Here is a 283,233-nt window from a genome sequence, read left to right as displayed (position 1 = left end):
ATAAGTGGTGGGCCATTTAGAATGGAGTTGAGGAAAAACTTTTTCAGCCAGAGAGTGGTGGATATATGGAATGCTCTGCCCCAGAAGGCTGTGGAGGCCAAGTCTCTGGATGCTTTCAAGAAAGAGATGGATAGAGCTCTTAAAGATAGTGGAATCAAAGGTTATGGGAATAAGGCAGGAACTGGGTATTGATTGTAGATGATCAGCCATGATCACAGTGAATGGCGGTGCTGGCTCGAAGGGCCGAATGGCCTACTCCTGCACCTATTGTCTATTGTCTATACAGCAGAACATATACAAACTGTTTGGCCCAATACATGTAGGTCAAAAGTAAGCATCATGTAGAAAAGCACCATTCCAAGGAGTCTAATAGATTCCTTTTGGGCTAATCAAGTACAGTTGGTAAAATACAAGAGAACATTAGAATTAAAATACAAGAGAACATTAAAATTTACTTAAATAAAAAGTTTACAGTGATCTGATCAGAATCTCTTATTTTACTTTCATCATCATGCCACCAAGAAATGGAACAACTTATTTTTCACATTCTAAGAAGAATGGTTAAAGAGGTATTCCTTTGAAACATATCACATATAAGGTTCTAAGGATAGAATTATATTATCCATTGAAGTTAGGAAAATTTGTAAATTAAATTAAAATTAAATTGTTTCACATTACATACTCTTCACAACTAGCTATTAGAACAGTAGAAAGTACATACAGATTTCTGAAAAAGTTAATCTAATTCACTTTACATCAGTTGAATTCCAATACTTATGTTCTGACAACATACACATTATACGAGAACCCCAAGCCACATTGGTGTTGGCAATGGTGGTTTCCATTGCTTAACTGAGAAGTTGTGAAGAACAACTATCCTAACGTGATGTACTGTATCAGCTTTAAAATAAATAGGCATCCGTTAGTCTCGTGAGACCATGGATTTGCGCCTTGGAAGGTTTCCAGGGCGCAGGCCTGGGCAAGGTCGTATGGAAGACCGGCAGTTGCCCATGCTGCAAGTCTCCCCTCTCCACGCCACCAATGTTGTCCAAGGGAAGGGCACTAAGGCCGATACAGCTTGGCACCAGTGTCGTCGCAGATCAATGTGTGGTTAAGTGCCTTGCTCAAGGACACAACACACTGCCTCAGCAGAGGCTCAAACTAGCGACCTTCAGATCACTAGACTGACACCTTAACCACTTGGCCACGCGCCAACACTGTCAACACTGTGTTTCAGCTTTACCTGTTTAAAAAAAAGTGAAAGAACCTAGAGTCATGAACACCTAACTTAGGAAGTAGAAAAGAATCCTTATTGAATTTCTAAGTGAAAAGAACACTCTATTAGAAGTTCAAAATGGTGTATTCATGGTCACTGAAAATGTTGGTCTTCTGGACATCATTAAACGTGCAAATGGATATTGTTGTAACTGGGTGGAGGGATGCTGTTAGTGGCTGATGTTAGAGAGCCTGGTCTAAGTTCTTCCTTCTGCAAAGTCTGAATTTGCTCCGTCTGTGAAAGTGTACTGTTAGATGAACTGTGTGTACAGGGTAGAAGTTGAATCCTGCTGGTGTCTGTTAACATTTCATATGATGGAGGCAGAGCTGGCTCTTCAGATGCCAGTGGAATCAGAAGGCTGTTAGTTGGCATCATCATCACTGATGTGCAGTTGAGTCCCTCACAATATGGGCTGTACAAAGGGGCTTGTAGGTTATTAGGATCACTAGAAAAGAAAGAACAATAAATTTTCAAGCCAAAAATTGAAATTTCACTTGAAATACATTAATTATACTAGCATGTGTACAATGCTTAGGAACGCATGCAATTCTTCAAAAGATGATGCCTCAAAAAGGCAGCATCTATCATCAAGGAATCCCTCCACCCAGGGCATAGCCTCTTCTCATTGCTACCTTCAGGGAAGAGGTACAGGAGCCTGAAGGCAAACAGTCAACATTTTAGGAACAGCTTCTTACTTTCTACCATCATATTTCTTGACCATGAACCAATGAACACTACTTCACTATATTTGCTTTCTTTATTGTACAATTTATTTTACATATGTATATATAATTTTATTGTAATTTATAGTCTATTTTATGTATTAAACTATACTGCTGCCACAAAACAACAAATTTCATGAATAACAAATTTCACAACATATATCAGTGATAATAAACCTGATTCGGATTCTGAGGTGCATATATGAGCAGAATGGTGGACTCTTTTCTTAAAAAACAATTGTTTAATTCCTATTTTCAGAACAAATGTCATAAACTCTTGCCTTTAAAAATTAGTGATATCAATTACTTAACATGATTAGCCTCCCTTCTGTTCTACTAAAGTAAAAGTTTAAAAAAAAATCAAAATTGAGGCACTGGGATACTCAACATTGAAGCACAATGTGCAATTTCCAGCAAAATGTGAATGTGACTGAAGACACGGGTGCAAGGTTTGATCGAAACAGGTAAACTGAGCAGGTAGAATGAGCATTTTATCCATTACTATGACATCAAAAAATCTTTTTGGAGCTTGGAGACTTTCAATTTTTGTTTACATTTATCATACTTTCTCTGCAAATAATAAAAAATAATAGATTTTCTCTACTTTCTGAAGTAGCTCAAAGTTCAAAGTAAACTTATTATCAAATTATGTTTGTGCCACCATCTGCTACCCTGAGATTCATTTTCTTGCAGGCATTCACAGTAGAACAAAGAAATACAATAGAATCGGTGAAAAACTATACACAAAGACGGAGAAACAAGTAGTGTGTAAAATAAGCCAACCAGTGCAAATACAAACATAAATAAATAAACAGATAGAAAGTAATGCTGAGAGCATGAGTTGTATAGTCCTTGAAAGTGAGTCCATAGTTGTGTAATAGTTCAGAGCTGAGGTGATTAAAGTTATCTTTGCTAGTTCAGTAGCCTGATAGTTGAAGGGTAATAATGTTTCCTGAACCTGGTGGTACGGGACCTAGGGCTCCTATATCTCCTTCCCGATGGCAGCAGTGAGAAGACAGCATGGCTTGGATGGTGGCTATTTTATAATTTTAGCATTTATTGGACCTATCATCATTATATTGTAAAATAGCATCTTAGTCGCAACTCCTTTGATGGTGATTTCTATTTATCATTCTTTGGTGTCACTAGCAAGGCCAGCATTATTTTTTGCACAGCTCCAACCATTATCGACTATGTTTGAAAAACAGTGTCTCAAAAATAATGCCTAATCAACTTAATAGAATTTGTTCCTTCTCCGAAACTAGTCTGCTGTTTGTCCTACCTGTGCCTATAGTTGGCTCTCTGTTCCGTGGTGTTGGGATATGAGGTTGTTCTATTCCATTGCCTGTATCCACTGGACATTTGCCTATTCAGTTTTACAGACCATAGGAAGCCAAAAAGAAGCAGGAATCCTCCAATCAAGCAGAACAGAAAAGACAGTAATCTCAGCAGTGGGCTCAAGGAGGTTTGGTCGATGATAGTCTCCACTTTTTCAGGACATGTTTTGTTATCACTCCACCAGGCAAAACAAACAGCTGCAGACGTGAGAAGAACACCTCCTCCAATTGAGAGTCTACTGCGTAGTCGGGTGCACGCCATTTAGTTTGGGTACAAAGTGGGAAGTCCAATTGAAGACATGTGCTGACAAGTCTCTTGTTCAGTTTTTAGAAAAGCCATGGCCCAAACCCTGGAGACATCCTTGCAAACAGAGGAAGTGAAACAGTAATGCCATCTCTCTTGACAAAGTGATAACAAATAACACAGCAATAATCAGATTTCATTTTACAAAATGATTAGAAATGATCTTGAAGCACAATAAGATAAAAATGAGGAAATATCACTATAGTTCACATTTAACCCAATTCACTGTGGGTACTTGTGACATTTTCATTCCTTATTGAAAATCAGTACCTTAACACACAAGATGTGACTTTTGAAAAACTATGTTTTAGTTGCCCAAAATCAATATCTGGTAAGCACAGCAAGGATGTGCAAATGTTCTATATGTTGAAGAAAGATAATATATCTTACTTAGAAGATAAAATGAAAGTTCTTCTGCAGTAACTACACCCCCATGACTACTTGAAACTGAGCTGACATTGCCCAAGATTTGAAAGACATAATGGCAAGGTACCTGAGCAGTCAGCGATGGGACAGTTGCTCTTAATATATGTAAATGACTTGAGCTTGGATACAGGCCGCAACATCAAAATCTGCATATGACAAAACAATTGGCAGCAAGATTAACTGTGAAGACATTCATGTGGCTTCAGGAGTATACAGGAGTATATGGGAAGATAGGGGCATGAGGGACAAGACCATTCTACCTTGAACCTGACTCTAAATTGAGATAGATTACAATCTATTCCTCAAGTTAATCTACTCTCTTTTTCTAGAAATTTCTGAATAACTTTATCTCTCAAAATCTATCAGCTGCATCCTAGAGTGCACATGGAGAGGACATGGGGATGTCTACGACCAGGGGACAGAGCCTCAAAGTGTCCTTTTAGAATAGAGATGAGGAAGAATATCTTTAGCCAGAGGTTGGTGAATCTTTGGAATTCATTGCCACAGACAGCAGTGGAGGCTAAGTCATTAGGTATATTTAAAGTGGAGGTTGATAGGTTCTTGATTAGTGTCGAGGTTATGGGAGGGAACTTTTGGCAGGAAAATGGGGTCGAAAGGGATAATATGTCAGCCTTGATGGAATGGCAGAGCAGACTAGATTGGCCAAGTGGCTTAATTCTGCTTCTATGCCTTACGGTTTCACGGTCTTGATGGTTCCAGTTCCTCTTGTACCACATTTTAGAGGAAGAAGGGGCAGAGAGTTCTCGATATTTGTCAAAAGATTTTTTCAGAAATTACTCCTAACAGCCTAGCCCTTCCTTTCAGATTATAACTATAATATTTTAGAATGTGACACTAGCTGCAAGCTTAAATATTACGTTAAGGTTGATGGATTGTTATCACCTTAAGGAGTATGGTACATGATTAATCACTGCATCACCATTGTACTATGCTTTCACTGTTGCCATAGCTACAAATCAAAGCTGTGGTAATACTCTCAGGGTGGTAATGAAGAACATGGAGGAAGGCATTCCCATGAGTTGTATATTTTTCATATTTGTATATTTTGTAAGTTCACCTGAATTGCTGTGGTTTCAAAACCAAAGAAACCTTCAGTATGTGGGACTTATGATGTTCTCGAACCAGAGAGGATAACTTCATTCAAATTCACTCGCCCCATCACTGAACCTGTTCCCACAACCTATGGACTCTCTTTCAAGGACTCTTCATCTCATATTCCAGGTATTTATTGTTTGTTTATTTATTTATCTATCTATCTATCTATTTAGCTATTTTGTTTATTTATTCTTTTTGTGGTTGCACAGCTGTTGTCTTTTGCACATTAGTTGTTTGTTCTGCCGAGTGTGGCCTTTCATTGATTCCATTGTCTTTCTTGTATTTAATGTGAGTACTTGCAAGAAATGAGTCTCAGGATTATATACAGCGATATAGCATGCACTTTGATAATAATTTTACTCTGAAACTTGAACCTTTGCTATTTTAATGTTCCCTTTGTAAAAACTGTGAAATGTTACTACTGATGAGGTGGATTCTGTTAATCCTACTGACATAAAAGGAGCATTTGTTGAGAGTGCACATATAAAACACCATACTCGCCATTGTGGAAATATTGACATTCCTCGACGAATATTTCTAGGAAGCAGGAAACTGTCAATGGTAACAATCTCATTGAGAGTAAGAATGGATAGTTGGAGCTGGGGAAGGGGAGATTCTGGCACTAGTGTGTAAACATGGGATTGATTAAGATTCTAACAAATATTTAGGACCAGAGGAAATGTTTTAATGGAAAAATTCAATATGAAATTGGGAAGAAGAAATGAGTGAAAATTATAAAGATTATGAAACAATTACAAATGTTTGTATATAAGACATAGAAGAATTCTTGAGGTAAATGGCACGGCCTTGCCCAAAGTCATTGTTGAGAGCATGTTATCAGTGTAAACTAGAGCTATATTGTTATATTAAATATGGGACAGTTTCCTTTTGTGTATAACACAATGGCAAAAGGAAATTGAATGTGAAAGCTGGTGCCATACAGGATTTACACGCATCTTTTACTTTTCATTTCAGCTGTAGATTTTTCCACAGCACCTGGGCATTAATCATAGCAAAAGAAGCTCTCATGTCCTAATACAGGAGATATGGGATATTTTAGATATCATCCCTCTAAAGTTGTACTGAAAATTCAGTAATTGAAAATTCAAGATTTCCTTGATGAAGTTAACCACTAGGAAGTAATGCAAGTTAAAATGAAAGTAGTTCCTTTTGAATTGTGAATGGAGGCTTCATTCTGGTGGCCGCATCGTGTTGCATTTATGTGTGACATATCGTGAAGTTAGAGGATATCCTATAAATTTGCACCTACTTGCTTATTTAAATAAGAATCTCAGCCATGCTTTTGTACACAAGCATGAGTGGAAGATCAGACAAGGATCCCAAGGTCATTGGCATTCTTTCAAGATAGTTATGTAACAAAAATGGCAAGAATTCCAAAACAAAGTTCCACTTGAATTTTTAGTTCCTGAAATTTGTAGTGCAAAACGTGTCAAGAAAACAAATGGAGGCAAAAATTATAATTGCTCCCAGCCTGATCTTCATACAGTACTATTATTATTTGACATAGTGAGTCCAATCCTTTCCCCAGGAAAGATGATGATGACGACGACGACGACTCAGGCCTGAGAGACCAGCATCGGGCATTTTCATGCCTTACAAAGCGCGGATCGGAAGGCTGTGTGGGGCGCCACTGCTTGCACAGACATTTCGCAGTATTTTTCTTTATTTTATGAGGTCAAGTTGCGAGCTCAATACTCAACCCAGCACGGATGGAAAGTGTACTCGGGATCGGCCCAACTGGATTTGAACCTGGGAACCTCCGTTCCGGAATCCGGCGCTGATGTCACTGCGCCACCACCCAGGAAAGGGGAGCTGAAAACAAGAAGGCATAGGCTTAGGGAGATAAAGGTTTTTGAAAAATGGGATTCAAGGTGAATTGCAAGTTTGGACTCAGAATTGGCTTGCCCATAGAAGACGGATAGCAGGGGTAGAAGGAGGTTATTCTGGCTTTATGTCCATCACTGCAAGGATTGGTGCAGGGGCTTCTGTTTAAGTTCAAGTTCAAGATGAAGTTTGTCATTCAACCATATATGTGTATACCACCAAATGAAACAATGTTCCTCCAGACCAAAGTGCACAACACAGGCCATATAAGTTGTATACAACTCATAAAGTAATATTTCCACCACTAAATTAACAGATATTAAAATATATTCCAGAAGATTAAGATTTAGCATAATGTGCATTTTCTTCACAAGTTAAAAAGTAAACAGTGTAATATGACTGTGGCTTCATACATGATGAGATCTGGGTGGTGGCAGGAAGTTCATAGTTTCACTGCTTGGGGAAAGAAGCTGTTTCCCATCCCATCAGTCCTTGTCCTAATATCATGGTACCTCCTGCCTGAAGATAGGGGGTCAAGAGATTGTGGGATGGATGGGAGAGATCATTAATAATGCAAAGGGCCCTGCGTATGCAGCACTCCTGATAAATATCTTAGGTGGGTGGAAGTGAGTTGTTTGAGATATATATATATATATATATATCTCAATAATTTGAATTAAAATATTGATGGGTGGATTAACAAGTTTGTGGATGACACCAAGACTGATATAGTTGTGGACAGTGTAAAGGACTGTCAAAGAATACAGTGAGATATAGATCAGTTACAGATACGGGTAGAGAAGTGGCAGATAGAGTTTAATGAGAATCAGAATCAGGTTTATTATCACCGGCATGTGTCATGAAACTTTTTAACTTAGCAGCAGCAGTTCAATGCAATAAATGATAATATGATAATATAGAAAGAAAATAAAATAAATATATCAATTATAGTAAGTATATATGTGTATATTAAATAGTTAGATTAAATATAGTACTAAATAGAAATTATATATAAACTGAAGTAGTGTTCATGGGTTCAATGTCCATTTAGGAATTGTATGGCAGAGGGGAAGAAGCTGTTCCTGAATCACTGAGTGTGTGCCTTCAGGCTTCTGTACCTCCTTTCTGACAGTAACAATGAGAAGAGGGCATGTTCTGGGTGATGGGGGTCCTTAATAATCGATGCCACCTTTCTGAGGCACCGATTCTTGAGGATGCCTTGCTACTAGGCAGGCTGGTACCCAAGATGGAACTGACTAATTTTACAACTTTCTGTAACCCTCACCACATACCAGACAGTGATATAGCCTGTCAGAATGCTCTCCATGGTATGTTAATACAAGTTTATGAGTATGTTAGGTGACAAACCAAATCTTTTCAAACTCCTAACAATACATAGCTGCTGTCTTGGCTTCTGTATAGTTGCATGGATATGTTGGGACCAAGTTAAATCCTCAGAGACCTTCACATCCAGGAACTTGAAATTGCTCACTCTCTCCACTTCTGATCCCTCTGAGGATTGGTTTGTGTTCCCTCATCTCACCCTTTCTGAAGTCCACAATCAGCTCTTTCATCTTACTGACATTGAGTGCAATGTTGTTGCTACAACACCACTCAACAAGTTGGTCTATCTCACTCCCGTATGCCCTCTCATTTCCATCTGAGATACTACTAACTATGGTTGTATCACAGGCAAATTTATAGATGTCATTTAAGCTGTACCAGGCTACACAGTCAGTGTGCTAAGCACACACTCCTGAGGTACACCAATGTTGATTGTCAGTGAGGAGGAGATATTAACACATCCACACAGATTGTGGTCTTCCGGTTAGGAAGTCAAGCATCCAATTGCAGAGGGAGGTACAGAGGTCCAGGTTCGATCAGAACTGTGGGAATGGTGGTGTTAAATGCTGAGCTATAGTCAATAAACAGCATCTTGACATAGGTGTTTGTATTGTCCAGTGATCTAAGGCTGTGTGAAGAGGCATTGAGATTGCATCTGCTGTAGACCTATTGTGGCGATAGGCAGTCTGGGCAAGTTGGGAAGTTAAATAAAGGCAGAAAGTACGCGGTTAATGGTGGGCCACTTAATAGCACTGAAGGTCAGAGGGATCTTGGTGATGAAGTTCATAATTCACTGAAAGTGGCTATACAAGTGGATAAAGTGACAAAGAAGTAATGAGATATATAGATAGAAAGATACTTTATATTGATCCCAAAGGAAATTATAGTGTCTCTGTAGCATTACGAGTGCCATATTAGAAAAGAAGTAGAAGAAAAAATATAAGTTACCACAATCTAACAGGAAGGGGGTCATCATTTCCCTGGCTATAGGTTGACTCATTATAGAGCCTAATGGCCAAGGGTAAAAATGATCTCATATAGCATTGTTTGGAGCAGCATAGTTGTCTTAATCTACTACTAAAAGTGCTCCTCTGTTCAGCCAAAGTGGCATGCAGAGGGTGAGAAACAGTGTTCAGATTTGCCACGATTTTCTGTAGGGTCCTTTGTTCTACCACAGCCTTCACTGTGTCCAGTTTCACTCCTATAACAGAGCCAGCCTTTGTAATCAGTTTATTGAGCCTGTTGGCATCATCCCTGTTGATGCCATTGCCCCAGCACGCCGCCACATAGAAGGTTGTACTGGTGACAACAGACTGGTAGAAGATGTGAAGGAGAGGCCTGCATACTCCAAAGGATCTCAGTCTCCTCAGGAAGTAGAGACCACACTGGCCCTTCTTGTATTCAGCCTCTGTGTTGGTCCTCCACTCGAGTCTGTCATCCAGGTGCACTCTCAGTTATTTGTAGGTCCTCACCACATCCACATGTAGCCCCCCTGGCCACCCTCAGGGTCGCTCGGCTCGCTGTCGTCTAGGGAAACAGCCTCGGCCCCGCCAAACTGGGTAATTAGTTTGTGTGGATGCTGTGTGAGGTACCCCACCCTGCCCAAATAACAGACATTACACCAGATGCAATTAAATGATTTACAGTTTATAGATATTACTGGAACTATATAATTAAAAGAGAATAAAATATAAAAGGAAAATAAAAGGCGCCACACTTATCAAAGTTCAATCTCTTCGTGCACAAAAACCGTTGGAGCTCAAGGACCTTCTTCTTCACCCTGCGACCCCCTCGGACCACCTCGACCGGCCGCCTGGGACCAACAACGGTGGTCGACCAGACGCTCCATACGAGTCCGTCTCCGTCTCCTCTCCTCGCCGAACGTCCCGCTCGGGGTCCGACCCCGTTAGCGGACTCACAGCACCTGGTCCATCCTCTGTCTCGCTCTCCCGCCCTCTGCCCCCAAACCCCCTCGCAAACAGTATCTTCAAATACACCAAAACCATAACAACTATCCCAATTGGTTAATAGCACCCTCTTATCACACTCTAAACCACAATAAGCTGCTAGCGCAAACTTTCTCAGCGTTAAAGCACAACAAAGCTGCATTCCCCAGATTAACATAACAAAAACGCCATTTTAATTGGCCTCCGCAGTAACATAAAAATCGGAACCCCCTTACACTCATCCTCACCATCAATAGTAACAGGGAGCAGTGCAGGTTTAGTCTTCCTAAAGTCCATCGCCATCTCTTTTGTCTTACTGATGCTGAGCCACAGATGATTCAGCTTGCACCATTTGACAACGTCCTCCACCAGGGCCTTGTATTCACGCTCCCATCCTCCCTTTACATACCCAACTATTGCTGAGTCATCAGAGAGTTTCTGCAGAGGACGTGGCTCAGTGTTGTATCTAAATTCTGAGGTATATAGATTAAACAGGAAGGGAACCAATACAGTCTCCTGTGGGGCCCCAGTGTTGTTTGTAGCCATATCTGGCACACAGCTCTGAAGCCGCACAAACTTTGGTCTGCCAGTCAGGTAGTCCATTATCCAGGATACAATAGAAGTGCCAATCTGCTTTGAATGGAGCTTTTCTCTCAGCAATGAGGGCTGTATGGTACTGAAAGCACATGATAAATCAAAAACATGATTCTCACAGTGCTGCCCTGCTTATCCACTTTGCTCAGCAGGTAAATGACAATATCATTGATTCCAATATGCTCCTAGTGGGCAAGCTAGTGGGGGATTGAGGGCTGATCAGACCAGGGGTTGGAGGTGAGCCAGCACCAGCCTCTCTAGGGTCTTCAATGATGTGTGGTCAGGGCCACTGGACGGTGGCCATTCAAGACTTTCAGTTGGCCCTTCTTGGGTACTGGGACCAGACATGGTGTTTTCCATACAGTCAGGACCCTTTCCAGGCTGAGACTCAGACTGAACTGCACTGGAGAACTCCACACAGCTGCTCAGCACACTCCTTCAGGACCTTGGGGTTCACACCATCCAGTCTCAATGCTTTGCCATGTCTGAGTTTCCCCAGAGCCCTTCTCACCTGCTCAGTAGGGAAAGTGAGTCCATGATGACTGGGGAGTTGATGGTGGGGGCTGGGGGAGGTGAAGTTCAGGACAATAGTAGTCAGTATGTGGAGGTTTGGATGGTAGGTGGAGGGCAAGGAAGGGATGTAGACGGTGGTAGCCTGTGTTGTTCATCCATGTGTTGAACTGGAGGGGTGAGGAGGGAGAAGGGAGGCATTGGGTGCCTCAGCACCTGGACTGGTTTGCTGAGGGGGCTGTGAACAGGAGGGCAATTGTCAAACCTATTGGAGAATAGGTTTACAACCAATTCTGGTATCTGTCACAATCTATGTTCCGTACCTATTCTGGTATCTGTCCCCCACTTTTCCTTCGCTACATCAACGACTGCATTGGCACTGCTTCCTGCACGCATGCTGAGCTCGTTGACTTTATTAACTTTGCCTCCAACTTCCACCCTGCCCTCAAGTTTACCTGGTCCATTTCCGACACCTCCCTCCCCTTTCTAGATCTTTCTGTCTCTATCTCTGGAGACAGCTTATCCACTGATGTCTACTATAATCCTACTGACTCTCACAGCTATCTGGGCTATTCCTCTTCTCACCCTGTCTCTTGCAAAAATGCCATCCACTTCTCGCAATTCCTCCGTCTCCGCCGCATCTGCTCTCAGGATGAGGCTTTTCATTCCAGGACGAGGGAGATGTTCTCCTTTTTTAAAGAAAGGGGCTTCCCTTCCTCCACCATCAACTCTGCTCTCAAGTGCATCTTCCCCATTTTACGCACATCTGCTCTCACTCCATCCTCCCGTCACTCCACTAGGAATAGGGTTCCCCTGGTCCTCACCTACCACCCCACCAGCCTCCGGGTCCAACATATTATTCTCCGTAACTTCTGCCACCTCCAACGGGATCCCACCACTAAGCACATCTTTCCCTCCCCCCACTGCTTTCTGCAGGGATTGCTCCCTACGCAACTTCCTTGTCCATTCGTCCCCCCCAACCCTCCCCACTGATCTTCCTCCTGGCACTTATCCTTGTAAGCGGAACAAGTGCTACACATGCCCTTACACTTCCTCCCTTACCACCATTCAGGGCCCCAGACAGTCCTTCCAGGTGAGGCGACACTTCACCTGTGAGTCGGCTGGGGTGATATACTGCGTCCGGTGCTCCCGATGTGGCCTTCTATATATTGGCAAGACCTGACGCAGACTGGGAGACGACTTTGCTGAACACCTACACTCTGTCCACCAGAGAAAGCAGGATCTTGCAGTGGTCACACATTTTAATTCCACATCCCATTCCCATTCTGACATGTCTATCCACGGCCTCCTCTACTGTAAAGGTGAAGCCACACTCAGGTTGGAGGAACAACACCTTATATTCCGTCTGGGTAGCCTCCAACCTGATGGCATGAACATTGATTTCTCTAACTTACGCTAATGCCCCACCTCCCCCTCGTACCCCATCCGTTATTTATTTTTATACACACATTCTTTCTCTCACTCTCCTTTTTCTCCCTCTGTCCCTCTCACTATACCCCTTGCCCATCCTCTGGATTCCCCCCCCCCCCGTCTTTCTCCCCAGACCTCCTGTCCCATGATCCTCTCGTATCCCTTTTGCCAATCACCTGTCCAGCTCTTGGCTCCATCCCTCCCCCTCCTGTGTTCTCCTATCATTTTGGATCTCCCCCTCCCCCTCCCACTTTCAAATCTCTTACTCTTCCTTCAGTTAGTCCTGACGAAGGGTCTCGGCCTGAAACGTTGACTGTACATCTTCCTGGAGATGCTGCCTGGCCTGCTGCGTTCACCAGCAACTTTGATGTGTGTTGGTTGGAGAATTGGTTTAACTCATTAGCCCATTCACGGCTGCATTCCAAGGCTCTACAGCTAGGCTGATGGAAGCCAGTGATGTTCTTTATGTTTCTCCACAGCTTTCACCATGTGCTACTCTGCCCAAGCTTGTCCCCTAGCCCTCTCCTGAATTCCTCTTTTGCCACCTTGATCTTCTCCTTTAGCTCCCTCTGCACATGTTTCAATTCCTCCCTGTGGTTGAGAAGAGCCTTTAGATCACTGGTTTGTTGTTAGGGAAGCAGCGAACCATCCTTGATGGTATTACAGTGTCCACTGTAGATTGTCCTGGTCTAGCATGTTCTTCCACTCAATGAACACTGGAGGGCAGCAGTGATGGGATAGCCAGTGCCCAACCCAGCACCATTCCAGTGCACCCAGCAGAGGCCTAGTCTTTACCACAACCGCAGCAAAGCAGCTGTTGGTGTCACCAGTGAATTGGACTTGCAATATTCCATGTTACCAACATCTAACAGGATCTTGGGATCCCAATAGAAACGTCTAAGACAAACACTTACTCCGTTTGTTTGATCACGCACTCTCTCTGCACAATGGTTTGCAAAAAGTCCAGGCAACTCCATTGATATCAAGCAACTCACCAATGGGATATTCCTACAGCATTTGCTGTTTTTAGTATCCAGCACTGGCTTGCAGTCATGAAAAAGACATACAAATACACCTTTGCTTGGACCCAGAGATAAAGGGCAAGTTTGCTTTTTACAGAGGGTGGTGGGTGTCAGGTATGAGTTACCGGGGATGGGAGTGGAATTGAGTAGTTTGGTGGCATTTAAGAGGCTTTTGGGTAGTGTGATGGGGTCCTAAATTACCCCTATGAACTATGCTCGATTATCCCTGTGAACTGTGCTTTTGAAAGAGAGAGAGAGAGGTATGTAACACCGACATCTGGTTTTGAAGAGAGAGAGAGAGACAAAGACTTACTTTTGGATTTCTGCTGAGTTGGAGAGAGAGAGCACCAAGCAGCTCGTAGGTCACTATGGTGACTGAGGGTGGCGTTATTTGATGGACAATCGAGGTTATGGTTTCTCTGGAGGTTGTTTATACTTTCTCCAAGGACATTGCCTGCTTGTACTTTTTTACACAGACAAAGAAAGGAGGAGTTATTTGAGAGACAGTTGGTACTCAGTACGGTGAGATAAATAGGAGATCAGATGATAGACCTGCGGCACGTTTTTGGACACTGAATGAGCTTCGTAGTGCCCACAGAAAAAGTGGGTTTTTGGAGGATCGATCAGTGGCTCTTGCAGTGAGAAAAGGGATTGACCGATGGGGAGTTGTCCATGTGTCCAACCCTTGCCTGGGTCCATAGCTCCACCACAGAAAAACGGTCCTCTTTGTTGTGGTCACAGTCGGTGACTTTTAAAGGATTTCGGAGGACAACGGGAATATCGACAGCTTCAGCTCAACTGAAGACTCAAATCTCTCCCTCTCTCTCCATCACTGCTCAACTCAATACCACGAACTGAACTGAACTTTACTCATTGTCGTAACACTATCTCTTTACCCCAAGACTTAAAGAAGCTTGATTTTCATGTATTTCCACACTTACCGATATACTTATTTACATATCATTGCTAACCTGTTTGATTTATCTACATTTATATTACTCTATTGCATAGTTACTAATAAATATTATTAGTTAATAGCAATACTGGACTCCAAAGTGTTTTCCATTTCTGCTGGTTCGTTAACCCGTCACCGGGTACGTGACAGTGGAAACATGAATACGAAAGGAATGGAGAAATACAGAGGATACACAGAAAGAAGATATTTAGGAGAAGTTGGCATCATGATTGGCACAAGATTGTGGGCTAAGTGGTCTGAACAGGGCTGTTCTGTTCAATGAAGTGTCTCCACCCTACACACTGTCTGTTCCTCCATAGCTTACTGCCTGACTCACTGTGTTTATCCAGATTTCCAACATCTGCAGTCTCTCTCGTCTGTTTGTGTTTAAGGGACCTGAGGGGCAAATTTCTTCACACAGAAGATGGTGCACGAGCTGTTTGAGAACGTGGTTGAAGCTGGTATAAGTAACATCAGTCAAAAGACCTCTGCATAAGGACATAGTTAAGAGTGGGTTTACAGGGATTTGGGCCAAATGTGGGCACATGGGGACTAGCTTGGTTGGGCACTACCGTCACATAGGCGAGTTGAACTCAAGTGCCTGGTTCCAGGTGACTAATGCTCCATGAATCTGAATGTTTAGTTTCAAAGTTATCATTTGACATGGTACTTGTTCAAACCTTTTCAAATACATTGAAATCTAAACATGTTTCAAATCTGAAACTTTTAGGTAGAGATTACTAATCAAAGTAACCTTTTTTAAATTACAGGATGACCCTCTAACTAACCACTAAGATAACTCGGACGTTCCCCACCGCTAACGGTCTCATTGGGTACCCCGAGCTATCAGTCAGTGAAGGGGGCGGGAACGTCGGGCTCCAGCTACGCCAATCCAGGCGCCGCGTTCCAGCGGTATGATACACCTGACGCTTTCTATTGGCGGAGACGGCGAGGGAGGTGGGATTGGACGCATCGTGGAACTAATGGCAGCCCAGCCTGCCCTGTCTCGCGCTGGATCACCAGGTTTTTTCTAATAGGCTAGCCAGGCGGGCCGCCTCAAGGTTTGACCAATAGCGGCGAGGCTGGCGCAGGACGGGGCGGGGTCAGCGGGAGGTGTTGCAGTCGGCGGGGGGAGCGTCTCGTTGACGGTAGCTGGGCATCTGCAGGCAGCGGTCGCACGGGAGGCAGACAATGGATCCGGTGATTTATTTGGCCGTATCGATGGCGTTGCTGCTATTCTGGGTCCGGAGAAAAGGCATGGAGTATGTCATCATCCACCACCGCTGGGTCTTCGTCTGCCTCTTCCTGCTGCCCCTCTCCGTTGTCTTCGATGTCTACTACTACCTCAGGGCTTGGTTAGTGTTCAAGATGTGCAGTGCTCCCAAGCAACACGACCTGCGGGTCTGGGACATCCAGAGACAGGTGAGGGTTAGCGCTATCCACTGTGTGTGCTGCTTGCAGCGCTGTAATGCAGGGTGTGGTTCCCCCGAGAAGCCCGCCCAGGAGCTGGGGTACAATGATAGCCCGCTGTGCGAACCCTCCCGAGGAACCTAGCAAAGGAGTATGCTAATTTTGTACATATCTAGTTCTATGTAGCAAATACTTGTTTATTATGTTTAAATTCACGTAAACAATAACAATTTCTCCTGAAGGGCAGAATGCAATGCATTAAATGTAGTTGATGTCAGAGACAAATACTGTAATAACATTGACAGTGGGTAGACTTGCGTCATTTTGGCTATCAGTGATTTCAACGGCTCCTGACGGCATGCTTCTTCATTCGTCACTGATACTTTCATATACGATTTTTATAATGTTCCCAGAATTGGGGTGTTAAATGATCAGAATTGCGAATATAATGCTCCAAAGCCAGATGAAGGCATTTCCACTATCTTGCATAAATAGAATGATTCCGAACAGTCTGAGTATCTCGGTGGCATCGTGTAATTGGAATGTATTGTAGCCCCATTGAATATTTTGTATGGGATCATTGAGGCTCCCCATAGTGTATATTGAATTAACCCACACTAATATTCAAAATTGGACTTGCGTTTTTTTTTATCACTGGCGTATCTCATGAAATTTGACCTAAAAGTGCTCTAAGTTTTTAAAAAAAATAGTAGCGAATAAGGTGAATGTGTTCATGGACCATTCAGAAAACTGATGGAACTGTTTTTAACATGTAATCTTACGGAGCATATTATCAGACGCTTCCTTCTGTGACATTTCAGGAAGTACATGAACGGCTATAAAGCAGTTTAGAGTAACCGGAAAGTGACATGGTGCTTTATAATTTCAAGTCTGTTTCACTACCATGAGCCAGCATGTGCAATCCATGTTTTGTGCATTGTGCATAGTCAGCAGGTTCCATCGCAGACTGAAAGGAAGCCCAAATGTAGATTTAGATGTGTGAATCAGAATCAGGTTTATTGTCCCTGACATACATCATGAAATTTGTTGTTCTGCAAGCATAACAGCACTGCAAGTTTAAATAAAGATAAATACATAGCACAAAAGAGGAATGGTGAGGTTGTGTTCATGGCACATTTGGAAATCTGATGGTAAAGGGGAAGAGGGAATGTCCCAGGTGGTAAGAGTCTTTAATGATGAATGCCATGTTCTTGAACTTTGGGAAATGGCCTCAGTGATGGGGAGCCTTGTGCCCGTGCTGGGGATAGAACATAGAACAGTACAGCACAGTACAGGCCCTCTGGCCCACAATGTTGTGCCGACCCTCAAACCCTGCCTCCCATATAACCCCCCACCTTAAATTCCTCCATATATCTGTCTAGTAGTCTCTTAAATTTCACGGAGCCTTGTGCCCGTGCTGGTGCTGGCTGGTGCTACAACCTTCTGAAGCCTCTTGTCAATTCCAACCAAACCAAACCAAGCTGCCGCTGCCGCTGCTGATAACCCCCATGGATTTGTTATTCTTGTGTGATGCACCCTCAGCTCCAATAACAATTGTTTCAAAAGTCAAAGATGTGTATTATTAGCAATTAGAAAACATGAAAGCAGTGAAACTTAAGCATTCCCAATTGTAATTTGAGTGGTCAACAAAAGATGCGACATCCATTGGCTTCCAGTGCCAAACTGCCCGAAGAAAGCACAAATACATAACTCATTCCCTTCACTTTTACCGTGACCCCACTGTGACTAGTTACCCTAATAACTGTGCAACACAGAATACAGTGCAAACAGATAGAGAACAGATGAATGGCTCCTCCGCCTGGAGCACGTAGAGAGCGCGGCTCCAACGCCTCTTAGAATCCTGTGCATTGGTGCCTCTGTACCAGGCAGTGATGCGACCAGTCAGCATGGTCTCCAGGTGATGTGTCTTTGGCAGTATACCAAATCACCGCAATCTCCTAATGAAGTACAGCTGTTAGCATGTCTTCATTGTGATTGCATCTATATGGTTCACCCAGGATAAATCCTCTGAAGGTCTGTTATCAATGTAGAATTTATACTTGATGCAAGTTTGAAGTAAAGGCTTGCATCTTGCTGGAAATTGAACCGTGTAGTAGACTATTCTGCTTTTGTTTTGAAAGGTCCGAGAATGGAAGGATCAAGGAAGTAGAACGTACATGTGCACTGGCCGACCAGGGTGGCTGACTGTATCACTGCGGGTTGGCAAGTATAAGAAGACACACAAGAATATCATGATCAATTTGATGGATATTTTGGAGGTGGACACCAAGAATCAGGTGACTTAACTCTGTAATAATGAAATTGTAATACTTTTTCATGTTGTCTTTCTGATTTGGAGTATACTTAACAGTCTTTGCAGTAAAGGTGATATCAATGTTACGTATCAGCAACAAACTTAATTTTTTTAAGTACTTATATAAAAAGCATTGAGCAAAATGTTGGTTTCTCCATTAGGAATGTTACTTGAGGAAAATAATAGCCAGTTAGCGTAACGAATTAAAGTTCCCAGAGCTGGCTGAGTAGCCGACTTCTGTCCCTAATTATTAGGTTTATGACATTTGTATGTTGTGTCATTGAAGTTGCAATTCTCATTTTTCTATATTCTCTCCATAAATGACACTCATCAGTTTCACTATCTTGTGTATCATGGCGAGGGGTATAGTTGATAAACTAAGAGAGATGGTGCTACAGTAAGGATTATTTGCAAACTTTCACCCTCCTCTCTTCTACAGTCTTCCCATGTCGGGTTTTCTGATCTGAACGTAGCTGCTGCAGCGTGGGATACAAGTCAAGTATTTCCCAATTGGTAAATGGAGGAAAAAGTACAAAGTACATTTATAAAAAGTATGCTATAGAAAATCTTGAGATTCATCTGCTTGCAGACAGTCACTAAATAAAGAAATGCAATAGAATCCAGGAAAAAACCCACACAGCAAAAACCTTCAAACGCTCAGTGTGCGAAAAAAGAACAGATTGTGCAAACAATAAAAAAAGGTAAATAATTCACAGAACATGAACTGCAGAGTCCCTGAAAGTAAGTCCACAGCCATGGAACCATTTCAGCACTGAGCTGAGATCCAGTGGCTGTGGAATCAGTGTAGTGCTGAGGTGAGTAAAGCCTCCTGGAGTAGTGAGCCGAACACCAGTTTGTCCTTCGTCCACAGCTTTGATGCCTTAAATCAGCTAAGCATAGGTTCTCTCTGGCCCGGGCCCTGCCGCTTCAATTCCATCCTAAGTTTAACTCCCTCTTGCAGCATCCATTTGTTCGATAGCTGCAGTCCTCTAACTGGAAGTGTGGTGCTTGTACAGGTCCACAATCCCTTATCCGAAATCCTTGGGGCCAGTTGCATTTTGGAATCCAGAATTTTTCGTATTTCAGACCCCCCCCCCCCCCCCCGGGATACCAAAACACACGTATGCTCAAGTCCCGTATTTAACCTGTCTGAGTGCGGTGGACTGTAAGACCTAGCGGCGCACCAAACCTACGCACATCCTCCCGTATACTTCAAATCATCTCTAGATTACTTATAATACCTAATACAATGTAAATAATTGTTATACTGCATTGTTTAGGGAATAATGACAAGAAGAAATTTTATTTCCAACAAAAACATACAATAAAACATAAAAATACACAGCTTCAAATGAACCGAATCAAACACATGGTAAATAACTTATTGGAATAAATGTAGAACATCAATATCACTGTCACTATAAAACTTTTGTTATTGTTATCCATAGGGGTATCTGCAGCTCTTTTTGACATTTTCAGTGAAATTAAGCACAAAGTCAACAGTGAACACAAAATGTCAGCGAACAGCAAATGCACGTGTAACCAGTACGAGTGCTGAACCACAACTGACGTCTGGCGGCCTCTGCTAGTGCTGCCACGTCACACCTGAGTGACGTCAGCTGTTGGCAAAAAAAACCACTTTGGTTTTGGGAGCTTTTTGGATTTCAGAATTTCAGATCAAGGAATGTGCACCTGTACCGTGTTATAGACTGTAAAACTTCGGAGCAGAATTAGGGCTTTTGGTCCATTATTCCATTAGGGTTGATTTATCCCCCTCAACCCCATTCTCCTGACTTGCCTATATAAACTTTGACACCCTGACTAATCAGGAAACTGTCAACTTCCACTTTAAATATACTTATTGACTTGGTCTCTACAGCCGTCTGTGGCAATGAATTCCACAGATTCATTATGCCTTGGCTAAAGAAATTCCTCCATCTCTATTCTAAGTGGACATCCCTCTATTTTGAGGCTGTGCCCTCTGGTACTAGAATTGTATACTATAGGAAACATCTTCTCCACATCCATTCTGTCTAGGCGTTACAATATTTGATAGGTTTCAATGAGATTCCCTCTTCATTCTTTTAAACTCCAGTGAGTGCAGCCCCATAGGCTTGAAACTCTCTTTGTGTATTACCTTTTATTCCCAGAACCATTCTTGTGAACGTCCTCTGGACTCTCTCCAATGGCAGCACACCTTAGATAAGTGGCCCAAAGCTGCTCACAATACTCCCAAGTGTGGTTTAACTATTGCCTGATAAAGACTCAGTATCACATCCTCACTCTTGTCATTTAATCCTCTTGAAATGAATGCTAACATTGTATTTGCCTTCCTTACCACCTACTCAACCTGCAAGTTAACCTTTAGGGAATTCTGCACAAGGAATCAAAGCCCCTTTGCACCTCTGATTTCTGAATTTTCTCCCCTTTTCTAAAAGAGCCTACACCTTTATTTCTTCTACCCAAGTGCATGACCATACACTTCCATACACTATAGTCCATTTGGCACTACTTTGCCCAGTCTCCTAATCTAAGTCCTTCTGCTGGCTCCCTGCTTCCTAAATACTATCTGCCCCTCTACCTATCTTGGCCACAAAGCCATCAATTCCGTTCTTCAAATCCTTGGCATATAACATGAAAAGAAGTGGTCCCCACACAGGCCCCTGCAGAACACCACTAGTCACCAGCAGCCAACCAAAGAAAGCCCCCTTTATTCCCACTCTTTGCTTTCTGCCAGTCAGCCAATCTTCTGTCCATGCAGGTACCTTTCCAGTAATACCACGGGCTCTTATCTTGTTAATCAGCCTCATGTGCGGCACCTTGTCAAAGGCCTTCTGAAAATCCAAGTAAACAACATCCATTGACTCTCCTTTGTCTGTCCTACCTATTAGTTTCAACAGATATGTCAGGCAACATTTCCCTTTAAGGAAACCATGCTGACTTTGGCCTAGTTTATCCTGTGCCTCCAAGTGCCCCATAACCTCATCCTTATTAATGGACCTTAATATCTTGCCAACCACTGATGTCAGGCTAACTGGCCTATAATTTCTTTCCTTTTTACCTCCCTCCCTTCTTAGGTTGGAGTGACATTTGCAATTTTTCAGTTCTCTGGAACCTTTCCAGAATCTAGTGATTCTTGAAAGAGCATCACTGATGTCTCCTCAACTACCTCTTTCAGAGGGTATAGTTCACTTGGTCCAGATGACTTGTCTACCATCAGATGTTTCAGCTTCCCAAGTACCCTTTCCTTAGCAATGACAACTACAGTCAATTCTGCCCCCTGACACTCTGGAATTTCTGGCATACTGCTGGTATCTTCCACAGTGAAGACTGACGTAAAATACCCAAGTTCATCTGCCATTTCTTTGCCCCCCATTACAACATCTTTAGCATTTTTCTGCAGTCCGATATCCGCTCTCACCTCTCTTTTACTCTCTCTCTCTCTCTCTCTCTCTATCTATATATATATATATATCTCTCTCTCTCTGAAAATAATTTGTAACCTCTTTTTTGGTTGGGTTGAGTTGTTCTCAGATCTTGGCAATTTACATGCAAATGTTTCTTCACTGTATGAGGAGAAATCATCACTAAGTTGTTAATTGTGGTGTGTCTTCCAAATGCTTCACCTTTATTACTTTTCAGTCAGCTGATTGGCCGTCATTACAGAAACTGAATTGCAAGGGAATTCCTAGATGCATGGTTTTTCACAAACAATTCTGTAAACACGTGTAGTCCTCGATCTTATTTGTGAGACAACGTGGGCAAAGTTCCAGACCACAGTGCACGAAGTTCGCCATGCAACCTATCAGTGAGATTTTCTCCCTACATCACAACTGAGTTCCCATAACGACAATTCATCAGCTGGTTGATAAGTATATGAAGGGCAAGCATTCAGAAGACATACTGCATTTAACAGCACACTGATGATGTCTCCTGTTATGGTAATAAAATGTTTGCAAGTAAATTGTCAAGATCAGAGTCAGATTGGGAAAGAGAAGAGTTGGGTTGGGCAAGGGGAGAGATAAGAATTTTTTTTCTCCCAGTTCTGAAGGAACTTAATCTAAAATGTTAACTTTGTTTTAACATACAATATACTGGTGGAACTCTGCCAATCAGGCAGCATCTATGGAGGGGAGTAAATAGTCACGTTTCAGGCCGACACCCTTCATCAGAGTGTTTTGCTCAAGATTTCCAGGATCTGTGAAATCTCTTGTACTTGTGTTAACCTTAAATGATGCCAGACCTGCTTTTTTTCCAGCATTTTCTGCTTTTGTGCCTTTTATGAACTGGCTACATGCTACTCCTACTGGGAGCTAAGAGAACCTGGAGGTCAGCAACTGTAAACAGGGTGGTGGAACTGCCAAAGACTATTTCAGCAATATTTCTCAAGGAATGCCAACAACTCTTCTCTGCGAACCCTGTAAATGAAGTCCTGACTCTTTAAACAACATTGGGGTCACTGACCATAGACCTTTAATGTTTAAAAAAATATATTGTGGAGCTGTTTCTAGGATGTCCCCAGATCCTAAATTCTCACATAAATTTTTGTGAAACTGAATTTATGATTTCAAATTAGTTAAGATCTCTCCTTTTAAGTGAAGTGCAGACTCTATAATCTGTGGTAAGTAAAATAAGCTGCCTTTCTCAGGTCCGTGCAAAGTAAGTTGAGTGCGTAATTCATAAACATTGGAAGATTATAGAGCAAAATTTATTATTTGGTAGAATTTTTATTGCTTGAAAGCCATTTGGCACAGGAAATGAAGATAATTCACTTGGTTCTAATCGCCAGTTTTGCATTGGAGCACGCACAACACACTGGAGAAACTCAGCAGGTCGGGCAGCTTCCGTGGAAACGAACAGTGGACGAACAGTCCCTCCAGCGTGTTGTGCGTGTTGCTTTGACCCCAGTATCTGCAGAGTATTTTGTGTTTGCTTTGGAGCATGAGGGTTGCTTAACTCTTAAGCATGAGTTGTTAATGAATATATTTCTATTATATACAGTACTGTACAAAAGTGTTGTTGGGTGCAGCCGAGTCATCATGCTGAACCCTGTGGGTAGTGTAGTCGTCCATAACGTTTTTGTGGCAGGATATTGAAGTAGATTGCCAGGTCTTTCTTCAAAGAAAGGTAGTTCATTGATATGTTGAGAAAAATGATCCAAAATTACATGTATTTGTTGGACCTCTGGGATAATGCCTTCTACAAAAGCTATTTAAAGTCAGGTGTTCCAATCAATGAGATAAGATTGGATGTGTGGGTTGTAGAGGTATCAAAAAGACAGTCAGGTTACTAACAGAGCCTGCTCTTCTCAAGAAAGATCTGTTTATGTGCACCATGCCTCGATCTAAACAACTTTTTAAGGACCTTGGAAGGATTGAAGCTGGAAAAGGCTACCAAAACATTTCTAAAGTCCTGAGAGTTCATCAATCCACAGTAACTGAAATTGTCTACAAAATGGAGGAAATTCAGTACTGTTGCTATTCTTCCCTTGGGGTGGGCATTCTGCAAAGGTTACACCAAGAGCACAATATGCAGTGCTGAAGGAGGTGAAGAAGAACTCAAAGGTAACAGCAAAGGACCTGCAGAAATCTCTAGAACTTGCCACTATAAGAAATGGAGATAATGTTATTCCAGATATAATGAGAGGAAAGTAACAAGTTTGTGATTAAAATTTCTATTTCCTTTTTACTTCAACATAATTTGTGAATGGACAAGTGTTATCATTTTTGTCAATGAAATTAGGACTTGTTTCAGTTCTGATGTTTCTGTGACAGGTTGTCCGTGTGGAACCGCTGGTAAACATGGGTCAGGTAACTGCACTTTTGAACTCGATTGGCTGGACTCTTCCAGTGGTACCGGAGTTAGATGACCTCACTGTGGGTGGGTAGTATTTTTTCCTCCATATAAAAGGCTATTTGCCTTTTTTTAAAATATTAACATAATTTGAAGACTATTTGTGGACTGGGCTATTGTAATTCTTTATGATGAACGCAGCAGGCCAGGCAGCATCTCTAGGAAGAGGTGCAGTCGACATTTCAGGCCGAGACCCTTCGTCAGGACCAGCTGCCTGGCCTGCTGCGTTCACCAGCAACTTTTGTGTGTGTTGCTTGAATTTCCAGCATCTGCAGAATTCCTGTTGTTTGTAATTCTTTATGACTTGGTTCTAGCTTGTGATTATCAACCTGAAATTGTTAGTGGATTTTTTGTTTGTTGACTGAGTTCTTTCAATGGGGTAGTCACTTGTATTTATCTACATGGTGATAATTGTATTTGCTAAAAGTGAGAGCAAAGCAATAACTCCAGCAGAAATCACCTAAACTCTGACCAATAATAGAGGTAGAATACTTTGCTTTCATTTTGTTGTTCTTTGCAATTTCCTTTTACCAGTTTTTGACAACTTCAAAGAAAAAGATCTCATTTATGACAAATTCTTCAGTGCTCAGCACAGAGCTATACACTTAACGTAAAATCTGCCATTTGAGATTCTGTCCATCTTGTACCCATGTCCCCGATGCATTCATGTAAATTTACAAATACCCCACTTAACGCTGAGGATATGTTCCTCAGAGGTGGAGTGCTATGTAAATCAGCACTACGTAGGGTCGTTATAACATGACGTAAATGGACATGTGTACCTGATTTTTTAAAAATCAATCCTGAGATATATGATATTATTATGTATACGCTAATTCATGTAGTAACAAACATGTAAATAGGCCTAACGTGCTCATCAGTGGAGCAGCAACGGAGGGAAGTGGATGGTGGTTACAACTTAGAGGAAGGGCCAGGCTGTGGGTCCTCCTCTAACTTTGGCTTCTTCAGGTAGGTGTAGAGATTTGACTGCCTTTTCTTAAGTTTCCTCTCATGAAGCAGTTCTCAGTCGCAGGAAATCATGACGAGAACACCACTCTTTGCCTCGTTGCTTCGCACCCAGTCACGATGAACATTACAAATTTCTAAGAGGTGCCAATATCAACCTGGCACTCATCAGCTTCCAAACACCGTATCACTTGCAGTTTTGCATCCATGCTAATGCTTTTCCTAGATGTCTTAGATATACCGCTCTTACTGTGAGTTGCAGGCTGTTTTCCAGACATGGGTGGAAAAATGGAATTAATTGGCTAGGGAGAAAGAATGGTTGGCAGAGCATGAACTAATATGCAATAGGCTGTGAATGGCTCAGAGCGTGTGTAAAGCACTCTCATTGGCTGATTGAATTTTTACTGTGGCGACTGCTCTTGGGAAGTTTTTAAGTGTTGCTTAGAATGAATATCTGTCACTTAAAAAAGTTTCAATAAAGAACTGAAAACCACATTGTATCAAATCAGCACTATGCAGGGTCTGAGTGTACGGTGCAGGAGTTTAAGAAAACGGAAGCATGAAAATCAAAGTAAAGTTGGGTGTTAGAAATGTAACAAAAATATTGGAAATGCTCAACAGGTTAGGTAGCATTTCCAGAAAGAAAGGCTTAGAGTTTCAGGCCTGAGGCTCTTCATTGCTGCGCGCTTCTGTACTTTCTGTTTGAGTCCTGTTGTGAACAAATAAAGCCAACAAGAGCATGAATAAAGATGGGAATTGTGAAGACACCTCAGATAATAGGAATGGTTTCTTGCCTAGTTGGCACTCGTGGGTTTCCAAATAAAATACTGGTATAAGAAGAGAAAGGTGAAGACAGGTGAAGGATTTGGTTGTGCACCCTGATCTTCCTGACCAAAAACAAATTCTACATATCAAAGTAAGTACACTATATACAACCTTGAGATTTGTCTCCTTACAGGCAGCCACAAAACAGAGACCCAATAAACCCTATTTTAAACATCAAGCGCCCAAAATGCGGGAAAAAAATCCAAATCCTGCAAGCAATAAAAGTAAGCAAATAACATTCAGAACTGAAGTTCATCAAAGTGAGTCCACAGCCATGAAGCAAGTCATCTCTACAGTCAGTCTGGAGGCCTGCAAGTTGCAGGCTACAGTATTGGTTCTGTAAACCTTGCAGAGCGGCAAGCTGAATGCTGGCCTGGCCGCAGCAGCCCGACGTCTTCAGTCTGGCCCAGCACTTGAACTGGCAAACCTTGGGTCGTTCCTCACTCTTTGTCCGGGCCTCACCACCTCAACTCTACCTTGCCTCAGTTCTGCCATATCGAAATGCCTGCAGGTCCACTCCAGCAATGGCCAAACATTGTCTCGTTACCCGCTCTTGGTTCTGCCTTGATACAGCTTGTACCTGCCACGCTGCAACCATCCTGCACCTTTGAGACTTCAGTTCACACTGCAAATATGCCCGGTTCTACAAGCAGTTATAAGCTGAACTCGGAAAGGGAAGTTACAGGCTATTGATAGCAGTGATTGTATGGGAGAAAGTGTGTTTAATACAGTAACTTGTAATTTTGTTATTTTTGTTTGCTACCAGCAAGCTGTCGCTGTGTTTTACCATTGCCATCTTAAACTTTGTGCTCTAATCTGCCAGCTAGGACATCTTTGTATATTTGAGAGGAGAAACATGCTTCCATTTTCTTAAATGGCTCCTTGTTACAGTACATAGTTGGCGAGGGGTATGACTAAATTAGTGCTAAATTATTATGTATTTATATCTATACCTTCTGATTGCTGATGATTTTTGAAATTTTAGGGTTCCAGTACTTGTTCTATGTCTCTGGATGTTCAGTATACCAAATGGATTCAATTTGATTTGTGAATTGTTCAGATAGTCTTGCTCATAATATAGCTCTGTAATCTCCAATACCTTGAATATGAACAAATGTCTTTTCTCAGGAGGCCTTATCATGGGAACTGGCATTGAATCTTCATCTCACATCTATGGACTTTTCCAAAACATCTGTACAGCCTATGAGCTGGTCTTAGCTGATGGCTGCCTTGTTAGATGCACAGAGGTAAAAGAAATGGGGTACTATTTTGGCTAGATGATTTTTGATTTATTCATCTAAAAATCTGTTGCTGTTAAGCTGTTGCATTTTACAATATTGCATCAAGGTGTCTGAACCTCACTTCCCATTTTACTGATTTGTGTAACTCCTCTACTTCGGGAGGGTGAATCTCGGGTTTGTATAAAGTATACATACTTTACTTTGAACCTTCACTTTTTTATACATCTTTCACATTCATGATTTTTTTGTATTGAGAGCTTGCCCAGATCTTGCACTCAGTGTCAACTTTGTGTACTGTTAAGTTTGTTTCAGGATGCGCTAATTTGAGTGATACTTGCTTTGCGCATGTACAGAATCACTGGAATGTGATGTTGACCCAAATTCTCATGGTCATGTGAATGCTGTAGAATTTTGCAATAAGTAGGAAGTACTTCTGGTGTCTCTGTACAGCTTTCCTGTGTCAACCAAAAACACATTGTATAAATGATCAAGTTATAGAAATGTTTGTGAAAACTGGCTATTGGCAAATTTCAAATGCTGCAGTACAGAAGGGGGTTATCCTGCTCTTTGTAGAAATGCTGACTCTTTGCAGGAGTTGCGCAACTATTCCCACAATCACTGGAATTGTCCTTCTTATTGTTATCAGAATGCCTGAAGATTTTGGGCACTTAGCAAAATGTCCTCTCAATCATTTATATTCGCAAGGAAACAACTGGAGCCACCCAGATTTTTCATAACTGAAATCCTTCCACCGCAGTACTATTCTTGTAGACCTCCGTTGTCCAAAGATTGTGAAATTCACCCAAGGAATTGGTGTTCAGAATTTACAACAGTTTGTCTTGTTTTATTCTTTTTTTTTTACATGCTTATTAGTGGTTACTATCTTGTGATAGAACTTTTTTTCTTATTTCTCTCCCTCCCAGTTCTTGAAGCTCTGAGCGTAGGAACTTTTGCTTGTTATCTGGGTTTGAACTTGCCCTTCAGTACTGCTTGTGTTGTCTTCATGTGTTCTCTCAGTAATCAAGTGGTTTCCAGCTGCTCCTGTTTCTTCCCATATTCCCAAGAGGTGCTGGTGGCTTCAGCAGCTTCTATAAATTTAGCCTTTGGTGTAACTGGGTGATAAGAAGTATCCAAAGGGGAATGGATGGATGTGTGAGGAAAGAGAAGTTGAAGAGCCATAGGGAACACAAGAATACAACTAACGGGATTGCCCTGTTAGGAGATGGTCTGTTTCCAGTGGGCTGACTGACTGGTCTTGTTGCACTTGCCTGATACAACAGTGGGCATGCTTTTTGATTTGGAAAATGTATCTGCAGATTGCCTTCCTCTATTTTGCTAAAGCAATACTTTTTCCTCTTGTCCTCAGAAAGAGAATCCAGACTTATTTTATGCTGTGCCTTGGTCATGTGGTACACTCGGATTTCTTGTTGCTGCAGAGATCAAGATTATTCCTGCTAAGAAATATGTGCGTCTACAGTACCAACCAGTGCGTGGTCTGCAGACAATATGCGAAACGTTCAGCAGAGAATCCCACAACAAAGAAAACCATTTTGTGGAGGGCCTCATGTATTCACGGGATGAGGCTGTGATAATGACAGGAGTCCTTACTGATGCAGCTGAACCAGAAAAGGTAAATAATACCAAGGGAGAATCAGTCAACATTGCACAAATACAGTAAATTTGGTCATGATTTTACTATTTGGGACTTGCGCTTTTAACCGTTATCACCTTTGCAGTTATTGATTCTCTTTTGAAGAGGGAAACTAAAAAAAAAATCATTTTATCCATTTGTTACTAAAATGTAAAGCAGACATGTTTGGTTTTTTTTGCTTTAATCCTTATTGTTTGATGCTTTTAGTTAGCTTGTCATGTCCCTCTTGACTAACCAGCTTGGATGGTTCTGTTTATTTAAAGCTCTATTTGCAAGTTATTAACTTGGTATTTTTAAATGTCTGTGTACCTATTGTGATTTTAAAAAGTAACTAGGAACATAACTATATCTGAGAGATCATTCTTCATCAATAAGGTGGAATTCCTGTGTCATTTGATAGAACTTTTGTTTTATGTTAGATCAATAGAATTGGCTATTACTACAAACCGTGGTTCTTTAAGCATGTGGAGAAATACTTGCAAGAGAGCCACAGTGCAGTGGAATATATCCCTCTGAGGCAGTACTATCACCGCCACACCCGCAGCATTTTCTGGGAGCTTCAGGTAACTGATATAAGAAATATTTCCAGGCATGTGAATTCATATTGTTACAATATCACCAAAAAATGGGATTTGAGGGTCATTAATTGACAGTACTGCTGAGGGTGGAACGGTATCATAGTGGTTAGCATAACGCTTTACAGTGCCGGCGTAAGATCAGGGTTCAATACCTGCTGCTGTCTGTAAGAATCTTTACGTTTTCTCTGTGACTGCATGAGTATCCTCTGGGTACTCTGGTTTCCTCCCACATACCAAAGACTTATTGGTTAGCGTTAGTAAGTTGTAGGCGTGCTATGTTGGCACTAGAAGCATGCTGGCACTTGTAGGCTGCCCCCAGCACAGCCTTGGACTGTGTTAGCTGTTGACGCAAATGATGTATTTCACTGGAAGCTTCGCACATGTGATAAATAAAGCTAACCGTTATATTCATTGTCACATGTACCTTGGCACATGACACAATAAGCCATTTCCCATTTTACCTATGAGAACATACAATCTATACTACCAAAAACAGTAATATCTAAATTTGCTGTTTTTTTTAAAAAAAAATCAGTAAATAATGTAGAAAAATAAATTTGAGATGAAGTCACTTCTTTAAAAAAAAACTTGTACTCCTGAAGAAGGGTTTGCACCCAAGGTGTTAAGTTGAGAGGTACTAGCTGAGCCTGTACTTGTGTTTCTGGCACCAGTAGTTTGCTTTTAATGTGGTTTAAAGAATGAATTGTAGGACATGTGAAATGAAAGCCCTTGGACAAGTTGTTTTGAAAATTTGTGCCAAACTACAAGAATTCAATTCCAATGGCTTTCAAAAATATCAGATTTTGTATATATACAGCTTACTTTGAGATTTTGTGGTTATAAATGATAAGAAGCCTTCAAAAAATGAGTTATTCACCACATTATAATGCAAGTAAAAACAGTTTTACAAAGGTTTGTATTAATGTTTTTATTTCCTTCTACATTTAAGGATATAATTCCATTTGGCAACAATCCACTCTTCCGTTACGTGTTTGGCTGGATGGTTCCTCCCAAGATTTCATTACTGAAACTGACCCAAGGCGAAACTATTCGTAAACTGTATGAGCAACACCATGTGGTTCAAGACGTGCTGGTGCCAATGAAGAGTTTGGAGAAGTTGATCCTTTACCTGCACAGTGAGATTAATGTATGTAAATTATTAAAGAATTGTTTTTTTTTAATTTGGCAGGGTTAGCTTGTGGCACTTGCCCTTATTTTAGTGCCAAAACATTCTGTATGTTCTTAAGAGGAAGATAGTAATGAGGGACATTGAGTGAGTTTGTTTGCCCCTGAGCTTAGTTTGTCTTTTTATTTTCTTTCTGTAGCACTTAAAGATTAAGTTTATATCAAATTACTTAGAACAAAAAAATAATTGTTTATTTCCATAGCAGTACTCCTATCATCAATGTGCAGATTCTTAGTTTTGTCCTCGATGGGCCCCAGTACTCCATGTACTTTTTATGTCCACATAACGTGGCCAAGTGGTTAAGGCATTGGACTAGCGACCTGAAGGTCGTGAGTTCGAGCCCCAGCCAAGGGAACGTGTTGTGTCCCTGAGCAAGGCACTTAATCACACATTGCTCTGCGACGACACTGGTGCCAAGCTGTATGGGTCCTAATGCCCTTCCCTTGGACAACATTGGTGTCGTGGAGAGGGGAGACTTGCAGCATCGGCAACTGCTGGTCTTCCATACAACCTTGCCCAGGCCTGCGCCCTGGAGAGTGAAGACTTTCCAGGCGCAGATCCATGGTCTCACAAGACTAACGGGTGCCTTATATAACCCATGTTGATATATGCTTATGTTGCAGTTAACCTTTTCACAGAAGCTCTCTCACTTGCAATCAATAATGTAAAGTTGCATGTTTATTCACTCTACCAAATGTATGCAAAGTTTTTTTTCCTCCCCACTCTAGCTGAACTGAGTCAATGCTGCAACTATTTAATCTATGATCTAGGAAATCAGGTTGGAACTGTTTTATTCTTATTACTTAAGTGCCTTGTCAAAATGTACTTGCTGTTTATTTTCTGCAGGTTTACCCTCTGTGGTTGTGTCCTTTCAACCTACCCAGTCTCCCTGGTATGGTCCACCCAAAGGGGAATGAAACTGAACTGTACGCAGATGTTGGGGCCTATGGAGAACCCAAGGCCAAGCAGTTTGAAGCCAGGTCATCAACCCGGCAGCTGGAGAAATTTTTACGTGATTCACACAGGTAAGTAGTGTATCAGTGGGAAAATTGAAGGAGAAAATTAAATGTAAGCAGTATCTATAGCTAAGCCTTCGGGCAGATGGGCCCATCAGCCATATTTGGCAGCTCAACTAGCAGTAGGGAAACTCTGATCTCAAATCTCCACTACCTTACAGCTATACCCACTCATGGGGAAGTTTTGTGGAGTAAACCCCAGTGGATCCTTTGGATTTGTCAGCTGCATGGAGAGGGGGAGTCTGCTGCATGGGCAACAGCTCGCTCTCCATATCGTACTGACCTGGCTTGTGTATTATGCAGGTAGCTAGGACACAATATCCATGGTCGACCTCGGCCAATGGAAGGCCTCCAAATAGCTAAGCCATTATCTGACTGGTTCATAACCATGTTTTATAAATGACTGGTGAATTTATGCACCTAGTACTTTTTACCATTTAGTCTTTGCGGTTCTGTGAAATGATTTGCACAGGAACAATAGGCCTGGGAATTTGATGCATTAGATCCAGGCAAAATTAAAGTAGCAATGAACCCTGCCCCACAATATGTTCAGCTGCATTGGAAACTATACCTAAAGCAGGTCTGAACCACTTACTGTATGTCTCGTTAATCATATGGGTCTTGAAGGCTGCATCTGACAAGAGCACCTTCAAGAATGCTGTCCTTCTGCAAAGGTTACCATATCACCCACATTTGAAATAAGAGGGGAATTCAAATTACTCTTGCTGTGACCCACCAGAGATGTGAGTAATTACTGAAGATGGTTTCAGTTTGCGTAGCAGGAGGTGAGCAAGAAAGGGAGAAGAAGCTTGAACAGAAAGAAATGCTGTAAGACGTCTCCTCCTCCTTTGCCCTTCAGCAATCACTTAGAAACATAGAAAACCTACTGGCCCTTCAGTCCACAAAGCCGCATCGAACATGTCCTTACCTTGGGAGTTTTTTTTAAAAAAAAAACTTACCCCTAACATCTCCTCTGAACCTATTTCCAAGCACCTTAAAACTGTGCCCTTTCGTGCTAGCCGTTCCAGCCCTGGGAAAAAGCCTCTGACTTTCCACACGATCAATGCCTCTCATCTTCTTGTACACCACTATCAGGTCACCTCTCCTCCTTTGTTGCTCCAAGGAGAAAAGGCCAAGTTCCCTCAACCTATTCTCATAGGGCATGCTCCCCAATCCAGGCAACATCCTTGTAAATCTCCTCTGCACCCTTTCTATGGTTTCCACATCCTTCCCATAGTGAGGCAACCAGAACTGAGCACAGTACTCCAAGTGGGGTCTGACCAGGGTCCTATATAGCTGCAACATTACCTCTCAGCTCCTAAACTCAATCCCACGATTGATGAAGGCCAATGCACTGTATGCTTTCTTAACCACAGAGTCAACCTGCGCAGTTTGGACATGGAAAACTTCCCCGTAGTGGTAGGATCATTTACTTCCAATCCTTTGCTTAGGTCTTAAAAGAAACATAACGATTCTGTGTGCACACTAGTCAGAATCCCCATCTTACCCAACCTGATTGTAACCTCAGCTCCAAATTTCTATCTACCAAGGTAATGTTTCACCCAATCAATCCTTGAGCTTTATCTATTAATGCCTCAAAGTTATTCTGCTTCCACTTTGAGAAAGAATGCCAAAGGTCCAATTCTAGGGTCTGGGTTATTATTTTTGGTGTCAGATTCCCTTGTTCCTCTTTTCCCCGCTGCAAGGTACCAAACAATGTACATTAGTACCAGTACTTGTCAAGTGTTTCTTGCATTATAATGAGTTGCCAGTGTCACTTTGGTCCTGTGCTTGCACATAAGTGCACTAAGTCTTGCAGAGCCCCTGTTTTCAAGAACACTTTGTATTCTGCTATTTCTGAACATGCCACTTATTTCAAATAGCTTTAGCTATCCTCCCTGTGGATTTGATTTGCCTGCGTTTTAGCAGTAAATGTTGTTAAACAGTTTATCGATGGATCCGCATTTCACCAGAGTCTTGGTGCTTGCCAAATATCCAACATCTGCACTTAATTGTTGGGAATGGACTGTACTATTTTGATGATGGAAGGGGAACTACTTAAGGTTTAACATTCAAGATTTTAGCTTTAACAATTGTGACAATGCAGCTGGAACATTGAAGTACTTTTAAAGATGTGGACTATTCTTGCACAAGTGCTAGTGAAATAGTTAATTCCATATTTTTGGAAATGGTTTCATTACATTGGGAAATGGTGAATGCCACATTTGAAGAAGAGAAACCACAGGCAAGTTAGCTCAATGTCTGATGATGGGAAAACTTAGAAACATTTGCTAACAATAATATGGCAGGGCAGGTGGAAATATTCAAGGTTAATGATTTTTATCAAGTGTCACAACAGATGTTATTGTGAGGAAAATAAAAGCTCACAGTGTCGGAAGTAACTTCTTGGCATAAAACAATAAGACAAGAACACGATTAGGCCATTCAGCCCATTGAGTCTGCTCTGCCATTTGATCATGGGTGACCAATTTCCCTCTCAACCCCATTTCCTGCCTTCTCCCCGTAATCTTTCACACCCTGACTAATTACAAACCTATCAACCTCTGCCTTAAATACATCCAATGATCTGGCCTCTGTGACCACTGTGGCAGCAAATTCCACAGCTATACCACCTGGCTGAAGAAATTACTTATCCATTCTAAATGGATGTCCCTGTGTTTTGAGGCTGTGCCCTCTGGTCCTAGTCTCCTCCACCACAGGAGACATCCTCTGCACATCCACTCTAGGCTTTTCAATATCTGATAAGTTTTGATAATATCTTCCCCCACCTCATTCTTCTAAATTCCAGCAAGTAAAGGCCTAAACCCATCAATTGCTCCTAATAAGTCTTTTGTTCCATGGGAAATGAAATGGACATAACTGGATGTTTTTTTTTCTGTGGTGTGGTATGGGGATTACCTCTGGGATCTTGGCTTTTCACAATCTTTAAAGATTTGACTTGGATGAAGGCACCAGAGGTATAGTTAGTAAATTTGTTGATTACTGAAAAGTAAGCACCAAAAAACACATAAGCAAGTTGCAACAGGATTTAAGTTGATGCACAAAGATCTGGCAAATGAAGTAAAATGTGAGGAAATGTGAAATCAATTTTGGCAGGAAATATATAAAAAAACATATTGTCTAAATGGTAAGAAATTGTAGAACTTGTTGAAGGATCTGGGTTTCTAATACATGATTAGCGGAAGGCTAATATGCAGGTACATTAATTTGGAAAGCTTGCAGTATGCTATTATTGCAAGACAAATACAAAAGTGGAGAGGTTATGCTTATTTATAAGGATATTCAGTTGATGCCATCTCTGGAATAATATGAACAGTATTAAGGTTCTTGCTTAAGAAATAGTGTTAATTTGCAGGAAGCAGTTCAGGGAAGATTTACCAGACTAATACCTGGAATGGGTAGGTAAACTTGCAAGGAAAGGCTGGGAATGCTGGAATTTAGAAAATTGAGAGGTGATTTGATTGGAAAAAGAGATCCTGAGGGATCTTAACATGTGTGTGTGTGTGTGTGTGTGTGTGTGTGTGTTGCTGCTTGTAGGGAAAATCTAGAGCTAGGGATCATGAGCACAAGAAAATCTGCAGATGTTGGAAGTCCAAAGCAAAACACAGAATGCTGGAGGAACTTGGCAGGCCAGGCAACATCTATGGGAAAAGTTGACATTTTGGGCTGAGACCCTGCTTCAGGACTGGAAGGGAAGGGACAAGTTAGGGTAAGGAGGGGGGAGGAAGGAGTACAAGGTGATAGGTGAAACCAGGAGAGGGGAAGTAAAGAGCTGGGAAGTTGAATGGTGAAAGAGATAAAGGGCTGGAGAAAGGGGAATCTGATGGAAGAAAGATGATAATGGAGGGGGGAGGAGCACCAGAGAGAAGTGACGGGCAGTTAAGGAGATGAGGCAAGAGGGGGAAACAGATATATGGAATGGTGAAGTGGGGGTGAGCATTACTGGAAGTTCAAGAAATTGATGTTCATGCCAGCATGTTGGAGGCTACCCAGACAGAACATAAGGAGTTGCACCTCCAACCTGAGTGTGGCCTCACTGGGGCAGAATACAAGGCCATAGACTGGTGCTGTAATGGGAAGTAGAACTGAAAAGCAGTTCCTGCTTTTTGTGTCGGATTCCTATTCCAAAAAGTCAGTCCATGGCCTCCTCTACTGCCAGAATGAGACTGTAGTGTAAAGCCAGGTCATCTGCAAGTCTCAAGAAATACAACTTGGGGAGAAGATTTATAATGATCTATTATTTTTCCCCACACAGATTCCAGGAGATCAAATTTTAGTCTGAATCTCAATTTTTGTGGTAGTGATGAGTGAATTTCTGTAACCTGATGTTGCCTGTATGGAACTTTCTAAAATCTTTGTAAATTTAATAATATCTTGGATTTTTATTTTTCCTTTCAGTTTTCAGATGTTGTATGCTGATTGCTATTTGACCCGAGAAGAGTTTTGGGAGATGTTTGATGGGTCTCTATACCACAAGCTGAGACAAAAACTGAACTGTGAAGATGCATTCCCTGAGGTTTACGATAAGATCTGCAAGGCAGCGAGACACTGAGAGTCCCAGGGAAGAAGCCAAATGGAATTCAATAGTAAGTCAATTTTTATCTGAAAGAAGTAGGTCAGGATTTTTTAAATCCAAAGATTTTTCCATTTTTATCACGAATACTTTTTTGTGAACCTACTCCCGTCATTATCTTTTCTCTCCATACCCCTCATCTCATCAAGCAGTGAATCATGTTGACGTTCAATTCTGTAGGCATTTGTGTGTGATCTGAAATCCATCACTTCTCTATGCAACACCAATTTGTTAAATCTGGTCACTAATGCTGAATTACATGACCCTCTTTCTGGAGACCCACGAGATCGCAGATGCTGAGATCTGGAGCAATAAGCAATCTGCTGGAGGAACTCTGCAGGTTGAACAGTATACCTGCTATTTCCCCTTTCACTCTTAGTTCTCATATAGAGTTTTGATGTAAAACATTGACAGTTCCTGCCCCCTGCATAGATGCTGCTTGACCTACTGAGGTTTCTCTAGCAGATTGGAAATGTAAGTCTGCAGATGCTGGAACCTGGAGCAACATGAGATGCTAGAGGAACTCATCGAGTCTCAACCTGAAACATTGACTGAACATTTCCCTCCATTGATGCTACTCGACCTGCTGAGTTCCTCCAGTGTCGTCTTTTTGCTCTTCGTGCAGACTGTTGCTTGCTTATTCTGTATTTTTTTTGGTTTATTGGCAAGATAATATTAAATCTAAGGAATATTTAGTTTTATAGTTTTTGGAAAGCCACATGCAGAACACTTGGTGCATCATGGACTGATTGTAACCAGGCAATAATCATTTGCATGCTAAATACTGTGTCATAATCCATGTCATAATCCACTGAGCCAGTGTGGGAGAGCTAAACGTTTTCTAATTGTAATTGTTTTATTTACCTGTACTTGTAGTAAAATGGCTAATGTTTAGTCACACTTGTGTAAAATTAGCTATTCTAACAGCATGATGTGAAATATTTAGTTACAATTGCTTTTAAAAATAAATTGATTCAACACTTTATGAAAGTGCAGTTTCATTTGATAAATGTATGAATGATGTAATGTGCTCTTGTGCTGTGTTCAAGGGTATAATGGCTGCTGCTCTGACCCATGTCATTGTAGAGTTCCTATTCACTTTAGTTATTCATCATCATCATCATGTGCCGTACTCTGCCAGAGCCTCGGTGACCACTTCCTTTCACAGCGATCTGTCGCCAGTCAAACCTCTTGCATCTCTGGCGGTGAGGCTGGTCCACTTCTTGATGTTGTCGATCCAGGTTGTCCTCTGTCTGCCTCGAGAGCGGCTTCCTTCTACTCTGCCTTCAAGCACAGTGCGTTCCAGTGTGTCATCAGTTCTTCAGATGTGTCCAAAGTAGCAAAGTTTCCTTTGGATAACGGTTTGCAGAAGTATTGGTTTCGTGCCAATCCTTTCTAGGATGAAATTGTTGGATCTCCTTTCAATGTATGATACCCTGAGGATCTGTATGTCCACATCTCAAATGCTGTCAGCTTCTTTTCATCAGCTGCTTTGAGGGTCCATGTTTCACAGCCATATCGGGTTACTGGCCAGACGAGACTCTCGAGGAGGCATATCTTGGTGTCAGTGCTCACCGATCTATCTTTCCAGATGTTCCAGAGTTTGGTAGTGCTTGTGCGTGCCTTTGCTAGCCTCCGCCTTATTTCCTTGCTGCATTCGTTTGTGTCATTTAGTACTGCACCAAGGTATATAAAGGAGGACATTTGTTCGATCTTGTCGTTTCCGATGTAGATGTCAGCTTGAATTGCAGTTTTGCTTATCACCATAACTTTGGTCTTTTTGCCATTTATCAGCAATCCAAATTCAGCAGAGACTTTTGCAACATTATTGAGTAGTGCTTGTAGGTCGTCTTCTGTTGTGGCTAGCAGGGCTCTTCCTCCTATTTTAATGTCAGTGTTGTCTGGAATTGCCAGTCTCATGATCATCTCGGTGTAGATGTTTAAGAAGGTGTGGAGAAAGGATGCAGCCTTGGCAGACTTCTTTCCCATTGCAGAATGATTCAGTCTTGCCAGATGTGGTCCGAAGGCTGAAGGATTGCGTAGCATACAGTGATTCTAGAAGAGCCACTAGGTGTGGTGCCACGCCCAGCTGAATTATTGTCGTCCACAGTTTGGTATATTGGACACAGTCAAACGCCTTTAGGTAGTCTGTGAAGCAGATGTACAGGGGGGTATTGACCTCTCTTATTTTCTCCATTATTAGGCGCACGTTGAAGAGCTGGTCCCTGGTACCTCGGCCACTCCTGAAGCCATCCTGTTTGAGTGCAACTTCTCTATCTACGTAGTTCTTTAGTCTCTGAGATGATTATGAGTAGAACCTTGCTGGCGTGTAATATCAATGCAATTGTTTTGTAAGTACTGCACTGCAGGAGGTCCCCTTTCTTGGGAATTGGAACGTAGACAGATTTGCACCAGTCTGTTGGCCATTTGCCAGTCTTCCAGATGGCACAGACAATGCAGTGCAAGATGTGGGCCATTGAGGTGCCTGTTGCTTTCAGTAGTTCTGCTGGTATGTTGTCTGGACCAAGTGCTTTATTCTTTTTAATCATCTCGATTGCTCTTTCTACTTCTGACAGTAGTGGCTCTGGTTCATGTTCCAGTGTTGTCCAGTCAATGGCTTTGTCACTGTTTTCATTCTCGTGATTTTCATAGAGGAGCTTGGTGTACTTGAGTCACCTTTCCCTCACATCTGCAGCTTCTGTCAGAAATTTTCCCTTGTCATTTTTGATTGCACCAATTCTTGGTGTGAAGGTGCCGGTAAGTTCTTTTACTGCAGCACAAACTATCTTGCCTTTGGCCTCATTTTCCATGTTGGAACAGATGTGTTGTAGGTATGCTTCTTTGTCAAGCCTGCAACGTCGTCGTACTTCACGCTTCAGCTCCTTGTATTCCTTACTTGTTCCTTTCTGACCTTTCACCAATCTCTTCTTTTCTACTGCATACAGCATTTCATTTGTGATCCATTCTGTGCCTTTGTGCTTGTGTCGCTTTGGAATGTGTTTCTCTGCTGCTGTTGTCAATGCATCTCTTGTTGCGTTCCAAAGTTCTTCTGGTTCGACCTCTTCTTGTAAGTTCAGCAGGGCTTCAAAATTGTTGCAAACCTCTATGCTGAAAGAGTTTGGGTATGTCTGAGAGGTCATATCTGACTGCTGGCTTTGCTTGTTTTACGTTCTTAACCCTGAGCTTCATCTTGGCCTACAGCAGTTGATGATCAGTATCACAGTCAGCTCCCAGATATGTCCTCCATTTCAAAATATTTGATTTCCCTCTTTTGTTGGGGAGGATATAATCAATCTGGTTCCTGGTTTTACCATCAGGAGCTGACCGTGTGAATTTGCACCGAGGGTGTTGAGCAAACATTGTGTTCATTATGCAGAGGTGGTTTTCTTGACAGAGCTCAACTAGCCGTGTCCCCCGTTCATTTGGTGTTCCTAAACCGTTGTTTCCCATGACTTCCTTATACTTTTGTATTGAAATCACCTAAAATGAGCACATCATCAGTTTTCGGAGTATCATCAATGAGGCCTTGCAGGTTGTTATCATGTCCCTCAAGCTCTTCCTCCTCTGCATCGCTAGTTGGTGAGTAGTTGACAATGAGTGTGATTGGGAAAGGCTTGCATTGTATGCGGATGGACATTATACTTTATTGTCACCAAACAATTGATACTAGAGCGTACAATCATCACAGCGATATTTGATTCTGCGCTTTGCATTCCCTGGAGTACAAATCGATAGTAAATATTAAAAATTTAAATTGTAAATCACAAATAGAAAACAGAGAAGGGAAAGTAAGGTAGTGCAAAAAAACCGAGAGGCAGGTCCAGATATTTGGAGGGTACGGCCCTGATCCGGGTCAGGATCTGTTCAGCAGTCTTATCACAGTTGGAAAGAAGCTGTTCCCAAATCTGGTCGTACATGTCTTCAAGCACCTGAGCCTTCTCCCGGAGGGAAGAGGGATGAAAAGTGTGTTGGCTGGGTGGGTCGTGTTCTTGATTATCCTGGCAGCACTGCTCAAACAGCGTGCGGTGTAAAGTGAGTCCAAGGACGGAAGATTGGTTTCTGTGATGTGCTGCGCTGTGTTCACGATCTTCTGCAGCTTCTTCCGGTCTTGGACAGGGCAACCTCCATACCAGGTTGTGATGCACCCTAGAAGAATGCTTTTATGGTGCATCTATAAAAAAAAATAGTGAGGGTTTTAGGGGACAGGCCAAATTTCTTTAGCTTTCTCAGGAAGTAAAGGCGCTGGTGGGCCTTCTTGGCAGTGGACTCTGCTTGGTTGGACCAAGTCAGGTCATTTGTGATATTGACCCCGAGGAACCTAAAGCTTTTGACCTGTTCCACTTGCGCACCACCAATGCAAATTGGGTCGTGCGGTCCGCTACTCCTTCTGAAGTCAAGAACCAATTCTTTCGTCTTGCTGACGCTGAGGGATAGGTTATTGTCTTTGCACAATGCCACCAGGTTCTTAATTTCCTCTCTGTACTCAAACTCATCATTACCCGACATACGGCCTACAGTTGTTGTGTCATCAGCAAACTTATATATTGAGTTCAATGGAAACCTTGGCTACACAATCATGGGTGTACAGTGAGTACAGCAGGGGGCTGAGTACACAGCCTTGTGGGGCTCAGAGTGATTGTAGAGGAGAGCTTCTCCCCTATTTTTTACAGCCTGGGTCCATTAGTCGTTTGTTCAATGGATTGTAGCCTAGTACTGCTTTAGCTATTCCTTGCTTCGAGATGAATGCAACACCTGCTCTTCCTCCTTTCTCAGATCCGGAGTAGTACATTGTGTAGCTGTTCTTTGTTGTAAAATGACCTCTGTCAGACCATCTGATCTCTGTTATTCCAATGATATCGCAGCCGATTTCATGGATGAGCAGGTGAAGTTTCCCTTTACTGCTTAGAGTGCAGACATTCCAAGTGCCAATATTGATATAATGTTTGTTAAGTCTGAAGGTCTTCGTCCCAGCACTGGTTGTGTCAGATTCTGGGGTTCCTGGAAGAAGGTTTTCCCCCAGAGTTGTCATTATGACCAGAGGTACTTGAAGTGCCATCAGCCTCTTCCCCAGTAGCATTGTACCCTGCAGGTCCCACTGCCCACAGAAAGGTTTTTGTCATTCATAGAGTGAAAGTGGTTGTCTTGGAGGAAAGAGGATTCTTAGTGTAATAACTTTAGTTATTACATTAAGAAATTGGTTTAAGTCTTCAACCTCCTGAATGTTCATTAATTGTCAAATAATTTTCAAAATTATCTTCATTATTCTAGGAGTTTCACATTTTGAAATTCAATTTAACCTTTAGAAAAATAAAGGTTAAGTGTCTTTCTAGGGAAAGTATCTGGTTCTTTATTCCCTGGAGTGCAGAACTATGAAGGATGACTTCATACAGATGGTCATAGAATTTTTTCTCAGGATTAGGTAGATCAAAATCTGAAGGCAGAGATGCAACATGAGTGGGGTAAAATTTACGGAGGGTAGTGAATATCTGGAATGAGCTGTCAGGGGAAGTGGTTGATTGCAACTTTTGAGATATTTTGATAGGTACATGGGTAGAGGGGCTTGGAGTGTTATAGGTCAAATGCAGGAAACTGGAACGAGCAGGAAGGATGCTGTGCTTGGTATTGACCAGTTGTGTAAAAGGGCCTGTTTCAGTGCTGTATTACTCTGAATCTGTCAGCTTTTCACTTGTGGTACAGCCAGCAACCAAATTCAGTACCTCTGGCAACAACACAGTAGATCTATCTGGCTATAAGTGGATAGTGTTCCAACTTTCCAAGTATTCTTGCACGTCCACCCATTATAATCTCCCTCTGTTTAGATTATTTAGATTATGAGAACACTCAATCCTCTTTTATTGTCACTTAGAAATGCAGACATGCATTAAAAATGATACAATTTAGGCAGATACTTGTGGTTACATTTGGAATGGACACGTTTGTGTAGGAGAGGCTGAAGAATGTTCAGGCTTCCAGGTGTCATTTGAACATCCTGGGAGTAAGTCCGCAGCCAGTCGAAGAGCCCATTAGTTGCAGACTGCAGCCTCAGTTCAGCACAGAGGCAAGTAAACCTTGCGGAGCAGTGAGCTGAACACCAGCTCATCCCTCGCCTCCGACCTCAAAACCCTGATCTTTTCAATCTGGCTCTGTGTTTAAATCATTGTAAGTGAGGAGTTCTGTACTCAACAATACTCAAAAACTAGCAGAAAGTTAAAAGTTGTACTTGCAGCTTTATTGGTGCTGTAATCTTTGAGTTACTCAAATGAATTTGTAACTTGTAACATTTATCAGAATGGGTTTATTATTGTCACATGAGATACAGTGAAAACCGTATCTTGTGTATTGTTCACACAGATTAGATTATTACAGAGCATTAAGCTAGAACAAGGTAAAACAATAATAGAGTGCAGAATAAAGTGTAACAGCCACAGAAAGGGCACTGGAAGGAAAGAATGAGATGTAAGCTCATAACGTAGTAGATTGTAAGTGTTCATCTTATCATACTTGGAAATCATTTAATAGTCTTAACAGCAGAGCAGAAGCTGTTCTTTAGCTTGGTGATTTCAGGCTTTTGTATCTTCTGCCCGATGGAAGAGGGGAGGATGGAATTTCTGGGGCGGGTGGGCTTTTGGATTACGTTGAGGTAGTGAGATGTATAGATAGATAGAGAGACGGATTTTCGTGATGTGCTGAGCTGTGTCCACAACTTTGAAGTTCCTTGCTGTCATATGCTGAACAGTTATCATACCAATCTGTGATGCATCCAAATAGGATTTTTTTAAACGGTGCATCAATTTTAAAAATTAGTGAGTTGAAGGGGACAGGCCAAATCTGTTTAGCTTTCTGTGAAGGTAGAGCTGCTGGTGAGCTGTCTTAGCTGTAGCATCTGTGTGGTTGGACCATGACAGTCTACTGGTGATGTTCACTCCTAGGAATTTGAAGTTCTCAACCTCCACACTGTTGATATAGACAGGAGCATGTGCACTGCATCCCTTTCTGAAGTCAATGACAAGCTTTTGTGTTTCGCTGGCATCAAGAGGAAGGTTGTCTATCTCCTTCCTGTACTCGGAGTTATTATTTGAGATGTGGCCCACTATGGTGGTGTCTAAATGATGGAATTGGAGCAGAATCTGCTGCAGTAGCCACAAGTCTACAGAGGGTAGTGTATCTTGTATTTCCCATTTCAGCTGACACACAGCTGTACTCTTGTACAGGCAAGATATTCTTTAAATCTGTACAAATAATTTATTGTTGAATTTTGTTAATCTTTTCACATCTAACTGGGCATATTCTGTAGTTCATTTGGTTTCGTATTTTGGTTGGGTAAAGATCTGGTCAAGTCATTTACTGTCTTTCAGTGATTTGACAGCTTTTGTATTTTACATACAGTTCAAAACTGTCAATATAACAGAAATATTAAGCTAATTATTTATAAAAGGAATTGGGGGGCCTTTGCGATGCTTAGGCTTTGGCAGTGGAAAAAAAGAATGTGTTGGTGCAGGAGTTTAAATCCCAAAGAGTTTGGTATACTGCTCATCATTATGAAACCTTACATTCTTATTGTAAAATGTTATATTGTTTCATTTAGTATCTCCTGCAAGTGGCTTCTTATTTAAGTTGTTTCTAATCAATTTGTTTATTGATATGTTTTGTCCTTTCAAGATTTTTAAAAACCTGATCAAACATCTTTGCTGTTGATGTTGTATTTGATATTAGTGAAGATTCTGTCTCTATCAACTGACCCCCCGAAATGGAAATTAAGCATGTGACATGAGGAGTTGCACTGTTTGCAGACCTGAGAATATGCTCAAACCAATGATGTGGCAATGTCTTGAGGACAGTAAAACTGTGTTTAATATTGACCTCGATCTGCTTCTGAAGGTTTGAATGGGTTGTTTCAATTTTATCTGTAATTAAAATATTTTGTGTTTAAATAGTCTAATTGTGTCATTTGTATTTCTTCTGAAATCGTCTCTATTAAAAATGCTTAAAACTGAAAATTGTGCCCCTCCAATTTGCTTTCCTTCTTGCCTTGATTCATAAATGAATAAAATTTTGGGAGAGGTGGGGCGGGGAGAGAGAGAACTGGGGAGTGAAATGGTCTGCAGAGGTGGGTTGATTGGCCTGTGTATAATTGTTCTTATTCTTTGTATAAATGTATACCATAGAGATGACCTTAATACATTCAAGTGAAAGTGTCTTTAAACAACCTAAACTTGTTGTTATAAGCATGTACAGATTCTGTGTTCGAGTAGGTCACTCAGGTATTGTAAACATGCTCTTCCATTCAATTAAATCACAACTGATCTGAATGTAATCCCATTTCTGCGTTATTGTCCAGTCTCAATTCTTCACATCCTTTCTTATTAGGAATCTATCTGCTTCGACTTTACAAATATTCAAAGATGGCCATTTTCCACCTTGGCATAACAAAGACTCATTATCAGAGGAAAAAGTAGTTCTTCACCTCTTTAAATGGGTGACCCAATATCTTTAAACTGTGTATGTACTTGACATATCATTTCTACCATGTTATCAGAATACACTTTAGTGATGCAATCTGTTAACAATGAAAGTTGTTCTTTGTTATGGACTAATACTTCTGATTTACTTCAGTGAGAAGGTTGTAATTGAAAAATTCATGGAAGGGGACATGGAAATTCTCAAAACGTTATTAAGAAGGAGAAAGGCAAGGAAGAGATTATTGGGCATTCACAGAATTTTCTAAATCTTTGCTGACTAGAGATGATGTGCTAGATGACTGCAGAACAGTAAACATGGAGCCTTTATTCAAGAAGAGCATCTAGGATAAGCCAGGTAATTACAGACATGAGTCTTAACATCTGGTAATGAAGTTACTGGGAGAGAAGTTCTGAGGCCCAAGTTTAATCAAAGTTGACGACTTTATTAGAGGGAAGATGCTTTCTGATCAATTTGGTAATTAACTGAAATTTTCTATTAACAACATAGATGTGAGTGTAAACTGAAGGATAAATATGTAGAGACTCAACCAAGACAGTCCTGTACTATATGATCAGGGGTTAATGGGGCTGTTGTATCCAAGAGTTTGGTTGCAAGGTAAGAGTACTGCTGAAAAATATTCACCATATACTCCATCTCAATTCATACATGGATCCTTGCTTGAGGCACAAGATGGGTGAAACTAGCATTAAAAACTTTATTACCAAAGCCTTACCTTTGTATTAATTATATTAAAGGACAATAGATATGCCTTGAGTTTCTGATTCCTTTATTTTATCTTTAAATATAAAAATGTTATTCAGCTTGAATCATCTGGATCTGGATGGGCTGTTGTAGTTCTTAGGCGTTCCCTGGGGGGATAAAAAGGTTTTTCAAAAAAAAAGAGCTGAGGGATAAAGACAACAATGATTTAGCATGAATTACATTATTCTACGATGCAGCATTTTTGTAGGCAGGAGTCTTTAAGAGTGCAATTTTAACATGGAGTTGTAAATCCAAAACTAGAAGCAAAATACTGTACATAAATAAAGCCAAAGGGTGCAAACTTACTCCATGTACTTGTTTCTTTCTAAGTTGTCCAGGGATCGCTGTGTTTTGGACCTGAAACATGAATTGTAAGTATTCACTGGTCTTGGATCATATTTCATGGGGTCATAGCGGCCAACACCAATATTATTCTGCAACAGAAGAAGATTATTGGTAGATTGGGAGCGGGGAAGGCTACTCATTACAAAGCTCAATTTCCCCAATCCCAGCACATTTATTTTATCCATTCTTGTTGAAAGTATTGACTATTTTAACAAGTCCCATGATATAAATCAGATAATTAAATGTATTGTCATTCTTTATCAATCATAAAGTTGGTTCTTTACATCATCACAGTGCTGAAGTTGACACTGTTGCATATCCCCAATGTTGCATCGTACATTGGGTGACGAGGTATACTCACTGTAGATTGTTTGACTGAATTTGAGGGTAAAGCAGCATAGGATTCTACTTTTCCTTCAGCTCCTCCCACTTTATCCAAACTCAGGTGGAGGGGGTGCTGAAGAGGTAGCCATGGGCATCTGCATGGGCCCCAGCTAGGTCTGCCTTTACGTTGGCCACGTAGAACAGTCCATATTTGAAGCTTTCCCCCAGCTCTTCCTCTGCTACTTTGACAATTGCATTGGTGCTGCCTCATGCACCCATGCTGAGCTAGTCACTTTTATCAACTTTGCCTTTAACTTCCACCCTGCCTTTAAGTTCACTTGGGTCATCTCTGACATCTCCCTCCCCTTTCTCACCTGTCTCCATCTCTGGAGACAAACTGTCAACCAACGTCATTTATAAACCCACCAATTCCCACAGTTATCTTGACTATACCTCTTTCCATCCTACCTCCTGTAAAAATGTTATTCCCTTTTCTCAGTTCCTCTGCCACATCTGTTCCCAGGAATTGGCTTTCCATTCCAGGACGTCAGAGATTCTTCCTCCTTCAAAGAATGGGGCTTCCTTCCTTCCTTCCACTATTGATGCTGCTGTCATTCCTATATTTCCCAAACATCTGTGCTCATCCCATCCTCCCACCGCCTTAACAATCCTTGCCCATCACCCCATCAGTCTCCGCATCCAACACACCATCCTCTACAACTTCCACCATCTCCAAAGGGATCCTACCACTAAACCTGTCTCTCCCTTCTTCTCTCCCCCCCCCCCCTTTCCCACAGGGATTTCTCCCCCCACCATTCCTTTGTCTTCCACTTGTCCCTCCTCACTAATCTCCCTTCAGGCACTTATCCTTGCAAGCGGCCCAAGTACTACACCTGCCTTCCCACCACCTCCCTCACCTCATTCAGGGCAACCATACAGTCCTTACAGGTGAGACAACACTTCACCTGTGAACTTGCTGGGATTGTCTATTGTGTCCAGTGCTCCTGCTGTGATCTCATCTATAGTGGTAAGACCCCTCGTAAATTTGAGTAACCGCCTTGTCGAACACTTCTACTCCATCCGCCAAAAGTGCAACTTCCTAGTGGCCAAATATTTTAATTCTGATTCCCATTACTGTTCTGACATGTGCCAAGATGAGGCCACCCTCAGAATGGAGGAGAAACACCTGAGTAGCTTCCAACCTGATGGCATGAATATTGATTTCTCCTTCCAGCTTTAAAAAAAAAACCTTTTCCCTCCCCCTTACCTCTTCCTCCATTACCCACTCTGGCCTTTAACTTCTTCTCACCTACCTATCACTTCTCCTTGGATCCCCTCCTTCCCTTTTTCCTATGGTCCACTATCCTCTCCTATCAGATTCCCTCTTCTCCAACCCTTTACCCACCTAGCCTCACCTATTACCTTCCAGCTAGCCTCCTTCCACTACCCACCTTTTTTTCTGGCATTTTCTTCCTTCCTTCCTTCCCAGGCCTGAAGAAGAGTCCAGACCCATAATGTCAGCTGTTTATTCGTTTCTATTGATGCTGCTTGAACTGCTGGGTTCTTCCAGCATGTTGTGTGTGGCGCATGGGATACTAGAGTCATTCAGCCAGAGATATCAGAACATGAGAATGCAAATTCAAATTCGAACATAGCACATCTGAAATAAAATGCCATGAGCAGTAAGGCTGATTATCAAACAAGTAGATTGTCTTCAAAGATATAAGAAAATCTGTGGATGCTGGAAGTCTTGAACACACACAAAATGCTGGAACCACTAGGCAGGTCAGGCGCCATCAATGGAGAGAAATGAACGGTCAACATCTCAGGGAGAGATCCTTATTCAGGACCTGATCTGATGTCAGGGCAGTCTTCAAGCCTTTTATGGTTCACAAATGGCCTTTAGCGGTTGATTTCCCACACACGGCCTATTTGTAGCTTCCAAACACTCAGTGTGATGAGTTGCCATTAACTGAAAATAATGAGCAAGATACTGACTTTTATCAACACTGTCTTAAAAAAAAAAAAAAAAATCTAGATCAACCATTCAGCACTAGATTTGACATAGATGCTCCGAGACATTGGCAAAGTTGTTCCCACTAGAAGGTGGGCCCATAAAAATGGAGAGCTGTAACAGAGATTAGACAGGCAATAGTCTGACAAACATGCCAATGTCCTATCTTTCAGTCAAATATTTAGGCTCTTTCATCATCAACCCTGCTTGTGACTTACTCAGATAGTGGAGACATGACTAGAGGCAAGCAGGGTGAGGTTGTTGCCTTTTGGGAGAACTGTCAAAGGCCAAGGCCCCCTGGCTGAAGTGGGTTGCTTGACTTCATGTTCTAAGTCCTGTTCGGGTTGAATGTGAAAACCTCATTCTGCACAAGCCTCCAGTGAAAATAGTCATACCAATTCTATCTGGGCAATAGATGACACTGTACATTTTAATGCAGAATGAAAGGAATAGTCACTGCAATCCATGCAGTAAACATTGTTTTCTTGAATGAAAAAGGTGCTTTGGCATATTATATGGTGCTCATAAAAGTTGCGCCACATAATGAAGTTTTTGGTTTAGGCCTTTTAGACATAAACACACCTTACTTTTCAACAGACCAGTCTTATTATCTAACTAAATCTAGTCAGTTCAGCATCTGAGCCCATCTCAAGCAAGATGATAAAACAGAACTGAAGTGGCTTGGAGAGAGGATTACATAAGAAGTCCAGCAAATATCAGTGATCTGACATTGTGCATGTCCAAAAAAAAGTGCCTGGAGCTTCAAGCTTGGGCAACAGGGCTATATACTAAATATTTTGTACTGCCAGTATACTGTACCTCTGAAATGTGTTTAACATGTTTCAAAGGTTTGGAAGAAGAGTGCAAATAACTAATGCAATTGTATAGCACGATTAATGGTAACAGCTAGGGGTGAATTTTTAGGCAATTTAAATTCTTTGCAAACTCTGGGGCTACAGGCTAACTCCTTAGGTATTTGACTTTTCTTGAAACAATGGAATTAAAATAAAGTCTCTGCGTATTGCAGTGTGGGGTAAGATAGCTGCGTGGATTTCACACTTACAGCGTTACAGGTGAGTATTTTCATAGACGTACGTCCAGCCCGACCAGTGGATGACAAAAAGGGAGGTGGATTTTGATTTTCTGGTCTGGGAAGTTGTTTCATGTCATAAAAGTCAGTGTTACCCTGTGGGTCAAAGTGTACAAAGTTATCAGCAAAACCATTAATACTATTACAGCCCATAATTGTAATAGAATCAAAAACCCTGAGACTAACCGCTGGTTGCTGAAACAGATTTGCTGAACCATAATATATTCTCTCCACTGGGGGAAATGGGTACTGTTTAGCTGTCCTGAATTTCCCATGATTTTTCTTCTCTGCATTCCAAAGGTCATCAGTAAATGATTTGATGTTATACATTCCCGGGCTGAGGTTCAGTGGCTTCTACAAGACACAAGCACAAGTTTCTTTCCCACATTTATTCCAGGTTTTTCCCTATTGTGTCAATATCACTATGCATGACATGTCCACTTCTCTTTGCTGCTGTAACACCCACACCTCAATGTTCGACAAAAGCTTTGTCCCTACTTGGACTATATTTACCTCAACTTGCCCTAATGTTGTTATCTTTCTTCTAATTGTGCTGTACAAGTTATGTATAATTTATGTTAGCTTAAGTTTATGCATTTATGTTTGTATTACACTTTAAAAAGCTACTTTTAATGGTATTTATATACTGAGATTGTATTCCTGTGCTTATAAACCTGGAGACTGGTCACTTGCTTTCGACCTGTATGAGCATCCGTGTAAGACACGTTTCTCACCTTGTGTAGATGGACATATATTTTAAACTTAAAATTGTTCTACAGACCTGTAGTTTAAAGCTGCAAACCATTAATCAGGTCAACAAGCTGATGTGTTTTCCAGAGTGTGCCAGAAATTATAATGTAGCACCAAAACAATTGCCTATGCCGGTGACCCTACAGATTTGTTATATTTGTATGACGCACCCTCACTCCAATAAATGATTGCTCCAAAAGTTGTGAATATGTATTTCAGCTCTTTGTTAGCAATTAGCAAACATGCAATCTCAAAGCGATGAAACTTAAGTGTATACAAGTGTAAGCGAAGTGAATTGAGTGGTCAAAGATACGACCTCATCAGTCCCAAGCTACTACAAACTGTAATGAACAAAGCACGAAGCAACTTATTCCCTGCTCTTACTTATATGCCCCCACTCAATGTGTCCAGTTACCATGATAAACATCATAGATGCGCAACACAGAACACAATGCAGATAGAGAACAGATACATGCTCCTATATTATAGATACTTTCCATAATTCCCTTGACAATTATAAATATATGGAGAATTAACATACAAAAAGATCAAAGAGATATTCAGGTATTTTTTTTAAAAAGGGAAGAATTTGCATAGATTTGCTAGGCAATTTGAAAACAAAATCACTGCTCCTTTTCAATACTAATTTAGTTATAACTACATGAAATAAAACCCATTTTAAGGATATTTTTATGGCCAGTTTTATAGTCAACTAGCTCAGCCCTCACTCCATCCCATGGTAAAATTCCTCGGGGAGCACATTCCATGCTGCCAACTTACCAGTTCCACTTAAATTGTGCTCAGCAATAGAAGTGGCTGATCCAAAACCTTTTAGGGCGAGACGTGCCTAGATCGCAGAGTACAGGTTAAGTGTGAAAGTTGTCCCTAATGTGTCTTAATACCCTCAGAAGTATGAATTTTATCAATGACAACACAGCTTGCCAAATTAGTAACAAAGCTTGGAATAGCAACTGCTCTGCTTGTGCCTGCAAGAAACTACTCAGCATGAGGACACAGCTAGGCATAACACAAGAAACAGCCTTCCCCACTACAGACTCTGTCTATACATCTCACTGCCTCAGTAAAGCAGACAGCATAATCCAAAACCAGTTTTCAACCAGTTTTCTCTTCTCCCTTCGGGCAGAATATACAAGCTCAACGACAGCTTCTATCAGACTCTTTCACAGACCACTTTCAAAGACTTAAAGTACATTTATTATCAAGGTTTGTACACAGAATACAATTCTGAGCTTTTTTCTTCCTGTAGGCAGCTACGAAACAAAGAAACACCATGGAACCCTTCAAGAAAACATCAAACACCCAACGCGTGAAAAATAAATTGCACAAACAGCAAAAAGTGAGCAAACAACACATAGAATATCAACATCAAACCAGGAGTCCAATAGTATTAGATAGACTCTTGGTCTCACTGTCTACCTCATTATGATCTTGCACTTTATTGTTTACCTGCACTTTTTTTGGGAACTTTTACATTTTATTCTGCATTGTTATTGTTTTACCTTATTCTAGCTCAACGCACTGTGTAATGATTTGATCTGTATAAACAGTATGGAAGGCAAGCTTTTCACAGAATCTTGGTACACGTGACAATAATAATAAACCAAACCAAGGAGTAGGAAACATTTGGAGGTGTTTGCACAGAGAAACAATATGGTGATCTCTCACCACTTACTCCACGCTCATTCTTACAACATAGCAACAGAAGGAAAAGGGCTATAAATTAAATATCGTCGTGTGCATTTTATTGATAGCATAGGTGCAATAAAAATTAAGTTTAGCATATGATGCCCAATTCATCGCCACATATCCTTGGACTGCCATTAAAGTTTACAGTAGCCTTTTTGTAAGATGTTTGCCTTTAATTAACACAGGTCATATTTCAGTTTTGAAGTGATGCTCCTCTTACCTTGGCATACCATGTTGACCCAACGTCCACCTGTGTGATTCTCTCTAACCTGCCGAACTTACCTGCTATGTATCTCAGTATCATATTTCCCAACACCTGAAAGGCCTGAGCCAAATGCCAGCTCCTCATGTCAACGTTGACCTCATTTACACCAATTATACCTGAGGATAAATTCAGGATTACCTCTGTGGGGCCAGCCGTTTCCTGCCTGTAATTCGGCACTATTGAATTTATGTTCTCAGTGTTTTGACTCAGCATTTCACAGCTGTCTCCAGTGTGCCCTTGGCTAATGTTGGTACCTTTCACTAGGTCTTATAACAAAGAACCAAAAAAACAGAGTGGATCTGTTTATTACTTTTAAGGAAAAGACCACCTTCTACTCCTCAGAATGGATGGCAGGAAGCTTCTGCTTTTCAGCTTACAAAGTTCATTTTTATGCAATTCTTTTGCTGTTATCTGTTCTGGCTGAGTCAGCCACCACCCCCCACCACCCCAGCAGCTGCAGCCTGTTTCATTTCTATCCAAGGCCATGCAATGTACACAATAAACAATGATCAGAACATTACAAACCTCCTGTCACGTACCCTGAGCACATAGCAAAGCACTCTGGGATTATACCAGTTCCATTGCATCACATTACAAGATTAAATACATAAAAACGTCAGTTTCAAATATATTTCCGTACTAAGTGAGAGTACCGGAGAAAAGGGTAAGAGGTGATTTTCAATTAAGCCTGACTTGTGCGTACATACCGTGGCGTAGTGGCCTGTTTTTATACGATCGCCTCTTTCGGTGGTAAAGAGATCATAGGGGCCTCGCTTACTAACCACTCGTTGCAATAATTGGTCTAAGCCACTTCTAATATTGTAGGTATTTGGTGCCAAGTCACAACCCTAAAGAAAAGATATTAAAGGTGAATTAGTGAGAGTTTTGTATTAAGAGTCACTAAAAATTATTACCTGGAATGAAATCAATGTCCCTACTGGACATCCCTCTGCACACCATTCTTAACTTTAGTTGAGTTATTCATCTATGTAAAATAGTGGGCAAAAGGACATTAAACAATCCAAAAGCAAAATACTGCTAAAAACTGGAAATCGAAAATAAATGATATAACGTCATTGATCTGAAACATTAACTCTGCTTCCCTTTCTTGTACGCTGCCTGACCCAACTGAATATTTCCAATGTTCACTACTTTTAGCGAACATTGTCAACAGTATTTCCAGTTTACAGGTTCTGTGCCAGCACATTCCGTATTTCAACATTGCTGCCTAACTATTAACTGGACGGGGAGTGGATCTCCCACTCATTGTACACTCCACCCGTTTGTTTCTCCTCAGGAAGGAAGGGATGTCAATATGGGTGCCATTTGAATGGTATTCCCTTGAATTTAGAAATGGGAAGTGAGCTAAATGATTATACCAGTTCCTGAAGGGGATTGGTATGGGAGGTGCTAAGAACCTTTGCCTTCTCCAGCTGGGCCATAGTCTGAGGATAAGGGATTAGCATTTAGGGCTGAGGAGAAATGTCTTCATTCTGATGCTTCGTTTGCTTTTAGTAAATTCTTATTGTGACACAGGAAGCCACTCAGATCATGGGGTCTATGCCAGAACTCAGCAGAGAAATCCCATCGGTCCCATTCCTCCTCCTTTTTTTTTAAACCCACTAACTTATTCTCTCCATTAACTCTCCTTTGATTCTTCCCTCACTAGGGTAGCATGCTACATACACTAAATGTCACTAACAAACTGTCACCACTCTTACTCAGCGGGCACCAACAGTATTCAGCTTCTCCTAAGCAAGATATTCCATCTGTTCTCTCTATCTCACCTCAGGACTCACACTACCAGTTTCAGGAGCAGTTATTACCTCTCAACCATCAGGCTCTTGAACCAGAGGGGATACCACAACCTATGGACCGACTTTCAAGGACTCTTCATCTTATGTTCTCTATATTTATTGCTTATTTACTTATTATTATTTTTTACTTTTGTAATTGCAGTTTGTTGTCTTTTGCACACTGGTTGTCTGTCCTGTTGGATGTGGTCTTTCATTGATTCTATTATAGTTGAGTGCGTATGCAAGAAAACAAATGTCAAGGTTATGTAATACACACAAAAGTTGCTGGTGAACGCAGCAGGCCAGGCAGCATCTCTAGGAAGAGGTACAGTCGACGTTTCGGCCCGAGACCCTTCGTCAGAATGAAGTGGTCCACAGAAGGGGTGATTGAGAAGTTCATGGCCCAAAGTAGAAGGAGATGAGTTATACAGCTCTCATTACATGCACGTGCAGTTCAACTCTTTGATTATGCAGAAAGTTTGAAATTAACATTTCCTTCTACCTTAGGTCATGAACTTATCAATCACTCCTGCTGTGGACCACTTTCTGGAGGTCCAAGATGCCGACTTCTACAAAGAAGGAATCGGTACGCTCCACGACTGCAAGACTAAGTGTGTAAATGTAGGAGGGGACTATGTTGAAAAATAAATGTGCCAGGTTTTCTAAAATTGACTCCTTCTGTCTTAGGCCACGCACTTATCAATCACCCCTGCTATTTGGGAGAGATAATGAGAATGAGGGTAGAATAATAAAAAGATGATGAATGTAGAATAAGTGTAAGTGGATGGTTGATGTCCATTGTGGACATAGTGGGCTGAAGGGCCTGTTTTCATGCTGTACCTCTCTGTGACTTTATACTGCTGCCAATTGATCTATCGGCGTATATTTGGATTGCTGGTGGAAATTGGAATGCCTATGGGAAACCAACAGGGAGAACATGTAACCTAAGATCAGGATCACATCTTGGCTCCCAGAGTTGTGAGGCAGCAAAACTGACAGCTGCAATATCATTGCCAACTTTGGAATTCCCTAATCCGGAGAGGTGTGGAAATTCAGAACTTAGTATAGTCAAGGGTGAGATAAACAGGCTTTTGGACACAAAGATCAACAACATGAGGATTAGGCAACTGAATGGCAAAGATATGGAAACAGCCATTAATCGGTTGGTTAGCCCAGGGCATAGGGCAATATAACTTACTTCCCAGGCCAATCAGGCTTAGTGACCTCATTTCTGTTAGTGGCTGTGCTCGATTTTAATTTATTTTCCACTAATTGTATTTTTCCACAGAAATTAGTTTGTTTTTATTATTACAACTCATTGTCCTCTGTTTTTCTGAATAGATTGACACGATTGGCTGTCTGTTGTGAACCAGACCTCCCACCCACTCCAATTATTTTGGCTGAGGCAACATCAATAAATTTTCTATTAAAGAATACAACAGGATGGCACACTTACTATTGCTTGAAGAGATCGGCTCTTGGCACTGCTTAAATCCATCAGTCCCCGTAACCCAGCAGATTTCCTAGCTTTCTCCTCCAGCACCGCAGATGGGATTCCTCCTTTTCCGTATGATCCAGGACCTGGGCTGGCAATCTGGAAAAATAAAGCAGTCAAAATAACTTCATCTTCTTTCAACGATCTGATTTTTGTAAGGATTCACTTGTTTTGATCTTCAGGTATAAGATAAATAGACAGTGAAATTTCTCTGCCCAGTGGACTAACACCTTTGCAAACATCTGAAATTTGAAATAATGGTCTAAAATATAAGTATTAGCAATATTCTTTGCCAATATTAAACACGACAAGTTCAACCTTTTCTGAAGTGTTGCGCGGTACACGTGGTTGTACTTTTGACTAAATACAGAGTCTTAGCTTGACGCTCTAAAACCCTTTGCAGACTATCAAAGGAGATTTGTGGAATGACAATATGAAGGGTGGTTTCATAAGACTGATATGAATAGTCAGTCCATGAGAGTTAGCCTACAGTGTAAAACCATGCGAAGAAACCTCCTGCAAGATGTCCAAGGAATCCATAGAACAGATCATGACAGCAACACATACAGAATGCTGGAGGAACTCAGCAGGTCAGGCAGCATCTATGGAAAAGGGTACAGTTGATGTTTTGGGTCGAGACCCTTCATCAGGACCGAAAAAAAAGGTGAGGAGTCAGAGTAAGAAAGTGGTGGGAGGGATGGAACAACCACAAGGTGAAAATGGGAGAAGGGGGAGGGGTGAAGTAAAGAGCTGGGATGTTGATTGGTGAAAGAGATGAAGGGCTGGAGAAGGGGGAGTCTGATAGGACAGGACAGAAGGCCATGGAAGAAAGAAAAAGGGGAAGTGATAGGCAGACAAGGAGATAAGGTGAGAGAGGGAAATGTGAATGGGGAATGGTGAAGGAGGAGGAGAGGGCATTAGTGGAAGTTCGAGAAATCAATGTTCCTGCTGTCAGGTTGGAGGCTAATCAGACAGAATATAAGGTGCTGCTCCTCCAACCTGAGTGTGGCCTCATCGCGACAGGAGAGGAGGCCATGGACTGACATATCAGAATAGGAATGGGAATTGGAATTAAAATGGGTGACCAGTGGGAGATCTTGCTTTGGGAGATCATGACAGCCTTCTTTTATAGAATCACTACACAGTCAACACTGGAAACTTCTCATTTTGTTTCCATGAATTAACTTAATCATTTGAAAATGTGTAACCAACTTTGCTCAAAAATATAAATCAATGAACCCTCACATTTTTTTGTTTTTTAAATCTTTCTTCTCCAGAGTCAAAAGTACCTCTGCTTCCAGCATTCTTCTTTGCAAGTAAGTCAAGAAAATTAGGGATCTCGTATTTACCTGGGCCGCGATCCATCTGCTGCAATTAAAAAATACAACAATGAAATACTTCCCCATTCAGACAGACTTCTATTCACAAACTAGATCATTTCGCTGTCTGTAATTAGATTATTTTATAAGTGAAGCAATCAATCCACATGCTCAACTATCCAGGTTATTTTATACAGGGTAAAGGGAGTCATGCTGGAAAAAAGGAATACATATTTCACTATTGTTGCTTCCAGAAAATGTGGCAAACATTTTTGTGCCTCTCACAGATTAACTCTTGTTATTTTTTTTCGAACTTCCCCAACCCTTAGAAAAGCAAATCTGACTGGGAATTGATGAATAGATCAGAAAATGAATAATACCTGAAGAAATACCCCGTCACCTCCCCATACATTACAATGTCCAGCTAGACAACAGCAGTAATAGAGGTAGTAACAACAAGATACTCTCCCATAATTTTTCCTGTATTCCTTGTGATAGTTTTTTCAGGAAACAACAAACTGCACGATGCTTTCTGTAAACAAGAAATGGACCATCCCGACACATTTAAAATTATAGTCGGCAATTTTAACCAGGCCTGTTTGAAGAAAACCCTGCCCAATTATCACTGGCACGTAATCAGTTGCACCAGAGGTCCCAACACACTAGACCACTGCTACACTATGATAAGGAATGCCTATTGTTCCGTACCGAGACCGCATTTTGACAAGCCAGATCATTTGGCAGTACTCCTGCTACCTGCATACAGATGGAGCACGACTCCAGAGATCAAGACAACTCAGAGGTGGTCATGGGAGGCTGAGGAATGGTTACAGGATTGCCTTGAGTCAGTGGACTTGGCCGTGTTTAAGAACTCAACTAAGGACCTGCATGACTACACCAGGGTCATTACAGACCTTATTAAAACAGCTGTGGATGAGTGTGTCCCCACAAAATCATTCAGGGTCTTCCTCAATCAGGAGCCTTGGATGAACAATGAAATCCAGAACCTGCTGAGAGTCTGATCAGAGGCATTCAAGTCTGAAGATCAAGAACGCTACAAGTGGTGCAGGCATGATCTCCAGAAAATCATCTCTCAGGCGAAGTGGGGATTCTAGACTAGACTAGAATCCACAAAGTTTGCTTGACAGCTGTGGTAGGGTTTGAATGCTATAATCTCCTACAAATCTAAATCTTGCAACATAGGGGACAGCAGAGTTTCATTTCCAGATGAGCTCAATGACTTCTATGCTCACTCTGACCACCAGAACAGGGAGGACCATCGCGTGCCCCCATTCCTCCCGATGATCCTTTGGTCTCAGTACCTGAAGATGACGTGTGGGCTGCCTTCAAGAGAGTGAATCCAAGGAAAGTATCCGGTCGGGATGGAGTATCTGGCCAAGTACTGGAGACCTATGCCGACCAGCTAGCTGGTGTATTCATGGATATCTTCAACCTCTCGCTCCGGCAGTGTGTGGTACCCACCTACTTCAAGCAGGCTTCAGTCGTACCGGAGCCCAAGAAGAGCGAGGTAGCCTGTCTGAATGACTATCGCCCAGAGGCACTTGCAGCCACAGTGATGAAGCGTTTTGAGAGGCTGGTGTTGAAGCACATCAGCTCCTGTCCAGATATCAACTTGGACTTGCTCCAATTCACCTACCAGAACAACAGGTCTACAGCAGATACCAGATGCTGTCCAGATGTTCACACAACCCTGGAACATCTGGACAGCAATGATGCATACATCAGGATGCTCACTGTCACAGCTCAGCACTTAACACCATCATCACCTCAAAAACAATCAGTAAACTCCAAGACCTGGGCCTCAAAACCCCCTTGTGAATTGGATCCTGTATTTTCTCACTCGTGGACACCAGTCAGGTTGGATTGGCAAAACATCTCATAGAAACGTAGAAAATCCACAGCACAATACAGGCCCTTTGGCCCACAAAGCTGTGCCGAATATCTCCTTACCTTAGAAATTACCTAGGGTTACCCATAGCCCTCTATTTGCCTAATCTCCTCCACAATCTCCATCAGCACAGGAGCACTGCAGGAATGTGTACTTAGCCCCCTGCTCTACTCACTTTACACCTTTGACTGTATGGCTAAGTACAGCTCCAACACCATATACATGCTTTCTGATGACACCATTGTTGTGGGCTGTATCAATGGTGGTGATGAATCAGCATACAGGAGGGATACTGAAAATTTGGCTGAGTGGTATAATAACAACAATTTCTCACTCAATGTCAATAAGACCAAGGAACTGATTGTAGATATCAGGAGAGGGAAACCAGAGGTCCATGAGCCAGTACTCAGAGGATCAGAGGTGGAGAAGGTCAGAAAATTTAAATTCCTGGGTGTCACTATCTCAGAGAACCTGACCTGGACCCATCACATAAATATTGAGAAGAAGGCACAACAGTACTTCTACTTCCTCAGGAGTCTGTGGAAGTTCCGCATGTCATCGAAAACCTCGGCATTGTGACCTGGTATGGGAACACCAATGTCCTTGAGTGGAAAATCCTGCAAAAGGTAGTGGATTTCGCCCAGTACCTCACTAGTAAAACCCTTCCAACCATTGAGCACATCTACATGAAACATTGCAGTAGAAAAGAGCACCAAGGCAATGCTCTTTTCTCGCTGCTGCCATCAGGTACAAAGTACAAACAAGAGAAAATCTGCAGATGCTGGAAATCCAAGGTAGAAGGTGCAGGTGTCTCAGGACTCACACCACCAGGTTCAAGAACAGTTACTACCCCTCAACCATCAGTGTTGATCAAAAGAGGATAGCTACACTCGTTTAAGGGCCCTGTTGTATTGTTATCTCATGCTCATTATTTAATGATATTGATTTATTTCTGCATTGCACAGTTGTTTACTGTTTACAATTCTAGATGTTTACAGTTATTGTTCTATAGATTTGCTAAGTATGCCTGCAGAAAAAGAATCTCACAGTTGTAGATGGTGACATGTTTGTAGTCTGATAATATTTAACAATTAACATCTCACTCCTCTCCCCCACTCATCTCACTGCCCATAGAAAATGATACATTTTCTGAGTTAATTGTAACATTGAATTTGATATAGATTTGAAGATTTAAACTACCCAAATTCATTTTAAATAGAAGCCAAATAGTTGTTAGAGGACCAGAGCTGACTGGTCTTAGCAGAGTTGGAATTCTACTTTGCTGTACCACCCAGATTCCATAGCACGAAGGTGGAGAAGGTAAAATAGGAAACAGCAAACAATAGAAAATCTGCTGATGCTGGAAATCCAAACAACACACACAAGATGCTGGAGGAACCCAGCAGGTTAGGCAGCATCTGTGGAAAAAGAGTACAGTTGATGTTTCGGACCGAGATCCTTCAGCAAAACAGGAAGTAGTGAATGTTTTTAAAAACTGTCATTGAGTGAATGTCACTGCTAATGTCACTCAAACTTCCATAGATGCACAGTGGAGAGTATCCTAACTGGTTGTATAATGGCCTGGTATGGAATGGAAACAACTGCAGAAAATGATGGATACAACACAGTCCATCACAGTTAAAGCCCTCCCCACCACTGAGCGTATCTACAAGGAGCACTGCCACAGGAAAGCAGCATCCATCATCAAGGACCTCCACAATCCAGGCCATGTTCTCTTCTCACTACTACCTTTGGGAAGGAGGTATAGGAGCCTTAGGTCCCACACCACCAGGTTTGGGTACAGTTATAACCCTTCAACCATCAGGCTCATGAACCAGTGTGGATAACTTCACTCACCTCAATTCTGAAATGACTTCACCACCTATGGACTCACTTTCAGGAACTCCACAACTCATATTCTCAGTATTATTTATTTTTTATTTGCACATTTTGGCTTCTTTTGCACATTTGTTGTTTTTCAGTTTTCATTTATGTATGTTTTTTTCATAAATTCTATTGTATTTCGTTATTTTCCTGTAAATGCCTGCACGAAAATGAACTTCAATGTAGTATATGGTGACATTTACTTTGACATTGACTAATGCCAGCACTTATTGTCCCTTGAGCTGAGCAGTAGTTAAGAGACAAACACATTGATGGATCTGAAGTTGTATGTATCAAAACCAGGTGGAAACTTGATGGGTTTTTGCATCAATCCAGTAGTTTCATCATTTCCATTACCAATAATGTACGATTTCTATTTATTTTTTTTTAATGTAGGTTGCTTAGCTACCATCATATGTTTCAAACCCCTTCACCAGGATCCAGAGTCCAGGCTGGATGCTGTTCCAATAACTTTATAACTATGCCTCCTGTACCTTTGCCATTTTATAGATATTAAAGTGGGAACTTGTGTTATAGGGAAAGTGAGATCCAAACATACTGGTTAAAAATTGCACCAACCACCAAGGTGAACCCTGTTCTCATTGCTACCATCAGGCAGGAGGTACAGGAGCCTGAAAGCACACACACAACAATTCAAGAACAGTTTCTTCCCCTCTGCCATCCGATTTCTGAATATTAAACCCATGAACACTACCTATTTTTTTATTTCTAATTTTGCACTACTTAACTATTTTATACACACACACACATTATATATATACATTATATTATATATACACACACTATATATATATATACACACACACACTACGAAAACTCTTATGCTCTGTCTGTGACCTCCAATTAGCGCAAACGGTGCATTACAGCAGCACTTTTTTTTTGGCTAAATCCAATTTAAATCGCTAACTTACAGAATGCAGGCAAAGTTCAGGGTTATATATTCACATAAAATTGCTCATGCGCCAAAAATCAACAGGCTGGCTTTCACCCAAGATCCGATTGGCCATCATGGAAATCGGGACGCAACAGCCCGACGCATGCGCATGGCCAGCCTCAGCAGCGACGCCTACCGGAGCAAAAGGGCAGGGCAGCTCTATTTCGAGGGGTTACATTCTGCTAATCACCATCAGCATGTGCAGGATTGGGATAGATCTAACTGCCACCCATCAATAAGAGATAATTAAATCTTATTATAATGACGTACTTCGAGACACCCATAAAACCCTTTGCTGCGGTCAAAAGACAGCGGTGACTATATCACGTCCATTTAGGAGAGCGCCAACCACATCATCAAGAATAATCAGCATCCTTTGGTGTTACTGCTTCGTATCTTCTATCCAGCATTACGTTAAAAAAAAATGGTCAGCCTAATTATGCCATGTGGAAAGGGAAGGGGGACATTATGGGCAAGAGATGACGCCAAATGTCGTCGGGAAGTGGCAAGGAGAGGGAGAGAACAAGAATCAAATGAGGCCGGGGACGCACAACTCCAGAATCAAAGAGTCAGGACAAAACAGATGAGAGAAGAGACAGAGGAGGAGAGGCATGCATGTCTCCAGGATCAGAGACAAACAACAAACAGCAGAAGAGCTGAAGAGATGGGGGATGCAAGGGCTGCACATCTCCAAAATGACAAAAACAGGCACAGAAGGAGGAGAGAGGAAGAGACAAAGAGGCTGAGAAATGCATATCTCCAGGATCAAAGACAAAGAACAAACAGCAGAAGAGATGAAGAGACGGGGGATGAAAGGACTGCACGTCTCCAGAATGACAATGAGAGGCACGAGGGTGGCAGATAAACCAGAAATGATGCCATCAAAAGTGTCCTTCATTAAATGAGGAAGAGCTATATTTGCTTTGCTATGCGTTGTTCTTCTTTAATAAACTAAGGTTTTCTACTTCAGTTTCCAAAGCAAAGCAATACCAAAAGCACTCAGGAAAATTTAATGTTTATTTTGGTCACATCAGATTGCACTACCCTTCTCTCAAAGGGTGCCCCAAGGGGTCACCCCGTTGTCTAGTATTTACTATAATTCAGTTTTTCTGTTGTTATGTATTGCAGTGTACTGCTGCCACAAAGACAACCAATTTCATGACATTTACTTGTGATATTAATAATCTAGCAATAAGCAGAAATTATCTTCTGATTCAATGTAACTGTTTTTCCCAACTAACTCCCACCCTAGGCTTCCATACCATGTTCCATTGTTCAACTCCTAAAAGCCCATAAGGCGTTCTTCTTAAATTCTAACTGAAATGCAAGCTTTATCTGACATTATATAATTTTGCAAGCTGGCACCCCCAGCATTTCAGTAATCTCTCAATACAGTCTTTATTCTGCAGTAACACACAAAATAATGGAGGAAGTCAGCAGGTAAGGCAGCACCGATAGAGGGAAATGCACAGTTAACGTTTCGGGCCAGTCCTTGCGAAGAGCTGAACCAGAATTGTCACTGACCACTTCCTTCTATTGATGCTGCACTTAACCAGAAATCAAAAGTCAAAAAAAGTTGCCTCCAGTTTTTGTTAGGTGCTTATCCCTGTTTTTAATTTCAAAATAGAATAAACAAAAGTCAGTTGAAAATCGTAAAAAAGGTTACTTACTAAGAACTTCTCTCTTAATTTTTGTTCTTTATAAAATAACTGTGGTGTTTGAGTGAAATGCTCTACTTCACATTCCCTTGTCCATCCTGGCCCTGATGATTTTTCGGCAATAGACTTAGCACTGAAGTCTCCTGTGTCCACATTATAGTACACAGGCCCTAACCTTCTTTCCTAAAAGACAATTTCATTATTAGCGACTTGCACAAAAACAATATATATGTGCTCTAACATAGGATGCAGACAAAATTTGTTACTGATCTTGGCTGTGCTCTGGAGCTGTCATGCTTGATAGAATTCTCTCTGCCACTCTTCTCACTGTGGGAATTGTCAAAGAGCAAGTCAACACACGTTACATGGATCCATCCCTTAGCATAAGTGCATGTAAGATAGGATTTTGTCCAAATCTTAGGCAATTTCATTCATTTCTCATTGTTGAAACCTCAGAGTTATGAAATCTCTCAGCACTTAGATAACGAGTTTCTCCGATATTTATTCAGTGAAAATAGACTATTTCATATCTTCCCAGATCTGCTAGGTCATTGCCCGCTCATTTAACTACCTACCTCCATCTGTAGCCTCTTCTCTTTCCTGTCTTTTGTGTTATCAACTATTTGCAACACTGTACTACATTATTTGACACAACTTGCCAACCCTGGCTGGCTGAGAGAAAACAATATCCACCCCACAGCAATATGTTGCTTCTTGCACAATGAGCTTTTATTTATCACCTTCAGCTTTGGGGCAGATCCTTATCAAATATATCCAGGAGGTCCAACTGGTTCTCTTTATTCATAACACATTACCTGTTAAAAGAACTCCAATAAATTGGTCATACATGATTTTCCTTTCACAATGACTTTGCCTAATTACCTTGACTTTTTCTGTACCCTGTTATATTGTTCTTAACCATAGTCTCTAGTAGTTTCCATTTGACATCTTAATAGGCCCATAGTTTCCTGCTTCCGTCTCTCCCAATTTTGAATCCACTTAATACTATCCCAATCCAAAGAAACCTTCCCAAATCTAGGGAATTTTGGAAAATTAAAACCAATGGATCAAAGATCTCAGTTAATTCTTTTAAGATCCCAACATACAGTCCATCAGGATCCAAAGAATTATCAACCCACAGCATCAACAATTTTCCTGATTGTTGATCTATATTCCTGATAACTAATTTTCCTGGGTTCCTGCTTTCTTTCCAGTTCCCAATTTATAACTGTTTCTTTGATGTTACTTACAGTGAAGAATAGTGTAAAATATCTATTTAATTCATCTCTCATTGCCTTTTGTCAGTGAGATGTTTCACTGCTACCTTCTCAGAGGCTAGGGAGGAAGGGCAATAAATACTGGCCTAGTTAGTGGTGTCCTCATCTTGTAAAAGAGAGATAAAGGAAATGTATTATAAGCTTTAAGACTTGCTCAAAAATAACTGAGGGTTTTTCATTTAATTTTTTCTTAATTTCATTTTGCAAATAGTTATTTTTTATTTTTAAGAGCTTCACTGAAAATACTTATAAATGCTGTTAATTAGCTTGCCTGCTGACAATGTTCGTTACTGTGCAAAAGGCCATCAGTTTATATTTGAACAAAACTCCGATATTTCCCTTTGGTGTAGTCAGTTGTACCTTTGTGTCTGCTTTCTTCCTACAAGACACTGCTAAGATATAGAATTTACCTATTAATGAATGCAAGAAAATGAATCTCAGAGTAGCATAAGGTGACATATACTGTATGCACTTTGATAATAGATTTACTTTGAACCTTGAAATACGCAAAATAATTACTGTTCAGACTGAATATCCAGCCATATGTGCTTCTGCGTCTCTACCGACCAATAATCCAATTATGATACCACTTCAGCTCACCTGTTCTTCAGTTGCCCTCCTGTCATAAGGCAGTTCAGTGAAAGAACCTTGCTTCTTTTTGTCTGGATGAACACCGCACACATCAAACCTGAAACAGCATCACAAAAACAACATAGTCTTGTCTTGTCAGATAGACAAAAGACAACGATGTTGATGCAGAATGAATCAATCGGGCTAATTAAATATTCAGATTCTACCAGATCATGTTTATTTGTACAGGGTGGCATGGTAGTTGTAAGATGTAAAGTCGGGGTTCAATTCCTGCCACCGTTTGTACAAAGTTTGTAAGTTCTGTCGAAGACCATGTGGGTTTCCCCCGGATACTCCCGTTTCCTTTCCCATTCCAAAGGTGTACAGGTTAGTAAGATGTGATCATGCTGTGTTGGCCTAGAAAACCTGGTGACACATACAGGATTCCCCCAGCACATCTCTGATGCAAGCAACACATTGCACTATATGCTTCAATGTCCATTTGTATATGTAACAAATCAAGCTATTTTTTACTTTAAAGATGTAAAACATAGACAATAATATAGGTTTAAGTTTATTAGAATGAAATGTGAAAGACTCATAATGCACCTGAACTAAATTGCATCATGGTTTTTGCAATCTGGGAATAAAACTTAGATTCATTCTAACAGTGAACATCATGATAAATTCCAATAACTAATCCCACCTCAGTTGTCTTCCACTATTAGAATTGTGTAGTGCAAAAAGCCATTCTATCACTTCTGCGAATTAAGTTTAAAAAGGTGTCCCTCATCGGCGAAGGGTACGTTGAACTAGAGAATAATAATCTAACTGTAAATTAGGGTGCTGGTATTTTCTGAAGAAAATAGAGTCAATATGTAAAGAATTAAAATTTAGCACTATTTCAATAATTGGTTTTAATGAAGATTATTTTTGATTGAGAGAATCAGAGACAAACTTCTATTTTTTTAATTAAGCTCCATTTCTCCTGGAGGATGATGGGAAATAAGGATAGGAAGTGTCTAGTTGTGACACTTGACAGAACCAATGGACCAGCTGGTCTTTGTAATTCACTGATGTGCACTTATACATCAGCTCTATTCTCTCTTAGAAGTGTTGTTTCCATTGCTAGGAAACATATCCATGGGAGTTATTCATCTTCTGGTATTAGTTGGCAAGCCAGAAGTTCATAGAGCATGAAACTGAGCCACACCAACCATCAAGTTCCATTTACACTATTCCACCTTCCTTCCCCCATACTCCCATTAGCTCTTCCAGATTCTGCCACTAACCTACACACTAGGGGAAATTTATAATGGTTAATTAACTTACAAACCTAAGCACCCAAGGGAAATACAAGCATTGCAGGGAGAACACGCAAACCCCAAACAAACAGCACTATAGCTCTGGATTGGGCTGTGGGGTAGCAGCACTACTAGCTGCAATATTGTACATCTCTTACCTGGGTTTGAGTTCCCGCAGTGAGTGTTAGCAAGATCTTTGTCCTAGAGCTGTTAAGGAAGGCAGGCAGATTTGAACCTATTAAATTCAACAAGATTAGCCCTGTACAGATTTAGCTGTGAGCTCATGAGTTTTCTGTTCTTTATGAATTAACTAAGTTATAGCCCAAATTTGCTGAGGTATTAGAATTGGAAAATTGTGTCTAAAACTGAATTGCATAGCAGCCAATATCAGTGGCTGAAGTTCAATCTCTTTCAAAGTAGATCACACAGTAGATCAGTTCTGGATGAAAGCACACCAGTTATAAATTGGGCGGGTCACCTCTGTGTGCAGTTACATCAGCACACAACTGTTTCCTAGAGACCACGCACCCAGAGTAATGTCACTATTCCTCCACCACCAATTCCCATTTTCTTTGATGTAATTGGAACCCAAAGATACATTCTGTGACCAGCATGAAAGAGTCTCACACAGATAAGGAGCACATTGACTTAGTTGTTACGTTTCTCCCAAATGAACAAGACACTCTGTTGATACTAGGAGTCCTGACTGGGCAGCTTCAGAATTCAGTGTATCTTTTAGTAACACAGCAACCAAATGGAAACACTTCCAAAATCAAGCAAACACAGTCAGTGGCATCCTGTACCACCCCCTTACTGTTCACTGGCAGAAGGTTATTTATTCTCTTTGAATAGAATGCCTCATTAATTTCAATTACACAATAAGAATTGAAAACTGCAATGTCTTTGTCTCCTGACAGGCTAAACCACACCCATTTAAGCTTCACACACAAAAAATTCTGGTGGAATGCAGCAGGCCAGGCAGCATCTATAGGAAGAGGGACAGTCGACATTTTGGGCCAGGACCCTTCGTCAGGACTAACTGAAAGAAGAGATAGCAAGAGATTTGAAAGTAGGAGGGGGAGGGAGATCCGAAGTGGTAGGAGAAGACAGGAGGGGAGGGGTGGGTCTAAGAGCTGGAAAGTTGGTCGGCAAAAGGGATACCAGACTGGAGAAGGGAGAGGATCATGGGACGGGAAGCCTGGGAGATTTAACTTTATTGCCTTGGTTAATTTGATGGCCATTGGCAATGCAATTCTCGTCCTGTTCTCAGGTTCCAACTAGGGTATCGGCACGTCTCTAATATATTGGCCGTCACAAAAATCAGTTAGGAAAATATCTCTAAATTCCCAGCGTGAATATTTGTGGTAAACCATATATATATGTTGTAACTGGGTTACCTGTCTGGACACGCCCCTCTGCTGACTGCCCCTGTGGCTCCTCCACTTAGTCCAGGGGCAGACATTCAGCATGGAGGTCATTTTACTGCGAATAAAAGCCTTTCAGTATTTACTCTACTTCCAGTCTTTTGAAGTTATTGATGGTGCATCAATTTTATTCGCAGTAATTTTAAAGCATGGAACGTGCCCTGACACCCGAAAAGTTAGACCTTGACCCACAAACACCTGAAGCTGGAAACGCTTTCGAATTCTGGTTGGTTTGCTTCGAATCATACCTAGAGGCGATGGAAGTGACCAATTTCACAGCGAAACGCAGAGTTCTACTCTCCAGGGTCAGTCCACGGGTCTACTCGATGATCAGAGACCAGCCGAGCTACGATGGCATGATGAGCGCCCTCAAAGGACAATACCTGCGGCCAATAAACAGCGTCTATGCTCGGCACTGCTTAGCGACACAGCAACAGTGGCCCGGGGAATCGAGTGCTGAGTTCGGCCGGGCACTACAGACGATTGTGTGGACCTGCGGCTTCCAGGGGCTGACAACAGAACAGCATGCGGAGCTCCTAGTGAGAGACGCCTTCGTCACGGGGACCAGGTCCGTGTATGCGCGCCAGCGGCTGCTGGAACAAGCTGATCTTACCTTACGTTCGGCAACTGAGCTGGCCGACACGTTGGAGGCTGCTCTGCACAACTCTAAGGCTCTCCAGGCACGCGATCCCCCAATGGCCTCGTGGGCGCCACAGACCCCGCAACCCGCCGGCGAATTGACCTCGGCTGCTGCCAGTCGCGAGTCCGCGAAGTGCTACTTCTGCGGACTGGAGAAGCACCCCTGGAAACGCTGCCCGGCCTAAGAAGCTACCTGCTCCAGCTGCGGAAAGAAGGGCCACTTCGCCAAGGTCTGTAAGTCAAAACCGCGAGGATCGAGCAGTGCCGCGTGCGAGACGTGGGGGTCGCCATCTTGCCTGCTGCCATCTTCCCTGCACTCGGCCACCACGAGCGAGACATGGGGGCCGCCATCTTCCCTGCACCCCGCCACCACGTGCGAGACATGGGGGTGGTCATCTTGGTCGGCGCCACCTCCCACCGCCTACGACCAACGGGTGCTCACGGGGCACCCCACCGCGCCGGACCAAGACAGCGACCCCACCCTAGGTTCCGTGACCCTCGACCAAAGCGCTCCCCACTAGCTCGCAAGGTCAATGATGGACATCCTGGTGGAGGGGCGCAGGACAAGCTGCCTGTTTGACACAGGCAGCACGGAGAGTTTTATCCACCCGGCCACGGTGCAGCATTGTGGACTCATGATACAGCCAGTAAGTCAGAGGGTCGCCATGGCTTCCGGGTCGCATACAACAGACATCTGGGGGAGGGGGGGGGGTTGTGTAGCGACGCTAGTGGTGCAGGGCACAGAATATCGAGACTTTACGTTACTGGTCTTGCCTCAACTGTGTGCCCCTGTGCTATTGGGGCTCGACTTCCAGAGCCACCTGAAAAGCGTGACAATGAAGTATGATGGGCCCCTCCCACCAATCACTGTCGTAAATCCCCAGTTTTGTAGGAATACGTCACGTACCCCGCTACTGACCACACACACACACACACACACACACACCGACCTGCACATCCCACCCAACACCATGCCAACTGCCACACTACCGACACCACTTGCGGCCTCTCCACCCTCAAGATCCCTCCCCCACCGCTGTTCGCCAACCTGACCCCTGACTGTAAACCTGTGGCAACTAAAAGCAGGAGGTACAGTGCGGGGAACAGAGCCTTCATTAAGTTGGAGGTGCAGCGGCTGCTCAGGGAGGGGGTTATTGAGGCAAGCACAAGTCCTTGGAGGGCGCAGGTGGTCGTTGTTCAGAACGGAGAGAAAAATAGGATGGTCGTGGACTACAGCCAGACCATCAATAGGTTCACGCAGCTCGACGCGTACCCTCTACCCCGCATCACGGATATGGTCAATCAGATAGCACAGTACCAGCTGTACTCGACCATAGACCTAAAATCCGCTTACCATCAGCTCCCCATCCGCCAGGAGGACCGCCTTTACACCGCCTTTGAGGCAGACGGCAGGCTTTATCACTTCCTGCGCGTCCCCTTTGGTGTCATGAATGGTGTATCTGTCTTCCAGAGGGAAATGGACCAGATGGTGGACCAGTGCCAACTGAAGGCCATGTTCCCATATCTGGATAACATCACCATCTGCAGTCATGACCGGCAGGATCATGACAACAACCTCCAAATATTTCTCCAAGCGGCCAAAGCTTTCAATCTCACCTATAACAAGGACAAATCTGTGTTTGGAACCACCCGACTTGCTATCCTTGGGTGTGTCGTGGAGAACGGAGTCATTGGCCCTGACCCCGACCGTATGCGCCCCTTGTTGGAACTCCCTCTTCCCAATACCCTCAGAGCCCTCAAAAGGTGCCTGGGCTTCTTTTCATATTACGCCCAATGGGTCCCAAACTACGCAGACAAGGCCCGCCCCCTGGTCAAGTCCACCACATTCCCCCTCTCTGCCGAGGCCCACGCAGCCTTCAGCCGCATAAAAGGGGACATTGCCAAAGCAGCAATGCATGCAGTGGATGAGGCCACTCCCTTCCAAGTAGAGAGTGACGCCTCCGACTTCGCACTGGCTGCTACCCTCAACCAGGCGGGAAGACCAGTGGTGTTCTGCTCCCGTACTCTTCAAGGCCCTGAAATTCTGCACTCTGCAGTGTAGAAAGATGTCCAGACCATAGTGGAAGCTATTTGGCACTGGAGGCACTATCTCGCCGGCAAACAGTTCACCCTGCTGACTGACCAGCGTTCAGGCGCATTCATGTTTAGTAACCAACAGCAGGGCAAAGTCAAAAATGATAAAATTCTGAGGTGGAGAATCGAACTCTCCACCTACAACTATGACATCATGTACAGGCCTGGGAAACTCAACGAGCCCTCCGATGCCCTATCCCGGGGAACATGCGCCTGCGCGCAAATCGACCAGCTATACGCCCTACATGTAGATCTTTGCCACCCGGGGGTCACCCGGCTTTTCCACTTCCTGAAAGCCCGGAATCTGCCTTACTCCCTTGAGATCAGGACGATGACCAGGGACTGCCAAGTCTGCGCAGAGTGCAAACCGCACCTCTACCGACCCGAAAAGGCACAACTCATCAAGGCCACACGCCCCTTTGAGCGACTGAGTGTCGACTTTAAGGGCCCCCTTCCCTCCACCAACCGCATTGTGTACTTTCTTAACGTTATCGACAAGTACTCGCGGTTCCCCTTCGCCGTCCCCTGCCCCGACACCACTACCACGTCAGTTATAAAAGCCCTGCGCAAGCTCTTCACTCTGTTCGGATACCCGTGCTGTATCCACAGTGACAGGGGGTCCTCGTTTATGAGTGACGAGCTGCGCCAATACCTGCTGGCTAGGGGAACTGCAACTAGTAGGACCACGAGCTATAATCCCCGGGGGAATGGACAGATAGAGAAGGAGAATGGCACAGTGTGGAAAGCCACACTCTTAGCCCTCAGGTCAAAGGGACTGCTGGTCTCCCACTGGCAGGAGGTCCTTCCCGAGGCACTCCACTCCATCCGCTCCCTGTTATGCACGTCCACCAATGCCACCCCTCATGAGCGGCTCTTTTCTTTTACCAGAAAGTCGACCACTGGGACCACCATACCAACTTGGCTGACGTCCCCGAGGCCAGTGCTGCTCCGGAAACATGCGAGGAGCAATAAATACTTCCTGATGGTCGAGAGGGTTCACTTACTTCATGCGAACCCTATGTATGCCTATGTGGTTTTACCTGATGGGCGGAAGGACATGGTCTCCATCCGCAACCTGGTGCCTGCAGGAGCACCGGGCCCCTACCCTGAACACTCCGTGGTGACTATTGACCCCATATCCGCCGATATATATACCCACCAGACACCGCGCACTCCAAACCCTACACAGACACCACACGACTCTCCCATACCGGGCGCAATGCACATGCACAAGGGATTACCAACGCCTAACGTGCTGGCACCTCAAGTCAGGCCGGAGCCAGCACAACCACCGTTGCCGGTGCGATCACCACCGGTGCTACGTAGATCACAGTGACGGACTCAACCACCTGATAGACTTGACCTGTAAATATACTTGTTTTAAATATTGTCAGTCACTTCACCCAGCAGGGCTCTTTTTAAAAAAAGGAAGGGTGAATGTGGTATACTATATATGTTGTAACTGGGTTACCTGTCTGGACACGCCCCTCTGCTGACTGCTCCTGTGGCTCCTCCCACAGACCCCTGAATAAAGGCGATTGGGCCTTAGCTCCTCCTCTCAGTCCAGGGGCAGACACAGCACGCTGGAGGTCACATTTTACTGCGAATAAAAGCCTTTCAGTATTTACTCTACTTCCAGTCTTTTGGAGTTATTGATAGTGGATCAATATTATCCCCGGATGAGAGTCTTTATCCCTTCAGTACACCCTCCTTTTTCAATTTACTTCCTCTCATTCTTCTAGAAATGTTGTATTGGATGGAGAATATCTACTAATGAAGAGGAGGAGATGGCGGTGTGATGCAGCGCGCAACGGCCTCTCCGGTGATGAATATCTGCTATCTGTCAAGTAGGGTGCCATACACAATTCTGATTGGATGGAGACAGAAGTGAGAGCACGGAGGAACATCTGGTGAAACTTCTGAAATGCCTGTTTCGCTGCCGCTACTACTGAGTGATCTGAAATCTCCGGAGGGGAAAGCCCTGAGTCCTCGGCTTTGCTTGTTGCTCGGGGGCTGGGGCAGGGTCGAAGCGCTCGGCAGAGATGGTGCTCAATGTGCGGTGTCGGAGGGCTGGACGGAGGCTCAAAGTTTTCGCACGGACTAAGAGTCGGCTGTGGTCGCGTGCTTCCAGGATGCTGCATCGGCAAGTTTGCGGCGCTGGAAGCTCATGGCAGGAAGAGTTTCTCCCTTCTACCATCTGTGTGAGATGTTAGGGCTATCAGGACTTTGAGACTCTTTTTTTACCGTGCCCATGGTCTGCTCTGATCAAATTACGGTATTGCTTTGCCCTGTTGTAACTATATGTTATAATTATGTGGTTTTTGTCAGTTTTAGTCTTGGTCTGTCCTGTGTTTCTGTGATATCACACTGGAGGAACATTGTATCATTTCTTAATGCACGCATTTCTGACTGACAATAAATGAGGACTGAGTGTCCACATAATCTAATGGATCTATGATTGGGAACAACTGGTTGATGCAAAGGCCTTGGAATTAGAACAAAATATTTTGTACAATCACAACACTCCCTGATGCAAGTAGAATGAATCAAAAACTTGCTGAAAAGTACATCAGCCTGAAGAAAACAATTATCAAATGACCTGTAGATCATTGATGATCTCTTTAAATTACATTGGTGTGGGACGGGCCTTCAGCAGTGCAACATTAAAATTGGTGCATAGAGCCCGAGCAGTGTTGCACACTGATTTGCCTGCAACATTGTGCAGCCAGTCCACAACTCATGGACAATAAAACGCAGAACATACATGACAAAATGTTTTTGTTCTACTGAATGAATCTCAGGGTAGTATATGGTGACATATACTGTACATACTTTGATAATAAATTTACTTTGAACTTTGATTATTAATGTAATAGAGCTGGGCTAGATACCTCTTAAATATTGTACTGACTGAAAACCTCCAGATTCATGAGCAAAACTTGGAAATTTCTGGACTCCCTATTGATACCAAATTCCATTTTAAAAGCACACTAGATTCAAGATAAGTATGAGTTATTGCTAGATTATTATAGAAGATAATTTCTGCTTATAGCTAGATTATTACTACAGCAATGTCATGAGAGAACACATTGATTTCCTAAAGTAATAACAGCATTTTCTATCCTGGTCATTTACTATAGGTAAAACGTTCAGCCATGCTAAGAGGCAGAGTAAATGCATAATACTCCATTTCCTTAAAATGTTTTTGTAAGACCTTCCACTGATCATTACTGAGGATAATTTGCATGATGTATTATTAACAGAACAGGGCTGTTCCATTCAACTGGAAATGCAGGAAGTAACAACATGAGTGCTGCGGCAAAGTAGAGAGTCAGGTCCAGTGGAGGCACCATGAACTCTAGTCACAGAGGACTTCCTTTCTGACTTTCATTAGCGCTATTCCAATGATTTGCTTTGGCAGGATCATGTAGAGGTTCACACATGAAATTTGGGAAAGAAGGGCAGGAACTTAGAACCAACAGCACATTGAAGGATTTTCTAAGGGAAAGGGAGGTAGAAGTAAAATAGCCATTTGCAAGGACGGAGGAACTAAGAGTGGGAATCTGGGGGAGATGAGGTGATGATGACAGACTGAAAAGTGAAGACAGAGGTGGAGTATATATTGTCAGTCTAGGAGCTCTTCAATGTGATTTGAAAGCTCAAAGGTTATTAGGGAAAATGGTGACTCTGCTCAATGAGAGGGCATAAGAGAAACTATAAAATGTAGTCCTTAGCTGGGCTGCTCCCATGACCAGGCATTATTATGAAGTATAGGTGTGGGTTGAGCCCTCCCAACCATTGAGCACATCTACAAGGAACACAGGAAAGCAGCATCTATTATCAAGGACCCCCAACATCTGAGCCATTTTCTCTTCTTGCTGCTACAATCAGGAAGGAGGTACAGAAATCTCAGGACCCACACCACCAGGTTCAAAAAGAGTTAATACTCATCCTCTTGAACCAAAAGGGATAACTTCACTCACCCCGACACTGAACTGTTCCCACAACCTAAGGATTCTTCATCTCATGATCTCGATATTTATTGCTCATTCATTATTATCGTCTCATTTGTTTTTTTTTCTTGCGTTTTTGGATTTGCACAGTTTTATTATCTTTTGCACATTAGTGTTTGCCGTCTTCTTGTGTGCAGTTTTCCGGTGATTCTATTGTGTATCTTCGTATGTACTATGAATGTCCACAAGAAATGGATCATGGGTAACATCTGATGGCAAATGCGAAACAGACATAAAAGCAAGAATAGCAATGGCAAGAATAGCATTTACAGAAATGAGAAACATCCTAACGAACAAGAAAATAGCAATTGACATCCGCCTTAGAGCTCTCAGCTGCTACATTCTTCCTATATTGATGTGAGGCTGCGAGTCATAGACCATCACAAATGAAATGGAAAAAAGAATCAGTGCAGCAGAGATGTGGTTCCTCAGAAGAATGCTATGCATATCATATACGGACAGGATAACCAACGAAGAAGTTCTACAGAGAACGAAAACAAAACGTACATTACTTTAAAAAATCAGAAAACAGCAATCAAAATTCTTTGGCCACATCATGCGAAGAGAGACATTAGAACATTTAGTTACAACTGGAAAGCTAGAAGGAAAAAGCAGAGGCTGACAGAGAATGGAAATGATAGATGGAATAACATCATGGTTAGAAACAGGGGAGGCAACGCTACAATTCGGAGGGTCAGGGACCGTGATGGATGGAGAGACATGATCGCCCACGCCGAACGGCAAGGCACCTGAATGAATGCCCACAAGAAAATGAATCTTGGAGTTGTATATGGCGACATATGTACTTCGACAATAAACTTACATCAAATGTTGAATACGTGGGCCATTTTGAGTGAGTGAGGCTCTCTAATCCTCCCCCACTTGATCACATTATGTGAGGACTTGATGAGGTTCCCAACTATTTTCCATGTATACAACAGGAATTCTGCAGATGCTGGAAATTCAAGCAACGCACATCAAAGTTGCTGGTGAACGCAGCAGGCCAGGCAGCATCTCTAGGAAGAGGTACAGTCGACGTTTCAGGCCGAGACCTTTCGTCAGGACCCTTTCTCGGCCTTTGATGTGTGTTGCTTCATTTTCCATATATGTTCTGTGACCTCTCCGCCCCCTGTGATTTACTTCAATCTGTTAGCCAAGATTAAATAAGCACTAAAATAGTTCCGGTACTTCTCTTTTGTCCATTTGCCTCCCACTCACTCACTTAGCTTTCTGAGTACCAAAAGGAGCTCCGTGAAATTGTTTCACATCCATCGAGTGTCCGGGATGAGCGCACTTTCCCAGGCGTGACAGAACTGTACTGAGAAACCGGGGAAATTCAGGCCGCCGTTGAAGAGCCAAGCCTGCGCCACGTCTCCCGGCAACCAGGAACGCGCGTTACCGGCGCGCATCGTGACAAACGGGCAGCTTGTAGGAATGACCGACAGTAGAGTGCTTCGTCTAGTGCCAGGCAGTGAGCTGGTATCGTGTTATCCGGCAAAAGAGATGGTAATCCAAAGGAAGAGGAAAAGACATCTCCAGTTTACTGCTGTTCAAACTTTCCATTAAGTTTGTACAAGGTCTGAAGACTGAATATGTTGTTTTGGTTATCAAGCGAATCCACGGACCATTGGCAATCGGAAGACCTGGGCACACTTTTTTAGAACTATAATATCTTTCTTCCGCTGAACATGCATTTTATAACGGCGTTCCTTAGTCTTCTCATTCTGTGATTTAGTTTTTCAATCCTAAACAATATAACTCATTTTAAGCAATGTATGAAAATGGATTGTGCGTTCCGTTACGCCCTAAACTCGCTAAAAACGGATTTTAACGATGTTGCCTTTTCTCTTGCTCCGTAGACAGCTCCCTCAGCTCCGGGTTAGAAAGTAGTGGATTCTGGTCCTATTCTAGGGGTGGGAGGGGGGAGCCCAGATGGGTGCTTTAGTGCCGCAATATCAGCGGAGGTTTCCCTCCGATCAGATTGCCTGGTTCCTCAGGTAACCGCTGCGTATCTCACGGCAATGTTGGCGGAAGACCGGTTTCTAGCCAGTAACTATTTCGCGGCGACCCAGAGCTGATCATCGAGTCATTATCACGTTGGTATTTATCGGAACTTGCGGTGTGCAAATTGGCTGCAAACATAGTCCTGGGTAGAGTACTTTAAAAGGACACGATTATGTGCAGAACGAACTGGGATGGTCTGCGGCTGGGAAATGATATTTGCATATATAATTTTTTTTAAATGGCTGCTTTGCCCGTGTAATTAATTCAATGGGGAAGGTCTGGGCATATTGCAGGATTCCACACTCAATAGAGAATTCTCCAGCAGAGGTGTTTCCAGTCTATATCAGAGTTGGGTGTTCCTTTTTCTGTTGGGCGTGTTCCACAGCCTTGTCATTACAGAACATTATGCAGACAAAAATCAACAGAAGTTTCCATTTCAATAGCCGTTTACAGCTGAAAACTAACTTGGTTTGTATCCTTCTGGTTCAGATGGACCTTCGAACAATTGTAGTGTCTCTTCTAATGTCACGTAGTGAGCTGGCCTGCCGAGTATCACCAGCATTTTCTGTGATTATCCTCTTTACCATGTCCACTTTTGCTTTCAACCCCAACATCCAGATCTATTCCAGAAACCCATTCTCTTTCTTTGACCACACCTAGTGCCAATTTATTAGGTACACCTGCTCATTGATGCAAATATCTAATCAGCCAATCATGTGGCAGCATCTCAATGCATGAAATTGTGCAGCCATGGCCAAGAGGTTCAGTTGTTGCTCAGACCAAACACCAAAATGGGAAAGTAATGTGATCTAAGTGACTTTGACAGGTGGAATGATTGTTGGTGGCAGATGGGGTGATTTGAGCATCTCAGAAACTCTTGGTCTCCTGGAATTTTCATGCACAACAGCCTCTGGAGTTTACAGAGAATGGTGCAAATCCAAAAACTGTAGCCATAAGAATCAGAATCAGGTTTAATATCTCTGGTATATGTTGTGAAACTTGTTAACTTTGCAGCAGCAGAACAATGCAATACATGATAAACATACAAAAAACTGAATTGCAGTAATATATATCTATATTAAATAGTTAAATTAAGTAGTGCAATAACAGAAATATATAAAAAAATAGTGAGGCTGTGGTCATGGGTTCAATGTCCATTTAGAAATAGGATTGGCAGAGGGAATGAAGCTGTTCTTGAATCGTTGAGTGTGTGCCTTCAGGCTTCTGTACCTCCTTCCTGACAGTAACAATGACAAGATGGCATGTCCTGGGTGGTGGTGGTGGTGGTGGTGGTGGGGGGGGGTCCTTATTGATGGACGCCGTGCAGCTTACTTCAATCCTGTACAGTAGCCAACCCCTGCTCCCCCCACCCCCCAAACCAGACAGTAATACCACCAGTCAGAATGCTCTCCGTGGTACATCTGCAGAGGTTTTCAAGAGTTTTAGGTGACAAATCAAATCTCCTCATACTCCTAATATAGCCACTGTCTTGCCTTCTTTCTATCAGAAGCTCACTTTAAAAGTAAACAAAAGATAAAGTAATAGCAAATGATATTGGTGATTTGGTGAAATTTGTGTATTTATTAACTTGCTATATTACTCAGTCTCATCTGTGCAGAATTCTAGCAACACACATCAAAGTTGCTGGTGAACGCAGCAGGCCAGGCAGCATCTCTAGGAAGAGGTACAGTCGACGTTTCAGGCTGAGACCCTTCGTCAGGACTAACAGAATTCTGTTGTTTTTTTTAAAAAAACAACCTAACAACTTCTTTATTTGCTGCAGCTCTCTCCATTTCAATCATTTTTAGATAAAGGTTGCAGATATAGTTTACTTAACGTGTAACTTTGTTCCATGGACTATTTCTAATTCCTTCCAACTCTCTTTATTTTCAGTATAGTATAGGCATTGCAAAATTAATTTCTAAATCTCTCTTTATATCCAATATTTTTCCCACCATGCCCAAATATCTACTAGTCTTGATTTTGTGCTTTTGTTCATTTAATCAAGCATATATGTTTAATTAGAAATTTAAAAAATAGAATATTGATTCTGACATTGACTGAATCAATCACAGAAAATTGTACCAAAAGTAAATCTCTGACACATTTACAATCAAGGTGGAATGTTGATGCTTATTAGACCAGAAAGACTTGATATGTTGCATTCTTGCAAGTTAATGTCCCATCCCCAAGGAATGTGAAACAGCATCTTAATAATAGTTCCCAAACACACCTCAAATTGTATAGATATTTTTGGATGCATAACTCCTAACAATGAAGATTTCTGATAAAAGATTTTGGCAAGGAAATGTTCAAATTTATTGTCATAGGCGTACAGGATATAGCCGCCATAAAAGTTAGCTTATAGGAGCAGCATGGTAGGTTAAAAATATGACAAATATAACATAAATTATACGTAATTTACATGAAAAAATAAACAAAATAAGCATAATGACACAAGTGCAAGTTGAGAGAGAGAGAAAAAAAGAAATGGCCTGAGATGGTGCTAAGGGTTTTCAGGTTGGTTCAAGAACTGATGGCAGTGGGAAAGAAGCTGTTTAGAACATTGAAATAGGGTTTTCCACTTCAAGGTTCAAGACAGCTTCTTCCCCAGGCCCCTGCTCCCCCTCCCTGGTGGCAGCATCAAAAAGAGGGCATGGCCAAACGCTGGGTGTCCTGAATGATGGATGCTCCTTTCCTGACAGCAGTAAATCACACTGAAGATTCTGACAGGCAGCAGACCAGGAAAGAGAAAGCACATTGAATCGAGGCACGACTGCGCAGACGCGTGGACTTCAGCGAGTTAGACCGGCGGGAAGTATTTAAAAAGAAGACAGCTTTATAGAGCGGGTGTCAGAGTAGGAGGGCGTTGGCAATAACGGGTCGAGACAAGGTAAGCTACTTGTGAAGAATAGGAATAGGAAGTATGTCTGTGAGGCCGATGTTCAGTACTGGGTGTCGGAAATGGGATGTCCGGGAGACTCCCAGCCTCCCGGATAGCCACATCTGTGCCAGGTGCATTGAGCTGCAGCTCCTTAGGAACCGGGTTAGGGAACTGGAGATGCAGCTCAATGAAAGTGAGAAGGTGAGGAGCTATAGGCAAACAGTCACACCAGTGCTTCGGGAGACAGATAAGTGGGTAGCAGTCAGGAGAGAGAAGGGCAAGGGTCAGATACTAAAGAGCACCCCAATGGCAGTCCCCCTTAACAATCAGTACTCCTGTTTGAGTACTGCTGGGGGTGGGGGGGGGGAGGAAATGACCTACCTGGGGGAAGCAACAGTGGTCGTGCTTCTGTCACAGAGTCCGGCCCTGTGGCTCAGAAGGTTAGGGAAAGGAAGAGGATGGCAGCAGTGATAGGGGGCTTTATAGTTAGGAGGGCAGACAGGCAATTTTGTGGACGCAGGAAAGACGCATGGATGGTAGTTTGACTCCCAGATGCAAGGGTCCGGGATGTTTCTGATCACGTCCATGATATACTGAAGTGGGAAGATGAACAGCCAGAGGTCATGGTACATATTGGTACCAATGGCATAGGTACGAAAAGAGGGGAGGTCTGGAAAACAGACTACAGGGAGTTAGGAAAAATGCTGAGAAGCAGGACCTCAAAGGTAGTAATCTCGGGATCACTGCCTGTGCCTTGCAACAGTGAATAGAGGAATAGAGTGAGGTAGAGGATAAATGTGTGACTGCAGAAAAGGAGGAAGTCATGGAGAGATTGTCTACTGAGTCTCTGTGAGTAGAAGTTAGAAACAGGAAGGGGTCAATAACTCTACTGGGTGTTTTTTATAGACTAACCAATAGTAACAGGGACATAGAGGAACAGATAGGGAGACAGATTCTGGAATTGTGCAATAATAACAGGGTTGTCGTGATCAGAAATTTTAATTTCCCCAATATTGACTGGCATCTCCCTAGAGCAGGGGGTTTGGATGGGGTGGAGTTTATTAGGTGCGTTCAGGAAGGTTTCTTGACATAATATGTAGATAAGCCTACAAGAGGAGAGGCTGTACTTGATCTGGTATTGGGAAATGAACCTGGTCAGGTGTCAGATCTCTCAGTGGGAGAGCAGTTTGGAGATAGTGATCACAGTTCTATCTCCTTTACCATGACATTGGAGAGGGATAGGAACAGGCAAGTTAGGAAAGTGCTTAATTGGAGAAAGGGGAAATATGAAGCTATCAGGCAGGAACTTGGAAGCAAGGGGTAAGTTTTTACGCAGAGAGTGGTGAGTGCATGGAATGGGCTGCCGGCAACGGTGGTGGAGGCGGATACAATAGGATGTTTTAAGAGATTCTTGGAATGGAGGGCTATGGGTAACTCCAGGTAATTTCTAAAGTAAGTACATGTTCAGCACAGCATTATGGGCCAAAGGACCTATATTGTGCTGTAGGTTTTCTCTGTTTCTAAATGTCCAACAACATCTGAGGTTGGATAATGGAAAGTTCTTACCAAAGAGGTCACCAGATATTTGTGGGCAGCTTTCTTTAGCTAGCACCATTTTTGACACTGATTATAACATCTTAGGCCAACTAAATAGCTTATTTCTTCACCCAGCAGAACAGCCTGTATTCTGTGGGGGCTTTCACAACATGGTGAAGCACAGAAGGACATTGCTTCTCTTTTACCTTCCTCACAGTTGTCTCTGTTGGAGAGTGAGAATGAGTGTTTGTACCCAGGTAGGGCAAGAATTCTTAACCTTTGACTCATTTGACTTCAAGTTGTGTAGCTGATTTGAGGATGGTGGTAAGCTTCATCATCAATGTGATAATTTGCTGAGAAGGTTTTCAAGATATGATGTGGTCCACAGTTGAGAAGCACACAGCTATTTACTATGGAAGACAGAAGGGATTTGTAGTCAAATCTCCTCCTCCTAGAAGAGGTGTGGTTTTGTGAATGAAATTCTTCACTGCCAAGTTTTAGAATTTCAGTCAATGCAGCACCTTGCCTGGGGCTTTGCTCTTTTTGTGATGGGATGTGTTCTTTTTGACCACATGCTCGAACTTGGAACATAGAACAGTGCAGACCAGAAACTGAGTCTGAGTCTGAGGCCTCCGTCGGTCAGAGCTGACCGTGGATATTGTGTCCTAGTAATCTAGATACGCAAGCCTGGGCAGTACGATATGGAGAGCAAACTGTTGCCCATGTAGCAAGCTCACCCCTCCATTCTTCTGATGAACCCAAAGGAATGGCAGAGACCGATAATTTGATACTGAAGCATCGCAGGAGTTACCAGCCAATATTGAACTCAAAGTATGACTGTCTTAGGGTCTCTAGCCCTGGGTTTTTCCCTTAGGGTTTAGTCCCAAAGCCTTCCCTATGAGTGGGTATAGCCACAAGGCAGTGGAGGTTTGAGATCAGGATTTTCCTTCCCCTAGATGAGCTGCCAACCACAGCTGATGAGCCCCATCTGCCCAAAGCAACTGGTTTTAAGGTTCCAGTAACCCACCTTTGCCCATTCTCCTGTCAGTAGAAATGGTTCCACCAGGCTCAGTAGCTAAGCCATACACGAAGGCCAGGAGCTGGACTTGGTTGTCAGAGGCTGTTTAAGGCACACACCATTGGAAGCATTCAGAAGGTAGTAGGAGCTTGCCCCATTACCACCACTGGCTATAACAGTCTTAAGCAACCAGTACAGAAACAGGTCCTTCATATCCAGATATCTGTCTAAATGTCTCTTAAACACCACTATTATATATGCTTCCACCATCACCCTTGGCAGTGCATTCCACGCAGCTACCCTCTTTGTGAAAAAAAAGGTGCCCTTGATACCTCCCTTAAACTTCCCCCCTTACACCTTAAAGCTGTGCCCTTTTGTTCTACCCTGGGAAAGAGACTCCATCCACGTTATCTACGCCTCTCATAATTTTATAAACCTCTACCAGGTCCCCCCCCCCCACCCCACACACACACAATCTTGCTGTCTGACTTCTCCTTATAGTTAATACTCTCTAATCAAGTTGTCAGAAGTGGCAGCAACACCACATCTCAAAAAGAGCAGGGACTGTTCAGAAAAGACTGGTCTGAGATGGAGTCCAGCACACTCACATCAACTGACAGAGTCACACTCTCACAAAGTCACAACTGTGGAGGCTGTTGCAATGTTCCTTACAATGAGTGTTGTATTTCTCTCTGTCTTAGATACTAATAATGGATTGTTATATGATAAGAAACTTAAAAAGCAAATGTTGCCTCATTCCTAGAATATCTTAAAATGAGAAAAAAATTATCAGCGCATAATAATTCGTTATTCACAAATGACCAATTTGGGTGACAGATCTCTCTGCGGATGAATATATCAGAGTTAGTGGCCACAACTTTTTCACCTTCAGCAGAGCCATGAACAAGAATAGGAGCAAATAATATGGGAGAGTATTTAATTGTGGGATGGCTCATTACAATGGTACTAGGCAGGAACTTGGGAGCATGAATTGGGAACAGATATTCTCTGGCAAATGTACAGTAGAAAGGTTTTTAGGGATGCATGGAGTTCTGGATAGGTTTGTCTCTCTTAGACATGGTGGGGTGAAGGAACCATGGTTGACAAGAGAGGTGGAACATTTAGTCCGGAGGAAGAAGGAAGCATATTTAAGATTTAGGAAGTAAAAATCAGATAGAGCTCTTGAGAGTTATAAGGTAGCCGGGAAGGAGCTTAAGAGAGGACTTTGGAGAGCTAGAGGGGACATGAGAAGGTCTTCGTGAGTAGGGTTAAGCAAAACCCCATGATGTTCTTCATGTACATGAAGAACAGAAGTATGAGGAGAGTGAGGGTAGGACCAATCAGGAATAAAGGAGGAAACATGTGCCTGGAGTTGGAAGAGGTAGTGGCGATTTTTAATGAATACTTTGCTTCAGTATTCACCAGTGAGAGAGACCTTCACAAATGGGAGGCCAGCATAGACAGGCTAATGTACTAGAGCATGTTGAGGTTAAAAAAAGTGGTATTGTTGGAGCTTTTGAAAACATTAGATTAGATAAGACCCCAGGACCAGAGGAGTTATAACTCAGTGCACTACAAGGAGAGAGGGAAGAAATTGCTGGGGTGTTGCTGATGATCTTTGCATCCTCACTGGTCACAGGAGTAGCACCAGAGAACTGGAAGGTGGCAAATGTTGTTCCTTTTTTAAGGATAGTCACTGTGGGAGGGGAAGGTTATGCCTCATAAGCCTGTTTGATGTTTTCAGGGAAGTGACAAAACAAATTGATGAAGGTAGAGCATTGGAAGTAATGTATATGGATTCTAGTAAGATAATAAGATACAGGACCAGAATTAGGCCATTTGGCCTGTCGCATTTGCTCTGCCATTTCATGATGGCTAATCCATATATTCCTCTCAGCCACAATCTTCTGCCTTCTCCCCATATCCCTTCATGCCCCGACCAGTCAAGAATCTATCAACCTCTGCCTTAAATATACATAAAGACTTGGCCTCCTCAGCTGCCTGTGGCAAAGAATTCCACAGATTCACTACTCTCTGACTGAAGAAATTCCTCATCATCTCTGTTCTAAATGGACACCCCTCTATTCTGAGGCTGTGTCCTCTGGTCTTAGACTCTCTCACCATAGAAAACATCCTCTCCACATCCACTCTATCAAGGCCTTTTACCACTCGGTAGGTTTCAATGAGGTCACCCCTCATTCTTCTGAATTCTAATGAATACAGGCCCAGAGCCATCAAATGCTCTTCATATGACAAGCCATTCAATCCTGGAATCATTTTTGTGAACTTCCTTTGAACCCTCTCCAGTTTCAACACATCCTTTCTAAGATAAAGAGCCCAAACCTGCTCACAATACTCCAAGTGAGGCCTCACCAGTGCTTTATGAAGTCTCAATATTACATCCATGCTTTTATATTCTCATCCTCTTGAAATGAATACTAACATTGCATTTACCTTTCTTACCATAGACTCAAATTGCAAATTAACCTTTCGGGAATCCTGCACAAGGACTTCCAAGTCCCCTTGCACCTCAGTTTTTTGTATTTCCTCCATTTAGAAAATAGTCAACCCTTTCATTTCTTCTACCAAAGTTCAAAACCAACACTGTATTACATCTGCAAACAACAGGAATTCTGCAGATGCTGGAAATTCAAGCAACACACATCAAAGTTGCTGGTGAACGCAGCAGGCCAGGCAGCATCTCTAGGAAGAGGTACAGTCGACGTTTCAGACCGATACCCTTCGTCAGGACTGTATTACATCTGCCATTTCTTCACCCATTTTCCTAATCTGTTTAAGTCCTTCTGTAGCCTCTCTACTTCCTTAAAATTACCTGCCCCTCTTCATATCTTCATATCATCTGCAAACTTTGCAACAAAGCCATCAATTCCATCATCCAAATCATTAACATATAACAAAAAAGTATCGGTCCCAACACAGGCCCCTATGGACACCACTAGTCACCAGCAGCCAGCCAGAAAAGACTCCCTTTACTCCCACTCTTTGCCTCCTGCCAATCAGCCACTACTTTATCCATGCTAGAATCTTTACTGTAATACCATGGGCTTGTAGCTGGTTTAGTAGCCTCATGTGACAACTTTTCAAGGCCTTCTGAAAGCCCAAGTACACAACATCAACCAATTCTCTTTTGTCTATCCTGCTTGTTATTTCTTCAAAAATTCCAACAGATTTATCAGGCAAGATTTTCCATTGAGGAAACTATGCTGACTATGATGCCTACACCGAAGAAGTTTAGATCCTCTCTTCGACGGGAGTTCAGTGAAACCATCTCTCACTGCTCTCCATCTGTAATTTCTTGGGCTCTTCAACTTTTCGACCACACTTTGACTCAGACTCGCTATCACAGCCATATATCCTTTCTTGGAACGTGCCTCCATCGCCAACTTACTCCAGTTGGCTTTAGGATTCGTTTCCAAGCCTCTCAATTTGGATCTTCTGAGGATCCCAGGTACTCTCATTTTATTGACTCTGCCTCTCGCCGCTTCTCCCGTCAAGCTCTGAAGGCGACTCTCTCCGCCATGAGGAAGTACTTGGTGTCCCTATTCCAGACCCTTCCACACCTTCGGGACACTTTCTTCGCCGTCTGTAATGGACCTGCTCGTTATTTCATCCTCCGTCGGATTCACGCCTGCAATCGCCGTTTTTTTGACTTTGTCATGTTAGGCAAAGATCGCAAGATCCTACATCTACGGACTCCAGAGCCTGCCTGCCCCGACGCGAGCAGGCATGAACTTCAGATTGCCTCTGCCATTGATCTCGGCGGATCCAACACCTCAGGGCATATTCAAAACCCGGACTCCAGCAACGACCATGGACACCTTGACAGCGATTGCGAAACCACCAACTGCGACGCCAGCCTTGAACTCCAGGCCGGGTCTTTATGTGCTGCTGTTGTGACTCCCGTCTCCCCTTCCCCCACCAGTACTCTGCAACCCCGTCTCCTTCAGATCCCATCGTCAGCTCCTGGGTCCTCAGAGGCTCCATCTTCCTCTCACCCCAACCCTCCCCTCTCCATTGACACCCCCAGCCTCTCCCCTCCCCCCTCTGATCCCAGCTCTCATCCGTGCCGGGTCTTAACTGTCCCCTCCGACCTTCAACTGTCGGAGGCAGAACGCTCGGTCCTCAGTAAGGGCCTCACCTTTGTCCCCCTTCGCCCACACCTCAGCGAGTTCCGTGTTCGCCACGATGCGGAACTTTTCTTCCGCCATCTCCATCTCCGAGCCTACTTATTCGGCAAGGACTCTTCCACCCCCACCGATGACCCCTTCTCCCGTCTTCAACCCTCCTCTTCTTCATGGACACCCCGCTCTGGTCTTCTGCCTGCTCTGGATCTCTTTATCGCTAATTGCCGACGGGACATCAACCGTCTCGACTTCACCGCACCTTGTCCCCATTCCAACCTCACTCATTCCGAACGCTCTGCTCTCCACTCCCTCCGCACTAATCCTAACCTTATTATTAAACCCGCCGATAAGGGGGGTGCTGTTGTAGTCTGGCGTACTGACCTCTACCTTGCCGAGCCACAGCGACAATTCGCGGATACCTCCTCTTATTTACCCCTCGATCGTGACCCCACTAAGGAGCACCAGGCCATTGTCTCCCACACCATCACCGACTTTATCCGCTCAGGGGATCTCCCATCCACTGCTACCAACCTTATACTTCCCACACCTCGCACTTCCCGTTTCTACCTCCTACCCAAGATCCACAAATCTGCCTGTCCTGGCCGACCTATTGTCTCAGCTTGCTCCTGCCCCACCGAACTCATTTCTGCATACCTCGACACTGTTTTATCACCCATTGTTCAATCCCTTCCGACCTATGTTCGTGACACTACTCACGCTCTTAAACTTTTCGATGATTTTAAGTTCCCTGGCCCTCACCGCTTTATTTTCACCATGGATGTCCAGTCCCTATATACTTCCATCCCCCATCAGGAAGGTCTCAAAGCTCTACGCTTCTTTTTGGATTCCAGACCTAATCAGTTCCCCTCTACCACCACTCTGCTCCGTCTAGCGGAATTAGTCCTTATTCTTAATAATTTCTCCTTTGGCTCCTCCCACTTCCTCCAAACTAAAGGTGTAGCTATGGGCACCCGTATGGGTCCTAGCTATGCCTGCCTTCTTGTTGGGTTTGTGGAACAATCTATGTTCCGTGCCTATTCTGGTATCCGTCCCCCACTTTTCCTTCGCTACATCGACGACTGCATTGGCGCTGCTTCCTGCACGCATGCAGAACACGTTGACTTTATTAACTTTGCCTCCAACTTTCACCCTGCCCTCAAGTTTACCTGGTCCATTTCCGACACCTCCCTCCCCTTTCTAGATCTTTCTGTCTCTGTCTCTGGAGACAGCTTATCCACTGATGTCTACTATAAGCCTACTGACTCTCACAGCTATCTGGACTATTCCTCTTCTCACCCTGTCTCTTGCAAAAACACCATCCCCTTCTCGCAATTCCTCCGTCTCCGCCGCATCTGCTCTCAGGATGAGGCTTTTCATTCTAGGACAAGTGAGATGTCTTCATTTTTTAAAGAAAGGGGCTTCCCTTCCTCCACTATCAACTCTGCTCTTAAACGCATCTCCCCCATTTCACGTACATCTGCTCTCAGTCCATCCTCCCGCCACCCCACTAGGAATAGGGTTCCCCTGGTCCTCACCTACCACCCCACCAGCCTCCGGGTCCAACATATTATTCTCCGTAACTTCCGCCACCTCCAACGGGATCCCACCACTAAGCACATCTTTCCACCCCCCCCCCCCCGCATTCCGCAGGGATCGCTCCCTACACAACTCCCTTGTCCATTCGTCCCCCCCATCCCTCCCCACTGATCTCCCTCCTGGCACTTATCCGTGTAAGCGGAACAAGTGCTACACATGCCCTTACACTTCCTCCCTTACCACCATTCAGGGCCCCAAACAGTCCTTCCAGGTGAGGCAACACTTCACCTGTGAGTCGACTGGGGTGATATACTGCGTCCGGTGCTCCCGATGTGGCCTTTTATATATTGGCGAGACCCGACGCAGACTGGGAGACCGCTTTGCTGAACATCTATGCTCTGTCCACCAGAGAAAGCAGGATCTCCCAGTGGCCACACATTTTAATTCCACATCCCATTCCCATTCTGACATGTCTATCCACGGCCTCCTCTACTGTAAAGATGAAGCCACACTCAGGTTGCAGGAACAACACCTTATATTCCGTCTGGGTAGCCTCCAACCTGATGGCATGAACATCGACTTCTCTAACTTCCGCTAATGCCCCACCTCCCCCTCGTACCCCATCTGTTACTTATTTTTATGCACACATTCTTTCTCTCACTCTCCTTTTTCTCCCTCTGTCCCTCTGAATATACCCCTTGCCCATCCTCTGGGTCCCCCCCCCCTTGTCTTTCTTCCCGGACCTCCTGTCCCATGATCCTCTCGTATCCCCTTTTGCCAATCACCTGTCCAGCTCTTGGCTCCATCCCTCCCCCTCCTGTGTTCTCCTATCATTTTGGATCTCCCCCTCCCCCTCCAACTTTCAAATCCCTTACTCACTCTTCCTTCAGTTAGTCCTGACGAAGGGTCTCGGCCTGAAACGTCGACTGCACCTCTTCCTAGAGATGCTGCCTGGCCTGCTGCGTTCACCAGCAACTTTGATGTGTGTTGCTGACTATGGAGTATTTTATTTAATAAGGCATTTGACAAGGTTTCTCATGGAACGTTCATCCAGAAAGTCAGAACACATGGATCCATGGAAACTTGGATGCATGGATTTGGAATCGGCTATCCTACAGAATGAAAAAGATGGTAGGGGATGGAGCATATTCTGCATGGAGGTTGGTGACTAGTGGAGTTAGGAAAGGATCTGTTCTTTTCGTGAATTTTTAATAAGTGACTTGGATGAGGATGTGGAAGGTTGGGTTAGTAAGTTTGCAGATGACACAAAGGTTGGTGGTGTTGTAGATAGTGTAAAAGGTTGCCTTAGGTTATAACAGGAAACTGACAGGATGCCAAGATTGATTGAGAAGTGGCAGATAGAGTTCAAGCTGGAAAATTGTGAAACAATACACTTCGGAAGGTTAAACTTGAAGACAAAGTACAAGGTTAATGGCAGGATTCTTAGCAATGTGGAAGAACAGTTGGATTTTGGGGTCCATGTCCATAGATCCCTCAAAGTTGCCTTGCTTGATGATAGGGTTGTTAAGGATTCATATGGTGTATTGGCCTTTGCTAGATGGGAGATTCCATTCAAAACCGTGAGGTAATGTTGCAGAACTACAAGACACTGGTTAGACCAGTCTTGGAATAATGTGTTCATTTCTGGTCCCTTCATTACAGGAAGGATGAAGAAGATTGACAGAAAATATTTTTTGAGGAAATATTGAGCGTTAAGACTTTTCTCTTTGAAGCGGAGGATGAGAAGCTACATGAGAGAGGTGTACAAGATTATGAGAGCCATAGAAAGAGTAGACTGCCATTACCCTTTTCCCAGGGTAACAGTGGCTAATATCAGAGAATATCCTTTTGAATTGAGTCAAGGAAAATATAGGTGAGATGTCAGGGGTAGTCTTTTTTTAAAACACAAAGTGCGTAGGGTGCCTGGAATGCATTGTTGGTGGGGGTGGGGTGGGTAGAGGCAGATACTTTGGGGACATTGAAGAGACTCTTAGGTAGGCACATGGATGAAAAGAAAAATGGAGGGTTATAGACTGTGTAGGAGGGAAGGATGAGATTGATTGTGGAGGTTGGTGCTACATGATGGGCTGAATGGCCCTTACTGGCCTGTACTGCTCAATTAAAACTCTAATGTGGCACAATAGGTAGAGCTGCTACCACACAACTCCAGTGACTGGGTTCAGTCCTGGCCTCCTGTTGTGTCATAAGAGTCATAGGACACTACAGCACAGAAACAGCCCTTTGGCCCATCTAGTCTGTGCCAAACTATTAATCTGCCTAGTCCCATTGACCGGCATGTGGACCATAGCCTTCCATACCCCTCCCATCCCATACCCCTTCCATCCATGTACCCATTCAAATTTCTCTTCAACTTTGAAATTGACCCCGCATCCACCTCTTCTGCTGGCATCTCATTCCACACTCTCACCACCTTCTGAGTGAAGACATTTCCCTCATGTTCTCTTTATACATTTCACCTTTCACCCTTAACCTATGATCTCTAGTTCTAGTCTCACCCAATCTCAATTGAAAAAGCCTGCTTACATTTACCCTATCTATACCGCTCATAATTTTGTATACCTCTATCAAATCTCCCCTCGTTCTTCTATGCTGTAGGGACTAAAGCTCTAACCTATTCAGCCTATCCCTATAACTCAGGTCCTCAAGTCCAGGCAACGTCCCAGTAAATTTTCTCTGCACTCTTTTAATCTTATTTACATCTTTCCTGGTAGGTAGGTGCCCAAAACTGCATACGATACTCCAAAATTTGCCTCACTAGCATGTTATACAACTTTAGCATAACATTCCAACTCCTGTACTCAGTACTTTGATTTACGAAGGCCAATATGCCAAAAGCTTTCTTTGCAAAACTTTTTACCTATGACACCACTTACAAGGAATGATGGATCTGTATTCCCAGATCCCTTTGTTTCACTGCACTCCTCAGTACCCCACTGCTCACCACATTAGTACTACCCCGGTTGGTCCTCCCAAAGTGCAAGAGCTCACACCTGTCTGCATTCAATTCCATCTGCCACTTTTTGACTGATTTGTCCAGCTGGTCCAGATTGTTCTACAAGCTTTGATAGCCTACCTCACTGTGCACTTGGTGTCATCTGCAAATTTGCTGATGTAGTTTACCACATTATCATCCAGATCATTGATATAGATGTCAAACAGCAATGGACCCAGCACCGATTCCTGCAGCATGCCACTAGTCACAAACATCCAATCAGAGAGGAAACCATCTACTACCACTCTCTGGCTTCTCCAGTGATGCCAATGTCTAATCCAATTTACTGCGTCATCTTGAATGCCAAGCGACTGAACCTTTTTGACCAACCTCCCATGTGGGATCCTGCTGAAATCCATGTAGTCAGCGTTCACTGCCTTGCCTTCATCAACTTTACTGATAATTTCCTAGGAAAACTCTGTAAGATTGGTTGGATAGGACCTATGTGTTATATGGAGTTTGCACATTCTGTCCCTAAAATCTCTCACATCTATGTGGGTTGGCAGGCTCTGCGGGTGCAACTGAGTGGTAGAATCTTCCATCTATCTGTATATTAATTATTTGCGTGAGAGTTGATGGGATGAAGGGGTATTGGATTGCATGGAAAATCCTCGGGACAATGGAATTATTCAGTGAGCTGGCATAGACTGAATGGGCCGAAAGTGCCTCGTATGTGTAAAGAAATACGCAAGATATTTGGAAAACTAATCTGCGTCGGAGACGTGTAACCCAAGGTGCAATATCAGCGAAAGTTATCACCGTGAGTAAGGACCATTAAATCTATCTCAAAGAAGCGAATAAATCACATGTAAGAGAGAAGACTCTTGCGCCTGTTTAGCCAAATCTAAATTGTCAACATATCACAGACGGGTGTAGATTAATTGTTAAAGCTGTAAACGGGAAGAATCTGACTGCGGTCACGTCACTGTCAAACCCCACATACCTGGGCAGCAGCATACGGGACGTTTGCGTACAGAGAGCAGAAAGATTAGGAAAAGGGATTTTTTCCCCCTTTTGAACCGGAGATGGGGGAATCTCCAGATCAGGACATTGAGATCCTCATTAAGGAGATGGACTACATCCCGGGCCACTTCCACCTGGAACTGAATTTGAACTCCGAGCTGGAGCAACCGGAGCGGCTGCGGCGGAGGGACGGGCAGCTGAAGCGGGAGAGCCTGAGGCAGGAGACACCGCATCCAGCCCAGCGCTTCGCCCATCGCAACCTGCTCGGCGTCTTCGCTTTCCACCTGGACGAGTACCAAGCGGCCGAGGAGCTCTTCTCCAGCGTTTGCCAAGAGGAACCGGGCAATCTCAATGCTTGGGCCAACCTGGCCTACGTGTATGACCGGCTGGAGAGGGAAGGGCTGGCGGCCAGCTGCGTGGAGCGGCTGTCTCGGCTTATGGGGCTGAAGCGGGGCGAAGAGGGCGAGGACTCCGAGTCCTTGCTCCCGCTCCGCGCCGCCCGCTGCATAGCCGAACACGCCTTCGCCAGCGCGTTCGACGTGGGACTGCAGAGCGAGGAAGATCACGCCTGCAAATTGCGCACAGCCATCAGGCTCTACGACAAAGCTTTGACATACGGCAGGGACCAGGTGAGCGAAAGTCAGCCGCCTTGCTCCACTCGGTGAAAAGTGTGCCGGCACAACCCAGGAGCCCCGCACAGGGTCTATGCACTCCAGTCCTGATGCGGGGTTTCGATCGAAATGTCAATTCCTTTCCTCACACCGATGCTGCTCGACACACTTGGTTCCTCCAGCAGCTTGCTTGTTGCACCAACAAACCACCCTCCCCCGTTCATTTTATATTTTAAAGAAGTTTCACAATAATATTACAGGTAAAATGTTGAAGATTCTGCATCACATTTCCCCACAAATACACCATTCATCCTCAGCTAAGTAATGAAACTAAACTCATTTAAAAGTTCTGGATTTTTTTTCCAACCTGAAAGTGAGCTGTAAACTTTTCGGGAGGAACTGAATACGTATATTCCCGAGTAGACAGTAGGAACGGAGCTGAGAAGTTGGAATGATTAGATAACTTTTTACAATAGCTAGCATTGGCACGACTGGCCAAGTGACCCTCTGTATTGTAGTATTGAAGTAATTGTGTTTATTGTCAGACGACACATGAAACAAAATGTGGCAAAAGGTGTATGAGAGTAACCAGAGAGAAGTGGAAGAGAGCTCATTCCTTGTCCAGCCCTGTAGATGCTATGGCCAAGAAAGCACACTAGTGCCTCAACTCAGAAGGATGAGGAATTTCAGCATGCCTGTGATGACTCTCCAGTATTTGCAGATCCACTCTAAAAAACATTCTATTTGGATGCATTCACAAATAAGAAAAAATCTGCAGATGCTGGAAATCCAAGTGATACACACAAAATGCTGGATGAACTCAGCAGGCCAGGCAGTACCTATAGAAAAAAGTTCAGTCAACGTTTCAGGCCAAGACCCTTTTTCCATACTTTTTTCCATAGATGCTGCCTGGCCTGCTGAGATCCTCCAGCATTTTGTGTGTGTTACTATTTGGATGCATCACAGCTTGATATGGCAATTGCTCTGCTCAAGAGCAGAAGAAATTTCAGGGAGTTGTGAACTCAGCCCAGTTTGTCATGAAAATCAGCCCCCCCTCCATTGATACTGTCTATACCTCCCACTGCTTCAGGAAAGCAGGCAACATAGTCAAAGCCCTCCCCTCATCATTCACTTTTCTGCCTTATCATATTGGGTAGAAGATGCACATACTACCAGACTCAAGGACAACTTCTATCCCGCTGTGATAAGATCCTTTAGCAGACCTCTTGTACCATAATGGTGAACTTTTGATCTCTCAATCTATCTTGTCAAAACCCTTGTCCTTTATTTGTCTACCTCCACTACACTTCATCTGTATCGGTAACACTATATTCCACATTTTGTTCTTCATTTTCCTTTTTACTCTCGAGATGTCCTGATGAAGAGTCTCAGCTCGAAACATCTTCTGTTTGCTCTTTGCCATAGATGCTGCCTGACCTGCTGAGTTCCTCCAGTATTTTGTGTGTGTTGCTTTAGATGTACTTCTGTTTGGAATGATCTGTCTTGATGACATGCAAAGGAAAGCTTTCCACTGTATCTTGGCGTATGTGACAATAATTAACCAATTACCAATAATTGTTCTCTAGTTGACGTACAATCAATGTTATAAACTTAAGCCTTGTGGTATGTATATTTAATAAAGTATTCTTGAGTTTTCACTGTAAACACATGTACTCCAGCAAAACTGTGATGGGTGAAAGGCCAACATACTATACATACAGTAGGTGTTTTATAGTTTTATTTCTTTATTACAGATACCCTCAGAGGAAAAAAGGAGTTGGTATTTCACAATGGCCACCATGTACATTAGGTAAGGAAAGCTAAAAATATCTCCACTTGACCTGTCAGCACGAATGACATTTACCTGTCTGTGCGTGCCCGTCTATCTCTCCAATCCTGTTCTTGGTGGCACCTGAATGGGTTTGGTTGTGAGACAATAATTTAATTTAATTTAATTTAAGGCAGGAAGTTTTAGTTTTCTTCTCTTACTTTTCTTCTGGTAGACTGGATGGAATGTTAATGAACAAGGAAACACCTGCTCAGAAACGCCTGCTGCCTTTCAGTAGAGCTTTGGTGTTACTGCGGGAAGTGCTCGAGTCTGACAGTGCTGAATATCGAGGTAGCATAACATGCTGTACGCTTAGTAGTAAATTGACAGAGTATGGAAAGTCATATCAAAGTACCTTGGTAGATCTTTTAGTAATTATATTGTTATTACTCCTAACAAAAAGAAACATCACAAAACACTGATATCATGAAACTCATTAATTATTACTTCTATTTGCATTTTTATGTCACATACTTTCCTGCTATTTGTTGGAACCACAGCTGATTAGATCAGGGGACAAAAGGCAAATTGAAGAGTGAAAATAGTGGTGCCCTGCAGCACTTGCCGCTCCACTCTGTATTGTTGGTGGGATGAGATAATGGCAAGGGGTGTTGGATCCGGTCAATGAACTTGGATGTGGTACAGAAAGAGGAGCTAAGGAAATTAACAGTTAAGCACAAGAGATTCTTGAAATCCTGAGCAACACACACACAAAATGCTGGAGGAACTCAAAAAGTCAGGCAGCATCTGTGGAGGGAAGAATACAATCATTGTTTTGAGCCGATACCCTTCATCAGGACTGGTTTATAAAGATTATCCTATAAAGTGATTTATACATTGTAAGTTTAAATTTCAATAGAGATTTCAGTAGAAATTTGGCAATTGTGTAGTTAAAATTGCCCTGTCATTTTATCCACTGGAATCCCACTGCCTTCCTACTGTTACAGGTGGAAATGGAAAGCAGATAGGGTCATAGAGTCATAGTAATCTACAGCACAGGAGCAGCCCTTTGGCACATCTAGTCCGTGCTGAACAATTTAAACCGCCTAGTCCCATCGACCTGCACCCAGACCACAACCTTCCGTACCGCTCCCATCCATGTACCTATCCAAACTTTCCTTAAACATTGAAATCAAAATCACATCCACCACTTGTACTGGTGCTTCATCCCACACTCTCACCACCCTCTGAGTGAGGAAGTTTCCCCTCACATTCTCTGTAAACATTTCACCTTTCATCCTTAACACATGACCACTTGTTGTAGTCTCACCCAACCTCAGTGGAAAAAGCCTGCTTGCATTTACCCTATCTATACCCCTCATGATTTTGTATACCTCCATCAAATCTCCCCTCAAACTTCTACACTCTAAGGAATGAAGTCCTAACCTATTCAATCTTTCTGTATAACTTGGGTCTTCCAGAACTTGCAACATCCTTGTAAATTTTCTCTGGACACTTTCAATCTTGTTAACATCTTTCCTGTAGGTAGGTGACCAAAACTGCACACAATTCTCCAAATTATGCATCATAAATGTCTTACACAACTTCAGCATAACACCCCAACTCCTGTACGCAATTCTTTGATCTATGAAGCCAACGTGACAAAAGCTTTCTTTATGACCCTATCTATCTGTGATGCCAATTTCAATGAATTATAGACCTGTAATCTCAGATCGCTTTGTTTACCACACTCTTTAGTGTTCAACCACTCACTGTGTAAGACCTACCCTGGTTGGTCAACACCTTGCACTTGTCTGTTTTTCCACCTGGTCCAGATCCCATTGCAAGCTTTGATAGTCTTCCTCGCTGTCCAGTACACCCCCAATCTTGGCGTCATCTGCGAATTTGCTGATCCAGTTATCCACATTATCATCTAGATTGTTGATATAAGTGAAAAACAACAGTGGGCAAGCACCGATCACTGTGGCACTACACAGGCCTCCAGTAATGAGGCAACCATCTATTACCACTCTCTGGTTTCTCCTGCAAAGCCAGTATCTGTAGTTAGGATTTTCTCAGCTTCATATTGCTGAACCTCAGGGAGTTGCTACCCACCTGGGTTCCTGCAATTTGTGTTCCAGTTCATAACTGGTCCAAATCGGTAAGTACATGGTGACCTGGCTATTCCAGGACTTGAGCCCAGAAAACCCCTTAATGCATTTTTCTTTAAATAAACAAACAATTATATTTCATTTCTAATCCACTCTGAATAGGAACATAATCTGTGTGTTGTATGACTACAATTTCCTCAAAAAATTGTAACAGGTTTGTCAGGCAGGATTTTCCTTTAAGGAATCCATGCTGAGTTCTGCCTATCTTGTCATATGCCTCCAGGTACTCCATAACCTCATCCTTGACAATCGACTCCCAACAACTTCCCAACCACCGATGTCAAGCTAACAGGTCTATAATTTCCTTTTTGCTTCCTTGCCCCTTCTTAAATAGCGGAGTGACATTTGCAATCTTCCAGTCCTCCGGAACCATGCCAGAATCTATCGACTTTTGAAAGATCATCGCTAATGCCTCCGCAATCTCCACAGCTACTTCCTTCAGAACACGCGGGTGCATTCCATCTGGTCTGGGAGATTTACCTACCTTCAGACTATTCAGCTTCCTGAGTACTTTCTCTGTCGTAATTGTGACCGCGCACGCTTCTCTTCCCTGCCACCCTTGAGTGTCCGGTATACTGCTGATGTATTCCTCAGTGAAGACTGATGCAAAATATTCATTCAGTTCCTCTGCCATTTCCTTATCTCCCATTATAATTTCTCCAGCATCATTTTCTATCAGTCCTATATCTACTCTCACCTGTCTTTTACTCTTTATATACTTGAAAAAGCTTTTAGTATCCTCTTTGATATTATTTGCTAGCTTCCTTTCATAGTTAATCTTTTCCCTCTTAATGACCTTCTTAATTTCCTTTTGTAAGGTTTTAGAAACTTCCCAATCCTCTGTCTTTCCACTAATTTTTGCTTCCTTGTATGCCCTTTCCTTTGCTTTAACTTTGGCTTTGACTTCTCTTGTCAACCACGGTTGCATCCTTTTTCCATTTGAAAATTTCTTCTTTTTTGGAATATACCTGTCTTGCACCTTCTTCACTTCTCGCATAAACTCCAGCCACTGCTGCTCTGCCGTCTTTCCCGCCAGTGTCCCTTTCCAGTCAACTTTGGCCAGTTCCTCTCTCATGCCACTGTAATTTCCTTTACTCCGCTGAAATACCGACACATCAGATTTCGGCTTCTCTTTTTCAAATTTCACAGTGCACTCAATCATGTTATGATCACTGCCTCCTAAGGGTTCCTTCACCTCACTCTCTCTAATCACCTCTGGTTCATTACACAATACCCAATCCAGTACAGCCGATCCCCTAGTGGGCTCAACAACAAGCTGTTCTAAAAAGCCATCTTGCAGACATTCTACAAATTCTCTCTCTTGAGATCCAGTGCCGACCTGATTTTCCCAATCCACTCGCAAGTTAAAATCCCCCACAATTATCATAACACTGCCCTTCATGTTGCTGAAAGTGAAAATTACTGATGTTGTGATGTGCAAAACTGTACAATGGGAACAGAGTAAACGGGGAATATAATTCTGGACCTTGGATTGCTAGTGTGAAAACAGTGAAATTATTGCATTGGTATTCATTAATTCAATATTATGTGGGTGTTTCCAATGCGGATCGGGGGAAATGGTATTGATATAGAAACAGAGCTGGAAGTGGGCAAAAGAACTTCCAAATCTTCTGCTGTGGAGAGAGTGAAGTGCAAAAAGCTCCTTGATCTGCACATATGGGTGATCTTATCTGGACCCACAACCTCCTCACTAGAGAAGAAGGCACAACAGTGTCTACACCTTCTGAGGAGATTGAGGTGTGCAAGGCTCCCTGTCCCCATTTGACCAACTTTCTACAGGAGCACCATCAAGAGTGTCCCATCTGACTGCATCATTGTATGATAAGGAAGCTGCGAGGCATCAGACCACAAGACCCTATAGTGGACAGTAAAAACCGTGGAGAGGATCATTGGGGTCACCCTCCCCCACCCCTCTATTGGTGACATATACCAAGAGCATAGCAGACGAAGGGCCCAAAGCATTGTTGAGGATCCCTACCATGCATCCCACAATCTCTTTGACTCACTACCCTCAGGAAGGAGGTACAGAAGCATCAGGACTAGGATTGCCAGACTGGGTAACAGCTTCTTCCATCAGGCAGTGAGATTAATGAACACCCTGCCACCACCGAGGTCTCGTCACTAGGACAGCAAGCTTCTTATTTTACTGTTTCCTGTTTACCTGTGCTGCTCTTTACAACATGCCTCTTGAATTATATGTTTCAACTTACTTATAGTATAATATTTCGGTTTATGTGCTGTGTGTGATATATGTTGTGTTGATGTACCGTGGTCTGGAGGGACGTTGTTCCATTTGGTGGTACTGTGCATATGTACAATCGGATTACAATGAACTTGAACGTCAAACAATCAAAATTGATAGAAAATGAATGTATACTTGTAATAGATGGTTTTCAGTGCGGGAAAGTTATTTTGCAGGTAATTGGCAGGTATCACATTGTTCTTCTGAAGCAAGCTCTTGGAATTGAGGAAGACTTGCATCTCTTTTAGTTTTATGGGTTCTCAGTTGGTTGATGAGGCCAGTGTGGGAAGCATGAATGTTTCTATAAATGGGGCAAGAGGTGATGTGCTTCCTTTGCCACTTGTGTGAGGCTTCTGTGCTCTTGCATGCATGGTCCTGAGGTTCTCAATATTATCCCAAATGCTCCTTATCTACTTTTAGCGGTTCAGAGATCCCTGGAATTTAGTGTGTGTGGCTTTTCCACAGAGGCTTTGAAAACCTGCTTTACACTCCCCTGCCTGCTATTTGCTCTTTTCCCACAACAGACTTAAAAGAGATTGCCTGTCTGAAGAGTCTGTTATCGGACACATGAATGACATGGCCTGCCAAACTTTGCTAGTGAATGTAACTAGAACCTCAGTACTGGTGATGTTGGCCTGAGAGAGGAGACCAACGTTAGTTCCATGATTCTGACAATGAATTTGGAGCACATTGCAGAGACAGCATTGGTGTTATTTTTGAAATGCCTTGAGATGGTTGCTGAAGATATTTGAGAATGTGGAAGCACGTGGGATGTCAGGGATTACTGCTGCCTGGTAGACCATGAGCTTCATGCTAGGTCTGCGTTCTTGCCCTTTGAATATCCTTTTGCTGACACAGGGAAGCTAGTGGTGAATTTCATCGTCAGTGTCTGCCTTTTACTGAGAGGTGGCCCCTGAGGTATGGGAACAAGTTCACATTTTCCAGGTCTCACTATCAATGTTCCCTCTAATTTGTAATGACCAGTGTGCACAAAGATCTTGTGCTGTGCAATTTTTTGCCCAGTGGCAACATGTGCACACTGAATTTTTAAGTGGAAGTAAACCTGAAGCTATTCTAAGAATAATAAACCACCAAGTCCAGTTTGTTGTTCATTGTTTAAAACAAATAAAATAACTGTCAATAAGAACATTGATCTCCTCTGGGTTTGATCGTTTTCACATTCGTTCATCTGCATTCTCACAAAACATATGTAGCAGGCCTGTAGTGAGTAATGAAGGATTTTCTCACTGAAGCTTTTGCACACTGTCCATATGTGATTTGCTTGCTAAATGATGCTTTAAAAAGTCAAGTTTCCAAATACTACTCCACTTCTTCCCACTTGCGAATTCTCCAGCAACTTTTGCATCATGACAAAACACTCAGGTAACACCAGTTTCTGTATTGTACAGAAATATTTCTCATAGCTGCACGCTCCTGACCTCATGAGCTTTGGGTGCAGCAGTTTCTACTGTTTCATTAAGCCATTCAGCTTTAAATGAACTTGTAGTTCCTTTGTGCTTCACTCCCTTTGCTTCTTTGGTATTCGACATAGTGAATCAACAACTTCTTTAATAAAAACAGTATAAATAAGCCAGTTCTAAAATCCACAGACAAAGCATTGCAAACTCCACGTTGTCAACACTGTCTGCGTCAGAAACCAGAAAAGGAAATGTGATTGTGTATGACTATGAAGTATATTTAACAAGCCCACAAGGTAGAGTGTGACAACCTTTTGTGCGCAATTTCCTTTGTGCACTAGCAGCACACCATAACATAGCTCACCATGAACCTTTATTATCGGGGTGGGGATGGGGAGTTGATTGAATCGTAGGGGCAGGTTGATAGAGGGCCTTGGCCTTGCCGCTATTGTGTATGCCATTCCTCTCATACTTCAGTGAACAAGCAAACATTGTCTGCATGCTACAGCTCGAGCACTGACCTAGATTATGGAGTGTAGTTGCTGTAGTTCTGAAGACTTGTAGCACCTCCCACAGGAAGTTTATAGGAGATGAAGTGCAACATAGTGGCACGAAAGACTGAAAATATTGTAATGAGGATTCCTAGACTGCAGTGATCAAAAGTTATCATTTAATAAGCTTAGTTCATATCGAATATGCTGATTCACCTACATATGTTATTCCATGTAATGCATTTCATGGTAAGCCAGACAGGAAATTGACATTAACCAGCCAGTGAAATGCATGATGAGGAAGCCAATGGAGGAGCAGCAGATCTTTCATACAAACTTATGAAAGATATACAAAATTATGTGGTGTATGATTAGGGTAAATTTAAGCAGGCTTTTTTCCACTCATGTAGGGTGAGACTAGAACTAGAGGTCATAGGTTAAGAGTGAAAGGTGAAATGTTCAAGTGGAACCTGAGGGGAAGCTTCTTCACTCAGAGTGTGGAACAAGCTGCTAATGGAAGTTGTAGATGTGCATTCGATTTCAACATCTAAGAGAAATTTCGATACATAGTGGATGGGACGGTTATGTAGGGCATATTGATGGGACTAGGTAAGTTAATAGTTTGCACAGACTAGATGGGCTGAAGGGCCTGTTTCTGTGCTGCAGTGTTCTATGACTCTATGACTCTAAACCTTTGGATTTCAGGCATCTGCTCTTGCCTAAATTTTCCACAGCATCTGCCCACCAAGACATGGCTGGTTGTATTAGCCTCACCATCAGCTGGACAGCAATTTAAGGCAAGTGTGTGACATATATGATACATGCAGCTACGATGGAAAAACATAGTTGTCTGTAATATAAATAATTGTGGACTGTTATAGATTATTTGTAAAGCAGGATAATTATTTTCTGTTATACCTGTGGGCTTAAATTACAAGCAGCCAATTTCCTTTCTCCGGGTGTTCTCTTTTTTCCAGCTCTTGCTTGGTGCTACCTGGGAATGATGTTGAAGCGGGAGGACTCGTTCCCTGTGACTCCAATGGCAATCCATGATTGTGGCTTTTCTGGGACTGATCCACTCAACTGTTATGGACAGGTTAGCTTTAACAGAGTTAGCTTCAAGAAATTTGTTGCTTGGCACTGTTTAATCACCAATTTGTTGACGGAGACAGATAAAAGGAATGCAGCTCCTACAATAGAGGGGAAGTTCTTTCCCTGCACAGTACAGCTTCAATATCCTAAAAGCACGAGCCTTTTTGTGATTCAGCTTGAATTAAAGTTCAGCATTAAATATGGTTTATTGTCATAGATGAAGGGTTCATAACAGGATCTTAATCAAAAGGGGGAATTGAAAAATTGAACATTGACTTTTCTAACTTCCCTAAGCTAATGCCCCACCTCCACCTCGTACCCCATCCGTTATTTATTTATATACACACATTCTTTCTCTCTCTCTCCTTTTTCTCCCTCTGTCCCTCTGACTATACCCCTTGCCCATCCTCTGGGTTTTCCCCTCCTCCCCCTTTTCCTTCTCCCTGGGCCTCCTGTCCCATGATCCTCTCGTATCCCTTTTGCCAATCACTTGTCCAGCTCTTGGTTCCATCTCTCCCCCTCCTGTCTTCTCCTATCATTTTGGATCTCCCCTCCCCCTCCCACTTTCAAATCTATTACTAGCTCTTCCTTCAGTTAGTCTTGACGAAGGGTCTCGGCCCGAAACGGTGACTGTACCTCTTCCTAGAGATGCTGCCTGGCCTGCTGCGTTCACCAGCAACTTTGATGTGTGTTGCTTGAATTTCCAGCATCTGCAGAATTCCTCGTGTTTAAATTGAAAAATTGTGTTGGAATTTGGTATCTGTTCAAGTTGAAGTTTATTATCATCTGACTGTACATATATACAAGCAAATGAAACAACGTTCCTCTAGACTAGTGGTCACCAACCTCTTTAAGCCCAAGATCCCCTACCTCGACCTTAGTGAAAGGCAAGATCTACCTACTAAATCGTTTAGAGAAAAAACAGCTCAGATTGTACTTCCAATTTGAGGCCTTTTATTTGGGCTAATTGTATTTGAATTACACAAAATACTTTTGTCAAACTTTCAAGTTAATTCAAACAAGAAAACAGTGTAATTAGCATATCTTTCTTTAAGAATATTACAATACTTCACACCTTTAATTCTAAGTTTCATTATTTAATTTTATTTCAACACGAAAAATAAATTAATAAAAATTGACTGTTGCACTCAGTGTGATGACTGGGGCTGAATGCTTACTGCTAGTTCCCTGAAATTTGGCTCATAACTACAGACAGCCAGTCTGAGACAGTCTGTGAGGTGTCTGTCAGTAAGACAGCTCCTGTACTTAGATTTAATAACTTTTCATCTGTGAAAATGCAATTTCACATGGATAAGTTGACCGAAGTAGGCACTGACTTTTAGTGCTATAAAACCAACGCGCACACTGCACATTGCTGGGGCCCCATCAGTAGTAATTGCCACCAGTTTATGAATGGGGTTGTAATTTTCATGGACATATTTTGGTCAATGGCCTCTGATCTGGGCCGACATTTACGTGCCAGGCGGCACCTAATTAATTAGCTTGTTTATTTCAGCTTTTTTCTTAAAGATGCGCTGGGTGTGTCCTGGCTACCGCTGCACCCTGCATGCTTTGCGGCCCGGTATCGATCCCTGGCCCGAAGTTTGGGGACCACTGGCCTAAGAGACTCCTTTACAGTGAATCACAGAAAGGAAAGTGTTCCCATGGAGGCCAATGGAAGCACTATTAAGACACACTAAAAAATTTACTAAAAGCCTTTGGCATCAAACCAGACACATAGGAACATCTCACCCAAGATCGGCTGAGTGACCCTCCATAAGGGTGCAGTGACACATGAGGAAGAAAAAGTCAACGCAGTTGAGAGCTGTAGGCTGGCCAGGAAAGCCCGAGCCAGCGACCCCCAGTCCAATGTGGCTGTCATCTTTTGTTCACACTGCCAAAGAATCTTTAGTGCATATATTGGCCTCTCCAGCCATCTGTGCACTCACAGACCAGTCCAGCCCCTACAAATCATGGATGGCTAGAGTAGTTCTCATCTTTGCATGATGGATGAACGAGGGAAACAGTGAACAGCTCGCTGTCCTGGTGACGAGACCTCAGTGGTGGCAGGGTATTCACTAGTCTCACAGGCTGAGAGAAGAAGCTATTGTCCTGTATGGCTGTCCTGGTCCTGATGCTCCTGTATCTCCTTCCTGTCAGCAGTGGGTCCAGGAGATTGTGGGATGGGTGGTAGGGATCCCCAACAATGCTTCAGTTGAAGATTTGGCAACTGAAAAACATACACAGTAATTCTGATCTGGGCCAACATTTACATGCCAGGCGGCCCCTAATTAATTAGCTCGTTTATTTCGGCTTTTTTCTTAAAGATGTACTGGGTGCGTTCCAGCTACCGCTGCACCCCTGCATGCTTCACGGCCCGGTGGTTGGGGACCCACTGCACTACAGCACAGCAACAGGCCCTTCAGCCCATCTAGTTCATGCCAAACTATTAATCTGTCTATCTCATTGACCTGCACTACAGTTACTCAGCTTCAAGACCATTTAAAGCCGCAACTCTTCGTCATAGAGAATAAGGGAACAATGTGCATAGGAACACCACCAACGACAGTTTCGTGTCCAAGTTGCACATGATCCTGACTTGGAAATATATCACCTTTCCTCCTTTGTGGCTGGTTCTAGGTCCTGGAACTCTCCAGGGAGTGACTTCATGAGAAAAATCTTAGTAGTTTGTGAAGGTAGTTCTCTAGGGCAGTTGGGCATGTGCAATAAATAGCATCAGTGAAGTAAGCACCCTCCAGTAAAATGAAGAAAAATACATAGAACTGAAATAGACATAAAAGATTCTGCAGATGCTGGAAATCCAGAGTAAAATGCTGGAGGAACCCAGCAGGCCATACAGCATCTATGGAAATGAATTAAACAGTTGATGCTTTAGACTGAGCCCCCTCAATAGAACTGAAGGATATCAGTAACCTGTCTTCTGGAAGAAAAAGCCAATTACTTTCAATGTGTGCTTTTGAAAAGATGTGGTTCACTAGAAAGAGGGAAAGAGAAAGAGGTTGATAGCTTATAATAAAAGATTGGCAAATCAAATGGCAGAGAAAGGAGATAGTTCCCATGAAGAGGAAAGCTTGTGCCATCAAAGCCAGATTTTATTATAGGTAATTAAATGAAATCTAAAATCTGTCAATTTCAAAATGGAGTACAAAGGCAAAGTTTGCAAGTGTTTCACCTTGTTTAAGAAAGGGGAAGGTGATAAATGTTGCAACGAAAGGCCAGTCAGGCCTGTGCTGATAATAGAGCAACTTTCAAATTTATTGATGTGCTGGTGGTACGTGAATTAACATTTGGGTAATTTCTGAAAGTTAGTATGGATTTCTTAATGACAGCTCATATTTGAGAAACTTCATTCAGTTAGTAAATGAAGTAACAAGATAGAGTGGGCAAGACCACTGACAAAATGTCAATAGAATTTTGAAATGTATGTGGTCAAGTGCCATATAATAAATGCTAGAAACAGTGGAAGAATGGGGTTCTGGATAATAAAGGGAAAAAATATAATAAGTATATTAAAGAGGTGGATGTAGACACTGGGATGTAGTTACTAAACCTGTGGATGAGATAATCAGGAAAGTAAGTTATGGAGGATTAGGAAGTTACAAAGGCATAATCGAGAGGTTAAGAAGATGCAACAAATGGAAGATGATGTGAAATGGAGAAATATGCAAATACCATTTTACTAGGGAAAATATTCCAATGGTGAGAGAATACTAATCACTAAGACAGAGGAGGATCTGATTGCCCTAATGCATGATTTGCAGAAGGCAATTTAAAGGCACAGCATCAATTTAGCAATGCCTTTAGACATCATTGTTGAATGTGGGAGGAACTCAATACAAACCATGAGAGCCTTTTTTTGTTCTGTTGATGAGACTATAGTACTGTGTACAGTATTGGTCTTTTGATTTCAGAAAGGACATTCATTTCTTTAAAGTAAACCAGAGAAGGCCTACTGGATCTAGAATGGGTGGGATGTTTCTTGAATGAATGCTGAAGTGGCTAGGCATGTATCTCTCTGGTGGACTTCAGAAAAGCATGTGGTGACTTGACTGGAACATAACATCCTGAGGGGTTTTGATCAGGAGATATGGAGAGGATGTTTCCTCAAAGAGTTAAAAACTAAAGCTGCTGAGAAAGATTGTGTCACCAATTCAAGGCAGAGATGAGTTGAAGTCTTTGAAATTCTGTTCCTGAAAGAGCAGTGGTAAGAGGGTAAGTGTGATAAGAAGGTAAGAGCGGTAGGTGCCTATCTATCTATTTATTTATTTTGAGATACGGCATGGTAAATGGCCCTTCCAGCCCAACGAGTCTGCACCACCCAGTTACACTCATGTGACCAATTAACCTATTGACCCATACAGCTTTGCACTGTGGGAGGAAACTGGGACACCTGAAGGAAACCCATGTGGTCACAGGGAGAACATACAAGCTCCTTACAGTCTGCAGAGGGAATTGAACCTGAATTACTGCCGCTGCAATAACCGTTACGCTATTGTGACTATTTCTAAGGCAGCTGCAGAAAGATACTTGAGTAGCAAGGGGGTGAAAGGTTACGGTGGTAATGTGGAGTTGAAATGGTAATCGTTAGGTGTGACTTTGTTTAATGGAAGGGGAGGTTTGAGAGGCCGAGGGGCCCGCTGCTGACCTTCATTCATCTGACTATATGGCAGTCTTTTGAAACAGGTAGAATTCTGTGTCTATAAGTTGATTATGACTGGTTTATATGTGCTGATATAAATTTGGTGGGGTGACGGGTAGGGAGAAACAAAGAGTTGGTAGTTCCCCAGAAAATGGGATTGACCAGGAAGATGTTTGAAATGGCATTCTGAAAGATCACAGCCAAATGGGGCCTACAGTTTCTGATGAGGCTACATTCTGTTAACTAACACCTTCTAACAGCGGTAACAACCCTCAGAGATAAACACTCTTCTGGGAGCCAGGCAGTAAGAAAATGCACTACAACTACGGTGAAGTGGAAAGAGGAGACAGCAGATGAGTGGGAAAGGGTCTCTAAGTATAGTGAAAGAGAACTAAACCTTCTTGTTAGTGAAACGAATGGCAGGCTATAGGCTCAATGTGACAGAAAGGGGCCTGGAGGCACGATATGGTCAAGGAAACGAGGGCCTGGCAGAGGACAGAGGACAGCCCCTACTGTCTCATCCAGGTGTGAGAATCCCCTTTTAGTTGAACAATGCACAGTCAAATTTCACAAGGTGACCATGGACGTTTACAGTAGAAGAGCATGGGCAACAATCTTTCTGCAGATTGTCACATATCTCAGTGACAACACCTTAAAAAGTCTGAGCCTGCCAATAAGTTGCTCATCGGGGTGTCTAGGGTAGGATGAGGCATACTCTGAGAGTAGGCATATTGCAGATGGGTACGTCTCTGCCTCCAGCCTCAACCCATCCTGTATAACCAGTCATTGCCATAAAAAAGACCCAAGACATGGCAGATGCTAGAATCTGGAGCAACAAACAATCTTCTGGAGGAACTTAACGTGTTGAGCTGCACCTGCAGGGGGAAAGGAATTGTCAATGTTTTGTGTCAAAACCCCATATCTGATTTGGAACACTCTATCTTGAAAACAGATAGAATGTGACATTTAAACAACTCTTACATATACATCTAATTTCCTTCTCTTTCGTGAATTTTTCAGGCTATTGAAACAGCAAAAACAGATCCACTTACTTTGAACCGGCTTGCCAAAGTTTTTCATTTCCTTGGGAAACAGGACATGGCAATTGGGATCTGTAACATGAGCCTCAATATTGTTCCAGACCCAAAATCTAACTGGCAAGCTTACAGCACTAGAGCGAAGGTATATGATTCTCAATATTATCAATGTTGATGGGTGTGTGATAGGTAAATGTGATGTATAACAAGTCAGGAACGAAGGTATAGTGCCTAATGCCAGGGAAACACTGGCACCACTGGAATTGTCTGGTCTAACTTCACCTGGAAGGTACCTACTCTGACACTTAGGAAAGGATTTTGACAGTGGAACTGTACAACTTATGATGTCTTTCCATTTGCTCTTGAATTTCCTCATCATCTTCCTTCCTCGGCCTTACCCTTCACTCTTTCAGAAACCAACTACAGTATTGTAAGCATCTGCAAATGGATTTTGATAAATTAGGGAATGGATGAATATGGCAAACTAGATTAACATATGAATGTGTGAGGTAACTGATTGCTGATGGCTTGCTATCCAAAGGTCAGGTAAACAGAAAAGTGAAATCACAAGAAATCAAAAATACAGATTGGTAATTGGGTTATGAGACTTCAGCATGTTAGAGAAAAGAAATAAGGAAGTGAGATAAAGCAAGGATTTATGAGAAAATTAAATGGGAGGCACTGGGGTACAGGAAGCTAATGGTAACCTCACTGATGAACAAATGAGATGGGATGAGAGTTTGCAAACTGCGGAAGATTTAATTCTGTTTGCAAAGTGTGCTCTTACTCTATATAGTTTTACTTCCACTAATATTTTTACTTGTCACATTTCTTTCTCCAGGTGTCTATAAAACAATATATTCATGACCTCGAGCATGTTAAGATGGGTCAGAGTGGTGTGCCAAACAGACAGCTGCTATCCAGAGCAAAAACTGATTTGGATTTAATATTGCTTGTCTGCCCCTGTCTGAAAATTTACCTGGATATGGGACAGGTGAGCATTGACATTTCACATTTCAGTTTTTTCCAGTGGTGGCGGAGAGGCACCCAGATCGGCGCCGACAGGATCTATTTTAATTCACTCACTGACTAGTTAGGACGAGGTTACAACTTTACTCCTTGGGACGTAGAAGATTGAGGGGAGATTTGATAGAGGTATGTGAAATTATGAGAGATATAGATAGGGTAAATGTTAGCAGGCTTTTCCCACTGAGGTTGGGTTGGACTACAACTAGAGATTAAGGGTGAAAGGTGCAAAGTTTAAGGGGAACATGAGGGGAAATTTCTTCTCTCAGAGAGTCGTGAGAGTGTGGAGTGAACTACTGGTGCAAGAGGTGCATGCGAGCTTGATTTCAATGCTTAAGGGAAGTTTGGATAGGTACATGGATGGTAGGGGCATGGATGGGTACGGTCTGGGTGCAGGTTGATGGAACTAGGCATTTAAATGGTTCAGCAGAGACTAGATGGGCTGAAGGGCTTGTTTCTGTGCTGTACTTTTCTATGGCTCTATGATTGCCTCTTTAGAGTACTTTATAACCTAATCCATTCAGCTTGAGCAAACCAAATTCATGGGGCGTAAAATCAGATGGATTGTGAGAAGTTCTTAAGCCTACCTTATCTCGCTGGTGAGATTATTTAAATTCTGTGATATGAATGCAGAACTGAGAAACCATAAATTAGTGATAAGGAAAATTGAAATTTGCCACTGCTGGTGGCTGAGACTGGTATTATGATTAATTAATAACAGGCAGAAGTACTCCTGCAAATCAGTACCTTAATGTGATGCCTAGCAAATGCTATTCATAGACTGTGACCTACTCACGTGAACTCCCTGATATCCATTATTCCTGGTAATCTCATTGTCTCTGGTGGGAGAGTAACCTATTTCTGTTTTGTTGACAGGTATATTACTACATGGGTGTTGATGCCGTGCAGGAACTCCAGCCTGTGGATGAAAATGCTCTAAACAGTGCCTTAATGTTTTTTGCTAAAGCAATGGAATATGACCTTGGAGACACTCTGCCTGAGATCCACTTCCTGAGAGGAAAATGCTTACAGGTCAAAGGTGAGGAACACAATGCAGTTGAATGCTTCAAGCGGGCAATCGAACTGGATGATGTAGGCTCCCAGTTCTCCGAGAGCTTCCGTCGTCTCATGGAGTCGTTGCTGTCACTGTTCATCCAGGGAGGCTCCAGTGAGGAGACTATAATCCAGGAGGTGGAAGAGTGGGTGGCAAAGGCTGAGGCAAAGTATCAGACGGAGAGGGTCAAACAGGAATTGCGCACTGTGTGTCGAAATCATATGCCAAAGGTTTTACAACTCTCCAGGGCTATGATTACAGCTGGGAAGCTGCAACTTGTAAAGTTACTGTTGGAAATAATGAGCTCTGAACATACCTGAGCTAATAAGCACTTGAACAAAGCACTGAGTTGTGAGAAGACCTTCTCCGCAAGTCCACATAAAGGCGGTATTTGATCCTGATGGGCTCGTGCCAATTCTCTCTGCTTTTTATGGCAGAAGAAACAAACTCTGGATGGCCTGGTAGCTAATTACAATCTCATGTTTCCACAATCATTTTACCTTTCTGATGAGTGAGCAACAAAATGTTTCATGCTTCTGGGATATAATGTCTTGAAGAAGGGTCTCGGCCCGAAACATCAACTGTTCATTCATTTCCATGGATGCTGCCTGACCTGCTGAGTTCCTCCAGCATTTTGTGTGCGCTGCTTGGGATATAATACATTCAAACTACCTCAACATTGTGTTATATTCAAACTGAGTCAATACAAAATCCTGAATAGGTAGAAAGTTAAAATAAAACTTGACCTCCCTGCCTCCCAAAGAGCAACGATTTCTGATAAAACTGATGCAGTACTAAGTTTTGTTATTGACATCTAATGAAGAGAATGGATTTGAAATGAGATAGGAACAGGCATGATCTTTACATGCTCAGAGCATGACATGGAACTTTGATACTTTGTGTCAACCTACAATACCTTGTGTAGAAGATTCAGAATCAAGTTTATTGCCACTGGTATTAGTCATAAAATCCTGTTGTTTCGTGGCAGCAGTACAGTTATAATAAAAAACAGTGTGAGAGAGGAATAGTGAGGTAGTATTCATGGATTGTTCAGAAGTCTGATGGCAGAGAGGAATAAGATGTTCCTAAAATGTTGAGTGTGGATCTCCAGGCTCCTGTACCACCTTCCGGATAGTATTAATGAGAAGAGGGGATGTTCCAGATGGTGAGATGCTTTCTGATTCATTGGCCTCTGAACGTGTCCTCCGTGGTGGGGAGACTTGTTCCTGTGATGGAGCTCGCTAAGTCTACAACCCTCTGAAGCCTCTTACAGTCCTGTGCATCGGTGTCTCCGTACCATGCCTTTGTCATGATGGCGTCAATATGGTGGGCCCAGGATAAATCCTTTGAGATGCTGATGCCCATGAAATTGAAATTGCTCACCTTTCCAGCACTGACCCCTTAATGAGGGTTTGTGTGTTCTCCCAAATGCCACAGGAGAGAGCAGGACATAGAGCAGCTGCAGATATAGGTGGAGAAATTGTAGATAGAGTTCAATCATGTCAAATGTGAGGTATTGCACTTTGGGAGATCAAATGCAAAGGGACAGCATACTGTTACTGGCAAGACCCTTAATAGTGCTGAGGTTCAATGCGATCTAGGGGTCACTGTACCTCAATACATGTGACAGTAATAATCTAATTTACCAGCTTATCAGTTTACCAAGTCCGGAAAGTGGCTGCACATGTTGATAGGGTGTTAAAGAAGGCGTGTGGCATGCTTGCCTTAATTAATCATGCCACTGAGTTCGAGAGTTGGGAAATTATGTTGTAGCTTTGCAAAATTCTAGTTAGGCCATATCTGGAGTATTACATTCAATTCTTGTTGCCCCATTTTAGGAAGGATATGGAGGCTTTTTGAAGGTGCAGAAGGCATTCAACAGTATGCTGCCTGGATTAGAGGGCATGTTCTACGTGGAGAGGTGGAACAAACCTGGATTATTTTCTCTGGAACAGCAGAGGCCAAGGGGAAGTTTATAAGATTATAAGAGGCATAGATGGAGTAGACAGCCAGTATCTTTTCCCCACAGTTGAATGTCTAATACCAGAGGGCATGCATTTAAGTTGATGGGGGTAAGTTCAAAGGAGATGTGTGGGACAATTATTTCACACAGAGTGGGGAGTGCCTGGAATGTGCTGCTATAAGTGGTGGTGAAGGTGAATACAATGGAGGTGCTCGAGGCTCTTGGGTAGGGACAGGAATGTGCAGACAATGGGAGGTTATGGACAATGGGTAGACACAGAGGTTAGTATAGTTAGGCATTTGATTACTAGGCAGGTAATTTGGCACAGCATCATGGACCAAAGGGCCAGTTCCTGTTCTATTTTATGTTCTATATCCAAATGTGCACTTTTATTCTCTTTCAAACTTTTAATCAGTTTAAGGATTTAAAAAAGCAAATTATAATTCCCAGAAGGATGGAGAAAGGAACTTATCAAATATTTATTCCTCAATCCAAATTATATTAGTCTGACAAAGTTTCCCATGACAATTTTAGATGTCAGAAATGTAAAAAGTGCTGAATTTTCCTATGAAATACTGGCTGGCTGCCTCTCCAGCCACCACCTAGAATTAAGCATCAATAAATTAGAACTAACACTTTTCTATCTCTACATTCATCAGATCAAAAGCTCACTGAATCTTAAAACAGTGAAATATACCTTTATAGGGATCATGTGACAGCCTGTCTACGTGGTAAATTAGACTATTCCCTCTTCTATAAACATTCCTTTCGAAACATCAGTAGTGAACTCTCTGCATGGGTAGCCACCACACCCAGTTAACATGACACAGGATACTCTCTTCCAAATGCTTAGAACAACCGCATTTACCAGGCTACATGTCACAGAACTTCTGGCCCAGAAATGCTCACACAAAAAAATTTAATACCACATTTAGCAACGTGCTGAAAGCTCTCACATGTCACGCAGTTTAGACATATACTTTGTGTATTAACCCAAGGTAACAGAGCCTATCACTACTGTGGCCAAAGAAGGTAAGAGATGACAAAAGTTACTTCCTCCATCGACAGAGAACTGAGTTCCTCAGCAGGAGGTGGTAAGACACTCAAGCTGAAAACAAAATTCTTCAGCTCATATTTTTCTCTATTTTTACATAGAAAGTATTTGTCCCATCATGCCCCCAGTTCCCAAAAGAGCATACTCATTAGTCTTATTCCCAAAATCCGTGTTTCTCTATGCCTCCTCCACAGATAGCGCTGAGGTTCAGATCAAACCAGGGTCACTTAAACTGCGAGGTAATGCCAAGTACTACAACACTGTGCCATCCAACAAGGAAGAGGCGTAGACTGCTGACTGCTGAACTGGACTTTCTGGGCAACAATGGCGGGAACAACTTGGACTGAGGGGATATTAGATTTTTAGCTTTAGACAACCTTGACAATCAGGAAAAAGCTTCCAAAAGTACCAAGTCTTTGTAGATTGAAGAAGTAGAGGCAAGAATCACACTGAGATGCCCATCCATTACTGGAAGAGGAACTTGTTTCCTGGGAGCAAGTGAGTGGATCAGTAACAAGATGTGATTGGAACTAAAAGTGATCCTGTTTGGGGAAAAATAAATGTTGCATCATGAGCGAGTTTAAGAAAATGATTTGATCATTAATATTGCATCATCTTAGTCACTATTTCTTTCAGTGTCAGCTCCTTGTTAAAATAACTATTCTTCTGGAGGATATAATCTGCTGAAAGAGGTTCCAAAACCTCAGAACTAGTCTGAAGTTTTCAGAAATAAAGGGTGAGCATCCATGACATTACTCAAAGCAACCTGTTCAAATCATAGGCGCATTAAAGTAACTTAAACATTTCTTCTGAATGTTTTTTTCTGCTGCCATTTAGAAACGCATTTTCACGGTTCTATTTATTAACCGGCCAGGATTCTGCATTGGCTTCCTATCCACAAAGCTGCTATTAAAAGCCGTATTTCTAAGCCCACTTTCACTGTCTCATCTCATTGCAATTAATAGCACCTTTAAAATTTTGAATGGAAACAAATCAAAATTTGATTTTTTGAAAAGCCAATGTTTATTTCAGTATCCATATATTTATATTAAGCCCTCAAAGAAGCTTTGAGAAAATAAAACAAAATGCAAATGAATAGAGGAGACTGTGAAGATTCTTAATAAGTATCTATTTGGGAGTGACTAGAGCTATGCTAAACATCAGACATGCAAATTAAAGTTTCACAAGAATTTCTTATGGAAACATATCAGTTAATTTTCTGAATGACTTTGAGGAGGAACTTTGCATATTGGTACTGGTTTATTATTGCAACGTGTACCCAGATACAGTGAAAAACTTCTCTTGTATATATCTGTTGAGACAGATCAAATTACTACATAGTGCATTGAGCCAGAATAAAGTAAAAAAAAATAACTTTGCAGAATAAAGTGCAGAAGGTACTGAACAAGTGCAGTGCAGGTAAGCTATAAAGTGCAAGATCATAATGAGGTAGATCGTGAGGCCGGATGTCCATCTTATCGTACTGGAGGTCCATTCAAGAGGCTTTTGACAGTGGGATAGAAGCTAAGTGTTTTTAAGATTTGTATCTTCTGCCTGATGGGAGGAGGAGAAGAGAAAATGTCTGGGGTGGGTGGGGTCTGATTGTGCTGGTTGCTTTCCTAAGGCAGCGGGAAGTATAGAGGAAGTTCATAGAGGGAAGGCCAGTTTAATTGATGTGCACGTTAGACAGACAAGTGGGTAACAGTCATGAGAGGAAGGGCAGGAGTCAGATACTAGAGAGTACCCCTGTGTCTGTACCCCTTGACAATAAGTACTCCTGTTTGAGTACTGCTGGGGGCGGGGAACAGCCTACCAGGGGGAAGCGACAGTGGCCGTGCCTCTAGCACAGAGTCTGGCCCTGTGGCTCAGAACGGTAGGGAAAGGAAGAGGATGGCAGCAGTGACAGGGGACTCTATAGTTAGGGGGCCAGACAGGCGATTCTGTGGATGCAGGAAAGAAGCACGGATGGTAGTTTGCCTCCCAGGTGCCAGGGTCCGGGATGTTTCTGATCATGTCCATGATATCCTGAAGTGGGAAGGAGAACAGCCAGAGGTCATGGTACATATTGGTACCAATGACATAGGCAGGAAAAGGGAGGAGGTTCTGAAAGCAGACTACAGGGAGTTAGGAAGGAAGTTGAGAAGCAGGACCACAAAGGTAGCCATCTCAGGATTACTGCCTGTGTCACGTGACAGTGAGTATAGGAACAGAGTGAAGTGGAGGATAAATGCGTGGTTGAGGGATTGGAGCAGGGGGCAGGGATTCAGATTTCTGGATCATTGGGACCTCTTTTGGGGCAGGTGTGACCTGTACAAAAAGGATTGGTTGCACTTGAATCCCAGGGGGACCAATATCCTGGCGGGTAGGTTTGCTAAGGCTGCTGGGGAGGGTTTAAAATAGGATTGCTGGGGGGTGGGGGGTGGGGACTGAACTGAAGAGATGGAGGAAGAGGCAATTGGCTCACAAATAGAGAAAGCTTGGAGACAGTGTGAAAGGGAGGATAGGCAGATGATCGAGAGGGGACATGCTCAGACTGATTTGAGATGTGTCTATTTTAATACAAGGAGTATTAAGAACAAAGCGGATGAACTTAGAGCGTGGATCAGTACTTGGAGCAATGATGTTCCAGCCATTACAGAGACCTGGATGGCTCAGGAGCAGGAATGATTACTTAGAGTGCCAGGCTTTAGATGTTTCAGAAAGGACAGGGAGGGAGGTGGGGCGTGGCACTGCTGATCAGAGATAGTGTCACAGCTGCAGAAAAGGAGGAAGACTTGGAGGGATTGTCTACTGAATCTCTGTGGGTGGAAGTTAGAAACAGGAAGGGGTCAATAACTCTACTGGGTGTTTTTAACAAACCACCCAATAGTAATGGACATTGAGGAGCAGATAGGGAGACAGATTCTGGAAAGGTGTAATAATAACAGGGTTGTCATGGTGGGAGATTTTAATTTCCCAAATATTGATTGGCATCTCTCTAGAGCAAGAGGTTTCAATGGGGTGGAGTTTGATAGGTGTGTTCAGGAAGGTTTCTTGACACAATATATAGACAAGCCTACAAGAGGAGAGGCTGTTCTTGATCTGGTATTGGGAAATGAACCTGGTCAGGTGTCAGATCTCTCAGTGGGAGAGCATTTTGGAGATAGTGATCACAATTCTAACTCCTTTACCATAGGATTGGAGAGGGATAGGAACAGACAAGTTAGGAAAGCATTTAATTGGAGTAAGGGGAAATATGAGGCTATCAGGCAGGAACTTGGAAGCATAAATTGGGAAAAGATGTTCTCAGGGAAATGTATAGAAGAAATGTGGCAAATGTTCAGGGGATATCTGCGTGGAGTTCTGCATAGGTATGTTCCAATGAGACAGGGAAAGGATGGTAGGGTACAGGAACCAAGGTGTACAAAGGCTGTTGTAAATCTAGTCAAGAAGAAAAGAAGAGATTCTGAAAGGTTCAAAAAACTAGGTAATGATAGGAATCCAGAAGATTATAAGGCTAGCAGGAAGGAGCTTAAGAAAGAAATTATGAGAGCCAGAAGGGGCCATGAGAAGACCTTGCTAAACAGGTTTAAGGAAAACCCCAATGCATTCTACAAGTATGTGAAGAGCAAGAGGATAAGATGTGAGAGAATAGGGCCAATCAAGTGTGACAGTGGAAAAGTGTGTATGGAACCGGAGGAGATAGCAGAGGTGCTTAATGAGTATCTTGCTTCAGTATTCACTACGGAAAAGGACCTTGGCGACTGTAGGGATGACGTACAGCAGACTGAAAAGCTTGAGCATGTAGATATTAAGAAAGAGGATGTGCAGGAGCTTTTGGAAAGCATCAAGTTGAGTAAGTCACCGGGACCGGACGGGATGTACCCCAGGCTACCGTGGGAGTTGAGAGAGGAGATTGCTGAGCCTCTGGTGATGATCGTTGCATCATCAATGAGGACAGGAGAGGTTCTGGAGGATTGGAGGGTTGTGGATGTTGTTCCATTATTCAAGAAAGGGAGTAGAGATAGCCCAGGAAATTATAGGCCAGTGAGTCTTACTTCAGTGGTCAGTAAGTTAATGGAGAAGATCCCGAGAGGCAAGATTTATGAACATTTAGAAAAGCATAATATGATCAGGAATAGTCAGCATGGCTTTCTGAAAGGCAGGTCATACCTTATGTGCCTGATTGAATTTTTTGAGGGTGTGACTAAACACACTGATGAAGTTAGAGCAGTAGATGTAGTGTATATGGATTTCAGCAAGGCATCTGACAAGGTACCCTAAGCAAGGCTTATTGAAAAAGTAAGGAGGCATGGGATCCAAGGGGACATTGCTTTGTCGATCCAGAACTGGCTTGCCGACAGAAGGCAAGGAGTGGTTGTAGATGAGTCATATTCTGCATGGAGGTCAGTCATTAGTGGTGTGCCTCAGGGATCCATTCTGGGACTCCTTCTCTTCGTGATTTTTATAAATGGCCTGGATGAAGAAGTGGAGGGATAGGTTAGTAAATTTTCTGATGACACAAAGGTTGGAGGTGTTGTGGATAGTGTGGAGGGCTGTCAGAGGGTACAGTGGGACATCGATAGGATGCAAAACTGGGCTGAGAAGAGGCAGATGGAGTTCAACCCAGGTAAGTGTGAAGTGGTTCATTTTGGTAGGTCAAATATGACGGCAGAATATAGTATTAATGGTCCAAATTGTGTTACTGTTGTAACAGGGGTTCACATACATCAGACCACTGAAGGTTTAAAGATGAAACTTGCAGAAAATGCAACAAAGTAGGACATAAATTTAAAGCATGTTAGGGAGACAAAAATAAATGGACTGCACAGGGAAGATAAAAAGTCAAGTTGCAGTTTCAAAAAGAGTTAGCAAAAGGTTGGTCTCAATACCCCTCTAAACCTTTTTCACTATCCAATGCACATCCAATGTTGATATTATTCACATGATTCTAAAGAACTGAATATTACATTACAAATCTTTTCCTTCATATTGACATTGATGCATTGCAGTAATATTACACTGCATGTAATTTTGATCACTGTCCACCACAATTAACACCTTTTGTAACACACATCAAAGTTGCTGGTGAACACAGCAGACCAGGCAGCATCTCTAGGAAGAGGTACAGTCCACGTTTCGAGCTGAGACCCTTCGTCAGGGTTTAGAAGGGTCTCAGCCCGAAACGTCGACTGTATCTCTTCCTAGAGATGCTGCCTGGCCTGCTGCGTTCACCAGCAACTTTGATGTGTGTTGTTTGAATTTCCAGCATCTGCAGAATTCCTCGTGTAACAATTTTTGTTCTAATTTTGTCCTTTCCTTTGAAAATTATGTATAATAGACATGTTTTCCTTGTGAATGCTGTTTAACTGAATCAATAACTCGAGCATACACTGAGGGATGAGAGCGAGATTCGCGATTTCGTACTTTCTGAGTAGAGTGCTGACCCGTTGTTGCAGCTGCGCATGTGCACGGCAGCGCGTTTCCCGGACAGGTGAGGACAGCAATGGGGTTTGGGAGGCGATATTAAGAATCTGGGTTACAGTCCTGTCATTTAGGCAAGGAAAGTTGAGTTGGTAGTAAATGACCAATTACCTCTGATTCCAGCTCCTTCTCTGCAGCTTTCAGCAGGTAGACGACCCAGAGTGATTCTGAGACTACTGCATTACTGCTGGGATTGGCGCCCTCCACCTCTTCCTTGAGCTCAAATCAGCCCCACGTCCTGACTACCTGCTCACAAAGCCGATCTCCAAGGCATTCTCACCTTCCCCACCGTAACACCGTCAAGCAAGTCGTTGATAAAGATCATGGAGCTACAATTTTTCATCAGGGTTGGAGGCGAACGATTCTGCAGATGCTGAAAATTTTGTGTGTTTTACTGGATTAAGTAGGCGACCTAATCACAAGCAGAAAACTAGTTGCATCCTTAATAGTTACCCTCTGGATCTATGTGGAAACATTTTATGGTTCCCAGAACTTATCTCTCATTGTAATAAACTTTTGAAGCTTAGGATATAGTGGAAGTAAAACCAGGGCAGGCAAAAATCATAAGGCATAATACCAAGATACAGTGGAAACACTTTGTTTAGCATACTGTCCAGATAGACAACTCAAAACTTAAGTATATCGAGATGGTACAAAAGTAAAAGCAATAAAAGAATGCAGGATATAGTGTTCCTGTGGCAGAGGAAGTACAGTACAGGTTGACAAATATAGTACAGGGGCCATGACAATGTCGATTGAAAGGTCAAGAGTGGCATGGTAGTGTAGTGGTTAGCACAACGCTTTACAGTTCGGGTGACAGGGGTTCAACTCCTGTCACTGCCTGAAGGGAGTTTGTATGTTCTCCCCCTGACCGTGAGTTTCCTCCGGGTACTCCAGTTTCCTCCCATAGTCCAAAGACCTACTGGTCGATAGGTTAATTGTAAATTGTCCCATGATTAGTCATAGTCATACTTTATTGATCCCAGGGGAAATTGGTTTTTGTTACAGTTGCACCATAAATAATAGTAATAAAACCATAAATAGTTAACTAATAATATGTAAATTATGCCAGGAAATAAGTCCAGGACCAGCCTATTGGCTCAGGGTGTCTGAAACTCCAAGGGAGGAGTTGTAAAGTTTGATGGCCACAGGCAGGAATGGCTTCCTATGATGCTCTGTGTTGCATCTCGGTGGAATGAGTCTCTGACTGAATGTACTCCTGTGCCCAACCAGTACATTATGTAGTGGATGGGAGACATTGTCCAAGATGGCATGCAACTTGGACAGCATCCTCTTTTCAGACACCACCATTAGAGGGTCCAGTTCCATCCCCACAACATCACTGGCCTTACAAATGAGTTTGTTGATTCTGTTGGTGTCTGCTGCCCCAGCACACAACAGCAAACATGATAGCACTGGCCACCAGAGACTCGTAGAACATCCTCAGCATCGTCGGGCAGATGTTAAAGGACCTCAGTCTCCTCAGGAAATAGAGACGGCTCTGACCCTTCTTGTAGACAGCCTCAGTGTTCTTTGACCAGTCCAGTTTATTGTCAATTCGTATCCCCAGGTATTTGTAATCCTCCACTATGTCCACACTGACCCCCGAATGGAAACAGGGGTCGCCGGTGCCTTAGCTCTCCTCAGATCTACCACCAGCTCCTTAGTCTTTTTCACATTAAGCTGCAGATAATTCTGCTCACACCATGTGACAAAGTTTCCTACCATAGCCCTGTACTCAGCCTCATCTCCCTTGCTGATGCATCCAACTATGGCAGAGTCATCAGAAAACTTCTGAAGATGACGACATAAATTGGGGGATTGCTGGGTAGCCTGGCTTGAAGGGCCGGAAAGGCTTATTCTATCCAGTGTGTCAATAAATAAATAAGAGTTCATCTGTATCATTTGAAAGATCTGTTCTGCTGCCAGCAGAGATTTGGGGAAGATTGTCCTTCAATGTACACAGCACACAATGTTTTCGTCCCTCATCAATCAGTGTATAGATTTTGAAAGCATGTTAATTTTTTAAGACTTCCACTGATTTTGTTATTCTTTTTAGAATTATCTATCAGATTTCTAATGGAGGTGGCAATATATTCTTCAGTGGGATTGTTCAAGAACCTCGCCCGTGGTTTCCTGTATTCGCAGAGGTCGCATTTTCACCAATGCAGGTCAAAACGCCTACTGTTATCTCGCCTCTTTCAGCCTTTGAACCTGCAAGAGGACAGAATGGTTGGAGTTGGTCGGTCGGGTGAGCTCACTTGCAAGAGCCAGCGACTGATGCTTCAGGCGGGCCTCATCCAGCCAGCCAACCCGGGCTGCTTTCACTATCTGCCGTATACAGTCCGTGCCATGGAGAAACTTATCAGCCTGATCGATGAGGAAATGCAGTCCATTGGGGGCCAGAAAGTGAACATACCCAGCCTCACCTCTGCGAACCTGTGGAAGGCCAGTGGACGCTGGGACCTCCTGGGGAAGGAACTATTCAGACTAAAGGACAGGCACAACATGGACTATTGCTTAAGTCCGACACATGAGGAAGCTGTGACTGAGCTTGTGGCCACGCAGGGGAACCTCTCATACAAACAACTGCCACTGCTGCTATACCAAGTGACAAGGAAGTTCCGAGACGAGCCTAAGCCGCGTTTTGGTTTGCTCCGAGGAAGGGAGTTCTATATGAAAGACATGTACACGTTTGACGTCTCAGAGGGAGCGGCCAAGGAAACTTACGAACTTGTGTCTGGTGCTTATGGGTGCATATTTGATCGGTTGGGTTTGCAGTTCGTGAAGGTACAGGCAGACACTGGCAATATTGGTGGTAAGCTGTCACACGAGTTTCAGCTGCCAGCAGAGATTGGGGAAGATCGCCTTCTGATGTGCTCAGACTGCCATTTTGCGGCGAATGTGGAAACAATGAAGATGGTAGAATCAAAGTGCCCACAGTGCGATGGTAAACTGATAGAAAGCAGAGGCATTGAAGTGGGACACACCTTTTATCTTGGGACCAAGTATTCACAGGTGTTTGGTGCTTCATATTCTAACACTGAGAACAAGCCCATCCTGTCAGAGATGGGCTGCTTTGGTCTTGGGATCACACGCATACTGGCTGCAGCAATAGAGGTTTTGTCCACTGAAAATGACATTCGGTGGCCCGATCTCCTGGCCCCTTATCAGGTTTGTCTCATTTCCCCTAAGAAAGGCAGCAAGGAGGAGCTGAATTTGCACCAGTTAGAGTCGCTTTATGATAATCTGATGGACGTTGTCCCCCAACTTCGTGGAGAGGTACTGTTGGATGACCGCAGTCACTTGACCATTGGCAGGAGATTGAAAGATGCCAGCCGCCTGGGTTATCCATATGTTGTCATTGCAGGGAAGAGGATTTTGGAAGACCCTGCTGTTTTTGAGGTTAACTGCCAAAATAATGGAAGGACAGTGTTTCTCACACAAGAAGGTGTGTTGGATTTTCTGAAAAATGTGCAAGTGGCTTAATGTTTTAAATTAATCTTAAGTCAAATATACAGGTGAAAAGGTCCTGATTTTCTACACTGAATCCTTGTAACCCTGTCTTTTTGTAATATGCAGAAAACAATCATATAAAATACACCAATATATCAGGTAGAATTAGATGTAGATAGAGAATAAACAAAATGTTTTCATTTGATTACATCCCTCTCACTGAGAATCAATGTATTATGCTGGGAATTCCAGTACAGCTATTGAAACTTCTGGTTAAGATGGCAGTACCAAACGCATGCGGTGGCTCGCTGGTCGTTAAAAAGTTAAGAAATTAGACTAAAAACGTCTGCAGAATTGTTGCAGATGGAGTTCCAATGCCCGTACAACGGGCCTGGGTGTGAGGTTGGATCACTCTGGGCGCCGAGCTGACTTGAAGAGCGTGAGAGCGGCTTTGGGCTGGGCGGTGAAACCTGGGCAGCGTGTTTCAGGCCCTGAGTCCTTCACAGTAGCCGGGTCCTAGTGTGAGGTACAGACCGCTGTTTAGACAGTTTAAATACCGGCCCAGATCGGAGGTGAGATCCAATGTTTCTCTCTGTCTCTCTGTCCGCAATGTTCGCTACTCTCTTCAAGGCGCCAAAGCCTTTCGCTGTTCAGTTCTTTTAAACGCCAGCCCAGAAAGACTGAAAAGACGGAGTGTCGGGATCCAAGGCGAGAGCCGATTTTGCTCGTTCTCCAAGTTGATCACTCCTCTCTCCATGGCGTTGAGGCTATGAAGACTGCCCTGGCTGCTGTGCTCCATGCCTGCTAATAAGATGAACTAATAAATGAGGCTTTGGGCTTACTTCAGGGTTCGGATCTGACGGTTCAGAATGTTGTAGTTCGCTTCAATTGTTTGCATGGTTTTGTTGTTTTTTCTTTTTCTTGCGCATCAGGTGCTGGTCTTTTATTTTTTATTCTTTTTGTGGCTACCTGTGAGCAAACAAATCTCAAGGTTGTATAATTTATAATAAATGTACTTTGAATCTATTGAAAATGATAATATAGAATCTTGGACAATGTGCTGAAAAATCAACCAAAACTTTATATGCGTCAATCCAGTAAAACAACGTATTCAATTGCATAGACTTCGTATGCCTGCACTAGCGACGAGGGAACTAGAGTCAGCAGACAATATGTGGCTAATGCAGCTGCTTTCTTCATGATGCAGCGCATGCGACTTTACAAAACGCAGTTTTACGCAAACAGCACTGAGCGCTGGCCGGGAGGTCTGCTCCATTGTGGTCGGGTCTTGCAAACCGTGAAAGATTCTGAGGCATTACTTCTCTCAGTTTTGGTGCTTTATCCGAGGCAAATATAAATGTTTGATCATCTGTTGCGATCAATCACAATCTCACAACCATCATAAATTACCAGAGAGCTGATGACAAATGCAGGGAGTTTGCAGGAATGGTTTGGTGACGGGAATTTTCAGCTGTCATGGCATTGCAACAGAAAGAGCAACATGTTTTAATTAGTCATAGTCACAGAGTCAGCACTGAAACAGCCCTTCAGCATAGCTAGCCCATGTCAATGTAGATGCACATCTGCTCCATGTCAATCAAGATGTGCATCTAAGCTAGTTCCATTTGCCCAAGTTTGACCCATATCCCTCTGAACATTTCTTATCCATGCACCTGTTCAAGTGCCTTTTCAATGTTGTAAATGTACTGTACCTTCGACAACCACTTCCTTTCTTGCTCATTTCATATGCAGACTACTCTCTGGGTGAAAAAGTTGCCCCTTGGGTTCCTATTAAATCTGTGTCTTCTCACCCTCTTCTACGTCCTCCTGTCTTGTTTCCCGAACCCAGGGGAAAAACTGCACACTCAGGTGATCTATGCTCATGATTTTACACATCACTACAAGATCAGTACTCATTCTATGCTCCAAGGAATAAAATCATAGCCTTCAACCTCTATAGCTCAGTCCTTTGAGTGCTGGCAACATCCACATAAATCTTTCCTGCTTAATTGTATCTTTCCTATAGGAAAATGAGCAGAACTGAAAACAATATTCCAAATGTGGCTTCAGCAGCTTCTTGTACAACTGTGACATAACATTGAAAATACATTTATTATCGAAGTATGTATACAGAGTACAACTCTGAGATTTGTCCTCCCACAGAAAGCCACAAAACAAAGAAACACCATGGAACCTGTACAAGAAAACATCAGACACCCAACGCGTGAAAAAAATTGCACAAACGGCAAAAAGCAGGCGAACAACACATAGAATTATCAAACCTTAAACCAGGAGTTCAGTAGATGTCCTGGCTAATGAAGGCCAGCATGCCAAAAGCTTTCTTTGCCCTTCCATTAACTGTGAAAGTCCTACCCTGATTGTCTTGCCAAAATGCAACACCTTACGCTTTCCTGAATTAAAGTCCATTTGCCTTAGCCCACTTGCCCAGCAGATCATGATCCCTCTGTAATGGATATATAGTTGTTATTTGTCATCTGTATCAGTGGTGTGAATGAGAATGTACAAGGCATGTTCATAGCTAACATGAAAATAAGTGATGTCATAGACAATGGAGATGCTCCATCACAGTGGAGGTCTGTATGTGAAACTGCTGGAAATGGGGAGGTCCAGAATGAATATTTCTTCTCTGTTTTCTCCATGGAGAAAGACATGAAGACAGTAAAACTCATGAGAGTTGAGGGGGATGATCCACATTACAGTAGAGGTGCTGGATGAATTTAAATGTAGTGTACGAGGGTAGGTAAATCACCAGGGCCTGACGCATCCCTTCTAAAGTAAAAGCACAACATTAACCACTCTCAATTCCTCTGGCATCTCACGTGAAGATAATGAGGAAGCAAATATCTCAGCTGTGGCTCCGGTGATAGCTTATCTAGCCTCCCATAGTGTTCTTGCATATATCTGATCAGGCCCTGGAGATACAAGGTGTATCCTTAGATGTTAAGCTCCCAACTATGATCTTTCAGCCACGACTCAATGATATCCACATCATACCTGCCAATCTCTAACTGCACTATGAGATCACCTACCCTATTCTGTACACTGACTGCATTCAGATATGACACCTTCAGTCTTGTATTCATCACCCTCTTTGATTTTGCTCCCACATTACACTTCAGCTCATCCCACTGACTGCAATTTTGCTCTACCACCTACTTGTCCATCCTCTCAGTCTCACTACACATTGCATTGACTTGTATACCAATTGCCCCATCCTCAGCCCTGTCCCTCAGTTTCCCATCCCTCTGCCAAATTAGTTTAAACCTTTCCCAACAGCTCTAGCAAATATGCCCGGAAGGATATTCGTCCCCCTTGGGTTCAGATGTAATCCGTTCTTTTTGTACAAGCCAGAAGAGATCCCAATGATCCAGAAAATTGAAACACTGCCCCCTGCACCAATTCCTCAGACATGCATTCATCTGCCAAATCATTCTTTTCTCACCATCACTGGTGCATGGCACAGGCGGCAATCCAGAGATTACTACCCTGGAGGTCCTGCTTTTCAGCTTTCTCCCTATCTCCCTATATTCTCTCTTTAGGACCTCCTCCCTTTTGCTACCTATGTCCTTGGTAACAATATGTACCATGACTTCTGGCTGCTCACTCTGCCCTTTTACAGTGCTGTAGACCCAGTATGAGACATCCCTGATCCCGACAGCTGGGAGGCAATACACCATCCATGTGCTTCTTTCGGAGCTTGTCTGTTCCTCTAACGATGGAATCCATTACCATTACTGCACTCCTCTTCACCCTTTCCTTTTGAGCCACAGAGCCAAGCTCAGTGCCAGAGATCTGGCCACTGGGGCTTCCCCCTGGCAGCTCTTCCCCTCCAACAGTATCCAAAGTGGTGTCCTTATTATTAAGGGGAATGACCACAGGAGCACTCTGCACTGGCTACCTGTTCCCTTTCCCTCTCCTGATAGTCACCCGGGTACCTGTCTCCTGCGACTTAGGGGTGACTATCTTCCGGTAGCTTCTATCTATTCCCTCCTCATTCTCCCATATCAGGTAAAGGTCACCCAGGTATAGTTGCAGTTCCTTAACACAATCTGCAAGGAGCTACTGCTCGGTGCACTTCATACAGATGTAGTTATCAGGAAGACTGGAGGTCTCCCAGAGTTTCCACGTCTCGCATGAACATACCACTAACCTATTATTACAAACTAGTTATGCATTAATAGACAAAGACAGAAAGAAAATGTAATAGAAACTTGCTTGGAGCCTCTTCCTGTTGAGCCAATGCCTAACCACTCCCAACAATGGCCGGTCCACTTACGCCTCACTTCTTTATGCTGGCCTTTGCTGAATACCTAAAAATTGTTATGATTGCAGACCGCCAAACATCTCGAATAGCTCCAAGCTCTTTTTAAACCTCGCACTGCCTCAGCCAAACAAGACGTTGCTCACGATTGTTGTAGCCCACCAAAACCCTTGCAAATTTCTATAGATTTATGGTGAAGAACATTCTGACTGGTTGCATCACTGCCTGATATAGTCATAGTCATACTTTATTGATCCCGGGGGAAATTAGTTTTCGTTACAGTTGCACCATAAATAATTAAATAGTAATAAAACCATAAATAGTTAAATAGTAATAGTAAATTATGCCAAGAAGTAAGTCCAGGACCAGCCTATTGGCTCAGGGTGTCTGACCCTCCAAGGGAGGAGTTGTAAAGTTTGATGGCCACAGGCAGGAATGACTTCCTATGACGCTCTGTGTTGCATCTCGGTGGAATGAGTCTCTGGCTAAATGTACTCCTGTGCTCAACCAGTACATTATGTAGTGGATGGGAGACATTGTCCAAGATGGCATGCAACTTGGACAGCGTCCTCTTTTCAGACACCACCGTCAGAGAGTCCAGTTCCATCCCCACATCACTGGCCTTACGAATGAGTTTGTTGATTCTGTTGGTGTCTGCTACCCTCAGCCTGCTGCCCCAGCACACAACAGCAAACATGATCGCACTGGACGCAACAGACTCGTAGAACATCCTCAGCATCATCCGGCAGATGTTAAAGGACCTCAGTCTCCACAGGAAATAGAGACGGCTCTGACCCTTCTTGTAGACAGTCTCAGTGTTCTTTGACCAGTCCAGTTTATTGTCAATTCGTATCCCCAGGTATTTGTAATCCTCCACCATGTTCACACTGACCCCCTGGATGGAAACAGGGGTCACCGGTACCTTAGCTCTCCTCAGGTCTACACCAGCTCCTTAGTCTTTTTCACATTAAGCTGCAGATAATTCTGCTCACACCATGTGACAAAGTTTCCTACTGTAGCCCTGTACTCAGCCTCATCTCCCTTGCTGATACATCCAACTATGGCAGAATCATCAGAAAACTTCTGAAGATGATAAGACTTTGTGCAGTAGTTGAAGTCCGAGGTGTAAATGGTGAAGAGAAAGGGAGACAAGACAGTCCCCTGTGGAGCCCCAGTGCTGCTGATCGCTCTGTCGGACACACAATGTTGCAAGCACACGTACTGTGGTCTGCCAGTCAGGTAATCAAGAATCCATGACACCAGGGGAGCATCCACCTGCATCGCTGTCAGCTTCTCCCCCAGCAGAGCAGGGCGGATGGTGTTGAACGCACTGGTGAAGTCAAAAAACATGACCTTCACAGTGCTCGCTGGGCGTAGACACGGTTCAGCAGGTAGACGATGGCATCCTCAATTCCTAGTCGGGGCTGATAGGCGAACTGGAGGGGATCTAAGTGCGGCCTGACCATAGGCCGGAGCAGCTCCAGAACAAGTCTCTCCAGGGTCTTCATGATGTGGGAGGTGAATGCCACTGGTATGTAGTCATTGGGGCCGCTGGGGCGTGGCATCTTCGGCACAGGGACGAGGCAGGACATCTTCCACAGCACAGGAACCCTCTGGAGCCTCAGGCTCAGGTTGAAGACATGGCGAAGTACTCCACATAGCTGAGAGGCACAGGCTTTGAGCACCCTGGTACTGACACCATCCGGGCCTGCAGCTCTGCTTGGGTTGAGATGTTTCAGCTGTCTTCTCACCTGTTCAGCTGTGAAGCCCACCGTGGTGATTTTGTGTGGGGAAGGGGTATAGTCATGAGAGCAGGGTGGGGGACTGTGAGGAGGGGTAGGAGGGGAGAGTGGAATATGTGTTGGTTGGGGGCTGACAACAGATGGCTCATGTGGGGGATGGGCAGGGGTCACAATGTCAAATCTGTTAAAGAACAGGTTAAGTTCGTTGGCCCTGTCCACACTGCCTTCATCTCCCCTGTAGCTAGTTTGCCGGAACCCAGTGATGGTGTTCATCCCACTCCAGACCTCTCTCATGTTGTTCTGCTGGAGCTTTCACTCAAGCTTCCTCCTGTACCTGTCTTTAGCCTCCCTGATCCTGGCTTTCAGGTCCCTCCGTATTGCCCTCAGCTCCTCCCTATTTCCATCTCTAAACGCCCTCCTTTTAGCGTTCAGGATGTCCTTAATGTCCTTTGTTACCAATGGCTTGTTATTTGAATAACAAAGGACAGTTCTTGTCAGAACATTACAGTCCACACAGAAGTTGATGTAATCAGTGATGCACTCTGTGAGCCCATCAATATCCTCTCCATGTGGCTCACAGAGTGCCTGCCAATCTGTCACCTCAAAACAACCCTGGAGCGCCTCATAAGCCTCCTCCGACCATTTCCTCACTGTCCTCGAGGTAGCAGGTTTACTCTTACTCTGCACGTAGCAGGGTTTTAGATGCACCAGGTTGTGATCTGACCTTCCCAATGGGGGGAGGGGAGAGGAGCTGTATGCACCCTTAAAGTTAGCGTACATCAAATCCAGAGTCCTCTCCCCTCTGGTTGTACAGCTCACCTACTGCGTGAAGTTGGGCAGTGTTCTAGCCATGGTAACATGGTTGAAGTCACCCGAGATGGTAATGAGGGCACTCGGGTGCTGGGTTTGTGATCTGGCTATGACGGTGTAAATGATGTTACACGCTGACGTAGGGTTGACAGAGGGAGGGATGTACACAACAACCACAATTGCATGCGAGATTTCCATTGGCAAATAATATGGAGGCTCCAACAGACAGGATCAAAAGAGGGTTATAGACTCAGCCATCTCCATAACAGGCATAACTCTCCCCACCGTCAAGGACATTTTCAAGAGGTGGTGCCTTAATTAGGCGGCATCCATCACTAAAGACTCTCACCATCTGGGCCACGCTGTTTTCTCAGTACTACCATCATCGAGGAGGTACAGCAGCCTTAAGACCACACCCAGCATTGTTATAAGACTTTTAAGTGGTTCCCTAGTGTGATCAAGTAGATTATAGACCTCACAATCTACCTCATTATGATCTTGAATTTTACTGTTTACCTGTACTGCACTTTATCTATAGCTGAGAAACACCAGACACTTATTGGATGAAGGGTCTCGGAAAGGTCGACTGTTTTATTTGCCTCCATAGATACTGCCTGACCTGCCAAGGTCTTCCAGCATTGTGTGTGTGTGTGTGTGTGTGTGTGTTTCTCTGTAGTTGTTACAGTTTATTCTGCATTGTTTTACCTTGTTCTAACCCCATACATTATGTAATGATTTGATCTGTATGAACATTATGCAGGACACGCATTTAACTGTATATTGGTACATGCGATACTGATAAACCAATTTCAACTTATTTACTTTATAACAGTTCGTAAATTGTCATTACTATTCTTTAGCGCTACGCGGAGTTTACGGTGTTAATTTGCACACTGTAGTCGGTTCTATTAAAGGAGTGTCACACATTTCACACCATCACGTACTGTACTTGCCCATCGATACGGTACTAATCATTAGCGTCGTTGCGGGTCGGAACTGGAGTCCGGGGCCACGGGGAACGAGATACGGGGCGGTGCAACCGGAAGCACGCTTTCCTGAATGGGACCAACTGCCTAATCTCCAGTGTATTATCCGTGGACGTCCTGCTTGGGCCGCGATGGCTTCTGCGACTGTTCCGGAGGAGGAGGATGGCATGGACGAGTTCATCGAACAGTTCAAGGGGAAGAAGTACAAAGATGGTTTCAACGAGGATAATTGGGAAGAGGTGGGATTTGGAGAACTGGCCAGGAATATGTGAGGATGTGATTTTCTTTTCAACGATCATCATACTGAATGGTGCGGTAGAAACGAGGGGCCGAATAGCGTTTCAAACAATGCAGAATTTCATGTTTAGAAATACTGGTACAAAAGGGTTTGAAATACTACTGTAAAATCATCGGCGATGGCTTGTAACTTGTTAGCGTTTTGTAGATGGCCTGACTTCAGGATTATAACAAGTTACAGTGATTGCATGTTCTGCAAATAGTGGCGGTTTTTGATTTTCAGTATTGTCGGAATTCTTTGAGATGAAATGTTACCAAGGTCCAAAACTTCCTGACAACCAAGCCATAGAGCCGCTTAGGTATCTAAATGCCGGTGATTGTAGCCGGATAAGACTTGATCCGTGTCGGCCTCAGCATCCTTGCGCATAGCCTGATAGGGTGTTCAGGTCACTCTTCCGCTGCCCCTCCGAGACGCAACTAAATCTCAGCTGGTGGAAGATGTGACCCAGCTTCACTGTTTCACATTGTCTGTGATTTTCAGAGAATAATTAGTCGTCAGCAACGATACAACGATACCCTGATGGACTGTTGAGAATGATTTGACTTGATTAGATTCAACTTAATTTGTCATTGTGCCGAGTACGGATACAAAGCCAATGAAATGCAATTAGCATCTGACCAGAAGTGCAAAAGAATAGTGTTATTTACAAAATAACTGCGAATAAAAAGTAAGTGCTACAGCACACAAGTATAAAAGTACTGAGACAGTACAATATGGGTGCAATACTGCTTAGCGCTGTGATGTGAGGTTCAGCAGGGTCACAGCCTCAAGGAAGAAGCTCTTCCTGAGCTTGCTGGTGCGGGAGCGGAGGTTCCTGTAGCCCCTACCGGATGGGAGGAGAGTTAAAAAGTCCATGGTTAGGGTGAGATGCATCCTTGATAATGCTTTTCACCCTGCCCAGGCAGCGTTTATGGTAGATGTTCTCAATGGTGGGCAATTGGGTGCCGATAATCCGCTGGGCAGTTTTCAGCTTTGCGGTCCGATAGGGGACAATGCCATACCATACTGAGATGTAGTTGGTGAGTATGCTCTCAATGGTACAGTGGTAAAAGTCCGTCAGTATCCTGGGACAGAGGTGAGCTTTCTTGATGCTCCACAGGAAATAAAGGCGCTGTTGCACCTTTTTGATCAGGATGGAGGAGTTCAGGGACCAGGTGAGATTATCAGAAATATGGACACCAAGGAATTTGAAGCTTGAATAATTTAAAAATGATCAGAGAAAGGAATAGTAATGTTTAAGAGCACATTTAGTTGGTAGAAAATAAGTTAACATGAAAACAACACAATACTTAATATTGCTTACCTTCCGATAGCAACAAAATTCAAGTGAATGACATGGGCTGTTGTGAAACTGAAAAATCACCTGGAAGGAATCCAGTTTAAAGTAAATTTATTATCAAAATACATAGATGTTACCATATACAACCCTGAGATTCATTTTCTTGTGGACAATCACAGTAAACATAAGATATACAGTAGGATCAATGAAAGACTGCCCCCAGTAGTATGGACAGCAACTGATGTGCAAGAGACAACAAATGGCAAATACAAAACAAAAAAAACACTGGTCTTGCAACTGATTATTCTGTTTCCAAATTTCTTTCCCTATTGGTTGTTGAACATACTATTTAGATCAAAATCCATGGCCACTACCTTTCCCATCACTCCAGATCCAAATTTCTCCAATCAGTTTTCTACTGCTTTAACAGCACAATCCTAATCAAAATCACAAATTAGATCATCTCCATCTTAACTGTATTTTTTAAACTTCTCCATGACATTTCTGCCTACTTTTATAAAGCAGTTGAAAACTCTTTATTGAATATAGAGTTCATTGGAACTAACTTTGTTACTTCAGTTCTTGCCTGTATAATTGAGTCCAGAAGATCTCCAGCCATTGCCTCTGGAATATCTTTGTCACTATGAATTATCTGCTGACAGCTTCCATAGGATTACTGGTAGTTCTAACCTTCAACCACCTCATGATCCTTTCCATTCTTTATTAGTGACACCTTGGGATATTGAGAGAGCCAAACACCAATTTTTTTTTAACCAGAGAATCGGTCTTCATATTAAATTTCAATTTAAAATAAAATACTGCACTTCCTTCATTGTTAAAATACCCATCTTTATACTACTTCCGATAAAGTATGGAAATCTTACCTTGTTGATAAAAGTGAAAAGGTTTCCGTTTGCCGTGAGAATAGAGCTAACTTTGCATATTATATGCAAATTGTGATCAAAAATAGGAGACCCCTGTCATCTCAATTTCTCCACGTAGCAACCTGGATCAAGAAAAGAATATCAGTAGCAGGAAACTAAGGGCTTGGTTTTAATCATATCCGTATAATTTTTCCCATCAAGGAGTTTGACAAAATTCCAATGTTTATGAAAAAGGCACCAGAAGAACTTGATCCTATGGAGCATCCAGAACTTGCCTGCATCCAAACTATATTGTACGATGAGGATCAATCTCCAGAAGGTACGTGCAAAATATACAAAATAAAACTTATTCAAAATTCTAAATTTCCTCAGTGAAGAACAATGACTCATTACTTCCTCATAGAAAATGTTATACCCTGAATAAAGTTTTTCTATCAATGACAAGTTATTCTGTATTCTACACAAAGCCAGTAAAATGATAAATTTTCTAAGCTGTACTCTTTCAACTATATTCAATGTATCTTTTCCAAATAATAGAAAGAAGGTAATCACCTTAGCTTCAATTTAATTACATTTCTTTAATGTCGATAATGTTAGAACCATAAAACTCATGCAGAAATATTGAGAGGACTCTCAGGCCAACCCTTGAAATGAACGAGATTGCTGGGGTCTTAACAGAGATCCTTGTATTCTCTTTAATCATGGACAAGGTACCAGTAGACTGGAGAATAGCCAATGTTGTTGCTTTAAGAAGGGCAATGGGGACCGTCCAGGAAATAAGAGGCCTAGTGGGAGGGAAATTATTGAAGAAAATTCTGAGAAAGAGGATTTAGTTGCATTTAGAAAAGCATAAACTTACTTGGGATAGTCAGCATGGCTTTGCGCGGGGGAGTTGTTGTCTTTCAAACTTAATTGAGTTTTGTTTGAGGAAGTGTCAAAGTTGATTGAGGTAGGGTAGTGACTTGTTTACCTGAACTTCATTAAATCATTTGTCAAGGTCAAGAATATTAAGTAACATGAGATCCCTAGTGACTTAGTCTTATAAAACAGAGGGATGATTCTCTTTCAGGAGGTTTGTGACGGATCCCTGATCTGTGTTTGTGATTCAGGGGTCATAAGACCATAAGATATAGGGGCAGAGGCAGGCCATTCGGCCCGTCAAGTCTGACTGCCATTCAATCATGGGCTGATCTGATTCTTCCAGTCATCCCCACTCCCCTGCCTTCTCCCCATACCCTTTGATGGCCTGGCTAATCAAGAACCTATCTATCTCTGCCTTAACTGCACCCAATGGCTTAGCCTCCACAGCCACTCGTGGCAACAAATTCCACAGATTTATCACCCTCTGACTAAAGGAATTTCTCTGCATCTCTGTTCTAAATGGACATTCTTTAATCCTGAAGTCATGCCCTCTTGTCTTGGACTCCCCTACCATGGGAAATAACTTTGCCATATCTAATCTGTTCAGGCCTTCTAACATTCGGAATGTTCCTATGAGATCCTGCCTCATTCTCCTGAGCTCCAGGGAATACAGCCCAAGAGCTGCCAGACGTCCCTCATACGGTAACCCTTTCATTCCTGGAATCATTCTTGTGAATCTTCTCTGAACCCTCTCTAATGTCAGTATATCCTTTCTAAAATAAGGAGCCCAAAACTGCACACAGTACCCTAAGTGTGGTCTCACGGGTGCCTTATAGACCCTCAACATCACATCCCTGCTCTTATATTTTATACCTCTAGAAATGAATGCCAACATTGCATTTGCCTTCTTCACCAATGACTAAACCTGGAGGTTAACCTTTATGGTATCCTGCACAAGGACTCCCAAGTCCCTTTGCATCTCTGCATTTTGAATTCTCTCCCCATCTAAATAATAGTCTGCCCGTTTATTTCTTCCACCAAAGTGCATGACCATACACTTTCCAACATTGTATTTCATTTGCTACTTCTTTGCCCATTCCGCTAAACTTCTCTGCAGGCTCTCTGTTTCCTCAACACTACCCGCTCCTCCACCTATCTTTGTATCATCGGCAAATTCAGCCGCAAATCCATTAGTCCCATAGTCCAAATCATTGACATATATTGTAAAAAGCAGTGGTCCAAACACTGACCCCTGTGGAACTCCATTGGTAACCGGCAGCCAGCCAGAACAGGATCCCTTTATTCCCACTCTCTGTTTTCTGCCGATCAGTCAAAGCTCCACCCATGCTAGTAACTCCCCTGTAATTCCATGGGCTCTTATCTTGTTAAGCAGCCTCATGTGCAGCACCTTGTCAAAGGCCTTCTGAAGATCCAAGTACACCACACCTACTGCATCTCCTTTGTCTACCCTGCTTGTAATTTCCTCAAAAAATTGCAGTAGGTTAGTGAGGTAGGATTTTCCTTTCAGGAAACCATGCTGGCTTTGACCTATCTTGTCATGTGCCTCCAGGTACTCTGTAATCTTATCCCTAACAATCGATTCCAACGACTTCCCAACCACTAATGTCAGGCTAACAGGTCTATAGTTTCCTTTCTGCTGCCTCCCACCCTTCTTAAAGAGCAGAGTAACATTTCCAATTTTCCAGTCATCCAGTACAATGCCAGAATCTATCGATTCTTGAAAGATCATTGTTATTGCCTCCTCAATCTCTCCAGCTACTTCCTTCAGAACCCGAGGGTGCATTCCATCAGGTCCAGGAGATTTATCCACCCTCAGACCATTAAGCTTCCTGAGCACCTTCTCAGTCGTAATTTTCACTGCACATACTTCACTTCCCTGACAGTCTTGAATGTCCAGTATACTGCAGATATCTTCCACTGTGAAGTAAGGGACTTCTGTTATATAAATAATCTGTTCAAAAGTACTGATCGGCTGATTAAAGCTTTACAGATGACACAAGAGTTGGCAAAGTTGTGGATATTGAGAAGATTCAGTTGGATATAGACGGGTTACAATTGTGGTAAGAGAAATAGTGGATAGGGTTTAATACCGGCAAGTGTGAGATAATGCATTTTGGGAATTCAGATATAAGAGTAAAGACAACAGCAGGACCCTTGGGACTGTGAATGATGGGATCTTGGGGTACATGTCCACTGAAAGTGGGAACAGGGATGGTGGTAGAAATATTGGCATTCTAGTCACTTTCATTGAGGAATTGAGTATAAAACTGGCATTGTACAGTTCTGGTTACCATTGCAATAAGAAGAACTTGGGTGCATTTGAACGGTGGCAGAAGATGTTCACAGGATGTTGCCTGGATTGCAGATTATTGGCTACAAAGAAAGGTTGGACACAGTTGGACTGTCTACTCTGGAGAGTTGGAAACTGAGAGTGACCTGATAGAAATATAAAACCTTTTAAGATTCATAGATGGGGTAGAATGTTCTAGGCTGGAAATATCAAACAGTAGAGGGCATAGGTTTAAGATGAGAGGGAGGAAAATTGAAAGGAGATTTGCAGGGCAAGATTTTTTTTTTACGTAGTGTGGTAGTTGTCTGAAATGCACTGCCTGGTGGGACCAGCAGATAAGATAGCAATGTTTAAGAGGCAGATGAGATTAGTTTGGATTGATACCATGAGTGGCGCAGATGTCATAGGGCAAAGGGCCACGTTCCTGTGCTGTACTGTTCTCTGTTCTTTGAAACTGTTTGTTGTCCTTGCAAAATTAATCAATTGATCAGATTTGTCTATAATGGGTCTGAATGATGATCTTACTATATTTACATAGTGTAACGCGTTCCTAAATGATGTTTTACAGAACTTGCAAAAACATACAAGAATGAAGGAAACCAGTACTTCAAGGAAAAGAATTATAAAAAAGCAGTCGTCTCTTATACAGAGGGTCTGAAGAGGAAATGCTCTGACATGGAGCTAAATGTTATACTTTATACAAACAGAGCCGCAGCACAGTTTTACTTGGGTATGACTTGTTGGTACTTTGCAAGTCCATGGAGGGAACATGACTAGGATGAATGATTTATTTAGAAGCTCAACACAGAGGATTTAGATTTAGAATTGATTGGGATTAGAGTAATGTGATTCAAGTTTTGAGTGTTGATGGGTTTTGGGCTGAATTTTATTTCTTCATGAACAAGTGTTTGCAGACTAAATTAATGATTTGTTATTAAAACCATAAAAATGAGAAAGAAGTTGCAACACAAACAGACCATTAAAATCCCTGACAGTCTGTTCATAAAGCTAGTAATCTTACTTGGAGTAGAAGCAATAATACTTGTGTTTAATAGAATTGTTTTATAATGCAGTTGAGTAAGGTGAGGCAATACATTTTAAGCATTACTCTACTACAAAATTAGCTCTCAAAATAATAACAAGACATAAATTAGAAGGCTCAGCTAAGAAGATGATAGCTGGTTATGTATTTTTTTTCTTCAAGAGAATTCACTCAGTACTGGCTGCTAGTTGGTAAGGAGAAAACAAAGTGAAAAATAATACTAGATTTGATATTCTGTCTCCAGGTAATAATCGATCAGCATTAAATGACGTGATTGCAGCTCGGAAACTGAAACCAAATCATTTGAAAGCAATAATCAGAGGTAGGATTGTAGTAATCGTTTTGTTTTATTTTTCTTCCCATCCCTTCCAAGGAGAAGTATGGCCTATAACCTAACACGAGGAATTCTCAAGATGCTGGAAATTCAAGCAACACACATCAAAGTTGCTGGTGAACGCAGCAGGTCAGGCAGCATCTCTAGGAAGAGGTACAGTCCACGTTTCAGGCCGGGACCATTCGTCAGGACTAACTGAAGAAAGAGCTAGTAAGAGATTTAAAAGTGGGAGGGGGAGAGGAGATTCAAAATGATAGGAGAAGACCGGAGGGGGAGGGATGGAGCCAAGAGCTCGACAGGTGGGATATGAGAGGATCATGGGACAGGAGGCCCAGGGAGAAGGAAAAGGGGTGGGGGGAACCCAGAAGATGGGCAAGGGGTATAGTCAGAGGGACAGAGGGAGAAAAAGGAGAGTGAGAGAAAGAATGTGTATGTATAAATAATGGACGGGGTATGAGGGGGAGGTGGGGCATTAGCGGAAGTTAGAGAAGTCAATGTTCATGCCATCAGGTTGGAGGCTACCCAGACGGAATGTAAGGTGTTGTTCCTCCAACCTGAGTGTGGCTTCATCTTTACAGTAGAGGAGGCCGTGGATAGACATGTCAGAATGGGATTGGGATGTGGAATTAAAATGTGTGGCCACTGGGAGATCCTGCTTTCTCTGGCGGACAGAGCGTAGGTGTTCAGCAAAACGATCTCCCAGTCTGCGTCGGGTCTTGCCAATATATAGAAGGCCACATCGGGAGCACAGGATGCAGTATATCACCCCAGCTGACTCACAGGTGAAGTGTCGCCTCGCCTGGAAGGACTGTGGGGCCCTGAATGGTGGTAAGGGAGGAAGTGTAAGGGCATGTGTAGCACTTGTTCCGCTTACAAGTGCCAGGAGGGAGATCAGTGGGGAGGGATGGGGGACAAATGGACAAGGGAGTCGCGTAGGGAGCGATCCTTGCAGAAAGTTGGGGGGGGGAGGAAGATGTGCTTGGTGGTGGGATCCCGTTGGAGGTGGCGGAAGTTACGGAGAATAATATGTTGGACCCAGAGGCTGGTGGGGTGGTAGGTGAGGACCAGGGGAACCCTATTCCTAGTGGGGTGGCGGGAGGATGGAGTGAGAGCAGATGTACGTGAAATGGGGGAGATGCGTTTGAGAGCAGAGTTGATGGTGGAGGAAGGGAAGCCCCTTTCTTTAAAAAAGGAGGACATCTCCCTCGTCCTGGAATGAAAAGCCTCATCCTGAGAGCAGATGCGGCGGAGACGGAGGAATTGCGAGAAGGGTATGGCATTTTTGCAAGAGACAGGGTGAGAAGAGGATTAGTCCAGATAGCTGTGAGAGTCAGTAGGCTTATAGTAGATATCAGTAGATAAGCTGTCTCCAGAGATAGAGACAGAAAGATCTAGAAAGGGGAGGGAGGTGTCGGAAATGGACCAGGTAAACTTGAGGGCAGGGTGAAAGTTGGAGGCAAAGTTAATAATGTCAACTGCTACCAACCTTATAGTCTCCCATCCACTGCTACCAACCTTATAGTTCCCACACCTTGCACTTCCCGTTTCTACCTCCTACCCAAGATTCACAAACCTGCCTGTCCTGGCAGACCTATTGTCTCAGCTTGCTCCTGCCCCACCGAACTCGTTTCTGCATACCTCGACACGGTTTTATCCCCCCTTGTTCAATCCCTTCCTACCTATGTTCATGACACTTCTCACGCTCTTAAACTTCTCAATGATTTTAAGTTCCCTGGCCCCCACCGCTTTATTTTCACCATGGATGTCCAGTCCCTATATACTTCCATCCCCCATCAGGAAGGTCTCAAAGCTCTCCACTTCTTTTTGGATTCCAGACCTAATCAGTTCCCCTCTACCACCACTCTGCTCTGTCTAGCGGAATTAGTCCTTACTCTTAATAATTTCTCCTTTGGCTCCTCCCACTTCCTCCAAACTAAAGGTGTAGCTATGGGCACCCACATGGGTCCGAGCTATGCCTGCCTTTTTGTTGGCTTTGTGGAACAATCTATGTTCCGTACCTATTCTGATATCTGTCCCCCACTTTTCCTTCACTACATCGATGACTGCATTGGCACTGCTTCCTGCACGCATGCTGAGCTCGTTGACTTTATTAACTTTGCCTCCAACTTTCACCCTGCCCTCAAGTTTACCTGGTCCATTTCCGACACCTCCCTCCCCCTTCTAGATCTTTCTGTCTCTATCTCTGGAGACAGCTTATCTAGTTATGTCTGTTATAAGCCTACTGACGCTCACAGCTATCTGGACTATTCCTCTTCTCACCCTGTCTCTTGCGAAAATGCCATCCCCTTCTTGCAATTCCTCCGTCTCCGCCGCATCTGCGCTCAGGATGAGGCTTTTCATTCCAGGACGAGGGAGATGTCCTTTTTTTAAAGAAAGGGGCTTCCCTTCCTCCACTATCAACTCTGCTCTCAAACGCATCTCCCCCATTTCATGCACATCTGCTCTCACTCCATCCTCCCGCCACCCCACTAGGAATAGGGTTCCCCTGGTCCTCACCTACCACCTCACCAGCCTCCGGGTCCAACATATTATTCTCCGTAACTTCCGCCACCTCCAACAGGATCCCACCACTAAGCACATCTTTCCCTCCCCCCCCCACCCGCTTTCTGCAAGGATGGCTCCATACGCGACTCCTTTGTCCATTCGTCCCCCCCATCCCTCCCCACTGATCTCCCTCTTGGCACTTATCCTTGTAAGCAGAACAAGTGCTACACATTCCCTTACACTTCCTCCCTTACCACCATTCAGGGCCCCAGACAGTCCTTCCAGATGAGGCGACACTTCGCCTGTGAGTCGGCTGGGATGATATACTGTGTCCAGTGCTCCCGATGTGGCCTTCTATATACTGGCGAGATCCGACGCATACTGGGAGATCGTTTTGCTGAACACCTACGCTCTGTCCGCCAGAGAAAGCAGGATCTCCCAGTGGCCACATATTTTAATTCCACACCCCGTTCCCATTCTGATAGGTCTATCCACGGCCTGTAAAGATGAAGCCACACTCAGGTTGGAGGAACAACACCTTATATTCCATCTGGGTAGCCTCCAACCTGATGGCATGAACATTGACTTATCTGACTTCTGCTAATGACCCACCTCCCCCTGGTACCCCATCTGTTATTTATATACACACATTCTTTCTCTCACTCCTTTTTCTCCCTCTGTCCCTCTCACTATACCCCTTGCCCATCCTCTGGGTCCCCCCCCCCCTTTTCTTTCTCCCCGGACCTCCTGTCCCATGATCCTCTCATATCCCTTTTGCCAATCACCTGTCCAGCTCCTGGCTCCATCCCTCCCTCTCCTCCCATCATTTTGGATCTCCCCCTCCCCCTCCCAGTTTTATATCTCTTACTCACTCTTCCTTCAGTTAGTCCTGACGAAGGGTCTCGGCCTGAAACGTGGACTGCACCTCTTCCTAGAGATGCTGCCTGACCTGCTGCGTTCACCAGCAACTTTGATGTGTGTCGCCTATAACCTAGTTTTTTTTTACTAGTATTGTCTTGGTTATCTGCTAGGAGCTGCAAAAGCTTCGAAAACAGGTTTTGTGTTCTTTTTGTCCCTTCCCTTTAGTCTTTAAGTCCACAATGACTGCTTGGAAGCATTTTTACAGTTTCTTTTTCCACTCTAGTAAAAACAGGAATATTATTGAGAACTCCATAAGTGGTGAACCAGAAGAGTGAACACAAATTCCACAATGGCACAGTACAGCTCCAAAAATCTGTAGTGCCCTGAAATATTGACTGGTAATTACTTGTGTAGCAGTGTTTTATTCCACAGTTTGTTTTAGATTCAGAGAGTTATTCAGCACCGAAACAAGCTCTTTGGCCCAAGTTATCCACAGTGACAGTGATCTATCAAAGCCAATCCCACTTGCCTGTGTTTGACCCATATGCTTCGAAACCTTTCATATCTGTGAACATGTTGAATTGATTTTTAAGTGTTGTAACTGTACATGCCTCTGCCACCTCCTATGGAGGTTAATTCTACATTTGTATGTACCCACCACCCTTCTTTCAGTCAGGGCATTCAGTATAGGAGTTGCAGTTTCATAATATGTTGGTGAAGCCACACTTAGAACATTGTGTATAGTTTTGGTTACACTGTTATAGGAAAGGTGTTACTAAACTAAAAAAGAGTGCAGCAAATATTTACCAGGATATTGCCTGAATTTTTGGGGAGGGAGGATTGTGTATAGACTGGGATTTTGTTCCCTAGAGTGGAGGAGATTGGGATGTGATTTCATAGAGGAACGTAAGATCATGAGGTGCATAGACAAGATGAAAGCATGTAGTTTTTTTTCTCCCCCAGGGAGAAGGTGTAAAAAACAAGAAGGCATAGGTTTTAGATCAGACACAAGAGATTTAAAAGGGACTTAAGGGCCAGCTTTATCACACAATGGGTGGTGCTTATTTGGAATGGGCTGTCTGAAATAGTGTTTGAGGCAGGCACCTTATTCAGATAGTTTTTAAATGCTGCTAGGTGTATAGTTAGGAGAGATTTAGAGGGCTATAGGACAAACAGGCAGATGGGATAAGCTCACTGGGCAACACAAGCAGTAGGGATGAGTTGGACAGAAAGGCTTGTTTCCATGCTGTTTGTCTCTATAATTCAAATCCCTTAAAAATGTGTCCACTCTCACCTATTACTTTAGACTCACCTACCCTGGGAAAATAATATGACTATCTATCCTCATAATTTATGGAAGTCTATACGGTCACTTCTCAGCTGCCTTTGCTCTAGGAAAGACAGTCCCAGCGTATCCAATCTCTCCTTGGAACTCAAGCCCTCCATTTCAGCAACCTCCCTTTTAATCTTCTCTGCACCTGCTCTAGTTTAATCGTATCCTCCTTATTTGTTTCTACAAAATGTTATAATTTAAAAAAAGTGAACAAGGCTTCAATCAGAAATATTTGAATAAAGTGGTGCCGCACAAAACCTACCAGGACTGTGCTGGCTGATTCCCATTCCTTCCCCTTTTCAATTGTCATTCATTGTTTCACCTGAACAATACTAAAAATTGCTTTTTGTTCGAGAACCATTTATTTTGGTGAATATCTGTGTGACTGCACATTGATAATTAAAAGTAGTGCAACTTGTTTTGATTTCATAATGTTTCAAAATGATTTTCTGATTGGTAATAATCTTTTACACAATGATTTTGTTATTTATTCTAAAGCCTTAAATTTTGATTCTTATTTTGACAGGAGTTCTTTGCTACGCTGAACTTAAGAATTACAGTAGTGTAATAGCTTGGTGTGATGAAGGCCTCCAGCTTGAGCCAAAAGAAAAACAACTTATTGAACTGAGGGCCAAAGCTGATAAACAGAAGGTATGTGTTAGACATTGACTATAAGAAGTACTGTTATTAGGTGGTTCTGAATGCAGGAGATATCGTCAATTCAACATACTATCTCTGGTAACAAGAATGTACACTCACTGGCCACTTTATTAGGTACTATACACCTGCTCATTAATGCAAACATCTAATCAGCCAATCATGTGGTAGCAAGTCAATACATAAAACCATGCAAACATGGTCAAGGGGTTCAGTTGCTGTTTAGACCAAACATCAGAACGGAGAAGAAATTGACTTTGACTGTGGAATGATTGTTGGTGCCAGACAGGGTGGTTTGAGTATCTCAGAAACTGCTGATCTCCTGTGATTTTCACACATAACAGTCTTTAAAGTTTACAGAGAATGGTGTGAAATCAAAAAAAAATCCAGTGAACAGCAGTTCTGTGGGCAGCAAATGCCTTGTTAATGAGAAAGGTCAGAGTAGAATGGCCAAACTGGTTGACAGTATGGTGACAGTAACTCAAATATCCACCTGTTACAATGGAGCAGTGCAAAATGGCATCTCTGAGAACACAACATGTTGATCCTTGAAGTGGATGGGCTAAAGCAGCAGAAGACCATCAATATATACTCAGTGGCCAGCAGGTACTTTATAAAGTGGCTACTAAATGTATGTAGTTCTGCAGGGCAGCAATGACCTTGCTGACTTGGAACATGCTAGCTGATAAAATTTGTGAAGTTCTTGCATGACTTTATAATATCAGAGTGGTTTGTGCTGCAATACTTTGCTCAGCAGGAAACTCGTGCAGATTCTTAACATGCAAAAATCCTAAAAAAAAATTGTAGGTGCCGGTTGAATTTAAGCCACCATTTTTTAATTGATGTTAAACCCAAAGGTCAGGTTATTTTCTGACTGATTATGCCATCTAGTGTTAAATTACCGATGCAATTTATTTTGATAGCGTGTTGAAGAGCGTAATCTAAGGAAGGCAAAGTTGAAGGGGAAAAAGGAACGAGTGCAAGCAGAGGCTTTACTGAAAGCCATCCAGGTAGGAAACTTGGAAAAATGAATAGGCAATATGTTTAAAATTAAATGCAAGTTTCACATTGTACATGTCTTAAGTATCTGATCTTTTGATATACTTCCTGATAAATGATGTAATTATGCATTTCCATACTTTGCTTTGTTTTAATTGCCTTTTTAATGCCCTATAGGAAAGAAATATCAAATTATTTCAGCCTCCAGAACTGTTAAGTCAAAACTCTGACGATGAAGGTGATGAAAAGGAGGGTGACAGCATATTAAGGACACTGCACAATGGAGTAAGTGCTGAGTGCGGCCAGGTAGTGCACCTGGATGAAAATGGCAGCTTACATTGGCCTGTACTGTTCCTATATCCAGAGTGTGAACAAATGGATTTCATCTCAGCTTTTCACGAAGATGCCCGGTAAGTATTAAAGATAAGCTTCCTTTTCATTTTTAAGGAGTGATGCCATTAACCTTTTGAGAGTAGAGTTATCTGTTGTGATTTAAGTATGATAGTGGTGGTGGGGGTGTGGAATTAATTTGGTGTGTAGTCACTCATTCACATTTTATAAGGACTGCACACTGACAACTCTTGTGTGAATGAGCAACACCTACTTGCAAATTATTTTCCTCCTTATTGAGTATATTGTGTGCACACAGCTGTGTTAGTTCTTGTGTGTTGGGGCAACAGGGAGCCTTGTTTTCTTTTGTGGGAGCTCTCACTTGGATCTCTTCTATAATCCTGCACTTCTGCCCTCATCCCATGCCCTCCCTCAGGCATAACAGGGATGGTGTTCCCCTAGTTTTTTTCCTGTCACCCCACCAGTGTATGCATCCAATTTAACATTCTTTGCAACTTCGGCCTTCTCCGGCAGGATACCACCACCAAGCACAGCTTCCCCTCTTTGCTTTCTGCAGGGATCACTCTGTGACTCCCTTGTCCAGTTGTTTCTCCCAAGGCACTCGTCCCTGTAGTTGTAGGAAGTGCCCTTATACTTCCTCCCTCGCCATTATCCAGGGTTTTAAATAGCCCTTCCAGGTGAGGCAGTTTCTTACGTGTGAATCCCCTCAGTCCATTTATATTAGGGAGACTGGATACAGATATGGGGAACCTCTTCATTGAGCACATTTGCACCATCTGCTTTGCCAGCCACGCTCTGATGGCCAGCATTTTCATTCTACTTCCCACGCCCACAACTATGTGTGTGTCCGTGGCCATGGCCTTCTCCACTGCAAGCCAAGGCTAAATGCAAATTAAAGGAGCAGCACCTCCTACCTTCTAGGTAATTTCCAACCTGCATGAACATTGTTACGTAACCAGCAACAATGAATATCAATCGAGACAGGTTAGATAAAACAACCAAACATTTACTAAACACGTATAAACGATAAAGGAAAAAAAAAGGAAAACTTTAACCGGAGGTTAACAGGTACGCAGCTGTTCACCAACTCCACTCGGCCCTGGTTCTTAAAGCGTTAAATGCGAAAACAGTTCTTAAAGCGATACAATCAGATATAGTTCTTAAAGCGATAACTTCGAAAATCCAACAGTTTTACACATTCAATTGGGAGAGACTTCTCTGGAGAAGGATTTCTTCACGGATGCACTTTTACTGCTAGTTCTGTCCACAGGATTCCCGATGCTGAAAATAAACAGTTTAAATCGACTGACCTTAAATTCCTTTAGAGAGAGAGAGCACCTTTTTGCATGAACTCATTGCCCTTTTGCAAGAGTTATCTCGATGCAGGTTCTCTCCAACGAAGACTCAATAAGGTCGATTCTTTATTAAACTGCCAAACGATGCCGACTTCTCTCAACCCTTCACTTCGATGAATTCTTCACTCTCCCTTCAAAACTGTCGGAATTGAGTATATTGGCACTTCCAGCCACAAATTCCCAGTCCAATAATACAATAGCTTGTAAGAGAACACCTTCCGTTTTAAAAATGAAACTGCCTCACAAAAGCAAACACGCAACAGAAACGGAGGCACAACACATTCTACCTGGAAATCTACAAACTCAAAAACTAACTGCGTCACCTGGGTCGACCCTTATATAGTCACGGGGCACATGGCATCACGTGACCTCACATCGGCGGGAAAATCACATCAGGTGACTTCCAAAAGACCATTACATCATTCTCAAAAAAAAACGGATCTCCTTGAGCATTTTAACAACATCCAATTCTCAAATTTCTGTTAACTGCTGCCTTTTGCTTTTCTTTCTCCCAATCCACCTGACCCGTCATTGTCTTTCCACTCCCTCCGCCCATCCCACCACTCACTCCTCTCGTTGGTTCTCCCTCCCCACCTCTATCCCTTTGTTCCACGCTCAACTGACCTCTCTTGTCAGATTCCATCTTTGTTCACTTGTCATCTCCTAGCTTGACACCATTCCCACTCTCCTCACTCCCTAATCTGCCTTTCCCTACCTCCCCCAACCCCACCCCCACCCCCACCCCCAGATCCGGATCCACCTATCACCTGAGTTTTTGCTGCACCTTTTTATACTAGCTGTCTTTGCTCTTTCTTTCCAGTCCAGTTGGAGTGTCTTGACCCAAAGCATTGACTGTCCTGACCCAAAGCATTGACTGTCCATCCCCTTCCACAGATGATACCAGCCCCTTTGTGCATTGCTGCAGATGTCTAGCATATGTGGTCTTTCCTGTGTCATAACATCAATTTATCTTGGTTATTGTCTCTATTGGAATGACTTGGGTTGTGTTGCTACATTAGAAGTAGTATATCCCTGGCAGTTGTTGATAACCATTAAATATTTTTGAAATAATGTGAACTGAGACCACAAGAGATGGATCAACAGTGAATACTGAGTGATCATGTCATTTGGCACCCTTCACACAATTATCTTTTTGTGAAGTTTGAGGGTGAATTTTTATGCCTTAATGTATTACAGGTGCACATTCCTTTATCCAAAAAGCTCGGAAAACCTAAGTTTTTCTCGCCAACAGCTGACATCACTCAGGTGTGACGTGGCAGCGCTAGCAGAGGCCACCAGACGTCAGTTGTGGCTCAGCGCTCGTACTGGTTACACGTGCATTTGCTGTTCGCTGACATTTTGTGTTCACTGTTGACTTCGTGTTTAATTTCACTGTGAAAATGTCAAAAAAAGCTGCAGTTACCCCATGGGTAACAATGAGAAAAAGAGAAGGAATCTTCTCTATCAATAATGCAGAAAGTGGAGTTATTGCAGAAGCTTGATCATGGTGTGTCTGTGCGGCGTCTTACTGAAGAAAATAGTGTCGGAACTACCACTATATGTGATTTAAATAAACAAAGACAAGTTTCTGAAGTTTGATAGTGACGTTCTACATTTATTCCAATAGGTCATTTACCATGTGTTTGATTCGGTTTGTTTGAAGCTGTATATTTTTATGTTTTATTGAATGTTTTTGTTGGAAGTAAAATTACTTGTCATTATTCCCTAAACAATACACTATAACAATTATTTACATAGCATTTACATTGTATTAGGTATTATAAGTAATCTAGAGATGATTTAAAGTATATGGGAGGATGTGCGTAGGTTTGGTGTGCCGCTGGGTCTTTAGAGTCCACCGCACTGAGACAGGTTAAATAAGGGACTTGAGCATACGTGATTTTTGGTATCGGGCGTGGGGTGGTCTGAAATCCAAAAAAATTCTGAATTCCGAAATGCAACTGGCCCCAAGGATTTCGGATAAGGGATTGTGGACCTGTATTAACATTAGTTATTCCTTTTCAGGTTTATTGATCATTTATCGGTAATGTTTGGTGAGAACTTGCCACCTTGGGATACTGAAAAAAAATATGAGCCAAATAATTTGGAGGTATGACTTAAATAGTGTTTAGTAATTTGTCCAGATAAGAGAGTAGTACTGGATCTAATTGGAGTAGGACTGTATAAAATTGCCAGTCTGGACTTTTGACTTTCTTGCACTAGGTGGCTTGCAATCAATTTATTTTTGCTTTTAATTGCTGAATTAGAAAGGAAAACTTTTACTTCTGATTAAACTGCAATCCACTTCATCAGCAAATTTTAATAACAGGAATTCTAGACCCCTACAGAGCTCCCAGTGTTGCCATATTATGTTTGAAGCAGGAAATGTCTTAAAACAGGCAGTGTGGGATAGAAAGTAAAGAAAAATTCAAGTTGAAGGGGCAAAAATGATTTGCATATCTGTAAATGTAGCCTCAGAACATGCATTTAGTAAAGAACTGCAAGTCTAAACTATGTTTTAACACTGGCTCTCATAATCCTTGCTGCCAAGGAAACCACTGTACCATGTGAGCTTGTAGATACATACATGCTGCTTGGCTAAAATCACATAATATTTGTCTGTCTTTGAAATGAATTGGTACATAAGGCATGCATGTCTTCAGCAAAATATCAGGTAGATGGTATCATTCTCATATACAATTATTTTGGAGTGAAATAATGTAAAAGATTCATATCCTTTGCTACTTGACAGAACTAAAGGACGAAACTTGTAATACATTTTTAATGAAACAGTTTTATTTCAATTTTTGGAGGCTAACCACATTCTGAAAAAGGTAGCACACAATAGTCTTTGTACTTCGGGATGTTCTTTGAGTCAATAATGATCCATTTTGGTAATGCATGTTTACACATAAATGAGTTCAAATTCTGTCACAAGTTCCCACGAACCAAGACTGCAGGGCATGCATGAGCTTGTAGTGACCTGTAGGCTGTAGAAAGGAATGCTTGTTTGTAAGTTCTGTAACCTAATTCCTTACAGTACTGTAAAATCAAGGAAGGGATAATATTAATGTATAATTGAAGTTATGTTATTAATTTAATGTGCTTGGAATATTTGTGGCTATAGCTGTATTTTGAAGATGAGCAGTCTGGAGATCTTTTCCTGGTGGACTCAGTGTGCACCCTGCGCCAGGTGTTAAGTCATCCCAGGTGAGTAGAACGATGATCTTCCAACCACATATACTGCTTTGCTGACACTTTTGCCTTAAATAATTTTGTATGAAATAGTTTTTACCGGCTTTAAAGCATTTGCATATTCTGTGAAATGTGTATTTCAAATCTGAAAGAGCTAGGTAGTAGTGTAATGCATTAGATCATTGTCTGTTGGACTTAGGCCCCTTTGAATTTTGCTTTAAAACTTCAAACATTATTGCCAAAAGGGCTTATTCGAGCTAAGTTCATGGTAGGAAAATGGGTCTGAGAGAGATAATAAATCAGCCACAATTGAATGGTAGAGCAGACTTGATGGGCCAAAAATGGCCCAATCCTACTTCTGTGCCTCACGTATAAAGAAAGTTCACCAGGCATCTTGGCTCTTAAATACGACAGACGTAAATATCTATTGAGACTTACTGTATTTAAAATGTTGATAAAGATGGTGGTTTTGGCATTAATCCATACTTCTACCGTTGTCTCTAGATATGTTGTGAAGGCTGGTAATCCACAAATTATCATTCTGGCTCGAGGTTCATCGTTCTGTGAAGACTTTCTATCAGGGAAAAATCTTCAAAATTAAATTGTGTAAATTTGTATTTAAATCAAGTCTGCAACGGGAACTGACTACTTGCAGAAAATAAAGAAATGGTCCTAAACCAGTCCTTCATGCTGAAGCAGTGATTCACTGTGTCCTCTTGTACAGTGGAGAGATTAAATGCAGACTGGGTGTTTACTGTGTGGAGCACCTGCAAGGACACCCAAAAACTGGTTTAATTTATCTCCCATTCCCACACTGAACTGTCTGGTCTGCATTTATAGGATGCTGCTATACACCTCTGGAACAGTACCTCTTTATCTGGGTACATTATTGCCAAAAGGACTCAAAATCAAATTCTACAACTTTCAGGTAATTTGCTCTGTCTGTTCCAAAACTGGCTACTTCTGTATGTCATCTTTGGCGACAGGGGTCAATTTTATTTTACTCTCCATTAGCACTTAGAACTCTGCATTTCAGATTTAGTTGTGTGTATTCTCACTAACTGTCCAATTAACTAGTGTCTCCTCCCTATGCCAATTGTAGCCTTAGCCTATGAGAGATATTCCCTCTGCCCTATTCATTCCCCTCTTCCCTCTGTTTATTGTCTCATTGTTTATCTTTCCACAGATACTACCTGACCTGCTGAGTGTTTGCTGCAATTTTCAGTATCTGCAGTTTTCTTTTCATTAAGTGCTCATTACTGCACACAGGTATCTATGGAATTTGACTCGGGAGACAACTATTCACCAAGGATGTAGTCCTGCAAGTATCCTTGCACATATTAATTAAATATGGGTGCTTTCTATTTCTAACATCTTTTGCAGTGTTTCAAATACTCTCTCCTCTAATTGTGGGGAAAATAAATCCTCATTTCCTCCCCCATCCCATATAACTGTTTCCTATTCTTTTGAACCCTCTGTCAAGGGAAATGTATCCTTCGTATTTTCTCAATCTGGGCCCTTTATACAGTTCCTGGAATAAATTGAAAGTAATTACCATTGTTCTATTACAAAAGTGATTTACTGCAGGTGCTGGAAATAGGCTTCAGGTGAGATATTACCTCTGGAGAGAAAAAAAAAAGCAATGCTAACATTAAGTTTGATAATAGTATATTGTGTCATAACAGTTCTAATGTAAGGTTACCTGGCTGGACATTGAATAGTGAGTTTGATGAATATTTAAATTGCAAGGAGGCAACTAGCAGAATTTATCTTCAAAAATGGGATGAAAAGCCTATTTTTGTGCTGCACCATCCTCCAAATCTGACTCCTACCTTTGCAGTGTTACCAAAAAAGATAAACCTCATTCATAGACCTGCTGTATAATCATTCTGCCACACTTGTGTAACTGAAACAATATCAAAATTATATCATGTGGGTAAACAATGTAAAATATGTACAACAGTAAATCTTTCCATGCACCACACCTTATAACTGAATTTTTATTCAAATAAACAGAAAAACAGGTAAATTGTATTCATTATACATAATTTTAAATGATTTAAAAACTGTACAAGTTGACCTATGCAGAACATGTGGAATAGATAATTGTACAGTACACTTTTCAAATTGTAGCTACCACATAGTGCTGATGCCAATGTCAATAGCCAACAATGTTTTATTAAGGCCTAACCAGATGGACCACTGTAGTTTCTTCCAGTACCATATTACATATGAACTATTCTAATCAAATAGTCTAACTTTCTATTTGAAAGTTTCCAGCTTTATATATTGGTCACCAGTGTACATAGACACTTATAACAGTTCATGAGAAAGTTCTAACATATAGTGAAGGGATTCTCTAGCATGGCCCAAGTGGGTTTATCACTGCTTGCCTAGTCCCATTAAATTGAAAGTAGGAAGAATTAAGTCAATATGTATTAGCCAAGCAAGGATAAAGATGGACAGAAGTTCCACCACCTCAAATAATCCTAACTGTCCTATAACCAGTAAGATATATGGAGATAAAAAAATGTCGATTTCTTTAATTTGTGTGATTACCTACTCTAGGTGGTGCTGTTGACACTTACTCCATAAGTGTGCAAAAGGTGCATTTGGTTTACTGCTCACCAAGCAACAATACGAAGTGTCTTACACCTCACATTCTGGTTCAAAAATAACCTTTATATGACATCATTTCAATTATTTTATTCTTACCATCTTTATAATGTGGATAAATTGGTTGCTATGTAGTACAAACTTATCCCATTACAAATGAGACAGCACAGGTTACATAAAGAGGAGGCATTGTGATACATTGCAAGTTGCTTTGCAAGTTCCTTGTATTTGGGTTTACTCTCTTTCAACTGGTTATAGGCCTCTCTGTTGGTAGACAATCCAATATCCTGTCCGAGTCCACAGCTCCTTTCAATCAGATGCATGTCAGTCATGATTTCAGAAGTTATCTGCCCAAACCATTGAGCATTGAGTGCAGCAAAAGTAACACAAATGAATAAAATTATAATCTGCAAAAAATACATAAATGTTTTGAATCAGCACTGCTGAAAATCTCACTCAAGATTGTTCCTACACTGCTGTCAATTTAGTGAAGGGCATTTTCTACTGTGGGTTAATGGTCATTACAAATTCATGAAATTAGCAAAGACATCTCACTTAAAGTTACATTAGCAAGGATGGTGAATTAAATAGCACCTCCAACTAACTATGCCAGCTAATATCCACTTTTTAGGTTATTACATCTTTTTCAAAATAGACCAAGAACGTGCCAGGCATCTGCATAGCTTGAGTTCATATAACAAGCACCTGTGCAAGTGAACAGCCATTATAGTTAACAATTCATATTATGATTATTGCAGTTAACATAAAAACAAACCATCCACTTATTGTTTAAGGAAGGACAATGTCTCAAAACCTAGGCTAGAATGACAGCCTGTACATCCTTTCCTAGTCCTCTCAAGTCAACTGCAGAAAAGGATGCTGCAGAAGATCTAGGGAAAAAAAGTTATAAATGACGTGCTGACCTCTGGTCAAGAAATTCAACAGAAATCTTCCAATTTGAACTTGAACATCCCAACTCGACTTTGTGATACAATTAGATACAGGAGAGCTTTGTAACTACAGCAAGTTGTGTTAAAACAATTGCCTGTGACCGAGGTCATCTCAGTTAAATGCATACAGGGGAGGATCATTTCCATATGTGCAAGAAAATGAGCTTCAATCCTTTAACACCCACATATGGTTCAATGTTACACAGCCTGTATAAAAGATGTTATATGCCTTTATGTACAATTCAAACTCAGAAAAAAGGACAGAATGCAAGCACCATCTCTACAAGATCAGAAGGTGTCCCTGTCGACACTTTCCCTATTACTAGCTGTCTTTACTTCAGTTCATTCCAAATTTCTTATGCAATGATTAACACTGTGCATGGTACCTGAAATGTCTCCTCTTGATTTAACTGCTCACTGGGATGATGGATTGCAAAGATCATTAAGTTAAAGAAAGCACAGGCAGATCCGAGGTGAAAGTAGGATGGAAAGAGTTTGCTCTGGATGAAGCCAAATGTGTGTCTGGTGAGATTGCTGCCCATGATAAAACCTGCAAAACAAAAACAATGATACTGATGTTGAGGAGAATTTTACAAAATAAACTATTGCTTATAGAGGAAGGGGAGTCCCCATTCCCTCCTCTAAAGAGAAAAAAAGTAAAAATCTATTGCAAATGCAAACAGAATACATTACACCCATAAAGCACAAATACCCTCCACCTTCAATACTAATGAACTAACAAAAATTCAATTATGCATGTCAACTAGGACAGCTTTGCAATAACAACCAAAAACTAATTTAGCTTAGCACCATGGGTTTGTTTTGATGTCAATATTAAACTGGTTGTGGGGTAGTTATTTCTAGATGGGAAATAACCACATCAAGGCACCACATTCCTCGAGTTGAATTCTAAACAGAGTGTAGCCATTTTAATATGGTGTGCAATCAAGTCAGCAGATGCAAACTCATTTAGTTTGGAGAAAGGATAGTCTTTGCAACAGAGCCAGCACAAACCCCTCTTTCTGCTGGCCTTAAAACACACAATAACCAATATTGAATGAATTCTGGTAGATTCCTGAATCATTTCTTCCCCATTTCAAAAGCTTACCCATGGCCCAACCTGCCCTGCTACTATTAACATAGTAATAATGGGAAACACTGAGTTAGCTGGTTTGATATGTCGGCTTGGTTGCACATGCAATGCAGTGAGCTGACCTGGGCTTTTTCCCCCCCCACACAAAAGACAGATTTCCCCCCTCCCCATTTTAAAATCAGTTACAAGTGCATGAGAAGTATTTTGGCCTGGAATCAACAAAAGACGATAAGAACAAATTACATGAGAACTCAGGGGCTCTTAGTAATAATTAAAATGTAAATTATAGGGCTACGCACTTGAGGGGGTGCTGGAGACTGGAGGGAATTCCAGACAGGAAGATATGTTAATGATTAGAAATTTCGGCCAGATATGGAGGACCACAAATTGCAGGCAAATGAAACTTTGCTGGGCCATAAGGAACTCTAAGTAAGTCAAAGGTGATACCTCAATACAGTTAAAATGTTATATGATTGATTTACTGCTGTGGCAGGAGTATAACATGTAATTGTGATGGTGTGGCAGCTAGATCCAGATTTGGGGAAAAGAAGCATATTCCTGGACCTTTGAGATTAAAGAACAGATATGCTGTTTTCAAACAGAGTTGTTTTTTTCCCCCTCTGAGAAGCAGTTGTTGAATGTTCTACTGAAAGGGAGGGGATTTTACATTATAGTTGTGGTTAACTTGTGAATGGTTTCCTCTAATCTGGTAAACTTATTTGAATAAAAATTAAAACAAAATGCAGATGCTGAAAATGTGCAACTAAACCAAGAAAAGATGCTAGAGAAAAAAAGACTGTCAGGCAGCATCTATGGAAAGAGATCACTGATCCTTTGTCAGAACTAGTAAAAAGGCAACAAATAATTTTCAATAAAAAGAACCTCATTATTAACATCAAGTGAACAAGTATATACAAGGGCAATTTTCTTAATGTCTGCATTTAAATTCCATTTCTTTATATCCATTTCTGTTTAAATCTGATTTATATAGAATAATTGTTTCCACAGGAGTTAGTAGTAAGGCAAAGCTTTATATCAAAGTGCATCAGATAATTACCTTAAGCATCCAGTGATTACCAAGTTACAGTAGATATTGAAGCTATTCTGATCAAATGGCAATGAATATGAGGCTTTAGACACCAATGTCAGACTTGCAGGTCTTGCCATAGTGGTCACAGTTGTTTTCAAAAAAATTCCTTTGGTCAGGTTTCTGTTCAGTCTTAAGTACTCATGTTGGACACCAACATGTCCAAGGTGAGCAGAAACTTGTTTTTTATTTCACCATTTAGACTTTGTGCAGGTTTGGTAATTTCCAGAAGTCTGATTTCTTCCAGCATATACTTTTGAAAGTACTTTTTTGTCATTTAAACAGTACATCCTCTCAAATACAAACAGAAAATACTAGAAACATTCAGCAGGTCAGGCAGCATTGTGGAAAGAGGAACAGAATTACCATTTTAGGTCAAAGACTCTTCATCATTTTGATTCTGACACCTTCCCCTTGTCTGGATAAGTACAGTTCCACAGAACTTAATAAATTCAGCACCATTCAAGACAAAACAGCCCACTTGATTGGTATCCCATTAAAAACTCAAGCTTTGATTGGAACATAGTGGATGTAGTGTACACTGTCTACAAAATACACTGCAGTATCTCACATTGGCGATTCTGACAGCATTTTCCAAACCTGACTGCTTCTACAAAGAAAGATAAGACCATAAGACATAGGAGCAGAATTAGGCCATTTGGTCCATCGAATCTGCTCTGCAGTTTAATCATAGCTGATCCTTTTATCTCCTCCTCAGCTCCACTCCCAGGCCTTCTCACCACAACCTTTTATGCCGTGTCCAATCAAGAACCTATCAATCTCTGCCTTAAATACACCCACCTCCACAGCTGTGGCAACAAATTCAACAAATCCACCACCCTCTGACGAAAGAAATTTGTCCACATCTCTGTCTTAAATGGATGCCCCTCTATCCTGAGGCTGTGCCCTCTCATCCTAGACTCCCCCACCAGGGGAAACATGCTTTCCACATCTACCCTGTCTAGGCCTTTCAACATTCGAGAGTTTTCAATGAGATTCTCCCCCCCCCCATCCTTCTAAATTCCAGTGAGTAAAGGCCTAAAGCCATCAAACGTTCCTCATGATAACCCTTTCATTCCCGAAATCACCCTTGTGAACCTCCTCTGAACCCTCTCCAATGCCAGCACATCTTTTCATAGATGAGGAGCCCAAAACTGTTCCCAGTACTCAAGCTGAGGCCTCACCATTTCCTTGTAAAGCCTCAGCATCACATCCCTGCTCTTGTATTCTAGACCTCTTGAAATGAATGATAAAATTGCATTTGCCTTCCTCACCACCAACACTTCCTGCAAGTTAACCTTTAGGGTGTTCTACACAAAGACTCCCAAGTCCCTTTACATCTCAGATTTTAGATTTTCTCCCTGTTAAGAAAAAAGTCTGCACATTTATTTCTTCTACCAAAGTGCATGACCATGCATTTTCCAACATCGTATTTCATTTGCCATTTTCTTGCCCATTCTCCAAATCTGTTCAAGTCCTTCTGTGGCCTATGTTTCCTCAACACTACCTGCCCCTCCACCAATCTTCATATCATCTGCAAACTTGGCAACAAAGCCATCTATTCCATCATCTAAATCATTGATATACAGCATAAAAAGCTGTCCCAACACTGACCCCTGGGGAACACCACTAGTCACTGGCAGCCGACCAGAAAAGGAATTTTTTATTCCCACTCACTGCCTCCTACCAATCAGCCAATGATCTAACCATGCCAGTGATTTTCCTGTAATACCATGGGCTCTTAACTTGGCAAGCAGCTCCACATGTGGCACCTTGTCAAAGGCCTTTGGAATAAATATACAACATCCACTGCATCTCCTTTATCTATCCTACCTGTAATCTCCTCAAAGAATTCCATCAGGTTGTCAGGCAAGATTTTCCCTTTAGAAAACCATGCTGACTTTGTCCTATCTTGTTTTCAGTCACCAAGTACTCCACAACCTCATTCTTAACAATTGACTCCAACATCTTGCCAACCACTTAAGTCAGGCTAACTGGTCTATAATTTCCTTTGTGCTGCCTTCCTCCTTTGTTAGAGTGGTGTGACATTTGCAATTTTCCAGTCCTCTGGCATCATATCAGAGTCTAATGATTTTTGAAAGATCATTACGAATGCCTCTACAATCTCTACCGCTACCTCTTTCAGAATCCTAGGGTGCAGTTCATCTGGTCTGGGTGACTTATGTACCTTTGGGTCTTTCAGCTTTTTGAGCAACTTCTCCCTTGTAATAGTAACTGCACTTCTCTTCCCTCACACCCTTCATCATCTGGCACACTGCTAGCATAGTAAAGACTGATGCAAAACACTCATTTAGTTCATCTGCCATCTACTTGTCCCCCGTTATTATTTCTCCAGTCTCATTTTCTGTGGTCTTATATCTACTCTCATCTCTTTTAGTTTTTACATTCTTGAAAAAATCTTTTATGATCCAATTTGCTATTGTTTGCCAGTTTGCTTTCATATTTCATCTTTTCCCTCCTAATAATTCTTTTAGTTGCTTTCTGCAGGTTTTTAAAGGCTTCACAATGCTCCATCTTCCTGCTAATTTTTGCTTTGTTGTATGCCCTCTCTTTTGCTTTTACATTAATGTTGACTTTCCTTGTCAGCCGCAGTTGTACTATTTTGTTACTTGAATATTTTTTCATTTTTGGAATACATCTATCCTGCACCTTCATCATTTTTCTCAGAAACTCACACCAATACTGCTCTGCTGTCATCCCTGTCAGCATCTCCTTCCAATTTACTTCGGCCAACTCCCCTCTCATACCACTGTATTTTCCTTTATTCCACTGAAATACTGCCTTGTCAGACTTTACTTTCTCCCCATCAAATTTCAAGTTGAACTCAATCATATTGTAATCAGTGCCTCCTAAGGGTTCTTTTACCTTAAGCTCCCTGATCACCCCTGGTTCATTACATAACACCCAATCCAGTATAGTCGATCCCCGAGTAGGCTCAACAACAAACTGCTCTAAAAAGCCATCTCATAGGCATTCAACAAACCCCCTCTGCCTAGCTTCCTATCCCTCCCATACAATGTGTAATCTAGGACATTCAGCTCCTAACTACAAACATCCTTCAGCCATGATTCAGTGATGGCTACAACATCATACCTGACAATCTGTAATAGTGCAACAATTCACTTTATTTCTTATACTCCGTGCATTGAGATATAACACTGAGTGCTGTGCAATGACCCAAGAACTCATCATCTTTGCACCTTCCATCAGGTTGCACACTGTCCTAAAGTTATTTTGCTGTTCCTTCTTCGCTGAACCAAAATACACCAGCATAGTAGGAATGTCTACACCTGAACAATAACAGAGAAGTTCACCACCATCTTCAAGAAGTAGCTAGGTATGGGTAGTTAATGGAAATAGAGCTAGTAGAACCCTGATCCTGAAAAGTGAATGGAAAAAAGTTCCTGAGAAGATGATGGTGAACTGTTTTATACTTGGACCCTCTCTAGTGAAGGTTCTCACACAGTATTATTGATGATAGGTCTCGTCTCATCTAAACCTTTCCTGTTGCTGGAAATCTGCCTGTTAATGGCAACAGTTCTAGAAAAGAGTTAGCATGGCAAAGAGGAAAGACACCTACCAGATACAAATGTCACCCAAATCTGCATCCCCCAGAACGTGGCCAGGAAGATCAGGTGCAGAAGTTTTGCAAGTGTTGTAACCTCTCCATTGGTAGCCATGGCAATTGGCACAGTTGATATCAAAAGGCAGAGCTGACCGAAATCTACATCGAGTTCCAAAAGAAATATCTGGAAAAGCCTCGTAGAAAGAAAATCAAATTGTGCGCAAGATAATGATCTCCAGTAAACTATGTTTAGCAGAAGGCAGAATACACATTTGCTAGGGGAGTCATTCAGGCATTGGCAACTGCCCTGAACTATAGCAGTGGGATTGACCCCAGTTCCATTTCAATTGAGGACAAATAGTTTGGTTTCACAAAGCAAGACTGGTCTCCAAGTCCAAGGCAGTTCACAACTATGGCATTTTTTTTCACCCTAAACTCAGTTACAAACTTTTCACACTATCCCAATCTTGACAGTCTGAATTCACTGCAGCGTGACATAGCTATCTCTGTCCTACTTCCACCCAGGATTCATGAAACTTCCTTCCACACTTAGTATGCACCAAGGACAATAATGTCCAAAACTCCATACCACAAATTCCAATTGACTACATTCTGCCCTTAAAAAAAAACTTGCTGAGAAGCCAGATCTAAAACTCTCCTTTCCTCAGACAGTGCCCAATTTAAATATTGCCAGTTGTTTCCTGGCTTTAAACTTTGATTCCTTTTAACAGTTTATTTGCAAGAGTATTAAACATTGCTGCATTATGCTTTCTTCATATTTGTATTAAGCCTTTTTATTCAATCCAGCTCAGTAATCTTTCAATTTTGAAATCAGGATAGCCAAATACACCCATTTTAGTTTTTCAGATTCTGTTAAATCTACATGGGTGAAACCTAAAGATGTTCAGCTTCTATGTAATAGAAGCTGTTGTGTTTCAAAATAGATATATGGCACCCAGACACATTTGTGTGGAAAATCACAGTGCATACCTACCATATTAATAAGTGTTTATATGTAGTGAACAGCACAGTACACAAAACAAGTTGAATTGATGCCATTGCCATCATTGTTCACTCAATGTGACTTTAGTGAGGTGACCATAGCAATTTGGAATCAAACAAAGTGATAAGTAACTACATACTGGTTAGTTGCTATTACATTTCTTTCAGCTATTAGTGTAATTATACATGTGTTTAGTGTTTTCCAACAATGCAAAGGTCAACAGGAGAGAGGCAATTGCAATATTTGCTAGTTTGCTATTCTTTTACGAAAGGTTCATTGGTCAATGGTTCAATGGTTCCATTTACAGTGGCTTGCAAAGGTTTGGGCACATCGGTCAAAATTTCTGTTACTGTGAATAGCTAAATGAGTAAAAGATGAACTGATTTCCAAAAGGCATAAAGTTAAAGATGACACATTTCTTTAACATTTTAAGCAAGATTACTTTTTTATTTCCATCTTTTACAGTTTCAAAATAACAAAAAAAGGAAAAGGACCCGAAGCAAAAGTTTGGGCACCCTGCATGGTCAGTACTTAGTAACACCCCCTTTGGCAGGTATCACAGCTTGTAAACGCTTTTTGTAGCCAGCTAAGAGTCTTTCAATTCTTGTTTGGGGGATTTTCGCCCATTCTTCCTTGCAAAAGCCTTCTGGTTCTGTGAGATTCTTGAGCCGTCTTGCATGCTCTGCTCTTTTGAGGTCTGTCCACAGATTTTCAATGATGTTTCGGTCGGGGGACTGTGAGGGCCATGGCAAAACCTTCAGCTTGCGCCTCTTGAGGTAGTCCATTGTGGATTTTGAGGTGTGTTTAGGATCATTATCCTTTTGTAGAAGCCATCCTCTTTTCATCTTCAGCTTTTTTTTTAATATATACAGACGGTGTGATGTTTGCTTCCAGAATTTGCTGGTACTTAATTGAATTAATTCTTCCCTCTACCTGTAAAATATTCCCTGTGCCACTGGCTGCAACACAAGCCCAAAGCATGATTGATCCACCCCCGTGCTTAACAGTTGGAGAGGGGTTCTTTTCATGAAGTTCTGCACCTTTTTTCTCCAAACATACCTTTGCTCATTACGGCCCAAAAGTTCAATTTTAACTTCATCAGTCCACAGGTCTTGTGTCCAAAATGCATCAGGCTTGTTTAGGTGTTCCTTTGCAAACTTCTGATGCTGAATTTTGTGGTGAGGACGCAGGAAACATTTTCTTCTGATGACTCTTCCACGAAGGTCATATTTGTGCAGGTGTCACTGCACAGTAGAACAGTGCACCACCACTCCAGAGTCTGCTAAGTCTTCCTGAAAGTCTTTCGCAGTCAAACGGGGGTTTTGATTTGCCTTTCTAGCAATCCTACGAGCAGTTCTCTGGGAAAGTTTTTTTGGTCTTCCAGAACTCAACTTGACCCCCACCGTTCCTGTTAACTGCCATTTCTTAATTACATTACGAACTGAGGAAACGGCTACCTGAAAACACTTTGCTATCTTCTTATAGCCTTCTCCTGCTTTGTGGACACCAATTATTTTAATTCTCAGAGTGCTAGGCAGCTGCTCAGAGGAGCCCATGTTGCTGATTGTTGGGACAAGGTTTGAGGAGTCAGGGTATTTATAAAGCTTTGAAATTTGCATCACCTGGCCTTTCCTAACGATGATTGTGAATAAGCCATAGCCCTAACAAGCTAATTAAGGTCTGAGACCTTGGTAAAAGTTATCTGAGAGCTCAAATCTCTTGGGGTGCCCAAACTTTTGCACAGTGCTCCTTTTCTTTTTTCATAATATGCTAATCTTGCTTAAAATGTTGAAAAGAATGTTTTATCTTTAACTTTATGACTTTTGGAGATCAGTTCATCTTCTACTCACTTAACTATTCACAGTAACAGAAATTTTGACCAGGGTGCCCAAACCTTTGCATACCACTGTAAAACCAGAGAATGTGTACGGTATACAACCTGAAATTCTTACTCTTCACAGACATCCATGAAAACAGAAGAAAACACCAGAGAATGAATGACAGAAAAATGTTAGAAACTCAAGGCCCCACAACAAGCAGCAGCAAAGCATCAACCCTCCCTGCCCCCTCTTGCTCCACCAGAAAGTATCAGAACTCCCTCCACCACCAAGGACCGTGAACTATAATCCAACAAAAACTACAGTCCATAACCCAGCACTTCGACATGCCACAGAGAGATCACTGGAGTGCAGAGGCCTCCAACAGGGATTCATTGGAATGACATTTCATTCACTGTTATTTAAGAGTTTGGGGGTGGAGAGGGCTCATGATTTTGCAGGGATTGCAGGCTTTGCTATGGAGCAGAGGGTCTCTGCATGCAGATGCAGCACTGCAGTCACTGCACAGTGCAAGCTGTAATGTGAGCACCATGGCACCTGGCCCATAACATGGCTACTAACACTGGTCCACAGTTCATACTCAACTGCATACAATAAAAATCTCACTACCACATAAATATGAAAGTGCAGACTATTAGCATGCTGAAACACTTCTTTCCCCGTACTGTTCTGAAAGAGACCCAAAGTAATCACTCGAATGGATGACCAGATTTTGGTAGATGGCTTCACAACCTGCCATGATACAGGCATAGATCTTACTACCTGCGGTAGAGTCACAGCGACGTAATGGAGGAAATGCAAACTAGAAAAGCTTTCTCTCACAAAGGAGTCATTCAAGTGTGATATTAGTAACAGCTATCACAATTCCCCATTCGATAACATCCCACATCTGACCTGCCAAGTGTGGTGCAATGTTTGGATGATGCTGGTTATTGCTACTATGATGATTGACTGGCTGGCTGGCTGGGCACAGATGCGAAATGTGCAAGCGTGACTGAACGATTGTTTAGTAAGTGAGTCTGTTCTTCTCCTTGCAAATAATGAACAGCTGTTTAAAGTTATATATGAATACTGTGGACTTAATGGTTTCGGGATAAACCAGTAGACAACAACAATAATTCGGAATGAGATTCGTGGTCACAAATACAGCTGGAGCCATGTTGTTTGACAAGTGATTGCAATTTTCTTAAATACTTTAATGTTGACTACATTGCGCAAAGATCGAATTGCACAGCTTCCACACTCCGGTTTTGCCTGATACTGCTACAGTTAACCACGTGACGTGGCACTGATCAGAGGGCTAACTTTGTCCCTTAAGAGAAAAGTGTGTTTTGGTGCCATTATGGTAAGCAGTTATGAATTTATTCTTATAATCGTCCTTAGGTATCTACTAGCCAAGGAATTACCGCGTGCAGAGCTTTGACCAGGACACTCAAAACCACACATTAAACAAGTTCGAAACTCTGGTAAAGTTGGCGAGCACTGCAGAGCACAAGTCAGAATACGTGTGGAGGAGACAGAGAGAATCAATTTTTCGTGGTAGTTGTTGAAGCATAAAGATTGATACTCACAGGCCCCGTTAACAAAAGTGTAAACTTTAACAAAACTAATACGTTTGCTATGGGTCTGTTTACATACAAAGCAAAGCAGACATTTCCAAGGCCACCCTAATAGGCAAACAGTTGAAATATAGTTTCAGATTAAATATAGTTTTCTGCCAGAATTCATAAATCAGAATTTTAAGACGAAGAATGCATGGAAAAATTGTTCTCATTTAAGGAAAATGATTTTGGGGAATTCCTAAACCACACTCATTAATTTAAATTAATCAAGTTTTTAAAGTTGCATTTGCCCATAATCTTCAAGCGTTTAGTGAAGCTTCTGAGAATGCAAAATAAAGCAACTTACTTACCCACTGAATTCTCCCGTCCCCAGCAGCGAACCCCCCGCTACAGTCAAACACCCTTATAGTGCCATTCTGTACAACGCCGCTGATTGGTCCAAAACATCGGCGAGATTAATGACGTCCCCCAAGGCGGAGCCAAGTGCTGTCAAACGGAGTTTAACCCGATTTAGAATCTGAGCTCGCGACCTGACAAGCAGCATCTTTGGACGTAGCCTCCTGTGGCAATTACGTCAGGAATCGCGTTGGCAGTTTTATTTTAAAGACTAAAGAGCACAAGTGTGCAGTAAATTATAATCGCTAAATGGGTTACAATGGGACCTTGTGGTTATACACTGATCGAGTATCGAACTCGGAACGGGCCCAGCTCGTCGTCGGGCGCGCGCTTCATGGACACGTCAATCAAACAATGGGCGGAGCCTGCGGCTCTGTCAGCCCTTGCACCTGCGCCGTGGGCCCGGAAGTTGAAGGACGAGGTGGTCACTGGGGAATGGAGTGCTGAGGGGCAGTGAGAGTCGGCATGGAGAGACTCCGGAACAGTTTCTTCCGGGCCCGGCGGTCCGCTGCTTCGGAGCCGGTCAAGTTGAGAAAAAGGAAATCGGTGCTCTATAGTAAAGAATGCCCTAACGTGGAGCGGGGAACAGGTACAGGCTGTGCAGCCAGTTCAGAGCTATTCGCCTCGCATATCTCTTTGCAATTCGTTCCTGTTGATAAAATGGAGATCGATTGTTGTGCACAGATTGTTCATAGATTCGTTGTGCGATGCTGTTTCAAATATAGTTGTATTGTTCTACTTTTATGAACGAAAACACACAAGTGCTGGAAAAACGCAGCAGATCTGGAAACAAGCAAAGTAAAAAATCAAGTTTATTGTCATATGAACAAGTACAATGTTCATACTGCTATGCAATGGAAAAACTTATTTGTAGCAGCATCACCACACAATGCATCAGATAAGCAGAAGACAAACAGAAATATAAATCCTGCACATTTTTACACTAAACCGAAAACGTTCTTTAAATAGTGCAAAGTGATCAAAGTCAGTCCAGGTTCTTCGTCTCATCAGGAAAAGAAAGAGTTACTTGAAAATAGAAAGCACCAGGGGTGAAGAAGGTGTAGGAAATCTTTCTGGAGAATGCGGGAGAACTCCAAGGTTGACATTCCTAGAAGAAAGCGCAGTTAACTCAAGAGTAAACCATAATCAAAAATTTGCAGATGCTAGAAATCTGAAATAAAACAAAATATTGCTGGAAACACTCAGCAGCTTTAATACTGTTGCTTCTTTTGAAGAAGGTCTTGGATAGGATTCTTTTTCTTTTGTTTTGCTGATCCTTATTTTCTGCCTCATTTCCGGTCAGTAATTCCCTTTGCTCAATCTATCCTTCCTACCACATTCTTTTTCCATCTTCTGATGAAGGAATTTCTGCTGGAACTGGTAACTCTGTTTCTCTTCCCCATATGAGCACTTTCAGTGTTTTCTGCATCAGCAGTTTTTTTTAACATTTTCTTTTTGTCCCTTTTTTTTGTTTAAAGGGGAATACTTTTGCTGATCAGTAGGACATTAGAGTTATACACCATGAAAATGGCCCACCAGTTCCACACTGACCAGTGGACATCCTTTGTTATTAATCCATAAGACATAGGAGGGGAATTAGGCCATTTGGCCCATCGAGTCTGCTCCGCCATTCAATCATGGCTGATCCTTCTCCCCCTCTTCTTCAGCCCCGCTCCTCAGTCTTCTCCCTGTAACCTTTGATGCCCTGTCCAATCAAGAACTGATCAAGTTCTGCGTTAATTACACCCATTGACCTGGCCTCCACAGCTGTCTTTGGTAATAAATTTCACAAATTCCCCACCTTCTGGCATTTTCCATCACTGGGTTCATAGCTTTCTGTAGGCAATTCATCTGCTCACCTGGTGTTGTCAGTGACTCATTCTCATGAAGTGCATTCAGGGTACACAGTACCTGTGTGGAATGTGTGTGCCTACAAGTCTTAAAACTGTATAGTCCCAAACCAAAGGCCGTGGATGAACCAGGAGGTATATTGTCTGCTGAAGGCTAGATCTGTAGTATTTAAGTCTGGCGACCCAACCCTGTACCAGAACACCCAATATGATTTGCGGAGGGCTATTTCAAGGGCGAAGAGACAATTTCGAACGAGGTTGGAGGTGACATCAGATGTACGGCAACTCTGGCAGGGTGTGCAAGACATTACTTGCTACAAAGCGAAACCCAATAGCATGAATGGCAGCGATGCTTCACTACCAGATGAACTCGACACTTTCTGTGCACACTTTGAAAGGGAGAACACAACTACAGCTGTGAAGATCCCTGCTGCACCTGATGACCCTGTGATCTCCGTCTCAGAGACCTATGTTAGGCTGTCTTTAAACAGAGTGAACCCTTGTAAGGCGGAAGGTCCCGATGGAGTACCTGGTAAGGCTCTGAATACCTGTGCCAACCAACTAGCAGGAGTATTCAAGGACATTTTCAACCTCTCACTGCTACGGGCAGAAGTTCCCACTTGCTCCAAAAAGGCAACAATTATACCAGTGCCTAAGAAGAATAATGTGGGCTGCCTTAATGACTATCGCCCAGTAGCACTCACATCGACAGTGTTGAAATGCTTTGAGAGGTCGATCATGACTAGACTGAACTCCTGCCTCAGTAAGGACCTGGACCCATTGCAATTTACCTATGGCTACAGTAGGTCAGCTGCAGACGCAATCTCAATGGCTCTCCACACGGCTTTAGACCACCTGGATGACACAGACACCTACATCAGGATGCTGCTCATCAACTTTAGCTCTGCATTTAACACCATCATTCCCACAATCCTGATTGAAAAGTTACAGAACCTGGGCCTCTGTACCTCCTTCTACAACTGGATCCTTGACTTCCTAACCAGAAGACCACAATCTGTGCAGATTGGTGATAACATCTCCTCCTCGCTGATGATCAACACTGGCACACCTCAGGGGTGTGTGCTTAGCCCACCGCTCTACTCTCTACATACCCATGACTGTGGGGCTAGGCATAGCTCAAATACCATCTATAAATTTGCTGACAATACAACCATTGTTGGTAGAATCTCAAGTGGTGATGAGAGGGCATACAGGAGTGAGATATGCCAACTAGTGGAATGGTGCTGCAGCAACAACCTGGCACTCAATGTCAGTAAGACAAAAGAGCTGATTGTGGACTTCAGGAAGGGCAAGATGAAGGAACACATACCAATCCTCATAGAGGGATCAGAAGTGGAGAGAGTGAGCAGCTTCAAGTCCCTGGATGTCACGATCTCTGAGTATCTAACCTGGTCCCAACATATCAATGTAGTTATAAAGAAGGCAAGACAGTGACTATACTATATTAGGAGTTTGAAGAGATTTGGCATGTCAACAAATACATCAAAAACTTCTATAGTTGTACCGTGGAGAGCATTCTGACAGGCTGCATCACTGTCTGGTATGGAGAGGCTACTGCACAGGATCGAAAGAAGCTGCAGAAGGTTGTAAATCTAGTCAGCTCCATCTTGGGCACTAGCCTACAAAGTACCCAGGACATCTTTAGGGAGCGGTGTCTCAGAAAGTCAGTGTCCATTATTAAGGACCTCCAGCACCCAGGGCATGCCCTTTTCTCACTGTGACCATCAGGTAGGAGGTACAGAAGCCTGAAGGCACACACTCAGCGATTCAGGAACAGCTTCTTCCCCTCTGCCATTTGGTTCCTAAATGGACATTGAAGCTTTGGATACTTCTTCACTTTTTTTAATATACAGTATTTCTGTTTTTGCACTTTTAAAAAATCTATTCAATATATATAATTGATTTACTTGTTTATTGTTATGTTTTGTTTTTATTTTTTTTCTCTCTGCTAGATTATGTGTTGCATCGAACTGCTGCTGCTAAGTTAACAAATTTCACTTCACATGTTGGTGATAATTAACCTGATTCTGATTCTCTGGATGAAAAGGTCCCCTGCCCTTCCAGATCCTCTTTAAATGTCTTCCTTGGAAAACTGCATCTGGACTTGGATTGACTTAATTATTTTGCTATTTTATAATGTTGTGTAATTGTTATTTTATTTCCCGCACAGGATTATTGGGTCCAAACACTTATTTAATGATGTTGTCTATAGCTTTGAGATCTGTGAACTGCCTTCTGGTCCAGACTAGCTTTGTTGCTGATGAGTATTGGCAGTCACTCGAAGTTGCTCACAATATGGTCTTCAAATATCCTTTGTATTTACAAACTATAAATACATAATGTAAAAAAAGTAACTTTTTATGTTTTGTTCTCACTGTTCTTTCGGATACAAGATATTTGGTATAACGTTTCAGCACAGTACAGGCCCTTCAGCCCATGATATGTTGACCTTTTAACCTACTCTTGACCCCTCCCTCCTACATAGCCCTCCATTTTTCTATTATCCATGTGCGTATCTGAGAATTTCTTAAATGCCGCAAATACACTTGCCTCTACAACTACCCCTGGCAGAGTGTTCCATGTACCCACCACTATGTAAAGAACTTATGCCAATCTCCCTGCAGTTTCCTCTAATCATCTAAAATTATGCCCCCTTGTGTTAGCCATTTCTGCCCTGGGACGAACTCTCTGGTTATCCACTCAGTCTACAGTATGCCTCTCATCACTTCTATCAAGTTACTTCTCATCCTCTTGCTCCAAAGAGAAAAGCTCTAGTTTGCTCAATCTATCGTTGTAAGACATGTCCTGTAGTCTCAGCAGCATCCTGGTAAATCTCCTTTGTGCCCTTTCTAAAACTTTCTCATCCTTTCTATAATGATGTGACCAGAAATTAATACAATATTCCAATTTTTTGGTCTGGTTAGGCTGTGTTTTGTCCATCCATGCTTGTTTTATAAGATTCAAAACTACACCATGCACACTATTTTGTTGGATGTAGTTTCTTTCTGTCAATTTAAACATATAAATTAGAAGTGGGAATTGGGTATTTGGCTTCTCAAACATGCCTGGCCATTTAAAATATGAATACTGATATGAAAGTAACCTCAAGTTCTTGTTTACACCTAGCTACACTAGCTTTTCACCCTCTTGTTTGTCAAGTATCTATCTGTCACTGCCGTAAGTACAAGTAAAGACTCTGCCTTAAAGGCTCTCCATAGCCCTCTGAGGAAAGTAGTTCCAAATTCATGAATCTCAGAGATGAGGTTATTTTTTCTCTCTGTCTTAATCAGCAATCATTTATTTTTATTCAGTAACCACCTAATTCTAGGAGTTTCCCACAAGAGAAAATATTTTCTTTATTTTCTCTCTACATTTAAACCATAAGACCATAAGATATAGGAGCAGAAGTAAGCCATTTGATCCATCGAATCTGCCCACCATTCAATCATGGGCTGATCCAATTCTTCCAGTCATCCCCACTCCCCTGCCTTCTCCCCATGTCAATCAAGAACCTATCTATCTCAGCCTTAAATGCACCCAATAACTTGGCCTCCACAGCCACTAGTGGCAACAAATTCCACAGATTTACCACCCTCTGACTAAAGTAATTTCTCCGCATCTCTGTTCTAAATGGACGTCCTTTAATCCTGAAATGTTACCATCAAAATCCCATAGAATCTTAAAGGTTTTATTTGGGCTCTCTTTTGCTCTTCCATACTCAATGGATAGAAGCTTAGACTGCCCAATCTTTCCTAAGATGATTATAGGGTGGATGTGGACGGGATGTTTCTATAGTGGGGGAGTCTAGGAGCAGAGGGCACAGTGTCAGAATAGAAATTCATCCTGTCAGAACAGAAATGAGGAGGAATTTCTTTAGCCAGAGGCTGGTGAATTTTGAGTTCATTGTCACAGGCAGCTGTGGAGGCCAAGTCATTGTGTATAATTAAAGTGGAGGTTGATAGGTTCTTGATTGTTAAGGGCATCAGAGGTTATGGGGAGAAGGCAGGACAGTGAGGTCGAGATGGATAATAAATAAGTCATGATGGATTGAATTCTGCTCCTATGTTTTATGGTCATATTTTCTTTCAGTAAATATTCTTTAAATTGCCTCCAAAATATTAACATTCTTCTGTGAATAAAGATTTCAAAACTCTGCTAGCTACTTAGGATGTGGTGTTTCCAAAACCCAAATAACCTCCATACTTTTGCATAATTTCCTCTTGTAATAAATAATGCTTGTTAGCACTCCCAACTACTCCTTGTATGTGCATTGTAGTCTTTTGTAAATTGTGCACCAGTTCCCTCTCTGCCTTTTTGCCCTGCAGTCATTCACTATTGAAATGACGTTCTTTGTTTTTCCTGTCAAAATGGACATTTCACATGTTCTTAGCCAGATCTTTGCTAGTCATCTGTCCTATCTAAATCATTACGTCCTCTTTGTCTTTCATATCTAGCTTTTGTAATGCATGCAGATTTAGTAATCATAATTTCAGTGCCTTCAAAGAAATTTAAAGGAATGGTGAAAAGTTGAGGCTGCTGTGGTGTACTGCTCATTTCTATCTTACCAACCATAAAAAATGTACTGTTCTCTGTTAAGTTGGTCAAACTTGATTTCCCTTCTGCAAAACCAAACTTCTTGAAAATAAGGGGTCACCCATTTAAGAGAGATGAGACAACATTTTCTGTCTGAGAGTCATGAATTTTAGAAACCATCTTCATAAAAAAGATAAGGGAGAAACAGAATATTAGAACATTTTAAATCAAATGTAGATAGCTACCTTCAAAAACAGAGGTGAAAGGTTAACATGGGCTGATGGGAATGTGGATTTGTGTTAACAATCAAACCTTATTAATGGCAGTCCAGGCTTGAAGGGTTGAGTGGCCTGTGCTGCCCCGAATTAATTTTGTATAACTCACATTGTGGTGATTATTATTGTTTTGAGAGATATTCTTAACTTTCTCAAGTATGGTTATTTAACATGGGAATGGAAAGAAAGGCTACGAGGCTACACCTACCCTTTGATTTTTGCAATCTTCTATAAATTGTTGCAAATATTCAAGAAGGACACAGTACAACTGCTGGTAAGAATAAAAGAAAATCATTAATTATTGATCAAACTTGTCTCAATTGACATTTTTATTATTGAAATACAAGAAAAGTTATTAATCTTTTGGATTGCTTTTCCATTCAAACCAAGAGTATCAATATTATTGGATGCTTGGAGTGATATAGCATGAGAGAAGGCCATTTGCCCCATCACTTTTGTAGAACTATGCAATTCAACCCACTCTTACTCATTGCTGCTGATTCTTTCTCTTCTTGAAAGTATTTATCCAGTCATTGATGTTTAGTTATCTTCCACTATCTATTCAACTTAATAGGATTAGTTTGGAAAGGCAATTCTTTTGTGTGATTTCTAGATTTTGGAGTTTTCTTTTGTGTTACTTTCTATTCCTATATCAGAATCATATTCTGCTTGTATCTGATAATATTATGAAACTTGCATCCTAACCATTCTTGTTATGTTATTCACATATACAGTTACAAGAAAAAGTTTGTGAACCATTTGCAATTACCTGGTTTTCTGCATTAATTACTCAAAGGTGGTTTGATTTTCTTCTAAATCACAATAATAGACAAACCCAACACACAGACAATTGTACTCCTTCTTGTCAAAACTGAGTACAGCATTTAAACAACCACAGTCTAGGTTCAAAAATGTATGTGAACCTCTGGCATAATGCCTTCAACAAAAGCTATTTGGAGTTGCGTGTTCCAATCAATGAGATGAGATTGGAGGTGTGGGTTGTAGAGGTGCCCTGCCCTATAAAAAAGGCACACAATGTCAGGTTACTGACAGAGCCTGCTCTTCTAAAGAAAGCAAACAACAGGAATTCTGCAGATGCTGGAAATTCAAGCAACACACATCAAAGTTGCTGGTGAGCGCAGCAGGCCAGGCAGCATCTCTAGGAAGAGGTACAGTCGACATTTCAGGCCGAGACCCTTCGTCAGTCCTTTGTATTTACTAAAGATATGAAAAGTACAATTGTTTGTACTTAGTTTTGGCAGATTGTGTTTGTCTGTTATTGTGACTTAGATCTTCGACTCATAAGGGAGAATGAGGTAGTCATAGATGAGAGCTACAGGGAGGTAGTCACATCTAGGCTGTTGGAAGTAGGTCGTTGGGTGACAGTCAGAGGGGGGAAAGCAAAGGTGAGCAGACAGGTAGTGCAGAGCACCCCTGTAGCCATTCCCCTGAATAATAAGTTTACCGTCCTGGATACTGTTGGCGGGGACGATCGACCAGGTGAGAACCACGGTGGCAGGGCCTCCGGCACTGAGTCTGACCCTGTGGTACAGAAGGGTGGGACGCAGAAGAGGAGAGCTGTCGTCATTGGAGACTCTATAGTCAGGGGAGCAGACAGGAGATTTTGTGGATGTGAGAAGGACACCCACATGGTTTGTTGCCTCCCAGGTGCCAGGGTCCGGGATGTCTCTGACCGTGTGCACGACATCCTGGTATGAGAGGGAAAGCAACCAGAAGTCGTGATACATGTTGGGACCAACGACATAGGCAGGAAGAGGGATGAGGTCCTGAAGTGTGAGTTTTGGGAATTAGGCAGAAGGCTGAAGTACAGGACCTCAAGGGTGACGTTCTCAGGATTGCTGCCAGTGCTACGTGACAGAGATGGTAAGAATTGGAGGAGATGGCAGTTGAATGCGTGGCTGAGGAGTTGGTGCAGGGAGCAGGGTTTTAGATTTTTAGATCACTGGAATCTCTTCTGGGGAAGGTGGGACCTGTACAGATTGGATGGGTTGCACCTGAACTCGAGGGTGAGAAATATCCTTGCAGGTAGGTTTGCTAGCATAGTTTGGGAGGGTTTAAACTAATTTGCAAGGGGGATGGGACCCAGAGTGATAGAGCAGTGAAAGAAGTGCATGGAGTAAAGCCAGATCTAACATACAGAGAGGCTTTGAGGAAAGAGAAGCAGAATAAACGGTGTAAAGACAGTGAGGTAGAAGGGCTAAAATGTGTGTACCTCAATGCAAGAAGCATCAGGAACAAAGGTGATGAACTGAGAGCTTGGATACATACATGGAATTATGATGTAGTGGCCATTACAGAGACTTGGCTGGCACCAGGGCAGGAATGGATTCTCAATATTCCTAGATTTCAGTGCTTTAAAAGGGATAGAGAGGGCGGAAAAAGGGGAGGAGGGGTGGCGTTACTGGTCAGGGATACTATTACAGCTACAGAAAGGGTGGGTAATGTAGCAGGATCCTCTTTTGAGTCAATATGGGTGGAAGTCAGGAACAGGAAGGGAGCAGTTACCGTACTGGGGGTATTCTATAGGCCCCCTGGTAGCAGCAGAGATACAGAGGAGCAGATTGGGAGGCAGATTTTGGAAAGGTGCAAAAATAACAGGGTTGTTATCATGGGTGACTTTAACTTCCCTAATATTGATTGGCACCTGATTAGTTCCAAGGGTTTATATGGGGCAGAATTTGTCAAGTGTGTCCAGGATGGATTCATGTCACAGTATGTGGACAGGCCGACCAGGGGGAATGCCATACTAGATTTAGTTCTAGGTAATGAACCGGGTCAGGTCACAGATCTCTCAGTGGGTGAGCATCTGGGGGACAGTGACCACTGCTCCCTGGCCTTTATAATTATCATGGAAAAGGATAGAATCAAAGAAGACAGGAAAATTTTTAATTGGGGAAAGGCAAATTATGAGGCTATAAGGCTAGAACTTGCGGGTGTGAATTGGGATGATGTTTTTGCAGGGAAATGTACTATGGACATGTGGTCGATGTTTAGAGATCTCTTGCGGGATGTTAGGGATAAATTTGTCCCGGTGAGGAAGATAAAGAATGGTAGGGTGAAGGAACCATGTTTAGAGATCTCTTGCGGGATGTTAGGGATAAATTTGTCCCGGTGAGGAAGATAAAGAATGGTAGGGTGAGGTGGAAATTCCACAAGTGAGGTGGAAAATCTAGTCAGGTGGAAGAAGGCAGCATACATGAGGTTTAGGAAGCAAGGATCAGATGGGTCTATTGAGGAATATAGGGAAGCAAGAAAGGAGCTTAAGAAGGGGCTGAGAAGAGCAAGAAGGGGGCATGAGAAGGCCTTGGTGAGTCGGGTAAAGGAAAACCCCAAGGCATTCTTCAATTATGTGAAGAAAAAAAGGATGACAGGAGTGAAGGTAGGACCGATTAGAGATAAAGGTGGGAAGATGTGCCTGGAGGCTGTGGAAGTGAGCGAGGTCCTCAATGAATACTTCTCTACGGTATTCACCAATGAGAGGGAACTTGATGATGGTGAGGACAATATGAGTGAGGTTGATGTTCTGGAGCATGTTGATATTAAGGGAGAGGAGGTGTTGGAGTTGTTAAAATACATTAGGACAGATAAGTCCCCGGGCCCTGACGGAATATTCCCCAGGATGCTCCACGAGGCGAGGGAAGAGATTGCTGAGCCTCTGGCTAGGATCTTTATGTACTCGTCCACGGGAATGGTACTGGAGGATTGGAGGGAGGCGAATGTTGTTCCTTTGTTCAAAAAAGGTAGTAGAGATAGCCCGGGTAATTATAGACCAGTGAGTCTTACGTCTGTGGTGGGAAAGCTGTTGGAAAAGATTCTTAGAGATAGGATCTATAGGCATTTAGAGAATCATGGTCTGATCAGGGACAGTCAGCATGGCTTTGTGAAGAGCAGATCGTGTCTAACAAGCCTGATAGAGTTCTTTGAGGAGGTGACCAGGCATATAGATGAGGGTAGTGCAGTGGATGTGATCTACATGGATTTTAGTAAGGCATTTGACAAGGTTCCACACGGTAGGCTTATTCAGAAAGTTGGAAGGCATGGGATCCAGGGAAGTTTGGCCAGGTGGATTCAGAATTGGCTTGCCTGCAGAAGGCAGAGGGTGGTGGTGGAGGGAGTACATTCAGATTGGAGGATTATGACTAGTGGTGTCCCACAAGGATGTGTTCTGTGACCTCTACTTTTCATGATTTTTATTAACGACCTGGATGTGGGGGTAGAAGGATGGGTTGGGAAGTTTGTAGACGACACAAAGGTTGGTGGTGTTGTAGATAGTGTAGAGGATTGTCAAAGATTGCAGAGAGACATTGATAGGATGCAGAAGTGGGTTGAGAAGTGGCAGATGGAGTTCAACCCGGAGAAGTGTGAGGTGGTACACTTTGGAAGGACAAACTCCAAGGCAGAGTACAAAGTAAATGGCAGGATACTTGGTAGTGTGGAGGAGCAGAGGGATCTCTAGGTACATGTCCACAGATCCCTGAAAGTTGCCTCACAGATGGATAGGGTAGTTAAGAAAGCTTATGGGGTGTTAGCTTTCATAAGTCAAGGGATAGAGTTTAAGAGTCGCGATGTAATGATGCAGCTCTATAAAACTCTGGTTAGGCCATACTTGGAGTACTGTGTCCAGTTCTGGTCACCTCACTATAGGAAGGATGTGGAAGCATTGGAAATTGGAAAGGGTACAGTGGAGATTTACCAGGATGCTGCCTGGTTTAGAAAGTATGCATTATGATCAGAGATTAAAGGAGCTAGGGCTTTACTGTTTGGAGAGAAGGAGGATGAGAGGAGACATGATAGAGGTGTACAAGATAATAAGAGGAATAGATAGAGTCGATAGCCAGCGCCTCTTCCCCAGGGCACCACTGCTCAATACAAGAGGACATGGCTTTAAGGTAAGGGGTGGGAAGTTCAAGGGGGACATTAGAGGAAGGGTTTTTACTCAGAGAGTGGTTGGTGTGTGGAATGCACTGCCTGAGTCAGTGGTGGAGGCAGATAGGCTAGTGAAGTTTAAGAGACTACTAGACAGGTATACAGAGGAATCTAAGGTGGAGGCTTATATGGGAGGCAGGGTTTGAGGCTCGGCACAACATTGTGGGCCGAGAGGCCTGTACTGTGCTGTACTATTCTATGTTCTAAGATCAGACCACATTCTATGAGTAATGAATGCAGAAAACCAGGCAACTGCAAAGAACTGACAAACTTTTTCCTGCAATTGTATGTTTGAATGAATCCTGGAAAGCTGTCATATAAAATGCAATGATTGACAATTGTTTGTTAAGCTCCTGTATATTAAAGTGATTAAGCTTTGTTTTCTTTAATCCCTCTTCTAAGAAGGAGAATCTGTTTTGGGACTAGTGGTGGGCATGCAAGCAAGGTGACATCCTCTTTAAATCTAGTCGGCTGATGGAATATAATTAGGGCCTCAGTTTGGGAGAGGTGCTAATATTGGATCGCTAATCCTGGCAGGATTTTGTGGAAATGTTTAAAAAAAAGTAGAAGCAGGTATTGGAAGCAAGTTTGGGGACTTGCCCCTTGTGCCCGCTTTGCCGTTCAGTAATGTTATTGGTGATCCTCTACCTTAGTGCCAGTTTTTCTGCACCAACCCCCTTAGCTCATGATTCTTTTTACATCTAAAAATTCTGTCAATCTCGATAGGAGTCTCCACTGCCCTCTTGGATAGTAAATTCCAAATGGAGACACGAGATTGTAGATGTTGGAAATTGGAGGAACGAACAATCTGCTGGAGGAAGTCAGTGCTTGAGCAGCATCTGTGGGAGGAAAGAAATTGTTGATGTTTTGTGTTGCGTCAGGGCTGGGAATGCAGAGCCAGCATGGCCGGCACAGGGGACTGGCGTGTAAGAATTCTGAGGCAATTGGCGGACAGAGGAGCATAAGATAACAAGCAGGTGGCGGGGTGAAGTCCGAAGGGTATAACAGGTGAGTGATGGAGGCAGGCAAAGAGGGAGAAGAGAAAAGATTTTAAAAACCAGAAAATGGAGCAAAAAGGTGAGAGTGGAGCGTGAGGATGGGAGGCAACTGCTATCTACAGCCCCACTTATTTCTACCTTGCACTACCTTCTAGCCATACTGAAGATTTTATATTCTGCTGTTGACTTCTCTCTTCTTGCTTTACTTCATAGTTTAAGCATGTGCCATAGTCAGGGTACTCTTTGATTTCAGACTATTTTTAAGTCTTGAGTCTGACACTGTGGCTTGATACATTAAGAATTAGAACGTAACATAATGAATGTATTCCTCAAGCCATGAAATGGACCACATTCTGCAAGATACTGGAGACAGTCAATTCAGAGTTTTACGCAAACTATTCCCGTTGCATCTCTATACACTTACCAGCAATGCATCCTCCTATGCAGTTGTTAGTAGTAATGGTGTAACAGAGCAGGAGGGGGAAGAACATGGTGTGCTCACACTTTCTGAGCAATGATTCAGACAGAAGTTTGCCCTCCAGTGTAAACTGTTTTACTGTCTGTTAACCTGCTGCAGTTGTTTTTGTTCTGTTTTACAGATTTGGATTCCTCGACTGGTCCAGTCCTTTTTGGCAGCACTGGCAGATGTAAAACTATATTCCATTGTGAAGAAACAGGCCAATGCAGAGATTGCAAAGTGGGTGGTAAGCTGCTTATCTTTTGTCTTTTCGCATTTATTTTCCTTTGGGTGTATATTGTTGCCCATTAATTGAGCTCTGAAAAATCACATTCATTCCTCAATCCTGAACTGAACTGCTCTGAAGTTAGTGCAGAATTGTCTATTTTTATAGTTAACCTTTATGAAACAATTAATTCCATCATTTGCAAATATAACTACCAATCATAATTATTATGTATGATACACATCGGGTGTTAACAAACAATTAAATGTACGTGTTAGGAGCCAATAATACTTAAGAAATAGTAAAATAATTGACCAATAGTTAATAAGCTTTTGTTAGCATCCTTATCTTGTTTGGGTATGTCTAGTGGCCTTGGTTCCCAGTATTTGAACAAAGAATTGTGTGAAGAGCAGCTAGGTTCTCAGTATTTGAGTTTTGCATGGCAGTCTTGTCAGCTAGCACAGGGGTCCCCAACCTTTTTTGCATCACGGACCGGTTTATGATTGACAATATTCTTGCGGACCGGCCGACCTGGGGTTGGGGAGGTAGGGGTTGCCAGCAGACAAGAGTAGCAGTCAAATATGTCGTGTTTATCCGGAAAAGACTACCATGACCATGAAGCTTTTTGCGGGCACCTGGGTGCGCATGCGTGACTTGTGCATGCGTGTACGTGCCGATTTTTTTTTTCTACAAATCATTTTTGACGATTCTGTTCTGGGGGGGGGGGGAGGTATTAATCACAACCGGAATATAGGTGATAAGTGGCTAATACACCCAATTTCATTTCTGAAAGGGTTTATCTAACAAATTTAATATTAAACACAGCGCATATTTTCCTCACATGAGTATAGTGATGTCAATTATCGGGGAGGACAGAGGAGCTTGAAGTAAGTGTTGAACGAACTTCCAGTAGAAGTGGGAGAGTCAGGTTCGATATTATCGCTTATAGAAGAATTGGATAGGTATATGGACAGGAAAGGAATGAAGGGTTATGGGCTGAGTGCAGGTAGGTGGGACTAGGTGAGAGTAGTGTTCGGCACGGACTAGAAGGGCAGAGATGGCCTGTTTCCATGCTGTAATTGTTATATGTTATATATGTCACTTATAAGTCAATAGCATCATAACATTTTAAGTAACATTTGGATATTAAACACACAGCACATATTTTCCCTGTATGAACATATAAAATCATTGCAACACACCAATATCACTGAATCAGTGGGAGCCCTGGGCTTGTTTCCCTGCAACAAGACGGTGCTATCGAAGGGTGATGGGAGACAGCGATACTCGAAGGGGCTTCCTTATGTCCAGTCTATTCTGCAATTTAGTTTTCGTTGCATTCATTGCAGAGATATGTTGGAAATGGAAGCAACGTTTTCAGTGCTTTCGTGGCTATCTCAGAATATTTAGCCTTGACTTTGATCCAGAATGCCGGCAGAGATGTTATGTCAAACATGTATTTCAGCCCGCCGTCATTTGCAAGCTCGAGGTGTTGATCTCCTTCCCGCGCTGACATGGAGGACGCGCAGGTCATGACCTCGCGTGCGTTCAAGCTCAACAGTGGGCGTGACAGGGAATGAGGAAAGATGCAGCTGACTCATATCGCCAAATCATATCGTTTCCTTGCAGCCCGGTAGCACATGCTTTGCGGCCCGGTGGTTGGGGACCGCTGAGCTAGGGTGACAGTACAATGTCTGTACACTGTATCTTGTCAGTACACTATTTTAACCCTTGACTTGCTGCATCTTCCACGTGTATGAAACTTGCTGATGTATGACCATTCCAGCTTGAAAATGAAATTTAAAAGTGACGCACTAGGCAGACATTTCATGGAACAAGCATTTAAAGGCACAGTATTTGCCTGTGACATATAAAGGGACCTTTCGCATTCTGGCTCTCAGTGGTGCCATTTATTTCTCTGTGACCTTTTCAAGTATACCCTGCCCCACATCCACCTGTCATCCATCTAAACTAATTTCGAGTTATCAATTAACCTGCAGCACTTGGGGGAAACTCACATGGTCAGTGGGAGTACATGCAAACTGCACATGGACAGTATGTAAGTTCAGAATTGAACCAGGGTGGCTGGAAAAATGCACCAGTATCGCCTGATGGAACAGTATCTGTACATTATAACACATCAATAGATCCATAATGTGAGGGGACTCATTCCTCTGGGCAAAGTGACCAACCTATTGAACCACATATAAGAAAAGAGAAGCTAATTTTAATTCTAACTGATTGTATGGTGCCATTATCAAGCCAAAAGTTGGACAAAGAAGTTTGAATTCATGTTAAATGAATTATGTAAGAAGAGCGCATTTTTAGATGCACTTGTTAGTGCTGTTCCTATCAACTTTTTCTGCGCTATCTCATAATCTATGCCAGCTGTTAGTCCGCCTTATGATTAGCCTATAAATAAGAACAAAGTTGCATTTACAAATGAACAATATTTATTCTAGAAGTTGATTGCAATGTAAAAATAATGAAAAATTCTGCATTAAGGTAACTACTAATGAATCAACATTTTACAATGGACTATGAAATCAAAGGTGGGAGGGAGGAAGGAACAGATATGATATCAAATTTCCTAGTTTCAGCTGTCATTAAATAATTCACCCTGTTTAACAACAGTCAGGTGTAAGTCCCAGATGAATGGCTGGCAGTTTATAATGTGTGCATTCTTAAGTTCTAAAGCTGACACGAGGGGACTTAACCTCAAATGAAACCAAATTATTTGTGTGTGCCTGTATTGGTTTTGGTTTGGAATTAGTTTATTATTATTGTCACATGTACTGAGATACAGCGGAAAAAACTTGCCTTGCATAATGTTCTTACAGATTAGATAAAGCGTAACTGCTACAGCAAAGTGCAGTGCAGGTAAACAGTAAGATGCAAGACCAAAATAGAGTAGAATTATGAAGTTAAGAGTCCAATGTATTGTGTCAGGGAACTATTTAATAGCTTTATAACAGTGGGATAGAAGCTGTCCTTGAACCTGATGGTACGTGCTTTCAGGCTTCTGTATCTTCTGTCCGTTGGAAGAGGGGAGATTAGAGAAAGTCAAGGATGGGGCGGGGAGGGGGGGGTCTTTGATTTTGCTGGCTGCTTAACCAATGCAGTGATAAGTCTCGACAGAGTCCATAGAGGGTAGGCTGGTTTGCTGTAATGTGCTGAGCTGTGTCTACAACTGTCTTCAGTTTCTTGTGGGCATGTGCAGAGCAGTTCCCATATCAAGTTGCTGACATCCAGATAGCACACACATCAAAGTTGCTGGTGAATGCAGCAGGCCAAGCAGCATCTGTAGGAAGAGGTGCAGTCAACGTTTCAGGCCGAGACCCTTCGTCAGGACTTGGCCTGAAGCGTTGACTGCACCTCTTCCTACAGATGCTGCTTGGCCTGCTGCGTTCACCAGCAACTTTGATGTGTGTGCTTGAATTTCCAGCATCTGCAGAATTCCTGTTGTTTGACATCCAGATAGGATGCTTTTAGGGTACATCGATGAAAATTGTTAAGGGTCAATGGAGACATTTCAAATTTCTTTAACCCCCTGAGGAAATAGAGAGGTTCATGGGATTTTTAGGCTGTTGAAAGTAATATCGATGAATATTCATACAAATTAAATTTGAGATATTTGTTTTGTTTTATTTCTTTCAGTACTTCTCTCAGTTGTGCTCCTGGTTCACATGGTATTGTAGTACCCGAACTATTACCAACAGCATGGAAGCTGTTCTAACCAGCTTTATACTTTATTACTACCCTCTTCAGGGAACAAAGACTGGAAGCAGGTCAGGAAAATGTTTGATTATTCTAAACCTTTTAAAAATGCCATTGTGTAACTTAGCACATTATGTTGATGTGACAAAATGAAAGATTTGTACTTTGAACTTCCCAGAGAGTATCCTGCTTGTAGCTTTACTCTTAGCCAAGTTCACTTCCTAACTTTCTTTTTAAATAGAAGGATGTTATTGCTCAAAGCCATTGAAAACACCACATGGAGTTTCAGTCCTCAAAAAAGCATGTTTTGTGCACAGGAATGTAAGAAATTTATAAAGGTTTTGGAAAGAAAGGAATGTAGCCTGGACAATTTAGGCAGTCCCATTCCACCCTGTTTCCATCTTTTTCTCCCCAAGCAGAAACATGTAGTTACTTTCTGTGCAGTAACTAAAAGCTGCAGATCTGGTGTTGAATTTGGCTTTGTATAAAAGAGTATCACTAGCAAAGTAGGTTGTTCTATGTAGAAAAATACTTAATTTATCATTTTTGAATCAGAGGTGATGGCATTGAGATATTTTAATGCATTCATTTATGTGATGTTCCCAATGCAGCTGCCACTTACTCATTAACTCCTTGAACCCAGAAGCCACTGGTTCTGGAAGTTGCATTTAACACAGAGTAGGGAAGGATTTATAGACATAAGGGACTACAGATAGTGGAATCCAGAGCAAAAGGCAACTACTGGACAGGCTCAGTGCATTAAGCAATAAATGTGGAGGGAAGTGGACTGTTTACATGAATCTGAAAAGCTGGTGCTCATGTCCAAGCAGACTGTGTAGGATGAACCAGGAACAGGAATGGATGGAGCGAAGGGGTGACTAACCAAGAAATACAAAACAGTAATTGGCTGCTAGATGAACCAGGGAAAAGAGGATGTTGAAGGTGGACTGGGCAGTGTGAAGATGTGCAACGCACTGGGTAGGGGGCCATGAACAAGCTGAGAAGGCAGAGAGGACCATGCGAGGCACAGGGGTAAAGAGAATGGCAGAGGCAGCAGGATGATCTGCAGTCGATCTGGCAAACTGAGCCTGAACCTAGTGGGTTGAATGGAGCCTAACTGGACCTGACAGGGAGATGTCCTAGTGGACCACATAGGGTGAGTCAGGAGCAGGTTAGATAATGAAGGGGCAAATGATCAAGCAATGCACAGTAGTAATGAGCCGCAGGGTGAACCATAGATGATTGGTGGTGGATGGCAGAATATGGGGGGTGGGGGGGTGGGGGTGTGGGAATGAGGAAGGTGATGCAGAAAGGATGTGGGTAAATGGTACAGGGATGGTATGACTCTGACATTTTGGGTTGAGACTCCTAGAGCAGGTGAAATTAAAGACTTAGATTTGTTTTTACATCTAGATAAGGATTTAATTTTCTTTCTTGAAATGTGAAGTGAGCCAGTTGATTTTTTGCACTCTCTGCAGTTTCATGGTTACCATTACTTACACCAGCTCTTTAAATCTAGATTTATTGACTACATGAATTTCAGTTCCTCAGCTGCCAATGGTATCCTTTAAATTTATGTACACAAATCAGAGAATATTAGGCAAGTAACTTAATGAACTACCCCACCTCTAAATGGATTTTACTCTGATAATTCTGTCCTGAAAAGAATAACTTTATTGACAATTTTTGTTGTATTTTGATCCATGCATTTCTTTTGAAACTGCACAATATGTAGCAAAGCCACATATTATTGTTGTTGTATTCATGTGAACAGAACTTCTGACTGTTATGTCTTTGGGATAAGAGATTAACATTATTTGTATTTTCTTGAAAAGAGGTTTATTATTGACTTGTTACTTGATAATGCTGGTGGGGATTTCCTGACAGTTTTTAGTCTTTTCTATAAAAATCTCTACATGCATAACGATTGGAAAATGGAAGAAGTAAAAAGGAGAAACATTAATATAGTCTGTAATCAGAATCAAGTTTAATATCACTGGCATATGTCATGAAATTTGTTATTTTGTGGCCGCATTACATTGCAATACCTAATAAAAACTGTAAATAACGATAAGTATATATAAAAAAAGAAAATGAAGTAAGTAGTGCAAAAAGAGAGGGAAAAGTACTGAGGTATTGTCCATTCAGAAATCTGATGGCAGAGGGGTAGAAGCTGTTATTCGCAGTTATTTTGTAAACAACACTATTCTTTGCATTTCTGGTCAGGTGCTAAATGCGTTTCATTGGCTTTGTATCTGTACTCGGCACAATGACAATAAAGTTGAATCTAATCTAATCTAAAAACATTGAGTGTGTGTCTTCAGGCTCCTGTACCTCCTCATTTCTGCCCATCTGTAGCGACTAATGTAAATAGGAAGGCAGTGGGAAATTAGGGAAATAAAATGACAAGATTATCTGGAAGTGGAAACCATGGAATGAGGACAGGACAGGACCTGTAGAAATTATCACTTTAATATGGAAGTAACATCTGATGGAAAAGATGGGATAAGGTTAATATAGTACTTTTTATAGTTATGGGGGCAACTGTGAAGCATAGTGGAAGGAGCATAATGGTTTGGGGCTGCTTTGCTGTCTCAGGTTCTGGACAGCTGGCAATCGTTGAGGAAACAATGAATTCAAAATTGTATTAAGACATTTTACAGGAGAATGTCAGGGTAGTGGTCCGTCACCTGAAGCTTAATAGAAGTTGGATGATGCAATAAGACAATGATCTGAAACACGAAAGTAAATCAGCATAAGAATAGTTTAAAAGGAAGAAAATTCGTGTTTTGGAATGGCCAAATCAGAGTCCGGACCTAAACCCAATTGAGTTGCTGTGGCTGAATCTCCTGTGGCTGATTTTGTATGTTCTATTCACAGTTCAAAATATCTCGCTTTGACTGCATTTGCATTTACTGTGCGTCCCACTGCTATTATTCTTTGGCTGCCACTGGTATTTACTCATTTCTGGCAAGAAATGAAGAAACTGGATCTTCTCTTACACAAATGTCTACCAGTTGGGTAAGTAAAGAATGTGCTTCATATCTGCCTGGACAATTTCAGGCACATCCATTTAAAAAGCCAATGCTTTAATTTTTGCTTTTAAATATTATAGAACAACTAAATTATTTGACTGCTGAGACTGTATATGTTCATTCATAAAAAGATAAATGTTTTTATTCTGGAACAGAAAAATGCAAAAATTAAAACTATGTCATTGATAAACTATTACAGTAAAATCTTAAATCAACAGAAGCTTGGCACCAATTTAAGGATTATCTGGAAGTTGTGACTTGTCCCCAGTAAAACCCATTGTGACACACCAATTGTTTGCCTGTCTCATTTCCACACTAACTTGGTATAACTTGGAAAAACAGAATAACTTTTCAATGTGTTGATAGAAAGTTTTTTTTTTCTTATTTATTGGAAATGGGTGGCACAGGCTATAATTTGTTGCCCAGTACCAATTATCCTTGAAGGTGGTGAGCCACCTGCTGGACTGCTGAATTCTTTCTGGTGCTCCTGTGGTGTTGCTGGATAAAAAGTGTCAGTGATAATGGAGGAAGAAGGAAGGACGCTTGACAATAACTTCCCAAGCAACTCTTCACTATTTCAGATTGTGTCTTTTTCACACTTGTGTGGGAGAATATTACCCTCAGCTTGAATACTTGGGGACTTGATTCCATATAATCATGACTTGTATGAGGATTTAATTGTTGGTTTCATGGAAATTATTCACTCCACTGACATTTTTTTTGGCTTCATCCCTCACCACCTATGTGGTTTATCCAAATTACACTTGGCTAGAGTTGTGCCCAGCTGTGCATTAGGCTCATCCTAAGAGCTCTTATAATCTCAGAAATCATTAGAAATAGAGCTTGACCTGGACATGTCTGTTGTTTTACACACACAGAACAGAAAATTCTCAACACAGGTCTAAGGTCTTTCATCCTCCTGGTCATGAGTCTGGAAGGCTGGTTACCTGGGGTAGAAAATTGCATTTCACCAGTGGTAACAGAAATAGTAATAGTACTTCAGATTGCTCTGTGGAATTTTCTCACTTTTAAACATCTTGAGAAAGGAATGGGTCCAATAAAACAAAAACATGTTATTACACATTATATGCATTTTATTGGTGGACACCTGTCACCAATCATCCGGAAATATTATTCTGCACGTATCTCAGCAACTGGTTAGAATGAGCTAACATAACATGTTCTGTTAATGGCATCACATCTGGGTTGTGAATTTGTAAGGTAGAAATGTATGCCTTGCTTTGGGTTGATGTGTCTATTAGTTTTAAGAATAGTGTAATGAATGTTTCCCTTCCCCTACCCCAGAATGTGATTTTTTTTCCCATTGTAAATGTGTTCATTTTGCAGATGCTTATCACTTGGGATTTCACTGATCATTGACCGAATATTTTATGGTGAGGTGGGCATTTTTCATGGTTTTGAAAGATCAATCAGAGTTCTTGTTTTGTCTTTGAACACAGAGTAATCAACCAATCATAAATTTATTTGCCTGGCTTCCTTTGTGAAAATAAAATTATTGCATTGCAATCTATTGGTTTTGCATACCTACATTTAGTGTTTTTGTTATCTTCAGGTGTATGTTATTCTTGCATTTCTTGAAATATTACAGTGTTAAGTCCTAAGATTTAACCAACCTAAAGAAATATGTGTTTCTTTAATCCTGCCAGGAGTACTTTTAATCTGTCTGAATACACTGGCTAATTATAGAAAGGATTATTGTCCGTTTGTGTCACTAATTTATAAATTCCAGCTATATTCACTTAAGTCTTTAAAACAGAGCTCTGCACCATTCCATAGATTTTATAAATCTTAAAAGGTGTGAATTCAGCTTCTTGGATTCAGAAACTACTGAGGCATTCCAATAATTGAATAGAAAATACACTATGGCAGGCTTCATAGGACATTTGCTGATAGCTATCATCCTGTTCCATTTACAAGCATGCAATAGCAATTAATTCTTTTCTCTCTTTGATGTTTTTCCCCCACCCTCATTTCAGTGGGTAATGGTTCAGTGGAATTTTCTCAGATTCAATGTGATTGAGAACATGGGGTCATTCTATGGCTCCCATCCCTGGTATTGGTACTTCACTCAAGGATTTCCTGTTGTCATGGGAACACATTTGCCATTCTTCATCCATGGATGTCTTTTGGCACCCAAGAGGAACAGAATTTTACTACTGGCAGTTCTTTGGACCATTATTGTATACAGGTGTGTACCAATATATAACCATATAACAATTACAGCATGGAAACAGGCCATCTCGGCCCTTCTAGTCCGTGCCCAACGCTTACTCTCACCTAGTCCCACCGACCTGCACTCAGCCCATAACCCTCCATTCCTTTCCTGTCCATATGCCTATCCAATTTTTCTTTAAATGACAATATCGAACCTGCCTCTACCACTTCTAGTGGAAGCTCATTCCACACAGCCACCACTCTCTGAGGAAAGAAGTTAGTCATACTTTATTGATCCCGGAGGAAATTGTTTAAGTTCCCCCTCGTGTTCCCCCTAAGCTTTTGCCCCCTAACTATCAACTCATGTCCTCTTGTTTGAATCTCCCCTACACTCAATGGAAAAAGCCCATCCATTTCAACTCTATCTATCCCCCTCATAATTTTAAATAGCTCTATCAAGTCCCCCCTCAACCTTCTACTCTCCAAAGAATAAAGACCTAACTTGTTCAGCCTTTCTCTGTAACTAAGGTGTTGAAACCCAGGTAACATTCTAGTAAATCTTCTCTGTACTCTCTCTATTTTCTTGACACCTTTCCTATAATTCGGTGACCAGAACTGTACACAATACTCCAAATTTGGCCTTATCAATGCCTTGTACAATGTTAACATTACATCCCAACTCCTATACTCAGTGTTCCAATTTATAAAGGCCAGCATACCAAAAGCATTCTTCACCACCCTATGCACATGAGATTCCACCTTCAGGGAACTATGCACCCTTATTCCTAGATCACTCTGTTCTACTGCATTCTTCAATGCCCTACCATTTACCATGTATGTCCTATTTTGATTAGTTCTACCAAAATGTAGCACCTCACACTTATCAGCATTAAACTCCATCTGCCATCTTTCAGCCTACTCTTCTAACTGGCCCAAATCTCTTTGCAAGCTCCCTGCTTCATTATCCACAACGCCACCTATCTTAGTATCATCTTCATACTTACTAATCCAACTTACCACCCCATCATCCGATCATTAATGTATATGACAAACAACATTGGACCCAGTACAGATCCCTGAGGCACACCACTAGTCACCGGCCTCCAACCTGACAAACAGTTATCCACCACTACTCTCTGGCATCTCCCATCCAGCCACTGTTGAATCCACTTTACTACTTCAATATTAATACCTAACGATTGAGCTTTCCTAACTAACCTTCAGTGTGGAACCTTGTCAAAGGCCTTACTGAAGTCCATATAGACAACATCCACTTCTTTACCCTCATCAACTTTGCTAGTAACCTCTTCAAAAAATTCAATAGGATTTGTCAAATGTGACATTCCACGCACAAATCCATATTGACTGTTCATAATCAGATCCTGTCTATCCAGATAATTATATATACCATCTCTAAGAATACTTTCCATTAATTTACCCACCACTGACGTCAAACTTACAGGCCGATAATTGCTAGGTTTACTTTTAGAACCCTTTTTAAACAATGGAACAACATGAGCAATACACAATCCTCTGGCACCATCCCCGTTTCTAATGATATTTGAAATATTTCTGTCAGAGCCCCTGCTATGTCTACACTAACTTCCCTCAAGGTGCTAGGGAATATCCTGTCAGGACCCAGAGACTTATCCACTTTTGTATTCCTTAAAAGCACCAATACTTCCTCCTCTTTAATCATCATAGTTTCTTTAACTTCCCTACTTGTTTCCCTTACCTTACACAATTCAATATCCTTCTCCTTAGTAAATACCGAAAAAAAAAGAAATTGTTTAAAATCTCCCCTATCTCTTTTGGCTCCACACGTAGCTGTCCACTCTGATTCTCTAAGGGACCAATTTTTGTCCCTCACTATCTTTTTGCTATTAATATAACTGTAGAAACACTTTGGATTTATTTTCACCTCACGTGCCAAAACAACCTCTTTTAGCTTTTCTAATTTCTTTCTTAAGATTCTTTTACATTCTTTATATTCCTCAAGCACCTCATTTACTCCATGCTGCCTATATTTATTGTAGATATCTCTGTTTTTCTGAACCAAGTTTCCAATATCCCTTGAAAACCATAGCTCTCTCAAACTTTTAACCTTTCCTTTCAACCTAACAGGAACATGAAGATTCTGTACCATCAAAATTTCATCTTTAAATGACCACCATTTCTCTGTTGCACCCTTCCCATAAAACAAATTGTCCCAATCCACTCCTTCTAAATCCTTTTGCATCTCCTCAAGGTTAGCCTTTCTCCAATCAAAAATCTCAACCCCGGGTCCAGACCTATCCTTCTCCATAATTATATTGAAACTAATGGCATTATGATCACCGGACCCGAAGTGCTCCCCAACACATACCTCTGTCACCTGACCTATCTCGTTCCCTAACAGGAGATCCAACACTGCCCCTTCTCTGGTTGGTACCTCTATGTATTGCTGCAAAAAACTATCCTGCACACATTTTACAAACTCTAAACCAACCAGCCCTTTTACAGTATGGGCTTCCCAGTCTATGTGTGGAAAATTAAAATCTCCCACAATCACAACCTTGTGCTTGCTACAAATATCTGCTATCTCCTTACAAATTTGCTCCTCCAATTCTTGCTCCCCATTAGGTGGGCTATAATACACCCCTTTAAATGTTACTACATCTTTCCCATTCTTCAATTCCACCCAAATAGCCTCCCTAGACGAGCCCTGTAATCTATCCTGCCAGAGCACCGCTGTAATATTTTCTCTGACAAGCAATGCAACACCTCCCTCTCTTGTCCCTCCGATTCTATCACACCTGAAGCAACAAAATCCAGGAATATTTAGTTGCCAATCACACCCCTCCTGTAACCATGTTTCACTAATAGCTACATCATCATATTTCCAGGTATCAGTCCATGCTCTAAGCTCATCCACCTTTCTTACATGCTCCTAGCATTAAAATAAATGCATTAAAGAAATTCTCCACCTCTTACTCTCTGTTTATCACTAATGGTGCAAACAACTTTACAATCTTTTTCTTCCCTACATCTGTTCCTACACTCTTGTTCCCCTCCCCCCTTGTATCTAGTTTAAATCCACTGGAGCCTCTCTAGCAAACCTATTTGCAAGAATATTTGTCCCCCTCCAGTTCCGATGTAAACCGTCCCACCGGAACAGGTCTTACCTTCCTTAGAAAACTCTCCAATTATCTATAAATCTGAAGCCCTCCCTCCTGCACCATGTCTTCAGCCACGTGTTGATCTGCTCTATCTCACTATTTCTAAACCCGCCTGCATGTGGCACTGGTAGCAATCCTGAGAATGCTATCCTGGAGGTTCTGTCCTTTAACTTGTCGCCTAACTCCCTAAACTCGTCTTTCAGGACCTCCTCACTCTTCCTACCCACGTCATTGGTCCCTACATGGACCACGACATCCGGCTGCGCACCCTCCCTCTTGAGAATACTGAGAACTCGATCTGAGATATCGCGGACCCTGGCACCAGGGAGGCAACAGACCATCCGGGATTCTCAATCTCTCCCACAGAACCTCTTATTTGTCCCCCTAACTATCAAATCCCCTATCACTACTGCTCTCCTCTTTTCCCTCCTTCCCTTCTGAGCTGAGGGTCCAGTCTCAGTGCCAGAGACGCAACATCAACAGTACCCAAAATGGTATACTTATTATTGGTAGGAACGGCCACAGGGGTGCTCTGCTCATTCTGTCTATTCCCCTTCCCTCTCCTGACAGTCACCCAGCTACCTGCCTCCTGACTTTTAGGGGTGACTATCTCCCTGTAACTTCTGTTTATTTCTGCCACTGCCTTATGAATGATCCGATGTTCATCCTGCTCCAGCTGCAGTTCCCTAACTTGGTTTGTCAGGAGCTGCAGCTGGATGCACCTTTTACAGGTGTAGTCATCGGGGACAATTGTACTCGCCCTGACTTCCCACATCCTGCAAACGGAGCACTCAACTCCCTAACTGCTGCCTCCATTACCTACTCCTAAGTTAATTAGAGTAATTAAAGGAACTTACCCAGCCTTACCTCATGGGAGCAGGCTCGTCCTCAGCCTCTGCTTGCCGAAGCCTCTCGAGCCAAAGCCTTCCTACTCTGTCTCCCACTACTCCATCGCCTGCTCTGTTAATCTGCTCGCTTTTTTAAACTCTCCCGCTGTCTCAAGGGCCGACTTTCACGCGCTTGCGCAGTCGTGCCCTGTTCAGCTGCCGAAGAAATATGTGTAAAGAACAGTGGCTATGTGGGATTGAAGACAGGACCAGAATCCCATTATAGGTTTAAAACTTGGGGTTTTTGTGTGTCTATATATATTGAAGTAATGAATTAAGATCACACCTTAAAACACACTCTGATCTCTTCAGTGTAATTCTGTAGCCACTTTCATGGGGGGGGGGAATCTAATAAAAGTTTCTTGAACGTTAAGAGCAAGGCAATGTAGTCTCTTTGAGATGTTATTAGAAAATTCAACAAACTTCATTTTTAAAGAATCCTAAAGCTTTAATAATTAAAAATTACAGAATATTGGTCAGTGCAATATATATGTTGAAGTTAAACTACTATCTTAGTCATGGCTATGCCAACTACTTAACCCCAACTGCTCACATCAGGTTTTGCTGGAGCAATCCATTATTATATTTGCTAGCTTTGCTTCTGTTCCCATTATTCTGCTTTGGTTTTTTTCTTTAGAATAAGTACTTAATGTGGAATAATTTCTTGCTTTGGATTTTAATATAGAAATTTTAAATGGGAAATAGACTCACTACCACATCTTATTTTTCACATACAAGTCTCCTTTTTTCCCCAAGGGAAAATGAAGGCTTCTGTTAATTACAAAAGATTCTGTGAATGCTGGAAATCCAAAGTAATACACAAAGTGCTGGAGGAACTGTAAATCAGGCAGCATCTTTGAAAGGCTCTATATAGTTGATGTTTCTGGCCAAGTCCCTTTATCAGAAGGTCTCAAAATGTTGACTGTTTACTCCCCTCCATCGATGCTGCCTGACTTGCTGCATTCCACCAGCATTTTGTGTGTTTTTTTTTAAATTAAAACTTTTATGAGCTTAGGTTGCCTGAAAGGGCTTTGGTACCAATAATGAACTGTGATACCAAAAAAAGCACAAGAATATAGTCACTGTTATAATATAGGAAATGTGGCAGTGAAATTCCACAAACAGCAGCTAACTGGCCAAATCTCGTTGTTTAAGGTAATTTTTGAGGGATCAATGTAGGCTGGGATATTAAGAGATGTCTGTCTGGTGCACTGATACACAGCGTAATTAGCTTCATCTACATTTCATGTTCATTTTCTGTGTCCAGAATGCTTGTAGTTTTGTAACCTTGTAAATGTTTTTTTATTACAGCTTCTTAAGCCACAAAGAGTTTAGATTTATTTATCCAATAATGCCCATCTGCATGGTATTTTGTGGTAGGTATCCTCTTGATAATTTTACCTCAAATATTAGCCAACATTTGCTGTTATTTTAAAAAAAGTAAAAGATCTTAAAAGTTTTCTACATGGTGTACTTGGTTTGGAAAGTAGAGAATGGATGAACAATTTCAATATTAAATGAATAATTAGTTCAGGTATCAATCACTAAAGAAGTGGTTTTGAATGCTGACTTTAAAAAGCATTCAAAAAGATCACTGTTGTGTGAATATCAACACTGCTGCCTTTGATTCCTATAGGGCATCAGTACTTAGGAACAGTGTTGTGGCTGAGTAAGTTCTAAGTTCACATTTGAAGAATTCAAGTAGGCACCAAACTAGGTGAAACATTTCAGAGAATGCAAAATTATGATTTGAATACAATTCAGGTTAAGGTAAAATCTAAATATTTCTAAACAAGTCTTTATTTTGAAATGTGTTAGATTTTGAAATTAGGGAATCACAGTACACAAATTTAAAATGAACTTTATGGAGTCAGCTAATTTAAGTGATAGTTACATTTCAATAAACTATTTAAAAACTTTTTTACATCATTCTCACTGTTACTAAATGCAGGAATATTCTGTGAGAACATGAATTCCTCTGATCACTGATCTCTAGAGGTGACATAGGTGAAATTTAGCCTGCAGAAATGAGTAATGGAGAATGTGTAATAGTGCATGGAAATAATGACAACAATTACTAATTTTCTGTGTTTAACTCACATGTGTACTCTGATGTTGCTGTCAGATTTACTGCAGTAGAATAGTACATTCTAAGTGTCTTTGGGGGTAATAGTCCTAATTGTTCTCAATGCAAATCCCCATCCCATGTCTCTGATCCTAGCCTGTTTACTTCTAGAGGAGGGGTTCCCAAGCTTTTTTATGCCACGGACCAATACCACTCAGCAAGGGGTCATGGACCCCAGGTTAGGCACCCCTGTTCTAGAGGATGTTTGATGACACATTTTGTTGTGTTATTAGAAATAAGTTTGTGTTTTACTTGTTTTATCCTTTAATCTTACATTTTATAAAATATTGAAAAACTCTTAAGCAATTTATTCCTGAAAATTGAGAGTAAATTTGGTAAACTGCATAATTTGTTTAGATTATTAGTTTAACTGGTTGCTGAGCCATTATACTTTGTCCTCTTGTTTGTGTACAGAATTTTTTTAAGATTCTGTACAGTCATATTAATTCAAATAGAACTATGTACTAAGCATTTTTTCTTGCTCTTTTCCCCCCATAATGAACCTGCCAACTTTTATATGCAGGGTATTCACTGGCTAATTTGAAAGCTTGGAAGAAACCAGCAGTCATTTCCCTGTTTCTTTCCAATTTGTGTTTAATTTTGTATACTGGATTAATTCACCAGCGTGGAACACTGGATGTAATGCACTATGTTCAGAAACTCTGTAAGGGCACCATGCTGGAGAAGGAAGAGCCCTCTGTGTTCTTTCTGATGCCTTGTCATTCAACTCCATTCTACAGGTATGTTGAGTACATAAAACTGCTAATATCGAACTTGAAATGACCACAACTGTGTGGGGTTTGACATCCTTGTGCATGTTTTGTATAATTGTGTGCTGGCAAAAACAGATTTGGAGGGAATAGTTCATTTACTGGCCAAGTCTATGAGAACTAAACATGGAAAGGTTTCCAGGTAGCAAAGGTTCTAATTTGTGATAAAGGCTCTATATATTCTTTCCAGATAGATGAAATGAGTTATGGAAAATTGAATTAACTTCTAAATTTATCGTAAGTTCAGAGTGACATGGCTTAAAACAACATTTCTTCAAATAGCCATCACTTTCTGTGCTGAAAATGCAAATTTGGTAATGAGTAGTGGTTTAAAAAGGTATGTTTTAAAGTTAACAGTATCTGATAATTCAACTGATAAATTTACTATAATGATGCTTGTAATATTGGCAATATGCTCACTGCTAATTATAATCATGTTAGTGCTTGATCATTTCTAAAGAACTATGAGATGAACTTTATTCTGTCTTTCTTTTCTCCTTCTGACCAAAAAAATCATAATTCTTACATTTTTTTGTAAGTTGTGTGGTTTGTATAAAAATACATGGACAGGAGAAAAATATAGTTCATATTTCATGAGAACTGTGTAACTTGTATTTGAATCTAAATTTTAAAATGCAAAAATTATTATTAGGGTTATTGCAATTTGCCTATCCCAACAATAGGTCAACGGCAGATGCAATCTCAATGGCTCTTCACACAACTTTAGACCACACGGACAACACAAACATCTATGTCAGGATGCTGTGCATCGACTATAACTCAGCATTTAATACCATCATTCCCACAATCCTGTTAGAGAAGTTGCAGAACTTGAGCCTCTGTACCTCCCTCTGCAATTGTATCCTCAACTTCCTAACCGGAAGACCACAGTTTCTGTGGATTGGTGATAATATCTCCTCTTCACTGATGATCAACACTGTTGCAACTCAGGGCTGTGTGTTTAGCCCAATGCTCTACTCTCTTTATACCCATGACTTTGTAGCTAGGCATAGCTCAAATACCATCGATTAAATTTGCTGATGATACAGCCATGGTTAGTAGAATCTCAGATGGTGATGAGAGGGCGTACAGGAGCGAGGAATGCCAACTAGTGGAGTGGTGCTGCAGCAACAACCTGGCACTCAACGTCAGTAAGACAAAAGAGCTGATTGTGGACTTCAGGAAGGGTAAGATGAAGGAACGCATACCAATCCTCATAGAGGGATCAGAAGTGGAGAGAGTGAGCAGCTTCAAGTTCCTAGATGTCAAGATCTCTGAGGGTCTAACCTGGTTCCAACATATCGATGCAGTTATAAAGAAGGCAAGACAGAGACTATACTTCATTAGGAGTTTGAAGAGATTTCGTATGTCAACAAATAAACGCAAAAACTTCTATAGTTATACCGTGGAGAGCATTGTGACAGGCTGCATCACTGTCTGGTATGGGAGGGTGGGGGCTACTGCACAGGACCGAAAAGAAGCTGCAGAGGGTTGTAAGTTTAGATGGCTCCATCTTGAGTACTAGCCTACAAAGTACCCAAGACATCTTCATAGAGTGGTGTCTCAGAAAAGCAGCATCCATTATTAAGGACCTCCAGCACCCAGGATATGCCCTTTATTCACCGTTACCATCAAGTAGGAGGTGCAGTAGCCTGAAGGCACAAACTCAGTGACTCAGGAACAGCTTCTTCACTCTGCCATCCGATTCCTGAATGGACATTGAACCTGTGAACACTACCTCACTTTTTTAATATATATTACAGGTGTCCCCTGCTTTTCGAACGTTTGCTTTACGAAACCTCACTGTTACGAAAGACCTACATTAGTACCCTGTTTTCGCTTTCAGAAGGTGTTTTCATTGTTACAAAGAAAGGCAGCGCGTGCCCCGAGCAGCTGCTCTGCCCCGGATTCGGAACGGCATTGCTTAAACACATTGCATTGAGCAGCCGTTAGCAAGATGAGTTCTAAGGTGTTGGAAAAGCTTGAAAGAGTAAGGATGTTACACTTAGTGTTAAATTAGACATAATTAAGCGTTTCAATCGTGGTGAACGAAGCAAGGACGAAGTGAGTTTGGCTTGTGGAAGTTGACGAAGATGATGTTGAAGAGGTTGTGGCATCCCATGACCAAGAACTGATAGATGAAGAGCTGATGTAATTGGAAGAGAAAAGGATAACAATCAAAACCGAATGCAACCAAATGCAGAAAGTGAAGCAACTGTGTGAGATTTTCGCTGCAATGATAAAGTACGACTTTAATTTTGAAAGGGTACGTAGGTTTAGGGGATATTTGGAGGATGGTTTGAGTGCTTACAAACCACTGTATGATAGAAAAATGCGCAAGGCTCAGCAGTCAAGCAAGCCTTCCACATCAGCCACAGCAGACGACGAACCTCGACCTTCAACATTGAGGCGGGCAGTCATAGGAGAAGATGAGCTGCCTGCCCTGATCGACGATGAGATGACACGCCCCATGTCCCACCACCCCAACACCTGGGCCCCGGACAGATACTGTACCAATTCGCGAAGAACGCAGTGGTAGCCGGGAGGCGCACAGCACATCGTTAAGAAAAAAGCTGAAATAAACATGCTAATTAATTAGGTGCTGCCTAGCACGTAATTAATTAGCATGTTTATTTTGGCTTTTTTCTTAACGATGTGCTGGGTGCCTCCCGGCTACCGCTGCGTTCTTCACGGCAATGTATCGGGTCGGCTGCCCGGAGGGTGGGGGCCACTGCACCACCCAGCCTGCGACGACTCAGTCTAACGCACCATCATCAGTGTGCTCGGCGCTGTTCTCCCAATTCCGGTAAGTGATATTACACTGTACATACATTATTTCTACTTTATATAGGCTGTGTATTTTAACGTGTTATTTGGTAGATTCGGCAGTTTCATAGTTTAAAGGCTACTGGAGAGAGCGTTTATGCCAACAGCGCTTGCGTGAGATTTTCTGCCGAAAGTGCTTGCATGAGATTTTCGCTACAGAGATCTGTGCAGGCACTCGTTGTAGAGAAGTATTTCTACTTTATATAGGCTGTGTATTTATCATATCATTCCTGCTTTTACTATATGTTACTGTTACTTTAGCTTTTATGTGTTATTTGGCATGATTTGGTAGGTTATTTTTGGGTCTGCAAGCGCTCACAAAATTTTCCCATATAAATAAATGGTAATTGCTTCTTCGCTTTACAACATTTCGGCTTACGAACCGTTTCATAGGAACGCTCTACCTTCAGATGGCAGGGGAAACCTGTATTTCTGTTTTTGCATGATTTTTAATCTATTCAATATACATACACTGTAATTGATTTATTTATTGTTTACTTTTTCTTCTATATTATGTATTGCATTGAACTGCTGCTGCTAAGTTAACAAATTTCACGACACATGCCAGTGATAATAAACCTGATTCTGAGAAAACTTGCTTCAAATTTGGTAGGCTCTGAATTGAAATATTTTTCCAGAAGTTTAAGTGCAGCAACAATGTTGCAAGTTTAGGGCAATATTGAGGCATATCTTTAAGAAGAGTCATTAAAGTGAATCCCAGTCTACCCTCTAAAGTAGCCTGGCTATGTGAAGATGGACATTGTTGTACTCTGGCTAATATTTGTCCAAGTACCGACATTGACACGTGTGTAGGATCTTGTCATATGCAGCTTAAGTGTTGAACTGCCCTGTATCACATTTGTGACCTTCAAGCAAAATATTTCATTAGCCATGAAGTACTTTGATATATCCTAAGGTACTACATAAGTAAAATGTATTTAATTCTTTATTGCAATATTAGAAATAGAATGAATACCTTGCCACTAAACTAATCGGCATGCATGCAGTCATTTTCTTATTTAGTGACATGTTCAATACCAAAGTTAGTGTATAGAAAAGACAGTATTCTATTTGTTCACAGTGACATCTTGAGTAAAAAAATAAATCTAGATATAAAATGATGCTTGTGTGACTTGTTCTGTCCTACTTAATTTTAGTATTAGTAGTAGAAAAGGAATGGACTTTCTACAAGTGCTGCAATGTAAAAAGCAGTAGTCAAGAGATCTGTGAAATGTCTGAAGCTGTCATCCTTCCAATACAACTGCATACAACTAAAGTAATAATATCAAAAAAAAAGGACTATTGTGACTCAAAAGCATGAGTTTGGATCTTCCGTGAAGATCTTTTTAAAAAAACGAATACTTCTACTACATCACAGAAATGGACAAATATTGCAAGGTTGTTTTGCAGAGCTTTAGTAAAGATCTTGGAGTAGAGTCATAGAGTAGGACAATTTGCCCATGATTGGTTCATATCCCTTTGATCGGTTCATATCCCTTTGATCTATGTACTTGTCCAAGTGAGTAGGTCTTTAAGCAATTCTCACGTCTGGGAAAAGTCATTAAGAGGAATTATGCTTCGGATTTCTGCATGCAGTTTAAATATTCTTTCTTGTTGTTTCATCAGCTATGTTCATTGCCCAATAAAAATGGACTTTCTGGAATGTCCTCCTAACCTGAGTAGAAATATTTCCTATGTTGATGAAGCTGACTTGTTTTTCAAGGAGTCCCTTACGTGGTTGAACACAAGATTTTATAATCAAGCCTCCCTCCCCACTCATCTAGTCTTGTACAATGTATTGGAACAGGTATGCATACAATTGTTCTATTTTTGTTCCCTTATATAATTGATTAGTTTTATAGATGGTGGAATTGCCTTGATTTTTACTGCATTTCTTTTTGTGTATTGTAGGCTTTCATAATAATGAAGTGTCATTATAGAATCCTGTCAGTTCAGAGAGTTCTTTGCTTTTTTTCAAATATAAGGGTTGGGAATAGATGAGTCTTGATTCTTTTCATGGGAAATGTGAAATTAATTTGAGAAACTCAGGCCTGACCCCAGAATCCTTCAGAAGTAGTTTTTAAATTTAAGAATTTCCTTTTTCCTCCCTCACATCTTATTTAAAGTGAAGATATTGTGACTGTTACCAAATGAGGGCAAAGCAGATGACATCAATTCTGGCAGTACGATAATGGAGATTAAAGATTTGAGATGCAGCTAGTCCTGTAGTTCAAACTAAAATGTGGGAGCATGGAAGCAATGCATTTAAAGAAGGTAATCACTTCATCGGGGTCTCTCTTCCCGCCATTACAGACATTTACAACCACACGCTGCATCCGTAAAACTAACAGCATTGTGAAGGAGCCCACACACCCCTCATACAAACTCTTCTCCCTCCTGCCATCTGGCAAAAGGTACTGAAGCATTGGGGCTCTCACGACCAGACTGTGTAGTCCCATGTAGGTCTGAAGTCTAACGTAGTTTCGTGTTGCTTCACGTAGTCTAGTGTAGTTTTGTGTTGTTTCACGTAGTCTGGTGTAGCTTTGTGTTGTTTCATGTAGCACCATGGTCCTGGAGGAACGTTATTTCGTTTTTACTGTGTACTGTACCAGCAGTTATGGTTGAAATGACAATGAAAGTGACTTGACTTCGAGATTTCACTAAACCATAAAGCCAAGCAGCTTTGTTATTAGAGTTATGCTATGATAATAGAATCATACAGCATTCAGTTTGTCGACACTGACCAGTGAGCACCCTCCTGCATTAACCCCATCACCAATACTTGGTCTCTCGCCCTCCATGTCTATGAGGTCCAGATGCTCATCTGGACACTTCTTAAATGCTGTCAGTGTCACAATTTCAACCACTCTCTCAGATAGCATGTTCCAGGTATTTGCTACTCTCTGGGTGAAAAAGTTCTCCTCATATCCCCTCCGAATCTTTTCCCCTCTTACCCTAAACCCAAGTCCTCTAGTTTTATCTATCTCTGATATAGGTAGAAGGTTTCCTGCAGTCTACTGTCTTTACCCCTCTTAACTTTATACATTATCATGTCACCTCTTAACCTCTTCTGCTCCAGACAGAACAGACCGAGCATCTCCAATCCCTTCTCATAACTGAGTTGCTCCTTTCCAGGCAGCATCCTGGTGAATCTTCTCTGCACCCTTTGCAGCACTGTCACATCATTTTCTTTGCCTTTGTAACCACAACTGCTCACACAATTGTAGTTAAGGTTCACAGTGCCTCTAAAGTTGGATCAAAGCTCTTTACGTTATTGATTGTCCTTACTAACGAGGGCCAGTATCCCATTAGTCTTGATCATTTTGTCTACCCGCAAAACACACAAAATGCTGGAGGAAGTCAACAAGTCAGGCAGCATCCATGGAGGGGAATAAACAGTCGATGTTTCAGACCGAGGTCCTTCATAAGGACCAGTCCCAATGTAGTGTCTCAGCCTGAAACATCCCAGTCTGTTTATTCCCCTCCATAGATGTTGCCTGACTTACTGATTTCTGCAGCATTTTGTATGGGTTGCTTGAGATTTTCAGCATCTGTGGAATCTCCAGTATCTACGTTATCTACCTGCTGAGCTATCATCCTGGACTTAAGGATCTCAGAGTTTCTGAATATTCCACAGTTGCGTCTAGAGCTTTCGTCGGTCAGAGTTGACCATGGATATTGCGTCCCAGCTGTCTAGATACGCAAGCCCAGGCAGTACCCATTTAGCAGGCTCCCCCTCTCCAAGCATCTGATGAACCCAAAGGATCGGTAGAGACCGATACAGTTTGGTAGCAGAAGCGTCACAGGAGTTTCCAGTCAGCATTGAAATCAATGTAGGACTGCCTTAGGGACTCAAGATCCAGATTTTTTCCCCTGGAGGGGTTTACTTCAGAAGCCTTCCCCATGAGTGGATATAGCTGCAAGGCAGTGGAGGTTCGAGATCAGAGTTTTTCTCCTCCTAGATGGGTTGCCAACCATGGCTGACAAGCCCCATCTGCCCAAGGCGATTGGTTTTAAGGTGCCAATAACTTGCCTTTGCCTCTTCTCCTGTTAATAGAACGGTTCTGCCGGGCTTTGAAGCTGAGCCACATGTGGAGGCCAGGAGCTGGACTTGGTAATCAAAGGCTATTTGAGGCACGTGGCATTGGGAGCATTTAATAGGTAGTGGGAGCTTGTCCCCATTACCACCCCTGCTATAACAACCTTAAGGAACCACAAGACCTTGCCATTACTGTATACAGTATGTCCTAACTTCATTAGTGCTCCAAAAATGCACCACCTCTCATTGTTTGAATAAAATCCCATCTCCTAGTTTTCAGCCCATTTCACTAATGCATTGATACCTCTTTGCAGCCTAAAATTACTTTCCATTCCATCACTCATCTCTGAGTGGGTGAGCATCTGGGGCACGATGACCACCATTCCCTGGCCTTTAACATTATCATGGAAAAGGATAGAATTAGAGAGAGGAAAATTCTTAATTGGGAAAGGGCAAACTATGAGGCTACAAGGCTAGAACTTGCGGGTGTGAATTGGGATGATGTTTTTGCAGGGAAAAGTACTATGGACATGTGGTCGATGTTTAGAGATCTCTTGCGGGATGTTAGGGATAAATTTGTCCGGTGAGGAAGATAAAGAATGGGAGGGTGAAGGAACCATGGGTGACAAGTGAGGTGGAAAATCTAGTCAGGTGGAAGAAGGCAGCATACATGAGGTTTAAGAAGCAAGGATCAGGTGGGTCTATTGAGGAACATAGGAAAGCAAGAAAGGAGCTTAAGAAGGGGCTGAGAAGAGCAAAAAGGGGGCATGAGAAGGCCTTGGTGAGTAGGGTAAAGGAAAATCCCAAGGTATTCTTCAATTATGTGAATCAAGAAAGGATGACAGGAGTGAAGGTAGGACCAATAAGAGATAAAGGTGGGAAGATGTGCCTGGAGGCTGTGGAAGTGAGTGAGGTCCTCAATGAATACTTTTCTTCGGTATTCACCAATGAGAGGGAACTTGATGATGGTGAGGACAATATGAGTGAGGTTGATGTTCTGGAGCATGTTGATATTAAGGGAGAGGAGGTGTTGGAGTTGTTAAAATACATTAGGACAGTTAAGTTCCCGGGACCTGACGGAATATTCCCCAGGCTGCTCCACGAGGCGAGAGAAGAGATTGCTGAGCCTCTGGCTAGGATCTTTATGTCCTCGTTGTCCACGGGAATGGTACCAGAGGATTGGAGGGAGGTGAATGTTGTCCCCTTGTTCAAAAAAGGTAGTAGGGATAGTCTGGGTAATTATAGACCAGTGAGCCTTACGTCTGTGGTGGGAAAGCTGTTGGAAAAGATTCTTAGAGATAGGATCTATGGGCATTTAGAGAATCGTGGTCTGATCAGGGACAGTCAGCATAGCTTTGTGAAGGGCAGATCGTGTCTAACAAGCCTGATAGAGTTCTTTGAGGAGGTGACCAGGCATATAGATGAGGGTAGTGCAGTGGATGTGATCTATATGGATTTTAGTAAGGCATTTGACAAGGTTCCACACGGTAGGCTTATTCAGAAAGTCAGAAGGCATGGGATCCAGGGAAGTTTGGCCAGGTGGATTCAGAATTGGCTTGCTTGCAGAAGGCAGAGGGTGGTGGTGGAGGGAGTACATTCAGATTGGAGGATTGTGACTAGTGGTGTCCCACAAGGATGTGTTCTGTGACCTCTACTTTTCATGATTTTTATTAACGACCTGGATGTGGGGGTAGAAGGATGGGTTGGGAAGTTTGTAGACGACACAAAGGTTGGTGGTGTTGTAGATAGTGTAGAGGATTGTCAAAGATTGCAGAGAGACATTGATAGGATGCAGAAGTGGGCTGAGAAGTGGCAGATGGAGTTCAACCCGGAGAAGTGTGAGGTGGTACACTTTGGAAGGACAAACTCCAAGGCAGAGTACAAAGTAAATGGCAGGATACTTGGTAGTGTGGAGGAGCAGAGGGATCTCTGGGTACATGTCCACAGATCCCTGAAAGTTGCCTCACAGATGGATAGGGTAGTTAAGAAAGCTTATGGGGTGTTAGCTTTCATAAGTCAAGGGATAGAGTTTAAGAGTCGCGATGTAATGATGCAGCTCTATAAAACTCTGGTTAGGCCATACTTGGAGTACTGTGTCCAGTTCTGGTCACCTCACTATAGGAAGGATGTGGAAGCGTTGGAAAGGGTACAGAGGAGATTTACCAGGATGCTGCCTGGTTTAGAAAGTATGCATTATGATCAGAGATTAAAGGAGCTAGGGCTTTACTGTTTGGAGAGAAGGAGGATGAGATGAGACATGATAGAGGTGTACAAGATAATAAGAGGAATAGATAAAGTGGATAGCCAGTGCCTCTTCCCCAGGGCACCACTGCTCAATACAAGAGGACATGGCTTTAAGGTAAGGGGTGGGAAGTTCAAGGGGGATATTAAATGAAGGTTTTTTAACTCAGAGAGTGGTTGGTGTGTGGAATGCACTGCCTGAGTCAGTGGTGGAGGCAGATACACTCGTGAAATTTAAGAGACTACTAGACAGGTATATGGAGGAATTTAAGGTGGGGGGGTGATATGGGGGGCAGGGTTTAAGGGTCGGCACAACGTTGTGGGCTGAAGGGCCGTACTGTGCTGTACTGTTCTACGTTCTATGTTCTGCACTCCTCCAATCTTTGTGTCATTTTCCAACTTATTGATCTTGCCTTCCATAGCGACATCCATGTTATTACAAGCAGCAAGGAGCCCTGCCGTGAGGGGCACCACTAGTCATAGACATTATTTGCAAAAGCAAACCTCTTGTCACCCCTGTCTGTCTTCTATAGTGAAGTCAATTTAGTGAGAATCAGGTGGATTATCACTGTTTTATATGACATGAAAGCTGTTGTTCTGCAGCAGCAGCAAGTGCAAAGACAGAAAACCATTATAAATTACAAAACGAATAGTGCAAAAAAAAGGGATAAAGTGGTAGCATTCATTGAATATTCAGAAGTCTAATGGCAGAGGAGAAACAGATGTTTCTGAATTAAGTGTAGGTCTTCAGGCTCCTGTACCTCCCAGATGGTAGTACTGAGAAGAGGGCATGACCCAAATGGCGATGGTCCTTAATCTTCTGGAGGCACTGCCTCTTTAAGATATACTCGTTGGTGAGGAGGGTTGTGTTTTGATGGTACTGGCTGGGCCTGAGACCCTGTGCAGCTTCTTGCAATCCTATGCATTGCACCCTCCATGTGAGGCTATGATGCAACCAGTGAGAATGTTCTCTTGTTCAAGATTGTCATCTGAATGTACATATATATAACGAAATGAAACAATGTTCTTCTGGACCACGGTGCGTGTACAATACATATCACACACAGCACATAAACCAAAATATTACCCAAAATAAGTTAATAAAATATAATTCAAAATGCATGTAGTGTGTAGCTCAGGGAAACGGTAAGCAGTACAGTAAACAGCTCACTGTCCTAGTGACGAGACCTGAGTGTTGGAGGAGTATTCATTAGTCTCACTGCCTGAGGGAAGAAGCTGTATCCAGACTGGCAGTCGAGGTCCTTATGCTTATGTACTTCCTTCCTGATGGTAGTGAGTTAAAGAGGTTCTTGGATGGGTGGTAAGGATCCTCAACAATGCCCTTCATCTATAACACTCCCGGTAGATGTCAGGAATAGGGGGAAAGGGAGACATCGGTGATCCTCTTAGCGCTTTTTCCTATCTTCTGTAAGATCTTGCAGTCCCATGCCTTGCAGCTTCTGTATCACACAATGACACAGCCAGACAAGACACTCTCGATGGTGCTCCTGTAGAAAGCTTATACAAGAAGGGAACTACATTTGCTGCCTTCCAGTCATCTGATACCTCATTTGTGTTTAATGAAGATTTAAATATCTCAACCACAGCCCAAATAATCTGTTACTTATCCTCCAGAGACATCCTGAAACAAATTGCGTTGGTCCTGGGGATTTATGCAAATTCAAGCCAATTAAGGCATTAAATAACTTCTCTTTATTTTTAGGAAAATACCAATTAATATCATTGTAAATTTGAAAAAGGTGTTACATTACTGCAATTTTATACATCTTCTAACATTGATTTTTTTTATTTCTTTGTCTTCAAAGAACATTGAGCCCTTCCTAAGGATTAAAAACTACATGAAAGTGGCGACATTTTTTCATACTCATGTACCCGAAGGTCGAGTAGGAAGCCATATTCATGTATTTGAAAGGAAAAACATGGATAATAGGTGATAAGAATATTCAGATGTGTATATGAATGTATTTACTGTTCTTTGTTTTTATAAAACAGTTTCTCTTCTTCAAACTTGTCTTTATTTTTGGGTATTCTAAGTTGATGTCTAGGGCATGTATTTACTCAAAGACAGATAATACTTAGAAAACACCCTGCTAATAGCATATGATGTGTTAACACAACTCATTGGGATCAGTAGTTAGCCTGAATCTTGGGAAATGTAGCTTTTTAAACCATCAAGATATTTATTAGAATATTACCCTATTGCACTGGTAGGCAAGATGAGGATTGAGCTTATAAATGTTTCACTGTAAAATACAAAATGAAAATACTTTTTTGACAAGTTAAAATGAGACCTGGTATGCCAGAATTAATGTCATATTATTGTTATTCCACAATTTCATGATTGTAGGTAATTATTCTTCTGCTGAATCTGTTCAGATTAGTCAATTAAATGGAATGAGTTTTTTCTTGGAATTTAGGGTGTGAGAAGACAACCTTAGAGATTCTTTTTGGTATTATCAAACTTCAGTAATAATCTTTGTCCAATGATTTCTTTATTGTACTTTTATGTGCAAGTTACATTTAGAACCACATAGTTTGTCATTAAAGTCAAATTGTATGGATGGATGGATGTGTCTATTGCAGTGCTAATTGGTTGTAGATTTGAACTTGAGGAATATGAGAGTTAAAACAGCTTGCACAGCTAAAGTTATTATTGTGCAAGGTAATATATTAGAGTACAAGATCTTAGTGGAATGAATTTTGCCTGCATCAGCTTGATGTTCTGCAGGCTAATAATACTGTGCCAGGGAATGAAAGAACAATCTGACCTTGTAGAGACATTATTATGAAAGCTCAACAGTTATTGTTTATAACCAATATATAAGCTGTAATCGATTCAGTGGACTGGTTTTGTGATTATACTAAATCGTCAACTGTAACATAGAAATTTAATAACTCAGAAGGAGCCCATTCACCCCAGTGTGAACAGTTGGTTTAATGCCATCTCCAGCGTAAGTAGCGTAACCGTCAGGTTACAGATCCTTTAAGAAAATCAACTGTATCAAACATTAATTGTGTAATATCCTAATTATTTGCTTAAATTAATGCAAAAAAAAAAAAGCTACATAATATTCTGCAAATGCCAGAAATCCAGAGTAACACACACAATGCTGGAGGAACTCAGCAAGTCAAGTAGCATCTATGGAGGGGAATAAATAGTCGAGGTTTTGGTCTGAGAGCCTTGATCTGGAAAAATGCAAAGAAAATTCATTTGAAAAAGTAATCTAGGAATTAGAATATGATTAAGTAATTTTATTAATACATTATAAATGTGTATTTATGAAATCTTTGTCTCAGAATGCCCGAAGTGTTTAATTGCCAAATGTTGAAAAACAGACTCAGCATTTATGGGCCTATAAAATTTAAAACTATAATAGAGATCAATTTCCAAGAGTGGTGAAAATGGGTAAAGTTAATTTTGCATTAATACAACTTGCACTGAAGAGGAGGAGGAGGAGGAGGGGAAGATTTACACAGATGTTCTCAGGGTTGGCTAGAAAGAAAGGTTACATAACCTATGGCTGATTTTTTTTTTTTTTTTTTTTTTTAAAAAAGCTGAAGGAGTCCAAAATCAGTCACACAGCAGTGATGGAGGCTATTTTTGACAATGCCCATAATCATCAGTAATCTGTTCACCAAAGCCCGGTTTTAACTTTCTTGGACCGATAGGCTTCTGGTTTCATTCAGCCTTTGGTCCAAATATGGATCAAAGACATGAATTCTACAGGTAAGTTATGGGTACAATAACTTATGGGTACAATAGCCCTTCAGCTACCTGACTATTGTATCTTGGTGCCCTGGTAAAACACAAATCAATGGACATCCAAGGAAATACACTCCAATCATGGGGCCTGTACCTTGCTCATAGGAAGATAGTTGCAATAACTAGAGTTCAATCATCTGAGCCCTTGGAAAATCACAGTAGTAGTTCCTTAGGGTAATATCCTGGGCCCAACTATCTTCATCTGCTTCATCAAAAACCTTCCTCCCATAAAAAGCGTCAGAAGATGGGTATTCCCTGATAGGTACACTATATGTAATTCCATTTGCTGCTACAGTACCTAGAAGAGTTCCTCTTTGTCACCTGATCATTTTCTGTCAGTCACCTTATTTTCAGGTACTCCTGCATCACATTATGTACATACACTGTATATAGGCTAATTTGATGTATATATGGATACTCAACAGTAACTTGTAATTGTTTTATAGGATTCCTTTTATGTTGCTATTTATTGTTTTTATGCTAATTCAGATCCAGATTAACAATTATTGTTATCCTTTACACTTGTGTACTGAAGAATAACAATAAGCTAGTAAATCTTGAATCTCAACAAATGATGCAATCCATGGCTGCATGAAGCAAGAGCTAGACAATGTTCAGATACAGATAGTTAAGTGGCAGGTAACAACTATAATCATAAAACTGTCAGGCAATAGCTTGCTTTGCTATAAGACAGGCTAAATACCCGTCCTTGACATTCAATATTAGGACCATGGCTAAATCCTCTACTCTTTACATCCAGAAGGTGGCATCCTGTAGATACCAAGGCTCCAAAGCCTTTATACCATCTGCAAGGAGCAAGTCTGGAATGTGGTAGATTACTCTGCACTTGCCTGGATGTATGGAGTGCCAACTACTATCAAGGTACTACCACTGAGTACTAGGCAGTCCACTTGATTGGCTGTCAATCAACCCCCTAAATTTCATTTCTACTACTGATGAATTGCACTTGCACTCTGTACCATCTTACAAAATATACTGAAAAAATAGCTGGTGTTACTTATTACCTTAGGGCAAGGGTGTTTTAGTTGCGTCAAAAATCAATCTTACAAAAAAAGTGAAAAGAAAAAATTTGAATATTTATAAAATGATCGACAAGTAAGCACAATAATAGCTCCATACTTATTCTTGTCCAATATGAACTCCTCCCTTACTGAGGGGGGGGAAGAGCTCCCTTTTTCAGGCACCTTTAATCACCAACAAAGTTAACATGAATTAGAATATGGTGCACCCCACAATGTAGTTACAATTAATTACAAAATAAACCAGAAGTATCTACCTCAAAAAAAGGATACAAACACCATATACACATCCCTATTACTAAAGAACTTGAATATTCCTCTGTGTATGGCAGAAAGGCATCATAAAGCCAACTTAAGCATATTAACTTGATTTAGAATTAAACTGAACTTTGGTGTCTGACTCTGAATGTATGTAGCAATGTGGAAGGAAAACAGTAGGTAGTGCCTACAAACAGTATTCACCCCCACCCCCAGAAGTTTACATTTATTGTTGTACAACATTGAATAACAGTGGATTTAATTTGGCTTTTGATGCTGAGCAACAAAAAAAAATTCATGTCAAAGTGAAAGCAAATTTCTACAAGTTGGTCTACATTTATTACAATTATTAAACAATAATTGCATAATTATACTCACTCTCTTCAAGTCAGTATTTAGTAGATGCACCTTTGGTAGCAATTACAGCCTTGAGTCTGTATGGAGAGACATCTGGACACTGCAATTTTTCCCTATTCTTTACAAAACTACTCAAGCTCTGTCAAGATTGCATGAGGATTGTGAGTGAACAGCCCCTTTCAAGTCCAGCCACAAGTTCTCAATTGGATTGAGGTCAGGACATTAACTTTGTTGTTTTATACTTGCAGTCATTGTCTTGCTGGAAAATAAATGTTCTCCCAAGTCACAGTTCTCTTGCAGACTGCATCAGGTTTCCTGCAGGATTTGCCTGTATTTTGCTACATTCCTTTTACAAGTCTTCCATGGTCTGCTGCAGTGAGGGATCCCTACAGCATGAAGCACCCACCACACAGTAGAGATGGTGTGTTTTTGATGATGTGCAGTGTTTGCCTTATGCCAAACATAGTGTTTACTCAGATAGCCAAAAAGCTGAATTTTGGTTTCATCAGACCACAGAACCTTCTTTCAGCTGACTTCAGAGTCTCCCATATGCCTTCTGGCAAACTCTAGCAGAGATTCCACTTGTTTTTTTCCCCCGAACAATGTCTTTCTCTTTGTCACGCTCCCATAAAGCTGCGGCTGGCAAAGCACCTGAGCAACAGTTGTATGCGCAGTCTCTCCCATCCCAGCCACAGAAGCTTGTAACTCCCCTAAAAGTTGCCATAGGTCTACTTGGTGGCCTTGCTCATTAGTTTCCTTCATACCCAGTCACTCAGTTTTTGAGGACAGCCTGCTCTAGGCAGATCTACAACTGTGCCATATAGTTTCCATTTCCTGAGGGAACTTAACCATACACCAAGGGATATCCAGTAACTTGGAAATGTTATTGTTTCCATCTCCTGACTTGTACATTTCAATAACCTTTTTGTGGAGTTGCTTGGAGTGTTTTCTTGTCTTCATAGTGTCCAGGATACTGACTCACCAGGAGTTGGACCTTCCAGCTACAGGTGTATTTTTACCACAATCAATGGAAACACCTTGATGGTACACAGGTGATTCTCCATTCAACTAATTATGTGACTTCTAAAACCAATTGGCTGCACCAGTGATGATTTGGTGTGTCATATTAAAGGGGGTGAATACTTATGCAATCAATTATTTGTGCTTTATATTTGTAATTTAAATTTAGATGACTTTGTAAAGATCTGTCTTCACTTTGACATGAAAGAGTCTTTTTCTGTTGATCAGTGTCAAAAAAGCCAAATTAAATCCACTGTGATTCAATGTTGTAAAACAACAAAACATGAAAATTTTTTGGGGGGGGGGGTGGCGAATACTTTTTATAGGCACTGTATACCGGGGAAGGCATTGGAAGTGCGTAAACTCACCACAATGACAGCAGAATGACAAGGCAGTGTTTGTGAGTGTGTTTACCAAGTGCTCTCTGTCACAGTGAGGCAAAATGTTTTCCTTGTATAAAGAATATTAGGTGCCAGAGGAAGGAGTAAAAGCAGATATGATAACAACGTTTGAGAAGCATGTGGACAAATAAATGAACAAGAAGAGATATAGACCATGTGCAGACACAGTGGGCCAATGAACCTGTTCCTGTGTTGTAGTCTTCAAGGCCCGTGATACTCACACAGCACTTCCACATGACTTCTATTAACAAGAATAACAAAGTTCAAACTAAATGGCACATTATATTGACATGGAATGATATCACAGCTAGATTTAAATTATGGAATGTCCCTTCAAGTAGCATTGTGCAAGTACCTTCACCAGAAAGTCTACAGTGTTCAGGAAGGCAGTTCAACACCACCTAGTCTCCCTGGGAACTACATCTGTGAGAAGTGCATCCGGCTGCAGCTCCTTGAAGACCGTGTTAGGGATCTGGAGCAGCAACTGGATGACCGTCGGCTTGTACAGGAGAGCGAGGATATGATCGATCAAAGTTACAGGGAAGTAGTCACCCCGAAGTTGCAGGAGGCGAGTGGCTGAGTGACTGTCAGGAGAAATCGAAATAAGGCAGTTAGAGCAGAGCACCCCTGTGGCCATTCCCCTCAAAAACAAGTATACTGCTTTGGATACTTTTGTGGGGTTGACCTCCCGGGACAATGCCATGGTGACGGGGTTACAGGCATCAAGCATGGGTCTGTGGTGCAGAAGGGAAAGAGAGAGAAGAAGGGAGTGGTAGTGATAGGGGACTCAATAGTGAGGGGAACAGACAGGAGATTCTGTGGATGTGAATAGGACACTCGGATGATATGTTGCCTCCCAGGTGCCAGGGTCAGGGATGTCTCAGATCGTGTCCACAACATTTTGGAGAGGGAGGGGAAGCAGCCAGATGTCTTGGTACGTCTTGGTACCAATGACATAGGAAGGAAAAGCAATGAGGTCCTGAAAAGAGAATTTAGGGAGCTAGGTAGAAAGCTGAGAAGCAAGACCTCCTGGGTAGTAATTTCTGGATTGCTGCCAGTGCCAGTGAGGGTAGAAACAGGATGATCTGGCCGATAATGTGTGGCTGAGAAGCTGGTGCCAGGGGGCAGGGCTTCAAGTTCTTGGATAACTGGGATCTCTTCTGGGGGAGGTATGAGCTGTTCAAAAGTGATGGATTGCACCTGAACCCGAGGGGAACCAATATTCTTGTGGGCAGGTTTGTTACAGCTGTTGGGGAGGGTTTAAACTAACTTGGCAGGGGGATGGGAACCAGAGTGAAGGAACTCAGGATAGGATGGAAAAAAGTAAAGATAGCATGCAATCAAATTGTCAGGAAGGGCAGGCAGGTGATAGGATTTAGTTGCAGCCAATAGGCTGAGTATCAAATCAGTAGGGGTGCAGAATCAGAAAGGATAACAAATACGGCACTCAAAGTGTTGTATCTAAATGTGCGTAGTATAAGAAATAAGGTGAAAGATCTTGTTGCAATATTACAGATTGCTAGGTATGATGTGGCCATCACTGAATTGTGGCTGAAGGATGGTTGTAGTTGGGAGCTGAATATCCAAGGTTACACATTATATCAGAGGGATGAGAAGGTAGGCAGAGGGGGGTGGTGTGGCTCTACTGGTAAAGAATGGCATCAAATCAGTAGAAAGATGTGACATGGGATCGGAAGATGTTGAATCCTTGTGGGTTGAGTTAAGAAACTGCAAGGGTAAAAGGACATTGAGGGCAGTTATATACAGGCCTCCCAACAGTGGCTGGGAGATGGGCCACAGGTTAAAATGGCAAATGTTTCTGGGGAAAATGAGGAAGGTGAGGGCATATGTATTCCAAAAATGAAGAAATACACAAATAGTAAAATAGTACAACTGTGGCTGACAAGGGAAGTCAAAGCTATTATAAAAGCAAAAGAAAGGGCATACAATGAAGCAAAAATGACTGGGAAGTTTTTTTAAAAAACCTATAGAGAGCAACTTAAAAAGTCATTAAGAGGGAAAAAATGAAATATGAAAGCAAACTCACAAATAATATCAAAATGGATAATAAAAGTTTTTTCAAGTATGTTAAAAATAAAAGAAAAATGAGAGTGGATATAGGTCTGCTGGGAAATGAGGCAGGAGAAATAATAACAGGGGACAAGGAGATGGCTGATGAACCAAATGAGTATTTCACTTCAGTCTTCGTTGTGGAAAACACTAGCAGAATGCCTGATGTTGTAGTATGTGAAGGAAGAGAACTGGGTGCAGTTACTATAACAAGAGAGAAGGTGCTCAAAAAGCCGAAGGACCTAAAGGTACATAAGTCACCCGGACCAGAGGAACTGTACCCTGGGGTTCTGAAAGAGGTAGTGTTAGAGATTGTGGAGGCATTAGAAATGATCTTTCAAAAATCTTTGGACTCCGGCATGGTGCCAGAGGATTGGAAAATTGCAAATGTTACTCCTCTCTTTAAGAAAGGAGGAAGGCAGCAGAAAGGAAATTATAGACCAGTTAGTCTGACCTCAGTGGTTGGGAAGATGTTAGAGTCAATTGTTAAGGATGAGGTGATGGAGTACTTGGTGACACAGGACAATATAGTACAAAGTCAGCATGGTTTCCTTTAGGGAAAATCCTGCCTGATGAACCTGTTAGAATTCTTTGAGGAGATTACAAGTAGGGTAGATAAAGGGGATGCAGTGGATGTTGTATATTTGGACTTTCAGACAGCCTTTGACAAGGTGCCACACATGAGGCTGCTTACCAAGTTAAGATCCCATGGAATTACAGGAAAGTTACTAACATGGTTAGAACTTTGGCTGATTGGTAGGAGGCAGCGCGTGGGAATAAAAGGATCCTTTTCTGGTTGGCTGTCAGTGACTAATGGTGTTCCGCAGGGGTCGGTGTTGGGACCACTTCTTTTTATGCCGTATATAAATGATTTAGATGATGGAATAGATGGCTTTGTTGCCAAGTTTGCAGATGATATGAAGATTGGTGGAGGGGCGGGTAGTGTTGAGGAAGCAGGTAAGATGCAGAAGGGCTTAGACAGATTAGGAGAATGGGCAAGAAAGTGGCAAATGAAATAGAATGTTGGAAAATGCATGGTCATGCACTTTGGTAGTAGAAGTAAGTGTGTGGACTATTTTCTAAATGGTGAGAAAATCCAGGAATCTGAGATGCAGAGGGACTTGGGAGTCCTTGTGCAGAACACGCTGAAGGTTAACTTGCAGATTGAGTCAGTGGTGAGGAAGGCAAATGCCATGTCAGCATTCATTTCCAGAGGTCTAGAATACAAGAGCAAGGAGGTGATGCTGAGGCTTTATGAGGCACTGGTGAGGCCTCACCTTGAGTATTGTGAGCAGTTTTGGGCCCCTCATTTTAGGAAAGGTGTGCTGGCATTGGAGATGATCCAGAGGATGTTCACGAGGATGATTCCAGGAATGAAAGGGTTATCATATGAGGAATGTTTGATGGCTCTGGGTCTGTACTTGCTGGAATTCAGAAGGATGAGGGGGTATCTCATTGAAACCTTTCGAATGTTGAAAGGCCTAGACCAAGTAGATATGAAAAAGATGTTTCCTATGGTGGGAGAGTCTAAGACAAGAGGGCACAACCTCAGGATAGAGGGGCACCTTTTCAATACAGAAATGCAGAGAAATTTCTTCAGCCAAACGGTGATGAGTTTGTGGAATTTGTTGCCACATGCAGCTGTGGAGGCCAGGTCGCTGGGTGTATTTCAGGCAGATGGGTTCTTGATTGGACATGGCATCAAAGTTACGGGGAGAAGGCTAGGAACGGGGGTTGAGGAGGAGGTTTTAAAAAAGGATCAGCAATAATTGAATGGTGGAGCAGAATCGATGGGCCGGGTGGCCTAATTCTGCTGCTAGGTCTTATGGTCTTATATACAAGTATGAACAAGAAACAGTGGTCTTGCTAAAGATATCCAGATCCTGAAAATGAAAGGTACAATAAACAGGAAGGTCTTGCCACAGGTGTTCAAAAACTTGGGATAGATTAGGAGAATGGGCAATGAAGTAGAAGACGGAATACAGTGTGGGGAAGTGTATGGTCATGCACTATGGTAGAAGGAATAAAAGCGTAGATTATTTTCTAAATGAGTTGTTAGGATTACCTGAACGTTAGTAGTAAGGAAGGCTAATGCAATGCTAGCATTCATTTCCGGAGGAATAGAATATAAAAGTAAGGATGTAATGCTGAGGGTTTATAAGGTATTTCATGTATTGTGAGCAGATTGGGGCCCAAAATTTAAGAATGTGTAGGCATTGAAGATGATCCAGAAGTCCAGAAGAGGTTCATGAGAATGATCCCGGGAATGAATGGGTTAATGTAAGGAGCCTGGCCCTGTACTCGCTGGAGGAGGGATCCCGTTGAAACGTACCTAATATTGAAAGGTCTAGATAGAGTGGACGTGCAGACAATATTTGCAATAATAGGATAGCCTAGGACCAGAGGGCACAGGCTCAAAATCGAAGAATGCCCTTTTAGAACAGAGATGAGGATTTTCTTTTGCCAGAGAGTGGTGAATCTGGAACTCGTTGCCACGGACGGCTGAGAAAGCCAAGTTATTGGGTATGCAGTATTTAAAGCAGAGGTCGATAGTTTCTTGATATGGCGTTAAAGGTTATAGGGAGAAGGCAAGACAGTGGGGTTGAGAGAGAAAATAAATCCGTCATGATCTATAATAGCGGATAGACTCGATGGGCCGCATGGCCTAAATCTGCTCCTTAAAAACTAGGAGCATAGATTTAAATTAATTAGTAGAAGGATTACGTCTTTTAAGAGGTCTCTGGGACTCAGTGTCTTAAAGAGTGACACAAATCATAAACAGAGATTCTGTAGATGCCTCCCCTCCCCACTTTCTTATTGAACTCTGGCATCTTCCGCCCCCAGCCTTCCCACTGTTGATGAAGGGTCTCGACTGTTTATTCATTTCCATAGATGCTGCCCGACCTGCTGAGTTCCTGTTGGTGTTCTGACGTAGACAGAATTCCCTTTTCTGCGTACATACTTGTTTCATTTACAAAATTTAACTCATTCACTGCGGATTGTGTTCCGTGAAGCAGGTTCACGCAGCATTTCCTCATAGTGACAATCCGCTAGAGGTCGTGCCGCCATCCGGGTGTTTAACGCGGGGCGGCTCAGCTGCGGTCCGGGTGCCGGCTCTCTCTCTCTCGCTGCTGCTGCTAGTGGGTACCATGAGTGTAGAGGACGAGGAGGTGTCCCATACCGGAGAGCCTGAGGTGAGTGTAACTGCTTGAGAATGGGGAGGAAAGTGGAGCAAGGAGGGGGGATACGGAGACAGAGGATATAAAGGTGGCGTCTGCTCTAAAAGTAGTTGTGACCCTAAATTTGGGCCCGGGCCGGGAGCCAAGGGCAAATCAAGGCCGAGGATTCGGCGCCGTGGCGGGGTGAGCCAGAGGACACACTGGTCACGGGCCGGTTGAGCTGTGAAGTGTGGGGAGCCCTGGGTAAAAAGAAGATGCGAGTGTAACAGGCTTTAATCTGACCTGATGCGTATTTCATTTCTGGATCCCACTACTCACTTGCAGTGCAACTGTTCCTCCCCACCCCGCGCCATTATGCTGGATGGTCTGCTGTTTCCAGCACTGAACGCTGGAGTTTCTAGCTCCAAAGGGAGTGTATTTGGGGAGGATGTGTCTTGATGCCACTTTTGGTGTTGCTTTTCAGCAACATTTTCAAATTATGCCTTAATTTTATTTCCTGTAGTCTACTATAATGTGAGCAAGTCAATGTAAGTCAGTGGGTACCATCGTAAAACAATTTAAAAAATGGATAAATCTGTAACGTTAAGTGAAAGGGATGTGACTGATTAAGAATAGGTTAAAAAACTGACGGAATCTTGGGTCTTATGATAGAGGCATCGAATGTAAGAGCAGAGCAATAAAATAAAACTTTATTAAGCACTATCTTGGCCCGACTGCAGTCTCTTATTCTGAGATGTAGCGCTTTTGAAAGGATGTATGGACTTTGAGTGCAAGGTTAAAGGACTTTAGTTGTGTGAATAGATTAGAGTAGCTACAGTTTCCTTGGAATAAAGGTTCCAATATTTAAAGCCATAAAGGCAATGAGGATACAGTGAAGCTATTCCCAGTGGAAACATGAAGAACCAGGTGATTTAGAACAATGGTGATTGTTGAAAGAACTAACTGACATGCGTGGCATTACTTGTGTACAAATGCCACTCTCAGGGGCAATAGCGAGAGCAGATTGTTATCTCGTACATGGCTATTTGTAGAGGATAGGGTAGTGTGGAGCTCATTGGATTTCTCTTATGTTGACACACTATGGACTTGGCAGGTCAACTGGCCTCCAATACTGTAATCATTTTGTGAAGCTGAAACTAGAATATTGTTACCATTTTTCTTAATTGAACTGCTATGCAGGTTTGTCATTATTCCATCCTATGTGTGGTTACTGTGAGAAGACCTTTACCCTTCAAGAGATTCTGCAGATGCTGGAAATCCAGACCAATACTGTGGTCCACTGTGGATGGAACTGGAGGAGATAGCAGAGGTACTTAATGAGTACTTCAGTATTAACTACAGAAAAGGATCTTGGTGATTGTAGGGATGGCTTACAGCGGACTGAAAAGCTTGAGCATGTAGATATTAAGAAATAGGATGTGCTGGAGCTTTTGGAAAGCATCAAGTTGGATAAGTCAACGGGACTAGACAAGATGTACCCAAGGCTACTGTGGGAGCCAAGGGAGGAGATTGCCGAGCCTCTGGAGGTGATCCTTGCATCATCAATGGGGACGGGAAAGGTTCTGGAGGATTGAAAGGTTGCGGATGTTCTTCCATTATTCAAGACAGAGAGTAGAGATAGCCCAGGAAATTATAGACCAATGAGTCTTACTTCAGTGGTTGGTAAGTTGATGGAGAAGATCCTGAGAGGCAGGATTTATGAACATTTGGAGAGGCATAATATGATTAGGAATAGTCAGCATGGCTTTGTGAAAGGTAGGTTGTGCCTTATGAGCCTGGTTGAATTCTTAGAGGATGTGACTAAACACGTGGAAGGTAGAGCAGTAGATGTAGTTTATATGGATTTTAGTGAGGCATTTGACAAGGTACCCCATGCAAGGCTTATTGAGAAAGTAAGGAGGCATGGGATCCAAGGGGACGTTGTTTTGTAGATCCAGAATTGGCTTGCCCACAGAAAGCAAAGAGTAGTTGTAGACAGGTCGTATTCTGCATGGAGGTCGGTGACCAGTGGTGTTCTGGGACCCTTACTCTTTGTGATTTTTATAAATGACCTGGATGAGGAAGTGGAGGGATGGGTTAGTAAGTTTGATGACACAAAGGTTGGAGGTGTTGTGGATAGTGTGGAGGGCTGTCAGAGGTTATAGTGGGACATTGATAGGATGCAAAACTGGGCTGAGAAGAGGCAGATGGAGTTCAACCCAGGTAAGTGTGAAGTGGTTCATTTTGGTAGGTCAAATATGACGGCAGAATATAGTATTAATGGTAAGAATCTTGACAGTGTGGAGGATCAGAGGGATCTTGGGGTCTGAGTCCATAGGACACTCAAAGCTGCTGCGCAGGTTGACTCTGTAATTAAGAAAGCATACAGCGCATTGGCCTTCATCAATCTTGGGATTGAGTTTAGGAGCTGAGAGGTAATGTTGCAGCTATATAGGACCCTGGTCAGACTGCACTTGGAGTACTATGTTCAGTTTTGGTTGCCTCACTACAGGAAGGATGTGGAAACCATAGAATGGGTGCAGAGGAGATTTACAAGGATGTTGCCTGGATTGGGGAGCATGCCTTATGAGAATAGGTTGAGTGAACTCGGCCTTTTCTCCTTGGAACGACAGAATTGAACCAAGGGGTTAAAATGGAGTTGTGGTGTGCAGACACGAGTAGGGCTGGAACAGGCAGAAACATTTGGCCTACCCAGATAATCAGGTTTGTGGATGTTGGAAAGTATCAAGAGAGGTCTTCTGCATCAATCTCAACTTCACCATCAAACACGTACACAGAGGTATACTGTTGTTGTCTGGTGGACTAGCCTCTACTCTGCTGAAGCCAGGCTGCAATGGTTAGACACTTCCTCTTACTTTTCCCTTGAAAAGGACCCCCACTCAAGACTGTTAAGACATTGTATCCAATACCATCACCAACTCATCAACTCAGATCCACTGCCATTAACTTCATAGTTCCCTTACCTTGCACTGTTCTTTTCCATCCCCTACCAAAGATCCTTGGCTCTGGCTGTCTCATTTTCACCATGGATGTCTAGTCCCAATATACTTCTATTCCCCATCAAGAAGGCCTTAAAGCTCTCTGCTAATTTCGTGACAATAAATTCAACCGGTTTCTCTCCTCCATCTGGTGGACTGGTCCTTACACTTAACAGTTTCTCTGTTGGCACCCCCATTTTCTCCAAACTCAGGTGTAGCCATGGGCACCCACATGGACTCCCAGCTATGCCTGCTTTTTCATTGACTAGGTGAAATAGCCTATGTACCAAGCCTTCCCTGGTTATCATCCACCAGCTCTTTCTGTGCTACATTGATGACTGCATTAGTGCTGCTTCATGTACCCATGCTGAGCTCGTCAATTTTATCAACTTTGCCACTAACTTCCACCCTGCCATTGTTAAACATTACTTCTAATTATCACCTGTTACCCGATGCAGGAACACACAGTACTATGGGAGATAAAGCAACTGCTTCTTCATTAGTAGCTCGCTACTGGAAAGAGAACGCACTTCGCGGACACACATGGGATCCGTACCAGTGGTCTCTCTCCCTTAAAGTACAGAGACAGAGTTTTTATATCATTTATGTCATGTAACAGGAAACAAGTTTTAGCTAACCCCATAGTCACTTGCCCAGCAACAGTGGTATTTTAAAACAAAGACCCTTTGGTTACCTTATAAGGCAAAAGCCATCAAACTGAGATTGTGTACCATGAGGTAGTTCTTCACTTTCCAACCCTAGTTCCACATTTTTCTAGACAGGAATATAATTCCTAGTTTACAGGTGCACAAGCCAGCAGAGCTTAGCTTGAAGTCTAATTTTTACATGTCAGCAGAACCAATTAACCCTTTACTGTCTTACCATTAAATTTACTTGGTCCATTCCTGACAACTTCCTTTCCTTTTTCAATCTGTCTCCGTCTCAGGAGACAAACTGTCCATTGATATCTTTTATAAACCCACCAACTCCTATGACCATCTTGATTATACTTCTTCCCACCCTGTTCTCCTGTAAAAATGCTATTCCCTTTTCTCAGTTCCCTCGTCTCTACCACATCTGATCCCAGTATGAGGTATTCCTTTCTAGGACATCGGAGATGTCCTCTTCTAAGAACAGGGTTTCCCTTCTTCTACCATTGATGCTGCCCCTACCCAATCTTCATTTCCTGGGCATCTCAGCCCATCTTCCTGCCACCCTGTGAGCCTCTGCATCCAGCACATCATTCTCCAAAACATCAGCCACATTCAGTGGGATCCTGTCACTCCCTCCGTGATTTACTTCCCCATTTGTACCTTCCCACTAATCTCGCTTCTGGCATTTATTCCTGCAAGTGGAAGAAGTGCTACACCTGTCCATTCACTTCCTCCTTCCATCATCTTCATTCAGGGCCCCAAACAGTCCTTCCAGGTGAAGCAACACTTCACATGTGAATCTGCTGGGGTCACCTACTGTATCCTGTGTTCCTGATGCAGCCTCTGCATTGGTGGACCCGGTGTAGAGTGGGGAGCCGCTTTATTGTGCACCTTCACTCTGTCCACAAAAAGCAGGATTTCCCAGTAGCCAAACATTTTAATTACAATCCCCTATTTTCATTCTGAGATGTTGTCCATGGCCTTCTCTACTGCTATGATGAGGCCACTCTCAGGTTGGAGGAGCAACACCTCATTCCATTGGGGTAGCCTCTAACCAGATGACAATGAAGATAGATTTCTCCAACATCTGTTTTTTTCTCTTCCTCTTTTCCTCTTCAATTCCCCACTCTGGCTCCTCTCTCACCACTTCTCTTCTCACCAGCCTATAACTCCCTTTGGTGCCCCTCCTCCTTTGCTTTCTCCCATGGTCAACTCTCGTCTCCTATCAGATTCCTTCTCCAGTCCATTACTTTTCCACCTTTCAGTTCCCAGCTCCTTACTTCAATCCTCCCTCCCCCACACACCTGGCATCACCTATCACCTTCTACCTTTTACTACTTCCCCTCCTCCCACCTTACTCTGGCTTTCCAGTCCTGTTGAGTGGTCTCAGCCCAAAATGTCAACTGTTTATTCATTTCCACAGATGCTATGTGATCCGCTGGGTTCTTCTAGCATTTTATGTATGTTACCCTTCTGGTTAGGTGCAGTCCTTTAATATGACAGTAAAGCAAAAAGGGTCAGATCTTAAAATTTCAACAAATCTCAGTAAATTTGGCATTTCCCATCATGATAATGTGAAATTAACAGGTACCACTGGAGTATGTATATGCACATTTAAATTTGTTGTTACTGTCAATGTTTTCCCTTTTTCTTGAGGAACTTTATTTTGATGTGGTTTCTAGTGTTCAGTTGGTGGGAATTTCTGCTATTTCCATGAAATTTTAAAGGTTCCATGTAATGAGTTTTTAAATGGTGTACTAAATTATTAAGTAAACCTTTTATAAAACAAAATCTTTGGCCTAATACTATTAATAGGTTGGAAGTTTTGTTGTCCTGGTGTAGTAAATGATTGTCCAATGTGCATTCATGAATAAGCTGTCAAACTTTGCAAAGACTGAAACCATCTTTGACTCCCTCTCATGGACTCCAATCTTTGACACAGATTTGATGACTACCATGAACTCAAATCTTTGCCACAGATTCCATCCTGTCTACCAACCACAGACTTGTAGCTTGACTGTTCATAGAAACATAGAAAATAGGTGCAGGAGTAGGCCATTCAGCCCTTCGAGCCTGCACTGCCATTCAGTACGATCATGGCTGATCATCCAACTCAGAACCCTATACCTGCCTTCTCTCCATACCCCCTGATCCTTTTAGCCACAAGGGCCTTATCTAACTCCCTCTTAAGTATAGCCAATGAACTGGCCTCAACTGTTTCCTGTGGCAGAGAATTCCACAGATTCACCACTCTCTGCGAAGTAGTTTTTCCTCATCTTGGTCCTAAAAGGCTTCCCCTCTATCCTCAAACTGTAACCCCTCATCTGGACTTCCCCAGCATCGGCAACAATCTTTCTGCATCTAGCCTGTCCAATCCCTTTAGAATTATATACGTTTCAATCAGATCCCCCCTCAATCTTCTAAATTCCAGAGAGTATAAGCTTAGTCAATCCAGTCTTTCATCATATGAAAGTCCTGCCATCCCAGGAATCAATCTGGTGAACCTTCTTTGTACACCCTCTAGGGCAAGAATGTCTTTCCTCAGATTAGGGGACCAAAACTGCACACAATACTCTAGGTGTGGTCTCACCAAGGCCTTGTACAACTGCAGTAGTACCTCCCTGCTCCTGTACTCGAATCCTCTTGCTATGAATGCCAGCATTCCATTTGCCTTTTTCACTGCCTGCTGTACCTGCATGCCCACTTTCAATGACTGCTGTACAATGACACCCAGGTCTCATTGCACCTCCCCTTTTCCTAATCGGCCACCATTCAGATAATCTGTACTCCTGTTCTTGCCACCAAAGTGGATAACCTCACATTTATCCACATTAAATTGCATCTGCCGTGAATTTGCCCACTCACCTAACCTATCCAAGTCACCCTGCATCCTCTTAGCATCCTCCTCACAGCTAACATTGCCGCCCAGTTTCATGGCATCCGCAAACTTAGAGATGCTGCATTTAATTCCCTCGTCTAAGTCATTAATATATATTGTAAACAACTGGGGTCCCAGCACTGAGCCTTGTGGTACCTCACTAGTCACTGCCTGCCATTCTGAAAAGAGCCCGGTTATTCTCACTCTTTGCTTCCTGTCTGCCAACCAGTTCTCTATCCACATCAATACCATACCCCCAATACAGTGTGCTTTAAGTTTGCACACCAATCTCCTGTGTGGGACCTTGTCAAAAGCCTTTTGAAAATCCAAATATACCACATCCACTGGTTCTTTCCTATCCACTCTACTAGTTACATCCTCAAAAAATTCTATGAGATTCATCAGACATGATTTTCCTTTCACAAATCCATGCTGACTTTGTCCGATGATTTCACTGCTTTCCAAATGTGCTGTTATCACATCTTTGATAACTGACTCTAGCATTTTCCCCACCACCGATGTCAGGCTTACCAGTCTATAATTCCCTGGTTTCTCTTTCCCTCTTTTTTTTAAAAAGCGGGGTTACATTAGCCACCCTCCAATCCTCAGGAACTAAACCAGAATGTAAGGAGTTTTGAAAAATTATCACTAATGCGTCCACTATTTCTTGGGCTACTTCCTTAAGCACTCTGGGATGCAGACCATTTGGCCCTGGGGATTTATCTGCCTTCAGTCCTTTCAATTTACCTAACACCACTTCCCTACTAACATGTATTTCCCTCAGTTCCTCCATCTCACTAGAGACCCTCCGTCCCCTACTATTTCCGGAAGATTATTTATGTCCTCTTTAGTGAAGACAGAACCAAAGTAGTTATTCAATTGGTCTGCCATGTCCTTTTTCCCCATAATCAATTCACCTGTTTCTGTCTGTAGGGGACCTACATTTGTCTTAACCAATCTTTTTCTTTTCACATATCTATAAAAGCTTTTACAGTCAGTTATGTTCCCTGCCAGTTTTCTCTCATAATCTTTTTTCCCCTTCCTAATTAAGCCCTTTGTCCTCCTCTGCTGAACTCTGAATTTCTCCCAGTCCTCAGGTGAGCCACTTTTTCTGGCTAATTTGTATGCTTCTACTTTGGAATTGATACTATCCCTAATTTCCCTTGTCAGCCACGAGTGCACTACCTTCCTTGATTTATTCTTTTGCTAAACTGGGATGAACAATTGTTGTAGTTCATCTATGCGATCTTTAAATGCTTGCCATTGCATATCCACTGTCAACCCTTTAAGTGTCATTTGCCAGTCTATCTTAGCTAATTCACGTCTCATACTTTCAAAGTTACCCTTCTTTAAGCTCAGAACCTTTGTTTCTGATTTAACTATATCACTCTCCATCTTAATGAAGAATTCCACCGTATTATGGTCACTCTTACCCAAGGGGCCTTGCACGACAAGATTGCTAACTAACCCTTCCTCATTGCTCAATACCCCGTCCAGAATGGCCTGGTCTCTAGTTGGTTCCTCGACATGTTGGTTCAGAAAACTATCCCGCATACATTCCAAGAAATCCTCTTCCTCAGCACCCTTACCAACTTGGTTCACCCAATCTATATGTAGATTGAAGTCACCCATTATAACTGCTGTTCCTTTATTGCACGCATTTCTAATTTCCTGTTTAATGTCATCCCCAACCTCACTACTACTGTTAGGTGGCCTGTACACAACTCCCACCAGCGTTTTCATTGTGGTTCATTGAGTGAAGTGTTGAAGATTTCCAACTATACTGTAGAGTTGCTGTTTTTCTCTTTTTCATCTCCTTTGGGTTTAATTGCTTCAATACTTAGCTATTTAGAACCCCAGCTTTCATTTTCACCTTTCCATGTTTTCTAGAGCTCCTTGGTAAAACTTGCTATGTGAATGCAAATAACTGTAGTGGATCAATTTGTTTCATTTCATTTCCTGTTATACTTTTTTTCTCCTTAGGATGAAGAGGAAGAAGAAGAATTAGTGGTAAGGCATTTGCATAAATTCTAGATACATGAACCTCTAATTTGAGGGTTAGTCTGAAATCTCAGACAGTCTTTTTTATTGAACATTGCTTTTTGCTTCCTGTACACACAGATGTTACTTCTACCAATACTATTCCCAACATAGGTTGGGAATTCCTGTATATTGATATTGTCTATTAAGGGAGAAACGGATTTTGTCCATGTCAAGATGTTGAGAGATTTGGAAGACATGGTCTTTACAAAAGAGTTTCTTGTCCATTTGACTGGTACATGTTACAGGGCAGGAAAGAGTATGAGTTAGTCTTAGCGGATTACAGCAATGTTCAAAGTACATTTTCAGGGTATGTATACCATATACAACCTTGTGATTTATCTTCTTGCAGCAGCCACAAAACAAAGAAATACATTAGAATCCACAAAATGCCCACACAGCCAAGACTGTCAAAGACATTGTGTGCAAAGAAAAGAACAGATTGTGCAAACAATAAAAAAGTAAACAAATACAGAAAACATGAACTCCAGATTCCCTGAAAGTGAGTCCGCAACCATAGAGCCAGTTCAGTACCGAGGCAAAAACAGCTTGTGCAAGAGCCCGGTGGCTCCAGGGCAGCAATGTACCTTCTGTCTGATGGTAGCAATGAGAAGAGAGGAAGACGATCAAATGCAGGCAGCAGGGTGGGCTCTGCTGGGGATTTGGATGACACGGAGTTTCATTTTATTTCATTTCAATTACATTTGATTCTGATTGCTGCATTATAGGAAGGATACAGAGGCCTTGCAGGTATTTACCAGGATGCCTGGATTTGTGTGCTGTGCTATAAGGAGAAGTTGGTCAAAATGGGGTTGTTTTCTCTGTTATGTTGGGGTAATTATAGAAGTTTATATTACGAATGGCATAGATACAGTAGACAATTGGCATCTTTTTCCCAGGGTCAAATGCCTACTTTAAGCAGGTAGTTTAAGGTGCTAGGGGTAAATTTAAAGGAGAATTTGAAGTAAATTTACAAGGCAGTTTCTTTTGAATGGTGGGTCCTTGAATGTACTGCTGGGATGGTGGAAGTGGAGCAGTTAGTGCAACACTATTACAGTTCAAGGTGTGTTCCAGAGGTTAGAGTTCAATTCTGGTGCAGTTCTCTGAACAGTCTCTGTATGTCCTCTCTGTGGAATGTGTGAATTTTCTCTGGGTCCTCCTTTCCTCCCACAGTATGAAGATGTACTGGGTAGGTTAATTGGTCATTATAAATTGTGGGGTTAATCTGGCGGGCACTGTGGCTTGAAGGGACAGAAGGACCTACTCCGTACTGTGTCACTGGGGAGTAGTGAGCTGCACATCGTGTTCACATGTCTGGATTATACATACTGCGGGCAGAGCATATCCCAATAATATGCTGATTATATTAATTGACCAATAATCCTAATAAGTTCAAATCCCACAACACTCAGAAATTTAAATGTGATTAATTTAGTTAATTGAAATGTATACCATAGCATATGCTAAGGAGAACATGGTAACCTGCCCCAATGACTATCATCGAGCTTTGAGAAGTGGATCAACTCCTGCCTGAGAAGTGACTTGGATCCACGCCAATTTGCCTAGTTTCACAAAAGGTTCTCAGCAGATGCATTTCATTGGCTCTTCACTGAACCCTGGAACATCTGGGCAGTAAAGAATCAAACACCAGGACTATGAGGCTAAGCACAGCTCCAATGCCATATTCAAGTTTGCTGATGACAGCACTGTTGTTGGCCAGATTAAAGGTGGTGATGAATCAGCATTTAGGAGACAGATTGAAAATCTGACTAGTGCCAAGACAACAGCCTCTCATTGAATGCCATCACGACCAAGGGACTGATTATTGACTTCAGGAAGCGGAAACTGGATGCCCTGGATCAGAGGTTGAGAAGATCAGCAACTTTAAATTCCTTAGTGTTATTATTTCAGCGTACCTCACCTGCACCCAGCACCTAACTGTAATTATGAAGAAAGCACAGTAACACCTCCACTTCCTTAGAAGTTTGCGAAGATTCTGCATGGCGTCTAGTACTTTGACAAACTTCTGTAGATGTGTGACGAAGAGTATATTGACTAATTGCATCACAGTCTGGTATAAAAGCACCAATGCCTTTGAATGAAAATTCGTATTAAAAGTAGTGGATATGGCCCAGCCCATTACGGGTAAAGTCCTCCCCATCATTGAACACATCTACATAGAGCACTGTCGCAGGAAAACAACATCCATCCTAAACAACCTCCACCATTCAGGCCATGATCTTCTCAATGCTGCCATCAGGAAGAATATTCAGGAGCCTTAAGAACCACACCACTACCTTCATGGACAGTGTTATCCCTCAATCATCAGGCTCTTAAACCAGTGGGTATAACTTCACTTGCCTCAACACTGAACTGCTCCTTCAACCTATGGACTCACTTTAAAGGTGCAAATACTTGCTCTCCGTAGAATCATCGAGGAAGTCAAGAAGAACAACCTACCAGCTGTGCTTATTTACATTGATTTTTGCAAAGCTTTTGACTCCATTCACCGAGGTAAAATGCTGAAGATCCTGAAAGCTTACGGAGTGCCAGACCATCTACTGAGAGCAATAGAGTCCAGCTATACCAAAAGCATGGCGAAAGTTGTATCAGTGTTCGAGCTCCTAGCTGGTGTACTGCAAGGAGACACTCTGGCACCCTACAGCTTTATAATCATCCTTGATTACGCTCTACGTCAAGCTACCAAAGATCATGACAAGCTTGGTTTTACCATAAAACCAGGCGGAACCAAAGGGGTCAGACCAGTTACACTCTCAGATCTCGATTTTGCAGATGACATAGTCCTGCTCTCTGACCAGATGGAGGAAGCACAGCAGCTACTGACAAAAGTGGAAATTGAGTGCAATAAAGTTGGACTTCACCTAAACGCTGAAAAGACAGAATACATGGCGTTTAACTGCAACGAAAGTACTCTCAAGACAGTAGAGAATGATAACATTAAGAAAGTCTTTGACTGCAAGTACTTCGGGTCAAGAATGATGAGTTCGGAGAAGGACATAAAGATACGGAAGGCGCTGGCGTGGAGGACTATGAACGACATGAAGGAAATCTGGAAGTCAAACCTGACCAAAGGGCTTAAAAAGAGGATCTTCATAGCAGTCATAGAGTCCATTCTCACGTACGGATGCGAGACGTGGACACTCACCAAGACTATGTGAAAGTCTCTAGATGGTTGCTATACATGAACGCTCCGGGTGGCTCTTGACGTGAGTTGGCAACAGCACATGACGAACGTCGAGCTCTATGACAACCTACCGATGCTCACCACTAAAATCGAGGCGAGAAGACTGCAACTAGCGGGGCACTGTCTACGCCACCCCGAGCTACCTGCCAGCCTAGTCATCATATGGGAGCCCAAGCATGGTAGGATGAACCCTGGGTGCCCTCCCAAGACTATGGTCCACGCGCTCCTAGAAGACAGCGGCGTGGCTAATGTAGATGAACTGAACACACTGATGAGGGAGGGGGAGAAGTGGAGAGTCCGTCATCATGCCCGACGACGGCCCCCTAGGCCTGAGTTGACATAGTCTAGTCTAGTTAAAGGTCTCTTCATTACATTTTCTTGTTATTTATTGTTCATTATTTTCTTTTGTATTTGCAGTTTATCTTTTACACATTGGTTGTTTGTCCATCCTGATGGGTATGGTCTTTCATGGATTCTATTGCGTTTCTTGGATTTACTGTACGCCCAGAAGAAAATGAATCTCGGGGTTGTATATGGTGACATATATGTACTTTGCTAATAAATTTACTTTGAACCTTGAGGCAATAGTGACCATGAAAATGATAATTGTCATGAAAAACCACTATCATTGAGTAATGTAATTTAACAGAGAAAATTAATCTTTTTGGCCAGTCTGGTCTGCACTTGACTGACTGCAAACCAACTGTAGCTAGGATGATTCGACACTGCATTTGATAAAGTAATTTGTGATGGACAGTAAGTGTTCTTCTCACTAGTATTGGCAATGTGCCATGAATGAAGTACACATATTAACCTTGGTGTTTTGTCTGGAACTTGTCTGTCCGGATGGCGTTGAACATTAAGACGGCTTAGCCACCTAGGTTAAGGGTGGTGCATACTGAGCCTTCTTGAAATGAGGAATTGGGAGGTTCACTAGATTTTGCTAAGTTCCCAATCTCCGCCATATTTTTCAAATGTGGAGCTAATATGCCTGACCCAGTTATTTCTCAACACTGGTGATTTTAGATGTGATAGCAGAGGATTTGACCTGATTGTTTCATCATGTATTATAGGATATGTTAGTATTCCTGCAACAGATGAGGTAAGCGTAAAATGCTGTATCTCTTTTTGCCAATTTTTGGTTTTCATTCTTTTGATTGAAATTGTCTGCTATGCTGCAGTAAGGCTAATAATAACTGCTTGCAAAACATTCATTCTTGTATTTCTGTCATCAAGGTATTTTCATTTTTCTGCTTGATCTCACAAAGGCAAGTTTAAGAATATTATTGAGCAATGACAAGCCTGTTAGTAATGTAACATAATTATTTAAAATTGCAACATGCGTAATTGAGAATTAAGTAATTACCATAGGTATGAGGTACTGTAGACAATTGGAGAATGTACATTTGACATTGCAATCTGATTCTGGTGTAGTAGTTTTGTATTAAACCCTGTTATCTTTTGCTATTCTTGCAAATTTTATAAATCTCAGAATCAGGTTTATTATCACCAGCATGTGATGTGAAATTTGTTAACTTAGCAGCAGCAGTTCAATGCAATACATAATAGAGGAGAAGAAAAAATAATGGGTGGCTGTCTCGCGGGGTCCGAAGAAGACTAAACGTCGTGCAGTCATCTGTGGATACGCATGTGGCTTCGTAGGCTGAAGCACACATGTGGTTGCAGGTTGGACATGGAATGGCGGTTGTAATTATGTATAATTACACTATACATATATCGACTAGATTAAAAGTCATGCAAGAACAGAAAATAATATATATATTAAAAAAAGTGAGGTAGTGTTCATGGGTTCAATGTCCTTATGGGAATCAGATGGCAGAGGGGAAGACGCTGTTCCTGAATTGCTGAGTGTGTGCCTTCAGGCTTCTGTACCTCCTACCTGATGGTAACAGTGAGAAAAGGACATGCCCTGGGTTCTGGGGGTCCTTAATAATGGTCACTGCCTTTCTGAGACACCACTCCTTGAAGATGTCCTGGATACATTGTAGGCTTGTACCCAAGATGGTGATGACTATATTTACAACCCTCTGCAGCTTCTTTTGGTCCTGTGCAGAAGCCACCCCCCCCACCCCCCCCCCATACCAGACAGTGATGCAATCTGCTATCCATGCATACAAGAAAGATTGTCATGTCTTTTGCAAGTATCTCACACTCAAATTGAGTGTAAAAGCCAATGATTAAATAGGGAAATGTGCTTGTATGCTGTTAACATGTATTTGATTTACTTAAAATATTTGATTTTTCTTAGGATCCCATAATAAACATCAGGGAGCAATGTGAGCAGCTTGAAAAGTGTGTGCAACTGCGGTCACGCCTGGACACATGCACAGATCGAGTGAACTCTAGATCACAAACAACAGAGACGTGCACAGAGGAGCTTTTTGATTTCCTGCATGCCCGTGACCACTGTGTAAGTAGTTCTTCATCATTCTGGGAGGGAAATAAATACTTGCATTGTCATCTTGTCCTTTAGGGAAGAGTTCTAATTTACTCGTTAGGTGTTGCTCATCCTCTTGTGTTTTTGATGTAGTATCCTGGTAACACAGTTCTGATGTTACCACTTGAAGTATTATTTAGTACTGTCTTCATAAATAAATACCTGAATACATTTTGGAATTCATCAAAGAAAAGTTGTTTTATTGAACCAGTTACTATAAACACCTGACTTTTGATGCTTGTTGACATCCAGTGCTTACGTTGGAGGACTAAATAGGACTAAATACTAATTTTAGAGATTAGAACTGAACATTTGAGAAATTAAGTGGTCTAAATAAATTTTAAATACTATCATCATTTGTTTTCTAGTTCTGGTATTAAGTTTCCTACAATAGAAAGGGTGATAATTTGTCACGTGTCGGTTTTTGAAAGCCTTGTCCAGGTTGTCTAGCTAGGTTGCCTTTTTCCCTTAATTGAACAATTATTTCTGTTGAAGTCTATTTTTAAAGATCAAGATAGGAAATGTACTTTGTTATTTGCTCTCCTTGTCAGTTTGAAAGCCATAAATCCACCTGGCAATAGGATGACCTTCTTTGAGGCATTTCCTAAATAGTTCATTGAATTTTCATATGACAGCACAATAAAGAGGCTGGAAATAAAAATTCATTCTTTTCTTCCAGGTGGCTGAGCAGATCTTCAGTAGGTTGAAGTGAAGTCCAATTCTGGAAGAAAAGTACTCGAATTCCATGTCCAATTCTGAAGAAGGTATATGACACACTAATCTTTGTGGTCCACTGCACAATGATTCGGGTATTACTGTGTCTGTAACTGAGTTTGGTGCCAGCAATTGTCATTAATAAATTTATTGAACTTAAACACCTGTAATTTGCTTTTTATTTCAGACAGACTGCTTACAGTTGAATGGGTAGTCCCTTTGCAAGTAGATTTTTTTATTTCTGTCCTTTTAAGTGTCAATTTAGGCAAATTCAGGATACATATTCGGACCATGACTATCTTGTATCTTGACTGTCTTCTCTACATTCTGTTTTTAACATGAAAATTATTTAGATTTACAATTCACAAAACCATTTTATCCACGCAAGTTAAACAAGTTCTGGGTAAATTGTAAGATGTGGATCAAACATGATCCAGAAGCTGTTGCCAATTGTGCCTTTTCTGAAGCTGCAACAGTTGTCACTTGACGTTTCTGAAGGACGTGCTGAAAAACTGCCAAAGGTGCTTGTTCCAGGCAATATTATTTGGTATCTGCCCTAAATTTTACAGTATTTAAATTGGCCCCAGTGACAATTTTCTTGATTTCATCTTCAAGACACAGATTTGAATCCTGCCCCGTATCTTGATTAGATATTGTAGGCTGTTATCTTGTGCTTCCTTGTGTCATGATTTCGAAGAGATTAGATTGAACTTTCCTGAGCTGAAGGATACTGTACTTTTGCACCCTCTAAATTACTTCAGGATAGTGTGAAATGTGCTACTACACTTGCAAATCTGAATTGTAAGATTTTTGAAAGTAGTTGGCTAGATGAGACTTAAAGCAGGCCATCCTTTATTTCCAACCCCAACATATCCTAAATTCAGAGCTGTACCAAATGAAATTTCTGAATCAAATGGAAGACAATTAAAAAAACCTATTAAAACTATAGTGATGTATTCACAAATGCATTAAGACACAGCATACGCATCCAAATAGGTATGGTCATTATTTATTTATAGCATAGCATTTTTAAACATGGCAAATCTTTTAAAATGACAGCATTTCTGTTTGCAACAAAGCAACCACATTGAATCTTGTCCAATAAGATAGTATAAATGTACAAGAACAGATTGTCCCTATTTAAAGCTATTTTATGCTACTCCTTTTGTACAAAGGCAAATAACTTAGTATACACATTTAATGGTCAACATCTGTACAGTTGCTATAAGTAACTGGTTTATGGAGTTATCTTGATTGGCCTACAGAATGTATTAAATTAACTCATGGAAACATGCATTTCTGCTTTGTCAAACTTTCTTTGAGCACTATTGGATTCAGGTGGGACAAAACTTCATGTTCAATTGGCTGATCATCCAGATTTAGTTCATCTTAGACGTGGATCATTTGATCTATATGATCATTTTTGGTTAAAATTAGTAATTTAAAAACCAAAACATACCTTGGTTTGACAATCCCTTACAAAGGTTCCTGTCTTGAACTGTATGATTCATTAGGTAGTGTTAAGCTTCTTTGAGTTCTTGGTTTGAAACAATTATTTCTAATAAATGTGATAATGACATTTTCAGCTGTTGTCTAGGTGAGGTGTGGGAATTCATGAACCCATTAGAACAGAGAACATAGAATAGTACAGCACAGTACAGGCCCTTCAGCCCACAATGTTGTGCCGACCCTCAAACCCTGCCTCCCATATAACCCCCCCCACCTTAAATTCCTCCATATACCTGTCTAGTAGTCTCTTAAACTTCACGAGTGTATCTGCCTCCACCACCGACTCAGGTAGTGCATTCCACGCACCAACCACTCTCTGAGTCAAAAAAAAGCCTTCTTCTAATATCCCCCTTGAACTTCCCACCCCCTATCTTAAAGCCATGTCCTCTTGTATTGAACAGTGGTGCCCTTGGGAAGAGGCACTGGCTATCCACTCTATCTATTCCTCTTATTATCTTGTACACCTCTATCATGTCTCCTCTCATCTTCCTTCTCTTCAAAGAGTAAAGCCCTGGCTCCCTTAATCTCTGATCATAATGCATACTCCCTAAACCAGGCAGCATCCTGGTAAATCTCTGTACCCTTTCCAATGTTTCCACATCCTTCCTACAGTGAGGCGACCAGAACTGGACACAGTACTCCAAGTGTGGCCTAGCCAGAGTTTTATAGAGCTGCATCATTACCCTGCATCTCTTAAACTCTATCCTTCGACTTATGAAAGCTAACACGCCATAAGCTTTCTTAACTACCCTATCTACCTGTGAGGCAACTTTCAGGGATCTGTGGACATGTACCCCTAGATCCCTCTGCTCCTCCACTCTACCAAGTATCCTGCCATTTACTTTGTACTCTGCCTTGGAGTTTGTCCTTCCAAAGTGTACCACCTCACACTTCTCCAGGTCGAACTCCATCTGCCACTTCTCAGCCCATTTCTGCATCCTATCAATGTCTCTGCAATCTTCAACAATCCTCTACACTATCCACAACACCACCAACCTTTGTGTCATCTGCAAACTTGCCAACCCACCCTTCTACCCCCACATCCAGGTCGTTAATAAAAATCACGAAAAGTAGAGGTCCCAGAACAGATCCTTGTGGGACACCACTAGTCACAATCCTCCAATCTGAATGTACTCCCTTCACCACGATCCTCTGCCTTCTGCAGGCAAGCCAATTCTAAATCCACCTGGCCAAACTTCCCTGGATCCCATGCCTTCTGACTTTCTGAATAAGCCTACCGTGTGGAACCTTGTCAAATGCCTTACTAAAATCCATATAGATCACATCCACTGCACTACCCTCATCTATATGCCTGGTCACCTCCTCAAAGAACTCTATCAGGCTTGTTAGACACGATCTGCCCTTCACAAAGCTACGCTGACTGTCCCTGATCAGACCACAATTCTCTAAATGCCCATAGATCCTATCTCTAAGAATCTTTTCCAACAGCTTTCCCACCACAGACGTAAGGCTCACTGGTATATAATTACCTGGACTATCCCTACTACCTTTTTTGAACAAGGGGACAACATTCACCTCCCTCCAATCCTCTGGTACCATTCCCGTGGACAACGAGGACATCAAGATCCTAGCCAGAGGCTCAGCAATCTCTTCCCTCGCCTCATGGAGCAGCCTCAGGAATATTCTGTCAGGCCCCGGGGACTTATCCACCCTAATGTATTCTAACAACTCCAACACCTCCTCTCCCTTAATATCAACATGCTCCAGAACATCAACCTCACTCATATTGTCCTCACCATCATCAAGTTCCCTCTCATTGGTGAATACCGAAGAGAAGTATTCATTGAGGACCTCGCTCACTTCCACAGCCTCCAGGCACATCTTCCCACCTTTATCTCCGATTGGTCCTACCTTCACTCCTGTCATCCTTTTTTGATTCACATAATTGAAGAATGCCTTGGGGTTTTCCTTTACCCTACTCACCAAGGCCTTCTTATGCCCCCTTCTTGCTCTCTTCAGTCCCTTCTTAAGCTCCTTTCTTGCTTCCCTATATTCCTTAATAGACCCATCTGATCCTTGCTTCCTAAACCTCATGTATGCTGCTGCCTTCTACCTGACTAGATTTTCCACCTCACTTGTCACCCATGGTTCCTTCACCCTACCATTCTTTATCTTCCTCACCAGGACAAATTTATCCCTAACATCCTGCAAGAGATCTCTAAACATCGACTGCATGTGCATAGTACATTTTCCTGCAAAAACATCATCCCAATTCACACCCGCAAGTTCTAGCCTTATAGTCTCATAATTTGCCCTTTCCCAATCAAAACTTTTCCTGTCCTCTCTGATTCTATCCTTTTCCATGATAATGCTAAAGGCCAGGGAGCGGTGGTCACTGTCCCCCGGATGCTCACCCACTGAGAGATCTGTGACCTGACCCGGTTCATTACCTAAAACTAGATCTAGTATGGCATTCCCCCGGTTGGCCTGTCCACATACTGTGACAGGAATCCATCCTGGTCACACTCAACAAACTCTGCCCATCTAAACCCTTGGAACTAATCAAGTGCCAATCAATATTAGGGAAGTTAAAGTCACCCGTGATAACAACCCTGTTATTTTCGCACCTTTCCAAAATCTGCCTCCCAATCTGCTCCTCTGTATCTCTGCTGCTACCAGGGGGCCTATAGAATACCCCCAATAGAGTAACTGCTCCCTTCCTGTTCCTGACTTCCACCCATACTGACTCAAAAGAGGATTATAACCACACCTGCAGAGGATAGCTGCTGCTCAAGGAATTTGTGCTCAGAATTGATGGGTTGGTGTTCAGGAACTAGATCCTTTATTACATCAGAAAAGGGGGAAAGTTGTTGATACTTTGTATATACCACAAAGGCAGACATTACGTTAGGTTAAGTACTGTATAACTGGGTAGGCTGGTGGGAGAGGTAGAAGTGATTGAGACAGGTGTGTGGGATGTAAATATCCTCCCCCCACCTTCTTGATCTAAGTTATTTTTTCTTCCCAGTCTTGAAGGATCTCGGCCCGAAACGTCAACTGTTTACTTTTCCATAGATGCTGCCTGGCCTGCTGAGTTTCTCTTGCATTTTGTGTGTTGATGGGACGTTGACAATAGGCTTGCTTGTACCTTTCCCTTCGCAGAAGGAACAAAAAGGAACGAAAAATATGGAATGGGAGCGAAAAGATGTGTGAGCAGCACACACACAAAAATGCTGGAGGAACTGAGCAGGCTAGGCTGCGACTATGGGGGAAAAAGTACAGTTGGGCCGAGACCCTTTGTCAGGACTGGAGAAAAAGAGATGAATAGATTTAAAAAGTGGCAGAGGAGAGAGTGAAACACAAAGTGATAGGTGAAACTGGGAGGGGGAGGGATGAAGTAAAGAGCTAGGAAGTTGATTGGTGACTCAGATAGAGCTGGAGAAGGGGAGTCCAATAGGAGAGAACAGAAGGCCATGGAAGAAAGAAAAGGCGGGGGGAGCAGCAGAGGGAGGTGATGGACAGGCAAGGGGAAAAGGGGATTGGGAATGGTGACGGGGGGGCATTACTTGAAGTTCAAGAAGGTGATGTTCATGCCATCAGGTTGGAGGCTAACCAGACGGAATATGAGGTGTTGTTCCTCCAACCTCAGTGTGGTCTCATCGCAACAGTAGAGGAGGCCATGGATTGACGTATTGGAAGGGGAAGGGGGGTTAAAATGGGTGACTACTGGGAGATCTCGCTTCTTCTGGCAGATTAGTGTGGGTGCTCAGCAAAGCAATCTCCAAACTACGTCGCGCCTCACCGATATGCAGGAGGCTGCACCAGACACAATGTATGATCCCAACAGACCCACAAGTGAAGTGCCACCTCACCAGGAAGGACTGTTTGGGGCCCTGAATGGTACTGAGGGAGGAGGTGTAGCACTTGTTCTGTTTGCAAGGATAAGTGCCGGGGAGAGATCAGTAGGGAGGAATGAATGGACAAGGGAGTCACGTAGGGTGCAAACCCTGTAGAAAGCAGAAGGTGGGAGGAGAGGGAAAGATGCTTGGTGGTGGGATCCATTGGAGATAGCAGAAGTTCCGGAGAATTACGTGCTGGATGTGAAGGCTGTTGGGGTGGTAGGTGAGGACATGAGGAACCCTATCCCTGATGGGGTGAGAGCAGATGTGCATGAAATGGAAGCTGTGGCTGAGGGCAGCAAAGAAGGGAAGCCCCCTTTGAAAAAGAATGAAGTCTCCTTCGTTCTCAAATGAAAAGCCTCACCCTGAGAGCAGATGTGGCAGAAATGGAGGAGTTGAGAGAAGGGGATGGCGTTTTACAAGTAATGGTGGGAAGAGGTATAGTCCAGGTAATTGTGAGAGTCCATGGGTTTATAATAGATATTAGTAGATAAGCTGTCTCTAGAGAAAGAGACAGATGGATACAGGGGAGGGAGGTGTTGAAATGGGCCAGGTAAATTTAAGGGCAGGATGGAAGTTGGAGGCAGAATTGAAGATGATGATGAACTTGGCATGGGTGCATTTTGTTGTGAATCATGTTGAGGGAGATAAATAGCCTCATCATGGGAAAATGTGCTATCTAAGAATTAAGGACAGAGGCTTCAGGAGACAGGAAGGAGGTTTAGAAAGGCTTTGACTGGGGGAGATTACCTTCCCCCCACCCTCCCCACAGTGAATGGAACTGGAACAACCGACCTTAGCTGATGGAGGCAGGTATTCTCAATAATTAAGAAACATTTGGATTAGTATTTTAATCACCAAGACATAGAAGGCAATGGATCAATTATGGGTAATTATTACAGATGTGTAGCAGTACTACAGATGAGCAATGACTTGGCATGCAATGGGTGGTTGGAAGGGTGGTTTCATGTATATATTGAGCTCTAATGACAAACATACCAATGTACATCCAACTGGATTAAGAGCAAGGAAGAATGGCAATTGAAGTTAAAACCAGAACATAGTCAATGATACCATCTGAACTGGAAAGAAAGCAGAAAAGGTGTCAAAGTAGTTAAAACAAACAGAATGCCATAATGGGTTGCAGACCAAAATTGCCAAGGTAACTGTTACTTTAAACCACTTGGCTACTATTATCCATTTATTCCTATTCTCTGTTACCTTAACCAAATTTCTGTCCATGCCAGTGTTTTCCTCCCAATATAATGCATTGTAATTGTATTTAACAACTGTGGCAGGTATCAAAGATTTATTCTGCTATAAGTATCTGGTAAACTCGAATTTCCCATTCATAATGTCACGTGACTGGCAACAATGAATATAGAATGGAGTCAGGTTTTATAAAAACAAACAAACAGTTATTAAACTCTGCTCAAAAATAGTGTAATATATTTAGACGATTAACTTAACCGGAAGTTAACTGCTATACGGCAACTCTGGAACAGTTCTTAAAAGGGTAAATGCGAAAACAGTTCTTAAAGTGATAAATTCGAACACAGTTCTTAGAATGGTAAATTCGAAAGTCCAAGAGATTTATACAGTCAATTAGGAGAGACTTTCCTGAAGTAAAGAATTCCTCGAAGACGTGATGTTACTGCTGATCCCAGCCGGAATCTGCCTTGTCCGCAGGATTCACAACGACGGAAATAAAACGGTTTAAAGGAACTGATCTTTTCCTCTGGAAAATAGACACTGCACAATCCTTCCTGCTTTAGCAGAGGATATCTCAAAATGCAGGTCACTGTTTCTGGAATGAACATTCAATAAAGGTCGATCCGCTCCAAAACCGCCAAACGATATCAGCTTTACTCGACTCTGCGAGTTCCTGTACTTTAGTAAGGTCTTCACCCTCCAATACTACTTACAATAGAAAGTAGAACACTTTAAAACAAAACTGCATCATAAGACGAATACTCAGCATAACGGAGTATCTGACGAATTAAATAATGAACTAAACTTAAAACTAACCGCGTCACCCCAGGGGTCTCCCTTTTATACCCGTGGTGAACATGTCATCACGTGATCTCACTGGCAGGAAAATTACATCATCCCACCATCACATGACCATGACCTCATGCTCATAAGACAGTCACAAAATATCCATGAGGTATGTAACAATAAGTCCACATTGACTGCCCAAACATATTACTATTTACTTAATGCTCTAAAACCTTCCATGTGAAATTGAATTGCCTGTCAGCCCACCCCTACTAAAGTTGGCCTGCTCTCATAGTTTGCTATAGTGATTGGTAGCTATATTCTCTGTGCACTTCATTTGACTTAATACCTATAGACTTCACTGGGTAGGTTTTTCTTTTTGGAACTTCCAACAATAGTATGTAGCTCAACTTGCTACAATCAGGGTCTGACTCATCATCAATTTACATCTAATTACTTATGGTATACAGTATATAATGTACAATTTCAGTTCCACTTTCTGAGTGAACTTTAAATACCTGAAATCTGTTATTCTTTCAAATTGTTCCTGAATTTGTAATTGTTGCTTGTCTTAGCCTAAGACTTGTAGGGTATCAAAATTTGATCTTTTGACAATAAGGAACACTTTGCTATTCTAGACTGAAAAGACCATGACAGGCAATTATTCAATCTGGTCTTGGAGATTGTTTCATTAGCTTTGACCTTGTTGTGGTTCACTGGAACTGGATCACAGTTACATCTGATATTTCAAGTTCAAGTTTATTGTCATTCAACCATACACATACATACAGCGAAACAAAGCAATGTTCCTCAGGAACCAATGTGCAAAACACACTGTGTGTGTACAGCACAAAATTATCTGAACACAGTATTAACAAATAAAAAGGCATTCTTTAGATTATGTAAAGTACATATGACATAGTTAAATAACAGTGATTATTGCTACTGATGCTGTCATAAATAATGTGTATTGCATTGTTGGGTGTTCAGAGCATGGAGGAAGAAGGTGTTATCCAGTTTAACAGTCCTTGTTATACTATTGTACCTTCTGCTTAATTGTATGAGGGTAAGGAGATCATGGGATGGATAGGGGGCATCCTTGGCAATATTGAGGGCTCTGCAAACGCAGCACATCTGGTGTATGTCTTAGACTGGGGTGGGGGGTGGGGGGAAGCTGGCACCGCGTGAGAGACCGTGAAGATTCTCTCAGCAGTCCTCACAATCCATTGAGGGTCTTGTGGTCAGATGCCTTGCAATACTCATACCAGAAGGTGATACAGCTGATCAGAACACACTATGGTGCTTTGGTAGAAGGTAGTTAGAATGGGAGTGGGGAGCCTCGCTTGCCACAACCTCCTTAGGAAGTGGAGGCACTGCTGTGCTTTCTTGACTAAAGAGGTGGTGTTTTGGGACCAGGTGAGATCGTCTGTGATGTGCCCTCTAAGAAACTTGGTGTTCCTGACTCCACAGAAGAGCCATTGATGTGCAGAAGGGTGTGGTCAGCCTATACCTTCCTGAAGTCCACAATCATCTCTTTAGTCATACAGAAGTACAGCACAGAAACAGGCCTTTCAGCTCATCTAGTCCATCCATGTCAAAACCATTTAAACTGCCTATCCCATTGACCTGCACCAGGGCCCTAGCCCTCCATACCCCTACCATCCATGTACCTATCCAAACTTCTAAATGTTGAAATTGAGCATGCATGCACCATTTACGTGCGCTAGCAGCTCATTCTGAAGAAATTTCCCCTTACGTTCCCCTGAAACTTTTCATCTTTCACCCTTAACCCATGACCCACACAACCTCAGTGGAAACCCCTATCTATACCCTTCATAATTTTGTATACCTCTATCAAATCTCCTCCCAATCTTCTACATTCCAATGAATAAAGTCCTAACCTATTCAATCTTTCCTTATAATACAGGTCCTCCAGATCGGCAACATCCTTGTAAATTTTCTCTGTACTCTTTAAAACTTATTTACATTTTTCCTGTAGGTGGGTGATCAAAACTGCACACAATACTCCAAATTAAACATCACCAAAGTCTTATACAACTTCAACATAACATCTCATCTCTTGTAGTCAATACTTTGATTTATGAAGGCCAATGTACTAAAAGCTTTCTTTACGACCCTATCTACTTGTGACACAACTTTCAATGAATTAAGGACCTGTGTTCCTAGATCCTTTTGTTCTACTGTACTCTGCAGTGCCTTACCATTCACTATGTAAGTCCTACCCTGACTGGTTCTACCACTGTGCAACACCTCACACTTGAATGCATTAAATTCCGTCTGCCATTTTTCAGATCATTTTTCCATCTGGTCCAGGTAACACTGTGCCTATTTGCGTGTGTGTAGAGAGAGTAGAGTAGTGGGCTAAGCACACATCTTTGAGGTGCACTAGTGTTGGTTATCAGCAAGGAGATGTTATTTCTGATCTGTACTGGCTGCAGTTTCCTAATGAGTAAGACAAGGATCCAGTTGTAGAGGGAGGTGCAGAGGTCTGGGGTTTGAATGCTGATTTGTAATCACTAACTAGCAGGTGGATGTTGGTATTGCTATTGTCCAGGTGGAGAGCCAGTGAGATTGCATCCACATAAACCTATTGTGGCAATGGTAAAATTGCAGTGGGTTCAGGTTCTTGCTTAAGCAAGAGTTGATTCTAGCCATTATCAACCTCAACAATCACTTCATCACAGTAGATGTGAGTGTAATTGGGTGATGTGAGGCAGCTCACATTTCTCTTCTTGGGCATTGGTATGACTATTTCCCTTTTGAAGCAGCTTGGAACCCCCAACTGCAGCGGTGAGAGAATAAAGATGTCCTTGAACACTCCTGCCGGTTGGTTGGCAAAAGTTTACAATCTCCTAAGGGTTTGACACCTTGTGAGGGTTCACCCGCTTGAAAGTTGCTTAATATTGGCCTCCTAGACAGAGATCACAAGGTTGTCAGGTGCTGCAGGGATTTGCACTGGTGTAATTTTATTCTCCTTTTCGAAGTGTGCATAAAAGGCATTGAGTTCATCTGGGACTGAAGCATCACAGCCACTCATCATGTTAGGTTTTGCCTTGTAGGAAATATTGGTCCACAAACCCTGACAGAGCTGAAATCCATCCGATTCTGTCTCTAACTTCAAATGGAATTTTTCTTTCACTCTTAAAATAGCCTTGCCCAGGTCATACCTGCACTTCTTATATTGTGCTGGATCGCCATCAGGAGAATCTCACAGATCTAAAATTCAGCAGACTATGACTCTCCTAGTTCATTCATGGCTTTTGGTTTGGGTATGTCCAGTATGTTCTCGAAGGCACACAGGTCTTAAACTTGGTGACATCTGGTGTATTCATTCAAATTTGAAGATGAGTTCCTGAATATTGTCCAGCCCACTGGCTCAACGCAAACCTGTAAGTGCCTCTGCCTCCCTTAACCATCCCTTTTTGATCCTCAGACTGGTGCTGTGCAGTACCAGGAACTCCAATTAATCAGATACTAGGCCCCTGGAACCAGGAGGGAGGATGCGTCTGGGGCTAAATTTTGAGCCCTGATAACAGCAAACAAAGACTCACACTGAGAGAATAATTGACATGTCTTTTAAGCGATTGATATTGTACTGACTGTGGGATAGCAAACAAAGTTATGTGAAGTTGCTTGTCTTGCTGTATAAATATGAGCTGTATAACCTAGAATTCAGAGTTCTGGTGGCGGTGGAGACTGCTGCATTGTCTCCATGATATCATGTTGATAAACTCTTAAAACGAAACTTGAAGTCACTCTGATGTTCTTAGTGTTTCCACGATACACGGTAAGCGTTCCTGATGGTGGTATAACAGCGGTCAGGTGTGTTGGCTCCTCTGGTTGCACAGGTGATATGTTGGTTGCAGTTGTTCACAGACTTCTTCAAGCTGGCCAGGGCTGAAATCCCCCACAATGACAGGAAAGGTATTTGGGTGCACTGTCCATGACTGCTGATCAAATTGCTCAGCCGTTCCAATGCCTGCCTGATGTTGACCTCAGCTGGAATGTATTCTGCTACCAGGATGATTTTGGAAAAAAAAAATGGACAACATTTGACCACTAGGTGCTACAGGTTAGGTGAGCAGGACTGAGATAAACCACCGTATTTATGTACCACGATGAGTTAATCAAAAAGCATAGTCCACTCCTCTACCTTTAAAAGATCCAGTTCTCCTCTGCAGAGAATGGTGAAGCCATTGGGTTGGGCCGAAAGAAGCTGCAGAAGGTTGTAAATCTAGTCAGCTCCATTTTGGGCACTAACCTACAAAGTACCCAGGACATCTTTGGGGAGTGGTGTCTCAGAAAGGCAGCGTCCTTTATTAAGGACCTCCAGCACCCAGGGCATGCCCTTTTCTCACTGTTACCATCAGGTAGGAGATACAGAAGCCTGAAGGCACACACTCAGTGATTCAGGAACAGCTCCTTCCCTTCTTCCATCCGATTCCTAAATGGACATTGAATCTTTGGACACTACCTCACTGTTCTAATATACAGTTATTTCTGTTTTTGCACATTAAAAAATCTATTCAATATATGTAATTGATTTACTTATTTATTAATATTATTATTTTCTCTCTCTGCTATATTGTGTATTGCATCGAACTGCTGCTGCTAAGTAAATAAGTTTCACGTCACATGCCGGTGATAATAAACCTGATTCTGATTCTGATTCTAAATTCTGAACGCTGAACGAAAATGGGGGAAGCGGGCCACGTTTCTGTACAGCAGTCTTGCTCTGAGGTCTTCAAAACAATGTGTCCTGATGAAGGGTCTCGGCCTGAATCTTCAACTCTTTATTCATTTCCATAGATGCTGCTTGACCTGCTGAGTTCCTCCAGCATTTTGTGCGTGTTGCTCTCGATTACCAGAATCGCTTATGTTTAAAACTTGGATTGTTGACTTTGGGGAGATGGAGGCTGAGGTGAGACCTGATGGATGTTTATAAGAGACATAGACGGTAGTAGTTTGTCCGGGTTTGTCCGATATTATGGCAGGTGCCCTCTGTTCCAGGCAGCGTCCTGGTAAATCTCTTTTGCATCCCTCTCCAAAGCCCCGACATCTTTCCAATAACGTGCTGACTAGAGGTAAATGCAATGCTGCGGACATGGCCTAACCAGAGTTTTCCGAAGCTGCAACATATTGTTTAGACAAGTAAATGCAACACCTACAACTTTACCGCCTGATCAATCACCATCAGGGACTGTCATCAACGTAAAGTGTAAACCGGAGTTGTTTTCATTTTATTCCCCCTTTCCCCATGCTGTTTGCGTTGCTTTAAATTTTAAATATATGTGTGTGCGTGTGTGTATCTGTATGTGTGTGTACATATATATACACACACATATACACATATAACATACGTATATGTGCATACACACATTATATATGCATGTATGAACTTCAAGCTAGATCTCTTGTTGGAATTCATTCAGGGAATTCAAAGTTACCGTCTGTCTGTACAGTATTTTTGAAAAGCGGAACGCTTGTGGATGGGACATGTTTCCGACCGGACTGATGTGAGTGGTGCGGTACAATGGCGGTGCTCGGAGGTTGGAGTGTCCGTCTGAAGAGTTTGACCGAGCGTTTGGGTGAATGGCAGCGGCTCCCACGGAGAAACGTTTACAAGAAGAAACGGGTGAGTAGCCGGGGTGAGGTGGAGGGGTGAGCTGCTCTCCGCGGGGAGGTGCCCAAGACTGATTCCTCCTTCTTTCCTTCCACAGGCTCCGTCTGGCCCCAGAGTTCCCCGTACCCAGTTGGCGTTGCAGAACTTGGACATGAGCTGCAGCTCTCAGTTCGGCGACCTCTGGCCCTCCATCCGTGTCGGATTACTCTGCGAGCAGAAATACGGGGCCCTGGTTAACGGCTTCGGTGACGCGGAGGAAGTGATCCGAAAGCTAGAACTGCAGCAGGCCAAAGACTTCGTGTACGACGGCTGGAGCAAATGGGCAGAACTGGGGCCAGGCTGCGTTCCTAACACAGACTGTCATCTCCGCGAAATCCAGGATTCACATCAGAGTGTGCAGACATCCCAATCGTATCCTGATCCTTCACTGCCTGTCGGTGACTCGGGACGAGAACCTTCACCTTCCCTGGAATCGAAAACGCGCCTATCCCTTAGCCCAAATCTGAAATGTTTTACATTTCCAAGAGGAGACACCACACGTTTTAAGCCCGCGAGGTATATTAATGACTTGTGGTCCAATTGATGAATGCAACATATTCACCGTAATTTAGTAACTATATCAGATTTATTTTGGGATTTTCTACAAACGTTTGTACATTGAAGCCCGCGCGTCCTTGAAAGGTATTTAGTGGGGAAATACATGCAGCTCTCCACCTTTTGTGGTCAGTTATAAAGTGGGATTATAGAGCTATTCAAGGTACCGCAAGAACTGCTACTCATTCATTAATTCATTCATTCCTCGCTCGCGTACTCAGTGAGATACAGCGCGGAATAGGCCATTTCAGCTCTTTGAGCCGCGTTGCCTAGCAACCCCTGATTTAACCCTAGCCTAATCACAGGACAGTTTACAATGGCCAATTAACCTACCAACCGGTACGCCTTTGGACTGTGGAAGGAAACCGGAGGAAACCCACACATTCCACAGGAGAGACGCACAGATTCCTTACGGATGACTTTGAATTGAACTCCAAATGCTGATGCCCCAGGTTTGCATTCTATCTGAAAGATGTTCTCTGCCTGGTTTCTTGTTCTGTAGATTTGAGTCAGTTACATTCCCTAAAACTATGGAGATAATTGATAGTTTTCCAGACCTAATGTTACATCTCTATCCAAGCTGAATGCTCACAGTCTTACACTGTGCTCTATGTCCTATGCTCTGTACTGGTCAGAGCAGATGGGCAGATATAAGCTATAAAACATCATGCACTGATTCAGCTAGCTCTTAATGGTTTGTCACTCAATTCACATTCTTTGCCCCATTTCACGTACATCTGCTCTCACTCCACCCTCCCGCCACCCCACTAGGAATAGGGTTCCCCTGGTCCTCACCTACCATCCCACCAGCCTCCGGGTCCAACATATTATTCTCCATAACTTCCGCCACCTCCAACGGGATCCCACCACTAAGCACATCTTTCCTTCCCCCCCCCCCGCTTTCCGCAGGGATCGCTCCCTATGTGACTCCCTTGTCCATTCTTCCCCCCCATCCCTCCCCACTGATCTTCCTCCTGGCACTTATCCGTGTAAGCAGAACAAGTGCTACACATGCCCTTACACTTCCTCCCTTACCACCATTCTGGGCCCCAAACAGTCCTTCCAGGTGAGGCGACACTTCACCTGTGAGTCGGCTGGGGTGATATACTGCGTCCGGTGCTCCCGATGTGGCCTTCTATATATTGGCGAGACCCAACGCAGACTGGGAGACCGCGTTGCTGAACATCTACGCTCTGTCCGCCAGAGAAAGCAGGATCTCCCAGTGGCCACACGTTTTAATTCCACATCCCATTCCCATTCTGACATGTCTATCCACGGCCTCCTCTACTGTAAAGATGAAGCCACACTCAGGTTGGAGGAACAACACCTTATATTCCGTCTGGGTAGCTTCCAACCTGATGGCATGAACATCGACTTCTCTAACTTCTGCTAATGCCCCACCTCCCCCTTGTACCCCATCTGTTACTTATTTTTATACACACATTCTTTCTCTCACTCTCCTTTTTCTCCCTCTGTCCCTCTGAATATACCCCTTGCCCATCCTCTGGGTCCCCCCCCCCCGTCTTTCTTCCCGGAGCTCCTGTCCCATGATCCTCTCGTATCCCTTTTGCCAATCACCTGTCCAGCTCTTGGCTCCATCCCTCCCCCTCCTGTCTTCTATCATTTTGGATCTCCCTCTCCCCCTCCAACTTTCAAATCTCTTACTAACTCTTCCTTCAGTTAGTCCTGATGAAGGGTCTCGGCCTGAAACGTCAACAGTACCTCTTCTTAGAGATGCTGCTTGGCCTGCTGTGTTCACCAGCAGCTTTGATGTGTGTTGCTTGAATTTCCAGCATCTGTAGAATTCCTGTTTTTTGCTCCATCGTGCATCTAGATTTATTGTTTACTTTCCTTAGAAAAAGATTTCGGAAAACTTTTTAACCTCTCTCTCTCCCCCCCCCCCCCCCCCACCATTATTCAAGAAGTAGGATTCTAGTCCTGAAGTGTAGGTGTCCTCTGAGCACCTAGCTTACTAGTAAATATATAAATCACAGCTGAAGACTTTGACAGATACCCGTACTTACATGCTTCAATAGTTGAGGTCCTAATACATCAGTCATAGAGTTATACATGGAAACAGGCCCTTTGGCTCATGTGCTCCACACTGTTCATGTTGTCTACCTGAGCTACTCCCATTTGCTTGCCTTTGGACCATATCCCCCTAAACCTTTCCTGTCCATGTACCGATCTAAATATCTTCTAAAGGTTATAATTGGTCCTGTCTCTATGGCTTCTTCTGTCAGCTTGTTCCATGTGCCCACACTTCAGTATGGAAAAAGTGCTGGCCAGGTTCCTTTTAAATCTTCTCTTCTGTCAGCTTAAACATCTGACTTCCAGTTTTGGATTTCCCCATCCTGGGAAGAATGGCCATTCAGTAAATCTATGTTCCTCATGATTTTGTATCCCTCTATAAGGTCACCTTAAACCTCCTATGCTCCAGGGGAAAAAAGAGTTCTAGCTTATCCATCCACACCTTATAACTGGTCTCTCATGTCCCAGTCACATTCCCATGAACCTTATCTACATTTTTGTATTCAAGCCTTTAAAAAGGATGAGGGGCAACTTCTTCATGCAAAGGGTGATATGCATATGGAATCAGCTGCCAGAGAATGTGGTTGAGGCAGGTACAATAAAACATTTAAATAACTATGCTATAGGAGGAGTTAGAGGGATATGGACAACTGGGACTAGATTGATGGTCAGCATGGATGAGTTGGGCCAAAGGGCCTGAATTACTCTATGAATTGATATGATTATAAATTAATTAAAACTGGTTCTGTAGCATTAAAACTTTAACACTTCTTAGTCCCAAACATGAATCAGTATCTCTCATTAGAAATGCACTTGTTTTTGAATATCACTCAGTCACTCCCTCAGCTCAGATTAATCTTTTTTTTAAATGTTTCAAAATACAGGTAATGGAGGATAGAATGTCTGATATGGTGCTAGGAAATGATTATAGAGTTTTTGAAACATGGGGAGATGATAAATATAAAGCTGAAAGAAGTAAGTCATGCGAAGCTTTGTATCTATTTTGGAAAAAAATGGAAATGAAATTGTCCTTTCTTCCCCTTTTATAAAGGAGAACCCTTTAAACTTAACGGCATAACATATTTTGCTGTATCTTTTGTTTCATTTCAGGCCAGATAATTTCAGAATGCTGGAATATTATCTAATGGATGCTGCATCACTCCTTCCAGTACTTGTTCTGGACGTTCAGCCAGGTCACACTGTCCTTGATCTTTGTGCAGCACCTGGTGGCAAGACATTGGCATTGTTGCAGACAGAATGCTGTCGTAAGTATTTTAATGGAGGCAGTAGTATTTTTTTTAATGGATGCATACTTGTGAACTTGTACATTGTGTTTTATAGGATTGCTTTTACATTTTATATATATATATATAATTTTGTTTTTTATTGTGTTGTTTATACTACATCGGATCTGGAGTAACTAACCATTTCACTCTCCTTTGCACTTGTGTACTGAAGAATGACAATTAACAATCTTGAATCTTGAAGCATTTCCTGTCCTTTCAATGGCATTTGAAAGAAGGAAATCAGTTTGCTTCCCAGGGTAGATTAGTTCTATGAAAATTTTGCAGGAGAAACATTTGCCTACTTGTTACTATTTCTCCTGTTCCAAAAAATACAGGATTTTCTCCTTGTGGTATGATGTTGGGAGATTACATGCAAATTGGGTGGCAGCTCTGCAAAGAATTCGGTATGCAAGTTCCCTGCTGATTGTTTGTCACATTAGTTCTCTGATATCACTTGTACTTTAACCTCAGCTCCAGTAAAACTCCGTGTAAGACTGAAGAATCTTTCTTTTGACCAGATGCACTACAGTATTCTGAACTTGACACTGAGTTGAAAAACTTAAGATAACTATCATGCTATTCCTGTTTACTCCTCTAGGTCTATCTTTTCTTAATGTACACCCATTTCATCTCCTTTTATCTTGTAGCATTATGCCCCTTTGTCTTTTAATCAGCCTGAGCATTCCTTCCCTTCCCACTTCAAATGTTTCTGAAGAAGTTCAGGACACAGGAAACTAGGTGACAGTCATGAAGGGGAAAAGGGTTAAAAAGCCAGTGCAGTCTACACCTGTAGTCATCCCCCTCACTGTTGCATATAGTTGTTATAGTAGGTAATTTTAATATAATTTTGACTGGGATTCCCATACTGTAAAAGGACTAGATGGGATAGAATTTGACAAATATGTTCAAGAAAGTTTCCTTACTCGGTATATAGAAATCACAAGAAGAAAGTGTGAGGTACTTGATCTGCTTTTTCTTTTATTAAGTGCAATCGTGAACAGTAGCCAGATCAGAAATGCTGATCAAGTCAACTAGTTCCCAAAGAGAGCTCTGATAGGCCAATCAGATGGTTCACTGCTGCTCAGCGATAGAACACAAAAAAATCATATGTACAATTAAGAAACATTAAAAAGTAGTAGAAATACTGGAGTCATGATGATCATTTAGGGAATGAGTCCGGGCAGGTGACAAAAGTTTGTCTAGATGAACACTTTGCTTCTAGTGATCACAGTGCCTTTAGTTTCAAAGTAAATATGCAGAAAGATAGGTCTGGTTCAGGGTTTGAGATACTAAATTGGAGAAAGGCCAATTTTGATGGTATCAGAAAGGGTCTGACAAGTGTGAATTGGGACACTTTCCTGGCAAAGGTGTACTTGGTAAGTTGGAACCTTAAAAAGTACAAAACACTGACAGTACAAAGCTTGTAGGTGCTTGTCAGAATAAAAGGTAAAGATAACAGGTATAGGGATCCTTGGTTTTCAAGAGATTGAGGCTCTGTTTAAGAAAAAAGGGTGCTGATGGAGAATAAGAAATAGAAGAGAAGTCTTAAAGAAATCAGGAGGGCTAAAAGAAGGCATGAGGTTGCTTTAGCAGACAAAGTGAAGGAGAATCTTAGGGGATTCTACAGATGTAGTAAGAGCAAAAGAATTACAAGGGACAGAATGGGTCCTCTGGAAGATCAGACCAATAATACTGCATGGAGCCAAAAGAGATGGTGGAGATTTTAAATGATTTTTTTTGCATCTGTATTTAATCCAGAGATGGACACAGAATTTACAGAAGTAAGGCAAATTGGCACCAACTTTATGGACTCTATACAGATTACAGAGGAGGTGTTTGTTGTCTTCAGGCAAATTAAGGTGGATAAATCCCCAGGGCCTGACAAGATGTTCCTTCAGGCCTTGCAGGAAGCAAGTGCAGAAATTGCCAGGGCCCTAGCAGAGATATTTAAATCATCCTTAGTGACAGGAGAGATACCAGAGGATTGGAAGATAGCCAGTGTTGTTCCCGTTTAAGAAAGGCTCTAAAGATAAACCAGGAAATTATAGGCAGGTGAGTGTGACGTCAGTTGTGGGAAAGTTATTGGAAGGTATCCTAAGGGACTGGATATATAAATATATGGATAGACATGGACTGATTAAGGATAGTCAGCATCGCTTCAAGTGTGGTAGTTTGTGTCTAATTTTATATAGAGTTATTCAAAGAAGTTATTGGGAAAGTTGATGAAGACAAGACAATGGATGTTGGCTACATGATCTTTTGCAAGGCATTTGACAAGGTCCAGCATGGGAAGTTGGTCAAAAAGGTTCAGTCGCTTGGCATTGAAGAAGAGGTAGTAAATTTGATTAGACATTGGCTTTATGGGAGAAGCCAGAGTTGTAGTAGATAGTTGCCTCTCTGACTGGAGGCCTTTGACTAGTGGAGTGCTGCAGGGATTGGTACTGGGTCCATTGCTGTTTGTCGTCTATATCAATGATCTGGATGATAATGTAGTTAACTGGATCAGCAAATTTGCAGATGACACCAAGATTGGAGGTGTAGTGGACTGCGAGGAAGACTATCATCGCTTGCAGAGGGATCTGCATCAGCTAGAAAAATGGGCTGAAATATGGCAGATGGAATTTAATGCAGATAAGTGCAAGGTGTTGCCCTTCAGTAGGATCAACCAGGGTAGGTCTTACACAGTGAATGGTAAGGCACTGCAGAATACGATAGAACAAAGGGATCTGAGAATATAGGTCCATAATTCGTTGAAAGTCATACATAGATAGGGTCGTAAAGAAAGTTGTTGTCACATTGACCTTCATAAATCAGAATATTAAGTACAGGAGATAGGATGTTAAGTTGAAATTGTATAAGACATTGGTGAGACCTAATTTGGAGTACTGTGTGCAATTTTGGACACGTACCTACAGGAAAGATGTAAATAAGGTGAACGCGTACTGAGAACATTTACAAGGATGTTGCTGAGTCTGGAGAACCTGAGGTATAAGGAAAGATTGAATAGGTTAGGACTTTACTCCTTGGAAAGCAGAAGATTGAGAAGAGATTTAATAGACGTATACAAAATCTTGTTGGATGATAAATTGAATAAAATGCAAGCAGGCGTTTTTCACTGACGTTAGGTCGGACTACAACCAGAGGTCATGGGTTAAGGGTGAAAGGTGAATTGTTTAAGGGGAACATGAGGGGAAACTTCTTCACTCAGAGAGTCATGATAGTGTGGAATGAGCTGCCAGGGCAGGTGGTGCGTGCGAACTCACTTTCAGTGCTTATAAGAGAAGTTAGATTAGGTGCATGGATGGTAGTGGTATGGAGGGCTATGGACCCCGTGCAAGTCGTTTTGAATAGTTTAATGGCTCAGCACGGACTAGTTTGCTCAATGGCTTGTTTCTGTGCTGTACTTTTACATGACTCTATGACTATTTGCTTTACCTGAAACATAAAATTATATCAAAGGGTTAATCACCTAAAATATTAATTTTGAATCCTTCTCCACAGGTGCTACTAATTTTTGTCTTTATTATATATGAAATAGCTAAGTTTAAATTTTATCAAACACCTTTGCGCTACAAGATCCATTAAATTCAGTATTGAGTGCAGTATTGTTGATTGAGCCTCCTCATTTGATAGAAAATTCCAAATATTTGTAACAGTTATTTATCCATTGCTATGTATCAATTCCACATAAGATCAGCATGCAAAGCAAAGTCTGACGTTGCCCCGTTACCTTGTCTTGCGAGTGGTAGGGATACATTTACTGAAAACTGAAATGCTGAGGTTGAGTAAACTTCTCTGGAGAGGGAGAGAAAACAAACTACATGCAACTTTATTCTGTTCCTACCTATGGGTACCAAGCCTGGAAATGTTTTGTAGAGATACCACCAGTAATAAAATGGTTCTGCTCAGCATCTCTGCTGTGCCTCACCTCTGACAAGCAGTTACCAGTGAATTGACAACACTCCAGAAATTACATATTGTTAAGCTCATTATGATGCCTTGAGGAATTTAAACATATTATGGGCATAGAAGTTTTTTAAACGAGAAAGAATGTGAGCTGAGAAAATAATTGCTACAGGCGGTACCATATTTTGAATAGTGTCATGTTTAATAAAACCAGTAAATGATGAAAGCACTCAACAGTTCTGGCAACATTTGTGGAAAGGAAAACAGTTAACGTTTCAAGTCTGGGTCCTTTCATCAGACCTGGGAAAGAGAAAACAAATCAGTTTATTTTGTAGAAGAGTTGGAGAAGGGGAATGGATACAATGAAGGAAATATTTCTGATAGGGTAATATTGTAATGTGTCAACTACAGAGCAGAAAAAGGCAATCTGGCGCATTGAGTCTGCTCCACCATTTATTGAGAACATGACAGATCTGGTCGTGGACTCAGCTTCCACTGCCTTCCTTTTCCCCGTAACCCTTAACTCCCTTGCTATACAAAAATCTATCCAATTGTGTTTTAAATGTATGCCATGAGGTAGCCTCTGCTGCCTCCCTGGGTAGCAAATCCCGCAGGTTTACTACCCTTTTGGAAAAGCAGTTTCTTCTCATCTCTGTCCTAAATATATTCCCCCAAATCTATGTCCCTTAGTCTCACTTTCCTGCCTCTATCTTATCAATCCCTTTCATAATTTTGTATGTCTCTCTAAGATCTCCTCTCATCTGACTTCCAGTGAATATAGTCCTAGGCGATTCAATCTTAGACTAACCCTCTCATCTCTGGAATCAAACCGGTGAGCCTCCTCTGCATCACCTTCAAAGCCAGTATATTTTCCCTTCAGTGAGGAGAACAGAACTGCACACAGTACTCCAGGAGCGACCTCACCAATACTCTGTAAGGTCGCAGCATTACCTCCCTGCTCTTAAATTCAATCCCTCTAGCAATGAAGGCCACCATTTCATTTGCCTTCTTGACAACCATTTTCATCTGAAAACCAACTTTTTGCGATTCATGCATAAGCACTCCCAAATACCTCTGCTGAACAGCATGCCACAGTCTTTCACCTTTTAAATAATAATCTGATCTTCTGTATTCCTTCCTCACATTTATCAATGTTGTACTCCATCTGTCAGACACTTGCCCACTCACTGAACTTATTTATATCTCTCTGCAGACTCTCCACATCCTCTGCACAGTATGCTTTTCCACTCAAATCAGTGTCATCAGCAAACTTAGATACCCTGCACGTAGTACTGTTTTCCAAGCTGTCACTGCATATTGTGAACAGCTGCAGGCTCAGCACTGAACCCTGCAGCACTCTGCCAACCAGAGATACACCCATTTATCTCAACTTTCTGCCTTCTTTTGGTTAACCAGTCTTCTGTCCATGCATCAAACACCTCTGAAAAACCAAATAAACAACATCCACCTGTCCACACTACCCACTGTGCTCATTATATCCTCAAGGAGCTCTTGTAAGTTTGATAAACAGGACCTGTCCTTCATGAGTCCGTGCTGTGTCTGCCTGATAGAACCACTTCTATCCAGCTATCTCGCTATTTCTTGATGATAGCTTCAAACATTTTTCCGACAACAGGCGTTAAACCAAATGCCTATAGTGTCACCTCACCTGGAAGGACTGTCAAGAGTTTCTCTCCCTGAATGGTAGTGAGAGAGGAGGTGTAAGGGCAGGTGTAGCACTTGTTCTGCTTGCAAGGATAAGTGCCAGGAGGTAAATCAGTCGGGAGGGATGAATGGACAAGGGAGTTGAGTAAGGAGCAATTCCTGCTAAAAGCAGGAAGTGAGGGAAAGGGAAAGATGTGTACCTGGAAGGACTGCTTGGGGCCCTGAATGGTAGTGAGAGGAGGTGTAGAGACAGGTGTGTGCCTTTTGGGGTCATATACTGTGTCCAGTGCTCCCGGTGTTATCGGTGAGACCCAACGTAGATTGGGAGACCACTTCACCAAGCACCTACGGTCCGTCCGCCAGAAGAAGAGGGATCTCCCAGTAGCACCCATTTTAGTTCCACTTCCCATTCCCATTCTGATATGTCCATCCATGGCCTCCTCTCCCAAGTCGCAATGAGGCCATACTCATTGGCCTCATTGGAGGAACAACACATTGTATTCTGTCTGCGTAGGCTCTGACATGATGACATGAACATTGGTTTCTTGAACTTCTGGTAATGGCCTCCCCCCCCCCCGCCCCTTTTCCCTCTCTCACCTCATCTTCTTGCCTGTCCATCGCCACCCTCTGGTGCTGCTCGCTCCTTTTCTTTCTTCCATGACCTTCTGTCCTCTCCTATTAGATTGCCCCTTCTCCAGCCATGTATCTCTTTCACCGATCTAATTCCTAGCTCTTTACTTCACCCCTTCCCCTTCTGGTTTCACTTATCACCTTGTGTTTTCCCTCCCCTCCTTGCACCTTTTAAATCTACTCCTCAGCTTTTTTTCTCCAGGCCCGCTGAAGGGTCTCAGCCGAAAACATCCACCGTACTGTTTTCCATAGGTGCTGGCTGGCCTGCTGAGCTCTTCCAGCATTTTGTGTGTGTTGCTTAGATTTCTAGCATCTGCAGATTTTCTTGTTTCCTCCAGAAATTTGTCTTTTGCTAACGACCAAGGAGGTCATGTTGCTGTATCTATGAGAAGGGATGAGAGCAGAGGTGCAGGAAATAGGGTAGGGTGAGATAGGGTCTAGTGCTCTGTTCTCAATGGAAGCTACAGTTCAGGAAGAAAGAAGAAATTACAGATACCTGAGTGAAATATTTCTTCGTCGGAATAAATGCAACGGAGATGGGGTGGGAGGGGGGGGTGGAAAAATAGAATAGAGTCCTTACTCCAGTGGTACAAAGTATAGTCAGGAACACTGGACGTCCGTGAGTTGGATTAAATGTTGATGGCTAGCCTATCCCCTGAAGTGGAGAAACAGCAATCCAAAAAGGGAAAAGTTAAGAGATGCACCATGTAAAGAAGAGAGCAGGGTGAAAATTGGCAGCAAAATTAGTGAAATTTTTGAGATCTGCAAGAGTGCAGTCATTGATATACTGCAGAAAGACTTAGGAGAGTGGACCTGAGTTAGATAATGTCAGGACCCATAGATATACTTTGATCTGGAGAAAGTGAGTGAATAGTTGAAGGAGGAGTTGACCAATGTTCTGATAAGTTCAGCTTGGAAAGAGAGTGTGTTAGAGGAAAATAGGTTAGGCCTTTGTTCAAGAAAGAAGTGTCCCTTAGATTTTCCTGATGTGGGATGAAGATCTAGAGGGACTGCACAGTTAGGATCAGGAAATTACATATGTAGATACCATTGACTAGGCAAAGGGGATACAAAGGATCATAAATATTTGAAAAATGGACTGGATTAGGACATTAGGATGGGATCACGGTTGGAAGCAATATGTTCTGTGGGGCAAAAGCAGGCTGAATTGGCTGGACAGTTCTGTTTGTAGCTGTTAAACAGAAGGTAGTAGATTGTGTGATGTTAGGCACTGCAAGGCTGGAAGCTGCAAAAGGGAAGAATTTCTGAGGAAATGAGGTCCATGACTGGGAGACAGTCACCAGATGTGCAATAGTGTGGTCAAGGAGGTATAAAGATGTGCATCAGAGCTGGCATTTAGCTACTGTATAATCAAGGTCAGATTTTCAGTAACTGCTCTTCCATTAATATTCATCTTCTTAATGTTTAATGTTGCTTTTGTTCTTGTCTTTTGGATAGGACATCTTGCTGTCAACGATATATCCTTATCTCGTGTAAATAGGTTACGTAAAATTCTTCGGAATTACATCCCAAAGAATCTTTGTGTAGGAGACAGACTACGTATCACGTCATTGGATGGCAGGCTCTGGGGAGAAATAGAGAGGGAAACTTTTGACAGGGTGAGTACATTAGCATGCGGCAAGAGGCATTGTGGCTAAAGAAAAGAAGGCTCTTCAATTGCAATTATTAAAGGACCCTGAATTGCTTTGCTTTAAGCCTTATAACTAGGAGCAGGGTTTTCATAAAAGTTATTACTATAAAGAAATAGTTTGATTTCCATTACATTTAAGAGATTTTGCTCTTGATGCTGGTTTGCTCTTTATTACGTTTGAGTTAAGGTTTTGTCATACTTCTTGATTATCTAACAGAGGTTAGGTAAAGCATTTTTAAAATGAAGCCGTGCAAAAAAAAATGTTTATACCTATTGAAGCCATTGCTTACTCGATCCATTTAAGGAATGAGCCACATGCTTGGAGCAGAGGAGTTTCAGAACTTGTTCTCCTAAACAGAGAGCAAGGTTTGATCAATCTAAGCACCAGGCTGATTTGGAAAGGTCAGGTGGAACGTGGTGACGGGGTCCAGGCCCAGAGCCTGTTGAAGCGACAGGGCCTGGGTCTTAGACTGAGGAATGACCCAATGTTTGGACAATTTAAATGCCAGGCCAGGTGGATTGAAAAGGCAGTGTGTCGGGACTGGAGGCGAGAATCGGGCTGGTTCTGCTCACTGGTCTGTGATGTTTTCTCCACTCTTTGCTGCACTGGTGCTGAGGTTGTGGGCCTGTTCTGGGCTTCATGGCTGCAAGTTTTGCTATGTGATGAACTGAAGCTGAGGTTGTAGGCCTGCTCTGGCTTCATGTCTGTGGACTCACTTTTTTTTCTGAATGTTTACTTTCATTGTTTGCACGATTTGCTTTCTTTTTTCTCTCTGTGCATTGGGTGTTGGACTTTTTTGAATGTCATTTGCAAAGAAGCAAATGTTAGCCAATTTGCAGTACCATGTGCCATATTTCCTCACAATATAGAAGGTGGCCTTTATGGCCCTTTGAATCTATGCTGGTTTGCAGTCAATCACATTCTCCACTAATTTTTCCTGTAACCTGTTCTCCCCACATTCCCAGCATCTCTTCCTAGATTCTACCATTCACCTAAACAACAAGGATAACTTATAGTGGCCAATTAACCTGGCAATCTATTTGAACAAAGGAGAATGAGAGTTATAAATAAATAAATTGACAGTTTTGTTGGGTATAATTCCTCAACATATTCACGGTATTTCTATATCTGACCAATATGTAATTGCATTTGTCACATTATTGGCCAGAAGGGCTATTTTATTAAAATGGAAAGATGCCTCTGCTCCCACTTTCATACAATGGTTCTCTCAGGTGATGTTATGTCTTAGTTTGTAAAAAATTAGAAGTCGAACTTTTGATCCTAAATTTGACTTTGAGAAAAGGTGGGGCTCTTTTGTCCGTCATTATCATTTGACTTGAGTTAATTAAGATGGTCCTTTTCTGATGCTTGGTTATATGAATTTGGTTGGCGGTTTGATGTCTTTTTTTTATGGAAGCTTGTATGGCGTATAGCTCTGGGTTTGTGCTCCAAATGGGTTGTTTTTTTTCCTTTTTTTTTTAGTTATTAGGGGTTTTTCTCTGTTTTAGTTAGTAGGGGTTCTTTTTTTCCTTCTGTCCTTTTTTCCATAAAAACAAAGCTTTAATACTTTGTTTTTTGATTATTATTGATATACTGTTTAGCCTGGTTGATAGTTTAACTTTTACTCTACCTTTGGGTATGTTGTCTTGATTATTTTGATGTATTTTTTTCTGTTGTTGATTTTCAATAATAATTAATAAAAAGATTTAAAAGAATGAGAGTTTGGTGAAAATGTATTTTCATCCACCCAAACTTTCCTGAAAAGTCTGTGAATAATCAAGTTGTTTGTATTAATTGTCTTTATAGGTGTTAGTTGATGCTCCCTGCACAACTGATAGACATTCTGTACTTGAGGAAGACAACAATATCTTTAGCCGGATGCGGCTCAAGGAACGACAAATGCTCCCTCTGTTACAGACCCAGCTACTGGTGTGAGTATTTTAATGATCTTGTTCTGTGTGCTACTAATACGCATGGCCACCACTCCCTCCCCAGCCAATTCTCCCGAGCACCCTCAATATTGCAACACTTCCATGCTGCTGCATCTCTGTGTGACCTTGCTGTGGTGGTATGTTGCTTGTCCAATCTAAAATGGTCAGGAGCAGGTTTTCAAAAGTGAGAGATTATGTATATATTATTAGATGTGAGTATGATGTTCACTTAAAATGGGAGATGGGATATAGGGACAGCAGAACAAGGAAATTAAAAAACACAAAAAAGTGTAAAAGTTAAAAAACCAGTAGATCATTGAACTGGAATGTTATTTCTGTTTCACTTTCCACAGATGCTGCTTAAGTTGTTAAGTATTTCTGGCATGCTTTACTATTTCCAACATCTCTACAATTACACTTTCATAGCAGGGAAAGTTAGCTTATTTTAGAAATCATTCTAGTTACATCCCTGAATTTGGTTTCTGCAGGAATTATAGAATTAGGTATTTGTTTTCCCTCCAGGTTGGGCAGAGTTAAGGGAAGTCAGCTGGGTCTTTTTTTTTCCCCTGTTGATTATCCAGTATTATCAAATAGTAAGTGCTTGTGAGAACATCTGGAGCTGAAGTTAGTATTTGGTATGCCATAATGCTTTGGCTTTTTCCATCCATCCATGCCCACTCATTGTCCATTGCATCTTCTGTTGCCATCCTGATGGAAGCTCTGCCCTATTCTTACCCCCGTCCCAACTTGTAGTTTTTATACTGTTGTCACTCCTGCTGTTTAATTATATCCTACTCTCCACTTAAGTATGCTACAGATTGATTTATTTTCCTTTTCTGAATATGATTGTGTGTCGTCCCCCCCCCCCCCCGGTTGTTTACGCTCCAATCTCACCCACAAAATAACTTTGCCCCTTGTTCCTTGTTACGTGCATTTTCTTTGTATATCAATCCAGTTCCAGGCATGGGTGTACAGTTGATTCTCAATTTTTCTTCCATATCAACATATCAAGACAAAAATATTGCAAGAGAATTTATTGTTGAATTTTCTTTCTCAGTTCTGCCATTCTTGCTACAAAGCCTGGCGGATCGGTTGTGTACTCAACGTGTAGCTTGTCCCAGTTGCAAAATGAGCACGTGGTGGAGAGAGCAGTGCAAGTGGCAGAGATTGAACATGGTATGGAGTTGCGTGTGGAGGACCTGAGTGATATTCGGACACTTTACAAAGAGACGTTTAATTTCTATGACCATTGTAGAGTTGGTGAACTAGTTCTTCCATATCTTACTGCAAATTACGGGCCAATGTATTTCTGTAAACTGCACAAAATACATTAAAAGTGTGTATTTTTTTTAACTCTTAGATGACTTATTGATTTCATTTTTTGTCTAGTAATGCAACTGGAATTTTGTTTGCTGTTTCCCTGTTCATGAGACTTATCGTTTGATTTTTTTTTTGCAAGTTAGTACTTTCCTCTTCACTGTAAAGGTTATTAGTTCAGAAAATGAACATGTGAAATAATTCTGGGTAGAGCCAAGTTGCACCTCAGGACACAGGATGTTATCCATGGGCTTTCAAACAAATGGTGATGCAGGAGGCATCATTAAACAAGAAATTAAAAATGCATGTAGCAAAGATGCTACAGTAAATGTTGGTCATCAAGTCAGCTATGATACCTGGGGTATGCATGGGATGTTTTTTTAAGACTAGTTTGTATGCTGGGTAGCTAACCTAGGAACAGACTACTCTTGATTGGGTATTTTGCAATGAGCAAGGGTTAGTTGAAAGTGAGAAGCGAAAGCAATTACTTACTAGTGATGAATGGCACTGAGAGCCAATAAATCCCAGGACCTGATCATTTGCATTACGAAAGTTGTAGCTATGAAAATAGCCATGATGACATTGACGACCTCTCTCTAATCCAGTGAACATATACCGTAATGAGAAAGAAAAGAGCTGCATTTTAAGGCGTCCTTTAAGATGTTCCAGGGAAGTACTACTTAATTGTAATTATTGTTGTAATTTAGTAAAGTGTAGCTATTGATTTGCAGATTCTTAGCTTTATGGCCAGATCTGCCATTTTAATTACTAATAATTGAGTAATCAATGTTGTTCAGGGCACCGATTGAACTTCCTATCTTGAAATATGCAAAGGTCCTTGTGTCAACATGGGAGCTCAGTGCAATGCTGTCTTAAGGCTGACAATTTTTAGAATCAGAAATTTCATACATTTCCCTGAGTCCACCTGAACTTTGGTGATAAAAATCTGGTCATCTTTGTGAAACAAAGCACATCCTTAATCTGCTGTGAAGGTACAACACTCCTACCCGTATCTGGTGAGATGAAACTTGGCGGGCCTGAAGTTTAGAGAACCCTATACATTGCTGTAATTTTACCAAGAAACTACTCAACTTATAATTACAGTAAGCCTATGAGCAACTGTTACTATCAGTTATAGTTAGTCACATGAACAGAGATGAATTTAACATTAAAAAAATATACAGTATACTTTTTATGTTTACAAATAATTTTGTAATATCTATGACCCATGATGTATGTAAGGTCCTGAAATGTAAGTCTCTCATACAACCAAATATTTTACTTGCTTGAATAGTAGGCAACTAGTAGAGTGGATAGAGGAGAAGCAGTGGATGTGGTATATTTGGATTTTCAAAAGGCTTTTGACAAGGTCCCACACAGGAGACTAGTGTGCAAACTTAAAGCACACGGTATTGGGGGTAAGGTATTGATGTGGATAGAGAATTGGTTGGCAGACAGGAAGCAAAGAGTGGGAATAAATGGGACCTTTTCAGAATGGCAGGCAGTGACTAATGGGGTACCGCAAGGCTCAGTGCTGGGACCCCAGTTGTTTACAATATATATTAATGACTTAGATGAGGGATTTAAATGCAGCATCTCCAAGTTTGCGGATGACACGAAGCTGGGCGGCAGTGTTAGCTGTGAGGAGGATGCAGGGTGACTTGGATAGGTTAGGTGAGTGGGCAAGTTCATGGCAGATGCAATTTAATGTGGATAAATGTGAGATTATCCACTTTGGTGGCAAAAACAGGAAAACAGATTATTATTTGAATGGTGGCCGATTAGGAAAAGGGGAGGTGCAACGAGACCTGGGTGTCATTATACACCAGTCATTGAAAGTGGGCATGCAGGTACAGCAGGCGGTGAAAAAGGTAAATGGTATACTGGCATTCATAGCAAGAGGATTCGAGTACAGGAGCAGGGAGGTTCTACTGTAGTTGTACAAGGCCTTGGTGAGACCACACCTGGAGTATTGTGTGCAGTTTTGGTCCCCTAATCTGAGGAAAGACATCCTTGCCATAGAGGGAATACAAAGAAGGTTCACCAGATTAATTCCTGGGATGGCAGGACTTACATATGAAGAAAGACTGGAGGAACTGGGCTTGTACTCGTTGGAATTTAGAAGATTGAGGGGGGATCTGATTGAAACGTATAAAATCCGAAAGGGATTGGACGGGCTAGATGCAGGAAGATTGCTCCCGATGTTGGGGAAGTCCAGAACGAGGGGTCACAGTTTGTGGATAAAGGGGAAGCCTTTTGGGACCGAGATTAGGAAAAACTTCTTCACAGAGAGTGGTGAATCTGTGGAATTCCCTGCCACAGGAAACAGTTGAGGCCAGTTCATTGGCTATATTTAAGAGGGAGTTAGATATGGCCCTTGTGGCTAAAGGGATCGGGGGTATGGAGGGAAGGCTGGTACAGGGTTCTGAGTTGGATGATCAGCCATGATCATACTGAATGGCGGTGCAGGTTCGAAGGGCCGAATGGCCTACTCCTGCACCTGTTTTCTATGTTTCTATCACAAAAGGAATGGCTTTTTGATAGAGTACATCACTTAACTATTTTCCAAGTTTAGATCTCCCCTATTAGTAAATGAACCTAGTAAAAACACACTCCTTTCTGATTGTTCCAAGATACACTGCTTTCAGCGGCTGTGAAAGAAGAATCCTATAACAGAATAGAACGATAGTCAGTCATCATGGTACAAGTTACTTAGAAACAGCCGCTAAACACGGCCACTTATTTGTGTTAGTGATTTTACAGTACCAAGGCAACAAGGTTATATCACATTTGTTTTATCTATTCATTTTTTGGGACCTGGCTACCTCTGACATTTATTGCCATTCCCATTGATTTGACTTGAGAGGTGTTGGTGAACATTGAAACTGCTGCAGACCTTCCTGTGAAGGTGCTCCCCTCGACACTGCTGGGTTAGAAGTTCCAGGGTTTACAACGAAGGACTAACAGTACATTCCACATCAGGAGGAACCTGCATGTGGTGGTGATTCTTTAACATCTTTTCCAGTGCACAAGTGTAAAGGAGAATATAATAATTGTTACTCTGGATCAGAGGCTGCACAAAAAAACACAGTAAAATATGGAGATGATAGTTATTTGAAGCATGTGGGGGACAGCAGTCTGGATGAGTGATGTCTGTGAAGACGTCAGTGAGCACACTGTGTGCTTGGCCTGGGATGCTGTCTGGCCTGTCTACTTTGTGGGGGTGGACTCCCTACAGAGACCTCATGTCTGCTGCTGTTACTGACAGTGATTGCTCACCTGGGAGAGGGGTAGCTTTGTGGGCCGGCGTTGTTGCATGCCTCAAAGTCTGCATAGAAGTTATCAGAGTGTCAGGGAGGGAAGCATCACTGGTACAGTCGATGTTGGTTTTTCCTTGCATCGTCAGTAATGCCCTTGATGCCCAGCCACATACACCGAGGAGTGTTGTCGAACAGGTGTTTTTTGAACATTGGTGGTCTTTGCCCTCTTAATGCCCAAGGTGAGGTTTCTCTTGGATGTTCTGAGAGCTGTTCTGTCACCAGACTTGAAGGTAGAGTCCCAGGCATTTAGTAAGGAGTGCACCTCAGCCTTCAGCCAGGGCTACTGGTTGGGCTGTGAGATGCCCATTCTTGAGGTACCAATGTCGTCTACACACTTATTGAAGGACCCAATGACAGATGAGGCATATTCCTTGAAGTCTGTGTCTTCTCCGTTTGTGCCAGCCTCCTTGAACATCTGCCAGTTAGTCCATTCAAAACAACCCAGAACCATAGAGATTGCCTCATTAGGCCATATGGTGATGGTCTTCTTGACTGGTTTCTCCATTTTCCGCAGCAGTCAGTTTGCTGGTATTAACATTATGGATTTGTGGTCAGAGAAGCCAAGGTGAGGGATTGAGATGGCTTTGTACGTACCACGTCTGTTCATGTATATATACATATATATATATATATGGTTGAGCCTGTTTGTTCTCCTAGTGGCCATGGTGAAATGTTGGTGGGATTTGGATAAGATGTCCTGCAGGTTAATATAATTAAAGTCTCCTGCAATTATGAAGAGACTGTTCAGATGCTTGCTTTGTAGAAAACTGATGGTACTGTTAAGCCCTCCCAGTACATCCTTGGCATTCACACTTAGAGGGGAGTAGACAGCGGTCATGAACACAACCGTAAGCTCCCTGAGCAAGTAATGTGGTAGCGTTTAATTGTAAGATGTTCAATTGCCCCAGAACAGTAACTGCTACCACACTTGTCTTCTGGATGGTAGAGATTGTAGATGTTTGAAGATATTGTTGGAGTAAACTTAGGTAAATAACTTAACAGTAGATGATTCATCACCTTGATACCACACTCTTTTATCAGATTGATTCATGACTTTCAGTTCTGCATCAGTAAATGAAGGAATCATGTTTAAGGTGGCAGAGTAGTTCCAATAAACTAGGCAGCTCTGTCATGTAAGTTTCTTCAGATATTTTGGAGATGCAGTTATCATGGGTTTTGGAGAATCTTCCTTGATAGTCCTGACTTGTAAAGGCTGATTTATACTTGTGCATACTAGCTTACGCCGCAGCCTACGCAAGTGGGCTACGCCGTTGTGAGCGTTTATACTTGTGCGTTGGTGTATCTGCGTCTCTCTGCAGTTCACCGCCAAAACGCTGATTGGCGGTGGGTTTTCTATGCCACTGTGTTGAGTTTCTTCATGTTGAAACTCAACACGAAGAAACTCAAACTTCAAACAATGGCAACTGAAACTGAAGGAGGGTGAATTTTCTGTGCTTGTTCGGCCACGGAGAGACATGGACGAGGAAATGCATATTAAATATTTTCAGATGTCGGCAGGTAGATTTGACGATTTGGTTCATCGTCTCCAACCATTTATTTCGCATCAGTGTACGCACAGTATACTCAGAGACTGGCAATCACCATTTGAGTTTTAGCTTCAGGTGGAAGTCAACAGGCTGTAGCAGTTAGCTACAAACTGGCGTCAAGCACAGGGTCCTCCGTAATTTCGGACGTCTGTAAAGCTTTATGGAAAGCATTGCAGCCAGAGTTCCTTCCCTGCCCTTCAGTCGCCCAGTGGGAAGCTGTTGCAGTGTAGGAGGAAATGCGATGCTACCAAGCAGACCAATCACAGTTGTTCGGTCTGCATCGCCGCGAAGTTACATTTTGGGAGAGGTGCGCATTAGGCTACGGCGTAGGGTTCGGCGTAGAGTACAGTGTAGGTACGCGGCTACACCGAAGCACAAGTATAAATCAGCCTTAATATTGATGGTGGAAAGGTGTAGGGGTGTCAGGAACTGAATATCAAAAACTAAGCAGGATATTGTTAACACAGGAAAGTCTGTAGATGCTGAAAATCCAAATGCACAACGCTGGAGGAACTTTAGCGGGTTAGCATCCATGGAAATGAATAGATAGCCGACATTTTGGGCTGAGACCCTTGAGACCGTCACCTTCCAGTTGTTCTGTTTTTTGTAAATAGGATATATGTGGCAACTTTCTACATTGCCCAGTTGATGCCTGTGTTTTAACAGTATTGGAACAACCTAGCAAGAGACACTGCTAGCTTTGAAGGAAAGGATTTCGAGATTAGAATGCTGTGTGATCCCTTATTCTTTGCTGCATCCAGTCCTCTCACCATTTAATGATACCAGATAGAGTGAATCAGATTGGCTGGAGATTGGTGGTGGGCTTTCAAGAGGAAGCCAATGTGAGGGACGTGTTTGGCAGTTCTGGCTGTATGTGGTCATATAAAAATAAAGCACAAAAGAACATGATGAGGAATAGTGTGTGTCAATTTAATTATGTTGAGATGCCAGCACGAAAAGAGGCAGAGCCATAGCATTCAATGGTAAATGATTCATTGTTTATAAGTGCTATCCCAGATGTGTCTTCAGTTCAGACCGGCAATTCTTGCTCTAGCTGTGACATTCAAGACTGGATCAGAATTGAGCCTTGAGTATAATCAAACGTTTCAAAGGAAGAAAGGATAGTAATTCCTACTCCCTACCTGTTTCAATGCAAGAAGCAACACAGGAGCATTTTACCTCATCCAACAGTTAGCACAAACAGTGCCACATTTTAGATACCAATCTGTTGGGAGTTTGGAACATTGGTGTTTGAAGCTGTCAGGTTCTAGAATGCAATTAAAAATACAAAAAGCTGAGACAGTGTCGGTTTAGATTGTTTGAAATAATACAACTGGTGATAAGTAATCTAAAGAGAGAAGACAGAAGCAGCAGAAATGGTACGAGGCAAATCCAGAAAGTAACAAGAACTAACGTGGTACGAAGGAGCAACCCGTAGAACAAGTGACCCAAGATCAAAAGAAATCGGGTAACAAAAACTTTGAAAATTTCGACCCAAAATACAATCAAGACAGAGGTGAGCTACTAGATCTCACAAGAAAGAACAACATTTGGATTTACTCATAAAAATTAGCAATATATGAAGGTAAGTAAAAAGGACACAATTAATACAGCTATCTAAATAAAATACCTGGGGAATTAATGTAGTTGGTAAAATTGTGGCCTCACAAATTCTGAATGATTTTGTCAGACAATGTGTACCCATTTAATTAATTTTACTTTTGTTATTTGGTGAAAGTGGGTGGCTGAGAAGTTCAGTTCTTTCTGGAAAGAGTGGCAAGCAAAACTTGCATATCTTCAGGACATCCCAAAGTCCTTCATAACATTTACTTGTTACCAGAAGAAATACTGTGGATATTTTGTAATGAGCATCATTTTGCAGATGGAAAATATGTGGAATAGTCAATGAATCCAGTTTTTGTGATTCATTCATTTATGCCCAAGGCACTGGAATTATCCTCTAATTCTTCTTTCACTTCTACCTTTGAGTATTTGTGTAGTTTGACATGAGAAAATTCTACTTATTGAGATATTACATTGGACAATAATGCAGTCCCTCAGGCAGCAAAGAGGCTGTTGAGATCTGGTTTTAATCCTTATATTTTGCAATGATCTTGAACCCCAGACATCTGAGATGGAAATCTTCCAATTGACAAGCCACCTAAATTGTTGATAGTATTTCTATTTATATAAATAAATTAGGTGCAAATTCAATCATATGATAAGTAGGAATCAGAAATGCTTGAATACAAAAATATATTTAGTACATATTTAGTAACATTAATATTTGAGGGTTATAATTTAAGCGAATGAAGGAAACAGAAGCAAAATTGTTTGGATCATTAGGAGCTCTTCTGGGGAAGGTATGAGATATACAAAAAGCATGGGTTACATCTGGACCTGAGGGGGACCACTATCCTCGTGGGCAGGTTTGCTAGATCTGTTAGGGAGAGTTTAATCTAAGTTGGCAGGAGGATGGAAACCGGGGTGATATGACTGAGGTTGGGACAGTTGGCATACAAGTCAATGTAGTGTGTAGTGAGCCTGTGAGGATGCACAGGCAGAGTTAAGAAACTGGAAGAGTAAAGATACCAGGACAGGAGTTGAACAGTAGCTAGGATGTGGGATATAAGTCTCAATGGGAAATAGAAAAGGTATACAATAAGGGCAATGTTACCTTAATCATGGGGGATTTCAATGTGCAGGTAGATTCGGAAAATCAGGGTGATGCTGGATCCGAATGGGGGAATTTTTAGAATGCCTATGAGCTGGCTCTTTCGAGCAGAATGTGGTTCATCCCACTAGAGGATAGGCAATTCTGGATTTGGTGTTGTGTAATGAACCACATTTGAGTAGGAAAATTAAGGTAAAGGAACCCTTAGGAAGCAGTGATCATAATGTGATAGTTCACCATACAGTTTGAGAAGGAGAAGATAATGTCAGATGTATCTTAATTACAATGGAGTAAAGGGAATTACAGAGGCATGAGAGAGGAGCTGGCCAAAGGTGATAGGAAGGCAACAATAGCAGCAGTGACTGGAGTTTTTAGGGCCAATTCAGAAGGCACAGGATAGATACACCTCAAAGATGAAGTATTCTAAAAGGAGGAGGAAGTAACCATGGGTGACAAGGGAAGTAGGAAGACAGCATAAAAGCAAAAGAGAGAGGCATTTAGTAGAGCAAAAATTTGTGGGAAGTTAGAGGATTGGGAAGCTTTCAAGTACCAACAGAAGGCAACAAAAAAAAAACACAAGGAGATAAGAAATGAAACATGATGAGGATACTGAAAGCGTTTTCAGATACCGTATATAGAGACAGGTGAGCGTGGATATTGGTCCAATGGAAAAAGACGCTGGAGAAGTAGTAATGGGGGACAAAGTATTGGCAGACGTACTTTGTGTCAGTCTTCACTGTGGAAGACACGAGCAGTATGCCAGAAATTCAACAGTGATGGGGGAGGGCAGAGGTGAGTGTAGTTGCTATTACTAAGGAGAAGGTGCTTGGGAAGCTGAAAGGTCTGAAGGTAGATAAGTCACCTGGGACAGACGGACTACACCCTGGAGTTCCAGAGGTAGCTGAAGAGATTTTGGAGGCAGTAATAATGATCTTTCAAGTATCACTAGATTCTGGAACTGTACTCCCTTGCTGAGATGTGGTAACATCAACTAGCCAGTCAGCCAAACTCCATTCAAAAATGAGAGTCAGGGTATAGCCTCCCAGCTTTTTGGTTTTATTGCAGACTCAATGGCATCACATAGTGAGTAAGGAGTAAAACTGAGAAACGAACTACAGTGCAGTTATCACGTTGTTCCATTCACACAAGTAAACATACACAGGTAAGTCAGAACTTAGTTAAGTTTCCCGCAGGTCATAGAGAAGTACAGTTGAGAAACAGGACCTTCGGCCCATCTAGTCCATGCTGAAAACAAACTGCCTACTCCCATCAAACTGCACCAGAACCACAGCCCTCCATACCCCTACCATCCATGTACCTATCCAAACTTCTCATAAATGTTGAAATAGATCTCGCATGCACCACTTGTGCTGGCAGCTCATTCCATACTCTTACAGCTTTCTGTGTGAAGAAGTTTCACCTCATGTTCCCCTTAAACTTTACAACTTTCAACCTTAACCCGTAGCCTCTGGTTGAGTCCCACCCAACCTCAGTGGAAAAAACCTGCTTACATTTAGCCTATCTATACCCCTCATAATTTAATATACATCTATCAAATCTCCTCTCAATCTTATACATTCAAAAGAATAAAGTCCAAACCTATTCAATCTTTTCCTATATCTCAGGTCCTCCAGACCTAGCCATATCCCTGTAAAATTTTCTCTGTTATCTTTCAATCTTATTTACATCTTTACTGTAGGTAGGTGACCAGAACTGCACACAATACTCCAAATTAGACCTCACCAACGTCTTATGCAACTTCAACATTACATCCCATCTCTTGTGTGTGTGTGTATGTATATATATATTTATGAAGGCCAATGTGCCAAAAGTTTTCTTTATGACCCTATTTACCAGTGACTTTCAATGAATTATGGTCCTGTATTCCCAGACCCCTTTGTTTTACCACACTCCTCAGTGCCTTACTGTTCACTGTGTAAGACCCACCCTGGTTGGTTTTACCAAAGTGCAACACCTTGCACTTGTCTGTATTAAATTTCATCTGTCATTTTTCAGCCCTTTTTTTCCAGCTGATCCAGATCCCTCTGCAAGCCATAATAGCCTTCTCCGCTGTCCACTACACACCAAAATCTTGGTGTCATCAGCAAATTTGCTGACCCAGTTAACCACATTATCATCAACACCATTGATGTAGTTGACAAACAACAGACCCAGCACTGATCTCTGTGGCACTCCACTAGTCACGGGCCTCCAGTGAGAAAGGCCACCATCTACTACCACTCTCTGGCTTCTCCCACAAAGCCAATATCTAATCCAATTTACTACCTTATCTTGATTGCTAAGCGACTCAATCTTCTTGACCATCCTCCCATGTGGGACCTTGTCAAATGCCTCACTAAAGTCCATGTAGATAACATCCAATTTTCTGGTAATTTCCTCAAAAAAATTCGTTAAGACATGACCTACCACACACAAAGCCATGCTGACTATCCTTAATCAGTCCATGTCTATCAAAATACTTACACATCTGGTCACTTAGGGTACCTTTCAAAAATTTTCCCACAACATACAGTATATCAGACTCACTGGCCTATAATTTCTTGGTTTATCTTTAGATCTTTCTTAAACAATGAAACAACATTGGCTATCTTCCAGTCCTCTGGTAACTCTCCTGTCACTAAAGATATTTTAATATCTCTGCCTGGGCCCCAGCAATTTGTGCACTTGCCTCCAGTAGGATCCGAAGGAACACTATTTCAGGCCCTGGGGATTTATCCACCCTAATTTGCCTCAAGTTAGCAAATACCTCCTCCTCTGTAATCTGTACAGGGTCGAAGAAGTTGATGCCGCTTTGCTTCACTTCTGTAGACTCTGAGCAAGTACAGATGCAAACAAATTATTTAAGATCTCCCCCAAATGTTTTGGTTCCACTCGTGAATTACCAGTCTGATCTTACAGAAGATCTTGTCTCTCGCAATTCTTTTGCTCTCAACATATCTGTAGAATCCCTTGGGATTCTCTTTCATTTTGTCTGCCTCATGCCCTCTTCTAGCTCTCCTGATTTCCTCCTTAAGTGTCTCTTGTATTTCTTATACTCCATAAGCATCTCATTTGTTCCTACCTGCCTATACCAGCAATGCATTTCTTTTTTCTCTTAACCAGGGCTGCAATATCTCTTGAAGACCAAAATTCCCTACAATTTTACAATTGTATCTTTACCTTTTATTCTGACAGGCACATACAAGTTTTGTACCCCCAAAATTTTACTTTTGAAGACCTTCCACTTACCAAGTACACCTTTGCCAAAAAACAGCCTGCCCCAATCCACACTTGCCAGATAATTTCTGTTACCATCAAAATCGGCCTTTCTCCAATGTAGAATCCCAACCTGTGGACCAGACCTATCTTTTTTGTATACTTACTATGAAATTAATGGCATTGTGGTCACTCAATGCAAAATTTTCGCCTACACAATCTTCTGTCACCTGCCTTGTCTCATTCCCTAATAGCAGATCAAGTACTACACAGTCCCTCATTGGGACTTGTACGTACTGATTAAGGAAACTTTCCTGATCACATTTGACAAACTCCATCCCATCTAGTCCTTTTACAGTATGGGATTCCCAATGAATATGTGGAAAGTTAAAATCACCTACTATAACAACCTTATGTTTCATGCAACAGTCTGATCTCTCTACAAATTTGTTCCTCTAAATCCCTCAGACTGTTGGGTGGTCTGTAATATAGCATGATTAACATGGTCAAATCTTTCTTATTTCTCATTTCCAACCATAACACCTCACTAGATAAGTTCTCCAGTCTGTCCGAACGGAGTACTGCTGCGGCATTTTCCTCAACTAGTAATGCCACCCCTCTTTCTTTAATCCCTCCCACTCTGTCATGTCTAAAACAATGCAACCCCAGAATATTGAGCTGCCCTTCCTGCAACCAAGTCTCACTAATGGCTACAATAATTCTAGGTGTCCCTGAGCCCAACTGCCTTTCCTACTTTCATTGCAATATATGTAGCTAAGGATACTTGTAGCACCATGCTCAACCTTTTCTTACTTGACTTTGAGGTCTTACCAACAACGTCAGTCTCCTCAACCTTACCACCATCTGTTCTGGTATTCTGGTTCCCATCTCCTTGCAACTCTAGTTTAAACCCCACCGTGCAGCATTAGCAAACCTTCCCGAGGGGATATTGGTCCCCGTCCAGTTCAGGTGCAAACACCTCTTCTGTACCCACATTTCCTGGAAGAGAACTCAATGATCCTAAAATCTTATGCCCTCCCTCCTACATCAACTCCTTAGCCACGTGTTAATCTTCCTATTTCTTTCCTCACTAGCATGTGGCATGTAGCAATCCTGAAATTATAACCCTTGAGGTCCTGCCCTTTAACTCTATGAACTCCCTTTGCAGAACCTCATCTCTCGCCCTACCCATGTCATCAGTACCTACGTGGACTGGGACCTCTGGCTGTTCACCCACCTTCTTAAGAATGCTGAGGACTTGATCTGAGTTGTTCTGGACCATGGCACCATCCAGGAATCTCATTCTCTCCCACAGAACCTCCTTTCTGTTCCCCTGACTAACAAATCAACACAGCTCACCTTTCATTTCTCCCCCCCCACCCCGCCTCCCTTCTGAGTCACATAGTGCCAGGGGCCCAATTGCTCCGACTTCCCTCTGGTAGGTCAACCCCCGCACCCCCCACCCAACAGTATCCAAAGTGACATACCTGTTGCTGAGGGGGATGGCACAGGGCTTCTCTGCAATGGCTCTTTAATCCCTTTCTCCTTCCTGACTGTCCCCCAGTTTCCTGTGTCCTGCACGCTGGGTGTAACTACCTCTCTGTGTCCTATCTATCACCACGTTAGCCTCCAGAGATCATCCAGTTCCAGCTGGATTAAAGTGGAGTGTTAGAAGCTGCAGCTGGGTGCACGTCCCGCAGGTGTAGTCGTCACGGACGCTGCAGGTCTCTCACATTCCACAAGAGGAGCATTTCACTACCCTGCCTGGCATCGCTACTGTTCTAACTGCGTAAATGCAAAGAAAGGGGGTTGAGGAACCTCTAATCAGTTCCCCTCTACCACCACTCTGCTCCATCCAGCGGAATTAGTCCTTACTCTTAATAATTTCTCCTTTGGCTCCTCCCACTTCCTCCAAACTAAAGATGTAGCCACGGACACCCGTATGGGTCCCAGCTATGCCTGCCTTTTTGTTGGGTTTGTGGAACAATCTATGTTCCGAACCTATTCTGGTATCTGTCCCCCACTTTTCCTTCGCTACATCGATGACTGCATTGGCGCTGCTTCCTGCACGCATGCAGAGCTCGTTGACTTTATTAACTTTGCCTCCAGCTTTCACCCTGCCCTCAAGGTTACCTGGTCCATTTCCGACACCTCCCTCCCCTTTCTAGATCTTTCTCTATCTCTGGAGACAGCTTATCTACTGATGTCTACTATAAGCCTACTGACTCTCACAGCTGTCTGGACTATTCCTCTTCTCACCGTCTCTTGCAAAAATGCCATCCCCCTCTCGCAATTCCTCCGTCTCTGCCGCATCTGCTTTCAGGATGAGGCTTTTCATTCCAGGATGAGGGAGATGTCCTCCTTTTTTAAAGAAAGGGGCTTCCCTTCCTCCACCATCAACTCTGCTCTCAAACGCATCTCCCCCATTTCACGCACATCTGCTCTCACTCCATCCTCCCGTCACCCCAATAGGAATAGGGTTCCCCTGGTCCTCACCTACCATCCCACCAGCCTCCGGGTCCAACATATTATTCTCCATAACTTCCGCCACATCCAACGGGATCCCACCACTAAGCACATCTTTCCCTCCCCCCCTCTCTCTGCATTCCGCAGGGATTGCTCCCTACGCGACTCCCTTGTCCATTCGTTCCCCCCCATCCCTCCCCACCGATGTCCCTCCTGGCACTTATCCTTGTAAGCGGAACAAGTGCTACACATGCCCTTACACTTCCTCCCTTACCACCATTCAGGGCCCCAGACAGTCCTTCCAGGTGAGGCGACACTTCACCTGTGAGTTGGCTGGGGTGATATACTGCATCCAGTGCTCCTGATGTGGCCTTCTATATATTGGCGAGACCCGACGCAGACTGGGAGATCGTTTTGCTGAACACCTACGCTCTGTCCGCCAGAGAAAGCAGGATCCCCCAGTGGCCACACATTTTAATTCCACATCCCATTCCCATTCTGATACGTCTATCCATGGACTCCTCTACTGTAAAGATGAAGCCACACTCAGGTTGGAGGAACAACACCGTATATTCCGTCTGGGTAGCCTCCAACCTGATGGCATAAACATTGACTTCTCTAACCTCCGCTAATGCCCCACCTTCCCCTCGTACCCCATCTGTTATTTATTTATATACACACATTCTTTCTCTCTCTCTCTCTCTCTCTCCTTTTACTCCCTCTGACTATACACTTTGCCAGTCCTCTGGGTTTCCCCCCCCCCTCCCCCTTGTCTTTCTCCCTGGGCCTCCTGTCCCATGATCCTCTCGTATCCCTTTTGCCTATCACCTGTCCAACTCTTGGCTCCATCCCTCCCCCTCCTGTCTTCTCCTATCATTTTGGATCTCCCCCTCCCCCTCCCACTTTCAAATCTCTTACTCACTCTTCCTTCAGTTAGTCCTGACGAAGGGTCTCGGCCCGAAACGTCGACTGTACCTCTTCCTACAGATGCTACCTGGCCTGCTAGGTTCACCAGCAACTTGAAAGAAACATTATTACCTCGTTTCTGAACCGTGATGCAGCTTTTAGATGTAAAGAAGTTTTAATGTGCAGCCGCAGTTGTTGAAGCATCAGCTGATCTCTGACTTTTCACTGTACTGCCCTCGCCGAGGTGTCGTAACATCAACTAGAGTTACTAGACAGTCAGTCGAACTCCGTTCATAAATGGCGTGAGAGTCAGGGTACAGCCTCCCAGCCTTTGGGTTTTATTGCAGACTCAATGGCTGACATAGTGAGTAAGGAGCGAAACTGAGAAACAAAATACAGTGCAGTTGTCACGTTGTTCCATTCACACAAGTAAATATACACAGATAAGTAAGAACGTAGTTAAGTTTCCTGCAGGTAAATATTATAAGATTCCGATAAGAAAGTGCTACAGGTAAATAGTATGTATAAACCATTAGCATCTAGGTTAGTGTCTAACAAACTCAAAAATAGCATTCTATTTCAGCAAAATCTTATTGATACCTGTAGATTAACTTCTAAACAACATAACATCAACTTGTAGGCAATGCTTTCTGCCGGAGAAGCACCAGGATGGCTTTAGAAACACAGAAAACCTACAGCACAATTCAGGCCCTTCGGCCCACAAAGCTGTGCTGAACATGTCCTTACCTTAGAACTACCTAGGTTACCCATAGCCCTCTATTTTTCCAAGCTCCATGTACCTATCCAGGAGTCTCTTAAAAGACAGACCCTATCATTTCTGCCTCCACCACTGCTGCTGGCAGCCCATTCCATGCACTCACCACTCTCTGTGTAAAATCTTACCCCTGACATCTCCTCTACACCTGCTTCCTATACCGGTATCCACATGATCAATGCCTCTCATCATCTTGTACACCTCTATCAGGTCACCTCTCATCCTCCGTTGCTCCAAGGAGAAAAGGTCAAGTTCACTCATTACACATGCTCCCCAGTCCAGACAACATCCTCTGCACCCTTTCTGTGGTTTCCATGTCCTTTCTGTAGTGAGGTGACCAGAATTGAGCACAGTACTCCAAGTGGGGTCTGACCAGGGTCCAATATAGCTGCAAAATTACCTCTCAGCTCTTAAACTCAATCCCATAATTGATGAAGGCCAATGCACCATGTGCCTTCTTAACCACAGAGTCAATCTGCATAGCAGCTTTGAGTGTCTATGGATTCGGACCCCACGATCCCTCTAATCATCCACACTGCCAAGAGTCTTGCCATTGATGCTATATTCTGCCACCATATTTGACCTACCAAAATGAACCACCTCACACTTATCTGGGTCGAACTCCGTCTGCCACGTCTCAGCCCAGTTTTGTATCCCATCAATGTCCCACTGTAACCTCTGACAGCCCTCCACACTATCCACAACACCCACAATCTTCGTGTCATCAGCACATTTGGCCGGAGGCTGGAGGCTGAAGGATTGGCCTGTGGCTGAAGGTCGGAGGCTTGGCCGGAGGCTTGTCTGGAGGCTTGTCTGGAAGCTTGGCCAGAAGCCGGTGGCCGGAGGCTTGGCAGGAGGCCGGAGGTCGGAGGCTTGGCCAGAGGCTGGAGGCTTGGCCGGAAGGTGGAGGCTGGAGGCTTGGCCGGAGGCCAGAGGCTGAAGGATTGGCCGGAGGCTGAAGGCTGAAGGATTGGCCCGAGGCCGGAGGTCGGAGGCTTGGCTGGAGACCGGAGGCTGAAGGATTGGCCGGAGGTCGGAGGCTTGGCCGGAAGCTGGAGGCTGGAGGCTTGGCCAGAGGCCGGAGGCTGGAGGCTTGGCCAGAGGCTGGAGGCTGAAGGACTAGCCGGTGGCCGGAGGTCGGAGACTTGGCCGGAGGCTGGAGGCTTTGCTGGAAGCTTGGCCAGAAGCTGGTGGCCGGAGGCTTGGCAGGAGGCCGGAGGTCGGAAGCTTAGCCGGAGGTCGGAGGCTTGGCCGGAGGCTGGAGGCTGGAGGCTTGGCCGGTGGCTGGAGGCTGGAAGCTTGGCCGGAGGCTTGGCCGGGGGCCGGAGGCTTGGCCGGGGGCCGGAGGCCGGAAGCTGTGAGCCAGAGGCTTGGCCGGAAGCTTTGAGGCCAGAGGCTTGGCCGGAGGCTGGAGGCTGAAGGCTTGGCTGGAGGCTTGGCCGGAGGCTGGAGGCTGGAGGATTGGCCGGTGGCTGGAGGTCGGAGGCCTGGTCGGAGGCTTGGCTGGAGGCTTGGCCAGAAGCCGGTGGCTGGAGGCTTGGCCAGAGGCTGGAGGCTGGAGGCTTGGCCAGAGGCTGGAGGCTGGAGGCTTGGCCAGAGGCTGGAGGCTGGAGGCTTGCCCGGAGTCTAGGCTGGAGGCTTGGCCGGAGGCTGGAGGCTTGGCCGGGGGCCGGAGGCCGGAGGCCAGAGATCGGAGGCTGGAGGCCAGAGGCCGGAAGCTGGAAGCCAGAAGTCAGAGGCTTGGCCGGAAGCTTGAGGCCAGAGGCTTCGCCGGAGGCTGGAGGCTGGAAGCTTGGCCAGAGGCTGGAGGCTTGGCCGGAGGTCGGAGGCTTGGCCGGAGGCTGGAGGCTTTTCCGGGGGCCGGAGGCCAGAGATCGGAGGCTGGAGGCTGGAGGCCAGAGGCCGGAAGCTGGAAGCCAGAGGTCAGAGGCTTGGCCGGAGGCTGGAGGCTTGGGCGGAAGCTGGAGGCTGGACGATTGGTCTGAGGCTGAAGGATTGGCCGGTGGCTGGAGGTCGGAGGCTTGGCTGGAAGCTTGGCCAGAGGCCGGAGGTCGGAGGCTTGGCCGGAGGCTGGAGGCTTGGCCGGAGGCTGGAGGCTTGGCCGGAGGCCAGAGGTCGGTGGCTTGGCCAGATGCTGGAGGCTGGAGGCTTGGCCAGAGGCTGAAGGCTTGGCCAGAGGCTGGAGGCTGGAGGCCAGATGTCGGAGGCTTGGCCGGAGGCCGGAGGCTGGAGGCCGGAGGCTTGGCCGGAGGTCTGAGGCTTGGCTGAAAGCTTGAGGCCAGATGCTTGGCTGGAGGCTGGAGGCTGGAGGCTGGAGGCTGGAGGCTTGGCCGGAGGCTTGGCTGAAAGCTTGGCCAGAAGCCGGAGGCCAGAGGCTTGGCTGCAGGCCGGAGGTCGGAAGCTTAGCCGGAGGCTGGAGGCTGGAGGCTGGAGGCTGGAGGCTTGGCCAGAGGCCGGAGGTCAGAAGCTTGGCCGGAGTCTGGAGGCTTGTCCGGGGGCCAGAGGCCAGAGGCCGGAAGCTGGAAGCCAGAGGTCAGAGGCTTGGCTGGAAGCTTGAGGCCAGAGGCTTGGCCGGAGGCTGGAGGCTTGGCCGGAAGCTGGAGTCTGGGGGCTTGGACGGAGGCCCGAGGCTGAAGGATTGGCCGGTGACCGGAGGTCGGAGGCTTGGCTGGAGGCTGGAGGCTGGAGGCTTGGCAGGATGCCGGAGGTAGGAAGCTTAGCCGGAGGTTGGAGACTTGGCCGGAGACTGGAGGCTTGGCTGGAGGCTTGGCCGGAGACTGGAGGCTGGAGGCTTGTCCAGAAGCCGGAGGCCGGAGGCTTGGCAGGAGGCCGGAGGTCGGAAGCTTAGCCGGAGGCTGGAAGCTGGAGGCTGGAGGCTTGGCCAGAGGCCAGAGGTCGGAGGCTTGGCTGGAGGCCGGAGGTAGGAAGCTTAGCCGGAGGTCGGAGACTTGGCCGGAGGCTGGAGGCTTGGCTGGAGGCTTGGCCGGAGGCTGGAGGCTGGAGGCTGGAAGCTTGGCCGGAGGCTGGAGGCTTAGCCGGAGGTCGGAGGCTTGGCCGGAGGCTGGAGGCTTGTCCGGGGGCCGGAGGCCAGAGCTCGGAGGCTGGAGGCCAGAGGCCGGAAGCTGGAAGCCAGAGGTCAGAGGCTTGGCCGGAAGTTTGAGGCCAGAGGCTTGGCCGGAGGCTGGAGGCTTGGCCGGAGGCCGGAGGCTGAAGTATTGGCCGGAGGCTGGAGGATTGGCCGGAGGCTGGAGGCTTGGCCGGAGGCTTGGCAGGAGGCCGGAGTTCGGAAGCTTAGCCGGAGGCCGGAGGCTTGGCCGGAGGCCGGAGGCTTGGCTGGAGGCTTGGCCGGAGGTCGGAGGCTTGGCCGGAGGCTGGAGGCTGGAGGCTTTTCCAGGGGCCGGAGGCCGGAAGCCAGAGATCGGAGGCTGGAGGCTGCAAGCCAGAGGCCGGAAGCTGGAAGCCAGAGGTCAGACGCTTGGCCGGAAGCTGGAGGCTGAAGGATTGGCCGGAGGTCGGAGGCTTGGCCAGGGGCTGGAGGCCGGAGGTCGGAGGCTCGGCCGGAGGCTGGAGGCTGGAGGCTGGAGGCTTTTCCAGGGGCCGGAGGCTGGAGGCCAGAGGCCGGAAGCTGGAAGCCAGAGGTCAGAGGCTTGGCCGGAGGCTGGAGGCTTGGCCAGAGGCTGGAGGCCGGAGGTCGGAGGCTTGGCCAGAGGCTGGAGGCTTGTCCGGAAGCTGAAGGCTGGAGGCTTGGCCGGAGGCTGGAGGCTGAAGAATTGGCCAGAGGCCGGAGGTCGGAGGTCGGAGGCTTGGCCGGAGGCTGGAGGTCGGAGGCTTGGCCGGAAGCTGGAGGCTGGAGGCTTGGCTGGAGGCTGGAGGCTGAAGGATTGGCCGGTGGCCGGAGGTCGGAGGCTTGGCCGGAGGCTTGGCTGGAAGCTTGGCCAGAAGCCGGAAGCCAAAAGCCGGAAGCCGGAGGCCAGAGGCCAGAGGCCAGAGGCCGGCTTGAGGCCAGATGCTTGGCTGGAGGCTGGAGGCTGAAGGATTGGCCGGCGGCCGGAGGCTGGAGGCTTGGCCGGAGGCTGGAGTCTTGGCCAGAAGCCGGAGGCTGGAGGTTTGGCCAGAAGCCGGAGGCCGGAGGCTTGGCAGGAGGCCGGAGGTCGGAAGCTTAGCTGGAGGCTGGAGGCTTGGCCAGAGGCCAGAGGTCGGAGGCTTGCCCGGAAGCTGGAGGCTTGGCTGGAGGCCGGAGGTAGGAAGCTTAGCCGGAGGTCGGAGACTTGGCCAGAGGCTGGAGGCTTGGCCGGAGGCTGGAGGCTGGAGGCTTGGCCGGAGGCTGGAGGCTTGGCCGGAGGTCGGAGGCTTGGCCGGAGGCTGGAGGCTTGGCCGGGGGCCGGAGGTCAGAGGCTAGAGGCCAGAGGCCGGAAGCTGGAAGCCAGAGGTCAGAGGCTTGGCCGGAAGCTTGAGGCCAGAGGCTTGGCCGGAGGCTGGAGGCTTGGCCGGAGGCCGGAGGCTGAAGGATTGGCCGGAGGCTGGAGGCTTGGCCGGAGGCTGGAGGCTGAAGGATTGGCCGGTGGCCGGAGGTTGGAGGCTTGGCCGGAGGCTTGGCTGGAAGCTTGGCCAGAAGCCGGAAGCCAAAAGCCGGAAGCCGGAGGCCAGAGGCCAGAGGCTGGCTTGAGGCCAGATGCTTGGCTGGAGGCTGGAGGCTGAAGGATTGGCCGGCGGCCGGAGGCTGGAGGCTTGGCCGGAGGCTGGAGTCTTGGCCAGAAGCCGGAGGCTGGAGGTTTGGCCAGAAGCCGGAGGCCGGAGGCTTGGCAGGAGGCCAGAGGTCGGAAGCTTGGCTGGAGGCTGGAGGCTTGGCCAGAGGCCAGAGGTCGGAGGCTTGCCCGGAAGCTGGAGGCTTGGCTGGAGGCCGGAGGTAGGAAGCTTAGCCAGAGGTCGGAGACTTGGCCAGAGGCTGGAGGCTTGGCCGGAGGCTGGAGGCTTGGCCGGAGGCTGGAGGCTGGAAGCTTGGCCGGAGGCTGGAGGCTTGGCCGGAGGTCGGAGGCTTGGCCGGAGGCTGGAGGCTTGGCCGGGGGCCGGAGGTCAGAGGCTAGAGGCCGGAAGCTGGAAGCCAGAGGTCAGAGGCTTGGCCGGAAGCTTGAGGCCAGAGGCTTGGCCGGAGGCTGGAGGCTTGGCCGGAGGGCGGAGGCTGAAGGATTGGCCGGAGGCTGGAGGCTGAAGGATTGGCCGGTGGCCGGAGGCTGGATGCTGAAGGATTGGCCGGAGGCCGGAGGTCGGAGGCTCGGCCGGAGGCCGGAGGCTGAAGAATTGGCTGGAGGTTGGAGGCTTGGCCGGAGGCTGGAGGCTTAGCTGGAGGCTTGGCTGGAAGCTTGGCCAGAAGTCGGTGGCCGGAGGCTTGGCAGGAGGCCGGAGTTCGGAAGCTTAGCCGGAGGTCGGAGGCTTGGCCGGAGGCTGGTGGCTTGGCTGGAGGCTTGGCCGGAGGTCGGAAGCTGGAAGCCAGAGGTCAGAGGCTTGTCCGGAAGCTTGAGGCCAGAGGCTTGGCCGGAGGCTGGAGGCTGAAGGATTGGCCGGAGGCCGGAGGCTTGGCCGGAGGCTGGATGCTGAAGGATTGGCCGGAGGCCGGAGGTCGGAGGCTTGGCCGGAGGCTGGAGGCCGGAGGTCGGAGGCTTGGCCGGAGGCTGGAGGCTTGGCCGGAGGCTGGAGGCTTGGCCGGAGGCCAGAGGTCGGTGGCTTGGCCAGATGCTGGAGGCTGGAGGCTTGGCCAGAGGCTGAAGGCTTGGCCAGAGGCTGGAGGCTGGAGGCCAGATGTCGGAGGCTTGGCCGGAGGCCGGAGGCTGGAGGCCGGAGGCTTGGCCGGAGGTCTGAGGCTTGGCTGAAAGCTTGAGGCCAGATGCTTGGCTGGAGGCTGGAGGCTGGAGGCTGGAGGCTGGAGGCTTGGCCGGAGGCTTGGCTGAAAGCTTGGCCAGAAGCCGGAGGCCAGAGGCTTGGCTGCAGGCCGGAGGTCGGAAGCTTAGCCGGAGGCTGGAGGCTGGAGGCTGGAGGCTGGAGGCTTGGCCAGAGGCCGGAGGTCAGAAGCTTGGCCGGAGTCTGGAGGCTTGTCCGGGGGCCAGAGGCCAGAGGCCGGAAGCTGGAAGCCAGAGGTCAGAGGCTTGGCTGGAAGCTTGAGGCCAGAGGCTTGGCCGGAGGCTGGAGGCTTGGCCGGAAGCTGGAGTCTGGGGGCTTGGACGGAGGCCCGAGGCTGAAGGATTGGCCGGTGACCGGAGGTCGGAGGCTTGGCTGGAGGCTGGAGGCTGGAGGCTTGGCAGGATGCCGGAGGTAGGAAGCTTAGCCGGAGGTTGGAGACTTGGCCGGAGACTGGAGGCTTGGCTGGAGGCTTGGCCGGAGACTGGAGGCTGGAGGCTTGTCCAGAAGCCGGAGGCCGGAGGCTTGGCAGGAGGCCGGAGGTCGGAAGCTTAGCCGGAGGCTGGAAGCTGGAGGCTGGAGGCTTGGCCAGAGGCCAGAGGTCGGAGGCTTGGCTGGAGGCCGGAGGTAGGAAGCTTAGCCGGAGGTCGGAGACTTGGCCGGAGGCTGGAGGCTTGGCTGGAGGCTTGGCCGGAGGCTGGAGGCTGGAGGCTGGAAGCTTGGCCGGAGGCTGGAGGCTTAGCCGGAGGTCGGAGGCTTGGCCGGAGGCTGGAGGCTTGTCCGGGGGCCGGAGGCCAGAGCTCGGAGGCTGGAGGCCAGAGGCCGGAAGCTGGAAGCCAGAGGTCAGAGGCTTGGCCGGAAGTTTGAGGCCAGAGGCTTGGCCGGAGGCTGGAGGCTTGGCCGGAGGCCGGAGGCTGAAGTATTGGCCGGAGGCTGGAGGATTGGCCGGAGGCTGGAGGCTTGGCCGGAGGCTTGGCAGGAGGCCGGAGTTCGGAAGCTTAGCCGGAGGCCGGAGGCTTGGCCGGAGGCCGGAGGCTTGGCTGGAGGCTTGGCCGGAGGTCGGAGGCTTGGCCGGAGGCTGGAGGCTGGAGGCTTTTCCAGGGGCCGGAGGCCGGAAGCCAGAGATCGGAGGCTGGAGGCTGCAAGCCAGAGGCCGGAAGCTGGAAGCCAGAGGTCAGACGCTTGGCCGGAAGCTGGAGGCTGAAGGATTGGCCGGAGGTCGGAGGCTTGGCCAGGGGCTGGAGGCCGGAGGTCGGAGGCTCGGCCGGAGGCTGGAGGCTGGAGGCTGGAGGCTTTTCCAGGGGCCGGAGGCTGGAGGCCAGAGGCCGGAAGCTGGAAGCCAGAGGTCAGAGGCTTGGCCGGAGGCTGGAGGCTTGGCCAGAGGCTGGAGGCCGGAGGTCGGAGGCTTGGCCAGAGGCTGGAGGCTTGTCCGGAAGCTGAAGGCTGGAGGCTTGGCCGGAGGCTGGAGGCTGAAGAATTGGCCAGAGGCCGGAGGTCGGAGGTCGGAGGCTTGGCCGGAGGCTGGAGGTCGGAGGCTTGGCCGGAAGCTGGAGGCTGGAGGCTTGGCTGGAGGCTGGAGGCTGAGGGATTGGCCGGTGGCCGGAGGTCGGAGGCTTGGCCGGAGGCTTGGCTGGAAGCTTGGCCAGAAGCCGGAAGCCAAAAGCCGGAAGCCGGAGGCCAGAGGCCAGAGGCCAGAGGCCGGCTTGAGGCCAGATGCTTGGCTGGAGGCTGGAGGCTGAAGGATTGGCCGGCGGCCGGAGGCTGGAGGCTTGGCCGGAGGCTGGAGTCTTGGCCAGAAGCCGGAGGCTGGAGGTTTGGCCAGAAGCCGGAGGCCGGAGGCTTGGCAGGAGGCCGGAGGTCGGAAGCTTAGCTGGAGGCTGGAGGCTTGGCCAGAGGCCAGAGGTCGGAGGCTTGCCCGGAAGCTGGAGGCTTGGCTGGAGGCCGGAGGTAGGAAGCTTAGCCGGAGGTCGGAGACTTGGCCAGAGGCTGGAGGCTGGAGGCTTGGCCGGAGGCTGGAGGCTTGGCCGGAGGCTGGAGGCTTGGCCGGAGGTCGGAGGCTTGGCCGGAGGCTGGAGGCTTGGCCGGGGGCCGGAGGTCAGAGGCTAGAGGCCAGAGGCCGGAAGCTGGAAGCCAGAGGTCAGAGGCTTGGCCGGAAGCTTGAGGCCAGAGGCTTGGCCGGAGGCTGGAGGCTTGGCCGGAGGCCGGAGGCTGAAGGATTGGCCGGAGGCTGGAGGCTTGGCCGGAGGCTGGAGGCTGAAGGATTGGCCGGTGGCCGGAGGTTGGAGGCTTGGCCGGAGGCTTGGCTGGAAGCTTGGCCAGAAGCCGGAAGCCAAAAGCCGGAAGCCGGAGGCCAGAGGCCAGAGGCTGGCTTGAGGCCAGATGCTTGGCTGGAGGCTGGAGGCTGAAGGATTGGCCGGCGGCCGGAGGCTGGAGGCTTGGCCGGAGGCTGGAGTCTTGGCCAGAAGCCGGAGGCTGGAGGTTTGGCCAGAAGCCGGAGGCCGGAGGCTTGGCAGGAGGCCAGAGGTCGGAAGCTTGGCTGGAGGCTGGAGGCTTGGCCAGAGGCCAGAGGTCGGAGGCTTGCCCGGAAGCTGGAGGCTTGGCTGGAGGCCGGAGGTAGGAAGCTTAGCCAGAGGTCGGAGACTTGGCCAGAGGCTGGAGGCTTGGCCGGAGGCTGGAGGCTTGGCCGGAGGCTGGAGGCTGGAAGCTTGGCCGGAGGCTGGAGGCTTGGCCGGAGGTCGGAGGCTTGGCCGGAGGCTGGAGGCTTGGCCGGGGGCCGGAGGTCAGAGGCTAGAGGCCGGAAGCTGGAAGCCAGAGGTCAGAGGCTTGGCCGGAAGCTTGAGGCCAGAGGCTTGGCCGGAGGCTGGAGGCTTGGCCGGAGGGCGGAGGCTGAAGGATTGGCCGGAGGCTGGAGGCTTGGCCGGAGGCTGGAGGCTGAAGGATTGGCCGGTGGCCGGAGGCTGGATGCTGAAGGATTGGCCGGAGGCCGGAGGTCGGAGGCTCGGCCGGAGGCCGGAGGCTGAAGAATTGGCTGGAGGTTGGAGGCTTGGCCGGAGGCTGGAGGCTTAGCTGGAGGCTTGGCTGGAAGCTTGGCCAGAAGTCGGTGGCCGGAGGCTTGGCAGGAGGCCGGAGTTCGGAAGCTTAGCCGGAGGTCGGAGGCTTGGCCGGAGGCTGGTGGCTTGGCTGGAGGCTTGGCCGGAGGTCGGAAGCTGGAAGCCAGAGGTCAGAGGCTTGTCCGGAAGCTTGAGGCCAGAGGCTTGGCCGGAGGCTGGAGGCTGAAGGATTGGCCGGAGGCCGGAGGCTTGGCCGGAGGCTGGATGCTGAAGGATTGGCCGGAGGCCGGAGGTCGGAGGCTTGGCCGGAGGCTGGAGGCCGGAGGTCGGAGGCTTGGCCGGAGGCTGGAGGCCTTTCCGGGGGCTGGAGGCCGGAGATCGGAGGCTGGAGGCTGGAGGCCAGAGGCCGGAAGCTGGAAGCCAGAGGTCAGAGGCTTGGCCGGAGGCCGGAGGCTGAAGGATTGGCCGGAGGCTGGAGGCTTGGCCAGAGGCTTGGCTGGAGGCCGGAGGCTGAAGGATTGGTCAAAGGCTGGAGGCTTGGCCGGAGGCCGGAGATCGGAGGCTTGGCCGGAGGCCGGAGGCTGAAGGATTGGCCGGAGGCTGGAGGCTTGGCCGGCGCTGGAGGCCGGAGGTCGGAGGCTTGGCCGGAGGCTGGAGGCTTGGCTGGAGGTTGAAGGATTGGCTGGTGGCCGGAGGTCGGAGGCTTGGCCTGAGGCTTGGCTGGAAGCTTGGCCAGAAGCCGGAGGCCAGAGGCCAGAGGCCGGCTTGAGGCCAGATGCTTGGCCGGAGGCTGGAGGCTGAAGGATTGGCCGGCGGCCAGAGGCTGGAGGCTGAAGGATTGGCCGGCGGCCGGAGGCTGGAGGCTGAAGGATTGGCCGGCGGCCGGAGGCCGGAGGCTGGAGGCTTGGCCGGAGGCTGGAGTCTTGGCCAGAAGCTGGAGGCTGGAGGCTTGGCCAGAGGCTGGAGGCCGGAGGTCGGAAGCTTAGCCAGAGGTCGGAGGCTTGGCCGGAGGCTGGAGGCTTGGCTGGAAGCTTGGCCAGAAGCCGGAGGCCGGAGGCTGGAGGCTTGGCTGGAGGCCGGAGGTCGGAAGCTTAGCCGGAGGCTGAAGGCTGGAGGCTGGAGGCTTGGCCAGAGGCCAGAGGTTGGAGGCTTGCCCGGAGGCTGGAGGCTGGAGGCTTGGCCGGAGGCTGGAGGCTTGGCTGGAGGCTGGAGGCTTGGCTGGAGGCTGGAGGTCGGAGGCTTGGCCAGAGGCTGGAGGCTGGAGGCTTGGCCGGAGGCCAGAGGTCGGAGGCTTGGCTGGAGGCTGGAGGCTTGGCCGGAGTCTGGAGGTCGGAGGATTGGCTGGAGGCTGGAGGCTTGGCCAGAGACTGGAGGTTTGGCTGGAGGCTGGTGGCTTGGCTGGAGACTTGGCCAGAGGCTTGGCCAGAGGCTGGAGGCTGGAGGCCAGAGGTCGGAGGCTTGGCCGGAGGCTGGAGGCTTGTCCAGGGGCCGGAGGCCAGAGATAGGAGGCCAGAGGCCACAGGCCGGAAGCTGGAAGCCAGAGATCGGAGGCTTGGCCGGAGGCTGGAGGCTGAAGGATTGGGCGGAGGCCAGTCGGAGGCTTGTCCGGAGGCTGGAGGCTGAAGGATTGGCCGGAGGCCAGAGTTCGGAGGCTTGGCCAGAGGCCGGAGGCTGAAGGATTGGCCAGAGGCTGGAGGCTTGGCCGGAGCCTGGAGGCTGGAGGCCGGAGGCTGTAGGCTTGGCCGGAGGTCGGAGGCTTGGCCAGAAGCCGGAGGCCGGAGGCTTGGCAGGAGGCCGGAGATCGGAAGCTTAGCCGGAGGCTGGAGGCTGGAGGCTGGAGGCTTGGCCAGAGGCCGGAGGTCAGAAGCTTGGCCGGAGGCTGGAGGCTTGGCCAGAGGCCAGAGGCCAGAGGTCGGAGGCTAGGCTGGAGGCTTGGCCAGAGGCTGGAGGTTTGGTTGGAGGCCGGAGGCCAGAGGTCAGAGGCTTGTCCGGAGGCCGGAGGCCAGAGATCGGAGGCTGGAGACTGGAGGCCAGAGGCCGGAAGCTGGAAGCCAGAGGTCAGAGGCTTGGCTGGAAGCTTGAGGCCGGAGGCTGGAGGCTGGAGGCTTGGCCGGAGGCCGGAGGTTGGAGGCTTGGCCAGAGGCCGGAGGTTGGAGGCTTGGCCAGAGGCCGGAGGCTGAAGGATTGGCCAGAGGCCGGAGGCTGAAGGATTGGCCAGAGGCTGGAGGCGAGGCTGGAGGCCAGAGGTCGGAGGCTTGGCCGGAAGCTGGAGGCTGGAGGCTGAAGGATTGGCCGGAGGCTGGAGGTCGGAGGCTTGGCCAGAGGCTGGAGGCTTGGCTGGAAGCTTGGCCAGAAGCCGGTGTCCAGAGGCTGGAGGCTTGGCCAGAGGCTGGAGGCCGGAGGTTGGAGACTTGGCCGGATGTTGGAGGCTTGGCCGGAGGCTGGAGGCTTGGTTGGAGGCCGGAAGCTTGGCTGGAGGCTGGAGGCTGAAGGCTTGGCTGGAGGCTTGGCCAGAGACCGGAGGCTGGAGGCTTGGCTGGAAGCTTGGCCAGAAGCCGGTGTCCAGAGGCTGGAGGCTTGGCCAGAGGCTGGAGGCCGGAGGTTGGAGACTTGGCCGGATGTTGAAGGCTTGGCCGGAGGCTGGAGGCTTGGTTGGAGGCCGGAAGCTTGGCTGGAGGCTGGAGGCTTGGCTGGAGGCTGGAGGCTGAAGGCTTGGCTGGAGGCTTGGCCAGAGACCGGAGGCTGGAGGCTTGGCCGGAGGCTGGAGGCCAGAGGTCGGAGGCTTGGCCGGAGGCTGGAGGTTGGAGGCTTGGCTGGAGGCCGGAGACTGGAGGCTTGGCCGGAGCCCGGAGTCCAGAGGCTTGGTCGGAGGCTGGAGTCCAGAGGCTTGGCCGGAGGCTGGAGTGCAGAGTCTGGAGGCTGGAGGCTTGGCTGGAGGTTTGGCTGGAGGTTTGGCTGGAGGCCGGAGGTTGGAGGCTTGGCCAGAGGCTGGAGGCTTGGCCGGGGGGGTGGATGATTGGCCGGAGGCTGGAGGTGAGGCTGGAGGTTTGGCCGGAGGCTAGTTGCTTGGCCGGGGGCTGGAGGCTAGAATCTCCTCCTGAGCAGGGCGTGGATCACCACCCGACAGAGGCAAGGGACAGGAAGGGACAGAACCAACCGCAGGTAACGGCATGACGGCCTGGCTTACCCAACGGAGGCAAGGGACAGGAAGGGACAGAACCAACCAAAGGTAACCGCAATACGGCCTGGCTTACCCGATGGAGGCAAGGGACAGGAGGAGACAGAACCAACCGTAGGTAACGGCAGGACGGCCTGGCTTACCTGGCAGAGGCAAGGGTTAGGAAGGGAGCTAGGTACGGGGTGGCTCCAGGACAAGACTGCAGGAAAGACAAGACAAGAGTTACCAGCAAGACCAGGCAAGGCTTCAGGCAATGCAAGGCGAAATGAGAACTTCAGGCGAGGTGAGAGTTACCGGCAAAACAAGACAAGGCTTCAGGCGAGGAAACAGAAGGCAGAGGAAGGGATACAAGGAGTAAGGACAAGAACAATCCAGCAGCCACACCCTGGTCTCTGAAGGTATTTATGCAGCCAGCCCCAACGAGCATCAGCTGCCTCAATTAGAGTTCAACAAGAACAGAAACAGGGTAGACAGGAAAACCTGGATCAAGGGTCGATGGACCGGACCGCGAACCAGAATATGGACTACACGGATTGGACTATGACACTCTGATCAACAGTGCCACACTCCCACCTCTTTTGCCTCCTTCCCTGTCCTTTCTGAAACATCTAAAGCCTGGCACTTGAAGTAGCAATTCTTTCCCCTGCAAAATCCAGGTCTCTGTAATGGCCACAATATCACAGCTCCAAGCGCTGATCCACGCTCTAAGCTCATCTGCTTTATTCGCAATACTCCTCGCATTAAAATAGACACACCTCAAACCATCAGTCTGAGCGCGTCCCTTCTCTACCACCTGCCTATCCTCCCTTTTGCACTGTCTTCAAGCTTTCTCTATTTGTGAGCCAACCTCCCCTTCCTCTGTCACTTCAGTTCAGTTCCCACCCCCCAGCAATTCTAGTTTAAACTCTCCCCAATAGCCTTAGCAAACCTTCCCACCAGGATATTGGTCCCCCTCAGATTCAAATGCAACCCGTCCCTTTTGTACAGGTCACACCTGCCCCAGAAGATGTCCCAGTGATCCAGTAATCTGAATCCCTGCCCCCTGCTCCAATCCCTCAGCCAAGCATAGATAGAATTTTGTTTTACTCCCAACATAAACCTCTGGCTCTCTGCCAGCTAATGTGCTTTCCTACTGCTCAGAAAGTGACCTAATACAGGTCTGAGACTGCTCATTAAAATAAAAGCTAAATGTGTTTAATTACAGAGTAAAAATGAACAATTGCCTGAAGGGCAGAGCAGGAATGGTTCTGGAGGACTGGAAAATTGCAAATGTTACTCCACTCTTTAAGAATCAGAGTGCCAGAAAAGTTAGTGGAGCGGTTGTGGAGACAGATGTTGGCAAGACCTTAGACAAAGTTAGGAATCAAAAGGTTGAGCATGGTGCTGCTAGTGTCCTTAGCTGCATGTATTTCAATGCAAGAAGTATCAAAGGAAAAGCAGATCAGCACAGGGCATGGATCAACACCTGGAATTCTGACATTCTAGCCATCAGTGAAACTTGGTTGCCGGGGGG

The 283,233-nt window shown here is 43.4% G+C and overlaps 10 protein-coding genes across 21 annotated transcripts; 7 read left to right on the top strand and 3 right to left on the bottom strand.

The window, feature by feature from the left end:
- Nucleotides 1-1,399: 1,399 nt before the first annotated feature.
- Nucleotides 1,400-3,597, bottom strand: LOC140206300 (uncharacterized). Its single transcript, XM_072274633.1, has 2 exons — nt 3,281-3,597; nt 1,400-1,721 (listed from the first exon to the last, which is right to left on the bottom strand). The coding sequence occupies exons 1-2, from the start codon at nt 3,595-3,597 to the stop codon at nt 1,400-1,402; spliced, it is 639 nt and encodes a 212-aa protein (XP_072130734.1).
- Nucleotides 3,598-15,949: 12,352 nt separating this feature from the next.
- dhcr24 (24-dehydrocholesterol reductase) lies at nt 15,950-55,670 on the top strand. Of its 4 annotated transcripts, none has more exons than XM_072273596.1 (10): nt 15,950-16,250; nt 18,380-18,535; nt 24,327-24,432; nt 27,325-27,443; nt 28,804-29,067; nt 29,508-29,651; nt 30,616-30,813; nt 31,699-31,877; nt 36,288-36,475; nt 55,317-55,670. In XM_072273596.1, exons 1-9 carry the CDS (start codon nt 16,020-16,022, stop codon nt 36,439-36,441), a joined length of 1,551 nt encoding a protein of 516 aa, XP_072129697.1. In that variant the 5' UTR covers nt 15,950-16,019; the 3' UTR covers nt 36,442-36,475; nt 55,317-55,670. The 4 variants fall into 4 exon arrangements, with proteins under 4 accessions (XP_072129697.1, XP_072129696.1, XP_072129695.1 ...); XM_072273595.1 differs by lacking the exon at nt 55,317-55,670 and adding an exon at nt 44,176-44,771; XM_072273594.1 differs by lacking the exon at nt 55,317-55,670 and adding an exon at nt 44,122-44,771.
- LOC140206443 (ciliary microtubule-associated protein 2-like) lies at nt 45,693-75,925 on the bottom strand. Its single transcript, XM_072274811.1, has 10 exons — nt 75,783-75,925; nt 65,073-65,160; nt 63,208-63,378; nt 56,716-56,838; nt 55,432-55,569; nt 52,887-53,027; nt 49,644-49,811; nt 49,431-49,553; nt 45,991-46,118; nt 45,693-45,791 (listed from the first exon to the last, which is right to left on the bottom strand). Exons 1-10 carry the CDS (start codon nt 75,923-75,925, stop codon nt 45,740-45,742), a joined length of 1,275 nt encoding a protein of 424 aa, XP_072130912.1. The 3' UTR covers nt 45,693-45,739.
- Nucleotides 75,926-91,677: 15,752 nt separating this feature from the next.
- ttc22 (tetratricopeptide repeat domain 22) lies at nt 91,678-111,622 on the top strand. Its single transcript, XM_072273585.1, has 7 exons — nt 91,678-92,244; nt 93,981-94,036; nt 94,230-94,345; nt 101,315-101,433; nt 107,110-107,271; nt 107,968-108,120; nt 109,029-111,622. Exons 1-7 carry the CDS (start codon nt 91,678-91,680, stop codon nt 109,524-109,526), a joined length of 1,671 nt encoding a protein of 556 aa, XP_072129686.1. The 3' UTR covers nt 109,527-111,622.
- Nucleotides 111,623-117,602: 5,980 nt separating this feature from the next.
- Nucleotides 117,603-122,133, top strand: pars2 (prolyl-tRNA synthetase 2, mitochondrial). The gene is made up of 2 exons (XM_072274632.1): nt 117,603-117,696; nt 119,746-122,133. Exons 1-2 carry the CDS (start codon nt 117,603-117,605, stop codon nt 121,173-121,175), a joined length of 1,524 nt encoding a protein of 507 aa, XP_072130733.1. The 3' UTR covers nt 121,176-122,133.
- Nucleotides 122,134-129,006: 6,873 nt separating this feature from the next.
- Nucleotides 129,007-147,922, top strand: ttc4 (tetratricopeptide repeat domain 4). Of its 2 annotated transcripts, none has more exons than XM_072273586.1 (10): nt 129,007-129,201; nt 131,625-131,742; nt 135,164-135,325; nt 135,882-135,959; nt 141,197-141,321; nt 142,251-142,337; nt 142,504-142,736; nt 146,058-146,142; nt 147,160-147,242; nt 147,732-147,922. In XM_072273586.1, exons 1-10 carry the CDS (start codon nt 129,094-129,096, stop codon nt 147,826-147,828), a joined length of 1,176 nt encoding a protein of 391 aa, XP_072129687.1. In that variant the 5' UTR covers nt 129,007-129,093; the 3' UTR covers nt 147,829-147,922. The 2 variants fall into 2 exon arrangements, with proteins under 2 accessions (XP_072129687.1, XP_072129688.1); XM_072273587.1 differs by having other exon boundaries at nt 129,150-129,230.
- A 1,291-nt stretch (nt 147,923-149,213) lies between these two features.
- On the bottom strand, nt 149,214-161,470 carry LOC140205832 (transmembrane protein 205). 4 transcript variants are annotated; one of them, XM_072273592.1, is made up of 4 exons: nt 161,309-161,470; nt 156,575-156,718; nt 151,180-151,343; nt 149,214-150,250 (listed from the first exon to the last, which is right to left on the bottom strand). In XM_072273592.1, the coding sequence occupies exons 2-4, from the start codon at nt 156,672-156,674 to the stop codon at nt 149,948-149,950; spliced, it is 567 nt and encodes a 188-aa protein (XP_072129693.1). In that variant the 5' UTR covers nt 156,675-156,718; nt 161,309-161,470; the 3' UTR covers nt 149,214-149,947. The 4 variants fall into 4 exon arrangements, with proteins under 4 accessions (XP_072129693.1, XP_072129692.1, XP_072129689.1 ...); XM_072273591.1 differs by having other exon boundaries at nt 161,313-161,470; XM_072273588.1 differs by having other exon boundaries at nt 156,575-156,753; nt 161,313-161,469.
- Nucleotides 161,471-161,484: 14 nt separating this feature from the next.
- Nucleotides 161,485-211,658, top strand: pigb (phosphatidylinositol glycan anchor biosynthesis, class B). Of its 4 annotated transcripts, XM_072273582.1 has the most exons (14): nt 161,486-161,947; nt 165,400-165,535; nt 168,194-168,311; nt 174,582-174,686; nt 178,323-178,453; nt 181,263-181,403; nt 182,765-182,816; nt 183,415-183,626; nt 188,949-189,013; nt 190,286-190,502; nt 194,985-195,165; nt 201,465-201,589; nt 203,215-203,386; nt 204,183-204,436. In XM_072273582.1, exons 1-13 carry the CDS (start codon nt 161,824-161,826, stop codon nt 203,216-203,218), a joined length of 1,611 nt encoding a protein of 536 aa, XP_072129683.1. In that variant the 5' UTR covers nt 161,486-161,823; the 3' UTR covers nt 203,219-203,386; nt 204,183-204,436. The 4 variants fall into 4 exon arrangements, with proteins under 4 accessions (XP_072129684.1, XP_072129685.1, XP_072129683.1 ...); XM_072273581.1 differs by lacking the exons at nt 203,215-203,386; nt 204,183-204,436 and adding an exon at nt 211,586-211,658; XM_072273583.1 differs by lacking the exons at nt 201,465-201,589; nt 203,215-203,386; nt 204,183-204,436 and adding an exon at nt 195,485-195,574 and having other exon boundaries at nt 161,485-161,947.
- Nucleotides 211,629-226,834, top strand: uqcrh (ubiquinol-cytochrome c reductase hinge protein). The gene is made up of 4 exons (XM_072273593.1): nt 211,629-211,762; nt 220,240-220,266; nt 225,771-225,932; nt 226,639-226,834. Exons 1-4 carry the CDS (start codon nt 211,718-211,720, stop codon nt 226,669-226,671), a joined length of 267 nt encoding a protein of 88 aa, XP_072129694.1. The 5' UTR covers nt 211,629-211,717; the 3' UTR covers nt 226,672-226,834.
- A 12,025-nt stretch (nt 226,835-238,859) lies between these two features.
- On the top strand, nt 238,860-254,738 carry nsun4 (NOP2/Sun RNA methyltransferase 4). 2 transcript variants are annotated; one of them, XM_072274630.1, is made up of 7 exons: nt 238,860-238,982; nt 239,524-239,696; nt 239,782-240,239; nt 243,420-243,574; nt 251,255-251,415; nt 253,255-253,379; nt 254,437-254,738. In XM_072274630.1, exons 2-7 carry the CDS (start codon nt 239,595-239,597, stop codon nt 254,711-254,713), a joined length of 1,278 nt encoding a protein of 425 aa, XP_072130731.1. In that variant the 5' UTR covers nt 238,860-238,982; nt 239,524-239,594; the 3' UTR covers nt 254,714-254,738. The 2 variants fall into 2 exon arrangements, with proteins under 2 accessions (XP_072130731.1, XP_072130730.1); XM_072274629.1 differs by having other exon boundaries at nt 239,494-239,696.
- Nucleotides 254,739-283,233: the final 28,495 nt, after the last annotated feature.

This window comes from Mobula birostris, chromosome 12, assembly GCF_030028105.1.
Source record: "Mobula birostris isolate sMobBir1 chromosome 12, sMobBir1.hap1, whole genome shotgun sequence".
NCBI lineage: Eukaryota > Metazoa > Chordata > Chondrichthyes > Myliobatiformes > Myliobatidae > Mobula > Mobula birostris.
The sequence above is the reverse complement of the archived record's forward strand: the minus strand, read 5'-3'. Positions and strand labels throughout refer to the sequence as shown.

Excerpts from the sequence above, each read along its gene's own strand:
- LOC140206300 (XM_072274633.1), bottom strand. The coding sequence starts at position 3,597 with ATGGCGTGCACCCGACTACGCAGTAGACTCTCAATTGGAGGAGGTGTT. Across the intron at positions 1,722-3,280 it reads AGAGCCAACTATAGGCACAG|TGATCCTAATAACCTACAAG; the intron begins GTAGGACAAACA and ends TTTCTTTTCTAG.
- dhcr24 (XM_072273596.1), top strand. The coding sequence starts at position 16,020 with ATGGATCCGGTGATTTATTTGGCCGTATCGATGGCGTTGCTGCTATTC. Across the intron at positions 16,251-18,379 it reads TCTGGGACATCCAGAGACAG|GTCCGAGAATGGAAGGATCA; the intron begins GTGAGGGTTAGC and ends TTGTTTTGAAAG. Across the intron at positions 29,652-30,615 it reads GCATTTTCTGGGAGCTTCAG|GATATAATTCCATTTGGCAA; the intron begins GTAACTGATATA and ends TCTACATTTAAG.
- LOC140206443 (XM_072274811.1), bottom strand. The coding sequence starts at position 75,925 with ATGCGCGCCGGTAACGCGCGTTCCTGGTTGCCGGGAGACGTGGCGCAG. Across the intron at positions 46,119-49,430 it reads AAATACTCACCTGTAACGCT|AATAATATTGGTGTTGGCCG; the intron begins GTAAGTGTGAAA and ends CTTCTGTTGCAG. Across the intron at positions 45,792-45,990 it reads GAAAGAAACAAGTACATGGA|GGAACGCCTAAGAACTACAA; the intron begins GTAAGTTTGCAC and ends TTATCCCCCCAG.
- ttc22 (XM_072273585.1), top strand. The coding sequence starts at position 91,678 with ATGGGGGAATCTCCAGATCAGGACATTGAGATCCTCATTAAGGAGATG. Across the intron at positions 92,245-93,980 it reads TGACATACGGCAGGGACCAG|ATACCCTCAGAGGAAAAAAG; the intron begins GTGAGCGAAAGT and ends TCTTTATTACAG. Across the intron at positions 107,272-107,967 it reads CTTACAGCACTAGAGCGAAG|GTGTCTATAAAACAATATAT; the intron begins GTATATGATTCT and ends TTCTTTCTCCAG.
- pars2 (XM_072274632.1), top strand. The coding sequence starts at position 117,603 with ATGAGAGCGAGATTCGCGATTTCGTACTTTCTGAGTAGAGTGCTGACC. Across the intron at positions 117,697-119,745 it reads GCAGCGCGTTTCCCGGACAG|AATTATCTATCAGATTTCTA; the intron begins GTGAGGACAGCA and ends TATTCTTTTTAG.
- ttc4 (XM_072273586.1), top strand. The coding sequence starts at position 129,094 with ATGGCTTCTGCGACTGTTCCGGAGGAGGAGGATGGCATGGACGAGTTC. Across the intron at positions 141,322-142,250 it reads CCAAAGCTGATAAACAGAAG|CGTGTTGAAGAGCGTAATCT; the intron begins GTATGTGTTAGA and ends TTATTTTGATAG. Across the intron at positions 147,243-147,731 it reads CAGGTGTTAAGTCATCCCAG|ATATGTTGTGAAGGCTGGTA; the intron begins GTGAGTAGAACG and ends CGTTGTCTCTAG.
- LOC140205832 (XM_072273592.1), bottom strand. The coding sequence starts at position 156,674 with ATGGCTACCAATGGAGAGGTTACAACACTTGCAAAACTTCTGCACCTG. Across the intron at positions 151,344-156,574 it reads TTGGGTGACATTTGTATCTG|GTTTTATCATGGGCAGCAAT; the intron begins GTAGGTGTCTTT and ends TTTGTTTTGCAG. Across the intron at positions 150,251-151,179 it reads ATCAAGAGGAGACATTTCAG|ATTATAATTTTATTCATTTG; the intron begins GTACCATGCACA and ends TATTTTTTGCAG.
- pigb (XM_072273581.1), top strand. The coding sequence starts at position 161,824 with ATGGAGAGACTCCGGAACAGTTTCTTCCGGGCCCGGCGGTCCGCTGCT. Across the intron at positions 181,404-182,764 it reads CACAAATGTCTACCAGTTGG|ATGCTTATCACTTGGGATTT; the intron begins GTAAGTAAAGAA and ends TTCATTTTGCAG. Across the intron at positions 189,014-190,285 it reads CATCTGCATGGTATTTTGTG|GGTATTCACTGGCTAATTTG; the intron begins GTAGGTATCCTC and ends TTTTATATGCAG.
- uqcrh (XM_072273593.1), top strand. The coding sequence starts at position 211,718 with ATGAGTGTAGAGGACGAGGAGGTGTCCCATACCGGAGAGCCTGAG. Across the intron at positions 211,763-220,239 it reads CCCATACCGGAGAGCCTGAG|GATGAAGAGGAAGAAGAAGA; the intron begins GTGAGTGTAACT and ends TTTTCTCCTTAG. Across the intron at positions 225,933-226,638 it reads TGCATGCCCGTGACCACTGT|GTGGCTGAGCAGATCTTCAG; the intron begins GTAAGTAGTTCT and ends CTTTTCTTCCAG.
- nsun4 (XM_072274630.1), top strand. The coding sequence starts at position 239,595 with ATGGCGGTGCTCGGAGGTTGGAGTGTCCGTCTGAAGAGTTTGACCGAG. Across the intron at positions 239,697-239,781 it reads ACGTTTACAAGAAGAAACGG|GCTCCGTCTGGCCCCAGAGT; the intron begins GTGAGTAGCCGG and ends TTCCTTCCACAG. Across the intron at positions 251,416-253,254 it reads AGAGGGAAACTTTTGACAGG|GTGTTAGTTGATGCTCCCTG; the intron begins GTGAGTACATTA and ends TTGTCTTTATAG.